This window comes from Phaethon aethereus (genome assembly GCF_964289735.1).
Source record: "Phaethon aethereus genome assembly, chromosome: 1".
In the NCBI taxonomy this organism is placed as follows: Eukaryota; Metazoa; Chordata; class Aves; order Phaethontiformes; family Phaethontidae; genus Phaethon; species Phaethon aethereus.
This window is the reverse complement of record NC_138575.1, coordinates 14,080,731-14,369,088: the sequence shown is the minus strand read 5'-3', so window position 1 is coordinate 14,369,088 and position 288,358 is coordinate 14,080,731. Positions and strand designations below refer to the sequence as shown.

Genomic DNA, 288,358 nt, shown 5'->3' with positions numbered 1-288,358 from the left:
CTAACATTAGCACACAAGGAGAAAGCCAGAAAGTCTTTCATTCTCATCTACTAACTATGCCATCTTCTCTCCAACATTGAAATGGATTGGTTTAATTCACAGCTCAAGGTTCAACAGCTTTCAGGGGTTCCCTCATTTCTTCATACTAGTCACTTTTTTCCTGAATAGCTTTACACAAGGGTCTTTTGGTGTCTGTCATGTGTTTACTTCCTTCTGAATCTGATGAACTGCTGACTGCTGTTTTTATTTCTATTTCATTGTTGATGCAATTTTTTCCATAAGAACTGGTTTTCCAAAACACATGTTTTTCTGTCTGATCATTTGGTAGATCTATAACCTTTAGCACAAGAAGACCATGCTGAAGCTAAAATTCTTGAGCTCAAATCAGTCTATTGATTTCCCACTTAAGTTTAATGAATTAAATGCCTGCCTTATCCTGATGTGTTTCTTTCCCTAGATCTGTTAGCCATATAATGTTGTCCTGCTAGATAGTATTTCTTGATAGTCCTTCTTGATACTATTTCTCAATATGGCTACAAGACCTGCAATTGCTGTTATTTTAGGTATAGTTATCTATTTATAGGTAAGTTATCTATAGCTTTTTGTTCTTCAGAAGTATAAGCAGCAGCAAAGTCCAGGTCTTGCAGTTACTTTCTATGTGCCCAGGTAATGAGAAAGCTATAGACAAGAAGGCAATGTCAAATATTTCCATGGGATCTTTGGTATTAAGATATGGCTATAAGTTTGTGCAGACAGTTGAATGAGTTTTGCAAGTCAGTTTCATTGGTAAGATTTAGATTTTATTAATCATCATTAGAGTGTATATATATGAATAGCTGGCCCATGCAACAACTTGTAGTACTATTCTCAAAGACTTGCATTAACTGTTTCTTTTGTTTTGTGCAGTAGCAAGCTGAGAAGACCTTCCATGTGACAAACAATAGTGTGACTGCCCTCTTGGGAGTTTTTTGACAATGAATCTATATTGTCACCACCTGACTGGAGTCTCTCTCCAGCCTTCACTGAAGAGTTCTTGCCAGTTTTGCACAGGCGGTAGATCAAGTTTTGCTGCTCTGCTCTAACTGTTGCCTACCATTTTGTATGTCCAATTTTGTTTGGATTCTTGTGGTGTTGCAAGTTGTTTTGGGTTTGGGGTTTTTTTTAGCTAATTAGTAGATTTTAATCTATTAATTGAAAACCTGAGATTCTGACATACAGACTGGGCTACAGCTAAGGCCAAATTGTTCTTTTTTGTTTATTTTATGGAAGTCAGTTTCTGAGGCTTTCAAGAACTCCTCAGAAAACCTCTCATAACTTAAGCATGGACAGAACTTTCCAATCCAAATCAAAGATTGCAGTGTCTGTTGTTTGAAACATCCTTGTTGGAGTTCAGTCTAGTTCAGGAGGCCAGATCGAGTTAAGGGTTAAGCTGGTTAGGCATTACAAAATTTCAATTTTGAGCATCTGGCTTTTGTGGAGCAGAATTCAAAACTCCATATACCGTCCAGGAGAAGCCTTGGATTGCTACTCTGAGGTGCCCACAAGTAACCCTGCCTGTTCCTGTTCTCACAGAGCTCTGCTGAGCTCAGGCATGTCTGAAGAAGCACGTCTGAAGAGGCATGTCTGGAACAAAACCACAGGTCTTTCATAGATACAGATATCTGTAATATCTTCTCTAAATACTGACATTTTGTTGCTGTTGTCATAACTTTATGGCATAACATGGTTAAAGTCCTTTCTCAGAGGAAGCTAGACCTCAGTTCAGTTACCACTTTAGCATGTTGGGATTTAACCCTGCATCTCCCACTTTACTAGGCTAGTGCGATAGCTATACAGCTTTGACATAACATTGTTTTCTAAGCCCTCCCTATTTCTTTCAGGTTTACTGTTTCTTTATTTTCATTTCATTGGTGGTCTGTTTCATTGTTCAATTTGGAATTTTGCACTATACTTTTTGCTTGCTTGTTTTCAGTTCTGTAGCATGTGTTTCTGTTTTTATTTCATTGCCAGTTTCATGTTTAAAATCGATGCTTATGATCTTTTTTTCACGATGGTATAGATGGTGCTGTCTTTGTGTCCATATAGCTGAACAGGTGACCTGAGTCTTTAACTTAGTATAGATGTAGTGAATCTGATCTTTTTCCCTACTTTCTGGTGATGTTTGTTTCTTTTGTGTATGTGTTTCTGAGGAAGGAAGATTCTTGCAAGAAGTCACCTGAAAATTACTCAATGAACCTTTCTTCATTTCATTTGATGATCCTTGGCCCAAGCACCCTTATTGCTCTTCCACTTCCTTCATTATGGCACCCTGTTTTAGTGTTAGCTGTTGCAGGAATACATTCATGCGGGGTTGTTCTGACAAACACGCTTGAAGAGTCATTTGGAGAACTCTTGCCTCCCTGTTTGAACTAAACTCAGTGACTGACATTTTTACAAATCTGGTATAGATGATGTTTTGGTAGGTGGTTTCTTAGCTTTACTGCATGCTTGCATGATGAACAGTACTGCTCTTCGAGTTCTTCACAGAATATACATATCTTCAGTTCTACCTAATAAGTGCTAGACACATCTGAAAATCCTGTGCTTCAATAGCCTAGTAAAATTAAAGTATAACTGCAAGGACATGAGCCTAGTAAGTTGTTTTATCATTCCTGTACTCTGTAGCATAGAACCTTCAACCTATGAACACGTTCAGTGCCAACTGGCATCGGTACAAAGGAATTTCTATATATTGTCCATCTTATTTGATTGCTTTGTTTGGGATTGTAGAGTCATTTCTTTAGCTGTATGAAGGTTAGTCTTTTTATTTGTGTAGTTAAGAACAGACACAGGGCTGCCTCATATTAAAAGGTGAGCTCTGTCATCAGCCACAGAAGAAGTGCAAAGCCATAAGATGAATCCGCAGGGGTTTGCTGTGGAGTACTTGTCAGAGAAACTTCTATACATTTTGCTTACTATGAATTTTAAATATTTCAAGGAAAAGCATTATTGGCCTATGTTTGCTGTGCACTCATGGCCTTTATGTGTAAGTTCAACATCAAGATGTCATAGAATCATAGAATCTTTGGGTTAGAAGGGACCTTTGAAGGTCATCTAGTCCAACCCCCCTGCAATAAGCAGGGACATCGTCAACTACATCAGATTGCTCAGAGTCCTGTCCAACCTGACCTTGAATGTTGCCATGGATGGGGCACCTACCACCTCTCTGGGCAACCTGTGCCAGGGTTTCACCACCCTCGTGAAAAATTCCTTCCTTAAATCTATTCTAAATGTACTCTCGTTTAGTTTAAAACCATTACCCCTTGTCCTATTGCAGCAGGCCCTGCTAAAAAGTCTGTCCCCATCTTTCTTACAAGCCCCCTTTAAGTACTGGAAGGCTGCCGTAAGGTCTCCCTGGAGCCTTGTCTTCTCCTGGCTGAGCATCCCCAACTCTCTCAGCCTGTCCTCACAGGAGAGGTGTTCCATCTCTCTGAGCATTTTGGTGGCCCTCCTCTGGACCTGCTCCAACAGGTCCACGTCTTTCCTGTGCTGAGGGCTCCAGAGCTGGGTGCAGTAGTGCAGGTGGGGTCTCATCAGAGTGGAGAAGAGGGCAGAATCATTTTCCTCGACCTGCTGGCCACGATTCTCTGGATGCAGCCCAGCAGACAGTTGGTCTTCTGGGCTGCAAGCACACATTGCCGGCTTTTCATCCACCAGTACCCCCAAGTCCTTCTTCTCGGCAGGGCTGCTCTCAATCCCTTCATTCCTCAGCCTGTACTGATAACGAGGATTGCCCCAAGCCAGGTGCTGGACCCTGCACTTGGCCTTGTTGAACCTCATGAGGTTCACAGGGGCCCATTCCTCGACCTGGTCCAGGTCCCTTTGGAGAGCATCCTGTCCCTCAGGCGTGTCAACTTGTGCCACTCAGCTTGATGTTGTCTGCAAACTTGCTGAGGGTGCCCTCGATCCCACAGTTTATGTCACTGATGAAGGTATTAAACATTATTGGTCCCAATACGGACCCCTGAGGGACACCAGTTGTCACCAGTCTCCATCTGGACATTGAGCTGTTGACCACTACGCTCTGGATGCGACCACCCAACCAATTCCTCATCCACCCAACAGTCCACCCATCAAATCCATCTCTCTCCAATTTAGAGAGAAGAATGTTGTCAAAGACGGCTGCGTCAAAGGCCTTGCAGAAGTCCAGATAGATGGCATTGGTAGCTCTTCCCTTGTCCACCAATGTGGTCACTCCATCATAGAAGGGCACTATGGCCTCAATCTGCAAGGTCAGGCAGGACTTGTCCTTAGTGAAGCCATGCTGGCTGTCTCGAAAGCACCTCCCTGTCCTCCGTGTGCCTCAGCATAGCTTCTAGGAGGATCTGTTCCATGATCTTCCCAGGCACAGAGGTGAAGCTGACAGGTAGGTAGCTCCCAGGGTCCTCCTTACTACCCTTTTTAAAGATGAGTGCAATATTTCCCTTTTTCCAGTCTCCAGGGACTTCCCCTGACTGCCAGGACTTTTCAAATATCATGGCGAGTGGCTTGGCAACTACCTCAGCCAATTCCCTCAGGACTCTGGGGTGCATCTCATCAGGTCCCGTAGACTTGTGCATGTTCAGGTTCCTCAGGTGGTCTTGAACCTCATCTCTTACAGTGGGAGGGACTTTGCTCTTGCAGTCACCATCTTGCAGTCCATCCCCTCGAGAGGTGTGGGAAGAGAGACTGCCAGTGAAGTCTGAGGCAAAGAAGTCAATTAGTATCTCAGCCTTCTCCTTGTCCGTTATTACCAGTTTGCCAGTTGTGCTCATCAGGAGGATATGCTTTCTTTGCCCTTCCTCTTCTGGCTGACATACCTGTAGAAGCCCTTCTTATTATTCTTGGCATCCCTCGCCAAGTTCAGCTCCAGCTGCACCTTGGCCTTCCTGACCCCATCCCTACACAACCGGGCAGCGTCTCTGTACTCTTCCCAGGATCCCTGTCCCTGCTTCCACTGCCTGTGCATTTCCTTCTTGCCCTTTAGTTTGCCCAGCAGGTCTCGACTCAGCCATGCCGACCTCTTGCCTTCCTTTCCTGATTTCTTACACCTGGGAATCGAGAGCTCTTGCACTCTGTGGAAAGCATCCTTAAAGATCTGCCAGCTCTGTTCTGCTCCCTTGTCCCTGAGGGCAGTTTCCCAGGGGGTCCTATTGACTGACTCCCTGAAGAGCTGGAATTTTGCTTTCCTAAAATTCAGCGTCAGGACTTTACTCTTCGCCTGCCCTATATCCCTCAGGACTGCGAACTGGGAAGAAGGAAGGTCATTCCCACTGGCTGGCAATCACCTTCAGAACATGAAGCAACACCCTTAAGTACATAGGAGACAGGAAAACACTATCGCTTGGATAATATTATCTTAACCAAGCAGCAGTTGCATAAATGGGGACAGGATCTGTCACGAGGCACGTCCTACTCACTGCTCGTGTAGGATTTGATTTGATACATAGCACAGAAAAGATATCCACATGTGTGTTATAATTTAGGTGCCAAGAATGAAATGTTTCTTCCAAATGCAGATCCTAGCATGGATAGGGAAGTTGAACTCTGTCAAAACTGGCAGGAAGAGAGTTGTAGCTTGGACAGTTACTGTTACTACTTTCCCAGGTAGTGTCTGCCCTGTGCTGAAGTTCTTTGTTGGCTTTGTCAGAAGCAACAGTACTTCAGGAATTTCTTAGGTATGGCAATGGCTGTAGCCTGTCCTGCAGGGAGGCAAATACTTTCAGAAACTGTTAGGAAGGGAGCCTTGTAGAGGAAGATCCTTGGAAACATTTCAAAACCTTGTATTAGTTAGGGAAGGTAGTTACTTCATGCCTTGTTTTCAACAGTGAAACTGGAATATAAATTTATAATCCCATCCTAACTCCCCTCTTCTTCCCTCCACCCAACCCAGTCATTTCTTCCTGTGACCACATTGGTTTACTATCCTTCAGCTTCCCCTGTGGTTTGAGAGATTTGGACTGTAAACATGATGACTGGAATGATTTTGGTTATAAATAACAACCTTCTGCTGGTTTTGGTTTTATTTATTTTTAGCTTGATGCAGCACTTGAGAAGCTAGTGATGTGTGTAAACAGGGTTGAGGAAGCAGATACAGAGTGGGAGAACTCTTTAGGTGGCTTCTCTGCTGAAGGAAGTGTATCATGTAACTTCTCTCTTCTGCACAAACACTTGTTTGATGTCTGCTTGTTCCACTTTGCCAGAAAAGATGAACCAGCTGCTGGAGGTCATTGGTGCACTGAGGTCACATGAACTGAGTTAGCTTGGTGTGTATGCATGACCTTGATTTATGTTCTCTCCTCTGATCATCAACTGGAGCTTTATGACGAAGACTACTCCAGCAAAGTTTTTGGCAGTGGATTGCCTCTGGAAAAATGAAGTTAGCTAATGATTACCTGCCTCTGAGGAAGTGTACATCCTTATCAGTTGGCTTAAGCATGACAAAGGGGTCATCAGTCATGGTACCATTCTGATTAACTTATCTGATTCCGCTGTCACTAGCTACTGCTTTTGGATTTTAAAAGAGGTGAGGATGGCAAATTCAGACCCAAGGTCACTAAAGCCACAAAAAGCAGGAATAAAAATTATCATATTTCCATGGGTTCTCATGGTCATCAATGTCTTTGCACCGGAAACAGAAACCATTTCTTACCTATATCTGACAGGGAAGGAGACCAGTGTTCTGCTGCTCAAAGTGCTCCAAGTGTTTGTTTTATGTGGAATTGATTAAACAGCTCAATCATCATAACAGGTTCCCAAAATATCCTTGTGTTGGAAAAAAACCATAAGATTGGTGGTTGATAAGAGATACCGTTAAGACACTAATGAAGTCATTGGTCCATGGAGTAAATCTTTAGAGGCTAAAGTATTTTTTGGCAAGCAAAATTAAATGTAAAGTACCACTATCAGTTACATAATCTTTTTTTTAACAGGTCTGATTTGTTGCCATTTTCTGAGATGAGGATCTCTGTTCCTCACATGTTGTTACATTCTTTTCAGTGAATAAAATCAGGTTATTAGAGGAAGATATATCATACTGAATCCAACAGCCTGAGGAAGGCAAGACTGCTGCTCTGTGTCCTCATTTCCAACCAGTATCAAGGCTGAAGATGTATTTTGGGTGGGAGTGTTGATCTGCTGGAGGGCAGGAGGGCTCTGCAGAGGGATCTGGACAGGCTGGATCGATGGGCCGAGGTCAGCTGTATGAGGTTTAACGAGGCCAAGTGCCGGGTCCTGCACTTCGGCCACAACAACCCCATGCAACGCTACAGGCTTGGGGAGGAGTGGCTGGAGAGCAGCCTGGTGGAAAGGGACCTGGGGGTGCTGGTTGACAGCCAGCTGAACATGAGGCAGCAGTGTGCCCAGGTGGCCAAGAAGGCCAACAGCGTCCTGGCCTGTATCAGGAATAGTGTGGCCAGCAGGAGTAGGGAAGTGATCGTGCCCCTGTTTGCGGCACTGGGGAGGCCGCACCTTGAATCCTGTGTTCAGTTTTGGGCCCCTCACTACAAGAAGGACATTGAGGTGCTGGAGCATGTCCAGAGAAGGGCAACGAAGCTGGTGAGGGGTCTGGAGCACAAGTCTTATGAGGAGCAGCTGAGGGAACTGGGGTTGTTTAGTTTGGAGAAGAGGAGGCTGAGGGGAGACCTTATCGCTCTCTACAACTACCTGAAAGGGGGTTGTGGCGATGAGGGTGTTGGTCTCTTCTCCCAAGTAGCTAGTGATAGGACAAGAGGAAATGGCCTCAAGTTGCGCCAGGGCAGGCTTAGATTGGATATTAGGAAAAATTTCTTCACTGAGAGGGTGGTCAGGCATTGGAACAGGCTGCCCAGGGAGGTGGTGGAGTCGCCATCCCTGGAAGTGTTAAAAAAACGTGTGGATGTGGCGCTTCAGGACATGGTTTAGGGGACATGGTGGCGCTGGATTAATGGTTGGACTTGATGATCTTGAAAGTCCTTTCCGACCTAGTGATTCTGTGATTCCTAGCAGGCACATGCACACAGAGCACATATATACACAGCATTTACATATATACATGGCAAGGCGCACAGGTTACAGACAGCCAGCACTTAGCAGCCTCATCCTGCCGCCCTCGTTGGCTGAGCAGGATGAAGGGCCACTAGTGAGAATATATAGAGATACACACATGCAAATGTATGTATGTACAAGGTGGATCTCTCCAGCAACTGGGCTCAGACACTGAGTCTGCCCAGTAGCTAGCTCCTGCATCCCAGCATCCCCAGTTGCTGGCAGCTGGGCATATGAGCCCTCAAGGCTGTAGTCCCATTCCAGTTGCTGGTGCAGGCCATCACATGTGCACACATGTGGCTAGCCAGGATTTCCCAGATCCTGTAGCTGACACTCCTGTGCTGCTCTGGACTTGTGGAGATAAGCATTTAATGGGCTGGTGGCTGCTGTAAATGGAGCTGGAAGTAGCCCATCCAGGCTCTCTGTCCCACTGTTTTCTCTCAGAGCAACTCTGTGGGTGTGCAAAGGAGCTTTTGTCACACAACCCAACACAGTTTATGTATCCATCTCACCTTTCTGTGTGAAGTAGAGTGAGAAATTTTGCCTGTCTGAAAGCCCTATATGAATTCAAGGTACTGATATTTTTTTTTTTTTTTTGGCCAAAGTTTCACCAGAAAGCCTCCTGGAGTGCATTTCTTAGCTTAGGACCTACAAAAGGAAAATTCTGTTTGCTTCACAAGTTATTTCTATATTTGTGAAGCTTTATATGAAGGCTACAGTTCTAAATCATCTATTCATTAGTGGATTTAGTGGGAGTAGTGGAGAAGGAATGAGGATAAGCACAGCCTAAGAAAACTAGGAGAATGTATTCCTTATGACCCCACCCAGTCATTTTATACCTTTGTGCTTGTTTTCAAAAAAAACCAAACCAACCACTTCTATTCCGGCTTGGTATAATTTTATAATCATTCAGGGTGACAAGTGGAAGGGCATAGGGCACTGGGGAACGAGGCCAGAAAGGAAAGAAATAGATGAGAGAAAATGTGATTCCTAAAATTGCCTCAGTTTTTGTGTCTAGCCTCTTCAGACAATAGGAACAGACCTTGCAATAACTCTGCTTTTCAGCGTACATTTGGGAGAGCATATTTTACATAGAGTGGCAGTATTTCCACCAATCCTTAGGCTAATGGCAGTCACCTGTATTTGTAAGCTTAAAGATGCAAAATACTTCATAGACTTTGCAGTTCATGATCAAACTTGGGATTTCCCAGCACAGATGCCTTTTTGTACTATAATGCTATACTAGTACTGTCCACCCATGCTTTTCCACTATGTAAAGCAACTCCGTGCTTAGCCACCAGAAGAAAGGTTTTCTGCTCTTTTAAAATAGGCAAGTCAATGGATCTGCCACTGACTCCCAGATACATTCAGGTTAGATACACAAGGCTAGGAGCAAAAGTGCCCCATTTTGTAATTATAAGCCTATTAGTGTACTCTGTGACTACTGCGTCTTTATTCTGCGTGTCTCTAGCTTCTTTTATTTTTACTACCCATAGTTATATTTTGAATCCAAGGAACAGCAGCCAAAGCATGGTTCTTGTAAATGTTATGGCTGCATTATAATTCAGGTGGGTTGTATGAAAAATTATTGTCCTCTACAAGAATCAGTGCAGATGGAGTGCTTGACAGGCCTCCTTTAACGTCTAAGGCTGGGAAGAGAAAGTACTTAATTATTAATAATAGTGTTATAAATTGATGTTTGCTTCACTTTTTTTTTTCTTTAACACCTTCAATTTGATAATAGCAGTAAAAACATAAGATAGGCCTTTATCAGTCAGATAAAGAATCGACAACTCTTAAGTCTTTTGCATACAGCTTTTAACTACTTCAGCTCAACTCTTATCTGACTGATAAGATTAATGGCAGTATTTCTTGTAGCTTTTTAATTTTATTCTTGCCATGAAGTTCAAAGGTTGTCCAAGAGCAGTATTCCACTATTAATTAAGACTTGGGTGCCCAGAGATTGCCTTTCTCTTCCTTTGGATAAAGGTTTGGGAGTTTTCAGAAATCACAGCAGTAAGCTTTGTCTTCATGAAAACAACAATACCTGCTTTTGCTCTTCTTCGAGCATGCTGGGAGTGAAGGGCAAGGCTGAATTTCCAAGCCTGGAATATCTCTGTTGGCAGTTTGTCATACTGCTGTTCAGCAAATACTTGGAGGGACACTTCAAGCAGTTGTGAAATGCTGCTATTTTGCTGCTCTGGATAGTGTGTAGCATCTTTTGTAAACACAAGCATCTCAATCCTTGCTCTGTGTGTGCTTTTGCAAAAGAGGTTGATGTTATTAAAGCCTTTGTTCTTTATTGTATGTTGTGGTTTACCCTAGCAGGTAGCCAAAGCAACCACACAGCCACTCACTCACACCCCCCCACACCCCACCCCAGCAGGATGGGGAAGAGAATTGGAAAAGAAAAAGGGTAAAACTCACGGGTTGAGATAAAGACAGTTCAATAGGACAGGGAGGATAAAAAGAATAATAATAATGATGATAATAATGATAAAAGAATATACAAAACAAGTGATACACAGCACAATTGCTCACCACCCACTGACTGATGCCCAGTTAGTTCCCGAGCCATGGCCCCTCCCTGGACAATTCCCTCAGTTTATATACTGAGCATGATGCCATATGGTATGGAACACCCCTTTGGCCAGCCTGGGTCAGCTGTCCTGGTTGTGTCCCCTCCCAGCTCCCCATGCACCCCCAGCCTGCTTGCTGGCAGCCCAGCATGAGAAGCTGGACAGTCCTTGACTGCTCAGCAACAACTGAAAACATCAACATTTTTTTCATCCCAAATCCAAAACATAGTCTCATACTAGCTTCTATGAAGAAAATTAACTCTGTAACAGCTGAAACCAGGACACTGTATTATCTATAGCTTAGTATTCAAAATTATCATCAAAGAACATGGTTATGTAGAGCTGTTAAGATGAAGTTGGTGACATGACAGGGAATACAGAAAATTATGCATCCAACTATATTTTTGAGGTAGATTTATGATACAATCATAGAATAGTTTGGGTCGGAAGGGACCCTTAAAGGTCATCTAGTCCAACCCCCCTGCAATGAGCAGGTACACCTTCAATTAGATCGGGTTGACCAGAGCCCTGTCCAACCTGACCTGGAATGTTTCCAGGGATGAGGCATCTACCTCCTCTCTGGGCAACCTGGGCCAGGGTTTCACCACCCTCGTGGCTGGAGTGGCTGGAGAGCAGCCTGGCAGAAAGGGACCTGGGGGTGCTGGTTGACAGCCAGCTGAACATGAGCCAGCAGTGTGCCCAGGTGGCCAAGAAGGCCAACAGCGTCCTGGCCTGTATCAGGAATAGTGTGGCCAGCAGGAGTAGGGAAGTGATCGTGCCCCTGTACTCGGCACTGGTGAGGCCGCACCTCGAATCCTGTGTTCAGTTTTGGGCCCCTCACTACAAGAAGGACATTGAGGTTCTGGAGCATGTCCAGAGAAGGGCAGCGAAGCTGGTGAGGGGTCTGGAGCACAAGTCTTATGAGGAGCGACTGAGGGAACTGGGGTTGTTTAGTCTGGAGAAGAGGAGGCTGAGAGGAGACCTCATCGCTCTCTACAACTACCTGAAAGGGGGTTGTGGCGATGAGGGTGTTGGTCTCTTCTCCCAAGTAACTAGCGATAGGACAAGAGGAAATGGCCTCAAGTTGCGCCAGGGCAGGTTTAGATTGGATATTAGGAAAAATTTCTTCACTGAGAGGGTGGTCAGGCATTGGAACAGGCTGCCCAGGGAGGTGGTGGAGTCGCCATCTCTGGAAGTGAAAATGTGTGGATGTGGCGCTTCAGGACATGGTTTAGGGGACATGGTGGCGCTGGATTAATGGTTGAACTTGATGATCTTGAAAGTCCTTTCCAACTTAGTGATTCTGTGATTCTTCTAAGCCCGCTTTAAGTACTGGAAGGCTGCTGTAAGGTCTTCCTGGAGCCTTGTCTTTTCCTGGCTGAACATCCCCAACTCTCTCAGCCTGTCCTCACAGGAGAGGTGTTCCATCCCTCTGAGCATTTTGGTGGCCCTCCTCTGGACCTGCTCCAACAGGTCCACGTCTTTCCTGTGCTGAGGGCTCCAGAGCTGGGTGCAGTAGTGCAGGTGGGGTCTCATCAGAGTGGAGAAGAGGGGCAGAATCATTTTCCTCGACCTGCTGGCCACGATTCTCTGGATGCAGCCCAGCAGACAGTTGGTCTTCTGGGCTGCAAGCACACATTGCCGGCTTTTCATCCACCAGTACCCCCAAGTCCTTCTTCTCGGCAGGGCTGCTCTCAATCCCTTCATTCCTCAGCCTGTACTGATAACGAGGATTGCCCCAAGCCAGGTGCTGGACCCTGCACTTGGCCTTGTTGAACCTCATGAGGTTCACAGGGGCCCATTCCTCGACCTGGTCCAGGTCCCTTTGGAGAGCATCCTGTCCCTCAGGCGTGTCAACTTGTGCCACTCAGCTTGATGTTGTCTGCAAACTTGCTGAGGGTGCCCTCGATCCCACAGTTTATGTCACTGATGAAGGTATTAAACATTATTGGTCCCAATACGGACCCCTGAGGGACACCAGTTGTCACCAGTCTCCATCTGGACATTGAGCTGTTGACCACTACGCTCTGGATGCGACCACCCAACCAATTCCTCGTCCACCCATCAAATCCATCTCTCTCCAATTTAGAGAGAAGGATGTTGTGGGGGACTGTGTCACAGGCCTTACATAAATCCAGAGAGACAACATCAGTAGCTCTTCCCTTGTCCACTGATGGGATCACTCCATCATGTCCTTTGTCATCTTTTTAGTAGAGGGCCTACATTTTCCATGGTCTTCCTCTTTGCTGATATTTCTGTAGAAGCCCTTCTTGTTGCCATTCATGTCCTTCTCCAGATTCAGCTCCAGGTGGACTTCGGCTTTCCTAATCCTGGCCCTGCATGCTTGGAGTGTTTCTATGTTCTCTCTGCATCATCTGTCCTTGCTGCCACTTCTCATATGTTTCTTTATCATGTACGAGTTTTGTCAGGAGTTCCTCATTCATCTACACAGGCCTTCTACCACTCTTGCTTGAATTCCTGTTACTCGGGATATACCATTCTTGAGTCTGGAGGAGGGAATCCTTGAAAATCAGCCAGCTGTCCTAGACCCTTTTTCTCTTCAGGACCATATCCCATGGAATTCTTCTAAGCAGATCCCTGAACAGGCCAAAGTCTGCTTTCCTGAAGTCTGAGATTGCAAACCTGCTATATGTCTTGTTTCTCTCGGGATCCTCAACTCTACCATCTCATAGTCACTGCAGCCAAGGCTGCCCCCAGGCTTCATACTCCTGACCAGTTCTTCCTTGTTTGTAAGTATCAGGTCCAGCAGAGCATGTCTTGTCAACTCTTCCGTCAGCTGTAGCAGGAAGCTCTCATCACTGCACCTCGGAAGGCTCCTGGATTGCTTGTGTCCTGCTGTGTTGCCCTTCCAGCATACACTCTGGTGGTTAAAGTTTCCGTTTTGATGGCCAGAACTTAATGCACTGGGATTCATGGCTGGCACGTCTGTAACAGGGCACGATGTGAAGTAGGAAGTGGTACTTGTGGATAGGTAGACATTGACGTGGAAAAAAAGTACTACAGATGTTAGTGGCCAAACATATGTCTTGGTATGGATGGCATTGCTGTAAACATGGACTCAGATACTTCTGATCATATGGAAGTGAGAAAAAAACCAGGGCTGCTCAGATGGGAATGGCTGGTAAAACGATCCTATTCTAGTGTTGACTGTCTCAAAATCTGCAGGCACGGAGGAAAATCATAATGCTGAGAGTTACGATTTGCTAAATCATAACATGAGAAAATAGTTCACAAAGTGTCATTCAGGCTTCTTGGAGAATTGAAACTACAGAAAGATGTAAAAGAAGCTTAAAACGTGTTTCAGGAGTACAAAGGTAAAAAGCTCTGACAGTACTCTTGTTTGTAAGAAAAGTATCATATCAAGTTCTAGGTACCTTATTTCACATGATAAAGCTGAAGTAAATCTTGAATGTGCTGTAAAGAAAAAATTATAATTTCCGTAAAAATACCTTTTGTGACTGACAATGTAGGGAAAATCTTGGTTACAAACTAATGAGAACTGACGAGATGTTAGGTCATGTTTTGTCCTGGAAGGTAGAGGACAGTGAGCCCTGGGTGGGAAATTCTAGCACATTCGTCAGACTGAAGGCTTAGGAAGCAATATTGGTATTTTCTTGCAGGGTGGACTGTATTTGCTGAATCAGAACACTGGACCAGTCGTGGTTAGCTTTGAGTGTTTAGGTGGCAATTTGTTCAATTTCTGCATGGTAATCCTTTTCTAGGAAGGTATCGATATATGGCTAAAAACTAAACACCTCTGGGTTAGCTCCCTTGGTGGAAGACACACACATGCTTAAGTGACTTGCTGGACCTGAGCCCAAGGGCCTTGTTCACAATTATAGTTCTGTTTCCCATTGCGCTCTGTCATCAAGTGTAGCACTAGCCAGCATCTCTGCTTAGCGATACAGCAGTCCTGTCATTTTGCTCATAACTTGGAGTTATGTTTCTTGCCCCATGTTTCTAGAAGCAGCCAACATGGGGCAAAGGAATTAACAGAGTATCTTCTTAAGATCTTGTTTATGGCACTGAATCAGACAGAAAAATAGATGTTTACAAACCTTCTGGCTAGTTTTAAGATTGTTTACATCTCTTGACTCCTGTTTTAGTGGGTGCAGGACTAAGAATAGCAGCAGTAAGTGGCACGTCCATTGAAAGAATAACTTTTTGAAAGTAGTGAATTGTGGATTCCTGAGATGCTGTCTAGAAAAAGACGCCTCTGAAAGAGAGGAGGAGAAAGCAGGTGGATAGATGCAGGAAGCAACTGGCTATCTGGAAGAAAGAAGTGGCTTTCTCAGTGTTAAAATTGGAGTTGTCTTTTGGAGATGGATGTGACAGTTTGTGAGTGAGGAGGAAGTAACTCAGCGATAAAGTAATCTCCCTTCAGCATTGACATTTCCTTTAAAACCTGAGGAGGGAAAATCCAGATAAGCATGACTATAACCTTCCAATTTTGTTTCTGCAGTTATTTACAGAGTAATTAATGCAAAAGCTTTCTTCACCTAAGAGAAGCATAAACTAATGGCTTCCATGTAGTAAAGATTGTGAGTGTGGTTTATTTACTTACTGCTGTTACAGACTATCTAGTCAGTGCTTTTAAACTGTGTTCACAGTTCTTTTCTCTAGCTTGTCAAAATATATTCTTTGAAAGGAAATGCCAAATCCAAGGTTAAAAAAGTAACCAAAGTCATTTTGTCTGCAACCAGGGTTTTCAGTGGAGACTGTGGAACTGTCCTTTGCCTCCTGCTCTGAGAGATCAACTATGGAACATGCTCAAGAACATGAAGCATGTCTTGAGCAAACCCAGAGGTATTGTGTGGAGAGACCAATATATAACCAAGAGCTCTTGCAAGGACAGCTGCATAGACGAGAAAGAACACCTCAGACTTTGAGGCAGAAGATTGCACATTCTTGTCGGTAGGGGGTTTTGTTTTATCTTTATTTTATTGGTTAGAAATACTCTAATTCTTAATTGGTTCATGCACATAGCTGGTAATGTCTTCAAAGAAACATAAAAGATAAGAGTTCTACTTTGATTATTCAGCAAGACTGTGATAAAGTTGTTTATGTGTTTTTATGTGTTAATATATAACTATATTACAAAATTTTGGATAAATTAGTTGAATCGCCTTCATCAAAGTGCAAAGGAAAAATATGCAGCACAGGAATGTGAAATATTAGTCAAGTCATGTGACATGAATTCATACGACCCAGAAAAATATCTGTCCTTTTTACGTGGAAATACTTATGGCCAAATTTGTGCTTCACATGATCCTTTCACGGACGAAGAATGGAGATATATGACAGCTGTGTAGAAATCTAAATTATTAATTTAATAAGGACTTAATGGAGGCATTCGGTAGCTTTTAATTAACTGCCTTGGAGTCCAAATATCATCTGGTTAGAGAGGAAATGTGCAACTCTTTCTGTGTGGTACCAGAGGGTAGCAAAGAGGGACTTATTCTAGTTAAGTTCTTATTAACTTTACATTTATCCATGCTCATTTTGCAGAGTTGATTCAATTTCTTGCTAGAACCTTGTTCTGCAAGACAACACATTATTTCTGCCTGGCTGCTTGTCTGTAAAATATTCCTATTAACATGATTTGGTATCTGGAGATTTGTTTTGGTTAATGGAATGACCATTCTAATGGCAATGGCACCTAATTCTACCTCAAAAAACTTATCTGTCCTGAATAAAAAGTATGTAGATCAAAATCCTCCTGAGCTATGACTTCTTGTGATTCAATCTTAATTAATCTCAACTTAAACATGAAGTGCGGATGACTCTAGTTCCTCTCTCACTTGTAGCAATAAGCTTCTTCACTACGCAATTTAGTCCCATGAGAATTCAGCAATGTTAACAAATGTGCAATTCTTTTGCAGTTCCCCTACACAGAAAAGCATTTATATGATCCCAGTGTTATATTTTTTTACCCAAGGTTAAACTTTCTTACCACAGTACAATCAAAGTATGATGCATGGCAGTGCTGGATAGAGATACTTATTTCCTGGCTCTATTCATTTGTCATGAGTCAGGATTTCAAAAGGTTAATAACTCTTCTAAGAGATACAAGGATCAGTGTTGCTGGCTTCAGTGCCTTTCCTTTCAGGGTAAAGAAAGGTTATGTTCTTAAATAGCCTTAAAGTTAGCCTATCAGTACCAGTGATAGTAACAAGCATTAGTAAAATAGTAGTTTGCTTTTTTTTAAAAAGCATAATAATATAAAGTGTTATAATCAAAAAAATGTAAAGCACGCAAATAGTAAATAAAAATAGGAAAAAGCATTGCAAAGTACTTTGAGTGAAAACCGCTATCAGAAAGCAAGTTATGCTCAGGGGATTGTTACCAGGAATGATCTCAGCAAAAAGTGTTGTGTGACTGCTGAATCGTGCGTGGACTTGAACAGTTTCACTTCTCACTGACCTCCAGCCTCACACGACCGTGATTCCCTTCTCCAGTTCGACAAGGTTCGTGAAGGGCAGACAACATGTGATAAAGGACTAAATTAACTGGAGTCATAGTTGGTTGTGCTTAAGCTTTGTCCAGAAATTACTATGATCAGGGCTCGGAGCCTGCCTTTAATGGAGCTGATTCTCTGCACAGGGATGAAATACAATTTTTTTCAACCTGTTTGTCCTCTGCTAATGCCTAACTTTTTCTTTCTGTTTTGTATTTTCAGTTGTTCTTCTAAGAAAGCCAAGTCTCATCTTTACAGTTTCTTACCAATTTTAAAATGGCTTCCCCGTTACCCAGTGAAGGAATACTTATTAGGAGACATTATCTCAGGTATAAGCACTGGGGTTATGCAGCTTCCTCAAGGTGAGTATCTCTTTGGTGAGGATTTCTTTGTCCTCCTCTTTGCTTTTTCTGGGTGTGCTTTTATGGCAGTGCTTGGCTTCCTGAACAGGTGCTCATTTCGGGGCGGGGGGGAGATCAGTACAGCATTCTGCAGACCAGCCCATAATGATCATTCCTTAAAACTGCAAGTCAGCGATACGCAGCAAACTGTGAAAGAAGCTTGCCTCTCTGATCAGTACCAACAGCTCTCGATGACAGAACAACTTTTCACAGTTCAAGTGCATGTCTAAACCTTTGCTGAATGCGCCCAGTTATTTTCTGATCTCCTCATCCTGAAAGTTATATCAAATTTCCTACACAGGATAGCAGTATCTAATAGACATAATGTTTCAGGAGACCGACTGTTGCAAAGTAAACAATTAAGTTCAACCAGAGAAGACTCTGCAAGAAAGCAGAGACTGATCCCTCTTTTTCCCTTAAGGCTAGAAGTCACCAGTTTAAGATGGAACCGTAGTAGTGGGCAATGATTTACATGGTGGGAATAAATAAAAAGTGTCTTCTATAAGAAGACTGCAAATCTGTGGAATTTCTATTAAATTACTTGGAAGTTTCACCTCAGGTGGAGCCTGGCCCTGAAGCAGGAGTGGGCTCTGTGGAAGATGAAGAGGAAGCAAGTCAGTTTTCACTGTTCTGTTAAGCTCTGGTTGACTGGACCAGTAGCATCTTTTGCTCAGCCTGACAGCGTACTCTCAGCAGTTTCAGAACTGTGATGGGGTTAGAAAGTGACAGCATTATTTTTATGACAGTACCATTATGGGGTGTCATCACTGCTCTGGGCATGGCAGCTTCACAACAGCCGCCACAGTCCCAGTAGATTTTCCCAGGAGGTCTTGGAGTAGAGGGAATTCTTGAATTTGTGCAGAGCCCAGTCCAGAGGAGTCCTCATGCTAAGGGTAATGTAATTGAGCATATATAAGCTTACTTGTGTTTTAGCTTATTTCATATTTCCACCTCACTCGTTCCACTTTAGGCTGAGGCAGGTCTGAATAATTAATCTGTAAATCCAAGAAGCCTAGATTTTAATAGGCAGTAACCCATTAAAGCAATGGAATATCCTAACTTAGTCTGTGAAGTTGACTTTATTTCTGTAGCTTCCTGGTTTTGTGAAATTTTTTATAATTAAGGATATTTTTTCTTACACAAATATAAACACCATCTTATCTTAAACTGATGAGTAACGTGGTTAACTGTCAGGCAAATCTATCATATCGTAGACACAAACATTACTGATTGTATACTGAAACACAGTTTATGTGATGACCAGATAAAAGCACAAGAGAACTTGAAGTGGTCAGCAGTGAACTTTATACTTGATTTTGTGACTTTGTTTTAAACTAAACATTATTCTTTCCATTGGTGACTTGCAGACCTGCCCTTAAACTGCTCCTAGTCTTTTCCATTCTAGAAAGACTAAAGTTGAACTCTTATTTTTCTGGAGTGGATGTAATTATAGCAAGTATGAGTTCAAAGCAGCCTGGGAATCATTCCAGGCAGAACTACAATGACCAGGGTATTTAAGCCGTGAACTCCTGTCATGTCAATATCTATTTCCTTGGCACTGACAGCCTGTAAAAATGCCAGTACAAATGAAAGGGAATAAAAGGGTATTCAGATCAGGAACTTCATATAGACCCACCCTCACAGTTTTGAAACCACTGGTTTTCAGTTCTGGTCACTTGTACTGTTAAGTTCATCACAATATTAAAGGCCAAACTGTTATAGTACAGGATGTTCTCCTGGTACTCTTGGCATGAGAGGTAGCCCCTGGGGCAGAGAATATATGTGGGATGAGTTTCAGAAATACTTAATGAAAAGCTCATTGCTGCAAGAGAATAAATGATATCATCAGTCCAGTTCTGATAGGAATATGAATTCCTGGTTAGGACTCAGACATTGCTTAGGGCATGAGCAAGGCCATGAGAGCTGTTACACTGTGCAAGAGTGCTTGGATGACACAGAAGATCCCTTTCTGGTTTTGTTCTTTCACGGTAACCTGATGCTTTGGTCTCTCATTTTAAAAATAAATTAATAGGGAGAGGTGTTTTCAAATATCACTAGCTCTCCATGGTGGGTGAACCATTGCTTCCTTTTGTAATTTGCACTGGACCATTGAACTTTTTGGTCCTAACTTGGACCAATCTGCCCAAGTGTGGTAGGAACACACAGCTTCCTCAGGTGTCATGAGTCTGCACTTGCAAAGGTGAATCGGACAGCCAAGCCAGCATACAGCGTTTTCTTCTCGAGGCCGATTTGTTCAGTCCTGGTGTCTAATTCTCATTAACGCAAGCCGTGTAGAACTACTGACTTTGCTGGAACTGCTTGGGACAGTTACGTGCCATATGAGGTGGTGCACACGATTTGCTTGTGAGACTTGTCCCATGATAAGCACATGCTCAGTTACACAGAGGGGGAGCACCATGGCAGATGTCCCTCCCCAGCGTCCCATACAGCTGCTCCCCCACAGCCCCATTGCCGTGCTTGCCAGCCCCACCTACACTTGTAGGAATGGTGTGGGTCACACCTCCACTGCGTGGAACTGGACAGGGCTTAATAACAAAAAGGATTTCATTTTCGGTGAGAATACCAGACCATGTAAGCTCGGTCACCTTACTGATTGCAAACAATGCTTCCCTGCTTGCTTTACGTTTTGGAGCATGTTTTGCAGAAACATAAACTGTTATGTCATCCCACTCATTCTGGGGTGAGGGGGAGAGAGGAGGGAAATGAATCAGTCACAGATTACCATGAAGGTCATGTCTGAGTAGAAAAGGAGGAGAAAAATCAAACGTGTCCCACTGGTTATGGGGTTTTGGGTGTTTTTAATTACATTCTTTGACAGATAAAAACAAAAGCAGCAAAAAGTGTTTGTTGGCTTATTAAGAAGTACTTCCAGCCACAAAGGCAAAACAATGAGTGCACAGATGTACACACAAACATGCACGCACACACCTGCAATGCCTGTAATTAGAGACTTCTGGTTTCCTGACTCAAACCATCATGTTTCTAGGCACTGCCCTACAGTATTATACATATTAAAGAGTATTCCCTGTAAGAATTCTTGAAACCTGTGATATGTCACTAGATTTCCTATTAGGTGAGTTCAATTTTAATAGGCTTAAATGCTTTTGCTTCAGATGGTTTCTTTCTGTTGTTTGCCTAACATACATATTTGTGTCTGTTTTCTAGGTTTAGCCTATGCTTTGCTGGCAGCTGTTCCCCCAGTATTTGGTCTATATTCTTCATTTTATCCTGTCTTTCTATATACTTTTTTTGGAACCTCCAAGCACATATCAATAGGTATATCTGTATGGATAACTGAAAGTCTGTGTGCATGTGTTTAATAAAGTTGTAAAAAATAAAATTGGAGAACGAGGAAGTTTGGTTGCTTTCCATAAATTCAAATTTAAGTGAATAGGAGAAACACAAATGTGTCAAACATTAGCAGTATTTTTTATTGTTAACTTACCCATCCTACTTAGGAAGGAATAGAAGAACATCTTTTATTGGATTAGGTCTAGAAATGTGTGCTGTGAACTCCTGAACTATAATTTCATCACTGCCATAAACTGTGGCCAGGATGAATCTTTAATTTGCATAATAGAAACTGAGATATAGAAAAATGATGGTGTTTACTTACCATAGAGCTGTATGTTCACCGTCTAGCTAGCTTTAATGGTGCTGACTACTGGAACAGATTTGGGGACTAAAAAGTACAATATTTAGGTAGGAAACTCTATTATAGTTTAATTCTACATATCCCTTAATAAGAACCACTCCAAATAAAAAAAAAACCTGCCAGGATTTTTGCCAGTTATTTTCCTCTCCCTCTTATTTCAGGTACCTTTGCTGTGATTAGTATGATGGTTGGCGGTGTTGCTGTGAGACAAGTGCCTGATGAAATTATTTCTGTAGGCTATAATTCTACTAATGTTACAGATTCCTTTGAATATTACCATGCTAGGGATGCCAAGAGGGTACAGGTAGCTGTGACTCTCGCCTTTCTTTCAGGAATTATCCAGGTATGTGCTTGCAGTTCGTAAGGGCAGGTTCAGGTGCTACTGCCAGACTTGCAGTTGCATATGGCACTGGGTCATGGCGGATCCTCTGTCAATAGACTTGTACTTCAGCACAGCACTGTGCAGAATACAGGCTGCTTCATGGCAGCCATGTAACAGAACTGGAGGCAAGTCTTTGTCTGGCATCTTGGTTAGTCTGGGAAAAATGGGACCTCCCCCCTTTCAATTTTTCTACCCCATCAGAAAAACTCAACCTGATGGTCTCTAATCTGTCCATAAATGCCTACAAACACATCATCTTTACCCATATCCCACATTGCACCTGCCAGTGGCATGGAAGGTTTGGTGCATTGGTGGCTGCTTACTGAACTGTGGCTTTAGAAGGGCCAAGTTCAGGTTTCCCTGATCTGGCTTGGGCATCAAGGTAAGAAGAGGTGTCCTATGGCCTGTCTGCTGATGTTCAGGCTACAGTGGGAGTCATGTAGTTAATAACTCTCTTCTTCATTAGTTGTGTTTAGGTTTCCTTCGATTTGGATTTGTAGCCATCTATCTAACGGAGCCTCTGGTGCGAGGATTTACTACTGCTGCTGCAGTTCATGTCTTTACTTCTCAACTAAAGTATCTCCTTGGCATTAAGACTAAGCGATACAGTGGACCCCTCTCAGTTGTATATGTGAGTAACTACATTTACTAAACATGCAAATTCCGCATTGTCAGGATCTAGTACTTAAGCATTTTCCTATTTATTTTTTTAAGTATTTTGACACCAGATAGAATAATGCTCAGTATTCAAAACTCAGTATGAGGTCTTTAAGTGCTATAACAGTAAATGAGCATCTTAAAGGAACAGCTTGGGTGTGACTTAATAGATCAGCACGGTCTGAGATGGGCAGGTTTTAGGATTCTCCTAAATGTAGTTTTGTAATATGAACAGATATTGTTCATTGAAGCAAGTCTCTCGTACATCGTGGGAAAATGTGCTACTAAAAAAGCTACTCTCATAATAAAATACAAGCCTGAAGCCCTAACTAATATGCTTCACTGTAGACCAAACATGTTATTCTCAGAACCTTGCCCAGCCTGTATTTCTTTAATTTCACACACAGCTTCTGATGGGAGTATTCTTCATTGCCTGTTTGTAAGCTGTATGTTTGTAAGAGTATGGTTGGACACAAAGTGCTCTGTCATCATAAATGTACCTGTTCTTTAGGGTAGTGGGGAAAACTGTTTTGAAAGACAGACACTCATTGTAAAGCACTGCTATTTATTGAAGACCCTAAGCATTAAAACTGATTGTTCAGAGCATGTAGGGATCCAGTATTTGACGTAGCTCATGGCCTAATCTTCCACTCACCTTCTTGTCTAACACATAGCGATGCAAAAGGACAGAAGAAAAACCATGCAGTTTAAAGCTATAATTTGGTTAGTATGACAAGTAAAACCAAAAGCTTTTGTTCATTTGAATGTAAAATTGACAGTTGTGCTCTGAAAAAAATGTAATAGATACCATGCAGCAAATTATTTGTTTAAAGGGACATTTCTAATTTAAATCACAACCAAAGCTTTTAAGTTTATATAAGCATTATTTTTCTTGCTGTTATGAACAGGCAGAGTTGAAATGCATCTGAATCTGATTTGCCTGCCAGTCTAGGAAGCCCCAAGTCGTTATCACAAAATCAATGCTCTGATTTTGCAGACAAGAAATCCTGAGTGGAAGAATAGAGAAGATCTCAGATATCTGTGAAAACCCAATCTTTTGAACAGATTGATGCCTCAGCAGTAACAAAGCTTCGGGATTTCGACTACATGGAGTTTATAGAAAATACTTTGTGGGAATCTTTCTTGTACATTTGTGCAGATATAACAAACCTTTTGGAAACAAGGCTGCACTAATGATTAATTACTAAATTTGCTGTTTAGCTCACTAATCCAGAAACCAGAAACACTAACTGCCAAACAAATAGGAGGAAAGGTATACATTCAAGATGTACTGCCAGGACGTCTTGAATATATAATATCCTGATAGTTGCTGTAATTTTCCTTCTGTCTAAAGCGGGGTATGTACAACTTCTTTCGAAGACCTCTCCAGAGGTCTTTTTTTGGTGGGTTTGGTGGGTAGAAGAAGGAGAAATAATTGCTAGGAATAATTTACCCTCTAGCAACTTTGTGCTCCAGCAAGCTTTCTTTCCTAACACCCTTTTAATAGCATTTTCAACTAAAAGATATTTGGAATAATGGCTAGTTCAGTGGTGTTGCAAGATCACTGTTATTTAATCATATTGCTATGGTAACCTCAAGGGTTGTATCAGCAGCTTTATCGTTTTAGAGTGGTTTACACAGCTCTAAGTAGATGTGACTTGCCAAAGAATATTTGAAGGTATTAGAAAGGGTTGGCACTTGCTGCTTTCAGGTAGCTGCCAGTATGAAGTATGTGTGAAAATGCTGAGGATAAAAGATGCAGTTTAGTTTAAACTTTTTCCCCCCATGCCGGTTGTTTTCTTGAAATTTTTGCCCCCTTTCAGGAAGACTGGTATTGTAAATGACTGTAAGTGCATCTCCTTCACTGAGATACTCGGAACTTCTGCGTTTTGTGGGAACGAAGTGGATTTTGTTGAGACACTGATTCACTGTGGTTATAAATGCAGAATAGAAACAGAGCTGAACAGCAGTGTGTAATTTGCTCTTTTGTGGAAAATTTCCTAAGAAAATAAATTCATTTGAACAAATATGATCTTCATGAAGTAATTATGATAATTCTGTTGTGTTACAGAGCATAGCTGCTGTGCTTTCAAAAATAACAGCCACCAATATTGCTGCATTGATCGTTGGATTAACGTGCATTGTTCTATTGTTGATTGGCAAGGAAATCAATCTCCGGTTTAAGAAGAAGCTCCCAGTTCCTATTCCTATGGAGATCATTGTGGTAAGCCAGTTGTGAAATTCTATAGCTAAATTATACAACTTTTCTAGAGCTGTAGAAACGATCTCACTTTCTATCAAGTCTTATTGAGCTTTAGAGTAACTTCTGTGGAACATAATTCATTTGAGGCCGGATCCATTTGAAGGTTCGGATGCTCATAAGGTTAGGGACTGACATGTCCAAGTTTTAGGTGTAAAGTCGCAAAGAAGAATTGAAAACCCAGTTGAACACCCACAGTCCCCTATGGCAATGGGTAGGTAGACATTTGTTGTAAAACCCACTCTATCCCAGAGTTTCGGCACCTGAATCAGTTCCTGTGAGACATGCCTCCAAGTGGCATTTCCAACTTGGAGTCCAAGAGCTCAGAAGCCCCTCCTGAAGGCAGGCACTTACAGATGCCTGTTTCAGAGGTTCTGCAGGGCTTGCTTGCTTTTTAAAATGCAATGGTAGAAAGAAGAGAAGGAACCAGTGGGACTTACTACTTAACCTCCCTTTCTCTGTTTCTGAGACTGATAACTGCAGCATTGATTCTGTTTCGAATGACTACTCTAAAGTACACGGATAAAGCAGACTATCTTAATACACGCAAAGCCCACATCTCAGATATCCTTTCACCTTTAAAGTGGTTGGATTTCAAAATGAGCTCTCAGGTAACTAGAGCTCTCGAACAACCTGCAGAAAATCAGAGCCAAGAAAGGGAATAACTGAAGGTATGGATACAATCTAGATAGAAGGAACAAAGAAAAGGGATGCTGTTGAGAAATGATGGAAGTGGTGTAACAGGGTATTGTTTGATAGTGAGGCAATAGCAAAGTGATCTTACACCTGTTCCTTTCACTGCTTCTGCACCAGTTCTGTCTACAGATAACATGCAGGTTATGCACATGAAAATATGGCAGTGCAGATGTCCTTGGCTTGTCCTTGCACTTAATTTCCCAATACAGACTATTCTGCCTGGGCTTGGCTCAGGCAAAGGGAATTTGTGTGATTCAGATCATACCATAGCGTGTTCCATTTAATTGTTTCCAAGAAAGCTTTATAAAATCAGTGGGGGTTGAAAATGATGGAGGGAAAATCGTGGATCTTACTCCTTTTTATCTGCTTCTTTACCCCCTAACCCTTAGAAAACTGATTGACAAATAAATATAATTGCTTGTGTGTATTATTCATAATCAGCTAAGTATTATTAGTGCTTCAGGTGCCTTTTTCTAGCTGATATTTACAAATATGTTTGTGGTTTTTTAGGTAATTATTGGCACAGGAGTTTCAGCTGGAATGAATCTGAGTGAATCATACAGAGTTGATGTTGTTGGGAATATTCCTCAAGGGTAGGGATAATGTATTCTTATTCAAACTATACCTTTTCTGTATGGCATGTAGCTTTTATTATAGTAATTTGTAAATATTTCTTTCATCTCCAAGGTTACATCCACCAGCAGTTCCTGAGATTCAGCTCATCCCAGCAATATTTGTGGATGCAATAGCAATAGCAATAGTTGGATTTTCAATGGCTGTATCAATGGCCAAGATTTTTGCCCTTAAACATGGTTACACCATTGATGGGAATCAGGTAAAAGTATTTGGGTTGCTTTGTTGAAAATTCTCTGTAGCACCTTTGTTTCAGAATGGGATATAGGTTAAAAAAGAGTTTTTCTTTCATAGTAGAATCAGGTCAGGTTTTTGACAGCCTACACATTTAAATGCCAGAGATATTTTAAGTTCTTCTGGCTGTGCTTTAATAACCAGTTTCACTTCTAACTTCATTTTGGGAAACTTGCTTCTGTTAGACTTGGACGTATGCATGAATATTAATTGTTGGGACAGATACTATTTAGCCTACTGTCCTGATGGCAGCTAATTTATCTCTGCTTTCTGTAATGGAGTAAAGCATAGAGTTCCCATGTGGTAAATACAGTGCTTTATGTGTCAAAGAACTATTATCTAAGGTTTAGAAATTCCAATTATGTTTTATAGTTTCTTTTTATTCCCACCCACTGCAAACAGGCAGCTTCTCATTTTCTGGGGCAGTAATTGGCCCTGTCCGTAGTAAGCATTCTGATCATGATTTGAGTGCTAAAGGCTGTGGCTAGGGACTCTAAAACTAAAACAGTATGTCATCCGCATGTACTCTGTCCTTCCTGTGCAATTTAGAATCAATATTGCAATTGAATTATTGGTTGACATCATTGTAGCATCAAGGGAGACAGCATTCATATGCTGTAACACATTTCCCAGAGCAAGCATCTGACAGCGCAGGTCAGCTGTTCCCCCTTCTCAAAATGACTGTCTTCCTCTGAGAGTAAATGAAGTTTAAATTACTTTTACTTACAGAGTTTTACATCTGGTCAGATGAATCTCTTCCGTCATGTCACTGTTCTCTGTTACCCAAAGAGAGAAGAGGACAAATCTGTAGCTGGATGAATGGAATACGCTCTATTTACACTAGTTAAAGTAATCATCACTGACCTGAATTAAGCATCTAGATCTTTTCCTCAGGAGGTGCCAGGTGGTACTTCACCTGGCTCTTAAACTATAGAACTCCTTGTCACGGGATTCAGTGCATGCTAAGTCTTTAAATGAATCAAAAAAGGATTGTACAGACACAAAGAGGAAAACTCGCTGAGAACTATCAAAAATGTGTAACTCAAAGCACCCCAGTTACAAATGGCAGGATGCAGAGTAATCTGGGGAGGCCTCATTACAAACAAATACTTTCCTAGGCATCAGAAACACAGTACTGAGGTAGATGGAGCTCTGATCTCACTCACAGTAACAGTTCTCATGTGGGATCTTCCTGATGAAGCAGTGGACACACATTGGGTTTCTTCATGTGCAGCAATGGATTACCACCCATGGAAACACAACCAAGGCTCCTCTTGGTTCTATTAGTAGTAAACAGATAGTTTGGGGTGGGAAGCAAAGAACAGGGTTTGTATGAGAAACCATTGTCCATGTATATTCAGGGTTAAAATTAAAGTTATCCCCAAGTTGAAGAAATTCTTAAAATAAGCAATGCTGTCATTCATTTTAGTTTTCAGTCTGACTCATTACTGTAACATTTAAGGATAGGAAACGTCTCCAGCACTTAATCAGATAAACAGATGTTTTAACATGCGTCAACTTGCGCATGTGTGAGAATCACAAGTATAAGATACAATAAGGTTGCTAGAAAGCACTGTAAATAAGATGTGCTTATTAACGTGTATGTATAGCTCCAGCTTTGTACAGTTGCTAGGTGTAACTGCCTTTTATTTTGCTCTATTGTTTAACACAGGAACTTATTGCCTTGGGAATATGCAACTCTGTGGGATCATTTTTCCAAAGCTTTTCAATCACTTGCTCAATGTCTCGGAGTCTTGTTCAGGAAAGCACCGGCGGGAAAACTCAGGTGTGTAAACGCAAATTTTGAGCCAAACAAAGTTTGCTTTTTGGAGCTCCAAAGCTAAAGCCTGAAGCTTCACTAGATTGACAGATTTCTCTGCCTGGGCCAGAAGGAATAACTGGAGTTTCCCATGTTTCAAATCTGGATCGTGCCAGGATTAGAAAGCTGCATGACAGCCAAAATGGGTGAACTGAGTGGGAGGGATCAAAAGTCACTTGAACAACCAGCCTTGTGGAAGGCATGGGAGAGGTTAGCTAATCAGTTATGCTGCCCTTTGGGGACACTTACAGATCATTTCTGGCTTCTTTTCAGATTGCAGGTGCTCTCTCTTCAATTATGGTTCTGTTGGTAATTGTGGCTATTGGGTACCTCTTTGAACCGCTTCCACAGGTAAGGGAGTTTTGCCTGTTAGGCATTGCATTGTCAGTGAACAGAGGCCAGTGAGTATTGCTTAAAATACAGATTGTGGGATGATTAGTAAGCAACACGGTTAGGCCTTGATCCAGAAACCTTTACATTTTGTATGCATTTTTTGCTGTAAGTTAGACTAGAAATTAATAATATTTTGAAGCAATTTTTTTGTTGTTGTTTTTAATATTGGACATTCTGGGCTCTGTGTTTAGAACATAAAAAAGATACCTTCAAGCAATTCTCCTTTAGAATCATTTAGGTTGGAAAAGACCTTTAAGATCATTAAGTCCAGCCATAAACCTAACACTGCCAAGTCCACCACTAAACCATGTCTGTAAGCACTGCATCTACATGTCTTTTAAATATCTCCAGTGATGGTGACTCCACCACCTCCCTGGGCAGCCTGTTCCAATGCTTGACAACCCTTTTGGTGAAGAAATTTTTCCTTATATCCAATCTAAGCCTCGCCTGGCACAACTTGAAGCCATTTCCTATTGTCCTATCACTTGTTACTTGGGAAGAGAGACCAACACCCACCTCACCACAACACCCTTTCAGGTAGTTGTAGAGAGCGATAAGGTCTCCCCTCAGCCTTCTTTTCTCCAGACTGAACAATCCCAGTTCCCTCAGCTGCTCCTCATAAGACTTGTGCTCTAGACCCTTCATCAGCTTCGTTGCCCTTCTCTGGACATGCTCCAGCAACTCAATGTCCTTCTTGTAGTGAGGGGCTCAAAGCAGAACACAGTATTTGAGGTGTGGCCTCACTAGTGCTGAGTACAGGGGTACAATCACTTCCCTAATCCTGCTGACCACATTTGATTGCAGCATGGAAATTCTGGGAAGAGATTAAAAAGTTAAAAGAAAGTAATAGCTCAGCTAGGAAAGGGTTGGGGCTGGGTGATGGCTCAGCATAATGAGTTGGTTTTGCTGAAATTTTACTTATTTGTATAAAAATATATTTACATGAATAAATATATTTTGACTTCTAAAAAGTTTGTTTCTTGACATGCATAGGATGATAGGCAATTCGTGTTCCTTTTTATAGATGTACCTTGGGTTGTACCTATATGACTGTTGCAGGAACTGTTGCAATATGTTGTAGAGAAACTTGAATTTGAGATTATAGTCCAGCTGCTTGAGGCTCTACAGGCACTGTAACTGCAGCAGCATAGAGCTCAGGAATATGATTTTGCTTGCAGGGAAAGAGTAAATCAAACTGTACTGACTCTGGCTTGCCATTTCTGCAGCTGCAGTAAAAGCATATCTCCATTAAACTACTTGAAAAGTATTTGTTTTTAAATGGAACACCTGTTCAGTAGACTTGTTGTTCAAAGCACAGAAATACAGTTATTTGTGATGCTTTGAAGTTCTTATTTGGCTTGGGTTTACTTTGCTTCTTAAAATTGCATTTGTGTAATATTCCTAGACAGTGCTAGCTGCAATTGTCATGGTCAACCTGAAAGGAATGTTTAAACAGTTTGGAGATGTTGCACACTTCTGGAGAACCAGTAAGATTGAGCTGGTGAGTCACGCACAGCCTGGTGCATGTATTTTACTGTATTAAATTTGTTGCTTCTCTTCTTCCTAACCCCCAAAACAGGGTATGAACTTATGAAGAAGTTGTAAATTGGTGTTGTATTGCAGATGAACATAAGATATGGAGCTGTAAGTACCCTAGGAGAATGATCTGTTGCAGACAAGAATGTTTTTGTTGTTGTTCAACAACCTTTAACTCAGGTCAGAAGTAGTTTGGTTGCAGTAAAAGCAAAGCGTTTGCAGTGTTGCTATAGGAACTGCACTGAAGGCTGTGGGAATGTCTGAGAAGAATTTGAAGAAGCAGAGTAACAAAGAAAACTACTTGAAGGCCATCTTTTAAGACAAACCAAAAACTTTGCTGGAGTGGGCCAGAACTTGACAGTGTATTGGAGGGAATATTTTGGTAGCATTTTTCTCCTGGATTAACTGGTTGATGGAAGTTAAGTCAGAGCTACTTGCAGGCCTTGAATTTTTTTTTTATCCTAAGGTATTTGGAGTCTGATGGTAACACAGGATTCCTTGGAGAACAAGACTTAAGGCATTAATTAATTAATATGTGACAGTTTGTCAGATGTTAGGTTAGTGTGCCTTGAGCTTTTATGCCCTTCTGAAAGGTTAAGGCAATTACAGTCTGCTATCATGATGGATTACATTACAGCCTATTACTGAACGAAAGTGATACATAGGTTTTGAGGTGGAATTATGCTATTGTTTTTGCTGTTAACAGAAAAAGATGCATAATAATTCAGACCTCTTCTTTGTTTTAGGCCATCTGGGTGGTAGCTTTTGTGGCTTCTCTTTTCCTGGGACTAGACTATGGTTTGCTTACTGCAGTAGCGTTTGCAATGATAACCGTTATTTACAGAACACAAAGGTCAGATTTCTTCTTTATCAAAATTAGTGTTTGCTGATCTTCTCTGTGGTGGTGTTTGTTTAATGGGTGCAAATAAGCAGAAGACCTTTCCACTCTCTTCAACAGCATGCAGTATAGAATCCGCTTCATAATATGGCTCACGCCCTGGGGCTCTGATGCAGGGTTCACATTTTATTTTTCTAAGAACAAAATTTCTAGAGGGCATGAACTTGCAATTTCAATAAAAAACAGAAGATTTTTGATTTCTTATATTGGTTAATATTGCTTACTTTTTTTAATGCCTAGAGTTTAGAACTTCAAATCTGCTTGATGCCAGTTTCATTAAATGATTACATTTCGTATGCACTAATTGTCAGAGTCAAGTAGAAGTTGTGTCAGGTTATCACTATATGAGTGTTTAGGTATTTTATAAGAAAATTCTAATTCCTCAAAAAATTGTGCCTGCCCTTCTAGATTTTCAAATCACTTCTCTTTACCCATTCAAAGTGACAAAGCTTTTAATGTGAAGCTTTTCAGGTCTACAGCAAAATGATTTCTTGCATATGTGGCTTGGACTGTCATGTGATGCTTCTAGGCTCAAGGTCTGGGGCATCTAGGTGGAAGATATATAAAAGTCTTGAGTTTGGTCTGCGTTGGAATAATACCAAATTCTGAGATTTCCGCTCTGCGTAAATAAAACAGTATTTTTCTGCCATCTTGATACGGTTTTGTTCTTGCCAACAGAACAGTAAGGTACTTTGCTGTCAAACTGCATGTGAGTTCGGAATATTCGTCGTCTTGGGCATTGTTCTGGGAGCAGAGTGGCTCTTTGAAATTGCAGCATGTTTTCTGCCAGTATGAGTTTCCATATTTGCAAGATAGTCAACGGAGTTGCACCATTTCATGCCCAGGAGCATTTGCCCTGTACCTCTGCTTCCTTTGGCCCATGCTTTTCAGAAAATGACAACATTACAGTGCTAAGTTTATATATTGTTTTTGCACTGACAAAAGCAAACTTGGCTGGTCAACAGATGGCCTGTTTGTTGTGTTCCAGCCATAAACTGCCCACTGCGTCTGACCACGTTTAGATAAGCCTGTACCAAACAGGCGCTGCAGAATAAGCATTTAAAATAAATTTCAATCTGTATTGAACACTCACTTTTCCACTTTTAAGTGATAATACTGAAACATTTTCTTCCATTTCTCTCTAGCCCTCAATACAGAATCCTTGGTCAGATTCCTGACACTGACATCTACTGTGATGTGGAAGAGTATGAAGAGGTAGGAGTGTATTCTTCTGCACTGAAGAGTTTTATGTAGAGGAGCAAATACGACTCTGGCAATTTGCTGCTTAGCCCTACCATACCGCACATATAGTGCTGTCTGCCTGCCATTCACCTGTGTTGAAGGGAAAGAAAATAAATTTGATTTTAGTAGTAAAAGCTATTTTGTTCAAAACACTGTCTTTTTGTATTGCATGTACATTGGCTAGGAGGTGATCAAAAGTAACCTTTATATTAGTTCTGTCATACTAACTTGTACGAAATGGTAAGGTTTATAGGAAAACCACTGCTAAACCTGCTCTGTACACAAGTGCGTACCAGGCTATCTTCCTTACTTGTGTGGCAATATTGCATGAAATCCATGGGACCCAGCAGTCAAACTGATACCTTCCTCAGGGTTGCACAGACTGTTTGAAACAGCATCTCCCTGCCTCCATGCATCCCCTGCTCATTAAGTATACATGATTAATGGCACAATTGCTTGCCATGCACTTAACTTCTTACAAATGCCATTTTGTTGAACCAAAAGTTGGTGAAAGCAGTACATTTTGTCAATATAACAGATATAAAGATCCGGTATTTATTCACAAACAGAAAATACAATTTTCTGTGCTCTCTGCCATGTTTTCACAGAGAGGGAGAGAAATAAGTCATTATGCCTGTAGAAAGGGAGGCTAACAGCAAGCATTCCTAGGTATGCTAGATTTCCTCATGGCAATACCAGCTGCAGATAGCAACATCAGAGAACTGCAAATGTTTAATTCCTTTCTATGGCTGCACATTTTGTTGTTAAAAAGATGGAGGAATGTTACATGGCATTGATTCTGTGCAGTATTACACCAGGAAAGGGGGGAGTTTCTGATCTTCTGATTGGCTTTGCCCACGACAGTGACAACCTTTTTTATTTGACACGTGCTGATAGCCATTCCGGGTTGGCTGTTGGGCTGCCACATGTTCATGTGTCTTGCAATCACACAGGTGCTTTTCTTCTAGTGCAGGCAATACTTAACTGTGCATGTCCAATATTCTTTTCCTTAGGTTAAAGAATATCCTGGAATAAAAATATTTCAAGCTAATGCATCACTTTATTTTGCCAATAGTGAGTCATATACAAGTGCACTGAAGAAAAAGGTGAGTAAAGCAAATTCTTTAATGTCTGTGTCTTAAAAATTCAAACTGGCTTCTGAAACATGCTCATCCTTCAGCTGCTTTAGTGTAGCCCCTAGCACAGTGTTTCTCAGCCTGTGGCCCCTGGTGATCAGTAAAATATGAGAAGATGACACTCCAGCCAACTGCAAATCATCTGGTTGACAGCCGGCTGAACATGAGCCGGCAGTGTGTCCAGGTGGCCAAGAAGGCCAACAGCATCCTGGCCTGTATCAGAAACAGTGCGGCCAGGAGGAGTAGGGAAGCGATCGTGCCCCTGTACTTGGCACTGGTGAGGCTGCATCTCGAATCCTGTGTTCAGTTTTGGGCCTCTCACTACAAGAAGGACATTGAGGTGCTGGAGCGTGTCCAAAGAAGGGCAACGAAACTGGTGAGGGGTCTGGAGCACAAGTCTTATGAGGAGCGACTGAGGGAACTGGGGTTGTTCAGTCTGGAGAAGAGGAGGCTGAGGGGAGACCTTATCGCTCTCTACAACTACCTGAAAGGGGGTTGTGGCGAGGTGGGTGTTGGTCTCTTCTCCCAAGTAACCAGTGATAGGATGAGAGGAAATGGCCTCAAGTTGCACCAGGGGAGGTTCAGATTGGATATTTGGAAAAATTTCTTTACTGAGTGGTCAAACACTGGAACAGGCTGCCCAGGGAGGTGATGGAGTCACCACCACTGGTGGTATTTAAAAAAACATATAGACGTGGCACTTTGGGACATGGTTTAGTGGGCATGGTGGTGTTGGGCTGATAGTTGGACTTGATGATCTTAGAGGTCCTTTCCAACCTTAATGATTCTATGATCCTAGGAAGCAACAGCATGGTGGGAGGGAGTAAAGGGACAGAGTGTAATTTAATACTAACTGCTAGTGAATGGAAGGTCTGGTGGCTGCAGAGCACAAACTGGTCAAACACTTTTTTTTTCAGAAGGAAGGAAGTAGTTGCTGAACAGAAAACAAAATGTCTGGGAGTAAAAGCTTCCTTCTTGGGTGACAAACTTTACTGGAGTGTAAGACCGTGGAATAGCGTGGGCATTTAACGCCTCTCATGAGCCACAAATACCTGCGTACAGAGTATGCCGCACCTCCTGCCTAACCAGTGTTTGATTGGGTGGGAATGGCAATAGCAGAACTAGCTAAGGGCAGAACTGCTTGATCCGGTAGCAATTGCACCCTTACTAATTTCTGAAAAATTCTTCTGTAGCTCCCATGATGAGTCTTGTACAAAACAGGTGGGTGGTACTTCTCTTCACAAAGCAAGAGATATTAGTGATTTGTGTCCCAATACACTTCTCTCCCCTTTGCTCTCTGCACTCGAATCAGCATTCAGTTGAAACATGGCACTCTCTGATCGCAAGAAAAGAATGTGATGCATCTCTTCCTCATCTTGTTAACACAATGCTTGCCAAGATTATTCCTTCTTACTTTATACTGTTTTCACCCCCACCAAGGGAAGCTGAACAATGCAGGCTTGTGTTTTAAATTTATTAGAGTCATGAATTCAGTGCTAATTGATACTGCAATGTCATCCTAACAAGCTGAATCTCCTCTGATCGTGCTTTCTTTTCATGACAGACTGGAGTGGACCCTTGTGCCATACTATCAGCAAGGAGAAAAGCCCAGAAGAGGCATGCCAGGGAAATAAAGGCGGCAAATAAACTCAGAAAGCAAGCTGTATTGAAACTAGTGAATTCTTCGGTAAATATTTACCTCTGCTTTATCAGCTAACATGCTGCTTTCTGATGTTACCATTCTTGTTTATACAAGGTGCAGAGTGCTACTCGGGTAGGAAGGCTGAGGGAGCGAGCACTGTGCAGTGTGGACAGGCTACTGAGGGAACAGCGTAGGGATCAGAGGCTTATGGCTGGGTTGGATAATTGTGTTGAACCTTGATTACATCCAGGTAGCGCAGAGCAGAGCCTTTCCACACTCATACTGTCTCAGCAGTGGTGTCAGCAGAAACTGGAGGGACCCTACCTCTCCCCCTCCCCACGCACTTGGAATAATCATGCAGAAATAGGATATAATAAACTGAATTCAAATTAGCAGCCCCTGGAACAAAAAGGTGCCATCCCCGCTGATCCTGGTTTGGTTAAGTGAGGCAGGTACTTTGAGAAGGGTTGTTTGAAACATGCTTGTGCTTTTGTGCATGATTAAATTCACCCCCAGGGTGGGAGCTGGTGTGTGCTTTTTAGCATGGGAAACCAACCAAATGTCTAACTTAAGAGCCCGATTGCTGTTGCTTCTTTTGAATATATAGGCCTGGACAGCATTAGCAGGGCTAAGGCAAGAAAACGGAGTAAAAACATATGAACAGGTGTCAGTGTTTGAAGGAAATGGTAATTCACATAACAGCTTTCAGCCTCTTGCATGTGACTGTAGAAAGGCTGGGCATAAGAGAGTAAACCTTGATATAGGTAAGATATGGAAGTTTGTGTGCATGTAAAGCCACTTTCTGTAATGGTTAGGAGCTGTACACCTTTTAAAGGCTGAAAGAACAAATGAGTATGGGGAGGAAGGAGATCTACACTGAAAAAGCATTGGCTGTCATTAAACTTTATTTATCTTCTCTCCCAGACTAATGACGTGGAAGCAAGTGTAAAACATGAGATAGCAAATGATGAGTTACCTGTAAATGGAAGATTTGCATCTGCAGATGCTGGTGTACAAGACAGGTCTCCTGATGAGCATGAACGTTTTGTGGAGCCCAAAGCAAACATCTACTCTTTAATTCTGGATTTCACCCCAGTGAACTTTGTGGATTCCGTTGGAGCAAAAACATTAAAATCAGTAAGTGAGGCTTTTTTCCCCCAGAAAAAAAACATAGAAAACTTGTAAGATACCTAATAGGGAACCTGTCAGCACAAGACATAAATGCCAGCTCAAATACAATCCAGTATCTTATCTAACCACAGTTTTAATTCTGTAGCTCTGTAAATTTTAGCTGAACACTGAGGAATGTGGACTGTGCAGCTTTCACAGTAATTGGCTCACGTCTTGCAGAACTGCAATGTGTACCATGATAATACTTGCGTTTAACTTCAGTTTAACTCTGTTGCAGATTATAAAGGAATACAAAGAAGTTGGCATCTGTGTCTGTATTGCCAGCTGTAGTGGTGAGTTGAGGTTTGTTTTTTTCTCTGTGAGCTTTATGCAAGAGACTCTGTTTTATTGCTTTCCCTCTGTCCCCAAATTTTCTGCTGCCAGGTGCCTCAGTAGTATCAGCACTTACTTCACATAAAATTGGATTAAATTTGGATTTGAGGGAAAGCAAGCCCATATGCATTAGAGCCTTCACTTTGGTGAAAGTAGAGCACTGACGTAATGAGTTCTGTGAGGACTAGATCCTGCTTCCATTTATTCCAGCTGGCAGATTGTAAGTGCCACACTGAACTTTGTATCTTGAAATTGTTGTAGTAATGGAATGAGGAGAAAAGCCTGCAATGTTCCACGTTTCTGATATTTGGAATTGTAGCATCTTCTGCCAAGAACAGGCCTCTGTGTATGTCTGGATAAGAATTACCCGTTTGGAGTACAAGGAGCATGTGATCCACCTGGCTGTTCCAAACGTTTTAAGTAATAACACATCAGAGAACAAGTTGTCGTCTTCTTCCTGAGGTACCGTTATCTTCTGACTTTGTACTTTAGTTTACGCACTGATGCCATGTTTGTTTTTTGTTTTGTAGGCCCTGTTATGAATGAGCTGACAAGATTGAATTTTTTTGATAACACTGTAACACGAGAGCTGCTGTTTCACAGTATTCATGATGCTGTCCTTGCTTGCCAAGTGAAAGACGGGTCTGCTTCACAGACTGACTTTGACCTGTGAAGAGGAGCATCGAGCAGAATGGAAGCCAGATTTATGCTGATGGAGACTCTGTCTGAATATTTAATTTGCACAGTTTAAAGAAAGCCTAAGGCTATTTGTATCTACGGGTATAGGGTGCTGCTTATTTTCTGTAGGAAGAGTGGATAAGGAATTGGAAACCTTCATGCTCTTGAATTTTTTCCTTCAATCAGGGTATAGCCTTCCAAGGACAAAATTATGCAAGACAAGAAAATTCAGTGTATTCTGCTACAGTCAGAATCTGATAGGTAAGGTGACATTCCTATTCCTGTTGAGAAAATGGGCACTTCAACTCACTAGGAGGTGGGATCTTGCAGGAAATGACTGTTCTGCAATTGCAATGCACTGTACCAGTGTCTTTAAAGAACTTTCTTAGATGACTTTTAATGCCGGATGTCAGTATCTGCATATAACAGGTTCATATAAATTATAATAATCTGCCAGCTGGATTAATCAATTCACACTGGTGGCATTCAGCTGCTGCTCTTTTCAAACCTGGATGGTACAGTTATTTTTTTAAATGTCTAACCTGTCTCAACTATACTCAATTCATTGTCTGAACATTTCCACTCTAAGTGAACTTCAAATTAGAAACTCATTGTTTAATTATAACATTATCAACATGGTACCTTCACTGCCAAAACCTAGTTATGCTTTCTAGAAGAGAATACAGTTGATTTTAAGCTAAAATTGGTTTAGCTTCAACATTTGAAGACAAAACTGGTTTAAGGCAGGAGTGAAGCCTAATACAGTTAAATTAAGAACTGATGCCCTATATGCAGTCTCTTAAACTGGAATAAAAATGTAGACAAGGTCTAAAGTCTGTGGTCCAAAAAACCAAAAAGATAAGTACTTTTCTGTTGCCTGAGAGATCTTCCTACCAGCAGGGCTGCTTCTGCCTCAGCTTTTACGTGCTTAGAGAAACAAGTGTGTGGGGGTTTTTCAAAACAAACAATAGTGTGTGGGGGTTTTCTGTCGTCTTCACAACCTGGCCGCTGTGGTACTGCTTGACTTCAGGTGTGAGACAAAAAACATGGAAATGTAATTCAAGCAAAAGAAAGAAATCTTCAATGCCCGTGTTTCCTTAACAGCAATTCCTAGGAATCTGAGCAGAGGTAGGAACCTGGAAGTGTTTCTCTGTAGGTTATTTCGCACCCTCAGATCAAAGGTCCTGTGCATAAGGGAGTTCAAACGACTTCCTCTCTTCTGAATGCAGAACTTAATAGTTTTATTCTGCTTCAAGCTCTGTGGCGGTTTGGGCTTGCTTCAGGTAAACCAAGTTTCCCAAGAACCGGGGGCAGTCGGGGAAGATGTTCTATTTCCTTAGACTCTTCTGCCAATAGGGATAGGAAGCTTTCTGCATCAGAAATCACTGCTTAGCTGGTGTTCAAAGGATGAATTGAATGCACGTTAACACATTGTGCGTGTTTATTTAAACTACTTTTGGTACATTTTATAACATTAACTAGTTTAATAAGCCTTTGTATCTACATACAGTATATTTTTCTACTTTCAGCTTGTCGCAGCTTCAGTTCTTAACTATGTAGTCTCTTTAGTTCACATCGAAATCCTGTCAACTTCTAAAATAAAGTGATGATCATGACTTGTCAAAATTTTCCACTTTGTCTTGGCAAGAGACTGTATGTGGGATGCAAGCGTCTATTCCTAAGATGTGGGTGAGGAGGGGTTACTACCTCCACGCAGGTCCTCCTGGCTGCTCAGGTTCCTGCTCCTCACCCTCCCAGCCCGCCTGTCCCAGCACGCCAGGCCTCACATTGGTGCAATTAATGCTGCAATTCCCATCCTGGTAGCAGCAGCTGCCCTTCCTGGGGAGTTGCTGAAATGCTGGACCGAAAACCTTCACCCAAGAAAACCCCAGGTCCCAGCCTGTGCAGCACTGGTACTCTGCAACCTGCTCCCGGTAACTTGTCCCGCACAATAAAATCTGGTGGCGTTTGACTAGTCTCTCCCTGCACTTTGCTGCCACCAGCTGAAGCTCTGCTTCCTACTCGCCAGCCGCCGTTCTCTGCCGAAAGGTAATCTGACTTCCTCTTCCCTGTACCGATTAACAGACTGCTCTCTAAAAATTTAAATCCTACCTTAATCCAGCACTGATGAGCCTAAACAAACCCACATCCTTTAAACTCCTTCCAGGGCTCACTGCTTTCCCCTCCCATTTGTCTACACTGGCAGGGTAGTGCCTCCACCCGCTCGCTGCTGAAGCCCCGCCACAGCAGATGCTGCTGGATAGCCTAGTGCTGGTTTGATACCTCTTAATAATCAGAGTAATATTCGTCTCCCTCTCCTGTTTTGCAGGAATACTGATGATTATCCAGGTATCCTGAATTAACTCTTTTTACATACTTCACATGCCCTTCTTAAGCAGAAGGTATGCTTGATTTTGAGTGCTGCTCTTGGTAAATAGATACTCTCAGTGCCGCTTTCTGAATCTCCTTCCTCTCAGGCTTGAAATTAAAAAGTTCTGGCCCACCAGTCAACTTGCATTCCTTCCTAAAATGTTCTTACCAAAATAACACATAACACTGAGATCAGTTTTTCACGCTGCCAAGGTTTGTTTATCAAGATACCAACACCGGCCAAAATCCCAACGAACTCCATGTACCACAGAGACTCTTTCCCTATCACACACACTTCCTCTTTCAAAAAAAAAAAAGTGGCTTCACAATCTAAGCTTGATGAGTTGATGGCAGTTGTATTGAAAGGAGACCTGAAAAAACTTCTCTCACTTCCAACAAAGCACAGTTCCCAACAACATTTTTCCCCCCTGCCAAAGCTTTAACACAACACTTGCAGAAAAAGAAAATGAAAGGCTTTTCACTGAGGAAACCAGCCAGCTGTGCGGGAACATGCCAGATGAGCTAAGACCAACCTTTCGGTGGTGCCTGCTGCCAACAACTATCAGCTATTGCCCAGGTACCGCAGCGTCCGGCCCCGTCAGGGTCATCCTCTGGGCGTAGCAGCATCTTAGACAGTGTATCAAAGTGCTCACTAGTAGACAGATGTCAAACTTCAATCTTTTTTAGAGCAGGAACAGGAAAAAGGAATCTTCTTTCAATTAGCGCTAAGAAATTACACGTACTTCTTCCTCCTCCTTGACCCACTTACTATTTTGTAAGAAACAAAGAATCTCAGCAAAAGGGATGAAGAAACCATTGAAGAAAAAATAAAGCAAGTTATGATGGTACCAGAGTGTTCACCCAGGGAGAGGAAACACGTCCCTTCACCTCTCCCCAAACTGAGCAGTGACTTAGACCACGAGGCACGCGAGCTGAGCTACGTACGCCTTCTCCTCGGCTCTCTTCCCCTGCCGTTCCTGAGAGGGACACGTCCAACACCTCGCTGCCAAGCATCACGCAACATTACTGAGCACGCCCAGAAACACTGCGGTCACTTAGGGATCTTTCAGTGCCACCACAGCTGAGACGGTAAGTTTTGGGGTGTAAAGGGTAACTGAAGATCTAAACTTTGGATTGCCCAGGTATCCGACTTTAAAGTATCTCAGTTTAGGCTGTCTCACTAGCCTTTCACTCAGATTTTTTTTCTACAGCAGCAATACTCCACTAGTGTAGAATATACATACTCGTAATGAACTCGCACCTACTCTTTGGAATACTCCATTTATTTCTAGCTTCCAAGAACAAGACATGAATTACTACACTTGGATTTTGTTTTGCAGAAAGTGAACAGGAACAGGAAAAACATGCCAAGGGATTAGTTGTAAGTCATGTAGCGGGGGGTAGCACTGAATTTCGCATACGATTTAATGACTTTGTTCACTGCTTCTAAGAAGTCTTTCTCTGTCGCGATTTTTCGACGTGCTCGGATAGCAAACATGCCTGCCTCCGTGCAGACACTGCGAATCTCAGCACCTTTGAAAGAAAGGGATATTCAAATTCAACACTGACCACCAGTGGAGAGCAAGCATATACAAAACTGTTCAAAAAAAAATAAAAATTCAGCTTACCTGTGCTATTAGGACACAGCCGAGCCAACAGCTCAAATCTTATGTCTCTTTCAACGCTCATCGAACGAGCATGTATCTTGAATATATGAGTTCGTCCCTGAAAAGAAAGAGTGGAGGATAGAAGTGTTCACACTATGAAAGAGGTGATGACTCTCAGTGTGCAGCTGTCCACATCCAGAGCAAGGGCAGATGAAAATAAATATTTTATTTGCTGCCCAACTATAGTTTCCTATGTCTGGACTAGCATGTTTAAGTGTTCATGCTATTATATTAAAAAAATAACTCCAAAAAAGAGCTTTATGGTAGAAGTACCTCAAGAAATCTCTCTCAAAAGAGACAAACATAACATTCCAACTGAAGAACCGAATCACGGAACTGGTTAAAGGTCTCTTTATCTGGTAAGTCAGGAATATACAATGACCAGAGCTATTTACCAGTGGAAATCAGGAATCAACACAGTGTGGGAAAACCTTTTTGGCACATCTTTAATCCCCAAAATTTCCATGTAGTTTCATGTAAGTTAAGAGTGCTGCTTGTGTTAATTCTCGTGAACTGCTTCCAGACACTAGCACTCTCACTGAAGAAACACTCTGACATAAGAATATACTTAGCTGTGAAAGAAAGCATTCTCACCTCAAGATCAGGCAAGCTAAACTCTATCTTCCTATCCAACCTGCCGGGCCTCATCAGGGCTGGATCCAGAGTATCAGGTCTGTTTGTAGCCATCAGCACCTTGATGTTGCCTCGCGGGTCAAAGCCATCCAGCTGGTTGATCAGCTCCAGCATAGTGCGTTGCACTTCATTGTCACCACCAGCCCCGTCATCAAACCGAGCCCCTGGAGAGAGGAGATACACGTGTTCACGAAATGCGAGAGGGACCTTCAGAGCCTAGAGGAGGTGTCACAGCTGCTACACAGAAAACACCCAGAAAAAGAATTTTAAATTGCATACAAATATTTGTGACAAGTTTAAAAAAAGGTGTGAGGGAGTTATTTGAAAATGACACATTTCAACCAAAGAGTGAGTAGTGTTATCTGTCAGTTGTAACACGCACTGTATCTTCATCCTTAGCCTGAAAGGGCCTATCTCCCTGCCTAATAACTGGCCAAGCTGCTGAAATTTACACATGTAGTTTGTTTGGGTTTTTTACATCCCCTCAACCAAAATCCTTGCCCCCTTGTCTGTGTAAAAATTGTTTCACTTTCAAAGGACCCAAGTACTTCCTCTGGGGCGAAAAAACCCTAATTTAATTTTCAGGCAGTAATAAAGATCTAGTATGTTGTCCAGAAGCTGAAGGGGATTTAAATTAACAGTACTTTTTGCAAACACAATACAGAAATTCTTCACTAAAGTTCAAATAATGTGGGTGTTCCAAACGTGCAAAAATGACTTCTCATCCAGGCTAAATATGTTCAAACTATATAAACCACTTCTTGATAGCTTCCTGGACACAGAATGTGCTGGTAGTCGTTTTGCTAAATAGGTATTTACAAGCACATTTCTTAAAATGTAGCAATACAGATAAAGAATTACAACATGAAAAGAAAACCTGAAAGTTCTCATATGAGGTTAGAGCTATATGTACTACCAACATACCTCCAATGGCATCAATTTCATCAAAAAATATAAGACAAGCTTTTTTAGTTCTGGCCATTTCAAAGAGTTCACGAACCATTCGAGCTCCCTGAAAGCAAAAATCAGGATTTTGTTAAAGATTCAAGACAAATTAAAGGAAAACTATCAAAATTAAACTTTTCATGCGTCCAAACACTTTTAAGTTTCCACTAATAAAACTCTTTTATTTGTACACATATAGATAACGGAACATTCATAAATTGTAAAGCAATTTATAAAGGAGAGACAAATTACTACTCTTAACTTCAGATGTACAGATCAGTGAAAAGTAAGTGGCAGAGTTGGGAATGGAATCCTAATCCTAGAGTCCTCCCGAACCGCCGGTTAAACTCTGCACTGCAAAATCCATTTCATCGAGGTCGGCATACTTCAGGTCTTGTAACCGATTGCCTGATCTGCAGAGATTTGTTTGACAGTTCCTCCCCCCTGTATCTCCAGCATGCAAGCACATCCATCCATCGTACCCACTATGGTGTCTAGTCCCAGCGACTGGAAATCTACAGATCACTCCACACTCCATCAAGTATTTGCTCTTACCTCTCCCACATACTTCTGCACCAATTCAGACCCAATTACTCTGATGAAGCAAGCATCAGTCCTGTTAGCAACAGCACGGGCACAAAGAGTTTTGCCTGTACCAGGTGGCCCAAACAAAAGGACTCCTTTGGGAGGCTCAATTCCAAGGTTAACAAATCTTTCAGGCTGTAATGGTGGGAAACAGAAGGCAAGGTTATGTGCAAATTAAAGATTATGTGCATCAAAGAGTATATGCAAGTTAAGAAAATCATCAATGATGAGCAATATAAACCAGGCTAGGCTGGATTTCACTTGGTAAAACTAGACCTCCTCTCACTTGGGTGTTTACATTCAGCTACATTATCTTTTCTTGCTTTTTCAGATACTAACAGATGACCAGAATACTCTCAAAATAATAGAAGTTTCAATCTGGAGGTTACTTACATGAAGCAGAGGGGTTTCAACCACCTCTCTCAGCTTTTCAATCTGCTCTTTACAACCACCAACATCACTGTAGGTGACATCTGGTTTTTCTTCCACCTGCACAACAACAAAGGTGAGCAAGCAGTTAACAACCTGATGCTGCATCTCTCTCTAGGCTTTCAAAAACCCAAAAGAAATTCAGCCAAAGTAGTCAAAATTACAAGACAAAGCAATGTCATAATAAGTAAAGGCAGTTCTCACTTGCATCATGGTGACTGTGGGATCAATCTTTGGAGGCAAGGGGATATGGATTTGATACTTGTTTCTGTCCACCCTGGTGAGAAAGCATAAAGACTATTATTTTAACACCAGTTAATTAATCTGTCATGTAGAAACAACTCTGCAAATTAGAAGCCGAATTCTTAAACTGTTCTTTTCTCTGGCATCAAGACAACTCAGCCCTTAAAGCTAACAGTCAGATGTCCTAGAAACTGGAATTGCTTCTGCAGAGAAGTTTAAAGTTTCCAAAAATATTAATTCTGAAGTATTTTAAAAACTAAACTTAAAAACATCCCCGAGAACAAACTGGCAAAATATTGATTCTAAAAGTAACTGGCTTCACCTCCTCAGTGAACAATTACTGTAGCCTCCCTGCCTACAACTGTGCAGACTGCCAAAAAGGAAGCAGGCTATGCAGACTCCATGAACACTGGGACTACTGGGACCCAGACCGACAGGTTTCAGTCCATGACGCACAGTTCTCAGCAGAATGACATCAAAATCAAAAGATTCCAGCACAGCATGCAGGTGAGTTACTGTCTTCCAACAGAAACACTACCCTAAAAGAGGGCAGATTTAGACTAGATCTGCGGAAGAAATTGTTCACAATCAGGGTGGTGAAACACTAGCACAGGTTTCCCAGAGAGGCGGTAGATGCTCCGTTGCTGGAAACATTCAAGGTCAGGTTGGACGGGGCTCTGAGCAACCCGATCTAATTGAAGGTGTACCTGCTCATTGCAGGGGGGTTAGACTAGATGACCTTTGAAGGTCCCTTCCAACCCAAACTATTCTATGATTCTATGGAAGACATTATTGTTATAATTTCAACTACTGCAAAAATACGAAATGATAGTTGTTGACCTGTCAAACTAATGATCAGATGAGAAAGCTTCAGTCTCCAGTAAAACCCATAAGAACACAAAGATTTTGCTTACCCAACTCTCATGCCTTCTTCTATGTCAGTAGGTGCCACCTGGTCACTGAGATCCACCACAAATTTGGCAAACTGCTTGACATTGATAATGTACTTGGGATCCTCGGAGTCTGCATTGATTATCTTTGTACACCTAATACAGAACATACAATTAACACCACTAGGCAGACAAACTAACTGGTGTGCTATTTGTATAAGCATCAAGATAAGACAGTCATGTTTTCTAAATACACCAAAATAGCTACTGTACTTGTGATTCTATTATTATAGCACCATACAATAATTACAGGAATAAGCACAAGTATGAAGTACATAGAATCACAGAATCATTAAGGTTGGAAAAGGCCTTTAAGATGATGAAATCCAACCATCAACCCAACACCACCACGCCCACTAAACCATATCCTGAAGTGCCACATGCACACGTTTTTTGAACACTTCCAGTGATGGTGACTCCACCACCTCCCTGGGCAGCCTGTTCCAGTGTTTGACCACTCTCTCAGTAAAGAAATTTTTCCTAATATCCAATCTAAACCTCGCCTGGTGCAACTTGAGGCCATTTCCTCTCATCCTATCACTGGTTACTTGGGAGAAGAGACCAACACCCACCTCGCCACAACCCCCTTTCAGGTAGTTGTAGAGAGCGATAAGGTCTCCCCTCAGCCTCCTCTTCTCCAGACTGAACAACCCCATTCCCTCAGCCACTCCTTGTAAGATTTGTGTTCCAGCAACCAGCTTCGTTGCCCTTCTCTGGACACACTCCAGCACCTCAATGTCCTTCTTGTAGCAAGGGGCCCAAAACTGAACACAGTATTTGAGGTGCAGCCTCACCAGTGCCGAGTACAGGGGTACAATCATTTCCCTACTCCTGCTGGCCGCACTGTTTCTGATACAGAAACACATCACATTTCTGATACATAACACATCATCAAGCATAACACATATATTAACACATAGTTCCTTTTTGACACAATGGTAAAAAGCACTTTCAATATGCACAACACATGAATCTGCTCTTTTTAAGAAGTCTACACATAAACTATAAATCACATTTGTAACACTATGCAGCTCCACTGCAAAGAGGAAGAGTGCACCCACCTTGCAACTTGTAACGGTTGCTCGCTTTGGAGAGTTTGCTTATCTGCGGCCAGATCCCAAAGGGCAGGAGGAGCCAGCCCAGTGTCGGATTCCTTGATTCCTATGTACAACACAGACAATCTGAGGAGGAAGCGGCTAACTGGCACATCAGCAATCCTTCACACACCAAGAACTTTAGATACAAGCCTGCAGGAAGCTTACTGAGATCTCCAAAACATATGTACACACATCTTTGATGGAATTCCTAAAAACAAGTTTCCTAAAGAAATGAGGCCTACATGACTGTGCCAGCTGAACTTGCAAACACCAGTCTAGCCATCCTCTAACACAATTCTGCAGTGTGGGGACAATTACAACCAAGCTTGATAGAAAGAGAAGCATGTTTCTAAAAGTTTCAGACAAGGAGTGAAACTCTGCCAAGTGCTTTCACCAAGGGAAAGCTTTAGTACAAGATATCAGAAGCTAAGGGATTCACACAGATGAAAAACCTAATAAATCTTCCAAAACATGGATATAAAAAGTACCATCTCCATGATATACTTGAAAGACATGATATATTTGAAAGACAAGGATTTTACTGGAAAATAGAAATTGTGCTCTTCCCAGCAGAACTGAAGGCCACTAGAGGATGAGTAACAGGGCAACAAACACACATCAGTGGAATCAACAATGAAAAATTAGGGAACAAATTAATTTTTCTTGTAACTGCCATAACTGATCAGCTGATTTTAAACCAGCTGATTTGAAATGCTAACTGCTCTGATACACATCCTTTGTTACACAAGGACTGGTGCCACTACTTAATATGTTGGGTTTTTGCAGTCTATGGAAGTTCATTCACTATTCAAAAGCACTTGACACAAATTACAACAAATTATCTAGTGACAGAAAGGGGCATTTGTTCCAATTCATTACAATTTTGAATAAAAATACGTTAAACTACAAAATTACATGATCATATGTACAGGTTAGCCCTGCCCAGTCAAAAAGACCATCACCTACACAGCAAAAATCTCATGTTACCAAATAAAGAAATGCATTCTTTTGAGAAAAATAACAATAATAAACCAATGCAGAAGTTGTTTAAAATCAGCTTCTTAAAGCACTTGTTTTGGTATATGTGTCTCTTCTATTGAAAGTTATCTTAAGAAAGAGATACCAGTGAGCTCATTGATTTTCTTAAGTAGTTGCTGAATATCATCTTCTACTTGCTTGATCTGCCTTGAGTACGTGCTCTGGCCCTGGAAAAGAAATATCATGTAGATTTTGTAACTCAAATTACTTTATGTTTAGGAAAAAATGCCAATAGCTGCTGTGTGTAAAGATGCTCAGTAGACTGCCCTGGTATAAGAGCCAACGACTGAACACAGCCAAAAAAGACAGTACAAAGTTCCAGTAACAATATTTCTGCTCGCAAAAATAGAGTGCAGCTACGCACAAGCAACCAATTGCGCAAGTGGAAATTTTTCATATTTGTCAACATCGAGGATTTTTTTTTACTTTAAACCTATTCAGCCTTATTTTTTAAATAATTTTTTTCAAAATTTTAAACAGGACTTAGTAAAAATTATATATGGATGGAATTCTGTATACATTATCTAAAAATCATTTGTACAAGTGCTTTAACCACCTTACCCAACCTTTCTATCATCATGGGGCAAATGAGAAGCTAGATTCTAATTTGTTGTGGTGGGCTGTCCCTGGCTGGACGCCAGGTGCCCACCAAAGCCGCTCTATCACTCCCCTTCTCAGTTGAACAGGGGAGAGAAAACATAACAAGAAGCTCATGGGTTGAGATAAGGACAGGGAGAGATCGTTCACCAATTACTGTCACGGGCAAAACAGACTCAACTTGGGGAAATTAATTTAATTTATTGCAAATCAAATCAGAGTAGGGTAATGAGAAATAAAACCAAATCTTAAAAACACCTTCCCCCCACCCCTCCCTTCTTCCCGGGCTCAACTTCACTCCCAATTTCTTTACCTCCTCCCCTGCAAGCAGCGCAGGAGGACAGGGAATGGGGGTTGTGGTTGGTTCACCACATGCTGTCTCTGCCGCTCCTTCCTCCTCAGGAGGAGGACTCCTCACACTCTGCCCTGCTCCAGCCTGGGGTCCCTCCCATGGGAGACAGTCCTCCATGAACTTCTCCAACTGAGTCCAGTTTTGGTTTTTTTGCTCCCCTTCTTAACTCTGTTCTCACAGAGGTGCTACCACCGTCACTGATGGGCTCGGCCTTGGCCTGTCTGTGGGTCTGTCTTGGAGCCAGCTGCCAATGGCTCTATTGGACACAGGGGAAGCTTCAAGCAGCTTCCCATAGAAGCCACCCCTGTAGCCCCCCCACTACCAAAACCTTGCCACACAAACCAAATACATTGGGATAAAATGCTTTACTATCTTGTCCTGCCTAATGCGGACAGATCTGGATCTGGATTTTCTTTACAAGATCTCCTTTGTATCAACTTGACAACAAAAAAGAAGGTGCAGTGGGCACAAGCCATATTTCAGAGTCCTTCCCCAGTTCGAAAGCTTCGTAGAGTCTCAGTGTCAACAAAATTCAGAATTCTGGCAAACATAGCCAAATCCAGACATATGCTAAGCTGCAAGTTTCATTTTTCAAGAGTTCTTTCACAGATCCACTGTACTTTCTGGTGGAGAGGGGAGATTTGCATTTTAAACCTTACTGTCCATGGAAAACACCTCCCAAGATTACAGTCTCTCTGACAAGGTCTGTGTATCACTCACTGATATTTTGTTAACATGATAGCTAAAAGCAAGTAAATTTGATGGGAGAAGGGATCTTAAAGGTATAGTTCTTTATGAAGCAAGAAAATTGGTTAGTGAAAGAGTCCCAGTAAAGCCCTAGATGTTAGATTCCTATGACAGTCAGCTACAAGATACAAAGCAAAAATAGAAAAGACTTCATTAGTTCCAAGCTAACAAAACTACTGGATTATTTTCAGGGTTGTGGGTTGGGTTTGAGGCTTTCTTGTTGGAAGAGAAAAGGGAGAAAAGATTTTGGCAGGAAAGAAAAGCAGTCAGAGAAGCAGATTTACTCACTAAATACACATCCCTTCACTCTTGCACTCAAATCCTAACAGGATTATTTTTGTTTAACACTCTTGTGTATGTATGTTACTCACATAGGTTTTCAGCAAGGCAATATCTCCTTCATCGAGAGCTGAAAGAAGACAGGAAAGACTTAGCTTCCAATTTTAAAAACAAAATCATCAGTATTAATTCTGCTTCTAAAAGATGAAACCATACATTTTAAAGGGATTCTTTTGAGTTTCTACTAAACCAGAGTGGAACAAAAAAGCATCAGGCATTCAAGAAAAACAAAATAGGGTCTCCAGCTACTCTATTCAGTCCAAAAATCTGTACCACAGCTCATATCAAGCAAGCTACTTAAACTTTCCCTCACTCGGAGTAGTTTGTGACCTATGATTCTACAGAGAAGGAATTGAAGACATCAAAACTTGATCTTTTAAACTTTTTGTTTCTTAATGCTTAAGAAAACATCAATGAAACACTGTCACCACTTTCCACCAGTAATGTCTCTCTTCCAAATTGCCCAGTGTGAGCAGGGAACAGCAACCAAATCTAAGCTGGTCTCAGTAACAAAAAACTACTGTAAACTTCTAAAGCAGCCTGGAATCAATAACTAATACAACACTGAGTTTTAATATTGTAAAACATAATCCATGGGAATGGTTTTCATACTAGATGAGATAAACAGTCTGGTCCAATATCCCTTCTCCAACAGAAAGGTCTACGAACATGGCAAATATATAGTGAACTCCCACTGCCCGGTCACATTTTGCTTTTAACAGCCACTTAAAAAAATTTCCTTACATAAATATTTTTGACAATTGTTTGAATCCCTGTAAACTTTCAGCAGAATAAGCAGAAAGGAATCCCCCAGGTTAAATCAGCATTTACTTGACTTAAACTTGGAATCTAAAACTTGGACCTCAGAATTCTCGCATCAGAACAAGCAGTGTCAGCTGCTCAATGCATAAACTTTTGTACCGAGTCCTGCAGGACTGCTCCAGTGAAGTCTCTCAGTGAAGTATTACTGTCATTCCCTATTTACTTCCATATCACTTGTCACTCAACAGACCTTTAACATTCCCTCTCCCTTCCCCCAAAAGCAACTGCTTTTTCAGACTGAATTATAGTCTTCACTTTAAGCATCCCTGGCCCTCTGTTTTTCTCTCTTTTCCAATTCCACTCTGTCTTTTTACAATGAAGCCCAAAGCAGACAGTATTGAAGATCTGGGTGCAGTATGCATTACACAGTATTTTGAGAAGATTTTTTTGTGTGTGTTGATCCTTATTTCTTTCCTGATTATTTGCACTAACCCATTTATTTTTGATATGCTGTTACAATTCAAAAATCTTTATCAAGCAGGAACAGTTCAAAGTCCATCACTGATTACATACAGTATTCCTTTTGTCTCCAGTTAACATTTACTAAAAAGGCAAACGAAATTCAAACATGAAAAGCAATGGCAATTTTCAGACAATCCTGGCATCATCAGCGGAATTTGCCACCTCACCCTCTCCTGCTTCTGTTGAATTACTTATGGAAGTGGCAACACACGGGGTCTGACAGCCACCTCCACAGGACTCCACCGATGAAGAAAAAGGAATTACAAAGTTTTATTAGGCTGGCCTTTCAACTAACCATTAAACCGTAAAAGGCTTTTTGCCTTATGAAGGGCAGGTCAGGCTTTGGAGGACCCTTTTGCAGGGGAGCTCTAAGCGCCTGGGCACCAGCGAAGCCAGGCTGCACCCCGCGGATCTCGGCTCCGGGAGGCTCCTGCTCGGCGCTGGCAATCCCCCCACTTCCCCCAAAACACAGTATTTGTACCAACACCCCCAACCGGTCTTTTAACCCGCTGCCTGTGCATTGCCCCCCGACCGGCAGCAGCCTTCGCAGACCTGACTTCCCTCAGTTTTCCCTCAGAATCCGTTAAAAGCAGACCCCACGGATCGCCCCCCGGTCAGGGCCGCGAAGCCACCACCGGCCGAGCCCCGGCTCCGGGCCAGGGATGCTGCTCGGGGTACGGAGACCGCAGCGCCCGGAAGCGCATTACGGGCATTTCTAAGTTTGTTTTTTTTTCTTTCTCCAGCCGCCCGCCTTCAACCCCGCCGTTCCCAGCACCGAAATGGCCGCCGGCAGCGCCGCTCCCGCAGCGATGCCCCGGCACCCGAGGCGTTGCTCGGGGAGTTTCCCCGCCACGAACACGGGGATCCTGACCCGGGGGCGGGAGGGGGGAGGTGGGCCGCTGCCGGTTCTACCGCCCACTGCCGTGGTAACGGCTAGTGGGCCCGAGGCAGGCGGCAGGGCCCGGCGGGCCGAGTCCCCTCCCGCATCGCCTCTCACCGCGGATGGGTTTATCCTCCTTCTCCTCCTCCTTGGTCTTCCTCTGGTCGGCGCCCAAGTAGTCCGGCATGCTGGCGGCTCCGTCCCGCGACCAGCCCTGCCCCGGATGCGTTACGCAGCACCACCGGCGCTTCCGGCCGGGCCGGGGGGACACCAAAGGAGGGTGCACCGACCCGGGCGCGCCGCTGTCCCCGTGCAACGGGTATCTCCTTCCCCCCCGGCACGGCTGTCACCGCCGGAGAGTTCCCATTGCCAAAGATGCCCGTGGGGCGGCGTGCGCCGCTTAAGCCCGCACCGCCCCGAGCCGCGGGCCCGGGCTCGGACTTGTCGCCGGGCCCGGCTGGGCCTCGCCGCAGATGCCGGCTCCGTTGCAGAGGGGCGGCGTGAAGCAGGTGGGGGGACGAGGGTCTCGGGGGGGGGAGGGGGAGGGGGGGGCCGTGCCCCGCCGGGCCGCTTATCCCGCCGCACGCCGCCGCCGCCCCGGAAGCGCTTGCCGGGCGCCTCCATGCGCCGGCTCCTGGCAACCGGCGAGGCGAGGCGAGCGGGACCCGGTGCTCAGGCCCGAGGTCCGCTCCGGCCCGCCGCCCGTCGCCGCCATGCTGCGCGGGGCGCAGGAGGGGCAGGTCACGGCCGTCACCAGGGCGCTGTCGGCTGGTAGGTACCGCCGGCCCTGCAGGCGGGGCGCGGGAGCGGCTCGGCCGCGGGTCTGCAGCCGGTGCCGAGTAGCGGAGGCGGCGCGTCTGGGGGGGAACGGGGACCGGGGCGTTGGCTGCTGGGTTCTCCCGCCGCCTCCCGTCCCGCCGGGGCGCAGGGCCCCCTTCTGCCGCTGCTGTCGGGACCGGGGCTTCCCCTGGTGTGAGCGAGTGCGTGATCCAGGGGAACGCACCCGCCCCCGAGCACCTGCCCTGGCCTTAGAGTTGGGAAATCCTCTGTTTCTGAAGAACTTTCCCGTTTATTTTACTTTGGTTGCGGTTCTCTCGCGTGTTGCATCTGCCTGGGTGCTCGCTTTAAGTCAGCGTGAGAGCAACAAGTCTGGGTTCGCTGCCGGAGGGAGTGGCCTGTGAACGGGGGAGCAGGAACCCAGGGGGATCAATCCAAATGTAATGTTTCTGCCGCAGTTACCTCCTCAGTTACTAAAGCAAAGAAGGTATTAAATATCTGCACGTGCATTCCTATAACTTGAAAGCACCTTTCAAGATCTGAGAACACAGGGAAGCGTTTGGAAGGTACTATCTGTTGGGCATGTGTTCTGGTTCTTGCAATCTTTGAAGCAGTCTGGTGTTTTTAGAGCGAACTAGAAGATTTGGCAATCTGTAGCCTTGTGTGATGCAGTGCTTTTATCGGCTTTGATGGGTTTTAATTTAAGAGAAGGACCAAAAAAAGTAAACTACAGAAGGTGAAGTTGCTTTTGTGTTTTTGCTTATAGCATCAGTACTCTGTCAAGTGGAACCTGTGGGAAGATGGTTTGAAGCATTTATTAAGAGGAGAAACATAAATGTTTCTGCCTCTTTCCAGGAGCTAGAAGATGAGAAGGAACTTTCTGAAGAATCAGGAGATGAAGAATTGCAGCTTGAAGAATTTCCTATGTTAAAAACCCTTGATCCAAAGGACTGGAAGGTACTCAGTTGATACAGATCAGTGTTAGTTACTTTTGCTGGAAATCTGTCAAAGCTATCTTGCTATTCAGCATTCCCAGCTGCTAAAGATCCTCCTCCTTCTCCCCTCCCACCTCCATCTGAGTTGGTTTGTGTCCCTTAGCTGGGTTTGTATTTTCTGCGCATAACCGGTTGATGAGGGCAAACTCATGCACACATCAGGATAAGATCTTAGTCTTGAACGGTTGTTTTTCATTTTACTGCCTGAAGGAGTAAAAGTGTCTCTTCTCCCTCTTACCACCTCCTTTATTCTGTAATTGCATCAGCATTCTTAATATTAAGACAGCAATTCAATTTTCCAATAATTGAACTTTCTAGGATTCAGTGCTTTAATCCAATTTAGATTAAGCTAACTTCAATTTCTGTAACAGTGGCTTCATTTATTTATATTTGGTTATGCAATAATTATGGCTTGTACAACAATTGCTCTCTTCTTAACGTTTATTGAGAGGGGGAAGAATTCTGCTTCTCTGAAAAGATGAGGAAGAGAACTGTTTTTCTGCATGTGTTGTGGCTTTTTAGGTCACATATGGTAGTGTTTATTAGGGTTGTTTTTTGTGTGTTTTTTTTCCTCAGAATCAAGACCATTATGCAGTTCTTGGGCTAGGAAATATACGATACAGGGCAACTCAAAAACAAATCAAAGCAGCTCGTAAGTACCTTTCCTTCATCAGCATACCTTTTTTCCAGATGTACACAATGTACATATGTTTTCCTTGTGAAAATACATACATGTCATGAACAAGCTTTTTACTGTTTCACAGACATAAAAATGCCTGCTCTTTGATTTGTGTTGCTTACCAGCCTTCTAAATTCACATTACAGCTCCAAAATCCACAGCTCTAAAGCTAGGGAATTAAAAAATTTTACTGAGTTCACATCTCTGCTTTCTTGCCCGTGTTTTATGTCAACCATCTTAAGACTATAACTGTACCTTTCTGCTTTTTTGAGTCTGCGGCCAGGCTCAGTGAAAGGCAGAGAAATACAACTAGCCCTGCCCTATGTGTTTCAGTAGGTTGGTACCTCAAAGCCTCCTCCTAATGGTTAGCTGCCACATTAATGCTAGTGAATGCTTAAGTACGCTGCTGTTACCATTCTGATTCAACTGAATGTTCCATGGGAATGTAGCAGTAGCTCTTGAATTTTCAGGTATTCAAGTAACTAAAAGTTACTTAGGCCACTGAGAAGCTCATTTTACCATGTGAAAACTGTAGAGTTCCTGTGGCTGGATCTCTGGAATATTACCAAGCCATTAAAATTGTAGTCTCCTGAGGTTAAGTTTCCGTGGCATTTTTGGGTAAGAAAACAGTAGAACTTGGAAGTGCCACTGTGCTGATTAGTGATGTCATGGGCCTGTGTCTTAAATCATGACATGATTTAGAAGTGCATGCAGGTGACTGGGGGTATTTTGTGGTACTTGCGTATGAAGGAACAATATGGTGGGCTCCAGAACTTTTTTCCCTAGAATGCAGTGTGACCAAGAGATGACTTTGCAAGAAGGATGCAAGTATTTAGTGGAGGAATATTTAAAAGTACTCTGAAGATTGTTCAATAGCCTTTATGAAATAAGCTGATGGTTTTGTGAATTGATCTTGCAAGCAATTGCCTGTATAACTGCACTGGTGTGAGTAGAATCACTGTCCCCAGTGAAACCACAGATGAAGATTAAGTTACTTCCAAATGAAGATGGGTGGAAATTAGCAAATTATCACCCCGCACAGGAAATTATGTTGCCTCAGGTACGTGTTGCTTAGCATGCCACCATGGAGCAGGTGCTAATACAGCATAGAGCAACACCTATTCTGGCGATGCTTAGTGGTCTCTAAGCAAGAACTGGGGCATCTCTCTCTTTAGGATCATAACAGCACTCAATTGTTACCTGGTGCTATAGAGATGTGAGTCTTTCTCATCAGTATGTACTGTGCTTTTTCTGTTTTTAACAAGGATTCTGATTTGTTTCTCAAAAGGCAGATTGCTGTAACTATTTCCATGATATCTTCTCTGCTATTTTATAGTGAGCCAAGAAGGTAGCTGATATGGCTAGACCTTTTGGCAAATAAGTCAGATTAAAATCCAGTTTTACTGCTTAAACACTAAGACAACTGTGGTGGGTTGACCCTGGCTGGACACCAGGTGCCCACCAAAGCCGCTCTATCACTCCCCTTCTCAGCTGGGCAGAGGAGAGAAAGTATAATGAGAAGCTTGTGGGTCAAGATAAGGACAGGGAGAGATCATTCAACAGTTACGCTCACAGGCAAAACAGACTCAACTTGGGGAAATTAATTTAATTTATTGCAAATCAAATCAGAGTAGGGTAATGAGAAATAAACCCAAATCTTAACACACCTTCCCCCCACCCCTCCCTTCTTCCTGGGCTCAACTTCACTCCCGATTCTCTCCTTCCTCCCCCGTGAGTGGTGCAGGGGGACGGGGAGTGGGGGTTGCGGTCAGTTCATCACACGTTGTCTCTGCCGCTCCTTCCTCCTCAGAGGGAGGGCTCCTCACACTCTGCCCCTGCTCCAGCCTGGGGTCCCTCCCATGGGAGACAGTCCTCCACGAACGTCTCCAGCATGAGTCCTTCCCACAGGCTGCAGTTCTTCACAAGCTGCTCCAGCCTGGGTCCCCCCACGGGTGCCGTCCTTCACGAACAGGCTGCTCCAGCCTGGCCCCTGCGGGGTCCCAGGTCCTGCCAGCAAACCTGCTCCAGCCGGGGCTCCTCTCTCTCCTCATGGGGCCACAGGCCCTGCCAGGAGCTGGCTCCAGCATGGGCCTCCCATGGGGTCACGGCCTCCTTCGGGCATCCCCCTGCTCCGGCATGGGGCCCTTCCCGGGTGCGGGTGGAGAACTGCTCCCCCGTGGAGCTCCATAGCCGCAGGGGCACAGCCGGCCTCCCCGTGGGCTTCCCCAGGGGCTGCCGGGGAGCCTGTGCTCCGGCGCCTGGAGCCCCTCCTGCCCCGGGCTGGGGGCTGCAGGGCTGCTCCTCTCGCATGTTCTCACTCCTCTCTCCGGCTGCAGTTGCCCAGTTCCACCCCCCACCCCCCCCCAAAATACATTATCCCAGAGGTGCTGCCACCATTGCTGATGGGCTCAGCCTTGGCCAGCAGTGGGTCCATCTTGTAGCCGGCTGGCACTGGCTCTGTCGGACACAGGGGAAGTTTCAGGCAGCTTCTCACAGAAGCCACCCCTGCAGCCCCCCAGCTGCCAAAACCTTGACACGTAAACCCAATACAACAACCTTGGTAGCAACTTTAGTGTGTGCTAGTTACGTCTTGGGATTTAAGGCCTAAGTAGAGAAAGAACTTGAGAGTCGTGTGTGTGTGCTTAATGTTATCCATGGGTAAGTGCAGTGGTCTTCGCAGGCTTATGGCAGTAGTTTCCTTGCTAAATTTCATCCTGGATTATGTTCAGAACTTGATGAAAGGGATAGAATACAATTTATATTTTATCTGAACTACTTTTGCCTTTCATTAGAAATAACAACTAAAATTACATTATTCTTTATTTTTTCAGTATGATTGCACAGGGAGTTGTACAGTTTTGCACAATTAAGGTCCTAAAACTGCATTGTGCTTAAACTGTACACTTACAGTTACTGAAGCACTTTGCTATGCATAATATTAGAATAAGTCCCAGAAAATCAGTACTTCTTCAGCTGATGAAAGTGGAATAGTTTCTAAGTTGCAGTTATTTTGTGTCCCAGCAAAGATGAAATAATTTTAATTCTGTTAAATCAAAGAAACTTCATTAACTCATATCTGTTTTCTTCACGATGTGTTTTGGGGTTTGGTTTTTTTACTATTATTTTTTAAGTATTTAATTAGACCAATGTCAATTGGAATTACTGTATTACTTTGTAGTTTGTGCGAAATAAATTGTTGATAATGAAGCATTTCTAAACCTAATGCATCTATTTGCTAGATAAATCCATGGTTTTGAAACATCACCCAGACAAGCGAAAAGCTGCAGGGGAACAGATAGGAGAAGGTGATAATGATTATTTTACATGCATAACTAAAGGTAAGCATTTGATCTCTTTTATTAGATATACTCTCAGTCTACTTGATAATCTGAAACATATTTGTAGTGCTTTATTAGACTTTTAAAGAATTGTCAATCACTGAAAAGCCAGAGAAGTTCTTCTTCCATTTTAGAAAACTGCCTCAATAAATACAGGTCACATTAACGTAACTTCCCTCTGGGTAGGAGCAGTATGGGAATGCAGCTGATGGATGTTTGTCTGCCATAGCACTTGGTGACAAAATGTGAACACTTGCAGCAGCATATGCGAAGATGGACCACTAGAGGTAGCCACGTACTGGGGATAAACTAGTGTGCTATAAAGTAATTCCCCTAAGACACCAACAGCAATGAGAAAATCGGAATTCTAATGTGCTTACCCTGCCACTAGAGTATCTGTTGATTTGAATTAGGATATCAGTTTCTTCAGCTGCTCTTTTTGCCCACAGATGACCAAGTGAACTTGATTAACATTTCCCTTCTTGCCTGTAGTGACCTAGAACACCACTGCTGGCTGATTCCAAAACCTTAGGGAGTGTTCTAGGTGTATGACTTGTGTCTCTAGAAATGCTTTGGAGTTTGGCTTTTCTGTTTTATTTTAAACAAATATTTTTGACTCAATGAGGTTGAGGCAGGAGGAAATCTTGGAATCTGTGTGTTCTGAACTTTCTTCTCCTGTTGTCTTACAATACTAGTTAAAATGTCTGCACCTGAATTCAGGAATATGCCCTGTGTTGTACATGCAAGGAGCAAAATATGTTTCCACTTAAGTTTAAGAATAAACCAAAAGGAAAGCACAAAGTGTCCTGGAAGAGGAGTAATGCTTCCAGGCAGCACCCTGGAGGAAGGAAATGCAGCAGTAGGGAGGGGGGATCTGGAGTAGGAGCAAGTAGTAATGGAACGGGGAGAAGAAACTTGTCAAGGCAGGAGTACAGAAGTGGGATTCAGAGCTGGGTCTGACAAAGGAATGAGTGGAAGATACAGTGCCAGGGGAACTGAGTATGTGGCAGTAGTAGTGGGGATCTGTATGGAAGGGACATCTCTTAAGTGGAAGAGGAACCAATGGATGTGCACAGAATTTCTTGCATCAGAAAAATGGTATGAGCGTTATTGAAGCTCCTAGCTTGCAATATAGAGGATAATTTGGGTCATTTAGAGCATTGGCAGAGGGAAGTCCCTTCCCAGAGGGGATGGGAAGACTGGCAAGCAGCAGCTCATTGGCAGTCCCTTGCATTCCTTCCTCTCTCTATTAACATGTGCAGTGAGATCAGTTTACAGAACCACAGAGCACCCAGGTCTCCTCCAGCTTATCACCTTCTAGATCTGATCTTCATGGTGCAGTGTTCTCTGTTCAGGGATGCAGTCAGAGAAGCCCACGAATGATGACAACGCTAATTTGATTCCTTTGACTTTTCACTCTTACTGAAAAACAGTGGGAATTGTAGAACTGACAGACAAGGTAACTCCACACTTCCTTGAGAAAAACAAGTTTACTGCAGCTACAGTGTGTGTGATTTCTAGAATAGAAGATTCAATAATGCGATGCTCCCCAACTGCAGTACTGAAAGAATAGGAAAACTGGGAGTGCATGCGTGTTTTGGCTCATAGTTACGCGATGTTTTATACTCTTTCCAAGTCTCAGTACAACTTCATCATGAGCTGCAGAATTTCTAATGAACGGCTCCTGTTCTTGCCAGTTCTGACATCATATTAACTCAGGGACTGCTTCTACTCCACGACTGTCTTAGTAGACTGTTTTATTGATTTAACTGCAAGGATTTGGTGTAAGATAAAAGCCTGAAGATGTCATGCCCATACTCCCAGTTCCTGAACTGAATTTACTGCTATAAAAATATTTAATATATAATCTGGTTTGTTACATTGTAATGGTTAAATGTGGTGTTTTTCATAAACATTTTCCTCCGACTTGGTTTAACAGGAATTGACAGCAAAGCTATTTGGTGTCCCTAAAATAATTTAATAGCAAGCTGTACAGAATGATAGATTCAACACAGATCTGAGATCATCTTTTGAAACATTTAGAGCCTTTTCTGTAACACTCCCAACCTCACTTTAGTCTCATGTTTTATGTCTGGTAACTTTTTTCAGCTTATGAAATATTATCTGATCCTGTGAAACGACGAGCATTTAACAGCATAGATCCTACTTTTGATAACTCTGTACCTTCCAAAAGTGAAGCAAAAGAAAACTTCTTTGAAGTTTTTTCACCAGTTTTTGAAAGAAATGCCAGGTAAGCTATGTCAGACTGCCTTTGCTGTTGCTGGAGAATCAGTGTTTGCAAACTCTTCTGGCATTGTGTTTGTAACAGGTATGATTGTAAAGGATGATGAGAGATGCATTAATTTGCTAGAAATGGAATACAAGTAAAATAGTGCATTCTCTATTATTTCATTTTGTCACGCTGGTGGCATCGAGTTTTACCCATGAGGTTTAAAAAATAAAAAAAAAAAGAAAGTCTGTTTTCAGCTCCGTATTACTTACTGTCGTTTTTGTACAACACATTGTTTCATTTTAAAATTATTTACTATACCAAGTGTGTGTATGCTACTGACTAAAAATTCCTTTTTTTATGATTTTCTTATGAGGGTGAGACATTAACAGAAGACAATAGTTATGTTCACAGTTTAGCTGGTTAAAAGAGAAGATAAATGTATATCAGTATTTGGTGGTTCTCTCTTAAGGTGTGTGACTTTTTTTCTGCATTTGATTCATGCTTGGCAGTTAATTTTGTATTAAGGCTGTTACAATACAAGTCTATTTCACCTTTTACCTGTATGAAAAAAGTATTTTACTCTGTGAGGCACTTTACAAAACATTCTGAACAATCGGTTGATTATTTAAAGTAGATTCATTGAATCTTTTATGAAGTGTTCCAGAGATTCAGACTTGGATCTGTGGTTGTCAGATGGATTGTTCCTTTCTCTGCTTGGAAATGGATGCTGTGTCATGGAATAACAAATTCTAGAGCCAATGGAAGATTTCCCTTTTTGTAGGGAAAAAATGGAATGGAGGCAGAGCATGCATTATTCCTTTGTACTCCATTAGATAGAATATGTGGGAAACTTCTGTTGCCTGCCACAGAGCTGACTTATTCACAGAGCACTTTTTTTTGACTTTCTGTAAGCTTCTCTACCAGGAGAATGTCTGTGGAGTATTGAATATCTACAAAAATAGCTTGTGCTCCATCAGGTCTCCTTGTCAGCATACCAAACTTAGGCAGGAGGATTTTGCTTTTCTGGGGGAGCTCCCAAAAAAGGCCCAATCTGGAGGATGTTTAGAAGGAACTCTTCTGTTCTATTTCTCCTCCCTGGTGCTCCTTTGTGTTGGTGGGAGGGAGCCTCTGATTCGGTATTTTGATTCTGTATTTAACATGTGCCATGTTATGAAGTAAGATTATACATATTATTTTGTGAATATATCCATTTATTTTCAGGTGGTCAAATAAGAAAAATGTTCCTAAACTTGGGGACATGAACTCATCATTTGAAGAAGTGGATGCATTCTATTCGTTTTGGTAAGTTAGCCGATACCTCAGTTTCTATTCACAGTATTCAAGACATGCAATATAAAGGGCTTGCAGACCCTTTTGTATGTAGGTTGTTGGCTATGGTCTGTGCTGACCTAGAAATGTCACAAAATTACCTCACAGCTGTTTGCTGTCTTCCACAAACTGAGCTGTCTTTCTGCTCGCTGAAACATGCGCGTTGTAAACTCACAGTTGCAGCAGGAGCTTCCGACAAAAAGCCTTTCAAGTCAATATTCCTATTCTCTATTTGGCAAAGCAAATGGTGCAGTCACATCACAGGTGATGGTGAAACCCTTCTTGCGTCAGCAGTAACTCAGAAAGTTGTTTGAGAGCAATTGCAGAGGGTAAACATAAAATCACCAGATCTGAGCAACTATCATTCCAAGTTCTCTGACCACAATGGCTGTGAACAGAGTTGACCCACAGACTAGAAGTAGGGTTCATCTCACCTAACTTACATTTTCTGTGGAGGTGTCTACTAGGTATTTAATCTCTTCCAGTAAGGGAGGTCTGTCTAGTCCAATAAAGTCAGTACAGTTTATGGCCTGGCTCATCTGCCGAATACAGACACTTATATAAAGATTGTATTAATTTCTCTCTGAACTCTATGGACTGCACTGTTATCTGCACTGCCTCTAATGAGAGCTTAGACACCTGCACTGTAGACATTTAGTTGGTGAGACTGATCCCATCCTAAAATACACTGTCCTACAGTACAGATAGATGTAAATCATTACTTGTAATAGCGTCTTGCATTTTGACTTAACACAGTGGAGTCATTGTAGGTGCAGTATAATTGTACATTATGTATTGTAAATAACAGTATAATTGCCTACAAAAACCTAATAGTAAAAAAGAGATTATTTGTAATAGTTTTGCTGTTTTCTTTTTTTCCCCTTCATTCTTTTTTTTTTTTTTTTTTTTTTAATTTACTTTAGGTATAATTTTGATTCCTGGAGAGAGTTTTCCTATTTAGATGAAGAGGAAAAAGAAAAAGCAGAATGGTATGTAAGTAAAAAGAAATTTGACAGGAGACTGAGAGATTGATACAGCAAGATTTTCCAACTTTCTGTTAGACTGTAAGGAAGAAAGGTAGCCAAACTAAGACTGAATTCCACTCCCCCAGCTTAGTAATCAGTCATGGACTTGACCTGGACTGACTGTGGGCTTCTCTTTATCTTATTTGTGTAGTTGAAGTAGTTCTTGCTTGCATCACAGAGGTGTTTTTGAGGTGCTTTGAAATGTGTGCTCATTTAAGTTCAGCCTTGCGGTTCCAGCAAGTCCCAAGCACAGGTTGAACCTGGGGCCAGAACAGAGTGGATGACTAAGCAGCTGTCTCTCCAGCTCTTTATTAAACTGTGCTGAGATAGTGATACTTCCTAGAATTTAGAAAGATTAGTTCTGATGGCTTAGTGTTAATAGAAATTGTGTGTTTGCTGATGTAGTGATAGTTGCTGAATTACTCAGACCACGTTGCCATTGGAAAATACATTCTATTTTTATCCTTCCTACAGTTATTAACACAGAATGGTCAAGCTGGAACACCGAAGCATTTAGTCTAACACGTTTTTCACAGGATGCAACTTTTCCCTTAGTCATCCTCGTATAACCATAACTTGCATTGTATGAACTTCTTATTCCAAGTTTGAGTAGAAGTCAATTTTGTAGTTAGATTCAGTGGTTAGCTTGCTTTGTGGCTAAAAACTGTTCCATATTTAGGCTGTAGCTAGGCATCCGTTCCTCTTCTCTTATGCCTTTTCTTGCTATTAAATTTTTTGAGCCTCTCTGGACCCAGTGTTCCTTCTCCTGTGAAGATTCTGTGAAGGCACTGTAATCACTTCCGTATCACTTGTATTTTTGATAAATTATACAGATTAATCTCTAGGCTTCTCATTGGAAGGCTCTTGAATTATTTGCATAGCTGTTTTGTGCTTATTTCCGTCATTAGTGTGTTTTTAAAAAGTTGAGACAAATGGTACATAGTATGCTGTACTTAGGGAGCTACATTTCAGCTTCTCTTCAGATGGTCACAAATCTTGTTATCCCTCCTTGCCAAAGGTGATGTTGCTTGTGTTTTAAACCTTCAATCTACTTGTAGTAATCTCCTACTCTGTTATGGGGATTATCTTCTTTGTTCTGATGTATATTGCTCTGTATTTGGTTGTGTAGATAAGGATATAGACGCCCACTAAAAATTTGCCTCTTTCTTGACAGCACTGACAAACATTTTCAGATTACTTAGCCAATTTTTAATCTATTTAACCTGAGCTGTATTTTACTGGAGTGAATCTGGCATGATTTTACCAGACTGTCACAGTGGTTCATAGAAAGTGTTCTTTTCTGTGCAGATGGGTTTACTTGACATGACCTATATTCTGTAAAATGAAGATAATTGACATTGATTAAATTGCTGCCCTTTGATTAAACTGTGTACCAGCATTTCAGTAGTTTTGCCTGGGTTTAATGTTAGGTCAACAAGTGGATTACATTTTGAAAATAAAAGTCTGTGATCTCATTCCCTGCAATGACAGAGAAGCAGTTTCTTTTGTCAGGTGTTTTGAAGGTTTATGTAATTGAGTAAATACTTAATATTTCTGACATGAGCTTGGGGCCTGGAACTTCATTTTTTGAAGTATTCAGAGAAGAACATCTGTGTGGGGAAACTTTTTAAAAAAAACTATAGGGTATTAGCACTGGACTAACTATGCTTTCCCTTTTCAGTCGAGATGAAAGGAGGTGGATTGAAAAGCAGAACAGAGCTGCCAGAGCATTGAGAAAAAAAGAAGAAATGAACAGAATTAGGACACTTGTTGGTGAGTGTGTTTTTAAAGTGAGATTTGTTAACTAACAGTGGAAATCTCCTGGTTTTCTTTTGTACATGATGCATCCTCTCTTCTGCCAGACAATGCATACACCTGTGATCCCAGGATAAAGAAATTTAAGGAGGAAGAAAAGGCAAAGAAAGAAGCAGAGAAGAAAGCAAAGGTGGAAGCAAAACGAAAAGAACAGGAGGCAAAAGAAAAAGTAAGTTAACTACTTTTTTGGGGTTGAAAAACCCTGGTTCATTCACAGCCAGTCCACTGCTTTAGCGTCTAGATGTGCCAGAAAGCTACTGTTAGAATTATATGGGGTTTAAAGATGCATTGTCTTTTGATCCCTGTGCAACAGGCGGTGCACGACTGACAGCCTTTTGAGAATGAGATGAAAACAAGAAGCACAGATCTGAAACAAAAAAACTTCTAAAATTGCGCTCCATTGTTGCATACGCTGCCTCTGGTTTAGAGGCAGTCATTAAGTTCTGTGGCCTACTTTCCTTTATCATAAAATGGATACAGCCACTTACCTTGTGCGCATGGTCTGCGACTGGTTGATTGGTATGAAACGCTTTTGAGGTAACATAAGGCATTTGATTAATATTAACAGTTTGGAACAGATGGCTCTGAAAACAGTACCAGGAATGAAAGGGGAACTGTAAGGTGCTAGAAGGTGGCTCCAAGGACAATACTGGAGCACTGCAAGACGTTATGTTAATGATGCAGGAGAAATTGTTGGACCCCAGTGCATTTTCCTAAGCTTATACTCTTGGGGCAGACATAGGAAGTTTCATGCAGTTTTATAACTTCACAATAAAGGAAGTCAGGATTTATAAACTAGGGGTCCTCATAGCGAGTATTTGAATTAATGCCAACTGGTATATGTTTTGTCATCTCCCTCAAAATTCTTCTAAAACTAAACATTATAGTATTGATGTATTAAAAGAAAAAAAAAAAAAACACCAAACCGCGAAACAGCATATATTAATATTGAATGACCCTATAACAGTGTGACTTTGTTGAGGTTTTTCGCTAGTTTCTTTCCTTTTGATTGCAGCAAAGACAAGCAGAACTAGAAGCAGCACGGTTAGCAAAAGAGAAGGAGGAAGAAGAATTTAGGCAACAAGCATTAGTAGCAAAAAAGGAAAAAGAGATACAGAAAAAAGCAATCAAGAAAGAAAGGCAAAAACTGAGAACGACGTGCAAGGTATTTAAATATTATTATAGTGAAATACAGGTTATCAGTGAAATTACTATTTTCTGTTAGATCAGACGCTATCACATGCTTGCTTGTTCTTATGGCTGGAGATGGGTATGGAAAGCGGGGTTACTAAAGCAAAACACTAAAATGCATACTTACACAGTTTTGAATTATGAGTAAAGCTGACCAAATAGGTCCAAACACAGCAGTGGCTGAAGAATGCTGTGTGTTAAGCCTTTGTCTGAAGGAACAGGACAATAAAATTCAAGAACTTTGTAGAACATGTATTTCTGCTTCCAGAACTGGAATTACTTTTCTGATAATGAGGCAGATTGTGTTAAAATGATGGAGGAGGTGGAAAAGCTTTGTGATCGTCTTGAGCTAGCAAGGTAAGTCTTCCTGCTGCTGATTTATGCTCGTTTTATACCCACTTTTCTACTAGCTATCTGTTGTAACTTAATAATTTATTTTTAGTCTGCAATGCTTGAATGAAGCACTTACATCCACAACAAGGGAAGGAGGAAAGGCGGCTGTAGTAAAACAGGTAATTATGCTGAGTGTCAAATCAAAATAACAGAATAATTTGATTTGTGATATCTACACAACCAAATCAAAGTAAGATACAACATAGCTGCTGTGGAATCCTGCCTGTTAAACACAAAGAATTGAGTTTCAGTGTCCCCAGGCAGACTTGATCTCCACTCCATTTTACATTAGTGTGGTTCATGGCTGGTGAAATAACCAGGGCCAGCTGAGAAAAAAAAATATGCATTTTTCATTATTAAAGGACACAAAAGCCACCATTTGTATGGTATACAGAAACAGCAGAGGAATTTAATTTGCCCAACAATGGGTAGCAATTACCTAGAGAGGAAGGAGGGCAGTCTTAACCTATTCTGTTATCCAAGAAAAATCCTAGTCTGGTGTCTGTGACCTGGGGCTAGATCCACAAAAAGACCTAAGTGCTGCAGGCTGTAGCCACTGGAAGGGCCAGTGGGCTGGATACCAAAGTATGGGAAAAGCAAGACACTTGTGATTGAGATTTACAAAACTCAGCAAGGATCTGCCTTAATTTGGCAGCAGGGAAAAGCCATATGGACTAATAAGGCTGAACTCACATCCTGCAGAAAGAATAAGGTGCTTTTGCTCATCGGCTTTGGATTCACAGCTGTGAACTTTCTTTCCTGGTGGGGAAGATGATCTGTCCCCATCTCAGGGTGAGGTTTTCTCATCAGACAACTTAAGAGTCAGATTCCTCTTGTTCTACATGGGACTGAATCCAATCATCCCATCTCCAGGATAATGTTCCAAACATGGGACACTCACCTTTCTGTCTCTCTGTTAAAACTGTTCCACTTTTGCATTAATAAAAGTTATCTATTGGATAACTTTCCTTTTGCCAGGAGGATTTTATTATGAGATAGACAGTGAGAAAATGGTTCTGAGCATTCTGCCAACAGGCATAAGTGCATAGCTTTTTTAATATTGGCAAGACTGGACTGGGCATACTCAGAAACCGATACGTTAAAGATATGTCACACCACGGTCTCAAGATGTGATTATAATTCACAAAGATGTGCGATTGGATAAGTTAAGCTCTACTGAATCGCTTGGTAACAAACCACACATGGCCATCTAGTGCTGAGTAAGCAACTCAGTAACTGCAGTCTGGGTTGTTGCAGTTAATACTAACTTAGTAAAACCATAGTAACTGAGAATTTCTGGTATAACCAGGCTTAGATGGTGGTTAGGTTGGAAGATTTGCAAATAAATGTATTCAACATGGATGTTAAACTGCCCTCAGTAGCCACTTTAGGTTCTTAATACTTTTGTGGATCTGTCCCTGTAAGCCAGATGTTAGTCTGCACATTCATGCTAGATTCAGAATTTTGCCTTTATCCTGGGAGATCACTGAATTTTTCTAGTGAACTTGTGATGGATTCCTGCTGTAGCTCCTAATCTGGTATGGCCAAATTTACGCATGGGATGGGGGGAAATAATACTGGAGCAGATAAGCGCCTCCATTTCCTTATGTATAATGTACAGAACAGAAACTAAGCAAAATTCAAGGCTCAAAGTCCAGAGAGAGAGGGTTTTGTGTCACTGTAAAATGTAAAAATAAATAAATAAATAATGCTTGTTTACAATCCTTCAGATAGAAGAAATAAATGAACAAATAAGGCGAGAGAAAGAAGAGGCAGAAGCTCGTCTACGCCAAGCAACAAAGAGTTCAGAGAAGTCAACCACTGGTGGTGGAGGGGGAAGCAAAAATTGGCCAGAAGATGATTTACAGTTGTTAATTAAAGCTGTGAACCTCTTCCCAGCAGGGACTAACTCAAGGTACTTCTCGGGTTTGGTGAAGGCCCTACTAACACTTTTTAAATAACAAGCATAATATTTTCAGACCACCCTAAGTGTGATGTCAGTATATGGACTCCCTGAACTTCCTCCTTTTCTTTTGTAAGCAGCCTGTGGTTTGTCTTCTCTTAGTACTATGCTTTATGTGTCACTGGAGTTAGCTCTGGCCCTATATCTTATTTCCCCTCAGACTTGGGCCTCAGTCCATCAATAACATTGTGCCGAGGTGCACGTCTGCACAGGGACATCCTTACTATGGGATAGGCTCCAGTCATTAAAGCAGAGAACAGAACCAGGAACAGTGACCATGAGGCAGCTGGGTAGGAATACAAGTGCGTAAGCTACAATGAATGTAAGGCTGGTTTTTCCTCTATGCGGTAGGAGGAAAACATCCAGAGAGATGAATTAAGCTTTCTTTAGGGGAGAGCCAGGGGCAAAGGGAAAGGCTGGGATTCACAGAAAGGAGCACTGGCAATCAGCTTACCAATAAGCATCAAGAACAGGAGCATGCTTTAAATACAGTTCTTTCCCAGGAGTGAAATGCCGTCTTCACTTAGGATTCACAGATTCAAAGCCTCCATTACCAGATTTGGAAGCTTACTTTTAAAAAAAACAAGCTGTCAATATTCTTTGTGGAGACAATACCAGTACCTGTTCCTGTACTGCAGCTCAGCAGTCAAGAGTACTCATTGAGAACACAGGCCTAGATACAATCCTCCTGTCTGATCAGGTGCAAATATTCCCTTCCATTTTCTAAGAATGCACAAAGAATAATTCTGGGGCTAGGGCCATTCCAGCTCTCTCCTGTTGAAGCCCCTTTATCTCATGTTTAGGTATTCTTTTGGGGAGCTGGGGACCCAGGGTTAGTAACTTCTCAGCCCTTTCAGTGCAGCCTGCAGTATTTAATGTCAGAGGTGTTTAGGGAATTCAGGAAAGCAACAGCTGAGCAGACTTTTGAGGATTAGAGGTTTGCACTTCCACACCTATATCCTACTCCATCCTTTTTCTGTATTGGAAGCCAGTAAGTTCACCAAGCTGACTGAATTCTTAAGGGAAACGTGCATTTAGTGACTGAAAGCTTTCCAGAATAGTTACCGTGACAGTTTATATGTATTTAAGTATGATTAAACTTACTTACGAGTTGATATAAATGTGTACAGGAGCTTGACTGTGGCTTGTATGAAGATAAGCTATTATGTAATACGCTGGTTTACCCTTTCTATTTTTGCTTTAGGTGGGAAGTTATTGCCAATTACATGAACTTGCACTCTACTACTGGAATAAAAAGAACAGCAAAAGATGTCATCAATAAAGCAAAGAGCCTCCAAAAGCTTGGTATCTACATGGCCTTATCTTTGTAATAAGATGGCCTGCATGCTTCTATACAGTTTGATTTTTCTTTGAAAAGCATTGTCTTTCTATTATGAGAAAATCCTCTGTATTATCCCCAAAAGAAATGTAGTTTAGAGGGAAGATTTAGAGGAGCATTTATGTCATTCAGTATTTTCAGCCTAATGGCTATTGTGTAAGTCACCACCTCATCAGTGACTCATAGGAATTCTCTGAATCTAATGATGCACAGATGTCTAGGCCACATGCATTGCCTAGGCTCCTCTACACTCAGAGACAGATGAGCCTCTGAGAAAGCATCTAGATTAAATGGAATTGATGAAGCTATAGAGATACTTTAAAAAGATGAATGGGATTCAGCACCAGAGTAAGACACCTAACTTAATGGTGCTCATCTCCTCTTGTGGTAAATGGAGCCTAGAGAGGTCTGGAGTAAGTTCTCAAGGAAAATCAAAACATTCTGCTACAGAAGGAAAAAAAACTAAAGTTTTCGAGAAGTCTCTCCATTCCAAACCACTTACCTGCACAAGGAGGACCCAGACTTTCCCAGTGTTCCGGCCCCTCTGACATGCTTGGGTGTGCTCTGGGTAATACGTGAGCTTTGTGCCACAGCCCTTAACTTAAGAGAGTAATCCCTCTTGATTTCACTGAAGTTGGAGATCCAGGCTTAAGCTTATACAGAGAAAGGATTCAACTGAGCAGTATAAAGCAGGATAGATGTTGGAGAGACAGGCACTTTGAGTAGAGTTTACTGGACCCTGAAAGATGTTTTTAATCTGCCAGCCTCTTTACCATGATTTTAAAGGAAGTAAGAATTTGTTTTTTTGATGTGATTATTAGTTTACAATAGTCTGCTAGACAATGTTTTTATTATCATATCTGGCTGTAATTTTGTTGCAATAATTATTCTATTTAATGTCTGTTGCTCATAGACCCTCATCAAAAAGATGATATAAACAAGAAAGCATTTGACAAATTTAAAAAAGAACATGGTGTGGTGCCTCAGATGGACAGTGCTGCCCCCTCAGAACGATTTGAAGGTAAAGGTGAAAATGGAGCCCTTCTTGCAGCGTTGTCTTCCCTGTGCATAAAGCAATCCAGAACTTACTTACAACTTGCTTACGAACAAAGTTACAAACTTCTGTAGCAAGTACGAAAGTGATGCAGGCTCTGTTACTGGATTTGAGGGTTTCTGGTACACACAGTGCAAGCCACAGTTAAGTAAATAGTGACAATTTGAAATGCTTCCCAGTGAGGCAACAGGTTAAGTCTGATGCTGAGATCATCTGTTCCTCCGAGGGTGCTACATTTTCAGGCAAGAGTAGGCCTGGAGGGGGATGTGCCTGAGATACAGGATAATCCTACAGCTTATCTCATAGATTCCTTATTAAGTATTTTTTTTCTTACTGTCATTTTTGCATTTAAAACAGGATCACCTTTAGATTCATCCCCTTGGACTACAGAAGAACAAAAGCTTTTGGAACAAGCATTGAAGACTTATCCAGTAAATACTGCTGAAAGATGGGAGAAAATAGCAGCAGCTGTTCCAGGCCGGTCAAAAAAAGACTGCATGAAGCGATACAAGGTAAGGTACCTCACCTCCTTCTAGGACTGTAGTTAGCCCAGGTCTTGTTAGAATCCTTTGCTTTTAGTGTTGTTTTCCCTACCAGCAACAACAACAGCAAATGAGCACAAGATGAAGCCTTATGGAGAAACTGGGGTTTTTGGTTGGGGATTTTTTTGGTAACTCAACCTCAAAAGAGCAATCAGGGATAAGTTTTCCTCAGTGAAAGTCATGGTTCTGGAAGCTGGGAAGAAAAGTCTGTCTCATGAAATCTGTCTTAAAATTTGACAGCAAGCTGTTGTAGGTGGCAAGGTCCTATCCCTAGCCTCTTGTAGGTAAAGTTCCTGCTACAGGGAAAGTAGATGAGCATTAACCTTCTATTAATTTATTTGTTTCTAAGAGAAACTGTTTTAAGGTATTAAAGTGTCTAGATTCCTCACTATGTTGAGAGGTAGAGTGTTTCAGGCTGTGAATATACGTAGCATTGTTAACAAGTTCCACATTTAGATGTGTCTCTTTTTTTCCCCCAACTCTCCAGGAACTCGTTGAAATGGTCAAGGCGAAGAAAGCTGCTCAAGAACAAGTGATGAATGCTACTAAAGTCAAGAAATGACTCTTACTGACAATCTGTTTTATAATAAAAATGCAAATACTGTACATGGTTTCATTCTTTCCTTAATTATACAGATACAGAGGCCTGGCTGATTCTTGAGTTTTAATGTTCTCAAATGCATTTCTCCAACTCTAAAGCTTTAAGCAGGGGTATAGTTGTGTTTTGGGTTGTTTTTGGTTTTTTTTTTTTAAAAGCTCACACATACTGAAAGTTCTTGTTATTCACTACTCACGAAGCCAATACATGCCACTGCAGATTTTGTTGTACTCTGGAAGTTGTTCAATTGGACCTGGAAGTTAAAGAAAGTTGGCCATGACACATGCTAAACTGATCCTGATTGGTGCGAAGGGGTTATGGGAGGGTAGGGAAAGTTATACAACATAACATACCCACGGCAGCAACTGCAGGATGCTTATCATAGATGTACTTTGTGCAAACTTCTCTAATAGTCTGGGCATCAATAGCCTAAAAGGGGTAAAGAGACATCTTTGTTACCAAGTCCATCTATCTAAAACAGCAGCAAGAGCCAGTGATTCTAATCTTGCATAATCCAGGGGAACAGGCAACAAAAGAGTTGAAAACTTTCTTCTGTGTTGTTACTTCCTGTAGCAATTAAATTTCTTTAAGGGCCTAATTTAAAAGTTGCCAAGATGAGTGCTGCTTACTTCAATTCTTGCCTCAAGTTCTGGAATTGGAATTCGGCGCTTATAACACAGCATTTGTCTTCCAATGTCTTCACAGATTGGTGTGGACCCTAAAATAGGGGAAAATATGCTTCAGTTATCAGCATACAACACCACGAAGAATAAAAAGCTCTCCTAAGTCTCACCATCAAGTTGTAGCAGCATATTTGTCTTCAGAAGATTTTTTGCTCGAGCTACTTCATTTTCTGCAACACTTGTGCAAAGTCTTATCCTGAAAAATAGTTTAAATCCAAAAGGCATTAAATAATGGTAGCCTGTAACACACAGGATTGCCACAGGCAATGAGGTGCATATATATTAGTACACCTACCAGGCATGTCTTTTCTATAGAGAGAGCTGGTAAAAGAATTTGGTATGGAAACAAGCCATAGAATGCAAAGCAGCAGCGTAAGAGTGGGGTTTTTTTGGAGGCATACCAATATACCCAAAAGCAAGGTTTTGCCCTTAGAAGAGCTGTGCTTCCTTTTATTAAATGAGTATTTTCAGCCAAGTGTAGTCCATACTTGCTATCTTGAGAGCTAAGATAGTAGCAGCCAAACAATTAGAGGTAATTAGCCCAGAAGGCAACCCATTACTTCCTGGCTCTTGGTGAGATAATGACACACCACACTGCATAAGGAACATTTCACTAGGACAGGGGGATGCATGAGATAGATACCTTAACATGTTCTTGTTACAGGAATGGTTCGTAACATCCCTGGTGCTAAGCTGCAGCAAACAGCTAAAATGATGCCACTTTTCTCCACAAGTTGTTTACAGACACCTCATAGAATAATGGTATATGAGAAGTGAACTACATAATTAAACTAATTTTCAACTTTTGTTTCAACTTCACCCACTTCAAATCAGTGCTCTGAAATAACATGTCTGTTTCTAATCACATCTGGAGGTCAAGCATTACAGTTGCACCTATGGACACCTTTTCAATTTAGATTTAAGCCTTAGATGAACAAATATTATCTAGAATACCAGGTTTCAAAATTCCATATATAGCAGCTCACCTACCTGATACGATTTCATTTCCCCATGTACTCACTAGAGTTCTATGTAACACCACCACCTGGTACGTCATGTGGGATAGCAACTGCAGAATGTTTAACTGCTAATGGTGTTTGTAGGTAATTGCACATTCTTTATTCTCATTCATAAATATTTACTCTCAGTTGTTAAACATGTAGTTCATGGGCACTGTATACTGACTTAGTAGTAGCCGAAAGGGTTTGACGCATTTTCATAACTCCTGTCACTTGCAAGTAAAAAAAAAAAAAAAATCACTGCCATATTTTCTTCTACAAGGAATGCCATTACATTAACTACCGTTACTATTTATTCTTCCAAGGCAGAAAAAGGAAGCCAAACCTAAACCTTAAGCTGTTATTCCAAGTAAGGGTGCCAGAAACTGGCTGTTGGGACTCTGAATTGAGTGCCAAAGTTTAGAACTTGATGCATTTGTTTTTTCCAGGCAAGCCTAAGCAGAGAAACAAAAATATTCTTTTTAAATTATTGCTATTTTTTTAAATTGTATTCCCCCACTGAAAACAATTTTTTAGAGAAAGAGTTGTTAGCTTACCATTCTCTCTGAACAAAGTGCACCATGTCCTGTATAGTGGATGGCTCACAGACCATATAGAGTCCCCACAGCCCTGTATCAGTGTAGCAGGTGTTGAAGGACTGGAAGCTGTGACATAAGTTACCATGGCAGGCAATCTGAGCAAGCTTACTGGATAAATTCTGCTGAGGCAAAAGGAAAAATATATTATTTTATGAAGTGTTTTGAAAGCATATTAGTCACCTCCATGGTCTCCTGTTTTCATTTCAATGACAGAATACACAGTAGTATCACAGGCTCCAGCAGAAGCTACTGAGGTTAATTATCAGCTCTTCATCTCAGCAGTTTTTTTCCTTGCACATAATCTCAGGTTTCCAAGTGACAGCCCAGATTTAAGCCCAAATCATAAAGCTACTTAGGTTCACGAAAGGGGCAGTTACTGATACCCACAGGTTCTGATGACATAGACAGGAAACATCTTACTTTCCACAAGGGCTGGGAGACATCAAGTCACCTCTATTTTGGTGGTTTAGAACTACTTCCTAAGATTTTTCCTAGATCTTGGGCAACAAATTGTCTCAGACTCATGACTGGATCCCCTTCTCCCGGTCCAAAAAAGGACTTTCAGAAACAGCCATAAAGTAGCAGTAATGCGATCAGATAGGTTTGAATGGGTCTGTATTGGCAGTACCCAAGTCAGAGAGATCTCACCAGCCCACCACCCTCATTCAGAGCAGGAAGCTGCCTGCAGGTTCACTCACCACGCCTCCTCCAAAGGAACGATCCCAGTTACCTATCAGAGTATTCGCTACCATAAGTGGGATTGTATCTGGGTGCGACCAGCCAGCTGCTTCAACAGCTATCGCGATGTGCGCCAAGGGCATCTTGTCATCTCTTATACGGATCTGTAAGCACATATGAAAGTACCTGCAGTACAACCTGTACATGCTAACATATATGGGAAGTTAAATATCGGGAGACAGATATTTCCATTACATCTGGATTATAAAGCATGCACACAAAGAACCAAAAATTAAAGCACGTGAAACTTTATCTAACATCAGCCTTAACTAGTCTTCCCTGTGGCAATTTCAGAGCACTGCCAACAGCAAGCCTAACTACATACAGAGAGAGGGCATTACATGTCACTTTATGACAAACAGCAGCAAGGAAAGCTGGTGACTTTTCAAAATTCCAACACAGCTGGGAACAGAACGCAGATGACTCAGTTCTCTGCAATACCCTTTAAATTAGCGACTCCCAATAAGTGGAAATGCTCCAACACCATAGGCAAGAGGATAAAAGGAAAGTAGCAGCAGGGGTAAGGGAGGTATTCCTCCAGGAACTGATGAAGCAGAAAAAGCGGTGGCAGTGAGGCTTGTCCAAGAAAGGTTGGAAAGTACTGCTTTGGAAAGCAGCTACTCCATTGCCCTCACTGGGGGCAAGAAACCTTTTAATCTGCTGAGTCTGTGACTGAGAAGGTCTCTCTCCTCAGCAGAGAGCACGTGTCACTTCTGCTCACAGGGGATATAAGGGACAGCTCAAAAAGCCATCTAACAGCTTACCTCACTACCTGTGAAGCTACAAGGTGGCAGGGGTGGTAGTCCTCCTTCTGGAGCAGATGGCAAGTTACCGAAGTGGCATTTTGCTAGGTCAAGTAGCTCATCATGAGAGACCCCTGAACAAAGATATTCCACGTACTTTGTAATGTTACTCTGTAAACGCTTAATTTAAATTGCTGCGCAGTTTAAAGACTCAACCAAGCAGTAATTTATTGTTCCCCCCACTTCAATAACACACTTTCAGATTCCTCACACCTCCCCATTACAGAGTAAGATCATCATGATCACCCTTCTTAATTCTCTTCAATAGCCTTCTATTAATATTACACCAAATCAAGCTTTGTTTGCTCTCAATTTCAAGCCTTGATGTTATTTCTCTTTCTCCTTGCTTTCCTTGCTACTCCCCTTTTCACACTGGACCCCTTCTAGGCCCCTCTTTCCCTGCCCACATGGAATAAGGACCTTGGCCTCCAACTCACTTCTAGCTACTGGTTTAAGAATGTTTCTGGAATATTACTGAGGGGAAAAGGGAACAAAAGTGCAAAGGGTATGAAGGCACAAAACATGCAGGGCTAACAATGAACTTCCAGGACCTACTGAACAATGGATAATTCACCATGCTGTTCCCAGAAACTTGAAGACCATGGTTTTAAGCATAGTTTCACATGATCCAAAATGAATAGCTCATACTAACCTCCAGCAGCAGCCAGGACCATTCTGGGTCCTTTGTAATGTGTTGTTATGTACTCCACCAAGTCATTACGGTTTATGGATCTAGAAACAGTCAAGGAAACATCACTGCTGTGTCAGTAAAGTTTATTAGAGCAAGAAAAGCTAAATGTATAGAACAATACAATATCAAAAGAAATGCAAGTTCTGCCAATGCAGAGCTATGCTTAGAGGCAGAAAGACTCTCTAAAACAAGAGTGACTTTCTAAAGAGTAAATAGGAACTTGATACATTTTGCCTTTCAATGTTCTTCTAGCTTCCCAAGAAGGAATGAGAATTACAGCTCACTCAGGTGATCCACTAATGATCTCATGCCAATTTGAAAACAGCACATTTAGCAGTCTCCTGGTCTGCACTGGTATAAACAAATGCTGAAAGAGCAGTACAAACACAGCTGTATTCACAGTAATGCCCAACAACTGACCAATGGGAAAAAGGAGCATTTCCAATTTTGTGTCAGATGCATTTTTAACAAACAGGACTAAAATATGGCAAATAATTAAGACATGCAGTAGACATCTGAAGTTCACATACCCTTTGATGCCTGCATACAGGGGAATTAAGGCAATAGGGGAATTCTTACAGTTATATCCAGTGCAATTTCAGCTACCTTCCAAGAAAAAATGAAAACTGATGCTATTCCCTATATTTATATAGTGAAAAGACTCATCTGAAAAAGTTACCACACAATTAAAAGATGGCCACAAATTTGGACATACTTGATATTTTCAGTGGGTCCTAAAATCGTCCGTCCTAGAGCTGTCTTCTGATAGGCTGTGGCATGAAGGTAATCAAAGACAACTTCTTGTAAATTGGTTTCAACCTCTTGCATCTCTCGAAGTATAACTCCTCGCTCACGCTCAATCTCTGCTTCTCCCAGGGTACTGTTCTGAATTATGTCAGCAAGAATTTCTACAGCTAATTGAAAACAGAGATGGGAATGGAAAGCATATTTTCAGACTAATAGAAAAATCAGTAAAACCCACCCCAAAGACCAACTGGGACAAGATTTGCTAAAAAGATTTGCAAGGGGACAAAAGACAGGAAGTGAGAAGTCCAAAAGGTATTTTCTTTTGGGAATCTAAAGACAAAAATGTTTAAAATATCAGCTTCCCTGTTGACACTCTCCTTTCCAAACCTGCATCCTCACATTCCTGTGAAGTTCAAGAAAGGACTTTTCACCCAGGAAGAAAGAGACTGTTATGCTGGCAAAAGCATCATTCTGTGTTGCCTCAGCGGGAGCTGGATAAGCACTTTGCTCTTTGTTGCTTTTCTGATGAATGACAGCAGTTACCTCTTGGCAAGTCTTTCGAAAAAGCCTTTGCATAATACACGGTTTGTTCCCTGGATGTATATGCATTCAGATGAGCTCCCATGTTCTCAATCTCTAGTTCAAGGTCTAACTGAGATCTCCTTTTTGTTCCCTGAAATAAAACAATAAGAAAATCAAAACTAAACCCTTTAAGTCACCTACTCACCATTACTATTTCTTGTCTGGAAAAGTCAAGGTCAAAAGAAATAAAAAGCCTTCTGGAAAGAAAACTGGTAAAAAAAAGTCTCTCCAAGCTTGTAAGTCAGATATAAATCCTACTATGGTCCCAAATCAAAATAAAAAGCTGGCAAAAGGTGGACTATGCGTCTTCTAAGACTATTACAAAAAGTTAAAAGTAAGATTAGACCTCTGTTACTACTCTATAATTGTGTATCAGCTACACAGAACCAGGACTTTAGCTTCATTTCCTAATAGAAACCACAGTCTAAGTTGTCAACTTTTTTTTTTTTACTCCTCGATTTGGAAAATTTATTTATACAATTCTGACAAAGTCCTTGTCATCGCTCTTTAAAGATAAATAACTTATAAATCCATTGTAAACTTCTGTATCAATGCTCATACTCACCTTGAAAGCCATATGCTCAAGGAAGTGAGCAGTTCCATTGTTCTTCTCATTTTCATACCTGCTTCCAGCATCAATCCAAAGTCCAACCTTGGCGGGGGGGTGGGGAGGGTGGGGGGCAGGGAAAAAAAAAGGAAGTCATTTTACCAGCTAACAGGTTTTGTGTATGAACCACACTTAGATTTTCAAGACCTATTTTTAAATGTTTTTTTCCTTAAATGAAGCAGGTTTTCTTGAAAAGAAAATTTTGACCTTCACAAAAAGTCTAATCACAAATCATTTACAAAAACCTTAAGACTACTATTTCCTCACTTAACTTTTAAGAACAATTGTTAATAAATGTTGGAAGAATGCAATTTAGTTCCACAAGGAAATGAACACCCATGAACAGTTATGAAAAAACCTTCTCTTTACAAGTTACCTACTGTGCATGTTGAGAGTCCGGAGTCTTCAGAGGCCACTTGTAAGCCATTCTCCAAAGGACTCACCCTAGTTTCAGGAACGTTTAAGATTACTTCTGTTGCTGCTTTGGAAGCTCTGAGCCTGCTTGTCCCAACATGCACACACTGTAAGGAAAAAGCATCAGTCATGCTCAGATTGTTAAGTTATATCCTAAGATGCTCTTCTGAAAAATGTATTCCTGAACTTAAACATTAAGTCTGTGGATCTTTTTGAAAGTAAGCATTTAAAAAGAAAAAAAATCAGCACTGGTTTATTCACCACTACTTCACAACAGGGATTCATCAATCTGACTCAGAAGAAAAACATGAAGATAACTAAAATGGAGTAGACTGCGTCTCCTTCCCTCCAATCAGATGATCTGACAGAAAAGCACGCTACTATCATCAGCCAGCAACCCCAAGAGCCACACTTGTTTCCCAGTTCTACCAGCAAGAGCCTGCAGGACCCTGAATATATTCTTTAACATCTGGAATTCTTTTGGGTACCTGCTTTCTGAAGTGAAGTGAGATATAGTCCGAGGGCCTATGTCAGGACTGCAAATCATAGTCACCCATTGTTTAGAACAGGGACAGGTATTGAAATTGCCACCTTTTATACAATCACCTGTCAGTTAAAGCACATTAAATCAGAATGGGGTAGAAAAGAAAGGAAGATGGAGGTTAAAAAGTTTATTGCAATTTTTCAACGTCAAGAAATTTAAATATGTATCTGAAACGTGTACTTCAAGCAATAAGCTATTCCAAAAATTTCAAATGTATCAAAAAACCAAAATTTCCCTCATCATGTGACTGCACTAAACATGAAAGGGCAAAATCCAGCTCTTGCAACTCTACTCCTAGAATACCAATAGGCTAGATCTCTCAAAACTCACATATTTTAGGATTGTAGCACAATTCAAGTTTGAAGGGACCTCACACGGTCTCCACTCCAACCTCCTGCTCCAAGCAGGATCAGCTATGGGGTCAGACCAGTTTGCTCAGGGCTTTCTGCAGCTGGGTATTGAAATTCTCCCAGGATGGTGAGAAACTGCACAGCCTCTCCAGATAGCCTGTGCTACAGCTTGACTGCTTCATGGGAAAAAAAGTTTTTCCTCTCATTTCAACTTATGCCCATTGCTTCTCATTCTGCCACCATGCCCCACTGTGAAAAGCCTGGTTCTGTCTTCCTGACAACCATCTCATAGGTACTGGCAGGCTGCTGTTAGGTCCAACCAAAGGTGTATCTTCTCTGGGCTGAGCAAGTCCCAGACCCTCAGCAGGGCACATGCTCCAGCCCGCAACCATCTTGCTGGCTCTCTGCTGAACACACTCCAGTTCACTAATGTCCCCCTTACACTGAGGAGTCCAAAACCAGCTGCCATATACTAACTGCCAGACAAGTGCCACCTAATCACTTCCTTCGAGCAGCTGGCTGCGTTCCTGTTTGTTCAGCCCAGGCTGCTGCCAGACACACCGCTTGCCTACAGGCAGCTTGCTGTCCTCCTGCACCCCAGGCCTCTTCCACAGAGCTGCTGCCCTGCCAGTCAGTTCCCAGCCGGGGCTGTTGCAAGGGATCATTTTCACTGCTGGTCTGCATTACAGGGAAGGAAAACCTGTGTTTGAAAACCAAATCTCCCTCTCCTGTTTTTAGAAGGAAAAGCTTAGGATTCAAACTGGGAGGATGGGGAAAATGACAGAAGCGGAGAGCTCTGGGATCAGGGCCTCCAGGCAGCCTCCATCTAACCAAGGGAAAGAAGAAGGGTTTAAACTTTCTCAGAGCTCCCCTGGGGTGAGCACAGCAGGCCCCGTGCCGAGGTGGAGGCTACTGCAGCCCCTCTCTAAGGCATCGTGCCCCAGCCCCCGCACTACACCACTCCGGCTCTCAGACGCCGCGCCAGCCCCGACGCCAGCCCCGCGGGGGGCCATATGGGGTAACAGCAGCCCCAAGGAGCAGGTAGCAAAGCCTGAGGCCTGCGCCTACACCTCAGCCGGGCGGAGACTACAATTCCCGCCATGCACCGCGGCAGGGCGCCCACCCAACGCCACCGCCCTCCCCGCCGTCGTGACTACAAATCCCAGAGTGCACCGCGCCTCCCGACCTCCAATACCCCCGCCCCCATTGCGGAGGCCTGAGCACCAGCGTAGGGAGCCACTGGGCCCCTTGGGCTCTCCGCAACTCCCTCTCCTTTCCCGCTCCACCGCTCACCCGGTCCCCTGAGCCGGACGCTCGGACAAGGCGACTACACCAAGGCAGGAAAAGCCGCCGAGCCACTAAGCCAGCTGTAGACGCAGCCATCTTGGCGAGCGGGTGGGCGGAGCGGCGGCAGACTTCCGGCAGGTGGTGCGGGGCCAGCGCAGGCGCTCCCCTCCGCAGGCTGCGCCCCTCCGGCCGTGGCCGGGCAGCGCCCGGTGCCGTCGGGGCCCGTCCCAGCCCCGGCGCCACCACCCGGCACCGTTTAAAGCTGCCTCCTTGCCTTTACCTGGCGTTTTCCTAACCGGCCGCCATGGTGGTGCGATAATCTTCCCCTCGCCACAGAGTGCCTTACGGTGCTGCCACTGCCTGAGCCCCCGGGTGCTGTTGACCCCTTCGTGAGGAAACACCGACACCGAGGCCACGACCAAACCTCAGCCTTGTGGGCCCAGCAGTGGGAGTGAGGCCCGGTACTTGATCGGAGCTGTGGAGAGTATATTCCTCACAAAACCAGCGATTCCCCTGTAACTCGTCTTTTCAGTGGGATGCTCCAGCAAACCACAGTCAAACGAAACTATTCCCGAGCCGGCTAACTGTAAACTGCTGCAAAACAGGCCTAGGTTTTAATGGCCCTGCTCTAGTAACTGCTCCACAGAACTGTGCAATTCAGGAAAGCCGGTTTTCCTCTCAATAAACCATTATTGCCGGTTTCAGTAGCCACAAAGCCCTGCGTTACTTCAGTTAGTGAACTGCTGTGGGTAGAGCTTATCGTCCGCCGAGGTTCCCTCGGCCACGTGCTTCCACGCAGTGCTGAAATCGGACGTTTCAGCATTGCTAGTTGAGGGTGCTGCATTTCCCGCAAGACCGACCCACCCTGACTGGGGAAAATCCCAAGACTGAAGATAACAACCTGAAGTCTTGTTTCAAGTGTATTCAACATATCTAAAAGACTGGACTGCTAAGGATAGGAAGGCTTCATCTACACCAGGAAATTCAGTGTTCTGCTGAGGCCAGCTGGAAGGAAATTGCCCCTGCCAACACTGATGAACTCCGTCAGCTCCCAGTGCAGCACGGCCCTGTGAACTTCTGCTACGAACAGTCCCTCTCAGCTGCCAGGGCTGGGAAAGGCTTGTGGGAATGGTACTTGAAGAGAGCCAAATTGGGGCTGGGAAAAGTTCTGGCAATGTACCGGTAGAGGCAACTTCACTTCAGTGCCAAAGATCGTTCCTGAACATGCTTGGAGTGTATGGCTGTAGACAAATAGGTATAGACATGCAGAAAGCAGTGCTGTCAGTTTTTACTTCCTGTTTAAAATTTTTACTTTTTTCCTAGAGTTAGGAGCTTTTTACTTGGCTAATCAAGTGTTATCTCAAAATCGAGGGAAAAACCGAAGTGAAAATCTATTATTTGTCCAAGTCCCACAATGTGTTAAGTGTGACACAATACAAAGAACCAAAATACTACTTTAAAAGAACTCTACATATGCTGGGGGGAAGGCACTGGTTTTGGTACTATTCTCCTAACCCAGCAACTCCCCTCTGCCTCAGACTGTAGCACAGTACTTTTGACAACCTCTACCTCAGTACACATACAGCAAACCGTCCCCACTGCTGTCTTGCTTTGCTCCAAAAGGAGACAGAAAGCTGGGCTCTAAGCAGATGATCAGAAGAGAGAGAGATGCTCCTGGATCTTGGGCCCCAGATGTATTATGGGCTTTTCCCCAGGTCCTTCAGCACCTGCCTTCTGTGCCCTCTGTGCTTTTGTTTTGAGTAGATACAGCCAGTTTCTGAAGGAGCTCAACGTTGAGTTGATGAGTGCCCTCAGTTGCTCTGTCTCTTGCTCAGGGCTCTGCTTCCACACTGAGCCTTGAAAATGGTGGGAACTTCTGCTCAGCATGAGCTGCCTCTCACAACTGCCACCATCCTGTTACTGGGAGTTGGTTCACAAGAGCTGTCAGAAGTGGTGTGCCCTTCCCCCTGACATGTTATCAGTCACATGTAGATTTTTGGAGACAAAACTACTGTGACTCACAAATGACAGTGATGGTTGTTATAAGCTCCTGAGCAGCCTCAGTTGCTAAAGCTTGAGAAGTCTTATTGACTGTGATTTACCTTCTCAGACTCCAAAACACAGAGCAATTTCAGAAGAAGCCATTGTACTTTAAATGTATAGCTTTTCTGGAATATTTGTGTGTGTAGGCAAGTTGTTATTCCCTTTGCAGTTCAGAATGAAAATGTACTGGCCGCCCTAAAAAGTTTGCACTGCCACTTGATATACTGTGTGCTTAAACAGCAGCTTTAATCCTGCAGCAGGGCTTTGTCCAGTTTCTGTCACAGGGACTGTAATTACATCAAAACAGCAAAACACAAAGGCATGATATACTGCATACATTTAAAAAAAAAAGTGGAAACTGTTGTTAACACATTAGTTAAAATACAAACCTAAATGCCAGGAAACCAGATGCTACCTAATTTGACAATGACCCCTTGATAGCATATGTAACTGTAGATCTCTACAATTGAAATTATTGTTGTTACTGTTATTTTGCTGCCCGTACTATTTTAGTACCCACATAGCCTCTGTAAGAAGGATCTTATAGCTGCAAAGTAGGCACATTGTTTCACCAAAGAATTTACATTGGAGGCAAATTAGTTTCCGTGGAATAGAAAATCTAGCCTTAAATGAAGCTACCTACTTTTACTTTTTTAAGTTTAGTTTCTCCCTTTTTAGTGTATGCATATTCAAAAGATCCATCCAGTTCCAGCATTTTTTTAATCTCAGATATCTCTCTGTCAAGTTGTAAAATAAAAAAGCACCAAACTGTGCATTTGAAAATTAAAACTAAGCTTCTCTTCCATTTTACAGTTAGATCTAACTGATCTCATTATGCTGGGATTTATCTCAAAGATGTTTTACTAGACTTCACTAAGCCACTAGCCATCCTCCATCCTAGAAATTTGAATCCTTGCTAGACATAAAATAACTACTTAAGATAAACTGATTATCCTTATAATATGTCTCCTACTTAACAAAATAGCAGTGTCTCATATGTAAATGCAATCTAAAATTTAACATTCAGCAAAGGTCATTAGAGAGGTGCAACTTTAAATTGAGAAATGCTGTTATTCAGCTAAAATGCAATAAAATAAAACAAATGCTGGTGTTTTAACAGTATGAGCTGACTACATAAACGTTCACTACTAAACTCTTACAAAACACTACTTTTTAAATGGGTTTAACAATCTTTTTTTTACAATGAGATTATTTAGAAATAGACTATTATAACAATGAATGCTCACACTATCCCTTTGGTTTAGGTAAACAGTATTACCTGCAGCTTCCAGATGGAGAAAATAAGACCTTTCTTCATGGGTCTTACGTGTCCAGTCTGAAGCAACAATGAAGTATAAGGGGCAGGATTAGCAGTGAAGAGTCCTATCTAAACAATGTCCTTGTCATTTATCCTGCAGTCATCAGCATGGTATCTAAACAGTTGCCTGTCAAGTTCAGAGTGCCACAGAGCCTTATGAAATGAGTAGGTGATATAGGGGAGATTCTCAGGATGACAATCTGGTTCCTTCAAATCCTGACTCCAGATTTCACCCTAAGTAGGAAAAGCTTTGTGTTTTATACTAAGTAGCTATTTTAGATTAACATCGCTTGTAAACAGATTTCTGTAAAAGGACCAAATGGCACTTCTGGTTTTTAAGCAGGCTTTAGCCTTCAAATTTGTCCAAAGTCCACCAAAAGCAGTAGTAACATACAGTTTGAATTATACAGTTCCAACTGGTTTTCTGAGGAAATGAGGTTTTCATGCTCATTACTGTACAGTATCAACCACACTTGACACAGAGATCAGAGATCTCAAAGATAAGGCCATTCCCAATGTCTCATGAAAATGAGCAGCCATGACCCCCCAGCTGAGGAGAGGGCTGCAGTATCAGCTCAAACACACAGGGAGAGACTCTACAATACCCAATATGAAAAAAAGATTCAGCTGGTTCCGGAACTCCTAGATCTAGCTGGTTGCTTCTAGAGTAATATTTATACTTTATAAAACAAATCTATGTAGTAGCAGTGAAAGTGATATAAATCAGAAATCTGCATATACATACTGATGAACATATAACCATGTGTCAACATAGAGGCTGAACACAATACTTTGAAATCAGCACTGCTGCAACTCTGAACTAGAATGGCAATCTTGATATGAGCAAAGAAAGCATGATCACATTGAAAGGTTTTTCTTTCAATTGTACAGATAAAATACTTCTTCTGAAATAAAGACATTCGTATCAGCATGACATGCCATCATGACCAGGTTACTACTGAAGTAGTCTGGAAGAGCTATCCTGAATTAACAGGTTGATTCAACCCCAGACAAGAGGCCTCAGCAACTGAGCATCAGAACAGCACTACTCAGGGAAAAAGACCTTCAAAACTGCTGAAACCAGCACACAGTAAAAGCATTAACAATTGAAATTGCCTTCAGCTAAACTACTGTTTAGTGCTGTGTTGGCTTTTTGTAGAGTCATCGTGTTCACTGTTTATTTACAATCCACTATGTTTTTAAAGCAATGATACAGTATTGCACTTAATGAATATGCTGAAATCCCGCTGCCAGGAATTGGCTTTTGCTTAGCCAAGCAAGCAGAATTCAAATGAGCCTAAAAACATGGGTTCAAGAAACAATACTTTTTTTGCAGAGGAGTGTTTTTGTGAATAAAGCTGTTTTGAGAATACAAATCAAACTTTATGGACACTACGTTGTCCGATTTTCACGCCAGATGCTCACTAGCATCTAGCTGATTATTTTTATCAGTATTACCTGTAGGTTATCCTCCAGCTAATTGAATTGCAAATAGCTTTTCTTTCCCATGGTTAATCACTGGGCAGCGACTGCAAAGGCCTACAGGCCACTGACACTGGTCTTTTGTACTCTTGAGCTGCAAGGAAGACTGTCTAAATGAAATATAAAGGCTGTTGGCTGAATTTATAACATTTCAATTGCTCATTAACAGAGCAGTCTTTTGAAGCCACTGACTAAAAACTTTCTTCAGGAAGTATTATAGTATTCTGTCTGCATGCCGTTCTTTTTCTCATAGGTATTTGTGCACTGAAATAAGAAAGAGGGACCTGTCAGTAAGTACCAACCAACTTCCTACCTGACTTCTGCTTTTATCAGAAAGATAAATGGAAGGAGTTTGGATAGTTCATAACAACACTTTTTCAAGAAGAACACGCCAAATGAAAGATTCAGCCTGATGCAGTAACTCAATAGGAGATTCCTGTGGGTAAGGTAATCTGATTTAGCAAAACAAATAGGTTTCTCCTTGCCTTTTAGCAGGCTCACTACAGAACAAGGATCTTAGAAATTAGTCCTTTTTTTTATTGCTTTTGTTGGCATTCTACACAAGTGTCATTTCCATACCTTCCTTTGACTATAACCACATACTGGTGCATTGGTTTATATAATTATTCTGATTTGATGCTGGATGAGTTCCCAAAACTCCAACATTTATTTCAAACTTTTGCTCATTTTAAGAAAAGGTCACTTTAGCATAGTATTTTCTCCAGAAAATAATTAAAAGGTCACCCAAGTCTCTAGTATAATTCAATAGAAATTAACCCAGTTAGTGAAAATTTAAATGAATGCAATTACTGAACATACTAGAATTTGGCACTGATCGGGCAGCCAAGACAGCCACCACTCTTTGATTCTGTGATTCTTTCTTCCTCTGTTCAGACATCATTCAGGTAGCAATGCTGTGAAAAGCTTTTCTTAACAATCTGTGGAAGAAGAGTAGATTTTCTGTTACACAAAAACACTCTTAATGCTACTCATCACAGCTTATAGTAAATGTACAGTTACACGCTATTCTCATATCCAGATAACTGATTTTTCTCTTTTTATTTCCTCTCTCAAACCCTATTTTCTCAACATCTAACCCCTGTAATCTCAATAATGCTTAAGAAAGCATTAGCAAACACAAAATACAGACCATGTAGTACTATACAGGTATTAATACAGTGTGAATATAGACTTACCCAAATTGTCATTGATCCAGGGCAGTTTTTGTTTAGCTACCACAGTTCCCTGTTGCAGTTTAACTGTGGAAGCAATGTATATAAACATTTAGCTTTACAGCTCTATCCAGCTTCTTACCTGGTTTTATAGCCTGGACTGATTGCCATGATGTAGTAAACTCTTCAGGGTCCATGACGCTATTGCAGACTGGCCAAATTCGAGTCCTGGCGCATCTCTGTATGCTGTAGGCCTGCCCTGCACTGAAGGTAGTATCATTCTTTGCACTTAACTTCAGCTGTACAAAACTAATTCTCTACACTCTCTCGATAGTCAGTGAAGGGAAACAGACACCTCCAAAATGTGGGTTATCCGTTGCTCCCTGGACACCTCTCTTAGGATAATTACTAAGAAATGTTTCCTCATGTTACTTCTCCCAGTGAATGTAGAGGAATGAATGACTAGTTCAGCAGACTAAAGATACCCAACTTCTAGGCAGCTACCCTCAGGCAAAACAAATCTTATCCTGAGCTTCAGGCTAGTAGCTCATCCCAGGCTTCCCTTATCTAAAGATCAGATCCATATATTTTATTACATTATTATAGGATATTATACAGATTATAAATGCATTTACTCAAGGGCACAACAAGTTGAACTTCTATTCACTAAGGGCCTCCAGCATTTTAATGCAACAGGCTGGAAATTCTGCAGCATCTTTACTTAAATTTAAATACTGAGTTCTTGTCATTAATTTAATACAAATAAAGCAACACTTGAGTATTCCTTGTGTTATTTATCTTTATATTACAATTTGTTTTTTGATGCTTGCACATATTCAGGGTTCAAAATTCTAGCAACTGTACTTTGAGATAATTTTTGTGCAACAAATAACGACACTGTAGAAGTTACCAAAGGAAAAGGTAGGAGTGTTGACAGATGGCTGGCAAAGAGAAAGTTGGGGATTTTATAACCTGAGAAGCCAGCAGAAGGAGTTTGGGAATGTGGGATAACATTGGATGGATACTTCTGCTTACATAAGCAGCTAACTTGCTAAAGTCGATATTTAAACTTTTAAATTTCAGGTTAACAATCTGATTGCACTGAGATTAGTGGTGCATGTCTCTAAAAATCTTTTTTCAGACCAATTTCAGATTCACTGGCTTTTTTTTATAGACCTCGGAAGGAAACAATTTCTGGAGCTTCTCAAACCCGCTGTGCTCTATTCCCCAGATTGATGCATTTCTGAAACCCTATTATAGCCCAGAGTGCCAGACCTACCATTTTTTTGAGGGAGATAGCTGCTTTTGCTGCTCATTTTCTTCCCTACCACTTTTCTACATTCTTCTACTAACTTCCAGATGTTTGGCAGCTAGTGCAGAACAGTAATTCCAAGCAGGCTGCCAAACATCTCCTAATCCCAGACATAGTGCGTATGCAGGTTTTCTCTGTATTTGATCTGCATTGTGATGCTTCACCTTCACAAAAGCCATGCAACTCGAGCCATGTATGCTTGAGAAAATCATCAGGTTTGCAATGCAAGAACTTTGGTGCATACATGTAAATGAGTTGGTCTGTAGACAAGCAGTAAGTTTGAAATGTCCTGAACACATTCAAATTGACACACACGCATAAAGATCTAGTATGCCTTAAACACATTTGCTTCCACATTTGCCTTTGGAACTTCAGATACTGGGAGGCATGTGACTACCTGTGTAGCTCTGGAATATATATTTCTTCTTAGAAAATCCCAATTAAGTAAGTATATAAGAAGGAACTGGGTTAACATGAGAGGCTTAAGAGATCTACCTAAGAGGCATTTTCGAACACGACATGGTCTTCACAGCAGATGAGCTGTAGTATGTCAAACAAAAGAAGGTTTGGAATAGGAATCCAAATCACTACTACTAAGTAGGTTCAACAGAATTAGGGGATGGGCAGTTGCTCTCTAGCTGGTTGCAGTTATTGCATTGATGGTATTGCATAGTGGTTGCGCTACTTAAGCATTAGCCATAATCTCATGTGTTTCTGACTATGGCTATCAGTCATACTGCTAGTCTATTAATGCTGACAGATCTACTTGTTGTACTATGTAATGTACTTATTTTATCCTGAAATATTATAAAAAATAAACCCAGAAAGCTCCAGAACTTACTGCCAGCTGCACAATGCACAAGTAATTTTTAGTATAATTATACATGTAAGTTGATCACAAGGGATTTATTGAGAAACTCTAAACTCCCCAAAGCTTCTCAAACTATTCTTTTTACTATTTTTCTAAGTTTTCAGTAGCCTCTGGATAAATAAAAGATTAAGTGGCATTTACATGCAATTTTTATTTCATCCATGTCAGGTCCTCGTACGTTTCTCAGAAACTCTGTCTGCCTACAAAAAACCCAAATCATGTATTTGAATAAGGAAAACTCAACTACAGTTTGCAATAAAGCACCAGGAACTATGTGCGTAGTTAAGATTTGCTATCTGATCTTTACAGGCAAAGACTCTAAAGGCCCGAATCAAAGTTTGGCATAGTCAATGAGACGCTCCAATTTAATTCAAAGTACCTGCCTTTAAACAGACGACTTGACTTGCATGAAATGGTGACCGACACTCACAAGCAGAACATGGAATGGAAAGGAATTTAGATAGAAGAGACCTACAACAATCATCTAGTCCAACTGCCTGACCACTTCAGGGCTGACCAAAAGCTAAAGCATGTGCTTAAGGGCACTGCCCAAAAGCCTCTTAAACACTGATGGGCTTGGGGCATCAACCACCTCTCTAGGCAGCCTGTTCCAGTGTTTGATTATCCTCTCGGTAAAGAAGTGTTTCCTAATGTCTCTTTTTTTACCTCCTTGCTTTGACTTCCGCAAATGCTTGTGTATGATGCCTTGCTTTGATTTTTAAATTACAGAAGGGAATAAGACTTCCAGAGAGAAAAGGGAAAGAACAGATAAAGACAACTTAGATAAATTAAATGTTCTAAATTGTGTCAGCCTGATATAACTCCCTTAACCATTCTCTACTAGTTCTTCAGAAGTAACTGCTTAATTCCCTCTCTAAATAAGGAACGTATAAGTTAAATAAGAAAGAAAATGGTCAAGCATACAAACAGAAATAAGGGAGAACCCAAAACTCAGGAATTCAGGAAAGGCAGTTTTTTGTCTTTTAGTTCCTTTTGCCAAATAACAGAAAAAAAATAAAGTATTCCTAAGCATCTATACAATAGCAAAGAGGAGATTATCAAGAAGATGGAGCCACACTCTTCAGAGTGCTATATGGTGGGAGGATGACAAACAATGGGCATAAGTTCAAATAAGAGAGGTTCAAATTGGATTTAAGGGAAAACATTTTCACCATGAGGCAGTCAAGCTGTGGATCTGGTTGCCCAGAAACCTTGCGAAGTCCCCACCCTTGCAGGTTTTCAAAATCCAACAGGATAAAGTCTGATCTGAACTCATAGTTGACCCTGCTTTGAGCAGGCGGTTGGACTACAGACCTCCTGAGGTCCCTTAAATTATCATGTAATCCTAAGGTGGTAAGTAACAGGTAATGTGGTTTTACCAGAAAACAACCTATTACAGAAACACGGAATCATTAAGGTTGGAAGAGACCTTTAAGATCATCAAGTCTAACCATCAACCAACATTATTAAAAGCCAACATTCCAGAACTGGGGACATAGGCCTTGCCTATTAAGGAGAAGCAATAGATGCTTCATATCTTGATTATAATAAGGCTCTTAACCCGGTCTTACAGGAAGCACGCACGGCTAGCTAGGGAAATGCTCTGGATCTATCTAGGAGCCAGATTCAATTTTCCTTGAAAATTCCCTATCTCATGCCCCATTCCCTTTTGTCTTCTCCTGAGGGCCACACAGAAGTGCGGAGGGAGTGGTCATAGCATGCATGAGTTCTGCTAGTTCTGCCCCATGACACCTTCCTTCATGAGGGGTGCATGGCCTTCCCTCAGGAGACAGGAAAGTGAAAGTGAATCTGTCATGTGATCTTAATGCAGTGGAGCAAGTGGTATGAGTGCACATCTGCATCATAGGATAAACGTCAGAATAAAAAATGGTAACAAACCAGAGAAATGGTCTGAAAAAAACAGGATGTTGTTGAAGATGGAAGGACGTAAGGTATTATTTTTAAGACTAATCAGCTGCACAGGAAGATGATGGAGAGTTACTGATAAGCAGCATGCCTCTCAGAAAAGCAGCTAGGGGTGGCATTGCATCATAAACTGAACAAGCCAGTGCTGTCATACTGTTGTAAAATAAGCAGACTTCACACTGGGGTGTATGAACAGCTCTGCAAAAGATACATGAAGCAAGGTTCTGTTCAAACCAGCACTGATAAGACCTCAGCTGCAGTACAACATCCATTTTTGGGCACCTTACTTGAAGAAAGACCAATACAGAAACCACAGTAGAGCCATGTAATTTTCAGAGGTATAGAAAATGTGACTCATGAGGTCAGAGTGAAAGAATTCATTTGTTTAGTCTAGCAATGAGAGGATTGAGGGAAGATATGATACAGTTCTCAAACACATAAGAAGTATTGCAGAGATACAAACTGTTCTTCATGTCTACTGATACAGCAAGAAGTAATAGCCTTAAACTGCAACGTGAAGTTTTAAGTTGTATTTGACAAAAAGCTTTTGAACTGTAAGGAGTGTTATGCTGTAGTTCACTGTGGAGAGGTCTGAAGAATCAGTGTAACTGCAAATTTTCAAGGTCAGGTTGAACAAATATCTGTCAGGAGCTGATTAGATAGAGTGGAGTCTGTTCTGAAGCAAGAAGACGACCTGGAAAACCCTTTCAAGTCTTTTTTTCTAATCATGTCTACAGAAGCAACTCCATTGTCCTCATTACTAAATTGGCATGAAAAAGGAGGAAAAAAGGTACCAGTGTCACCTCTCCAAGTTTTCTTCAAATATGCCAAGTAGTTTTTTTCCTACTTGTTAAATCTCAGTCTTGTTTTACCTAGAATTAGGGTATCTCTGGTAGAAGAACAGTACAGCATACATGAAACTGGAAAATTATTTTTATTAAGGTTGTTCTATTTTGTGTTTTGAAAATACTTTTTTAACTTAAATAATGTAAGCAGCTGGGATGAAAGAACCCTTTGATTTGTAACTGCTCTTTTTGTTTAAAGGACAGAAATGGCAGGGATAAGAGAAGAACTCTTTGTTTAGCTCTATCTGTGCTGGAGAACATCTCTTGCAATTGCTCTATAAACCACCGTTTTGTCTAGGTCTTTTTACACTGACCTTCTAAACTCCACAAAGTTCTCCTAGTGACACAGGTACACAGAGACCAAGATTTGGTGTCCTTTCAGCTAGGCTTGAAAACATGCTCACGATCGAACTTCTTCATTTCAACTCTAAAGGAACTTCCTGCTACCTTTGTAGAGGTCCTGGTGAAAATAGGGGAAATCCCACTTGAAATTTCCAGTACTTCTATGATTAAATATAAATAGCAGAGTTAAACATCAGTAAGAAAACACCAGTCCCTCACTTCATTTGCTACAAAGGAGCAAGTCCTTTATCTACCTCAAAATCCATAAAAGTTGTGGTTTCTAGAAGCTTCCATCCCAGGATGCAAGAAACTTAGAAGCAATCTTTTTTTTTTTTTTTTTTTAAATTTTAGAGGTAGTTTTATCCTCAGCATATGTTGTTTAAGTACTTTTAATAACAATTATCTTTTATTAATTAACACCATTATTTTGTTACCCGACTCCAAAACCATCTTCTATTGAAGAGGCTTACCACTGTGAAGCATTGTGCTGTACGCTTAAGTCATTTATCATTATTATTCTTTTGAAGAAAAAACTATCAATACCAGAATACTTAAAGAAGCATCAGTCATTTCCCAACTTATAAATAACATGCATGATAATTACACCTCCTTTGAAAAAGACAATGACACTAATAATTACCTTGAAAAAACGTTACTTTCATAGAGTTTACATCATCAATAAACTACTATCAACAATTATTTATACATTTTAAGTAACAATTGTGCAGTTCTGCTCTAGTTTTGCCCAAATGAAAAGCCTCGGTTCAGATTGATCTGTTTTCCAGTGACATCTATGCTTGCTTGCTTTCATTTACTTAGTGAACCAGCTGTGTTGACTGATGCCTGAGAAATCAAGTTCACTCCCAGAATAATTCCACTGTAGTCAATTTAGCTGCAGCGCAGACCAGTTTGACCCATGCAGAGCAGTATGTTCTAGAAGGTCATGCAGCCTGTCAGTAGCTCAGACAGGATTTAAATAGAGGATCCTCCTGAATCCCAATTCAAATGAGCCTCTTTTGACATCATCATCGTGTCTACACATTCAGTGTGACATTTTGTCAAATGCCACTCGGAGCATTGCTCATCTGTTGGCATACCAAAAAGTGACCTTCATGGCTTTAGTCACATACCCTCATTCTTTATTTCTATTTATTTATAACTCTCTCCTCTATTCAGCGCCAGCTGTTAAAACCAAAGCGGATTTCCTTTCCCTCTCCCTCCCACGAGCTGTGGATGAAGAAGAGGTTTCAGACTCATTTCAGGAGGGCAGGAGCAGGGTTCTCAGGCCAGCCTGGGAACCCAGCAGTTTCCATTAGTGCCAGAGCAGCAGCTTAGCAGCTGAAAGGACCTTCACGTAGCACACGGCATGCCTGCGTGGGGTGCCAACAGCCACAATACTACTCCAATTATGAAAGATCCTCACTGAAACGAGTGGTTTGGACTATGGGATTTCTTGAGGCCCCTTCTAGCCCTGTATTTCTATGATGCTTGTATGATAAAGCTACAAAAACAGTTTGTGCAGGCAAGGAAAGGGATGATCCGTGATTCTGAATATTTACAGGCAATCGCAAGGAAGCTCTGACTTACCTCATTGTTATACACCTTCTTTCTTATTCATGACTATTTCCCTATAGCAACTTTACAGGATTTAAAAAGGTATTATTTTTTCTTGTTTTCCATTTCACAATGTATTTTTCATTGTAATCTAAAAACAACTTATTTGAAGTTACACAGAAGTTCTTGGTTACAATACCACCAGCATTATCTGATTTTAACCATGTTTCTTTTGAAACCATGCTCTGTGCCTTTCTGTCAAACTAATTGGCCAATTTCAATGATATTTGCAAGACGGAACAAAATTTCAAGGGCTTTCTGTGGATTAGGAAATCTTAGAGCATTCCCCAGTTTCTTAGTAAAGGTGGACAACTCAGCTACATCCCAGCTCACACTGAAGAAACCTGGGTATGCATTTGTCCTTTTCCCTGAAGCCTGGTTTTCATAGAAAGCGAACATTAAAAATTTGTGTTTGATGGGATCTAAATGACACTCCAAAGGCATCTGTTCTGGTCAGTCAAGGGACCAAGGCCTCGGAGCATGTAATAGTACTCCCCTCAAGCAAGCCTAACACAGCCCAAAGTAATTAAGTTCCTACAATTTTCTTTAACACCAATATCTAGATATAGGAAGGAGACTCAAATTAGTTCCCCAAGTATGGGAAAAGTAGGCGGAACATGGCAGCATGTATGATCTTAGCATGAGCCAGCTGGCAGTGGGCACGTGCACTTGCTGGCCAGTCTGCCTGCACATACGACTAACTGGATTAACCACAGCACACGCTGTCTCTTGCCCAAACAGATGTCACGGAAGGCACGGAGAGCCAGTGGGCTCAGATTACTATGCTGGGAGGGTGAAACTACAGAGCAGTGAATAAAAGTGAACAGGACACCAAGCTTGCTTAGTTTTGTTCTTTCTGAAAGGGCCTATTTATATATGAATCTAAGTTTATCTGTGGCATTGTCTTTCCCTATGTGCTTTCAAAGTATATGAGTAAACAGTGCCCCCAGTTCTTGCCCCATCACTGGTTTTATTCTGCATTGTTATCAGAGGTATTACACTGACTTTAAACTAAAAAAATGAGACAGACAGTGAATTCAAAGAAGTTTTTCCAGTCCTAGGCTCTCAGAACGGATATGTCACTGTTTAGCAGGAAATAAACATCTACAAACCTCCAACACTGTCTTTAAGACTTCAAAGGTGTTATGTTCAAATATAGAAGGAAGAGATAGTTCTAATGCTCTGCAGCTTTATAGGCAGCTCGTATAAAGCATGTAGACTAAATAGCTGAAATTAGCTCCCATGATCAGCTCGTATTGGTGCACGCCCAAAATCATCCTGAGCACAACCTGTTTGGGACACTGCTGGTGAAAACTCAGGCCTATGCACCCTTTCAGCATCCTCTTTGGGCAGTCTAGATACTCCTTCCACAGATGTACATAGCCTGGAATACCCCCAGCCAGCTTACTTCCACCATGAAATCCGTAATTCTTTCATACTCATACCGTGCCTCCCTCCCTTCGTACAGAATTGCATCTTGTCCCTCTCCAACCACTTTGTAGTACTGCCAGTGCAGCAGCCCTCTCATTTTGCAGGCCGACCATATCCCAAACAAGGAAGCGGTGCCTTGGCAGGATGAATTTTTCTCCCACATTACAGAGGACTCACGATGGGCACTCCCTGCTGAAGGGCTACATACATAGCCATGAAGGCAGCCAGACCAGCTTAAAGACCCACTGAGACCCAGCATTGGGGTTGTCAGATGATGCACGCCTGCCTCGCAGTAACCCACATGCTCTGTGGTGAATACAAGCATAGACCTAGGGCCAAATACTTCTTCGAGTCACAAAAAATGAAACCACAGAGATATAAATGGCATGAGAATAAGGTTCATTACATGTACACTGTGCGATTGGGTCATATCAGAAATTAGAGGGTATAGTTAAGATCTTAGCAATTGCCAACATTCACATTCAAGCCATGGCATTATACATAACAAATACTCCCTTAGATAAAGGATAGTCACAAACTCAATCCATTTTAGTATCAGTCTAAAATGACTGTTAGAGGGACACTTTTCAGTAATGCATTTAGACACAAAGAAACAGTTTGTCATCATCTTGCCTGCAATGAAAGCAGTCAAGACACTTGTAACAACCTAACCATGTTAGGAGCTACCCTACGTATTCTTATTTTTTTCCTCCTTTGTACATCCCAAATGATTTTTTCCTGTTTATTAAACCTGTTACTGTATCTTATGCCCAATTACAAATTCAGTTGCAAAAGGGCAAGGATATTTCTTTCTGCACAGTGCCACTCACAAAGGAATCTGGATCTGATCAGGCCTTTTAGATACTGGAATTACCTAAATAAATTTTAATGATAGTAACTTTGCAAAATGTTATGCAATATTACAATACATTATCAGGTACTGACTGTAACAGCATCATGTCATGGCAGTGCTTGTTCACAGTGACACTGCCAAGCTTCACTGATTTTGGAAGCAGATGTGACAACAGTAATTTCCCCTGAGATACATGCTTAAGTCTCAAAATCAGGTCTGTCATCTAAAGCTAGATGTGTTCCAGTAAACTACAGCATGGGCCTGGATGTTGTCACACTTTAATAATCATTAAATCACTTGCAAGGTTGCTACCCGAGTTTTGGCTCATGCCAACTACCATTCTCTCAGATAGTGCCCAAGCTTGCTCCAGGGATTAGTGTGGGCCAGGGAAGCCTTTCAACAGCAACTTCGATGCAGCCACCTGCTCTTCAGGGCTAGGAAGGTTTGTCTGTATGAAAATCCATGCATTGTACAGTTTGGTGTCAGCGCTGGAGCATGCTTCTGGCCCATTACTAGTACAACACAGCCTAAATGTCTCTGTTATGGTTCCAGTTTATTGTCTCCCCAGCTGCGTCCCCCAAGTAGAAGTTAAAGAGACAGCAGCCAGGCATCAGAGAGTATTTCACGTAATAGTTAGAGGCACATTTTGATTGTTTTAACTGTAGTCCCTACGTGCCTCCTCTGTATTCCCAAATTCTTTATCATGTAATAGGCTTGGATTTGTAATGGTAAACAGGACACTTACAGTCATTTCATTAAGTATTTTATATTGATTATATATCAATTTTGTAACTAAGGCAATTTGATGTTTTGATTAAACATTACTGTGAAGCATTTTGTACCTATATATGTACATACATTAAAAAATTATTAGTTGGTTGTGTAACCCTCTTTCACAGGGTAACTTAACATCCAACATGGATTGAAACTCTGCTTGCCTCTGCTTGCAACAGGTGCCAAATAACCTTTCTCCTTTAACTTCTTGCCAAAACAGTGTGGATACCATACAGGTGGTTTCCTCTCCACACTGTAATCAGAAGGGCTAGGTTAGGCTTTTTGATTATGTCCCGATATGGGCCAATTTTGCCAGAGAGCCTTTTACTAGGCTAGTAGAATTTCTTTTGGTGCAAAATTTCTATGCCAGTAGAAATTTCAGTATAGATAATATTAGAGTGGAGAAAAACTTCTTTGCTAGGATAGTTTATTTTACTTGGAGATCCAGCACAAACTGTTCCAGCAAGTGTGCTTTTTTTCTGTGATAAACTGCATCTGCACTATAATAGTAAACGTTGCCTAGTATATAGCAAGCGTAAACCTAAAGGGATTTGGGACTATGACTTTATATTCTAAGATGGAGCAAGAGATGGTACAACATTTTTTTATTTTGTTATCTAGGAGGACTTTCAATCAAGTTAAGACAGCTCAGTTATAAAGCTATAAAAATTTTTTAGTGTAAGAATTTTTACTTTTTCCTACTTGAGATTGTGCTTCAGTTACTGCCCAAGACAATGCGTATCTTGCTCTGACATGGCTTATGTCCACCAACTAAATTAAACTTTGTAAAAATATATTAATTTTACACTTTAGAGATCTAAACAAAATAGGTTAAACCCTTCATCAAGAGAAGTTTTATAATCAAGTCAGTTGAGCTGACCCACCCATAATTAATGCATACTCTGTCTCCAAGGCAAAGACACCACTGTGGATACAATTAATGAAATACTAACTGTGTGACTCTAATTAAGATATAGATAGTTGCATTAAGCAGATTAAGCTATGTTAAGGAACTTATCCTTCAAAGTGGTTAATTAAATGGTATACCCAAAAACTTCAACAAAAAAAGGATTCTGTTTCAACTGTTGAATTTGTGAGAAAATAAAATGCACTGACCCCAAAATAACCCCCCTCTGCCATTCCTCAGTATCTGTTCCTCTCTGCAGTACAAAGAAGCTCCCAAATCTTTTTCATTTACATATATAGTGGGCAATATATAGGGCCAGTCTGAGTATCAAAAATGCCAAGAATGCATGCCACTGAAGAAAATAAAATTATTAAAATCCCCTTTCTTAGGACTAGGTGTCAAGCAAAAAACTCTTACCTCATGCACAGATGGCTGGAACTTTCCCATCTGTTAGCAACTTCCGGCCTTCAACTCCTGCAGGATCCTAACGTCAGTCCTCCAAGTATATTAGCATGTCTGGGGTGTATTAAGAGTCAGGGGGATCTCTGTTCTGGGTTTACACAACTATTTGAGCACAGATGTCCCACTGAGACTTTTCCTTAGTTTAAATGCATTTGTGTGCATAAGTCATTGAAAGATCAAAACCTACCGAAGCAGCGGGACTAGACTGAGATCTTAATTGGTTCATGGGAATACTGAAAGAGGAAACTAATTTAAAATTCTGGTTCTGTTGAAGAGCACCTCTGAAGTTGAATTTTCTCATGTTGTACACGCTGGCATAGCAGAGTAGGTAGGAGGTGCTGATATAGATTTCTAGAAGTGTCAGCAATTACTCGAACAACCATATAATTCTTCACCAGCTCCTATACCAGAGATGTTCCCCTTTCAAATTAAAAACTGCATGCTGCACAGACACCAGTTGTCTTACAGCCTCCAAATGTTTACATCTGTATTTGTAGTACGGACAAAAATTTACTAAAGCACAGCCTCCTGAACTGTTGCTTTTTCAGCACTGGTGACATAAAAACTACTTCCAAATGACATGTGGAAGCAAGTCTACCTACCAGGAGATACTGAGCTAAAGTGTAGGATGAACATTCCGAATCCGCTACTGTTACTACCAGCCTGGAGGCACTTACCTGGTGTCGTGGTTTAGCCCCAGCCGGCAACTGAGCACCACGCAGCCGCTCGCTCACTCTCCCTCCCACAGCGGGACGGGGGAGAGAATTAGGAAAAAACCTCGTGGGTTGAGATAAACACGGTTTAATAGGACAGAAAGAAAGAAGGGAACAATAATGATAATACCAACAAAGGAATGTATAAGAACAAGTGATGCCCAATACAGCAATTGCTCACCACCCCGTGATCGACAGCCCGTCCCCGAGCAGCGATTTCCGCCCCCCCCGGCCAACTCCAGTTTATGTACTGGGCATGACGTCGTATGGTAGGGAATATCTCTTTGGCCAGTCTGGGTCAGCTGTCCCGGCTGTGTCCCCTCCCAGCTCCCCGTGCACCCCCAGCCTGCTCGCTGGCAGGCCAGCACAAGAAGCTGGACTGTCCTTGACGGCTCAGCAACAACCCAAAACATCAGCACATTATCAACAGTTCCTCATCCCAAATCCAAAACACAGTCTCACACTAGCTTCTGTGAGGAAAACCAGCTCTATCCTGGCTGAAACCAGGACACCTGGTGACCTGCACAAATTTCTATACATAGGCAGTAATTATTACTAACTGTTAATGGGCATTGATCAAAGCTAAGGAAAACAGCTTTATCATCTAACTCATTTAGTAGGTCTTAGATTCCATAAAGTAACAGTAGAAATAACTTCAATCAATACAGATTTGTGTTTAATAATGTATGAATAAAAGTCATTGCTACTACAAAGCCAACTTAGCATTAAACATACTGAAGTATGATATGAAATGGCCAGGAAATGTCAGGTGAGAAGAGCCAGAAGTGAGAAATAAATTAGGATTTTCCACTGGAAAAGGTCAGCAAATCTGACTGACCATAAGCAACCAATACATACCAGTCTCCCTCATACAGGACAAGATAACTTGGTAGTATTATGCTTCATCTACCTTACAGAGCATAAGAGAATGATAGATCAATGACAAGAAGAGTAAGGCTCATGCTTCTAGCCTCCTAAGACCTACCTTGAGAACTTGGCCTCTAAAAACAGTAATATTTCTTCACTAAGAAACTGGACATCCACTCCCGAGCTTCAAGTTAAAATGTACATAAACATTACCAAAGTTCCAGACAACTCTTAGATTTCATATTGCTGCTATATATGATTTTTTTTTTTGTATCACAACTATATAGCTTTGTCATTTACCTTCCGTTGTATTATGTGCTTAAGGCGGTAAGGAAATATTAAAAACTCCACATATTTCCGAGAACCTAATTTCTCTGGATTGGGTGACTCAAAATCCCTCACTTTCCAGCCCAGCGGCGAGAGTCGTGTGTGAACTACTCCCAGGCGCAAAGAGGGGCTGAGGCGATGATCGTAATCCCGCACGAGAAGAAACCTGGGCGAGTTTGGGCTTCCTAGAGCACGGGAAACGACCCCGGCAATACAGGGCCCTGCGAGGTGGGCTGCTCTGCGGAGCGCAGCCATGCCTAGTGATGGCGGCACCGCTTCAAGTTCCTGAGAAAACTCAGTCTAGGAAACTTTCCACCGCAGCACCAGGTGGTCGGAGCACGCTCGTACTCCCAAACGGGACCGCGGGGAGCGTTTACCAACCATCGCAGCCAGACAGGAGCAGAACCAAGTGCTTCTTTTTCCTCGGGCCCGACGAGCAGTCTGGCCTCCAGCAGCAGCGACGTGCTGGCAACCCCGACGCTACCCTGCCATGGCTCCGGGCCCAAGGGCGTCCCTCTGCCCCGGCTCCCCCAGTGCCTGCCCCCCCGCCCCACTTCGCCCCGCCGCCATCTTGCTAACGCGCCGCCAAGCGGCTCGCTGCTACCGGACCCCGCTGAGCGCGGGAAGGCCGCCGCGCCATGCTGAGGAGCAGGGCGCTGTGGAGCTGCTGTCTGCAGCTCGCCGCGCTGCCCTCAGCGGCGGGCTGGTCAGGTGGGAAGCCGCAGCCGTTCAACGGCTCCTGCTGGAGAGCCGCGGAGCCGCCGCGGAGGGGGTGGAGCGGCACCATGGAGGAGGAGGAAGAGGACGAGACTCCTCGGGGGCAGCAGCAGCCCGGGAGGTGAGCGGCTCTCCGGCAGCAGGCAGCAGTCCGGGGGCGGCGGTCGCTGCCCCCGCGCCTTCCTGTGGGCAGGGAGGGACCGAGCCGCGCGGCGGCTCCCGCCCCGTACCCGTCAGGAGCAGAGGCACCTGCCCGACCCGCCGCCTCCAAAGCCCGGCTAGCGGCCGGGGGAAGGGAAGCCGGAGCAGCGCTGCGCACCTGCCCTCAGCGCGGCAGCGGGGCTTGCTGGACATACGGTGCGGGGGGTCCCGCCGGGTGAGTGTGGCGGCGGGGACCGGGCTGGGCCGGTGGAAGCGGGACAGAGCCGGTGCGAGCGTCCTCTCGGAAAAGTTAGGGGTGGGCGAGGTGCCCGGTGCCGCCGAGCCCTGGCTGCTGGCCGGAGAGGGGCGGGGTAAACCGGCTCCCTCCTGCGCTGTCTCGGCCCCTGAGGTGGGTGTAGGCGGACCGCGGCGCGGGGCTCGGGCTGCTCGTGCCCGGGGAGCGGGCGGGCCGCCGCCGACAGCTGCCGCCGTGGTTAGCGACAGATCGCGACTAGTGCCTGCTGCAGGAACAGTTGGGAGGGGGACATCCTTTCGCACCGGTGAGAGAAACGCTGGAAGAGAAAGTGCTACCTTTCCCCCCTCTCCGCGGCAATGCTTGCGTTCGCCCTGAATTGATAGTAAAATTCGCTGCAGCAGCGCTCTGAAAGAAACAAGTTATATAATCACCTGTGAAAAAACACGCTTCGTGGTCCTGACGGTTTAGTGGATGTTTGCCTTTGGAGAGGAGACACGAACAGATGTTTATCGTGAGCGTTTTTCTTGCGTTGAATAATGTAAAGGCGAAGTGGACGGTATTAACAAAGTCATTTAATGTAATTAGTTCAGTCAAATAATCTCAATGATCGGCAGTTATCTCCAGTAAGGGTTTAGGGGAAGTATTTGCTGAATGTCTTGACGGCATGTCGTCGAGTTCGCATTAAACTTCGGCGGAATTTTTTTTTTTCTAGTGATGATTATGATTTCTTACTCTTCTATTTACTAAATGGCGATTAGGGAGAAAGCTTTCAGTTTTAAATGAAAGTACTATTTGTACTTAGGTATTTTGTTTCTTTACTTTTCAAACTACACTGGATAAAGTGACATCAAAAACTAAAGAGCGACAGGAAAATCAGTTGTGTTTTCTGGAAAAAGACCATTTAAAAGAGTCATATATTTTATAATCCATAGTAGCAGCTTTATCAGTTAATAAAGTAGGAAGCCTGATTCATTTTATAGGTAAGATTTTCAGGAAGACAAGAAGAAATAAGATTTTTGACTTATTAGTGCAAGAATTATTGCAACAATTGCTTTAGAAATGCCCCAGATGATCTGAAATTGAAATACCTGTTATAAAAAAGATAATGGGAATTTTGAATACCTGGAGATTGGAAAGCCCTGTCCACTTCCCTCGCTGTGATGGAGAGGACACATTCAGGAGAGGAGGAAGTAAAGGATGACAGTGAAACTGTTCAAGTTTAAGTAACAGTTAATTGGGCTTCAGCTTGGCCCAAATCAGAAGAGGTCCGCAGCCTTTTTAAAAGGAAACAATCTATTATTATTATTATTATTATTATCATCATCTTCAGTTGTATTAGCATTAGATTTGAAGCATTACCTCAGCAGAAATCTGCTATTTCCTTAGCCTTTATAAGCTCAAGATTGAACCAAAACTGCTAATTCTCCATTCAGAGATCCCATTTACAGAAAAGAAGTTAAAAGGTAAGGAAATTGTTTTGTCTGTGATGAGAAAAATGGAAATGCTGCCATATTAATTAGTGCCTTTCTTTAGATGTAATACCTGCTGTGAAATTTTTTTTTTTTCCTTTGGTCACATCTATAAATCCCTTCCTGATACCACTTTATTTTTTTTCAGTCAATTGCTGCAAGTATGTAGCTTGCAGTATGCTGACTAGCACTGTAATGAGGGTTCTACTTCTGATATGCTCAGAGCCAGGAACAGGGCAAATCACTTGGTCATCTTATGTCTAAATCCAGCTCTGAGTAAAAAGGATTTTTCTGTAAACCAGATGTTGCACTTGGTCTGAATATTCTTAGAAAATCTAGGAAAGAAGTTACATGTTATTTACTGTTTGGATGTAATATCTTAGTATTTATTAGCTCTATAAAGAGAGAATAATAGCATACAACTGTACCCAAGCAGATAAACTTTACAAAGCTGTTCAGCAAGGAGAATTGGGCATTACCAAGGGACACTATGGAAACATTTTGCTGCCATTGTGTCCCTACTGTGAAGAACAAGGTTTGCTAAGATGTTGGGTGGGTGAAAAGTCAAGTGGTAAGGAATATATATCAAGATGTTTATCAAGAGATTTTTCTTCTGTAAGACCTGTTACCGTGCTTGGAACTGGTAGTGCTGAGTAAGACTTATGATAACATTTCAGTTTTTATTGCTTATAATATTTGGAAATAGTTTCAATTGGTTAGGTAGAAAACTCCCATACTGTGGACTGGTTTTTGAAAGAGGGTTTCAGTGAGGTCCAGCTGTTTCTGATAATGAGATTGTGGCAACAAGAAGTTGTTTGTGTGTGTCTGTTCAGGTGCGTTTAATTTAAACACTCTGTCTCCTTAAAACACCTACATATTTAGAATGGTGCCTCGAAAATTACTAGATGGCTCACATTTGTGTTGGAAATGTGCCTTGACTCTTCCATAAGAAAAAAAAAACAACAAACCAAACAACTTTAATATTAAACACTTTTGCTGTTGACTAACAACCAAAGCACTCTGCATTTTATTTAGAGTGCCGGGAGAGACATCGTAATCTTGAATCACGAGGATAGAGTAGAAGGCTGGTTATATATAGGAAAAAGGATTGTCATGAAAAATGTTAATGTGTTGTGATGTTTCCAGTTTCCTTGGGTGTTTGTGTTTTGCTGTGTCTGGTGTTCTGCCATTTGTAACTTCCTTTAATGGCTGTGTTTCTGTTGTAACTTCTGTTAATGGCAGCACCCATAAGGGTGCTGTATCACATATGCTTTCTGGCTTTCCAGTATGGTAGTTTTGGAGATTCAAAACTTCTCTTTTTGGAAAGGCCAATGACCTTCTACCTTAACTCATGTGAAGGATGCTCTTTGAACAGTTGCATTCAACAAAAACATATTTTTTAACAAAGAAAAACTTCTGTTGTCCTTAACTGATCTGGAAATTATTTGTTTGAATTTCAATACATTTGAGGTCAAATGTTACAAATAGTTCTATAAAATCCATATATCTATGGGTATGTGTACAGACATACACAGAGCGAGAGAGAGAGTATTGTTGGAACAAGCAAAAGTTGAGCTTCTGTTGAAATCTAAGTAGATTTAGAAAGAATTTGCAGAAGTATTTCTATATTGCTGAGAAATAATATTGGCCCTATGTGCTTGGACTTTGAACTGAAGGAGGGAATCAAATAGACAAGCATTTAAATGTGTATATAAACAAAATTGTATGACTGTATTAACTCAAAAATAACAACTGGCTTAGTGCTTGGGCGTTGCTGCACTTCCTGGACAACTGAGGTTTATAAGGTTTTAAAGGATTATTCTTGGTGTGAGTCTAGAGAAAATTTGCATAGGAGTTTGTTCCTTTCTGGCATGGAGAGAAAAGGAAACAGAAAATTAAAAGGCTTAGTAAATGAGGTGGAGATAGCAATTGCACAGTTGCAGACATGAAAGTAGCACAGCTGATTATAAATGAACTGCTTCAGGTCCTGCCTTGCCATGTGGATCGTATGGATCAAGGTTTTAAGATGATTTCTATCCACCGAAAACAGTTCGTTCTTTGCCTCTGTGGTCATGTGCTACAAAGGAAATGGGATTTCTACCACAGTATGTTCAAGTGGAGCAGCCTTAGTTTCATTATGTGTAGTAGTATTTATTTTTAGCCATACCTAATTGACTTAAGATGTTAGACACGAAACCTTTACTATATATATAAAGATATAAAGGATGTTAACACATGGGAGTGGCTAAAGTGTGTTTGTAAATGCTAACCTGTAAAGTTTGGTTGTTTTTTTCTACCAGTAAGCCCCATCCTGGAAAGGTTTGGCTTTGTTACAAACTGTAGTCACATCAGTAGACCAACTGAAACTAATGAACAACTCATTTGCATAAATACTTATAGGAGTGGAGCTGATGCCAGAATGCTAAAGTTGGGGTCCGGATCCTGTAGCTGAGTTGGTACAACGTTCATGTTTGCTCTTTTGGAAAAGCTTTATCAAAATTCTGTACAAGTGTGAAGGGCCATCCATGGAGATGGATAAGTGTTCAAAAAATGTGTGGATGTGGCACTTCAGGACATGGTTTAGGGGACATAGTGGCGCTGGATTAATGGTTGGACTTGATGATCTTGAAGGTCCTTTCCAACCTAGTGATTCTGTGATTCTGAGATTATTGTTGCTCTTGCAATCCACAGTTCATCTGCCCAGCTGTGTGCGTGTGCTATCTTCTCTTATTTTTTTGCTGATTTTAAAATTCTCTGCATTTGATTTGTGATGCAGTTGTTGTCTTGTGTACCATAACACAGTTGTAATGCACAAACCTTGCTTCTGTATGTTGTCAGCCTGAGGCCTGCAGAGCAGGTAAGAAAAATTTCATTCCAGCTCTTGCGTTTTCAGCATTCTTCCCTATACATTAAATAGTCATGTGAAATTCATTGTTTAGGGAGAGCAAAGGAAAGCACTTTGCATTCTGGTGTAGGTGAAATTGACTCCTGCTTTCCTTTGGTGCCTGCTTCAGCAATAGCACAGAATTGCACTGCTCTTGTGCTTAATCACAGTGATAGTCTAGGCTGCTCTTTTAAATGTGGTGGCCACATGCCAACTTTTGGATACTTTATTCAAGACTGCAGTAAAAGATGAGGGTAGAGGAGGAAGTAGCTTTTTTTAATAGGCCTGTATAGCTAAAGAAATTGGCTACTGGGTCTGTCATCTCTGTTAATATGCATGGCCCCTATGGACAACTACTGTCATATCAGGGATCATAACCTCAACAGAATATGCATACATCAGAAAACTTCTATAATATCAAATACAGTTCATAAACATGTTTGGGACTACAGAGTGCTCATATTGCACAGGGCCAGTCAGCCAGGGTGCGTGGAAACAAAGGGAAAATGGTTATGTATCATCCCAGTTCCAGGAAGAGGCATCTGTATGCAGTTGATGCAGTGGCCATAGCTGATCAGATTTAACTCAGGGTTGAGAAATAGCTGGCTCCAGGTACTACTGATGGACCTGACTCAAATGCCTGTTTGCATTTGTATCTAGAGGCGTATAAGGGTGTAACTGATAGGCACTGGTAATGACTATGAATAACTTTCTACTGGTTTAGTTCCCCTAATGAATGCCAGGAAAGTAGAGCTCGGAATGGGTAGTAATGGGAGTGGGCTGCCTTTTGGGTGGTAGTTAGCTATTGAATTTGGTTAAAATGTGAAACATTACTCTTGGAGGAGGCAGACAGAGAGTCTAAGCAGCATCAGTACCGAATGTGAAACCTTGGGTGGGGAATAGATTGAAAATGAAGTATTTTAGGGGTAGGGGGAGTCGCTGAACCTGACTTGGTGTGTATGACACTGAGCTACACTGAGAGAATTTAGAATGGTGGGTATTTAATAAATTACCTTTGTTCTAGCAGCACTGGCATAAGCAGTTTTTGTTTACAACAGTATGTTCCTGTTCTCACCCTTCCCTGTCCTATCCAGTTTGTTGGTATAAACACTTGCATGGTGATGTAGGTGAAAAATAAGTACTTCTCTAGGGGATGGGAAGGTAAGAAGTGACTATCAGTTAGATCGGTTTCTTGAACTGATTCACCATGTGGACACAAATGTTTGTTTCAGGAAGCCTGGGGGAGTAATGCAGGCAGAGATGGGTTGGCTCATGGTGATCTCTGCTTAAGTAATACAGCTGTTGTAAGAATATGCCTAACAACAGATGACTACCACGTTTGTTTTATTTATAATGAAAATATTTTTCTCTCTAATGTCTAAATAAAACTTTGCTTTGTTGATCCTCAAAACTAGGTAAGAATGGCAAAGGATTCATCCTAATCCTATGAGATTGTTTTGGAGAAAGCTATTTCTGTTTCTACTATCAACTCAGTTATTCATCTTTCTTTAACAGTACAGAAGATCACTGTAGAGTCAGGATACTTATAGATCTGTTGACAACAGAGAAGAACTGGGCCAGCAACCTATAGTTGTCCTATGAAATGGGTGCATCCAAGAATCGAAGAAGGCTGCTTTTCTCCTTTGTGGATGTTTGGAAAATATGGACATAGGACATCAAACAGAATCCCAAGCTGGCTGTTAAAATATCAAATAATTTTCATTCAAATTTCTGCACTGATTGTTCTTGCTTGCAACTTTTAATGGGAAATCTCAAATACTAAAAGTATTTATAGATCAGCTAAGTGCAAGCTTGAGAGATCTTCTTTATGTGAAATCCTAAGACCAAGAGTGTCTGGAATAATTGCTGTGGCAACTGCTGTTGCAGTCATGATAAAAATATGTATAGTGAAAGAAAACTTCTGAGTTGCATATCCGTGTACGGTTCTTGCCTCAATAAAGCTACATGGTATGATGAACAGCCTGATGTACTGCACAATAAAAGTTTAAATGCAGTCAGAATTTTCCAGTCTCAAGTTGTTCATTAATTAAAGCAGACAATTTCAGACCTGAAGGAAAAATAAAAGCACAGCCAAAACTTAGCTGGCAGTTGTTTGATAGTTGAACAGGCAGGAGGCTTTTTTCAAAAAAGCACTTGTATGCTCCCTAGTGTTTGCAAATACCTTACCTTTTGGCCAAAATCTTTTTTTTTGTTGTTGTTTTTTTAGTTTCAAGCCAAGAAGTGTGCTTTTTGCAATCTTAAAAATACATATGTTGAAAGAAAACTTCCGAGTTGTGTAGCAGTACATGTCTTGCAGAAAGCTCAGATTCTTGCTTTGATAAGACTACAGTGGCATGATGAAGCACAAACCAAACGAGTTTGCTAGGAATTGTGTGCTGTCCTGTTTAGGTGATGTGTAGTGCAGCACAGTTCTGCGTGTAGTCTATACAGAGAGACAGCAATTAGAAATGAACCAAATTTGTTGCTTCAAAAATAGAGAAAATTAAGGATATTTGGAAAGCTATGGAATATTTGCAAGGTAAGTGTGAAGTTTTGTGGATGTTGTTGGGTTCCAGTAAACTATAGCTTCATAGTAACTCTTAAACTTTCCGGCTTCTGAATTTGTTAATTAAGGATGACATTTCTGTGTAGAAAAGAAAGGTCAATCTGTTCTGGCAGAATTCACAGTTAGTCGCATGGCTGTATGCATCCATTTCAGTTACGGAGTAGTGGATGTTAGAGAAGACTAGGTGGAAAAGGTGAAGACTCACATGATTGATCTTGTGTTGATATATTCCTTCTTCAAATGAAGTTAAAGTAACTTGGCTTGAAGCTCTTCTGTGTTTAAAACACCATTTAAAAAGAAAAATTTTAATGTCAGGGTGCTGCTTGTAACGTTGATGTATCCTGTTTCCAATCTTCTTTTGTAACAGAAAGTATTAAAATGTTTAGCTAAACTTTTAATTATTTTCCTAAAGAAATGGAATGCTTAAAGCCAAAATGTTTGTATCCAAGTTTTCAGTTATATAAACAATGCTAAAATAAACAATTGACCCCAAACCTGTTGTCCTAAGGGCTAGATCCTGTTTACAGGTGAAAGCCTGTTTACCGTGACATAAGACATGGGTTTTCCATGCCATGTCCTGCCTGATCTCCAACTTCTCTCTTGCTTTGTGGATTTTTAGGGGCCCCTTGGTATTTGGTGCTGGAAAACCAGTTAAGTGAGCTCTGCGTTTTGATTCATGTTAGGCTTCGTTGTATTCATCAGTCAGTGGTGTTCTTCCCCTCCATCTAGAGTACCTTCTGGCCTCGCGGATTTGGCATGGCTAATGGTCTCCTTTAGTAGTTTGTATGTCTCGGTCCATTTCCTTTTCTGAATTCAGTTGAAACAGTAAAGCACCTCTGAGCACAGAGAGGGTGGTTGTGTTGCATCTTGCCTGAGCCCCTGTTACAAATGGTGGCAATCCACTTGCCCTTGTTTGGAGACACGTCACCTCATCCTGAAGGATGAGTTCCATTTGTTAAGAAAGCAGTTTAATGCTTTTAAGTAGAACAATAATTTTCCTCTTTGTTTAAAAGTGTGGAAAATAGCAGATTTCTTGTGGAACGTTACAGTAACAAATATTCACCCAGGACATGACCCCTTCCCCCTGCCCCTCTCAAGTGAACCAACTCTACTCCAGTTTGATTTTTGGTGTCTATTGCTCATAATTTGGCTGGCAGTCCAGTGGTTACGTTTATTTCTCAAGTGTCAAACTATTATTTTTCTTGAGGAAAAATTCAGGAAAGCTGGATAAAAACTCATTTAATTTCTGATTGGGTATTTTCTAATATTTAAAATACATCTGCCAAATCTCCTTGTCTGTAGAGGCTTTCTTTTGCAAAAGGGTAAGAATCTCCTTGGACTAATAAATGGTTGAATTTTGTTTTAAGCTAATGATTGCGAGCTTTCAAGAAACGATTGTCTACCTTTTTTTTTAATAATAAAATTAGATTAATTTTACTGTATTCCATGAATATTCTAGGATATATTTTACCAGTTTAAATGAAAAGAAATGAACTGGCAAGATTGACACTTCAAAGGAATCTACAGTTCATCAGGAATACTTCGTCAGTTAATTGTCTGTAAATGTGTCCCTTTCTTATGCATGTAAAAGGGTTTAAAGTATTCTGTGAGCACTGAGGTCTTTTATCCTTCGGTTGCTTATGGAATACTAACGAAAGTAATGTATGTGCATCCTGTGGAAAATATGTTGGCAGACAGATACCTGCAGTGCCTTAAATGCTCTGGCATTGTCTTTGTTTAATCAGCGTAGTTGGTCCCTACTTCCCCTAGAGGTTTATACTTTCAGAATAAGATCAAAGGTTTATATGGAAATTTAAGCAAAAGTAGAATTCACCTATTTTAGAGATGAATGACTAGATAAACAGAAGCTTAAAAATAAAACCTTAGGCACTCCAGTCTCTAATATCAAATGTCTTGTAGGAACAATGATTAGAGTAGTTATATATATTTAAAAATCAGACATCTGAGACGTTAACAGGAGAATTTCCTTGAATTAAGTACCTATCTGATTAAACTTTTGTGATTAGTTTTCATGATGCTTTCTAGAAGAGTAGATGTTTATGCTGTGTCTGTGTGCTTTGCTAAATTAATAAGCTGACTTGGCAATGAAAATGCTCTTGGAGGAATGCCAGAAAAAAAACACCCTCTTAAGTTAAAGTAACAGTTAAAATAGCCATTACAATTTTTTGGGTATTCTGTCTCCCTTTTTGTGGCACTGATTCTTTTTGTTTCTGTTTGTATCTGCTTAAAATAGTGTAGAACAAGTTGGGTGGCTGTTCCATTGAAGGCTGTTTCCAGTACATGTTTAGTGGAATAGAAAAAAAAGCCTAGGAGTATCAACAGTTAAATTAAAATTATGCAGATATTATTGCTAAGTAGCAAATGCATAAATGGAGTGGTTTCAGTAAAACTACAGGGAAGCTAGAGTACAAAGCAATTGCATTAAAACAAGATTATGACCAAGGGTACTATTTATCAAAAAGTTGTATCAGCAATGTTTTCTGAACATTATTCATGCTTCATTCAGAAATTAATTTTGATGTGTTAATATTTTATCTCTACTGTATGGCAAAATAATGGTTATTTTGTTAAGAAAATTTCACAATGTTTATCAGTTTTTCTTGGCAACTGATGCCACACTTTCTGTTTAGTAATCAGTTGCTGCTGAAATAGGAAGGACAGGCTCTGCATTTGAAGTTGGAGCATCACCAGTAAATGCATTTGGGTTCAATTTGATAACACTTATATGTGTGTAAAATCTTAGCTGTAACGTTGCAGTGACAATATATTTTTTTCCCTGTAATTATGAAATTATGAGGGGCACAGTGAGTTATGCATACCCAGCTACTTAGAAAATATGTCATTTGGGAAGTAATTCCTAAGAAAACTGTGGGCTTTAATTCTGTTCTCTGAAAACGTTGTTTGAGTGTACTGGCTTGGGTACATCAGCCCAGTACTTCTTGTATGAATATACAGCTAAAGTTTAGGTATCTGAGTTAATGAAATAGTAGATAGTCTAAAACTTGTGGTAGAGAGTTTTCCACAGGACAAACTTCACAATATGTTATTAAAAATTATTCCTGCACCCAAACAGTGTATCATGCTGTCTGTTCATTCTAGTTTTTATCAGGTAGAGCTTGTAACTACCAGAAAGTTGGGCACTCTCCAAAATAGCAACCTATTTAAAAAAAAGCCAAAACCACCAAACTGTCAGAACAGTATATTTACTTACAACTGAAATGTTGAAAATAAATACAGAAACTGAAGCATTTAGCTTCAACTGAATTGCTTCAGCAACTCTTAAAATAAAATAGGTGTATTTGGTTTTTTTTCTGCTTTGGATATAATGAGATCAATAGGACTCTGTATTCCTGAACTCTGCAATACTGAGATGCAGTTTGGAATAAGAGACACTGACTACTGAGTTCACAGTTTTCTAAGAAATGTGCCAGAATTATGACTCAGTTATTTTCTCACTTTTTACATTTCACAATGGAATTAAGAACAGAGACTGCAGCCGTGATTTATTTGTAATATTCCAATTTTCTGTGGCCTTTCACTAGTCAGTTCAGTTAAATTTGTATCAAAATTGTATTTGAAACAGTTACTTACTGTTATTACAATAAGCTTTCCTTTTGTTTTAGACAAAATAGGAAATAGGACCAAACATCTTTTGTGTTCTGACTTTCCTGCATCTACGTGCATCTTGTCTTTAGAAGTAATGTGTTGTTAATGCTACATGAGGCTGCTGCTCTTAGTACAAAACAAAGTCACTATATAGGCAAATCCTAAGGTACTGCGTAGTTCCAGTGTCTCTTGGACAGGTTTGCAGGATCATATTACATCAGGCACTAAATGTTATGTTTCAGGGGGAACTTACTATTCTTCCAAAATGTAAATTAAGGAACCCTTCCCCCTCAGTCTTGCAGTTGGTAGATAATAGTGCTACTATCTGAAGCTTTGCATACCGGGGAGTAAAATTCAGCCTGAACTACAAAGAGAGCTCATGTCTACTTGCCACAGCATGTTTTTGAAGTCTTTCGTGTAATAGCAACTGTTTTAAAAGCATATTTAGTTGAGGAAAAAATACAGTAGATATAAAATGAGAAGGGCAAGCTTGTTTCTAGTGTGTGTGAGAACGTTCAAGCTTACGAATGTTGAGGTTAGTCCAAGAAAAGATTGATTAATTTAAAATTTATTTTAGTTCTCCTCAAAAAGATATGGATAAGAAAGTGGATGAAGAGCAGCCTTTGACGGCGTGTAACCAGTACCCTAAAGAAGCGGTGAGGAAACGCCAGAATTCAGGTCGCAGTTCCAGGGGCAGCGATTCTTCCAGGACCTCCAGGAAAAGCTTCAGGCTGGACTACAGATTAGAAGAGGATGTAACTAAATCAAAGAGAGGGAAAGATGGGAAATTTGTCAACCCGTGGCCAACGTGGAAATCGCCAACCTTGCCAAATATTTTGAAATGGTCCCTCATGGAAAAAAATAACAGCAATGTGCCATGCTCAAAGCAGGTAAACACTTGCATGTTTTCTATTATTGGTTTAGGCTGCTTTTACCTCTGCACTGGTCAATAAAATAGGACAGTTTCTAATTAATACTTATTAGATATCTTTTGGAGACTTAGAATTCTATCTTGTTTTTCTGACTTCAGTATCACCTTATTCTTTCAACAGGTGGGTTTCTTTCTGCCTCTCATTTTTTTTTTTCTCCTTTCTGTTAGTTCCACACCCTTTGATTTATCCCGCTGTTTATATTTACAAAAAAACCAAAAATGGCCCCACAGCTCAGCCATAAACTACAGTTACACTCTTTCCTTTTTAATAGGTGTTGCCTTATGAGGCCTGTTACTAACATCATTCCTATTGCATGAAATAGCTGTGGCATATCTCATTTTAAAAATTTAGCCTTTTTTTTTTTCCCCAGACTGGCATTTACTACATATGTACATCTTTTTAATAAAAATTTAATAATAGTTGCTGTCATTTACTTATGGAAGTGTTTGCAAATGTATGTTTTTCTGTTTCAGTACACCAGAAGAAAAAATAGCATATATTAAAACTAACCTGAGCAAGTATTTGTACTGAAATACTAAAGGTACAGTGCCAGTTCACTGGGAAACATTATTATTTGTTCTTCTTGTATTTCTTCTGTCAGATATTGTATATTAAGAAGGAGGTGGGGGAAGCAACCTTGGAAAAGCTTCTTTTCCATGAAAAGTAATGGATACTGTAGAGCCACAGGTTATCTTTGTGGCCACAAGTGTTATGATGGCTACAGTTTTGACTGTTAGGATTACTTCTTAGTGTATTTTCTAATGTGTTGACTGCACTTAGAAAAGCTGTGCTTGAAGGGTGCGCAACCAGGGAAAGCGTTTTTGAACAAATAGGTGTTAATAATGCTGTTAAGCATCCAAGGAGGTATGCATAAGCTATAAATCTCACAGTCAGTATTTAGCAAAGAGCTTACACTTTTCATTTTTATCTTATGTGAATTACCTGTGAAGGAGGGAATTTAATCAGCTTTATGGACAAGAAAGCTGTGTAACTTATGATGGTCAGAGGTTTGGGGATTTCTTTAAGGATATATGGCACAGAACATGTTTAAGGGAGAAATAATCTCGGCTGTAATTGTTCTTTAATGATAATAATTTGACTTCAGAAAGAAGCACAGCAAACCTATGTTGGTCTTGCGATCCTTTCCAACAATTTACTGTTTTAAATGTGGTGTCCTGCTTCTAGACATTATCTGCACCTTGTAGTAGTAGCAGTGGTTGTGCCTTAGTGTGCACAGCTTTCTAGGCAGTGTGCTGCATTATGATACTTTGGCCATATTTGTGTAAAATTCATGCCATGGCATTTTCGGTTGCCTTTGACCACTGCTCTATTCCATATGTGTACAATAGCCTTCATATCTTACCAGTCAGAAGCCCGGTTAGTGACTGAAGTACCTAGAACACCATGCCAAGGTGTACTACAGAGTGCAGAATATATAGGCCTCTTATGGCAGTGGAGAACTGCAGCACTCCCCTTTGATTTACAGTAATTCCCTGCAATAAAGGAAGATTACAAAGAAATCTACACTGTACCACTTGTAAAGCTGTCTCTCTGACTCAGTCGGGATTCATTTTGGACTAATTTTATTGCTTTGCATATGAAATTTTTTAATTAAGTGCCTGCAGTTATTCAGGAGCTCAGTGAAGTATATCAGCAATAGAAAAACCTGGATAGGGATCAATGAAATGCACTTCTTGAGTCTTTGGCCATTTCGATGCTTGTTCCAGCTATGTTTGTTCCACACCTAAGTGGAACTTAGAAGTAAAGCACTTCTGAGCTTGTTTAAAATTCAAACTAAGGGCATCATACTTTATTTAGCACTGCTAGATGGCATGTCCTTTGAGCAGCCTCCTACTTCAATTTCCACATTGAGTGAGCCTAGTGATACCCTGCTGATGGGCAGGTTCATTTTATCTGTACCAAGTGCTTTGCATATGTGAAAAAAAAAAAAAAAAAGCATATTATCCAGGATATGTACTTCACTGTGTAAAAGCTATATGTATTATAATCATGCCTTCACAACAAGCCTATATCATTATCCAGAATGCATAGACTTCTTGTATTTTCATTACAGGCTTTATTAATAGCTTTTTTCAGTGCTGTTGAGGTATCTTTATTAGTTGTTGGATCAACAGTTTAGATTGTTCTCGTTTCTGCAAAATCCAGTGGTATTCCAGTATGCACTAAGCGCCAAAAATCCTAAGCTAATTAGCTAGTCTTACCAAAGCCCATCATGTGTTTCTTCTTGCTTTGCATTAGGAAGGAAAGAAGAACATGGGAGGGGGGAAGGGACACAGTAGGAGGAATTTTTTTATTACTTCAGTGATGAAGATAAGACAGTATTGGGCACATTTTGCTTCTGTTGGTACCTGATTTGACACTAATGCCATATTTCAAAGATCTGTTACAATTCTTGTAGTATTAATACGTTTCTGGTTAGTCTGACAGAGAACAAAATGTACTATAGCAGGATAAAAGTTCCATAAGATTATGTATTTTGTTCATTATGTTGTTTTATCCTATTGTATGAGTTTTAAGAATTTAATATGACATATACTGCCAATAGAACTTTTGTTTTAGTTTGAAATCTTATGAGTTGAGTAATGAGTCCTTATTGCTTTAAAAGGTAATTCTGGGGATTTTAACATACTTTTGAAAAATATTATAAAAAACCCAAACAACCCCAAACACAAAACTCATGCACAGAGAAGTAATTTCTTTAGCCATTTCCCTGTGTGATTTACTATGATAGTTAAACAAAATGCCTCATTTCTGATCTCCTCTGAGGAATCGGATCAGAGGCCCGTGTAACACAAACCTGTAGATGTCACACAGAGTCTGTGCTTTCCAAGTCGCACTGTTTTTGTGCTCTTGGTTTGCCTTGAACTTCTGTTCACAGGATTTCATTTAAATAGGTCAGGATACCAGTTGTTCGAATTGTGCTACTCCTTATCTATCAATCTTCCTGTCTGTGTGTCCTTTACAAATGCCTTTCATAGTGATTAGTTCTACCTTTAAATCGACTATTTCAAGTACTTAATAGTGTCAATCCTCGTCACATCCTTGTAAAGCCTTTAATAGTGCCAATGTGTTGTAGTTTTACCCCAGTAGGCAGCTAAGCCCCACGCAGCCCCTTGAATTGGAAGTCAAAAGTGTGAAAACTCGTGGGTTGAGATAAAGACAGTTCAATAGGTAAAGCAAAAGCTGCACACATGAGCAAAGCAAAGTAAGAAATTCATTCACCACTTCCCATCAGCAGGCAGGTGTTCAGGAAAGCAGGGCTCCATCACATGTAATGGTTACTTGGGAAGATGGAAGTCATAACTCCAAACGTCTGCCCCTTCCTCCTTCTTACCTCAGTTTTATTGCTGCGCATGACATCATATGGTATGGTATATCCCTTTGGTCAGTTGGGATCAGTTTTCCTGGCTGGGTCGCTTCCCAGCTTCTCATGCACCCCCAGCCTACTCGCCTTGTGCTCAGCAATAGCTAAAACATCAGTCTGTTGTCAACACTGTTTTCAGCACAAATCCAAAACATAGCACTACAGGAGCTACTAGGAAGAAAACTAACACTATCCCAGACAAAACTACTACAATATGTTTGAATCTCAGTTAAGAACTCATTGTTCACATCTGCCAGTTACCCAGTTCTTCATACATTTAATATTGTTTATTAATATTGCATGATGCTAATTTAAAAAACTAGTTTGTGTCAAATGTTAGCAAAAATAAAGTGGATTCACTTAGACTTCTCAGAATAATTTCTAGTGTACCTCTAAAAAGAGCTACTTAAAGAGAATATTTTCTGTTTAAAAAATATACTTACTGACCTAAATTGCATTATTACACTTAATTATGAATTCCATATCGGAGTTTAATTTCTTTGATATAATCTGATTTGTTGACTTAACCACATGTAATTTGGTGGGTTGTCCTAGTATCCGTTTTTGAGTATGATAGTTACTTTTGTGGATCTTCCGCTTTTTTCTTCTTTTTTTTAACCTAAGTGACACAATATAAATCCTCTGTGGTTCAGATTTCTGCTGCGAGTGTCATTCTTGTGTACTTAGAATGAAATAGAAAGTGATGCTTCTTTCTTGCACCCCCTGGGAATCTGCCCTCAGGGACAAGGGAGCAGAATAGAACTGGCAGATCTTTAAGGATGCTTTCCACAGAGTGCAAGACCTCTCGATTCCCAGGTGTAAGAAATCAGGAAAGGAAGGCAAGAGGCCGGCATGGCTGAGTCGAGACTTGCTGGGCAAACTAAAGGGCAAGAAGGAAATGCACAGGCAGTGGAAGCAGGGACAGGGATCCTGGGAAGAGTACAGAGACGCTGCCCGGTTGTGTAGGGATGGGGTCAGGAAGGCCAAGGTGCAGCTGGAGCTGAACTTGGCGAGGGATGCCAAGAATAATAAGAAGGGCTTCTACAGGTATGTCAGCCAGAAGAGGAAGGGCAAAGAAAGCATATCCCCCTGGTGAGCACAACTGGCAAACTGGTAATAATGGACAAGGAGAAGGCTGAGATACTAAATGACTTCTTTGCCTCAGACTTTACTGGCAGTCTCTCTTCCCACACCTCTCGAGGGGATGGACTGCAAGACGGTGACTGGAAGAGCAAAGTCCCTCCCACTGTAAGAGAAGATCAGGTTCGAGAGCACCTGAGGAACCTGAACATGCACAAATCTATGAGACCTGATGAGATGCACCCCAGAGTCCTGAGGGAATTGGCTGAGGTAGTTGCCAAGCCACTCGCCATGATATTTGAAAAGTCCTGGCAGTCAGGGGAAGTCCCTGGAGACTGGAAAAAGGGAAATAATTGCACCCATCTTTAACAAGGGTAGGAAGGAGGACCCTGGGAACTACCAGTCTGTCAGCCTCACCTCTGTGCCTGGGAAGATCATGGAACAGATCCTCCTAGAAGCTATGCTAAGGCACATGGAGGACAGGGACGTGGTTCGAGACAGCCAACATGGCTTCACCAAGGGCAGGTCCAGCCTGCCCAACCCCCCCGTGGCCTTCTGTGATGGAGTGACCACATCAGTGGAAATGGGAAGAGCTACCGATGTTGTCTACTTGGACTTCTGTAAGGTCTTTGACACAGTGCCCCACAACATCCTTCTCTCTAAATCGGCGAGAGATGGATTTGATGGGTGGACTGTTCGGTGGGTGAGGAATTGGTTGGATGGTTGCATCCAGAGCATAGTGGTCAATGGCTCAATGTCCAGGTGGAGATTGGTGATGAGTAGTGTCCTTCAGGGGTCCATATTGGGACCAGTACCCTTTAATATCGTCATCAGTGACGCACACAGTGGGATTGAGGGCACCCACAGGAAGTTTGCAGATGACACCAAGCTGAGTGGTGCAGCTGACATGCCTGAGGGATGGGATGCCATCCAGACGGACTTGGACAAGCTGGAGGAATGGGCTCATGTGAACCTCATGAGGTTCAACAAGGCCGAGTGCGGGGTCCTGCACCTGGGTCAGGGCAAACCCTGCTATCAGTACAGGCTGGGGGATGAAGGGATTGAAAGCAACCCTGCAAGAAGAAGGGCTTGGGGGTACTGGTGGATGAAAAGCTGGACAGAAGTCAGCAATGTGCACTCACAGCCCAGAAGGCCAACCATATCCTGGTCTTCTTCCAAAGCAGCGTGGCCAGCAGGTCAAGGGAGGTGATTCTGCCCCTCTACTCTGCTCTGCTGAGACCCCACCTGGAGTCCTGCATCCAGCTCTGGAGCCCTCGGCACAAGAAAGACATAGACCTGTTGGAGAGAGTCGAGAAGGCCACAAAAGTGCTCAGAGGGATGGAACACCTCTCCTGTGCGGACAGGCTGAGAGAGTTGGGGTTGTTCAGCCTGGAGAAGGGAAGGCTCCGGAGAGACCTTATGGCAGCCTTCCAGTACTTAAAGGGGGCTTATAAGAAAGATGAGGACGGACTTTTTCACAGGGCCTGTTGCAATAGGACAAGGGGTAATGGTTTTAAACTAAAAGAGGGCAGATTTAGACTAGCGCTACAGAAGAAATGTTTCACCGCTCTCATGATGAAACACTGGCACAGTTTGCCCAGAGAGGTGGTAGATGCCCCATCCCTGGAAACATTCCAGGTCAGGTTGGACAGGGCTCTGACCAAGCTGGTCTAGTTGAGCAGTGACATCTTCATGGCAGGGGGGCTGGACTAGATGACCTTCAAAGGTCCCTTCCCACCCAAACTATTCTATGATTCTATGATTCTCTCAGTCTAATACTCATACTTTGTTTATTCTTGTATGAATTAAGTGATTGTATTGTACTAAGCTTGTATTCAGCCTTATAGAAGCTCATCTATTTCTTGTTCCTGGAGAAGGTAACGGAACTTTTCCAGTAGACATGTCTTGTCCATTAGCGCTCAGAAAAAGCAATTTCATCAATATTGTATTACAGTAGAAGTTCAAGCGGGTGGAGGTGTGTGTGTTTGTTCCAAACATATGTCCTCCAAATCAATAAAATATTGTAGAGTAGGTAACTTTCCTGAAGCTGTCAGCACTGTTTCAGCAAGGGAAATCCTGGGCTCCTAAACTGTCGCAGCATCTGCTGCACTTTTAAGGGGGCGGGATGTCAGCTCTGTATAAGCTCATTGATAGCGCTGATCTATTCTCCTAGACCTAGAGAATGAAGGCAGCAACCACTGCAGGGAGAACTTGACTAGGAAACAGAAGTGCTGGGACACTGTGATTACCAGGGAGAGAATAGTGTCAGGAGTCTGTAGAAGCTGCCAAGCACAGGAAAATGATTCTAAAGTTGTGAGTTCAGACCAGAACTGTTTGGGAGCAGAAACACTGGCAGACCTGGAGATGATCAGGAACTCTGAGAAGACATTTTGGTTGGCTGTTTTTTTTAATAGGAAAAATCTCATTTATTACAAATAAAACTTCTGCATAAGCATCTCAACCAAACTGCAGTGAAGAACCTAACTCTGATTCAAAATGAGAGAATGAGTGGTGGTTAGACGATGAGTTTCAGTAGATTATGTACATCCATGGCCTCCTTTGTGCCAACTTGAGGCTACACCTAGAGTCAGCTTTGGAAGCTGATAAGCTGAAAGCTGCCTGTTTTCCTCCTCTGCATTAATGTTCATCTGGATCAGTTCTCTGACCTGTCAGACTTGAGTGGGGACTGCATAAGTATTCACACTGGAACAAGAGGGGAGGTGAGAGAAGGTTTCTGAAACTTTGTTACACAGGAATGTGGATTTAGGTTGATTTGGAATCATTCATGGGACTGCATCCTGAACATACGGGGAGATCAGTATAGTGATTTATTCAGTAATAGTTAAAAATTTAATTACCTTGAAGACTTCAATAAAACATTATGAGAAACATACCTAAGTGCTTCAAGGCCCATATTAAAAATGAGTTTGTGTTTTATAAATGTTCATTGAATTATTGGCAGGATAGGAAAAGAGAGTTGTAAACGCTAACATTAGCCAAGTGAGGTTAACCTCCCTGTGCTGCTTCTATACATAATGGGGAGAGAGAGAGGGTCTGCTAAAGGTGAATAGACCAGAGGTTTTGTGGAGTGCTGTTGGGAACGTGGCATTCTCATCTGTGGGTTTGTGACTTACCTGTGCAAGGACTTAGGGGATGCATCATTTTGTTGCACAAGCTAAACTTGAGCATTTGTTACAGTGTGTGTGTATATATTCTTTTCCAGGTTGGGGAAGGCCAACCAATTGCAAAGCCTTTCCTTTCCTTAGCAGGATGCTGTTAGTGCCTTACAATGCTTTCACTGCAGTGCTTTTAGACTCTGGCCTGATGGCATACTTTCAAGCTCTCCCTTCTTTCTCTTGGAAGAGAAGTGGAAATGTTACAAAAACCTAAAATGAAATTAGGAGGAAGTAGCTGGGAAAATTGCCATTAAAATGGCATCTGTTTTGTGTTGCAGTTCTCTGATTGCCTAAAAATATAAACAAAGTGGAAGTTTGACTGTGATGATTTGTGCCTTGTATGCAGTTTTTGTTCCACGGCCAAGTATGTTCTGAAATCTCTCATGCATATTGTGTTCTTTTTTGCTAGGAACTCGATAAAGAGCTTCCAGTGTTAAAACCTTACTTTATTCAGAAGCCGGAACTTGCTGGGAAGACAGGAACCGGTATGCGAGTGACGTGGTTGGGACATGCCTCAGTTATGGTGGAAATGGATGAACTTATATTTCTTACTGACCCAATCTTCAGCCAGCGAGCTTCCCCTACTCAGCTGGTGGGTCCCAGGCGCTTCCGAGGACCTCCGTGCACAGTAGAGCAGCTCCCCAGAATAGATGCAGTAATGATCAGCCACACCCATTATGATCATTTGGACTACAACACTGTAACAAGTTTAAATGAACGCTTTGGGAGTGAGCTGCGCTGGTTTGTGCCTCTGGGGCTCTTGGACTGGATGCAGAGATGTGGTTGTGAGAACGTGATTGAACTGGATTGGTGGGAGGAGAACTGCGTCCCTGGTCACGATGCGGTAACTTTTGTCTTCACCCCTTCTCAACATTGGTGTAAAAGGACTGCGACAGATGATAACAAGGTTCTTTGGGGCAGCTGGTCTGTCTTGGGACCTTGGAATAGGTTTTTCTTTTCAGGAGATACTGGATATTGTGTTGCTTTTGAACAGATAGGTAAAAGGTTTGGACCTTTTGATCTTGCAGCCATCCCCATTGGAGCTTATGAGCCAAGGTATGAAAATCAAAGTTTGATTAAACTACATAAATGAAATGATACACTGATGACAAAAAATACATACGGAAGCGAAAACTGTAGGTGTACTTTATTAAGATTTTACAATAGAACATAGAGGTAAAAGAAGGAAGTTGCTGAATGACAAAAAAGCAGGCAGCTGGAAGATAGAACTGAAATGTCTAGGGTGCTTGCCTGTGTAATGTAAACCGTTTCTTGTTTAGAGCTATGATAGTCTTTCTGTCCCCCAAAATGCTGCAATGGTATCTTTTCCCTGATATTATTCTCATTTTTTCCAGTATTACTTGGCTCCTCCAGTTAACGTGTGATGTTCTTGGAGAGGTTATTTTTTTTTCTTTCCAGTCTTAAGCACAGCAAGGGTGAAGCAGCTGATCTTCTTCTATGAAAAATGTTGAATAAAAATCTGGAGTGGCTTTTTGAGTAAAATTTTGAGTAAAAATTACTTTGTGGCTTTTTTTCTGGAATAGCATCACTTAATCCAACCCATTTAGATACATGCAATTTGCTGCATTTTTCTCTTGCTTCAATCTTTACACTGTTTTTGCAACTTATCTGGAGATAAAGATGACTCCCTTATAGAGTGTGAAAAATCTGTTTAGGCATCTGTGTCCTACTTACAATGGGGTATCTAAACTTTTAGGTGATAATGTTCATATAATGCTGGAAGCAAAGCATGTATAGGCTGGGAAAGGAAGATAGGAATCAGAATAACGTGGTAAAAATCTGGTATCTTTCAAGAATTGCCAGGTTCTCTCTTCTGCTTTACCACCATTCCCTTAGGCTATCTTCTGAAGCACACTTTTTGGTGTGTGCTGCTAACATGACATTTTTTCAGGGATGGATTTAAATCTATGGCCTTAATGCCTCAAGGCACTAGTAATATGTCCTTATATGATTAAAAATATAGATAAGAAGAAAAAAGTTTGAAAAGGAGGGTGGAATAAATGAACTGCTATTTTGTGGGTATGTTGGTATATTCCAGCTTGTTGATTTTCAGTGTTGTTCAGACATACATGCTCCATAATTTTTTTATTAGGTGAGCATATCGTGGGGTTTGTTGGTTGTTTTTTTTTTTTAGATTCTTGGAAACTTACCCAATTGTAAAGGAGAAATTTTGCACTGAATTAGGTGACACAAAAAAATTACTTTGTTTTGGTAGGTGGTTTATGAAATACCAGCATGTGGATCCTGAAGAAGCAGTAAGAATCCATATTGATGTTCAAGCAAAGAAGTCTGTAGCAATTCACTGGGGGACCTTTGCTTTAGCAAATGAGGTAAATTTCAATGCTATACGTGAGCTCAGATTTCCTGAGTACACAGTCATTAATAAAGCTTTGCTCTTGCAATTTAACCTATATATCTGTAAATGTATACTTAAAATATAAATTTTGTATGAGTGAAAAGTTGTTACTATATGTACTGCAGTTCAAAACAGTGCTTAGCTTTTCATAACCAATTACATAAAGTATTTCCACTGTTAAGATTAATTTCAAAGTACAGAGTTACTGAAACAAATGTGGAGGATTTCTGATACCTGAAAGCTGAGGAACATGAAAGGTGGGGCATGTATGCAATAATAAAAGTAAACATGGCAGTGCATCACTTGGAGACAGTAAGAATTGCATGCCTGTAGGTCAATATAGTATTTATTAATCACGTCTGTCTAGTAAATTGAATAGTATTTTTAATAATTGATTCATAGTTAAATACCAGCAAGAATATGAAAAACTGCGTTATTCCGAGTTGCTGATTGATGGATTTATTCTCCTGCTCCCTCATGTCCTCAGCTCTAATAAGGAGGTTACCCACGTGCCTTAACAGGGACAAAAAATGCAGTGAAAGGGAAGTATCTACACCTACTTTGATAGACGTTGTCTGGTAGCTGTTTTCAACTTTATCTTTGCATCAGTTGCACCACTTTATCTTGTAACTCGGTCTGATGCTGTTACCAACATTTACCTGATATGTCATGTTTTCTTTAACTTGGATACATTTTCTATCCATGATGCTTCTAGTAAGTTGTGTCACTAGTTCCCACGGTACAAATGCTACTGTGCTATTAGAAGCACAAAAAAATGGATGATTTCTCCCTCATGATGCCTTTTCTGAAATGTAACAAATACAATGACGTGACTTCAGGAGCACCTCATTGAAATGGCACTAGTTTTTAAGAGTAAAGCCGACACCTTTGTTGTACTCAACGAGAGAAAGCGCCATCTGCTGACCTGCTAACCCATCCTCCTCACCCTGTTTCTGCCTCTGAGGGGTCTACTTCAATACATGGAAGATGACTGAATTTTGGGTGATAGGTTGTGCCTTGCTAGTTACTCTACAACTGTAAATCAGCGTTCTTATCGTTTAAAAAACAAAAATGAAACCAAACACTTTAATTTGACCAACATACACACACCCCTTTTTAGATAACATTTAAAATGGAAACCATTTCTTGTTTAGAGCAGTGATAGTCTGTCTTTCCCCCAAAATGCTGCAGTGGTATCTTTTCCCTGACTATTCTTATTTTTTCCAGTATTATTTGGATCCTCCAGTTAAACTGAATGAAGCTCTTGAAAGATACGGCTTGCAAAAAGAAGACTTCTTTGTCTTAAACCATGGAGAATCACGGGACTTGAGTACCAATGATGGGTTTGAATAATGAAACAGCAGCAGTTCCTTGTAAGCCCTCTTTGGTTTGAACTGCCAATTAATGTTACAAATATTAATATGATGTACTTAAAAAGTAGATTTTTTGGAATGAATTGGATTTTTAGATGCCAGGTTTGTCAGTTTCAGGACTAAACTTGCATACAATTTCACGATAAATTTTCCTAGTTACATTGTTTATAAATTTTGAGAGGTGGTCTAAAAACTGGTTAATATATAAGGTATTGTCTGGGAATAACTTGCAGTTTCAACTCCTGTGTACACCACTGGTAAATTACTGGGTTTTTTTTAAGAACTCTTCATCTTGCCTGCAGCAGCAATAATAACCTCAGCGCAGGACATATTCTTATAATTAATGGCTGACTTGAATTAGTCATTGTTAGAATGTCACCTCCCACTTGTTAGTCATTAATCTTCAGGTTATGCCCTGTGCCTTGATAGCTTCACTGTATGTTTTGTGGGGTGGAGTCTTCCAATACAGCTGTGTTGTTAAAGCACAAGCACAGTAAAAGCATTATTTTACTGAGTGCTTCTACATTTTCATATATTGATGAACCACAAAAGCTGAATATTACAATGATCTACAGAAACGTGCCTTTTAGAGAGAGATAATTTAATATTGCATCACTTATGTGTAAAACTTACTGCTGGCCAGAGTATCTGCACACTTTCATTGTCTTGTCAATGTTTTTAGGTTAGTCCTGAATGTGTCTAAAATAACGTTGTCAAATGCAGTACATGAAATAGAATAATCCCTTAATGGCGCTTGTCTTTGCATTGACTCAGCCTATTACTAAGTACGTTTTTGGGGGTTTTTTTTAAGTGAAAAGTCTTGAGCAATGGCTGTGGTATTTTTTTCTTATAGCTTCCCTATAATTTTAAAGTTGAATGAGAGATTACAACATTGTTTAGTATTGTAAAACTTGGCTAAATGTATCTGTATCAACTTGCCATGCTAATTTACAGAATTAAAGCCTATTGTTGCCAATAAAAAGGGTTGTTGTGCTCCTTCATAATTCATTGGAAATTAATTTTTTTGTTCATTACTGTTTTGGTCTATGGGATATGTGCATTGTTTTGCTTTTGCTGTGCATTACATTTTATGTTCATACTCCGTGAAGATAAATAAAATAAAAGATACATTATTTCCGTGCAATTTAAAGACATGTACTTTTGGCAACTAATTAAAACTGGTGAATGAGATTTCATGCTAGAAGCAAACTGAAGCAATCTGTTAACTGTTGACAGTTGTCTTTTAAGAATTTATATTGGGAAGTCCTAGAAATCATACAGATCTTAATAACAACAAACAACAGCACAAGGAAGCAAAGATCAGTTAGTCCAAGTTCATGCTGAGTGAGGGTTCTGGAACAGAGAATTACATTTCTGTGTAAGAAAAAGTAGCTTATATTCTTTTGGTGGAATTCATATTTGACAAACATCAAGACTTCTTTATTTGCAAAAGTAATTCTAGTATGTTCTAGATGTATTCACCAGAATTTGTTCAGAACTGGTTTAAAACTACTCTCAGTCATTCAGTGTTGGATTCTTGGGAGGGTATTTCAGATTGAAGTCTCTATTGGGCCTCATTTACACAATAGCTTCGATAACGATTTGGATAATACAATGCACATTACGTGTTCATAATATTGTGGAGGACACCAAGCTACAAGGACGTTTTGAGTACTTTGAAGGACATGGTTAAGACTGAAGTTTTTTGGGGTGGTTTTTTTTTTTTTCAGTTTCCAAAATTGTTAATAGACTGTTCTGTAAAATTCTGTACTTTAGAAAGGAAGAATGAAACTAAAATACAGAATACCTAGATAAGCAGCCACATAGCAGCTAAGTACTGACTTGCAAGGATCAGAGACTACATGTCAGTAATACATATGTTTTGTTTTGGATCTATTAATTCACAGCATTTGTATGTAGAATGATGACTGTTAGACTTTGCTTGGTGCTGCTAAGATTCCATCTAGGGTGGGGAGTGGGGCATAGAAAAAATCAGATGCACTTGCATGAAGACACTTCAGAGAGTCTTGCATGATTTCAAAACATCTCTATAGCATTGTTCTGTGAAGAAAATAGGTCTTTCTAGACTAGAAAAAGACTGAGGCAACACTGTAACAAGTTTTCATGTCTTTTTAGAAAAGGGGATAATGGTCACTTGTTTCTGTCTGCTATCAAAGCAAAGGATAAGAGATCAACTTTAATTACCAAAAAGATATTTGAAAAACTTGGTTTTAGGGTGGAGGACATGGAGAGAGAATATTTGAAATATTTGAAATATTTGAAAAACTTGTTTTTAGGGTGGAGGACATGGAGAGAGACATCTAGACGTCTCTGTTGCTGAACTTAAGAAAATACACATATATATCAGATATACCTAGAACAGACTAGTCTAAGTTCTTGTCAGAAGAGAAAGGTGGGATTGGGAAATTCTTAGTGTCTCACCTAGCCTTTATTCTTCTTTTAAATCTACAGAAAGTGGCAAAACATTAAGTGATTGTAATGTAACTTGCTGCTTATTACAAAATGAACAGTGTTTTTGGAGCAGTGGGAAGGAGAAATCTGTCAGTGCAGCAATTGCCAGAGTTCTGACTGGGAATCATGCCAACTTCTATTTCTGCCTTAATTCTATTCCTTATGAGTTAAAACTACCTATGTAGATAAATTCGATACATGTAGCTTTACCCCTGTATTGATCAGGGCATAGAGACGTATTTTCAAAGTCACACTTTTCTTGTGGTTTTAGCTATTTGCGAAGTCACCTACTGAAAATAAATGACCTATCTATTGAATTACAGAAGGAGGAGAGAGTAGTATTTTATTAAGAGCAGAGTGGGTATATTAACTGAGAAAGACGAAGCGTCTGGTAACAGTTTAGGTAATACATCTCTCTTAAAAATGGTACAAGGTGGAAAAATTGTTTTCTAGCCTTTACATCTGACACTTTTTTAACTTTCTCTGTGATGTGGTGTTCAGGAAGTATTAGTAGTCTTGGTTTAGTGTGAAGTGTTTTCCAGTATGTTTTATGTTCATCAGTGAAACTTCCTTCAGGTTCTTTTACAATGATGTTTATATCTATTCCACTTCATTTTGAATTAACACTGGATTGATGACTAAAACTTTATGAGGGGGCTAACTCAACAGAAGCACTTATTCCTATGATGTTCCAGTTGCAGAGAAAAAGGAGTAAAGCTCTCCAAGGAAGGCAGGCTTGGGGGCTGCTACAGAACAGGAAGCTTGGGTAAAAAATGTGTATGACACTGGTTTTGTACACTTTTTTTATAAATAGGAGAATGTTGAATTGCAGTTGCAGATAATCTTTGACTTACATATTTTTCAAAAATATTGTATGCTTTCCTTAAAGTGACCGTTTTAAAGAAAGATAAAATCCTTTTGAATGTTTTCAAGTGTAGAAACCTTGCAAGGTTGTGCTTGACCAACCTGATCTCCTTCTGTGACCAGGTGACCCACTTAGTGGATGAAGGAAAGGCTGTGGATGTTGTCTACCTGGACTTTAGTAAAGCCTTTGACAGCATCTCCCACAGGATTCTCCTGGAGAAACTGGTGGCTCGTGGCTTAGACAGGTTTACTCTTCTCTGGGTAAAGAACTGGCTGGATGGCTGAGCCCAGAGAGTTGTGGTGAATGGCATTAAATCGGGCTCGTGGCCGGTCACAAGCGGTGTTCCCCAGGGTTCAGTTCTGGGGCCGGTCATATTCAATATCTTTACTGATGATATGGATGAGGGGATTGAGTGCTCCCTCAGTAAGTTTGCAGATGACACCAAGTTGGGTGGGAGTGTTGATCTGCTGGAGGGTAGGAGGGCTCTGCAGAGGGATCTGGACAGGCTGAATCGATGGGCCAAGGTCAACTGTATGAGGTCTAATAAGGCCAAGTGCAGGGTCCTGCACTTGGGTCACAACAACCCCATGCAACGCTACAGGCTTGGGGAGTAGTGGCTGGAGAGCTGCCTGGCAGAAAAGGACCTGGGGGTGCTGGTTGACAGCCGGCTGAACATGAGCCAGCAGTGTGCCCAGGTGGCCAAGAAGGCCAACAGCATCCTGGCCTGTATCAGAAATAGGGTGGCCAGCAGGAGTAGGGAAGTGATTGTGCCCCTGTACTAGGCACTGGTGAGGCCACACCATGAATCCTGTGTTCAGTTTTGGGCCCCTCCCTACAAGAAGGACACTGAGTTGCTGGAGCATGTCCAGAGAAGGGCAATGAAGCTGGTGAGGGGTCTGGAGCACAAGTCTTACGAGGAGTGGCTGAGGGAACTGGGGTTGTTCAGTCTGGAGAAGAGGAGGCTGAGGGGAGACCTCATCACTCTCTGCAACTACCTGAAAGGGGGCTGTGGTGAGGTGGGTGTTGGTCTCTTCGCCTAAGTAACAAGCAGTAGGACAAGAAGAAACAGCCTGAAGTTGTGCCCGGTGAGGTTTAAATTGGATATTAGGAAAGATTTCTTCACAGAAAGGGTTGTCAAGCACTGGAACAGGCTGCCCAGGGAAGTGGTTGAGTCGCCAGCCCTGGAGGTATTAAAAGATGTTTAGATGTGGTGCGTAGGGACATGGTTTAGTGGTGGACTTGGCAGTGTTAGGCTAACGGACTTGGTGATCTTAAAGGTCTTTCCCAATCTAAATGATTCTACTATTCTAACTGCACTGCACTTTGGTTAAACGGAATGGATATACTAAATGTTTAAGAATGTTATTTTAGAATATATTCTGTGCAGGTAAGGTGAAAAAACAGAACCACATAATAGCTTGGGTGGGAAGGGGCCTTCAAAGATCATCTATTTCACCCCCCCTGCAATGAGCAAGGACATCTTTAATTAGATCAGGTTGCTCAGAGCTCCATCCAACCTGACCTTGAATGTTGCCAGGGATGGGGCACCTCCCACCTCTCTGGGCAATCCAGGGTTTCACCACCCTCATGGTGAAAAATTTCTTCCTTAGATCTAGTCTAAATCTACCCTCTTTTAGTTTAAAACCATTACCCCTTGTCCTATCGCTACAGGCCCTGTGAAAAAGTCTGTCCCCATCTTTCTTACAAGCCCCCTTTAAGTACTGGAAGGCTGCCATAAGGTCTCTCTGGAGCCTTCCCTTCTCCAGGCTGAACAACCCCAACTCTCTCAGCCTGTCCTCATAGGAGACATGTTCCATCCCTCTGAGCATTTTTGTGACCCTCCTCTGGACCCGCTCCAACAAGTCCATGTCTTTCCTGTGCTGAGGGCTCCAGAGCTGGATGCAGGACTCCAGGTGGGGTCTCAGCAGAGCAGAGTAGAGGGGCAGAATCCCTTCCCTCGACCTGCTGGCCACACTGCTTTGGACGAAGTCCAGGATATGGTTGGCCTTCTGGGCTGTGAGTGCACATTGCCAGCTCCTGTTCAGCTTTTCATCCACCAGTACCCCCAAGTCCTTCTTGCAGGGCTGCTCTCAATCCCTTCATCCCCCAGCTTGTATTGATAGCGTGCGTTGCCCCGACCCAGGTGCTGGACCCCGCACTCGGCCTTATTGAACCTATGAGGTTCACATGAGCCCATTCCTCCAGCTTGTCCAGGTCCCTCTGGATGGCATCCTGTCCCTCAGGCATGTCAACCGTACCGCTCAGCTTGGTGTCATCTGCAAACCTGCTGAGAGTGCCCTCGATCCCACTGTCTGTCATTGATGAAGATATTAAACAGTCCTGGTCCCAGTAACGGACCCCTGAGGGACACCGCTTGTCACTGATTTCCATCTGGACATTGAGCCATTGACCACTACGTTCTACATGTGACCATTCAACCAATTCCTCATCCACCCAACAGTCCACACATCAAATCCATCTCTCTACAATTTAGAGGAGAGTAGTGCAACATAGGCTGGGTAACTTTAATATGCAATTTTCATTGAAAATACTAATTTTGGAGGAAGCCAATGATAGCTTGGTATTGTTTTTATTTAATATTTTTGACTCACTGTACTCATCCATTTAAAATGTTCACTGTAGGTATGAAAGTTTTCATGTTTTAAACTATTCCTCCCCCTTTTTGTGCATGTACCAGCTGTGCAGTGGTTTCTCGGTACTAATTAAGCTAGTGCATTTATCTTGCTTGTAAAAAAAAGTTATGGTCTCTATATTTAATATAATTAAATAAATTGCATTCTCTTTTGTAGTAACTGATTTGTGCCTAGGAATACGGTAGTATTCAGTATTTTTTTTGGTTGTTCCACTGGTTGCTTGTTGGGGGTTTTTTAGCATAGCATTCCTAAAGATCAGATATTTTCATCAGGTCAGTCTGTTCTTTAAAAAAAATCACTACTGTGTTAATATTCTCACAACTTGCTCTTTCACTTCTGTATCGGGGTGATGCAACAAAGATGCCAGTTTCTGAGCAAATGGAGTAGAGTCCTTGCAGAGTGTAAAGAAAATTGAATCTTCACTGTATTGGTCCTGAATCATGGTGCCATCTTCATTGTTCATGTTCTTTTTCAAGTTTGCTGCAAATGCCAGGGCTCTAAGCAGAATATCTCTGTTTATAGAGTTGTCAAAAAGCAACAGCAGTGATGGCACCTAGGATATTCAAGAAATAATCCATACTTAACCACCAGCAGTAAGCAGATGTAACTAAATCTAACTTAAAAAAATGGATAAGATGACCTGCACCTAAACCCTATGAAATACCAGAACTCCATATGCTGTGAAAGCATGCCAGAAACTTGCACAGCATGCACAACTCCTCTTTAGAAAACACTGGCTTGTGCATCATAGGCCAATAAATGCTTTGTACTTTCAATCTCCAATATGTGGCCGTCTGGAAAATTCCCATTTGGAAGAGAGGGTCTCCTTTCCTTCTCGGTAATGTGACTTTTGCCCTCTGCAGTCATCTGAATGTTTTTATGTTAGCACATCTGATAAATAAGAAAAGGATATACTTCTAATAGAGAACTGAATATTTAGCTACCCTAATCTTGTTTTAATAATGAAAAGACAGTAGTATCTAGACTGGCTTTGCTCATGGCAGACAGCTCAAAAATAAAAGCCACTGCATGTTTTAAGAAACTTACTTTGGGGAGGGGGAGGAGGATGCAGCACCATTCCAGTCCCTGACTCTTTGTTGCCATGGGAGGAAAGGATATAACTGAAATAAATCTGTATGCCAAGGCCAGCAATAGCAAATGTCAGGTAAAGTTCTCCACGAAGACATAAGTAAATGCACAGGGAAAGTTCACTGACAGGGCTTAGAGACAACAATTTCATGGCTGCATTTGTGTAAAGGGGTGGGGATTTCAGTGGAATTTGGTTCTTAGGTGCAGTATGTTAGCTATAGAAACAGCTGTTGAGAAGGACCACTTACAGTACTGGTTGTATTTGACGTTTGTAACTGGTCTTCAATCTATATATTGACTGCATGTCTGGAAGCGAGGTTTTGGGTTTGGTTTTGAAACTTACCAGGGTGCTTCATATATATGACATACAAAAGGTCATGACACTACCCCTTTGGTGGAAAGGGCAGAAGAGGAAACAGGCTTCTGCAACTTGTCACTGATTATTTAGCATGGTACACAGAAAGTACGACCAACTATTTTCTAGTGCACAGGCCCTGTGACTCTCCCTCTGCAGGTACAGTACATGTATTATACTACACTCTGAAGAAAGCTAGCCTGTGAAAGAATGTACACTTCTAGCAACTAATTTTAACCAGGTACTGCCTAGAATTTTATTCTGGAGTTGCATACATACTTCTAATACATTCAAATTTTTCTAATGCATGCATACATCTACACACATACACATGTATAAATGCTAAAAATATAATGAAACAGCAAGAACCTTACTTGAGCGCTGAGAAGGTGTCCTGTCATGGCTGGGTTTGCAGATAAGTTCACAAGTACTTTCAAAACTTGAATCTGAAAGGAGGAACATACAAGTTCATTGCAAGCTCCAAAAACATTAAGTACAGCAGTAACGGGCATCAATAATGTCAGTGTTGACTTCGAGAGGAAAAGGTAGAATGGGTAAACTAGTATCTTGAGTTGTGCGCTTCAGGCTTTGGTATAGGAAAAAACAGAGCTTATGGAGTCGCTAGCACGTATATACTAAGTATAGACATTTTAGAAGCAAATTCAGTTTGACTTAAACATCAAAATAAGGCAAGAACTATGAACAATTCACAGTAGACAAAATACAGAATATTTTTAAAATGCACAGAGGATAGTTAAGTACAGTATATAAAACGTGATCAGAAACATATACAAGTACACCTTTGTGCTTTCCTGGACCTGTGACACTAATCTTTTAACTAATCACTAGGAAAAGGCTAAGTACCACTTGGTGTACTTAAGTAAAATAGGTCTGCTAAGTTTAGTGGAAATTTGTGTTTTGGAAAACTGGTTTTGATCTGATGGAGCAACTGAGTACACTGATATCGATGGTACTGTGACATCCTGAATAAATGCTGAATTTGGTCCCTATTTGAAGCTTTTATCTTTCAGCATTACAGTAATTCACAAATAAGCACAATTTCCCATTGCAGTCACTAGGGTTGCAAGAGATGTAATAAGCATACGGGAACAGAAATCCATCACTTAGGTTATCACTGCTTGGCATGTTTCCCTAGAGAGATTCATGCATCAGTGAAGCCTTTCACACAGATTCTCCTTACTCTGTGATGCAGCTGCAATGTTTAGCAAGCAGATGAGAATTCTGGAGTTGCTATAGCAAAGGCATAGGACAATAGCAGTGCACACAGCACTGCTTTGGTAGAGCTCTAGCCTAATGGTTCCACTTTCAAGATTCCCTTCCTCCTCTCTTTCTGAATTTACATTGATAAAGTAGTATAGATCCATATTTCATGGATTTTATGCACTATCTGCTATCACTAATGAATATTTGATTTTCTAAACACAGTCTAAATCATTTTACAAAAACAGTAAAAAGGAGGCAAGTAAAGCAGCTTCATAAATGGTTTGTAACAATAGGTAGTGTACTGGACACAGTACCTGTGTCCTTTCAGTTCCTTCTGAAAGCAAATGAAGTAAGCATGGAATTGAGTTTATCATCTTATGGTGGTAGTCACTGGTAACAGACATATTTGTCAACAATCTGAGTCCAGCTAGCTGTAGATCAGAGTTCAGGGGAGATGCCTCAACATTCCTACAAACTTGCGTAATATATACCTGGGGAAAAAGGGAAGGAGATAACAAAGAGAAAACATTTTTTCATGCAAGCAGTTTTTCTATTCACTAATTTTATCAGTGACCTAGCTCCAGTAGTGTAAATACTTCTTGAACACTGCTGGGTGAATACATGACCTGATGAAGGTTTTTTGAAACAAGTATTTTTTTGTTTTGTTTTGAATATATTCAAACATTCTATTGGCATGGTAGAAGCAGATGTTACAGAGTTATGCTCACTAACCTTCCTGAAGCATAAACTGAAAGCCCAAATTGCTTTGACTCCATCTCAGAAGTGGCACAGTTGCTTTAAGGAGTTATTTTAAACATCATTTACAGCAACTAACATCTTCTTAAATGTTGAAAACATGCTAAGGACAAGTCTTGGAATGAAACCCTTTCGTCAAACCATGTGGCCCATTAACTGGAGTACTCCTCAGGAACAGTGATGACAACTGACATTAGCAACTACTACTTACCAATTTTCTTCTGGACAACAGTACACAACGACTCTTGGGAGTCCTAACTAAGAAAAAAATTACTTTGTCTTTACCAAAGGAGTTGTTTTCTATCTATATGCCTATATAAATACTTGCTGTTGGCAATCACTACTTTAAAAAAAGTTGCTCAGTGCTAAAGATGCCGCAAAATACCACGAACAGTCAAACTGCATTTTTATCAAGCTGATGAAAAAAATAGTAAAAATCTTCAATCTGCATCAGCTCACTGCTTGGACACTTCATCTATTGATTAATCTGATAATGTCAAAAGTGGATGCTTTTTTTGATGGGTGGCCCTTTGACATCCATAGCATCTACTGTATTTACCAGCAGAACTTATCATTTTTACACACTATTCTTTTAAGGTAAAAGTATCACCCTGAAAACTTGGTCTCATACAAACGCAAAGGATCAATTACTGTTCTCCCTTGCTTAAAGAGTCATGCTAAGTTCAGTCTGCAATCTCTCCTATTAAACAACCACTGCTGATGTTCTAAAAATGTTTGGAAATCATCTTGCCTCACATAATTTTCCTATAAGCTTAGCAGCGGAACCTCCGTCTAATAGCATTTGGTGAAAGCTAAACACAAACTGCCTAGTTTCTGAACTGTCTTTTAAAAAAATAAGTGCCAGTGATGCAATGCATTTTTCAGTTATTCTTTTGGACTTCGAATGCACAGATCATCCAGATCTGCTGACTCATATGTTTAACCAAAACATTTTGGCATCCTGGCTTGTATTTAACAAATATGCTGAAAGCCCTGTACTGTTTCCTGTGTCTCAATTACTTTGATTTTTCCCTTTAAGAAACTTACCTGTATCTCTTCCTGATTTTTAATATTCATACTCAAATTATTGAGTGCATTTAGTGCTTTTTCTTTAACTTTGGGAATGCAATCTGAGAGCATCCCTCCAATAACAGAAAGGCCATCCAAATTTCGGATTATATCCTGAAATATAAAACAGATATTTAACAAGATTTTAAAAAATTTAAATGCTGAAGGCTTTCCTCACAGTTTCCATTTTAACACAAATGGAATGTTTGAATGAAGACTTCCAGAATAGACTACTCTCTTTAAAGGGAGAGTGTTAGCAGATACTGCTTCCATTGAAATTAAGAATAGTCCTGCTTAGGGCCAAAGTATTATTTGACGTTATTTGACAATGGCACAACAACTCTACTTTTAAAATCTAGCCTGCAAAGCATGCTTAAAGCATTTTAGGTTACAAAGAATCAAAAGTAATTATCGCATAATGACTATAGAATAGCTGAGCCAGGTCACAGTACCTAAAAGCCCTCATTGAACAGAACAGAATTTCAAGATGCAACTTTGTATTATTATGAGGAGAAGTTCTAAAACTTTATCTTTCTTTCCCATTACACTTGATTTTATTAAAATCTTTCTCACTTAGACTCTAACCATTGCTGAAAAAAACATGTACTGTTTTCAAGAAAAAGAAAAATGTGCAACTGGGCCTTCAGATTCATTCTATTCTGAGAGATTTATATTAAGAAAACAGTTTTGAGAAGCTGGAATAGACAGCTGTCCTAAGTACCATACGAAAAGGGGGCGGGGGAGGAAAAAAAAAGGTGGGACCCTGGAGGTTAAACCTTTACAAAGGCACAAAAATCTGCATCCAGCTAAAAGTTTTTCTGCATCCTATTTCCAACTGATTCAGAGATACCTGGATAGTTGGAAAGTCGCCAAGATGTAAATGGCATACAACTTTGTAAAGATAAAAAGTTAGTCTAAATTATCCCAGTAAATTCCAGATCTGATCCTGTGAGTATTTAACCCTTCTCCAATTCAACCCTTTCATTAACATTATGTAACTGTAAGCAACAAAAGATAAGTTTACAGCATTTTTAAAATACGGAACTCTGTGCAGACTTTAAGTTGTACAAACATTAAGCTTAGATAAATTCTGTGAAGCTTGTAAATTATATTATTTGGGCTACTAGAAATTAAGGCACAGACATAAAAAGGATTTTAGAACACAAGCTATCCCAGCTCTCAGTCCTGTGTCGCTCTTCAGCAATACAGCACCTCTCATCTTCCATACTGATTGGTATTGAAACACTGTTGTTTTCTACCAGAACAACACTTACTTGATTTACAGAGAATGCAGCACTGTTGCTGAGAGTGATTAAAGCTTGCTCTTGAATTAATGGATCATCTGTGGCCTGGAGCAAATGAATAAGTTTCTGTAGAGCATCCGCATCCATGGTATGGGTTGACGCTGGAGGACTGTTGTCTGTCAGTGTTTAAAAATTACATGCTTGATACCGAGTTTGAGACATTTCGCTTAGTTACCACTTAACGTTTTTTACAAAGCTGAGGTTTAGCTCTCAGTTGTAAGATGCATTGTTCTAAGTTTGACTGTACCCAACTGTCGTATCATGGCAAAAAGACTGTTTTACAACAGCAAGACTTCCGCCCCTTTTCCTGAGTTGTCTGACTACCTCTTTTCAAAGTAACGTAAAGTAAAAGGAATACATAGTAAGAGCTTGAGGTACGTTACTCTCTGGTTAACCAATAGCAAACCTCCCCCTTCAGGATTATTAGGAATATTCACCAAACGTGTTAATTTTTTTCCTTGTGTTCCCTGAAACATGAAAATCTGTCTGGACACTGTAGGAGAACAAAACTTCTGACTTCCAGAAGACTGAAAAACTACTACTAGAAATTATCATAATGATGTTTTGCTAGTACCCTGAGGTCCTTTGACAAAGTAAAAGCCACAGTGTTAAGGACACTGCCAATCATGGCATCACTCAACCAACCGAGGAAGGCTGTTTCTGAGTCAAGATGATGTTATGGAGCATCTGGCTTTCATAAAAGGGTGACACAAATGCCATCAAAGACCATTTTCAGCCAGGTTGGAGGAAGAACTATTCAGCTAGCTGAACAGCCTGAAGCCCCAATCTATGACCACTGAACTAGTCATAGAAGATTCGAGATGACTTTTGAGAAGTTAACCAGTCCTTTGTAATTCCACATATTTCCTGCTACCACCTCACCAGGCAAACAGCACAGCATTCTTGCGGGGGGGGGGGGGAAAGAAGTAAAAGTTAATTATGATAATCCAAGAGCTACCTTGAAAAACAAAATTGTTTATCCTCATCCTCATCCTTGCCTTAACACTTTGGTTAGCTTTGGATTACAGGGGGAACACAAGTAACTTTAATAACAGAGCAGCAAATCATCCCGTTAAGCAAATACACTGACTGGACGTATGCTTATGGGGACTTAAAAAAAAATAAATTGGGCTTTTCTAAAAATAAAACATACTCTAGTGGCCTTTAAAAACGTGGCACGGCTGTCAGAGGGCCGGTAAGCAGTACTGCGGTACCCCTCACACAGGGAGCGGGTCTGCCTCCGAGGCTACCGGCGCGCTGCAGCCGCGCTCCAGCAGCTCTCCCCGGGTCCAGCCACGGCTGCGCGGAGCCTCCTCCGCGCTCACCGGCGCTGCGGAGGCCCGGCGACGCCCGCTCGGCCTGCAGCCACGCACCGGCCCTGCCCGCCCGCCGTGCCCCTCACCTGACGGCAGGCCCCGGGCGGCCCCGGCCGCAGCCCGCTGCCCCCGCCGGCCGCCCGCCGCCAGCCGCCAGAGGCAGTAGCAGGCGCCCGCTGCGAGCGCGATGGCCGCCACTCTCGCCGCGGCCCCCCGCGGCTCCCCCATTCCCCGCGGCCGCACCGCCCGCCCGCCTGCGGAAGCCACCGCCCCATCCGGCGCGGCTCGGCGCCGGGCCCCGCTTCCCTCCTGCAGCTGGGTCCTGGGTCCCGAGGCTCTACGCTGCCGGGTGACTCCCGGGGGTGCCGAGGCGGAGGCTCGGTGTGCGGTGCCAGGGGGAGGCCCCGGCCTGCTGGGGTGCAGCGAAGCGCAGCTCCCCGGAGCGGCAATGCGATGCGGCCCGTGTTTTAGAGGAAAAAAAATAACCCGCGTGTCCCAGCCAGGCTGACCACCTGCACCACGTACCGAAACCAGGCTTCCCCCTTGGGAAGGCTGCTGCAGCCAGGTTCCCGGGAGGGAAATAAAAATGCCTTTTTCTATAGCTGTTAAGCTATTTACAAAGACATTAAATTAATTAGACCACACACAACCCCCCTAAAAATCTGTTTAAAGTTTTAACAAAATACAGCAATATATTAAAAATACATATGCTGGAAACATTTGCCTCTGGGGTATGTGTACCTGCTGAGCAAATCCTTACCTTGCTAGTGCTGTCTGTGCTTTTTGCCTTTAAATACTAATGCAAGGCCATGGTTTCTCAGCTGCCATCTTAGCTGCATCCCTTTCGGACACCCAATGTCTGCCAATGCTCTGGGCCTCCCACGGTGCGCACCTGCACCAGCAGAAAGCGCCGGTAGCGCTTAGCTCGGCTGAAAATCAGCCCAGGGTGGGGAGCCAACGCATTGGCAAGGAAATCACAGAATCACAGAACAGTTTGGTTTGGAAGGGACCTTAAAAACCATCTAATTCCAAACCCCCTGCCATGGGCAGGGCCATCTTCAACTAGATCACGTTGCTCAGGGCCTCATCCAACCTGGCCCTGAGTGTTTCCAGGGATGGGGCATCTACCACCTCTCTGGGCAACCCGTGTCAGTGTTTCACCGCCATCACAGTGAAAAATTTCTTCCTTAGATCTAGTCAAAATCTGCCATCTTTTAGTTTAAAGCCATTGTCCTGTCACTACATGCCCTTGTAAGAAGTCCCTCTCCAACTTCCTTGTAGGCTCCCTTCAGATACTGGAAGCCTGCTGTAAGGTCTTCCTGGAATTAGTTAGGTATTAACGGAACAGCTTACCATGTATTAATTTTCTTGTACACCAAGTGCATGTTGCTTCACAAGAAACGAAAGATGAACCTTGATGTTGATTTTGTATCCTATATAAACATGGTTAAAAATCAGGTTGATGGTCTTTACCTTAAGGACATGAAATCCTGCAGATACCCAGCAAAACACGTCTTAGGGATACCATGACAGGTGTATCTAATGTAAGGAGATTGAGGGGTTGGCAAAGAGAGGAGAGAGAGACTCCTACAGAATAAAACCATGTTTTTATTAGACACATGGTGTTAATCACAGATTTTGTTCTGTTGGTAGAGGAGTAGAGAGCAACACTGAACACGTATTTTATTTTTTAAGAAAGGATGATGCATGTGAAGAATGGTGTTGGGTTAATCTACAAAGTTCAGATGTATTTTTTTAAGAAATTTGATTTCTATAAAATGGAAACCTTGAGACCTGTCAAATATTCTACAGCAAATTTTCACAGGGTCTCCCTATGCTGCTGGAGAGCTGTGAAAGAGCCGTAGGATAAATGAGAGAAAGGTATTTGCCTGCACCTCTCAGCCCAGTGCAACAGTTGCATGCAACTGGAATTGAAATTATTGTGGTAAATCAAGAAACTCCTGGTAGCGCGGCGCTGGAAGGGCTCTCTGGGGCCACTCAGCGCGGTTAATTGGGAGACGCTCCTCTCCCCAAGAGCCTTGCTGCCACTCCTCGCCCCGCTCGATGGGGAGCAGGGAGCAGGCTGGGGTAGGGGCGGGTGCGCAGCTGCCCGTGTGGAGCTGCCGGCGGAGGGCGGGGACCGCAGAGCACCTCGGCCCGGGCAGCTTCAGGCCGCGGGCCCGTTGCTACGCGACGGCCGGCGCAGCTGGGCCCAGCGCCGCCATGGCGTCCCTCAGAACCGCCAGCCCCGAGCTCCGAGCTTACTTCAGCCGCCACAACCTCCTCGGCGTCTACGAGGTAACGGTGGCAGACCCCGCGGAGACGGGCGGCAGACGCACCGCCGTCCCCCGCTGTACCGAGCAGCGGGAAACTGCCGCCGCGCCTCCCGCCCCGGGACCCCCAACCACCGCCTCCCCGCTTTCTGCGCAGGCGCCGCCGCTGGCGGGCGGGGAGGGCGTGAAGGGGCGTCCTGGGCGCCATGGCAGCCGCTGTGGGGGGCACGTCGCCCCGCGGGGTGGGCAGAGCGGCCCGCTCAGCTGCCCTCGGCCCCCCAACACAGCAAGGTCGTCCTCGCTGGTCGGCAGCCTCGTCCGCACTGGAGTTGATGGGACCACAAACGGCCCCGGTAGCATCCGTGGGAGGGAGCCCCCGCCTCCCCCAAGGGCCCCCCTTATTCCTCAGCACTGCCCCAGTACCGGCTTGTTGGGTCCCTCAGCGTTGGCCAGGGTGTTTCACACCCCTAACGCTGCTCTCGGCTGGAGCGGGGCTTGTTTTTGTTGTTCTTCTCTTGTCAGTAGCTTGCTTCAAGCAATTTGTGAAAAACTTTAAATATAGGACAAGGGAACAAGGTAATTCTGCTTTCTAATCCATATTTAAACTCAAACGATGACTGAAACAAAGGCAGACGCAGTGAACTGCATTGGCACCTTCCTTAGATTTGCTGAAGTTCTTCAGTTTTAGTTACAGAAGTACTTCCAGATTTCAGCTGGATACTTCCCTCCTTTTTGAGCACCACGGGTGCAATTTGTAGTTTTCAATTGCCTGTCAAAGGTAAAGATGGCGATGGACCACGTTTCAGATGTTGGTGGATTAGATATTTATTGCTCCAGGAGTAAGTAAACTTCCATGAAATGCTTGAGTGTAAAACTGTCACAACATGAAGGACAGAGGGAAATGGAGTTGGTGGGTTTGTCTTTAGGATTCTTCCCTGATTCTCAGTATTTCTTTAGTTTCTTCCCTGTCATATTCACCTCTGCCTGTTTCAAATTCTGCAGCAGCTGTTTTTCAGTTTCCTTAAAAAAAGGAAAGGCACAATGCACAAATACAAGTTTAAGAGACAGCCTCATACTTTTAAGCTACCAAAAATAGACCCCATTTGCAAGCAGCTATTACAGCCAGGATTTCCATGGAAACATTAATAAAGAAATCTTGAGCCAATTAGAGTAATTATAGAGCAGCACTACCACGCAGACACCAGAGAGAGTACCTCTCCTGAGAGCCTGTCTCTTGCTCGTTCTGTTGTTTTTTTAAGCACAGAAAAACAAAAGATGTATCTGTGTGAGGTGTATTTCCTGGTTCAGCACTTCAAAAGTAGCTCATATTTATATTTCCAAGAAAAAGTTTTAAATACCTTTATAGCAACAGCAGCATTAAGTTAATAAACTAAAAAGGAAAGAATTAAGGTTAAGGTTAAAGGGAGTTTCTTAAAAGAAAGAACCAGTGAAAAATTAGCCTGTGTAAGACATTTTTATAATTTTTTTTCTTGTTTCTTAGAGGTTGATGCTTGCTGGTATCTATCCATATTTCTTATGTCATTTTATTACATTTTAATTTATTTATGAAATTACAGTATGCTTGGCATGAAGATAAATTAGATGATAGTGGTCCCTGTTTTAAGGAACATAGAAGCTAAACCGAGACCTATGAACATTTATACATATATTCTCAAAATTAAGGATATAGAGTTCTAGAATGGCCATTTCCTTAAGTCTTTTTTATGATTAGGTTGTGGTTTGGACATGGTCCACACACCGTTGGAGTCCAAATAATCATGTCCAAATAATTAGGGATTCCCTGCTGTGTCTGAGTGTTTCATTCCTCTCTGATTTCTCTCTTTCAGTTCTCATCCACATTTACTTTTAAATAGTATCCATAAAAAGTCAGGCAAACTGTAATCCTGCAAACACTATGCGTATGATGACTTTCACTGTTATTAGTAGCTGTATTCTTAACAATGTTAAAATTAAATATGCATGCAGAGCTGGCTTAAGACTTTTCTGTTGTATGGCCCAGATGAATTTTGCCATGAAGGGTAAAATGGTTATAGTAGTTGGAAGAAGAATGGGGTTATGTCTGGAAGAGAGAAGTCTTTGAGAGAAGCCAGGCTTTCTACTCTGGGTTAGTGGAAGGCTGAAGCTCATGGCCAGTCCTGGCCTCGTTATGTGTTTCGGACACCCTCCTCTTTTTCTCCTCTTCCCCACATGGGAATAGCATCATCAGACCAGACTTTTTGGGTCTCTGGAAGAGACGGAGTTGACAACTGTTTTGTCACAGTCTTGCATCAGTTTTTTTAATTTGCTGCTTTGGGCTAATGTCCACTTTGCTAGAACTCCTCCTGGGGATGGCAGCCTTTTACTGTCTTTGCAAAATGTGACTGGTTGTAGGGTGTAGTCTCTTATTTCAGGTAGATATGAAATAATAATATTTAATATTTATAACACTGCACTGACATTTAAGCAAGGTGCTATGGAATAGCTAAAATGTATAAATGGTAATGTAATTTGAATACACAGTGAACAGCACATCTTCAGCACTGGACATATGAGGCTGGGAAATAAATGGTCATCATTATTGTAATGTTTAGACACCTAGCTAATGACTCAGGATATTATGTTGTGCTAGGTGCTGTACATTTATCAAAAGATGTTCCCTGCCTGAGTGCCTTATAAGCTGATGGTGAGCCAGCAAATGGACGTAAGAAACACAAACGGGCATGAAAACTACAAAGACACAATAAGATCATTATTGGTGGGTAGGGAAGGGCAGTAGTCACAACACATCAAAACCAGCCATGGTCAAGGGCTTTTATCAAAGCTTCACAGAAAAGAGAGTTTTTCTGGAACCTATTTAGTTCATTTTTTGATATTCAACAGGAAAACAGACAGTCTTTTGATTTCAGTAGGTGCTTCTGGAAAAGCATTGAAGGTTTATGAGGGTTTGCAAGAAAACAACAGTTGTTGTTAACAAAACTACATCTGGCATCTGCTGATTCTGGATAGCTTACGGGGTTTGCGAGAATCATTAAGGTTAAAGCTTGTTATACCTCCAATAAATTATTATTGGGTAGACGTTGTGTTGATTTGTCCAGGACTAAGAGTAAGAGAAAATGATGAAAATATAATGCTGTTAAGAATTTTATGGTAAAAATGAATATGTTGTGTTTAGATTACCTGGTTTTTGAGGCATAGAACTTAGACCCTGAAACTTCTTACTTTGGAAATATAGTCAAGACGTGGATGTTTCTTTATCCTCAGGGAATATTTTCTTAGGCACAGATGATAGCCATCATCCATGCCACCTAGTCATGCTGTCTATTTGGTGTTGGAAATAAGTGGATGTTACTGTTTAGAAAATGTCTGTTAATATCAACAAAGGTCAACAAAGGTACTGAGGTAATTTCAATGATGAAAAAATGTTATAGCTGAAGAGTTTGTACAACTCGTTGGATATCAGTATCAAATATTTTATTTTATTCAGATGATGAATATGCTGATTCTCAACTTTCACACATGAATAAGTAATAAGAATATATATATGTAGGTATGCATGTATTTTTAACAGCTGCTAAATGTACACAGGAAGGGAGGCTAAAAATGGTTCTTCCATTACTGAACTTTAAACTGTGATTGTTGCATGATTTTAGGACTTTTCTGTTGTGACCTTTTAAACAACAGATGAGCTTTTTCAGACTGATTAATAGAAGCAGTTCCTATAAAAACCTGACCTAAATATTTAGTTCTAGCCTGATAACTTAGTTGCACTGTAGCAGTTTTATTGATTTTTTTTTTTTAATACTTGTTTGGTAGTTGTTTAGCTGGGGGTTGTGATGATATGCGACTAATGATCATTTGACATATGAGTATACTTTTAGTTGTTTAATGTTATGAATAAATAAAATTTATAGGTTGAGAAAAATTGTTCATGGACCCTTTCAGATTGTTGAGAGTCTTGTAGAAGTCTGACAGAAATAGCCAGACTTGTACAGATTTAGCTTAATTGTTTCTGGTTTTACACCTGGCCCAAGCATCACTGAAGAGTACCTGAATGAGGATTGCAAGACCAGGTGTTACAATTCCTTCCTTATTTAAGTTTTATAAAGGAATTCTCAAATGTTAAATGGAGGCCTTGCACTCCAGTATGTGGTTGGATAGTTTGGATTTCCTGTGTTGGAGACCTTTCAGAACATCCAAAGGAAAAAAAGTTGCTTGCATTTGTTTGTAAAAGGGGGAAAAAAAAAAGTAGACGAAACTTGAAATAATAAAAAATGGCATTCATATGGCAGACACGTACTGGCTTTATCCAGCAGAGGGAGTAGCTGACCAACGTTGGGATTGGCTTTGGGCAATCTGTCCATAGAAAAACTTGCGATGAAAGCCATTTAACTGTCTGTATATTATTTTAAAAGATATATGTCATGACTTACAATGATAAGTGATAGATTTATATATAATATTTTCTTAACATATTCAACCATCAAGATATACCTTGCAAATTACATTTTGTTAAGAAGATTGAAGACATGCTAAGGTTGGGATCACTAGTGTTATAAGTATTCAAGGTCTCTAAACTCTTTTCATTTTGCATAAAGAGATATCTTTCTTTGCCTTTTCATAATGGTCTTAACTTGGAATCATAGAACAGTTTGCGTTGGAAAGAACCTTCAAAGATTATCTAGTCCAACCTCTCTGCCATGAGCAGGGACGTCTTTCGCTAAATCAGGTTGCTCAAAATCACTTTGAACACTTCCAGTGATAGGGCACCCACAACTTCTGTTCAATAACCTTCACAGATCCCTTCCGATTTATGTTATTGTCTGATTCTGTTTCTACACAGTATTTTGATTAGCATGTGGAAGGCCTCTCTGGCACGCAAAATTTCACTGGCTGTTCCCTCTACCTCCCTGCCCTGTTCTCTGCTGCTGCAGAGTGAGGGCCCACTTGACAAGGTGCCTGGTTTTGCCTCTATGTTGTGCATGGCTTTTGCTCTATATCCATAGCATGGGTTTGATTCAGAGCCTTCCTCTTTTCCCTTGTCCTCCCATTGTGCTTTCTGAAAAGGATTCAAGCACGTGCAAGAGGTCATGTCTTAAAAGGATGGTGTTGGGTTGACCATTGGACTTGATGATCTTAGAGGTCTTTTCCAACCTTAATGATTCTATGATTCCGTGAAAGTAGTATTGCATCCTTTGGGTTTGTACAGTGAGTAAACCATTATATAATTGTGTTGTCTTGATCCAACAAACATGTAGCAGTTACTTCAGCTATTTCCTCGTTTTAAAATTTAGTTTTATATTTCTATAGTAATAACAAGTCAGAATCAATATGGATGTTAGAAAATGAAGAAAGTATTTCTACCTACTGAGTGCGTAGGTGAAAGGCCATGGTTTGGGAAAATTAAGCACAAGTGGATGGTGAGATTGCATAGTCAGAATTCTGCTGATGAGCTTACAGAGGCCAGAGCAGACTCTGAATGGCAAAATTTAGGTATGTATCATCCAACTGCACCATGGAGAGTGGTGGTAGTGAAAAGAGGACAGAGGCAAAGAAAAACAGCTCTCTAAGTCTCAGGACTGGAAAAAAATCTAAAAACTCAGATCTTGTTTTTGTGATAACTAATAAAAGCTAGTTTCTTTATAACAGACAGAGGGAAATGTAAACAAGAGAATGTGTCCCATGACAGCATCTTTTGCATTAACATAGATTAAGGTCTAGTTAAAGATACACAGTCATGTTTCGAAATTTTTACCAGGCAGAAAAACTTCTTGGTTATAGATTCCATTGAGTTTCTATTTAAATAACTGCAATTTGCCCATATACTTTTAAAAATCAATATACTTTGGACATTCTTATTGTATGTCAGCTCACAATCGAAAAATAAATTATCTATGTCCTTTAGCTGAAGGCAGCTAAAGGACAAATGAGAAAAATGGCTCATCAGTTATTGTGCATTATTACTAAAAGATGCAAAGTAGTGTGCAATCCTGAAAAGCAAATCTTCTTTTAAACTGCGTTTTGTTTTCAATAGTGGTTACAAGATCAATTTCTGGCCATGCTTCCCATTTAACATACTTTTTACTACTTAGGATTAATCTTGCTTTTAATTCTGGTTTTCATTAAGTAAATAACATTATCCAATCTTCTATCTATTCTTTCTTTAATGCACATTAAAAGCAATTAAATTCTTAGTAGGAATTGTTAAAGAAATACCACATATTTTATTACTATCCTAAACTGAGTGCTTTGAAGCCTAGCAATTGAAATATGCCAATACATGCAGTATTACCTTTAAAAATTGAATGAAAGGGAAGGTAAGTGGTAGAGAGAAATGCCTCTATTTTACAATATTTTAAAAGATGCTGGTAAACTTGTGTTTATTTTAACAGTTTCATATCTAGATGCTACTTTGCTGTTAAGACAAAGGCATTAATTTGCAGTTTCTTTTTGCAGGTGCTGCTTTGTGGTGTAATTGTTATGCGTCCAGAAGATCCACTTACATTTTTAGAAGAAAAGCTCAGAGAAATAATGGAAAAGGGACTAGATGCTGTCTTGTGGTACATACTAAATGATTGTGTGCTATGTGGTTTATAATAGTGAACTTGGACTTTTAAAACATGCTAATGGCACAGCATCTACTGTGCAGACTGCAAGTTAAATGTTAATGTTGCTTTCTTTTGCAAATATTAAAGGCATATGATACTGCAAGTACAGTAAGATGGTATCTTCTAAAAACATAGAAAATATTTTTCTTTTCATAGCCTATGCTTTTTTGTCTACAGAATCTCTAATGAATATAGCCTCTACTTAGTGTTTCTCTTCGCTTAGTTAATATATTAAACCCTTACTTTTGTGGTAATCAAAACTGAGGTAGTGTTACTTGTTATAACTTCATTGCCGTCCACAGTGTATTTACCTATATGACCTAGGGATGTGGCCTTCAAGCATCGTATCATTAATTGTAGCATTTGTCATTTTCTCTCTTCTCTGTGTGTTCTTTCACCCTTTTTATTGAAGTCATCGCAGTATGAGATAAAAAAGACTAAGGATTTAGTCCTGTTTATACTGGAACCTTAGAAAATACTGTGATTGACTTAAATGGGAGCAGGCTTTGGTCTCTAAAATATGTGCAACTTCTGTAGGCTAAAAATGCCATCTGAGTTTTTAAAAATATGTTTCACAGGAAGTGCTTTTTCTCAGACTTATTAGTGTTTTTTGCACACTGTTAGAAAAAAAGCCCTTGATTAATTTACAGTTAGTCTCTACCTGACAAAAGTGAGAAAATGTGTATGTGTGTCCCAAAATGTCCCAAAAGTCCCAAAAGTGGGATCGTATACCTGGTGCGCAACACGCTGATATACACACAGAGCAGAGATCTATTTTATTTATAACATATTTGTGCAGATGTGGGTGCTGGGTCCACAAAGCTATCACACCACACAGAGGAGTCACCACATATTTATCCCATTACACGATTAGTGAAAACAATAGAGAATCCACCCAAGTTTACATTCATTGTCTAGTAATTACCACATTGCTTATTATTGGTTGTGTATCTTTAAATTGGTGCACATGCTCCTAGAAAATGGGGGGGGGTAATTTGCATAGTCCCTCAGTTGAGTCGGCGGTCGCGATCTCCCCCTGCCACCTTTACTGTTACCCCAGTTACTGTGGATTCTGCTGACCTCATGACAGTTACATTTTTCAAGAGTGCAGGTTTTCAAGAGTTTTTCAAGAGTGTTAAGTCTTCGTGGTTTACTGCTTAAGTACAAATACTTCTTCATCTTCTTGACCACCAGATACAGTTTCATTAATCTTTTTCATTGTGCTAACTCCTACCAACCTGCACACTAGAATCTTCTGTTTGCCTCAGATATCTTGTGTATTCTTAGCTTACTGTGCAGAAAACAAGACACAAAGTTTTGCATTAGTTTGAATATTGTGAGATCATATGTTCTTATGTTTTTTGAAGCATGTTGATTACTGTTGGTGCAGCTCCTTTGAGGTTTACTTCCCCTCCTGCTTTAACTTGCACATATAACTAAGTAATTTAATGGTTCAGGTGTATTTCAAGAAAAGATGTGTTTTGTAAATATGCCATCTTTGAGGTTTATAAATTCTGGTCCATTGAAGGTTTTGAATAGCAGGAAAAAAACTTCAGCTGGTGCAGAGGGAATAGCAACAAGCTATAATGGTATTTGCATTGACATGAATCACTAAGAAGATGGAGTACCCTCTTTTTTTACTCGCTGGACTTCATCCAAGAATGCAGTTTCATTTGTAGGTGTCACAGCTGTGCAATAATCAAGCCTGATATTTGAGGATATCACTAGGATTAAGCTGCAAGAAAACTTTAAATATTGAGAGGAAATTCCACTGAGATTGTAGTGTAAGCAAATAGGATGATAAGAAAAAAGATGAACAAAATTTCTTAACAACAAGGATGCCTGGAAGCAAAAATTCCACTGAGGAGTGAAAGAGCTTTGTACAGGAAGGAAATGGAAAGTGTTAAATCAATATGAATTAAATTCTATGTCCCATGTAAAGTCTATACAATATAATTTTTGGAGTTCAGGTTAAGTAGGTATGCTGTCACTGATGCAGCTTTTTAGTCAGGGACTGTCCTGTTGAGATACTGATTTCTGTAAAATGTCTTATCATTGTCAGAAAATTGCATCACTGGATTAAAACTGACCCCAAAAGGTGCTGCCTGATTTATTTAGATGTGAGCTAGAAAAACTTAGAGATGAGAATTGGAAAAAAGAGGGAAGACAATATAATGGACAGTGTCGTGGTTAATGCTAGGAAAACAGGTATCTTTTGCTATGTGAAGAAGGTGTAATTTCAAAGGGCTAGCCAGGGAGGTACTTACCTCACTTTTACATTCTGTGCCATTGTCTCTTCTGGTTGAAGTTTTCAGCAGGAGGTGGATAATAAATTCTTAATCTTTGGGCCCACTCGAGAAAAGATCTCAGGAGTTGTCTGGACCCCCAACCACTCTGTATGCACTCATAGACTGACTTAAGCACATTGTGGTAGCAGGTAAAATCATTGTAGTGGGTGATGCAGATTTGTGCCCTTACTGTATCTGTTCCTTGGGGTTCTCTGTGGGGTAACACAATTCGTTATGTCACAAGGTGCACCAACAGCCTGAACCATAATGATGAGGTTTTATTGTTTACTTTACATTATTTATGATGTCTTTCCTAGAAGTTGAAAACTGACTTGATTTCTCTTTTAATTTTGGCCCTCTGGTAAATACTTTTAATTTCTATATTTTTCATGGAAATATAATGCAGCGTAGTCTTTTTTGATTTATTTGCCTCTTGCAGTGTGTCTTCTTTTTTTTTAAATGAAAATAAAGCAGTTTACCTACCGAGGCATGGCATTGCCTATCTGCAACAGCAGAAAATATTGCTCCAAATACTGAAAATTCAGTCAATATTAAGATGAGAAACAAAATAGTATAATCTGATAGGTATTACATGGAATGTTTTGAGCTCTGATGTACACAGTACTTCAACATAGTTCTATGTTGAGTAGCAATAAAACATGATAATTTGTTTTCATATTTTGTAAACACCTTAAAAAATGGCTGCTATAGATATTTGTAATGAAAGTGATATAGGTCTTAATCTTTTAGTAGTAACATTATAATACCATAACATATAACTGTAATCTGTTAGATACAGAGAAAAGATGCATTTTCTTTCGGGGATACTAATATGGTTAATATCATTTACTTCTCTTTTAAAGGAATATGTGTATTGATCTGTCTTTGCACCCAAAAGTAAAGAGGATATCAGAAACTTACCTGAACACTGTTTTTGGACTAGATGGTGAACAACTGGTAAAAATCATTGAACATTTGCATTAACTCTGTTCTGTGAACAAATCTTCTAATACAGAATACTCATATTCTGTTTTAAAGTTTTTTCATGTTACTCTTCTATAGCTAATGCGAGGGTTATCATGCATTTCTTTCAGTTGATACTGATTTGTATCCAAAAATTCACATCATCAGAGGTGAGCATAACATCTAGGCGCATGGTAGGGAATCAGTAGTTCCTATTTCATATTTCGTCAAAATTTAAAAAAGAGTTCCACATAAATATGAATCTAGTTTCAATAGCATGATTTTTTCTATGCATTATTTAGTTTTACTTAGGCTGATTCCTAAAATTATACTTGAACTGATAAATCTTGGAAAGTGCTATCAACGCTAATAATTAATAGTTACAGTTAAAAGCAGTATTATTGTGCATAAAGCGATAAGGAGATAACATTTTGGTTTTACTGATTCAAATAAGTCACCTGTAGAGAAGAAAAACTGTTATTTTAAAACATTCAGAGAAGGAGAAAGTTGCTATATGACCATGCAAGGAAGCAGTCTGAGCAATTTAGTCAGTAAACTAGCATGCCTTGTGACCAGATTTTTCTTAGTTACTTTTGTATAACTGTACCTAATTTTGTCTGCTCTTAGTACATCTGTGCTGTGAGTTTACTGCAATTTCATTTCAGCTGTTTCCTCTTTTACCAACCACTCAAATATTATATTAATCAGTCTAAAAGTGGAATGGTTGATTTATACAGTATATGTATAAATATACAGATGTGTTGCAGTCAAATCCTCTCATAGATTTTCTTAGGAGGAAGAATAATAAATGAAATAAAAACTAGTATTTTCTGAGGCCAATTGCTATTTGCACATTCAAAGGACCATATTTTCTTTTACAGGGATATTCTTAACCCGTAGTACTAGACAATTCTGGTTTTGTAGAAGTTCAAACAGGTTTATTAAAATACCTATGAGTTAGAATCATGTGGCAAATGTTTTACATAGAAATGGGTCATGAAAAGATTTTTGCAAAGAGTAACTGAAGTATTTGTTTAATATGTTAGATTGCTGGATACAGCTGATCAATAAAAGGGTGGATATGAGGGATGAAAGACTGAATTTCAGTTATTGAGCTTTCCCTCAAGCACACATATCAGTTCTGTTTCATATGCTAATTTAGCTTTTCCTTTGACTTCTGTGTGTAAAAACAGAAGTGTAATTTGGTTGCAAAATACTTCTAACCATACACAGAAAATTATACTTGAACATTCCTCTCTTTAAAATAGATACTTTAATTTGCACCAATTGACATGGAAAATACAGTATTTCATGTTTTTGCTGATTTTTACATATTCATAATACAGCACTGCTTTGTGTACTAATGTTATAAATAATTTGTTTAGATGACTGAACAATTATGTGCCAAAGCATGGGACTTTTACAGCAAAAACTTAATGAAGCTGTATTTTGGGTAAGTATATGCATTTTTACGTATACCTCAGGAACATCTTAGGAAAAATCTTCTACCAAAGCAATATTTAATATCCCCCAATCCTTTGGGGGAGGAAAAGTTTTCATTTTAATAGAACAACATGAAGAGAGTTTAGAAACTTAAATTTGTCTTTACTTTTCTTCAGCAATGTTATTCTATGTTAAAATTAGTCAATTCTGAGTTTCTGCCTGTTCCAGACCTGAACAAAGTCCTTTGACCATTTCTGTACTTTAATCAGCTCTATTTGCCAGGAATATGGTACTATTCCCAGGAATAAAAGGATAATTTGCATTTTGAAGGTAAAAGAACTGCATTTTCTTCTGCTCTTTCTTCATTTTCCTTTATGCTTGGGATTAGATAACTCATACTTTATGTAATCTAACTTTTCTTTTTAAAAATGGGGATAATACATAGATACATTTTAAATTATGATAATCACAATAGATAAACATATTCACTGATTTCTTTGTTATAAGCATGTATATCAGAATGTTAGAATAGATAAGCTTGGGCTATTTTGTTTCGAAAAGCATACAATGCTTGTATGTAATGACCCGCCTAGTAGATGAGGGAAAGACTGTGGATGTTGTCTACCTGGACTAGTAAAGCCTTTGACAGCATCTCCCACAGCATTCTCCTGAAGAAACTGGCGGCTCGTGGCTTGGACGGGTTTACTCTTCGCTGGGTAAAGAACTGGCTGGATGGCCGAGCCCAGAGAGTTGTGGTGAATGGCGATAAATCTGGCTGGTGGCCAGTCACAAGCGGTGTCCCCAGGGCTCGGTTCTGGGACTGGCCTTATTCAATATCTTTATTGATGATCTGGATGAGGGGATCGAGTGCTCCCTCAGTAAGTTTGCAGATGACACCAAGTTGGGTGGGAGTGTTGATCTGCTGGAGGGTAGGAGGGCTCTGCAGAGGGATCTGGACAGGCTGGATCGATGGGCAGAGGTCAACTGTATGAGGTTTAATAAGGCCAAGTGCTGGGTCCTGCACTTGGGTCACAACAACCCCATGCAACGCTACAGGCTTGGGGAGTAGTGGCTGGAGAGCTGCCTGGCGGAAAAGGACCTGGGGGTGCTGGTTGACAGCCAGCTGAACATGAGCCAGCAGTGTGCCCAGGTGGCCAAGAAGGCCAACAGTGTCCTGGCTGTTGAAATGGTGTGGCCAGCAGGAGTAGGGAAGTGATTGTGCCCCTGTACTCGGCACTGGTGAGGCCGCACCTTGAATCCTGTGTTCAGTTTCGGTCCCCTCTCTACAAGAAGGATGCTGAGTTGCTGGAGCATGTCCAGAGAAGGGCAACAAAGCTGGTGAGGGGTCTGGAGCACAAGTCTTATGAGGAGCGGCTGAGGGAATTGGGGTTGTTCAGTCTGGAGTAGAGGAGGCTGAGGGGAGACCTCATCGCTCTCTACAACTACCTGAAAGGGGGCTGTGGTGAGTTGGGTGTTGGTCTCTTCTCCCAAGTAGCTAGTGATAGGACAAGAGGAAATGGCCTCAAGTTGCACCAGAGAAGGTTTAGATTGGATATTGGGAAAAATGTCTTCACTGAGAGAGTGGTCAAGCATTGGAACAGGCTGCCCAGGGAGATGGTGGAGTCACCATCTCTGGAAGTATTCAAAAAACGTGTGGATGTGGCGCTTCCGGACATGGCTTAGTGGGCATGGTGGTGTTGGGTTAACAGTTGGACTTGATGATCTTGAAGGTCCTTTCCAATCTTAGTCATCCTGTGATTCTGTTATTCTAATTATATAGGAGATTCAACTCCTGTACAACCAGGAACACTGGTTTAAATCCTTACTGAGAATCACAGAATCACAGAATTGGTAGGAAGGTGAAGATTTTCAAGCTGTGCACTGGTTAGCCTTGGTGAACGTCTGTCTAGGCTGTTTTCAGTCATCTTAAAAAATCACTGGTGTTGGAGATGTGACAATATCTGCAGGCAGTTTATTCCAGTACTTTGTAATCCTTTCTACTAGAAATATTGTCCTAATACCTGAGCCTTCCTTGTTACACGAGCAACCCTTTTTTTCTCCTTTTTGTCTTATACACTGGGGACATGGAAGATTATTCCTTTTTCCTTTACAGCAGTATTTTGAAGATTGTCTGAGCAAACAGCTTTGTTTAATTATCACAGAAGTTGGACTGGAACAGTAGAATGTTCCATTTATAATTGCTCCACAACTATATGAAATGAAACTATTTTCTTATTTTAGTTGAAATGAGAGAAATTTTGGGAAATTAAAGTAGTAAAGTCTAATTTATATAATTTATTCAGTAGTCTTCCCAGCAAATCAGATACGGAGAGATAGTGTATTTTAATGTATCTGTGACATAGGATTCATTTGAAATACATTTTTTGTTCTGAATCTAATTATTTCTTATTACTTAGCTTAGAAAAGAAATAGAATTTTTACCAAAGGTTAAAATTGTTAAGATATAAATTGAATTTGTATTCTATTGTATTAGTTTTTATTTGTATTGCCAAGAACATGTAAATATCACTTAAGTAAATGCATGCAGCTAGCACTTTTAAATTATTTTCTATAAACACTCAAGTGTCCTCCCACACATACAGATCTGTACATTAAAGTATAGATGACATAGAAGTATATGATGGTGGAAGCAAGCAAGTTTTTATTGCTTGATACTGTAGAATATTATGAACAAGTAGAAATTTTAATAGAGTGAATGAATTACTACTGAAAATTACTATCGATGCATGTTTTATTTAAGTTATAAATAACAAACATTAGTTCTATTCAGAAGTTTATATTCTTGAGCTTGACTGCTTTGTATTTTACAGCAAATTGCAGAATTTTATAGATTATACTTCATTCAGATCAGGAGCCATATTAAGTTACTCATTCTGTTTTACAATTCAGAGGATGGATAAGATATAATCTGCTGAAAAAGAACAAAAGAAAAAAGGCAAAACAGAAGATGGCTGTAGCAGTAGTCCACTATAATGTGCAAATATTAAGAGTTATTATACAGAAGTGGAAGATGTGGGTGCAGATTCACAAGGAAAAAATGATACGTAAGTCTATATAGCTGCTTTCTATAAGACAAAAAATACATATTATATAAAATAAAATTATGCTGTAGAAATTAAATATGCTTGGTCCAACAGTTTATCTAGCTATCTTTTTGCAGGATGCCATTCATTGGTTGTCCTGTGGCAACTTGGTGCCGTGAATGCCATGAGAGGCATCCCTGTATTCTTTGCTGGGACAGATGGTGCTGGTACTCTTCTCTAAAGACTGAGTAGTGATGCTGATGCAAAGCAGGCTTGGGACACGTTGGGGAAATGGAGTGTATGTCAGAAGTACAGGGTGTGGTGAGTTGGGATGCTTTTCTGGGAGGTGAAGAGTACAGTGATAGGGATAAAACAGGAGGCATCACAAAGCTGGAGTCTTGGCTTCAGTTAGAAGGAATGCATGATGAGAGGTGAGGAGGAGTGAAGATCAAAATAAAATAAAGTCAGAAGACAGAAAAAATAAATACTTTGTTCATTCTGCCTAAGACTTTGTGTTCCACAGATCCTGCAGGTATGTCTTTTTTTTAAATGTCTCCACACAGCAGGAGCTGTGAACACAGACTGTGTTAACCTAAGTCGACCCAGACAAAAGTTTCATAAAAGTAAAGAAGAAAGCTATAGCTTTGATTTTGAGTTCAGGCAGTATGTATGACTCAAACATTGCTCTTAGAGAGCCAGAAGCCCAAGCTGTTGTCTCACTACTGTAGGCAGTTTTCAGAGACTTCCTATTCTCTTTTTTCACTCCTTGTGTATTATTTTCTAAATATTACTTTCAGCCAAGGCACATTTTGTTAATCTTAAATTCACAGAAGCAGAGGAGGAGACATCTAGAGGGCATAGTTACACAATATAATTTATGTAAGGATGCAATTTGTCCTTCCATGACAAAGCTGACATATGGAGAAACACCATTCAGTCATTCTTGGCTGTGTGACCCTGTTGACTCTTGACTAGTTTGTAACTGTTTGTGGGATTGCACTGTAAACAAAGTTGCTGAAATGGCAGAGAATTAAAAAAAAAAAAAAAGAGTCTTTTTTTCTTAAATAAAATTTTATCACTTTGGGGATCTGCTTATAGTGGAACTCTATTGTACTGTGAACACAACCCACGAAGGACTGATCTGTGGAAAAAGTTCAAGAATGAACAGTGTGTTGTGAGAAAGAATTAAATGGGCAGGTCAGTGGGCTGTTAGATCCTGATTGATGGAAGTCAAAGCAAATTAATGTAGATGCAGTTTGGACTTCCCTTGCAATCCTGGGAGGTTTTGTCTTCCTTCCCTGGGCAATGACAATTTGATACTTTGTAGGCATTTGCTTTGCAAATATTTCCAGTTTCTGTGCCTTACTGGTTGTATAGTCTAAAAAGTTGTGAAAGTTTGTAATTAAAGTGTAAAGTGTACACTTATTGAAGTGTATAATTAAGTAATATCATACAATATGTTCCCTAAAACACATAGTGTTTGAGCATGACTCAGGTAACCGAAAACAGACTTAGGTTTATGCTGTGGACATTGCATCTCTTGCCAGATTTGAGGCACAGAGATTTTTTTTTTTTTTTTTTCCCACAAACAAGAATGGATCTTAAATGTACCTTTATAATTTATTTCAGTTGAATTTCAAGGCACCTTTTTGTTAAAAAGAAGTAGATAAATGATTCTATAGTGTGTATTTAATATATCAAAATTTACATTTTAATGCTTCTTTTGATAGTGAAGACTGCATGTCACACTAATCAAGCTTAATCCTTGTCCATGAAATAGGTTTATGTAGAGCTTAAACATACTTAAACAGCTGTATGTTCTTGAAAGTATCAAGTAAGAAGAGTCTTTCTGCTTTTGTAGCTTACTGCAGTTTTTTTACAAAGTTAACTGACAAAAAAAATTGAGTGATGACTTAAGTTTTTGCAGAAAATTGCACTTATTTCCTCTTCTTTTTATTTCAGTGGCTGTGAAGAGCATTTTATTTCGATTGCATTTGTAACACCTCTTATATGTAGAAGGACAGTTGTAGTATTCTTGATGGTTTTTTTTGTGCTGGACTAAAACAAATTCAATTTCCTCCAAACTTTTCTTAAAAGTACTTTTTAAAAATGTTTATCTTCATGTCATAATGAACATGTGAGCTTTCATAAGTTGCTTTACTGTTCTTCGTACTTTTAACACTGGTGTTACACACACTTGACTTTACTGAGTTTATTCTTACACTTATGACTTCTATGCCATCTGAAACATTTTTAAAGTTTTGTTACTGTATTTTATTTCACTGAGGTCTGTACACATCTGGCACCTTCAAGCTCTGTGAAATTATTGTGTAATTTCGTAGATTAACTGTAGATCAGTAATGTCTTAAACACAACTCTGATAAATTGGAAATACGTCTTGTTTATGCCTTGCCTGCTAATGTGAAATCTGATTGCAACAGTCTTAATTACCTCTATTGTAAAAAGTTGTTATTTATTCCCTTACAGAAGCTGAATTGAACAGCTACTTTATTTAAATGTAATTTGATAGACAGTCATTAATCTAAAGCATTTAAATGACATACTTGTTCTTACTTGTGGTCCTCAAAATGGTTATAATTATGTATATTTTCAGTGGCAGCGAAGAGACTGCGACAGATCTTTAACAAATTATGTTTAAGTGCTGTTGTGAAAGCTTGGCATGCAGAGGCCCACAGTTCTTTCAAAACAAAAGCATATTTTGAGGTATGCTGTGTAATACTTTAAATATAGTAGACTCAATGTGTAAAGATTAACTCCATTAATTCCAACTATTACGGAAAAACAGCTCTATCAATATTAAATGAAGCATTTTAGTGTACTACTACTGACACTACTATTTAGTACTTAAGGTGTTATGGGAAGCAGATCATTACCTCTATATTCCACAAGTAAATGTTTGGTCATATCTTAAGCAGCAAAAGGGGTTGAGTGTTCTATATATTATCAGTGATCTAGCTGGCTTGGATCAGGTGGCTGATGTCTTAGGGGTAGTATTTCCAATTGAGATTATAATCAGTAAAGATGATGCCTCTGGATCCCTGCCACCAGAATCCAAGAGGTGTAGATTCCTGCAGAGTGAGGAAAAGCCACAGGAACCTCATCTCCTCTCCAAAAGTGTGGGGTAACCAAAATTGTGATCACCTGAGAGTAGGCAGCACACTGACAGCCCCATATGCCACAGTGCCAGCAGCCCTGTCTGGTCTCACTGTGAAAAACAGGGCTCTTCTCATTTCTGGGAAGGTTTCTCCTGCCAAGGAAGAGAATGCCATAGCTTGGTAGGATGCTCAGCAGATACCATGTGGGGAAGGGGAGAAATGGGAGCTGTGAGACCCAGCTGCTTCTAACAGAATGGGGGTTCCAGAAATCCTGCTCACACAGATAAAGCTGTCCCACTGTTTGGCTCCTTTTCCTTCCCCCACTGTAGGATGGTCAGAATGGAAACCAGCTATGGACAAGTTATCAATTGTGGGCTGCCAGACCTGTTGTCAAATCCTTCCCAGAGTAAACCTGTCATTAGTCCTGCTTCTTCCCTGTTCTCTCAAATTAGTTGGTAGACACTCGTTTTTTCTCCCTCCTGTACATTTTCTTTCTCTTCTTTTCTTGTTGGTATCTTAAGATACTTAAAATGTTAGTCTGACTAGATTGAGTGCACAAAAGATGTCCTGTTGCTCAAGCATATCAGGGAATAATATTCTTTAATTCTTTCCATTCTTAATAGCAGTTGCAAGGACTGGTTTGAATTCCATAATTAGATTAGAGTGCATATAACAGAAAGCATATAACTGAATCATTTTTTAATTATCTTTGTAACCTAAACATAGGTTTCTGATATAATTCATTATCCCCTGGCATATCTTAGGCAAAGCTAGACCGAACAGGCCTCCAGCTTAAAGCTGAAGAAGTGCAAGACTCTGCCAGTCCTGTGTCATATCTGCCAGTCTTTTGTGGATATCTTGGATAGTCGATGGCATCTGAGATGACATTGATTGATTTTAAAATGTAGAATTAAACCATCAATGATTATAATAGGTAATAAACTTAATGAGTCGTAAGAACTTGCAGTACTACTAAGGGGCAAATAAATTGTCAGAATGGGAAGTTACAATCTAAAGCTCATTATTTCCATTTGCTCTGTTCTTTCTGGCTTTCCCATACCACTGTTTTCTTCCTTCCCATTTTCTTTATTCCTAATTTCTCCTTTCCTGCATATTTCCTCTTTTCTCTTCTCTTCTCTTTCCTGTAGCAATATTCAAATGAAAACCAATTTTATAACCCCTGAAACTCTTCTGTTTCTAGAGCTAGAATAAAAGAAAAGAAGATTCAATGTTACTCCCATGCTGAGATTATATATGAAAAATATTTTAGTGTCTTTCATGCAGTATACATTGTTGGATACAATATAACATCAAAGAGATTTTAGTAGTGATACTTTTTGAAGACTTTTGTCTGAAAAATTCACATGTGCTAATAATATGTTTATGTCATATTGTGTGTACACAATGTTTTAGTTTGGAAATGCAAATGGTCTCCTATACTTCTATGTTGTATTGCTACAATGCAAAATCATGAGATGCACCCTAAAACTATGATTATTCTCAGTAACAGCAGTTACAAATATTCATAGATGTGTAACTATATGGGGATTTGAAAATACCTAGTTAAGTTTAGCAAATTTAACTTTATTTTTTGAATATTTAAATGTATTTGAAACTTTGAACCTACAATTAAGATAAAGTTGTACTTCTCTTGTACCATCTTTTTTCAGAGTTTGGCAAAGAAAAGTCAGAAAGGCTGTTTTGAATCAAATTATCTTACTGACAGACACAGAACATCCCATTTACCCAAAGAAGCCTTATTACAGGTTTGTGATAGTTGGTGTTCTTCTTAATTTTTAATATGTATATTTTATAAATGATATACCTCATGTTTTGTTGAAAAAGATGTGTTTGTGCAATGGAAAGGAAGGTTCCTGTTTACATTGTTCTCTTTGAGTCAGGTGGAATCCTTTGAGGATGGTAATGCCATTCTTTCTTTCAGTGACACCTGATCATATTCTGCATGCCCTAACTTGACATCCAGAAGCTTGTCCAGGCGGAAACTGAAAGAGAGGGGGGAGACTCAAAAAGGGAGAAGAAGAAATCAAGAAATCTGTAGGATAGGTAGAGAGTGGAATTCCTGAGAGAAGTAATGGGGTTTGTTTGCAGTGAATAGAAGATCATAAGCCAAGCCCCATTTTTTTGTGATAGAAAGAAGTTGAATTTTCTTTACAATATAGAGAAGACTGTATGGACATCATGCAGCTCCTTAAGACAGAAGAAACTGCTAGGCCAGAAAGCAAGAGTAGAGGAGAGGAATCTACTGCAAAGGCACAGTGGGTAGGGAGAGATTTCTTTCCAAACATTTTTATTCCATTTGTTTAAATTAAATCATTTGTTTAAACAAATTAACAAAGTTTGCTTTGTTCAGTATTTTTGTGTCCATACAAAATGTAACTTTAGAGGATGAAAGCTTGTTAATACACCAACTTGTAGAAGAGAAGGTAATTCTAAGCAGAAGCAAGAAGATTGATTTGTGGCAGCATTTTAGAAAAAGAACAGAATTATTAACTACTGTTTGTGGGACCTTCAGTTGTATAGGCCAGTTTAATTGGTTACTGAAAATAATTGCTGTTGAGGGATACATTGGAACTACTGATAAAATGTTTTCATTTTATGTTCTTATTTATAAGCTTTAATTTGTCCTATCATGTTTTTTCATTAACTTAACATTGCAAAAACATTAAAGTGGTATTTCAGAAAAACTTGATATGTTTTTCTTTTAAATAGTATGGACTATAGTGAACTCAAAATTCAGTTTTTATCCAATGAAGTCTAAAACCTAAATGCAGTTACTTAATTTTAAGCATGTTCATAATGCTGCTGACGTCACAGGAAAATTGTAGCTAAATCATGTAGATAGTTTACAGACTTTACTCACCAAAAATACAGCATGGTTTAATTCTTCTTGATTTTATCTATATGGACTCCACTAGTGGTGTATATGGTCTTCATGGATGTGAGACTGGTTTATTTTCACTTAGGTCCATAAATGGGGTTTAGTCTATACTGGTTTTTTAGTACTGGCTCATTCAGTAACCAGAGAACTTCTGATATCAAATGATTCAGATATGGGTCCCTTGCAGCAGCAGTAGTATCTCTCCTAAAGAATTTGGGAGTCATGATACTCATACCTCCGATTACTAAAGCATTGATACAAGTTAAAGAAGAATCTGTAGTACGAACCTCTTCTTCAAAAGCAGTGCACTCAGAAGGGCGTGTTTCTCCCATACAGGTGTAAATACCACTAAAACAGAGATTAATTTATTGTATGAGTAGCAGAATGACCAAAATTTGATTTACAGTGCCACCCCCTAACGTTCTCTTTCCTAGTAAGTTAGTATTACATATAAAAGACAGTATTGTATAAAGTATGTGTGTATATTTTTTTTATATATATGTATATCTCAAAGATAGTGTTAGAGCTTACATGTGTCCATAACTATCCAACTTGTCATACCTATAAATAGATATTCAAATTTTCAGCAATTCTGAGGTTGGTTGTAGCATCCTTTCTTCATTAAACCTGAAATAGTGTAACCTTTCTGTTAGTTCTATAACAAACAATATTGACTGTATCATTCCTTTTTTTTGTATCTTGAGAGAAATCGATTTTATCTTAATCTATGAGCCTTGTTTTTTTGACATCTGAACCATGAGCTCAAAATATAGTGACATTTTAAGCTATCCTCGTAGGTTGCCCTTTTTTGAGGTCACATCATGCTCACAGTTACATGTGCCACTGTTACAAAGAATCAGATCTCACATACATAAAGAATATGCACATGAAAACCAGAATCCGGATATTAACATCTCAAAAAGAATGACAGCTATTCTGAGGTATAAAGCCATACTTTTTGATTAAGGCTACAGAGCAGCTGTAAAAATACTTTCTATAATTTCCTCTTCTGTTTATATATAAACTAAACTTTATAGCCTATATAAATCAAATGTACTGTCAAGTGCTGCTTTAGTGGCTTAGCAGAAAACATTGATGTCTTCCATTGCTAGAGCAATTCCAACTCTGAGGTCTGGAGCTAAAAAGCAAGGTAGTTTGCCAGTTTAGACTTTGGTCCCATCATAGTGTATAATATAATGTGCGTTTATGAGGAGAATGAAGTAGGAAGTGAGAATTCTACTGATTTGAATAGGAAATGTTGACATAAAGATTAAGGAAAAAGAGAATTGCTTAATCTACACAAATTTCAAGCCATATTTCTGTGATCCATATATAAATATGTCACTGTAGGAAGAGGAATTATTTTTGTCCGTATTTAAATAACATTTGCATATCTAGAATCCAAATCCAAAAGCTAGAGCTAAGGAAATTGTATGTCATAAAAGAAATCAAAGCTAATTATACCACTGCAGTGAAAAAAACCAAGAGGTAATAAAATGAAAAACAACAATAAGGTACGGTGAATATATTAGAGAATGTTAGTCAAAACTCCATTGTAGTAATGATGATGTTGAGTTTTTCACTAGAGAGTGATCAATATTTGTTGGATTTTCAGGAAACAGTAAGTAACAATAAAATTTTCTGAGTATTTTCATATCTGCTGACTAATTAAAAAGATCTCTATCAGTATGTCCATTCAGGAATATGCCTTTTTTGTCACAGTTCTTTTCTTGTGACTGAACACACAGGTGAAGATAAAGAAAGGTAAAAATCATGCATCATAACCAGTATATATATTGTATAGCTTTGTATTCCTAAAAACAAGATGTACAAACCAGTTTCTGTACACCTTTTCACATATTCCTATATGTAATATCTGCCTGTTCACTGAACTGAACCAAATCTAGTTTTCTATTCTTATTTGTATGTAGTAAATAATTTTAAATTTTTTTTTTTCAGTCCCATTTTTTATGGCTGACTCCTGTTATTTCCCTCTCTTTACAGCACAAGAAAATAAAAAGCTTTTAATATGTAACATAATATTATTTCTGGGAGGAACCTACACTCCAGTTCACTAAAGGATTTAAACATAAAAAGAGCTTAGGTAGGAGTTTATCACCTAGATCTAAAATAAAGATCCTTAAAATTATCATTCAGTATGATTTAACTGTGCAAATGCTCAAAGTTTCAATACTCAAGTTCCTCAGAACTTGAAGTTTTGCTGAGGATCTTGGACCCGAAGTTATAATTGGAGGGAAGCTGTCCCAACTTTCCTGTTACTCCCATTTACCCTTTCTTGCCCCAGCACTGTTCTCCCCTTTGTGTTCATTACAGTGATTTATATGAACCACATCAGGGAACAGATCTGTCTGAAAAATTTTCTTCCGTTTTCTTCTTTTATTGAATCAGTTGACGGTTGGATCAATTCCTTAATGCAGCTTGTTGTGTGGCTGCATGAACAGTTATTTGGCTACAGAGGAGGAGATGGGAAACCTCCGGGCGAGGCCGGAGTGGATCTGCCTGATTTTGACAGTGTAGGGTGCTCACTGAAGTGCAGTGCCTCTAGGCTAAGCTTCTTGGGATCTGTCAGTGAAGCAGGTCTCTGCCTTTCTAGCCTGAGACTCCACAGGCTGTTTTAGAGCATACAGGGTGTAGCGGCTGCTGTTCTTTTTCTTCAAAGTATAATCAGTGCCGGAAATATTGGTGTCTTCCTTTTAGGCATAATTTTAAAAGTTGGTCCCTTCACCGTCTGTGGGGAGATGTGAGTTAAATTCTTGCCCTTACCAAAGAGGTTCAAACCCTTGTCACTGCTTTGAAGGCTGCACTGACCACAGGAGCTGTGAGCTGGCCATTTTCACACAGAGTGTAAAGGGGGAGATAGGAGCAGGTATTTCTGGGGACCTTCCTCTTATACCCTAGGAGAAGAAAGAAGCCTCCTCAAAATTTCATCCAATCCATCCTCTCCCCTCTTTTCTTGTCTGTTCTCCCCTGCCCCACCCCTCAAAAAAAAAAAACCAAAAAAAGCAAACCCACTAACTTCTGTCTTCAACAGAATGAACAGAATAACATTACTTTGAGGTAGTGAGGACATAGTTTTAGGATATAGATGAAGACAGTAGCTGAGGGAAGAACAGGGGTTTTTGTGTTAACTGGCTGATGTGCTCCCTCCTCTTTTTTTTTTTGTGTGCAGTGGTGAGACAAACTGAGCTGTCGTGGGGTATACTGTGGTTGCTGTGGTGCCTGGGTGCGGCAGCAGTTTCCTATTTTTCCAAGGGAGCTGTCCCAAGAGAAGTTGGGCCACAGGGAATGGGAGGTGATTCTTTTGGGTTATGTTGGGATAGGGAGAGTTCAGGACTGACATCAACAAAAAGACAATAGCAGCAGTGCAGGGATTTGGGGAGGGGTGCATGGAAGCATGCGGGGCTGGGGAGTGCCTTCTGGAGGGTCTCCTTCAGGACACGTGAGAGAGAACAGGCTGAGCCAGCTGTGCTGAAAGTATTTTTGTAAGTATTTTTTGTGTTTGTGGGGTAAGTCGTGCAAGTGATTCCATGTGTGGGCTGGAAGGTAGATTAATTGGGTCTTTGGGGCAAGCCAGAAGATAATGGCTTTATTTATGTCTAAAGTGCAGAGGGAACAAAAATTAAAGCAGGAAGCCTACTGAAATGCTTCCATTTGGTATTTAAAAGGAGTGCAACTCCCTTGATCCAGAGAGAAGTGCAAATCTGTGTGGCTGTCACCTGCTTTCTTTTTCTTGAGCTGTCACTGTTTTATTCAGTACGGGAAGTGCAGAAAGAGCTCTTCTTCTGTTTGCTGGCACAGACCAGAGCATCCCACTAGCTGAGAGCCTACCCATTTGCTGCAGAAAGGCAGAGCGCTCTCTCTCTCCCCGCCCCCCCCCTTCTCTCTTTTTCTCTCTCTCCCTTTCTCCCTCTCTTCCTCCCTTCTTTTCTTCTTTCCTTTCTTCCTTTCTTGCCCTCTGTGAATCCTCGTGCTCTATTTCTGGTGTATCCAGTATGTGGATGCAACCTTCTTCAACAGGAGATTGTTATTGGGTGCTGTCTCCTCCAGGCCAAATCTGTGTTTGCTCTGAGCATTCACAGACTATGGAAAATAAAGTGTGTCTGGACTTGTCAAAGTTTTGGAACGTTTGATAAGGAGACTTTATTGTCTCTGGCACTGTAGATGATAACTTGGCAGTGGATCGTTTCAAAATCACAGGGTACTTAGTAAATATCATTATTGGTATGTTATCATTTATTGCAGCTTTCTGTTCTGCTTTCTGTGCAAAAAAATATCTGTCACTTTGTATGTACTGCTGGGACAAGATCTGTCCTCAGGGCCAGCTGGAAACCATTTGCATTGTAAATCACAGTTTTCTAAAAAAGTCAGTGGTACCAGAGTACCCTAATGTTGAGTTATTGACAGAAAATGATTGCTATGCTTTAAAGCTGACTGCTGTGGCCTTGACCTAACATGAAATAAACGTTTCAACAGACCTTTTCAGAACTGAACATTCAAAAGGTTATGAAATAAATGTTTCAACAGACCTTTTCAGAACTGAAAATTCAAAAGGTTACTAGCAAGAGAGTGTCACATTAAAAGCCTTGCTTTTGTTCTTCTAATATGAAACTAAACTCTATTAATGAGTAATAATACAGTCAATATTTTCTTCCTCATTCTAACAAGTTGTATAGTTGCATTAATTCAAAAACCTTTTCCAGGCTGTGTCAAAATTCCTTAGAGTTTTAAATTAAATTGAGTTTTGAAGTTAAGGAAATAATCCGCATGTCCATATTAAACAGACTTTTAGTTAGAGATGCCTGTGATGGATCCAACTATAATTGTCATGAGATGCAAGTCTTTGAAGGGATGGGGTATACAGAAGGAATTTGCTATTGAAAAGGGCCTACACATTTCTGTACTTTAAAAAATCTTTGCAAGTCCCCAACTGCATTCAGAACCACCTGAATATCTTTAAAATTCGTATGACTATAGCAAGCTCCCAAGATTCCAGAATAAAAACATAAAGCCAGAAAACCTGATTTTTTAAAAACGTTTTAAGTAGTTTATATGAAGTGAATACAGACAGTTTGTGGGACAGCAGCATATTTTGAGGAGCCGGCAAATTGCTTGAATGTATTACCTATGCAATTAAGTACTAGTGGTAAAAGACACATTATCAGTGATTCTCCTACCTGACTTGACCTTTTCTAGCTAAAGAAATACAGCCTTTGGATAGTTTCTGTAGGTTGAAACAGATTTTTTTTTTTTAAATCTTGGTAGAATGCTCTTGATATTTCTGCTTGTTTCTTGTAATTGAACTTAATCCCTGTGATAAAAATGGGTTCTAGCCCATACCTTTTTCAATCCTGTTCATTTCAGTAGAACTGCTCAGAATCTAAATCAGGATTAAAGTTTCTCTGAAGGAAGAAATATTTCCTTTAGTGAAACAGCTTTTTTATTAGAACATCCCTTTTTGATTCTAACAGTTTTTTAGTGACGCATTTATTATAAAGCATATTTCGGTATAACCAAGACAACCCTCTGGTAATCCATTCACTCTACACTTACATAGGTAGTCACTCCTTCTTCACTTCGTAGCTATGTTGCTTACCAGAAGTGAAACAAAATTTGCAATTATTTCCTTACTTTTACAAAGGCTTTGTTTGTATTGCCTCTGAGTACAACACTCATTTGAGTCTCAAAGCTTCTGTTAGACTCAAGATTTCTCTTGTGCCTGTATAGTTTGAATGAACTATGTACAGAGTATACATTCATTTTGCTCGAGCATATTTCAAATCATACTTCATATACTGCTATAATGAAAAAAGGTTTTATTGTATGCATTGTTTTCTAGAAAGTTGTATAACGAATATGGAAATACTTTTTTATAAAACACACTGGCATCTTTGCTGCATTTTCACTCTGACATCTTACTATTGAAGTACATATTTTAAGTGCTAAGCTCTTTGAAAATGTAAGAAAAATTTCTTTTCAATGACAGGTTATGGGATAAGATTAGAAAGCTCTTTTTGTATTTTTGCTGTCAGCCAATTACCATACCAGGTTTAAACTGTTGCCATTGATATATTATTGTGCAGTTATGAAAGTAATTACATTACAAGCATAAAGTTTTCCTTATATAAAAGTTGCTTTAGGAAAAGTGATGCAGCATTTTATTAACTGTGTTCCTTTCAGCTGATTTCTTTTTCATACTTAGAACTCACATTTTAAGTGTTGCGTTTCATATCAGATATTTACATTTCAGCATATGATGTGGTAATTCAGTTCTGCAAATTATTATGAATATGGGAGTTTTCAGTATGTAAATAATCCAGCTGTTTTATATAAAATTCTGCATATACTCTTTGTTTTTGAGTCTTACATACATCTTATATTTTCAGATGGTTATAATATAATGTGTATTTGCTTCTATAGCAATGACATTAAATTTTACCACATTTTCCCTCATTTTTTTACAATTTGTTTGACACTTGGTCATAAAAATGGCAGATGAGGAGCTATGGCAGAAACTCACCAAATGTTATCTTCATTCAGTTTTTTGCTTTTATGGCCTGAGATTGCTGTATCTAAGATTATTTACCAGGACAAGACCTTTTTGGAATGCTATAATTTAATTTTTCAGAATGTTGCATAGTGGTAGCAGTATATTTTAGAATATTTAAGTGTATAAAATGAACTATCAGTATAACTTTTATATTTTTTCTACCATAGTACAACACATTGACTTTAATATTCTGAGATTAGAGTTTTATAGATATATTTACCAAATTATACTAGTTAAATTAAAAAGACCTCTGAGATAGAAACTACAAAAACTCTTCATAGGTAATTTAAAGTTGAATTTAAAAGTACCATAGTTAATCTACAAAGCTTTAGTCCAAATTACATTGTCTCAAATAGGTTTAGGAGAGGTGTTTTAACAAGTATTGTTTTAATACAGATGAAATGAAATTGCTGATAGTCCATGAAAACTCTTCAGTTTTGAAACATCCCTGTCATTCTTCATCAGCTTGAATTTATGAGCTTTTAAGCAAAGATGTCTTTTCATACTCCTTGTTAAGGCCGTTAATGAGAGTAATTATTGACATTCTGCTATAAAAATATATTTAAACTCCTAAGAAAGAAGTATTTAATTTGAAAATAGTTCTTGATGTTTAGGATAGGTGAATACATATCATATAATACATTGGTGCTTTTTATTGAATAGTTTTTAATATCATGTATGTTTGTTTTTCTGACGTAGATTTTCCATTATGTAAATTTAGTTGATCTGGCAAGATGTGCTCAAGTTAGCAAAACGTGGATGCTAATAACTCAGAACAGATCATTATGGAGTGAGGTAAGAAAGATAATAAATTTCAATATTTTATTTAAATTTTATGTATTTTAAAAAAGAGTGAGGCAAGGAGGTCGTTTAAGAATGCTAAATAGCTAGGATAAAAGTTTGATCACAGAATATTACTTGGTCTACTCAGATAGATGAATTAAGAAACAGGAGCAACTCAAATGAAGTTGTCTGTGGTATATCATTATAAAATCAGTGGAACTGAAAGAGAATTGGCCACTAAGTCTTGACTACAGCTCACTAGATTTAGACAGGTAAGTGAGGTGTCTTGGGCTCCCTAGGTAATCTAAGCAGGCACTATATGACTGCTGTGGAAGGAGAACATAAACTCAGTTACAGGTACTCTGAGACTACCTGTATTTGCCCTAGAGAGAGAGACTCTTTTCATCTCTGGGACAAGTGGTGCAGACCAGCTCACTTCCATACTCATGAACTCAGAGTTATGAGGTGGTCACTGTGTCTCCAGAGTACACGTCAGTGTCCAAGGTACTGTGTTGTTTCTTCTACTTTAGCAGACCAATTCCCTGGCACAAACATTTCAGTAAATTGCTTTCTATTGCACATTGTGTGACCATGCTAGCACCGTCTGTTTGGGGCCACACCAGAAATAACTATTCTCTTTGCGTACTCTGTCTTTGCCTTGACATTAAAAATACAATCACGCTGCTCATTGCTATTGCCTTCAGTAGTGCTCAAGAGGCTTCAGGTGTGAAGGACTAAGTCAAGGCTCCTCAGCCCTTAGGCAATGGCTTGAGACTAGCCATGGCACCTCAACTAATACCACTGTTGCCTCTGTATCTTTGCTTCACATATAGCTGTTTATCAGCAGTAGAAAGAAAGATTAAGGCCAGTTTTTTGAAAGTGTGTGGGCACTGCAAACTTGATTTAGTCAGATTTTAGGCCCTCAAGTCTGAAATTACAATCCAAAATAACTTGTGCATCTTCTGCATAATCCTGGAGATGTCTAATATGATAGGCACCTCCTTTTTGAACCTAGAAGTTCATGATGGTGGTGATCAAGGAGATTGCTTTTATCTTTTCTCCAAGAACTGCATGACCTGTGGAGCTTGGTGTGAGGAAGGAGAAGGGCTGCTCTGAAAGGGAAGGTGAGCTGGGAGCCAAGGGTGCTAGAATGGCAGGCAGGAGCAGTGCCTTCCCACTGACAAGGAGCACAGTCCCACAGAACCTGAGCAAGAAGAGCAAAGTGGGTCCAGTGAGAGTAACCAGGGTCAGCGACCCACCAGAAACTGCCAGTCAGCCCTGTAGTGAAAAGGCATCTCCAAGGTCAAGTCAGGAAGTCCATGAGTCTCAGTACTTAAAAGGGGCTTATAAGAAAGATGGGGACAGACTTTTTAGCAGGGCCTGTTGTGATAGGACAAGGGGTAATGATTTTAAACTAAAAGAGCGCAGATTTAGACTAGATTTAAGGAAGAAATTTTTCACCATGAGGGTGGTGAAACACTGGCACAGGTTGCCCAGAGAGGTGGTAGATGCCTCATCCCTGGCAACACTCAAGGTCAGGTTGGACAGGGCTCTGAGCAACCTGATCTAGTTGAAGATGTCCCTGCTCATTGCAGGGGGGTTGGACTAGATAATCTTTAAAGGCCCCTTCCAACCCAAACCATTCTATGATTCTATGATGAGTGAGGGTCAGCCACACACATGGCTGGACACAGAAGTGCCCAAAGTCTGGTTCAAGCGAAGACTCAGGGCAAAGGTACGAGTTTAAGGGCAGCGCCTGTGCCAAGTGGGGAACCCCCTAATGAGGCTTCTCCAGCTCTTTCACACAATGAACTGCTTTTGTAACAGTCTTATCCAGGGTTACACTGCTGCACCAGCTGATCTTGGGCTCTGATAGCTAAACCCCTGAGGAAGAAAGAGGTTGCAGACCCTGTTGGTGAACCCTGGGCCCTGACACTAGGCATCTGTCTACTACTTAGAGAGATCCATTTGGGATCTAGAAAGTGAACAGAGTTGTGCCTTGTGGGCCTGAGAAGACTTCTGAACTTGGGTTCTCTCAAATATGCTGTTCTGTCCCCTGAGTGGGACACAGGCTCTAGTTCCCAGGTAGCTGGAGGCCTATACCTGCCTTCCTGACTGAGGTAAAGAAGTTCTGGAGGGCTCAACAATGCTGCTTACATGTTCTAGGCAGCTGCCTGTCCTCTCTGTGAGTTTCTTTAAATTGACCTCCTGATGCGCTTATCTGTCGTGTATATTTTGTAGAGTCTCTGCTCAGATTTGAGTTGTTGAATCTACCCTGGGCACCAACACCTAAAAGACACTGCAGTGCCCAGCTTGTAGGTGCCTGAAGCCTTTATTAGGTCCAGTCTTAAGTTACTGTGATGAATTCATGATCTTAATGAAACTAGTATTAAAACTTCTGATAATTGTAATGTAAGAAGAACGAAATCCTAATAAGAAAGTGAAAAACCGGGAAAAGTTCTAAACTCCTGACTTCCTAGTACTGTAATACTTACCAAGCATTCTGCACAGAAATAACGGTGATTGATTTTTTAATGTATTTGGGTAATATACTTGTATTATGAAATGTAAAAGAAACAGATGTGGTGTAGCTATAGCAGATTATACAAAAGGAAAAAAAAGCTTTTTCTGGCTTTTTTATGAACAAATTTAACGAAGGCATGAAAAAGTCTTCTCAAAAAAGGGGATATTTCTTATTAAACGTTTGTATGTTCACTTTCTTGCTTTTTTGAAACACTCATTAGATAGACTGTTAAATCTATTTTCTAGCAATTTTTGTTAAAACTTCTTAAACTTGAACTTTTGATAGATACTGAGAAAAATAATGTTTTTAGTCAAAGATCTAGATGTCCCCAGCCTGGAGCTTAAATTGCTTAAGGATTCTTCTACTAAAACTAGAATGATAGGTTACATGTTCTTGATATCTTGATGTATCAGTAGGCCATTAATTAGAAAAAAAAATCTTTATCAACTTTAGGATTTTATATATTTTAAAGGGAAAAAATAAATATTCAAGTCTGACAATTTTCTTTGCACATAATATTCTGACATGTCATATTTCAGCAGTTCCAGACTTGCCTCAGCTTCATAAATACTGTAAACACATGCTTCCTTTACATTTAAGTATTTTTAGTCAGCTGTCTAGAATTTTTATATATGTAATACACTGACATTTCAATGTTTTTAGATCAACTTTTCATCAGTGAAGCATAAAGTTCAGGACCAAATAGTAGTAAATGTTTTGCAGAAGTGGCGTCCATATGTCTTACGTTTGAATCTTCAAGGCTGCTATTCTCTTCACTGGCCTAGCTTTAAAAGTATTGGTAAGTATTACATGCATTTTTTTAATTTTAATTCTCTTTAAACTGTGTCTTCACTCTATGCTTCACTATTGTCCCATTTTACTGCCTATATTCTCCTCTATATGTCCAGCCATAATGAAGCAATGTGAGTATGAGACCTGTAAAATTACTGTAAATGCAGTTCCCCTTCCTTCATTACAGTCTCCAGGCCCCGTGATATCCATATGACTGAACAATGCTAGAATGCCATAGAATGGTTTATATTATATGTGAAACACTGTGATATGACAAATAAGATTGGAATGCAAACATGTGCTTAAATATGTCAGAATGCCAGAATCCAACTCTACTGATGACGTGCGGAAAACAGACTCCACAATCTGTAAGATTGTAAAGTAGGTATGTTTATTCAGCGCTGGGCAGCACGGGGGGGTAGTCCCACCAAAAACCGTGTGCCCCCAACGTGGCACTTACTTCAAATGTATACAGCAAAGTGTTGCATATACATAAAGTTTTGCAATATGCTTATACATATGCATGACCTGTCCTCGCTTCATATTGAAATGAGTTCCAAGACGTTATTTCCATGAACTCCTCCCATCTGCGCTTGCGCAGTGCCTTCTGGTGTTGGTCGCTGAGGGTTGAGAGGATGAAGGTCGGTGGCTCCTCTTCGTCACCACTAGTAACCCCTTGCTCTTACGCAGACTCAATTGCTCTTTGGTTTTCATCCAAACTACAAGGTCAGTTTCAGCCAGTTCTTGAGGCACTCTCCTGGTTCTTATCAGGGACTGTCCTCGTGAGGAGCCACAAGTCTTCTCACTCCTGTCAGTTTATCAGGAACTGTCTTTGTAAGGAACTAAATATCTCCTGCTTTAGTTACTTTACGCAATAGCTAACAAGATTTCAAACCTTATCTATTAATTAACTGCTAAGATTCCCTTAACCCCTCCTCTCACTGAGATAATTTTCACAGAATCACAGATGATTGAGGTTGACAGGGACCTCTGGAGGTCATCTGGTCCACACCACCCTGCACAAGCAGAGCCACCTGGAGCAGGTTGCCCAGGACCATGTCCAGACTGCTTTTGAATATCTCCCAAGGATGGAGACTTCACAGCTTCTGTGGGCAACCTGTGCTCAATCACCCTCATAGTAAAAAAGTGTTCTCTGGTGTTCAGACGGCATCTCCTGTGTTTCAGTTTGTCCCCATTTCCTTTTGTCTCCTCTCTCACTGAGCACCACTGGAAGAGCCTGGCTCCATCTTCTTTGCAGCCACCCTTCAGGTATTTATATACCTTGGTAAGAGCCTCCTGAGCCTTCTCCAGCTGAACAGTCACAGCGCTCTGCCTTTCTTTATATAGGAGATATGCTCCAGTCCCTTAATAATCTTTTTGCCCTTTGTTGGACTCTTTTCAGTATGTCCATGTCTCTGTTGTACTGGGGAGCCTAGAACTGGACACAGTACTCCAGGTGTGGCGTCTACTAGAGTAGAGGGGAAAGATCACCTCCCTCGACCTGCTGGTAACACACCTCCTAATGCAGCTCAGGACTGCAACCATCCCCCTTCTTTGTGGCAAGGCCACATCGCTGGCTCATGTTCAACCTGGCGTCCACCAGGATCCCCAGATCCTTTTCTGCCAAGCTGCTTTCCAGCTGGGCTGCCCCCAGCATATACTGGTGCCTGGGGTTTTTCCTCCTCAGGTGCAGGATTTTGCACTTCCCTTTGTTAAACTTCATGGGGTTCCTGCAAGCCCATTTCTGCAGCCTGTCAAGGTTTCTGGGTGGCAGAAATGTTCCTCTGATGTATTGGCCACAGCTCCCAGTTTGGTGTCATCTGCAGGCTTGCTGAGCGTACACTCTACCTCATCATCCAGATCATTAATGAAATGAAAATGTTAAACAGGACTGGACCCAGTATTGACCCCTAGGGTATAGCACTCATTACTGGCCTGCAACAAGAGGCTCATAGACAAAAGAAAAAAAAAAAAGAAAAGAAAAAGAGAAAATCCGAAAGTGGTCCAAGATATTAATCTGGTGTTCAAATTTTAGCACAAATAATTGGTACTTGATTCTACTGCCAAAACAGAGTCCCTCTGGATGTAGAAAAGCATCTTAGTCCTTTGTGATAATATGTGTGGAAGTACATGTGGTCATGTGATCAGAGGTTAATTCCCTTCGTGGCAGCATTCTGCAATAGTTGCAGGTCAATAATCTTTTTCTGAATGCAGTTGTATACTCCATTAAGCAGAGAAGTGGGCAGGAAAAATAAAAGCCTTTGTGATCAGTGTTAGAAGATCAGAGCTAGCTGTGAAAGTGTACTTGATTTGTTAGGAATTACCTGCATCCTGTTATTCAGCCATTTTATCATGAAGAGTGTTAAAACATCTTGGTAGTTTTTTCATGAGAAAAAACTCTTCTGCTACAACTAGGCAAGATCCCAAGAAATGTTTTTGATTCCTGGCACAGCTTTACTTCAGTATTTCTCAAGCAGGAGAATGTTACTGATTGACTCTTTTCTAGCCTACATTTTAATTGAATGCAAATGCATAAAAAAGGAAAATGTTTTTATTTTCCAAAAAATAACGTATTTTGATTTTTTGAGACTATAATGCGTTTATTATTTAATCAGATAATACATGATTGAAATTGTTGATGCAGCCTGTAACAATTCCAGTGTTTTCTTTTGGTTTAGAAAGTGACTGTGTAATTATGGGTGAGAACAATTTGCTCTCTAGAGTGGTGACGGAACAGAACAATTGGCCAAGAATAAAGAGTATATTTGATCATGGTCTTGGCTTTTAAATCACAGGACAAAATAACATTTTGAATGATATCAGCATGTAAGTTGTTCAGCAAAATAATTTAATTTAATATTATAATGAACTTTGCCAGCTAATAAAGCAAGCAAGCCAAAATAAATCATACACAGCCACGTCGCCTTCATTATGGGGGCTGTACTTAGATATGTTAAATCCTTTTATGATTTTTTTTTCCTTATGTATTTGAGTGCAAAACTAAAACCGTAGTAACGTTCGTTGTGTTTAAAGCTAAGAACATGTAAAGAACAGTTGTGATAGAATTGAATTTTATATACACACTGCCTTTTCTATGACATTGTTTAACTGATTCATATCTAGTTAAAATAATTTAACTTAGAAGTATCAGCATATTGGTTGTAGCAGTTGGAATATCAGTATGTTGATTGCCATCCATTTCCATTTATCTTACATATCGAAAATGCTAAATTCAATTTGTATATCTACAAACTATATAACTTCCATTTTTGTTGATAATTTGTTTTCTGTAAGCTCAAAATGAAAGATTATATCCATTTACATCTACTCTGTGCTATTAATTTTAAACTAATTGTGATGAATCATGTATGACGGTCCACAGGGGCTTTTAGAAAACATTGATTTATAAAGCTGTTTCTTCTAACTTTGAAGATACACAGTAGTTCTTTTTAAAAATGAAACACATTTATATCAGTGTACTATTGCCATTTAGATTAATAACATATTTCTTCTGTTAAAAATTATTGATATTGATCATACAGCCTACTTGTGCCATTCTTTTGAAACTCTTGTGGATGTTTAAATTGCTGAAAAACTATTTCTCTATCTTTTTTTAGTGATTGAAAATTATATTGAAATTCTGTTCCTTTGACATTTCTTCAGCTAACAAACTATGTTGAACTGTCTCTTCAGTTAGCTACAGATGTGATGAACCTTTCCATTTGAACTTCCCCATTCAGTTGACCTCATCTTTCCAAATAAATCCAAGATTACACAGATTTTGGCAACATATTTTTATTGTTAATGGTAAAACAGCAGTGATATTAACTGTGGCTTAGGTCTGTTCGGCTGGCTAATTGTGTTAATATTTTTTTGTAAATTAATTAGCTGCAATTTTAAAAAAATGTTTTTATGTACTGCAACTTGGGTATGTGGTATATGCATGAAATAGTAGTTATTGTTTAATATCTACATATGAATGTTATAGGATTCCAACTCAGACTGTCTTTGGTAAATCAATGTGTTATTGTGCCAAAGAAAAATGAGTATATGAGATGCACGAATTACAGCTCAGCTCTTTGTGGTATTACTCCACCCACTCCGTGATCCTAGACAATCATTTGACTTCCATGTGTGTGGAAGGAACTGCATTTAAAAGCTGCCATTCATATTCGTAGCGCAGGAGTTAAAATTTCCTCAGAAGCTTTTGAAGTGTTTTATTCCCAGTAGTGGTCACAGTATTGACAGACCTATCCATTTTTCCTGCACCCTGTCATGGCAAAACATGGCACAAAATGATCTTTTCTGTGCGTCATGTGTGCTGTGTAGAGAGCGGGGCACTGCTTCTGCGGAGTGCTGTAGTTTATCCCTTAAGACAGCACTCCTAGTACATATACTGCATATCAGGAAGACAGTGCACTATCATGCAATTGTTTCCTGGATATGGACAGAGAAAGAAGGGGAATCAGGAGAGCAATTACTGAAAGGACGGACTTAAAAAGCATATAAAGGAAGAGGAGGGCCTGTGATTTTCTTTTAGATGTGGAAGCGCATCTGGGACTTCTGTGATTAAATACTACAGAAACAAAGACATGTCAACATTAAATTGTGGTTTGTGGCTGTGGTGTTTCATGGAGTGTGTACTTTAGTTTACAGTACATTTCAGAGCAGCTCAGAGAAAGAGAGCAATTAACCCGTAATGCTGACATTTTTATCAGCTGTTAGTTGTTTCCCCTATATGTATGTTTTTCAAATGTATTTTTGTCTTCTTCCTTGGGCTGCCTTCTTCTGTACTATCTTCATAGCTCCTATATGTTTTTCCTGTTCATACAGGCTTTTCTTAAATTGCTACTAGGCAATGTCAGGAGAACATGTTAGCCGATATGACCCTTGCCCCAATCTACTGTTTCCATTCTTGTGTTCTTACATTATTCACAAATGCAATTACTGTCTATTCTGCCACATCCTCAGTATGGGTGTCTGAAAATGCCAACATGCAGAAAACCGTAATGGGTTCCAGCTAGTTTGTCAAGGAGGGCTTCCCCCCACCCCCTTTTTTAATTATAGGAAACTAAACGGCCACTTGAATACTCCTATATCTATTTTATAACAATTCTCTAGTATCATTGCAAAAATTGAAATATACAATAACTTTAGACAGTAAGGAATAAAATCATAGTGCATTATAATTAAAAGAATAGAACTTATAGCTACTCCTTGAAAGCTCCAAAGGCCGTCTAAGGAAAATGTAGCAAGGACAATTCCAGCATTCAAAACTTCAGTCCATTCTTCTCTTGACTGCTAGAAGTCCTTATTGATTCTCAGAGGTCTAGACAGATCCACTCTTAAGTATTGAATTTCATTTTGGTGTTATTGCACTGGAGTTCACACTGAAACCTTTATTTGCAGGATAGTTCTTGAACCATGTTCCTCTAGAGTGTCCGTGTTGATATATCCCTCATTTACAGATTTCACACTTAATAGCTGTCACCAAACATCTTGTGCTGTTAGATATAGGCAGCATGTTGAACTCATCATCCCCCTTGAACTTTCAGCAGATGCAACACTCTCTGTTGCCACTGTTTGAGAACCCTGAACAATCACACCCCCTCCCCCCTTAACTCTGGCTGCTACTGAATAATTGTCCTATTTATCACTTCAACCTTCAGGTTTCAGCCTTGGTCCTAGGAGGGACATTTCATGTTATGTTTAGGAATCCCCAGGGCCTTTGAACTTATGTACAACAATTAGGCCACTGCTTGTGGTCCTCAGTCTTATTCCACTGCTTTTCCAACTGGTAACCTTTTGCTGTCCACAGAGCTCAGAGACCACTCATCCAGCTTTTATCCTATATTCCTTTCCTAGATTGCATTTTCTACCCAGACTTTAGCCTGCCTCAAGCTAGCTTTTTTTCTTAACAGCTGTTCTGCTGTCCTTCCATTGTCTGTCCTTTTCAATCATTCCTAGTAGTTCCATTCTGAAATAATCCTCCAGAATTTGAGAGGAAAAGGAGTACTTCACTTAATGCTGACTACTACTTACGACAGATTTTTTTTTCTTTCAGCACTTCTGGGTTTCTAGAAAATGCCCCATTTAGTGAATATTACCAGCCAAATGGGATTTTCATCTGTGTTCTATCTTATTAGGATTAACCTTTAATAATTATGGTAATGCTTAAGATATTCCCAGGAGCAGGGATGAGTCAGATACTGTTATATTTGCTATAAAGTTTTTAAAAGATGTTGTGGAAGAAATGGCTAAATTATTCAGTTTATCAGTAAAGCACCATTAAATATATTCATAATCTGAATAATGAAGGACATGAAGGCATGCAGTTAATCATAGAGTCATAGAATAGTTTGGGTGGGAAGGGACCTTTAAGGGTCATCTAGTCCAACCCCCCTGCAGTGAGCGGGGACATCTTCAACTAGACCAGGTTGCTCAGAGTCCTGTCCAACCTGACCTTGGGTGTTGCCAGGGATGGGGCATCTCCCACCATCCCACCCACCAGTGTTTCACCACCCTCATTGGGAAAAATTTCTTCCTTATATCTGGTCTAAATCTGCCCTCTTTTAGTTTAAAACCATTACCCCTTGTTCTGCCACAACAGGCCCTGCGAAAAAGTCTGTCCCCGTCTTTCTTACAAGCCCCTTTAAGTACTGGAAGGCTGCAGTAGGGTCTCCCTGGAGCCTTCTCTTCTCCAGGCTGAACAACCCCAACTCTCTCAGCCTGTCCTCACAGGAGAGGTGTTCCATCCCTCTGATCATTTCTGTGGCCTCCTCTGGACCTGCTCCAACAGGTCCATGTCTTTCCTGTGCTGAGGGCTCCAGAGCTGGACACAGTACATCCTAATAATAGGTTGTGTTTGCTTAAGGATTCTTTGGCATTCCTACCACGCTTAGTAATTGCTGAATTTTTCCTTTATGTTGTTCTTTTATTTCATGCAAGCATAACCGCGCTGAGTGCTTTGTATTGCACTTCTAAAACAAAATGTTTGACCTTTTGGGCTTGTGCCTAAAGCACCAGAGGAATCCACAAACAGCATAATTGTGTGCAGATCTTTGAAGGAGCAAATTTTCTCCCTGGAGTGTTCCAGAACTTCTTCCATGATAGCTCACAGATATTTAAAGTTTTTGGCCCTCAATCTCTCTCCTGCACTTACATATTTCTTACTGATCTCAGAGCAGGAGATTGGTCTAGGGCTTGAGCTGTGAATACTGAAGTTTTAACCCAGCATCTCCTTACTTGTCCACCATGTGAGCTTGGGGAGTTACTCATCCTTTCCATGGGTAAAAACCAGTTTATAATATCTGTCTTTAAGAGCCACTAGCTCTGCTAGTTCAATATTAACTGATGCAGAAATTAAAAACATAGAACTGTTATGTAAAAGCTAAGAATAGTCATTCAGTAAAAACAGCTTTTTTGTAAAAGAACTTTTAGCCACTATATTATGTAGCAAGGAATTTTATGTTTCGAGATGTTGTCTACTTAGCTGGGGCATTTGTGTGGCTCTGTTTACCATAGTATTAGAATAATCACAGTTTTTAATGAATGTATATTCACATAGACAGTTGTGTGATAAGGAGTTGCTATAATGTGCATTTTACAAATGAGCTAGGAGAAGGATGGACTTTGAGAATGTCCCACACTTTTAGTGAGCACTCAAAAGCATACCTACCTTCAGTTTGGATGGGAACCAGTGTGTTGGATGCAGACCACAGCAGCCTTCATGAGGTTCTCTTCACCTAGAAGTGATGTCATGTAATGGGTCGAACTGACGTGGCAATCTAAAATGCTTCCTAGAAAGACTTTGGCTCTGCCTACTGCAAAATCCAAACAAGGCAAATACCAGCATGTGGAACTGGATCTTGGGAACCAACCATGTCTTGGCTACTCATGGTTTCAGGCAACTCAGGTACAGAAATGGCAGAGGCTGTTACTCACTCAAGACTGAGAAGGAACACTGGTAAATCAGCAAGTAGAACCCAGCTTCTGGGTTTGCATCCTCATCAGTGTAACAACTGCCAATTCTGTTTTTCTAGAACTATGGTTAAGGTTAGTCTTGAGTTTGATTTTTCATATATAATAAAACAACAGGAAGCTATACAAAAATCTTAGAATTGTTTTCTGGGAATATTTCAGGAAACTGATAGATACAAGAACTGTCAATACATTCAAGAGAAATGTGTCTTGGTCACAATCCTGCAGCAAGCTCAGTGTCAACACATAAGCTATATTCATACATAAGACAGCTCCTCCCCACCACATTATGTACATTTGTGTCTATCGATTTCTACTGTATAGTTTCAAATATTTGCCAAAATATTTCACAAGAGTGTCCAGAACAAATTGTCAGAAACAATTACTCGATGAAGGATGTTGTATAACTAATGCCATTCTGTAATTATTAACTGCAATAAACAGAAATCTTTGTAGGCAGATAGTCCTACAAGCAATCAATATAATTAACAAAAAAATGTAAACAGCATGTTTTTCTTTGTCAGAGTATCAAATATTTGAATGTACTTAAAAAAAGGGGGATTCCCTTATTAGCCTATCACAGTGACTATTACACCGTGCTTCTTTACTGTTTGAACTGTTTGTTCTTTGTGTCGTTCCCATTCCTCATCATCTTTGTCCAGATCAAAAGTTTCTGGATAAATGGGCAGCTTGTCTTTTGGGCACTCCTCGTAATAACTTCGAACATATTTTCCAACAGACCATCCTTTGTATTCCTCAGGCATTTTGCATTCTAGGCCATTGTAGTGAACATTGTAGTGATGCTTCAACCAGTAGAAAAGATAATGAATGTTGTAATCACATCTCCAAGGATTCTCTCTCAGCCACAGTATTTTCAGAAAATAAAGATCTTCCAGTACTCCGTATTCAAAATTCTGCAAGCTGTTGTTTGATAAATCCAACTCCTCTAAGTTATTGAGGCCTGAGAAAGCAACTGGTCAATAGAAAAATAGTTATTGGTACCTTATAAAGATAAGTTAGAAAAAAACATGCATATCTGCAACAGGAAAAACATGTTGATAATTATTCATTTATAAATCTTTTTTTGCTAAAGGCTACAAAAAAGACTTTTCAAACATTCAACTTTAAAATATGGCTTGTGCTTTGAGAAGTGACATACTGTATAAATATATTGACATAAGGGGAGTTGTACTGCTGGTAAAGTTATAAAACACTTAATGAGCATGCATGAGTGTAGAACAGGGACAGTGAAGGTGAATGAATACTTGATTTGCTCATAGAAGTCTACTGTTATTGCCGTGATACAGAAGTAGAAATATGGAAACTGATTATCTATTAGTGTGCAGGGATAGTAGTTTTTGTATGTATGTATGTATTTGTGTGTGTATAGAACCTTTCAATTAATATTTTAAGATATGGAAGATAATAAACATGGGGCTTCATAATAATTCTTCTGAGTCACATTTCAGAGAGCAGTTCATACTTTTTGCAAGTACACTGTATCATTTAGTGGCAGAAGTCTTAATTTAAATAAATTGACTATGTCTAATGCTGAACCTCATAAGTACCATTTTGCTGATATTATCACTTTCTACTGCTGTTTAACTTCTAAAATGCTACTAGAGAAGGCTCTTTTTGCTTCGTACTTTCTACCTCTCTCCTGGTGTCTGCTTTAATAATTAAAATCTGAATACACATAGGCTATAAGCAAATTGCCAACAAGGACACTTGAGTTCTAATGATATATAACTTAAGAGCAATTATATGTAGTGATTTTTATCCTAAAAGAGTTTAAATCCTTTTGGTGTGTCTCTTGCTTTATTGTCCAATATAATTTAAAAGCAGTGTTGTGGTTTAACCCCAGCGAGCAACTAAGCACCACGCAGCCCTCATCCCCACAGTGGGGGAGAGAGTCGGAGAAGTGAGAAAACTCGTGGGTTGGGATAAAGGGTGTTTAATAGGGAAAGCAAAAGCCATGCACGCAAGCAGAGCAGAAGTTCACCACTTCCCATGGGCAGGCGGGTGTTCAGCCATCTCTGCACCATGTGTAATGGTTACTTGGGAAGACAGATGCCATCACTCCAAATGTCCCCACACCCCCTCCTTCTTCTTTGCCCCAGCTATATATACTGGGCATGATGTCATATGGTAGGGAATATCCCTTTGGCCAGCCTGGGTCAGCTGTCCCGGCTGTGTCCCCTCCCAGCTCCCTGTGCACCCCTCGTCTTCTTGCTGGCAGCCCAGCACGAGAAGCTGGACAGCCCTTGACTGCTCAGCAACAACTCAAAACGTTGGTACGTTACAAACATTACTTTCATCCCAAATCAAAAACACAGCCTCACACAGGCTTCTATGAAGAAAATTAACTATCCCAGCTGAAACCAGGACAATCAGCCTTGTTATATATGGAGGTTGGACTAGATGACCTTTAAAGGTGTCTTCCAAGTCGAACTATTCTATGATTCTATAGGGCAAGTTTTCTTAGATTTGGCAAATATATTTAAAAAATCATTCAACTATTTAGTGTCATTTAGTGTTTTGGGAAATGATTAGCCTTCAGTCTGCAGAATTAAATTTTTGCACTTGGTTGGTTTAGTAGTAAGAAAGGGCAGCTGAAATCAGTCTCTCTTCATTGACTTCCATGATGAATACATTTCAGTGCAACCTTTATGAATTGAGTGATACAAAAGGTAAAACTGGAACCTACTTCTAGAACACACCTACTTTCCCCCACACATTTAGATCTGATAGGACATTATCAAAGTTTATAGTTAATAAAACACAAATCAATTTTTAATGAATATTTAAAATTTCTCTTACCAGGATCAATGTAAGCTAATCCATTACTGTTTAGGTTTAATATCTTCAGTTCACTGACATCTTCAAACTCTTTGGCTCGTAGTTGTCTAATTTTGTTGTTGGACAAATCAAGTTTAACTATATCTGGAGGTATGTTACCTGGAACTTTCTTTAAATCTTAAAAAATGAAAAAGTCGTGTGTTAGCTTTAGATTATTCTTGCTGCTTAGGTATCACAGTTGCATACCAAACAGAGTTTTGTCCATCTAGCATTATTTCTTGTTTTCTTTCCCTTTTATCCCTACTACTAGTGTCAACATGTTTTTTCAACTTCTGAATTTCATTCCTTTGTTCACTTGTATTCTTTACATTTCATGTGAAAATAGCTGTTTGCATTAGTGCTCATAGTAAAGCCTCTTTCTATATATTTTTAAAATATTTTCATTTTAATAGAACTGTACTATTCATTTGCATAGGGTTAGGGCAGGTAGTGAAGATACTATACTAATAAAATCTATGTATGAACGGCTTGATCATCTAAAGAAAAGAAACCAGAGTAACTATATAAAAAAATGTTCATTAGTATGTGAACATTTTCCATAATCAAATTACAGTGTGCTGTCTTACATCCTTTGTTCTGTGTGGCCAAAGGGTAAAATATTCTAAATTTTATCAGCAATAAAATTGCAAGTTGTTATAGTATTTATAGTAATATATATATAGTTCTGTAGTTACAATTATGGAGTGTTTTAGTAATACTAAGACTATATATTTGTTACAAGACTTACAGTTCTTATATGTCCAGGCAGCATAGTGGCATTCTGTCTATCTACTTCTCTATCCTACTAGTATCATTGGCATTACCAAAGTAGCCAAGCACCTCCCAGTCATCTGTGTACGTATCCTTACAGTGTTCCTTGCAAAAGAGTTACAGAAAGAATAGCTTCTAGTCCAGTAGTAAGGGCACATTCTTGGGAAGTGCAAACGGTGGTTTGAATCCTCTTGGGATAAAGTTAATAAACCTCATCTCCAGGATTACGTTTACTCAATGAGTGTTCTAATCCTGGCCTCTTATTACAAGAAAATGAGCGGTATCTCTTGTTTGACCATCTTTGAATGAAAGCAAGTGGTTTCTGGTTCTGTGCTGAAATCTGTGTTGTCTGTACTTCTGAAGTTCTGAGGATGTCTAATACTCGGTATTCTCGAGACTAAAGCAGCCGATCAGAGTCTTCCTGCCTTATATCTGATTTTGAGCAGGACTTTGGTATTATAAATACATAAATATTATAACTATTCCAGCCTGCTCTGGTTGGAGTGCTTCCTGCTTGTGCAGATGTCAAAGTTTCAGGGCCTGTTTATCACCAAATGAATGCAAATAATGCTTGAATTTAGAGTCTTGGAGAGTTTGGCTAGTACTAGAAAGATTTTTTCAACTGCTTTTGCAAATACAGGGTTTTTTGTGGAAAAGCAAACAGAAGTTACTTTTGGTAAAACAGAATCAAGGACATAGGACACTTTCATTCTGAAAGTACTGGAAGATCTGGCGTATCACTGATCTGATGAGATATAAATAAGTTCTTCAAAAAGGAGAACCTACACATGGTTATATGTATTTTTAAGATGTTTCTTTCGTGAGCTTTCTGACATTAACTGAAAGCTGCTGACCTGTTGTCATATCTCCTTAGAGATACATTGTACTGGTATACTGCTTGTCACTCAATCCTCTCCATTGTAAAGGAATGATGGATTGCAGCTTTTCATGTCATCTTACTGCGTTGGCAAATGATGCACCTTTTTTCCTACTCTGAAATCTTGTCCATGTGGATTTGGAGAAATTTTTGTGTTTTCCCAGCATTTTGGGTGCATTATGCTCCTATTTCTGATGAAAATTCCAATGAAATTGTGCATCTGCTGCACAGTAATCATATGCAAAGACACTAAGTACAATGCTTTCATCAAAGATTACCATATGTTCAGAAATCCCAAATGTCCATGGGATATCTGCATCCAGCTGTCGAGCATATGCACAGTAGATCTGATACTTCCTAAAAAATATTGAACATACTCAATGTGTCCATGCTAGACATTCAGGAAGTCCTGGACTGATATACTTAGTTCTTGACCTGAAGGAGAGAGTCCCTGTACACACTAGTACACTCGTGTGGAGCTTGAAGTAACTTTATTCCTTCATTATAAGTACTAAAAACAGTAAACCATTTTTTAAAAATGACATAAAAGCCTGTGAAACTCCCATGAAGTGCAGACCACATTTAATGTTTCTATGAACTTAGAGGAAAAAGTAACATTTTTCTTACCAAAAGTTTTTGAATATATTCATATCAACTCATCTCTTTGATACCACTAAATGAGGAGAGCTGGAAAGTCAGTCTTTTCTTATATTAGGATTATAATATATGTCTGGTTTTTGTTCAGTAGCACAGTTTACTGGAAACATAAGGTAATAATGATATAAATAAGATACTATGAAGGATAATTAAGATCCTATCTAGAGGGAATGGTAAGGTAGGTGAATATTAAGAAATTAATAAATGTTAGCCAGGAAGAAGGAAGGAATTTAACAGGGTGGAAAAAAGTAAAAACGTGGACCATTTTTTATGACATACACAATAGATAAACCATGTAATCAAATACTGAAATTGTTAATTCATTATATTTAGGTATTGTTTCCTTATACTGACTTCTGAGCTTGTTTCTGGCATTAAGGTCCAAGAATAAGGGCATACAGAGTTGTTACAGAAATTTAAGTCACTGTTAAAGCAAATAGAACTTCAGCAAACACATGGCAAGATACAAGTGGGCAAAATATACTGCAGTGATCTGGTATTGCAGGCTATGCTTAAAAAAAGTTGGGAAAAATTCATCCCAATCTTGGCTACTCCTAGTAATGCTTTTTATTTCAGATTTGTAATGATAAAGAATTACTCTATTCTGAATTGTTTTGTTGTTTCTTTGTTTCATCATGGGATAAAATATGGGAAATAAAGAGCACGAATAAATGTGCACTTTTGTGTTGATATATGACCCAGCTGGTTTACCCTTAAGGCTTAACTGTGGCTTTTAGGAGCCTGAGAAGGATTTAAGAATGGAATGGATCCAAGTGTCTGAAAAACATTTCTTGAAGGCCCTTCAACTTTGAAATGTGTGCTGGGTGCTGGGAGGAAGAACAAGAGAGGAGGTATTTCTTTATGAACAAACCCATACAATTTCTTCCCTTAGTAGAAGAAATCTTGCACAGACAGTGTGAGGATGCAAGGGCTCTCCTTTGCAAGCAGGATCCTTTGGGCATTGTGAGCACAGCTGGCTGCTCCAGTCCTGCTTCACAGCTCGTTTCTGTCCAAAGTTGTTGCTATCTTTGTGCTTGTACACCGGAAAGAAGAAAAGACACTCTGTGCTTTTCTCTATCAGTACAACAATTTCAGCACAGCTGTAATTTGACTCATTAGTATGTTTATAGTTGTGAAATCAAAGCAGTGAGGTGCTCATCCTTCAGTGACTTAAGTATATGCTTAATTTTATTCCTGTTGATTTTTGTTGGGTATCTTATACTAGACCACTAAAGAATATCTGTGGAATTGGGGCTGCAGAGTAGGGGTAAAACGAAGAAAGAATTCCTCCTTGTTCCTTGTAGTTACGAGAGAAAGACAATTAACAGTATTAGTTAAATCAAGTAAGGCGAGTACTAGTACTATATTTATTTGATGTAAATAATATGTGAATAAATGTAGTAAGGGAGCAAGAATATTAAAATCATTAATTCAGTTCTAAGAACAGATACAAACCTTTTCTTTTGCAATTCAGCGTTGGTACAGGAAACACATACATGTGGCACAAAGAGGAATCAAGTTCTGGTTTGACAGCTTCAGGCTTCTCCCGTTTTATGTTTTGGGGGTCCTGCCTGTCCTCTTCACTACATAGCTGTTCAGCTTTTATTTGCTTTAGCTTTTGATTTTTCAGTTCTATTGGGTGTACACACTTGGCATAATTTCCCAAATTCCTGTTTGTTGGAACCTGTAGCATTGTAACAAGAGTTTCTAGTTCACAGTTGCAATGCCAGGGATTATCATAAAGACGTAGGTAGTTTAGACTGGGCGTATAAATAAAAATCTCCTCGGATAAACTCTTAATTTGGTTATGCTGAAGTAAGAGTGTGGTAAGTTTATTCAAACCATAAAAAGCCTCGCTCTCAATTTTTGTTATATCATTCTGTTGTAAATCCAGACTTTTCAGTACTTTATACTTGGAAAACATGTTATTCTTCAATTTACGAATCCTGTTTCTTGCAAGTAGCATGTGTTTTAAATCCTCTGGCCAATCAGGTGCCACAAAAATTAATTTTCTTTCCTGACAATCTAGATATTTCTCATGAAGATAAGTGTATATATCACATGGTAGGCCTTGGGCATTGCGCTTAACAGTGCTAGATGCTTTCCTTAAGATGTTTTCCCTTTCATTGTTTCTCAAACTCCTATTCCTTGTCTTCCTACAGTCAGACGCTTTACAAAGAAGAAGTAGTAGTATAATAGTAACTACTTGCATCCTGACATTCAGCTGGCCCCAGTTATTTCCTGTGACAAGAGGAACAGTTGAAATTTTTGGATAGTCTTAATCAGTGTTGTACAGATCTGGGGAGTCACAGCTGGGGTATGTGGGATCCCTGTGTTGGAAGAAAAGTGAAACATTAGAACAAATGAAACAGGCATTTTCATGGAGGCTTTTACATAATATGCAGCATTCAGTCAAGTACTCAATCATCACACTGCCTGGAACTTCACAAATACTTAGAAGATTTAATGTCCTATCTCTTTTTTTCTTGGTTTTACTGTCTCTGGTCTACTGTCATTCATTTTGATTAAATGTGGGAAACTACATGGACCAATTTCTAAATGATCTTTGTTAGCAGGTTCTCACGTATTCAGGAAAATGGCATCAGGCTGAAGCTTCTTCGTATTTAAGTTCATCTTGGAAGATGTGCTTGAAAGAGGAGCTTGAAGCCAATACTTTCCAGCTTTCTGCGTGTTGATCCACTGGAACACACAGGGAGCCAGACCAGGGAAAGTCATCCAGTGCCTATCAAACCCCCAGTTTTAGACTGTGCTCAAGTGTGGGCTTGTTATCAGGTTGAGCCCAAATTTGTCATAACTAGTTCTGCTACTACCAAGTGTCTCTCATGCCCCACATCAGGTAGACAAAGTTGGCTGGACTGCACTGAGAAGAATAATCTTTTGCGAGAGCCCATGAGCCTATGTGTTATCTGAGCATATGCAGAATGCAAAGGGAACTGGCAGGTCCTGCCTGTGGCCTGCTGCAAACCACCGAAGGCAGAGTGCAGGGGGGTAAGCCAGGAGCTTTGACCTTTCCAAGAAAGCCAGACACAATCATTAGGAATTATTATTATGGGAAGACAAGGACTGCTCCCTGCAACCATGTCCAAAATTGCCTCAGTATTTTAAGTAATTTTTTGGTGTTATGTTCCTTCCTGAATTCCCTGTAGTATTCCTGTGCACTGCCCTTCTCCTTCATTTCCAGTGAAGTCTGGTCACAAGGTTTTGTTTCCTTAGACACATTTTAACCCCTCAGGTTTTTGTATTTTCTAACTTCTTTCCATCTTACAAATTTCCTAGTTTTGCTAGTCAGTATCATTCCCTCTGAAACCTTTTTTTTTAATTCTTCACTGGCTTAACTACTTAGTTTTTCTCTATGACTGTGCATCTTTGTGTTATGCTCAGTCCTTCTTGACTTTAGCACCTGGGAAGGTATTGAATCCCAATCTTGCGAGCAGATCATTGCACCAGTGTTCTGTTCTAAAACACCATTGTTTTGGGCTCAAAAATCTTGTTTTTATCTGTAGGAAAGGTGATGCAATAAATCAACTAATATCAGGTAAAATTCTTTGGAAAGCAAAGAAATTTTTCATTTTTAAACACATTGGTAGATCAGTTTAAACCACATCTCAGCTGTAGGGTGTTCTCAGTATTTGTGCAGTTCTTACTCATTAGACAGATGGAGCGGTCCTGTCTACGCATGCTACTGCATCCCTCTAATCCATGTGGCCACTTCTTAATATTACCTTTAAAAGCCCATTAATTGGTTTCTCCGTTCCTGTAGTTGCCAGTTGTCTACCTGCATTCAGATTCTGTTAGTTCACAGTGTGAAGGAGTGTTTGCACTGATGACTTTATCCCTTACATGAAAAATGAAATTTCGTTTGTTACTTTTTGGCAGCTATGTGCTAGTCAGTGTAAATTGATTATGTGTTTTAATAACTTGCATCATAACTGGGATCCTCTGTGTTGTTTTGAACTGTTCACCATTCTGGTAATGTGCTAGCTCATTCTATCCAGGAGAGCTCAGAAATACAAAAAGAACTTGGGAGAGGAAATGTAATAAATAATTATGGAGATATCCTTTCCTCTTCCTTTCTATCTCCTGGGTCTGAGCTGGAATTTTTTACTAGTATTACATTCTGCCTGCTAACTACATTATACTCAGCTATAACACCAAAATGAGCAGCTGCTTTCAGTAGCGTGTACAGGTTCACATTATAACTGTGTCTCATTTTAGTGCTAGGACAAAAAACGTGTAAGAGGTATGTCATTTCTGTGGCTTAGAAGCCTTAAGGATGATTTTCATTGTGTAGGTTCTTTTGAGTTGTGCAGTCCCTCTCAGTATTGTCCTACTCTTCAAAAAGGCACTGTTAGACTTTATTACAGGATATCAGTGAAGTCACAGTCCCCGCAGAAAAGAATATACAGATCTGTTGTACTAATGCTTGATTGCAACTGAAAATATGTATTTTGCTTACCATGTGAAAATGTGTTCTTAAAGATCTAAACCATATTTTTCTTTTAACTTTATAAACCCTTCATACTGCGTTTTCCATATTAGGTATCTGTATCAGGCTTTTTTTTTTTTTAATTTCAGTTTAGACAGATCAGTTATTTTTGAAGATTAGATTAAGGCAAAAAGTATTACTATGTTTAACAGGAGTTTTTGCATCTTTACCTTGGAGGATAGACTCAAAATTTGGCAGAAGAGTGGCTGAAGGGATATGTAAGTGTTGTTTCTAGTGTCAGACATCTCCCTCTCATTATTTTGTTAGAATTGCAACAATCTCTGCAAATAGGAGTTTCTAAAAATAGTAGATTATACACACACAGAAGAGACTATCTCAGGCAGCTAAATCCTCTGAAATATCTGCAGAAGATAAGCAAGACTTTTCCTACAATTGGTCTGATTGCTGCACCTCTGTCTTCAGAGGGAAAAAATATTCATGTATATAATGAAGATACTGGTGTCATAATATATGGGTGGGAGGGGCAGATAAACCTGTGTGGAAAACTTAGTTCTGGCACTTCCTAGCACCAAATTGCTTAATTAAGTAGCTTGCTAGTCCTTTGGTAACGTAAGACTGAAGCCAGCCATTAGTGGATGGAGCCTAAGAAGAGACATTTCCTCAGGACAGCTTACTCCAGCTTTGTATCCTACTTTTGGTTTTTTGTGCTTTCTTCTCAGTAATCTGCTGTGGCCACGGTTTCAGGGAGGATACCGGCCTAGATGGACTGAATCTGTAATAGGAATTCTGACGGTTGTGTCGTACACTGAGAATTTGAACTGTTCACCTTTAATATGACATTTTTTATTTTTATTTTTAGGTGAATGTCATAATTTGCAAGACTTAAATCTCTCTGAATGCCAGGGATTAAATGTAAGTATTACAAATCTTTTCTGCGAACTTTAATTTATACCAAGAAGGGAGATTTTGTAAAGTACTGTGGTTATTTGGGTACACAACTCTTCCCCATAAAAAGTAGAGACTTGTGTTCTTAAGTACTTTGAAAATGGAGTTTAGGAGATGCAGAGATACTCAGTCTCAATTAATCTTAATAAACAGGCTTCAAAACTTTACCAGTCTGGGGGGAGGGGTTTTCTGTTATTTTAAGTTTGGAGTTGAAAACAACAATACATTTTAACTCTATATTGTTTCCAAGTTCCTTTATTCCTTCATTCAGCAGCATACTTGGGCTCTAAAAATGTCTCACTAAATTTCTTGATATTTGTGAGAGCTTCGTTTGAAAGGTGTCTAAGTATGCAATCACTGTTACATATTTGTCCATTCTTTTTCCTTTAACATTTTCAGTTTTGTCTTGTGACCAGTAGTTCTCTGTAATGTTTTTTTATTGCTCTTCTCTGATGGAAAAACAATGTTTGACTCTGCTTTAATTAATAATTTCTTAGAAATGACACTGATATGTGCAAATTTTTCTAATAATAAAATCAATCTAAAAATAAAATCAATACTTTTTTAGAAATTATGGTTCATAATAGATTCATATAATGTATGCACCCATTTATATGCTATTTATAGTGTTAAGTATATAAACAGATAATTTAGTATAGTTTAGTTGTCTTTGGAGTGAAGCGTATGTCCAAGGGTTTAGCCCAAAAACACACCGATATATACACACAGGTTTTAAAAATTACCATGGATAAACTATAGCTCATGAGCTTCATACAAAAATGGCATATGATGGTTGAGTTAGAGAGGCAAGAGCTGCAGAAGAATTATGAGGTTCTAATTTATAATACTCTGTTTTGGTTCTGCTTTACATATATCTTCATGTCTGTCCTATGTTGATGTTGGCTTTATTGCTAAATATCTTGTTCTCACCATTTTCACAGATTATAACATTTCCTTTACTATACCGGGTACAAGGAAGGGATAAAGATATAGTATATTAGGAAGCTCTTTGCGTAACACTGTAGAATCGTCATGTTATATAATTACAGTGTAATGTGTAGAGGTTGTCTGCTTCTCAAGGATCATGTCGGTTGTAGGTTCCTGCATAAAGGCAGTAAGTCAAAGAGGGCCAGGGCTTGCCAAACTGTAAAGACTCAAACACTGTTTAATAACCGTCTGTTCTGTCTGGTTGTCAGCATGCTTGCTAATACACATTTGGTACGTACCAGCAAGAACATTCCTAGGTGATGCCAGGGCCTGGTTCATGGGATAGCAGGGACTTGCTGATTACACTCTTGCCAATGCAGCCTAGTATGCAGTTGGCCACCTTTTTCAGAAGGACACGCTGTTGACATACTTTGAAGTTATTATTGACCGGGACTCTCAGGTCAGTGTGTTTGATAGATGCTTTCTGTCCAGTGTCTAGACTGTACTGATGCATGGGGTTATTCATTCCCAGATGCAGGACTTTGCATTTGCCTTTGTTGAACTTCATGAGGTGTCTGTCAGCCCATTTTTTTCAGACTAAATCTCTGTGAAAAGCAGTTCTAGTCTCGTCTGTTGACTCTCCCCCCAGTTTGGATGAATTTGTGAATTGGCTAAGAATGTACTCTGTTCCAGTCATCCAAACAGTTTATAAAGACACTTAACAGTACTGGCCCGCATATTGAACCTTGCGGGATACCAGTTTCCATAAGGTGCCAATGTGACTTAGCATCATTGGTGACAACCCTCCGGTCTGGCAGTCCGGACAAATTTTCACTCACCTTGAAGTCCACTTATCCAGCCTTTATTTTACCAATTTGGCTATAAAGGATACTGTGGCCTGTGTTGAAGGCCTTGCTGAAGTCAAGACACACAACAGCTGCTTGTCTCCCCTTATCCATAGATCTAGTAATTTCATCATAGAAAGCGATTGCCTTAGTGAGGAATGCTTTGCCCTTGGTAAATCATGCTGGCTTTTCGCTATCATTTTTCATGTGCTTGGACATGACTTCAAGGAGGATTTGCTACATAGCCTTCCTAAGGTGGGGCTGACTGGCCTGTAGTTTCCTGGATTCTCATTCTTCCATTTCCAGTCATCAGGAATCTCCTCTGATTGCCATGACCTTTCAAAAATGAGTGAGGTCTCCCAGTGACAGGAGCCAGCTTTCTTAGTACTCTTGGATGCATCCTGTCTCGTCCCATTTCCTCAGGTGCTCCCTGACATGGTCTTTTTCTACCATGGGTATTGCTTCACTCCCACAGACTCTGCTAGTAGGCTCCTGGGAGGCACCAGAGAAGCCTTAAGACAAGCGTTAGCAGGAAAAGCTGAGGCAAAAAAGTCATTGAGTACCTTCGCCTTGAAGATCAACCAGCTCACCTGGGCCCCTTTGCCCTCCAGGGCTGTCACCATGAGATCCTTGTTAAGCAGATCCCTAAAGAAGCCAAAATCTGCTCTCAAGTTCAAGTTTTTTCTTCTAAAATTTGTCCAATTTTCTTCTCTCAGGAGTTTAAACTCCTCATTTTCATGGTTGCAGTAACCAAAGGCACTCTAGTTTTTCACATCTTTGACCAGTTTTTCCTTGTTTGTGAAACAAGTCCAGAAGAACATGTTCCCTAGACCACTCATCAGTCACCTGTATCAAGAAATTGTCTTCAACACAATCTAGAAGTCTCCTGTTTTGTGCCCAAACGTATTGTTCTTCCAGCAGATATCAGAGTGGTTAAAGTCTCTCATGATTAATTGTAAGGCTTCCTTCAGCTGCCCAAAGAAGGTTTCATCTATCTTCTTTTCTTGATCAAGCAGTCTGTAGCAGATAACTACCATGATGTAATCATCATAGGTCTACCCTCTAATCCTTACAGATAAGCTCTTGACTGACTTGTCACCCATTCCAATGCAAAGCTCCATGCACTTAGGCATAACTTTGCGTAGAGTGCAACCTGTCCTCACCTTCCTGGGCTGTCATGCCTAAATATTTTGTAAACATTCATTGCAGCCCTCCAGTTCTGTGTGCTGCCCCTTTGCATCTGTGAAATCCCAATGAAATCATAGCTCTGCACTTGTGCGTGGACTTTGATCCGTACTGGTTGATTCCCACGCTACAAGTGTTTGCGTTCAGACACTTGAGATGGACCCCTGGTTGTGCTGCTTTCACATGGAAGGTTTCAGAGTTTTCCCCATCATGCTATCCCTCTAGTGCTTCCTCACCACTCCCTATGCCTTCAGCTCTCTTCAGGTTATGGTTATCTTCTATCAGCATACCTATTTTTGCTGATATCACCTCTCTCAAATCCTTTGTTGCACGAATGTATTTCAAAGGCACAAACCGTCCTCTTTAAAGTTGATTGGTATTGAATTTCCAGCTATCTTGATGGACCTTTTGCCTGATAACTGAAATAGTAAAAAGGTGACCACAACAGGGCAAAAGATACACACTCAACTATTACATTTCCATGTATAAGTGCCGATTTTTTGACTTTCTATTATATTGACATTTATTGTGAAACATTCTTCATACTAGTTAATTTGTTCCCATTATATTCTAATGGAATGATGTGTAGAACAATATAGGTAGTACCACTTTTGCAGGTCAATAAAACATGGAAACTTTGTAATTACTCAAATCTAATGTTCCACCTAGAGGACAGAACTAAACAGGAAGCATTTTGTAAATGATATTACTGGTCAGAGAAGTGTAACAGAGTTTATGGATAAAATTCACCAGTGGTTTTAGATACTGGGATTGGCTAACAAGAATGTTGGTTTAGCGAAATATGTAAACATGTGCTAACCTTCGATCATGTGAAAAGTCCCCTGTGCTCTGTTAGGACTGTGTAGTGTATTCTGTTTCCTTGAATTGGAATGTTAAAATTACCATACTTCAAGTGAGTATCAGGAGCGTCATGTGTCTCTCAGTATTCTACTTTGAGGCTTCCAAAGAAAATAGCTGTGATGTATAAAAAATACTATTATGATTTAAAGATACACATTAATGTTTTCCCTTGTTACTCTGCATTAAAATGTAAGATAAATTAATACAAATGTAATTTTAATATACTTCTGGGTATATAGTAATATAATAATAATAAAATAACATTTTGTTATTCAGGATGAATCGATGAGACTCATATCAGAAGGTTGCAGAGCTCTTCTCTATTTAAATCTGTCATATACAGATATTACTAATGGAACACTACGGCTATTGTCAAGGTAAAATTAAACGGAAATACAAAAGTGTGTTTGTTCTAATCTTGCAGGAAACTTAGAGGCATATGTAGTAGAAATACTCTTTTTGAGTGATTTACAGGATTCTGTCTGCTATACAAAATGAAAAATTGCCCATACATTTGATTTAGGTAGCAGTTCTTTTCTCTTTTTAGTGTAATTAAAATCATATGCTAGATTACTCTATGTATTTCACAGAGTTTTACAGAAACTTTCAAAAGAACATGCCAGCCAAATATTTCTTGGGCATGTTCAGTTACTCATGATGACGCAAGAAGTTTGCCAGATAGAAATGTTCTTAAAAATTTATTTTTGCAAGAGAGGATTGTTGTGTGAGCCAAGGCCTTGCATGACAACTGCAAAAGAAAGAGTTATTCCAAACTCTTATTTGTAAGATCAGTGAGCTGACGGCAGAGAATTTACATTCTTACGGAGGTCTGTTTTAGATGTATCCCTACATGAGACCTGAAGTCTGCCTGGTAGGTAGAATCACCGCATTAAAACTGCCATAAAGGAAAAGAGGTATGCTGGTCCATGATAGCAGCCATCACAAAGACGTATATAGATTTGAAGATAGCTGTACATTGTTTCTCTTTCCTATGAGGAAAACTAATGTCTTCCTTTTAACAGCAGCCCTACAAAGTCCAGAAACATGTTTTTCTTTGGCATTTGCATAATACATTTTGACTTTTGTTTTTCTTAGTCTATAATGGCATATCCTCATATAACTAACATTTGTTTTGGCAAAGTTTTCCATTTAGTGCCTCCAATCTTACCACTCATCTCTTCATCAGTATTATTCTGATCATAATCTGTGTTTTCTCCATGTTGGCTGATATTTTGCCTTTTTAAAATTCCATATATTTATGTTGAAGTTTGGAACAGCTGTTCTATAGGTAATCTCAGTGTATGTTATTCTGGCTACCTGAGCATGCTGTTGCCACCAAAATTCAGAACCGTTCACTTCTTTTGATGCGTAAATAGCGCTTACCCAAGAAAAATTCTCCAGAGTAGATGAAGCTTTCAATGCAATAAAATGTTTAAAACAAAAATTCTCCACTGACAAAACAGATTTTGCGGTTAACTTGCACCTCATTAATAATTAATTTTCCCAGTCACACATGATGCTTCTGATTTAAAACCATAAGATACTACTGTTTTATTGACAATTTTTGGACAAAAAGTAAACCTCATTGTTTCTGAGATTATGGGTATGTACAAAATGTTGCTGTCCTGTGAAGATTTTGATAGCAGACAAATTTCATAAATATTTCACATGCCATCTCAAAAGCATTAGCTCACCACAGGTCCTGTGTAATAAAATAACTAATACAAAGTTCTTAGAGGTGGCAGTGTTGCATTTCGTAATACTGCATGTGAAGTTTGCTGTTGTGTATCAGATGCCTGTTATTGGAATGAGGAACAAGTGAAGTGTAGTCTGAGTGTGCTCAGAACTATTTGCTCTTTTTTGATTCTCTCTTACTGTTCCATACAAGCATTTTAACCTTCGTTTTACACAACGTGAATCATCAGCCACAATTTCCCTCTGAAAAGTTCCGTTGCATGTGGTAGACATGAATATCGTCTATCAGGAATAAGTGTCAGAAGGTGATTTTCTCAGATTGCTTTAAAGCAATGATCCTGAGATTGCTAATGCCAAAATTAATTGAAAAAACAGTGTGACAGGATCCCTGGAGAATTTAGCTGTAACACAAAACAAGGATTTTTAGTAGTCTGTGTGCTCAAGCTTAAGTTTTAAGAAAGCTGTCACTTTAAAAATGGCAGAAGGCGCCATGTGTTAAAATTCCCAGATCATAAAAATGGGTCATATGACCTGTACAGAAAATCACTGTCTCTTCAAGAGTATTGGAAGGTTTTGTTCAGTCTTCAAAATACAGTAACAAAGGCTTCCCTGTGTTTTAAATTATGCAACCTTATAGCAACATACACTTTGAAGAGACTCAGAACTGCTGGAGTATAAAAGCCAGTCTCTTAATACATTATCTGTTTTGTCAGATAAGTTTGGAAGTGCACTCTCGCTGAGTTTGATTTTCCCCACTCGTTTCTGTGGAGTATGTCACTAAAATAAAAAAAGGGCTTATGCTTCTACAAAGAAAGTTACTTATTTTTCTGTATTTAATATGAATTAAATGTTTCCATTTAAAAAAAATGCACCACAAACACATGCCCTTATATACTAATATCTGGTTCTGATGCACGTTGTCTGTCTTTTTGTTTGTTTTTTTCATGAAATGCAATCTTCTATTTAATTTCTTAATATTTTTGTATTATCCTTTTTTTATGATAACTTTCTTTTTCAGCTTCCTGTCTCTTTTTTTTTGTATTCAGTTTAAGTTAGCATGTTTCCCCACTCTATATCGAAAGTATAAAGTCTGTTCCAAAAATGTATGCCACTGCTTAAGCACTCAGCTCCTCAGTGGGTGTTCCCATCTTTCTTCAAAATGCCTACTTTTGCTGACTTGCAGAACTGCCTGACCATATCCCTACAACTAAATGTCTACCAGAGCAGTGGGTCCTAATTCTAGGTTTTGATTTTCTCTATGCTTTCATTTGTGGTGCTTGTGGCAATTGTTATTTATTCCAGTTAGAAATGTAGTTCAGTAAAATGAATAGTTTTCAGTATGTTATAAACCAAAGCTGCAGATGGAAACTTAAATATATTCAGAGATAGATTCTTCCTTTTACAGAGTGCTGTTGATTAACATTTTCCACTTATACAGTTTGCTTGCTTTTGACTAATGTTTAGCATAAAGAAATGTTTTCCAAAAGAACTGATCTAACTGAACCTAACACTGGGCAATTCCCTTTTGGATAATTCCCTTTTGTATCTCTTTCAATTTTTCAGAATCTTTTAATAGTACTCTTCTAAATAATTACATGACTTGAAAAGCTCTAACTGTACATTCATGCTTTTAACGTCCTTTGGTAGACTTCTGGTTTTCATTTCCAGCAGGCACTGCTTGTAAAATCAATGGCAAAGAGTGTCCAGAAAACTTATACTGAAAAGTCTATTAGCTTTCACAGTATGCACACAAAAATCCCAGTTAATTAAAAAAGTATGCTTTTGCAGTTATTTGAGATAAGTTTAAAATTATACTGTTTTCATACGGTGAGATATGTTGTATGATAGTGTTATTCCCCAGTAATTTGCAATACAAGCAGCAGAGGAGAAAGCGCAGCAGAAAAAGGAGACTGAAACTTCAGCAAGGAGATAATTCTATTTCATATAAAACATCTTTTCTTTACAGTAATTTTCAGAGCACTTTAACTATCTTTTGATTCTGCAACACACCCTTGTAATAATTTGCTCTCTGTTTTGTTTTTTTTTTGCAAAGCAGCTTCCCCAATTTACAGTATCTGAGTTTAGCTCACTGCAGAAAATTCACAGACAAAGGTTTACTGTACCTGGGCTCTGGAAAAGGCTGTCACAAGCTCATCTGTTTGGACCTTTCAGGTTGCATTCAGGTTTGTAGTTCACGTCTTTCATTCTGTGAAGAGGATCCTTTGTATGACTGGCTGCATCCTGCATTCATGGTATACTGAAGTAGAACAAGCACTGCAGCAGACTTCCAGGGTTTTGAATTACATGACTACAGCTGTTTAAATTTTACTAAGGAATAATAGCACTATAGGTTTGGATCACTTCCAACAAACTGTCAGATACATAAACAGCTAGTACTTACTGCATAATGAGAACAAGGCTTGCTTTTTGTAGCCACAAATAGACTAATTTTATGTCACGATTTGTTAGGATTTTAAACCAGGAGCTTTGAAAGTGCAGTTTTTACTAAGATATCAAAAAATTAAAAGCCACTCTGCACTCAAAAATATGAATTTACATTTGATTTCCTGAGAAGGAAATTAATTAAAGAGTGAACTTTTGTTACTATTTTATAACGGTTTATTATATATAGATTGAAGTAGTATTTACAACTGCAATCTAAAAATAGTTAATGTTTTGGATTATTTTAGTCTCCTACTAAACTTCTAAAGAAAACCAAGGTTTTAGAATCTGGTACTATTTTAGAAAGTTTCAAATATATACTGTACCTTGAAACATACTTCAAAAGCAATATGAAATGCCAGACAGTAAGGCAATAAAAGTCTGCCAGTGTTTTAGTAAAGACTCCCACATACATTTCTTTATACACTGAGAAGATTCTCCAAATTACAAAATACATGTAAAATGAGAACGAGATGGAGTCTGAGACGTACAACAGTTTAAATTTCCATCTAACAAAACCTTTTCAGAACCAAGGATGAAGGCAGATAGGGCAACAGTCTTGTTCTGACCGCTCTTTGCTGTGAGTGTTTCTTGTTCCTCAGAATCATGCTGAGACTATTGTGCGGTGACAGTGTGAAATTTGAAATGAGGGCTGAGGTTAGAGGAAAGTTAAGAACTACCTACCTCTGAGTTACTTTTTCAAAATGTCAGTAGTTGGTTATTTTTTCCAAAAGCAACTTTCCTGCTTGTTCAGAAGAACAATCATGAGCTGTAAGGATCTGCCTCCAGAAAGCATAATCTAATAGTAGTCAGAGAAAAGTGATCATCATTGAACTGGGAAAACCACAATCCTCCCCTTTCCAGAGGAAAGTGGGTTTGCTCACCAGTGTATTCGAGAGCTCTGAAAGGGATTCCACAGCTTCCTCCATTTTGGCTTTCCGCACAGTTCTGGAACAGCACTTAATGATTATGACTGAGTACATAAGTAAACAGTTAAAACCAAAAAGAGCATCAAATTGCATCACTGTTGCAGAAAGCATTTTAATAAGAAAGAATTCTTTCACTCCCCCTCCCATTGGATGAACTAAACCAAAGGGAACTTCTGTAAGGCTAAATGTTTCAGAATTAGTTAGAAAAATGTAGTGAAGCTATAGTATAAACAGTTAAATTATGCTAACAAGTGTTCTATAGAACAGAATATATATTCCATAGAATATATATTTTTCCTGATTTTTCATGTTTACTGTTTTTTCCTTCATTTTAGCATTGCAGTTCTTTTTATATGAGTTCTTATATTACCATTACTACTGTAGGATTTGAACGTCTACTTAGAAAGCTCATCTGTAAAATGGGTGATTATGCTACTGATTTTGCAAGTGGCAACTTGAAGACCAGGGCATTTAAATAGCTTATTAAAAGCTAGTTGGGCAGAAAACTGGGAATTAAGCACACATTTTCTAGTCCATTGTCATAAAACAAGGCAATCTTTCCTTTGACTATTATATTAATACATGGTAATAATACTGGATGAATTGTAGGTATGGGGTTTTTGCATAAAATATCAGTAATTAAGTTAGTGTCTTTATGACACAGGTGGTAAATATTTTCATTAATGAGTTTTAAGATATTTTGCTAAAAATATAGAGATTCTCTTGTGTCCTGCTCAAAAGGTGTCCTATTACACTATTGGTATTCTGAGAGAATTACCTAGAAAGCATAAGATTTCTTGGTCCTGCTTCTGAAGCTGAACAGTATAGCTGGAAAATATTCTGCTATTAGATAGAAAACTGAAAAGACAGAAAGGCATAAAGCAATTGCATGTCATTTACTGACATATTAGATTGACATTATACAACTAGAACAGGTTGGGTGAGAGATATTTGCAGTTAAATGAGAAACACGGAGATTTACAAAGAAATTGACTTTATTTTTGGTGCTAACATTTATGTCTGATTTTCAGACTGGAACTGTTCTGGCCCAAAATGTGTTAGACCAGTCTATCAATTGCTGTAGTTTACAACAGCTTGGTAAGAGATCCCAAGCCACTGGGAAAAATAAATTTGACCCTTTCATTTCTTGACATCCTGCAGTGTTTGTGGGGATGTCAGAGACGCTATTGGCAAATGTATAGGCTTCACCAGTTTTCACCATCTGAGTTCCTCCTGCTCTGGCATCACTGGGAGAATTCTCATTTTGGCAGCTACTGTCAAATTCTGACTTCTTCAGACGTATTAAGCAACAAAAAATGGGCCATCACTTGGGGAGAAAAAGCTGAGCCACGTTCTTTATTTATTGAAGAAGAGGACTCATTGTTTACATTTCCTGAGTACAAACTCATGTAACGGAAGAATACTTTATTATAAGTTACACATGCACTATTCTATATTTTTAGAAATATGCTAATTCAGGAGTATGTTACTAGAACCTTTTTTTGGACAGTGGAAAATTAAAAGAAAAATAACATGTGGAGGCAAGCCATCAATGTAATGTGCCAAACATCTGAAAGGATGTCACAATTCATTTTATCATTCTTGACAAACACAGAATAAATAAAAAAAGATATCCCCTTGTGCACCACAAGAGTACTTCCTCAATCCCGAAAGCTGATTTTCAAGTTTCTGCACTCACAGTCCATTGACAATACTAGACTTACAGTGTTTCTTCAAAGTCCCTTCTGTGCTGCAGACAGCGTTCTGCCTTGCAGGGTGGATTCCACAAGCGCAATAGGTTCAGGGAGGAAAAGGAGTTTTAAAGCAGTACTGTATGTGTAGCAAATAATCCAAAACCTTAATAAACATTCTGTGTATTCCTGTTCCTTGCAATTAAGAAACTATAAAAAAAGGTGAAAGAAAATGACTTTTGACAATCTTACAAGCATTTCATCATTTCACTACATTTATTTTCTAAATCTATGGGGACAGTTCTTTAGTTGTGGTTTGCTCCATGTTTGTTTTGATGTGCTTTCATTTCAGATCACAGTAGACTAGCATACAGTTAAGAAAAACCCCCAAATCAATCATTTAAATGTTAGACTGAAAACTCGTTAGAGACAAGGAATTCTATTTCATATATGCTCATTGCATTGACTTCTGATTTTGTACATGCAAAAAAAAAAATTGTAAAATTATTTGAGTCATGCAAGAAAAGACTATTTTGCAGAATTTTGTAGGATCTAAGACTCATAACAACCTTCAAAACATCCTCTCTCACAGTTGGTTTGAAGAAGGAGGATTAAGTGGGATTTTACTGATCTGGGGCAAAGAATGCAGGATTAAATTCCATATCTATCCTAACATTGATTCTTGGATCAAGCTGTTCACTCTTGAGGCAATCTATTAAACATTGAAATTCCGAATAAGTTGAGAAAGCAATTGTTTTACTAAAATATGCACAAAATTTCATATTTCTACACCTTATCTTCAAGAGTACCTGAAGTTTCATAGATAATACGTAGGGGCTTTAGAAAAGAAATTCAAGGTTAAGATTTTGTTGTTCTAGGAATAAAGAAAAATAAGACAAATATGTATGATATTGCAACAGCATCTAAATGTTGACTAATTTAGTTGAATCTTATCTGAACGCATGTTTCACACTGGAATTTTCTCAACCTGATGGCTGAGATCCATTACCCAGCTTTAAGTTAAAAAACAGTTCAAGTACAAAATATTTGAAGCAATCTGTGCAGGGGGATTATTATCTGCTTCAGTATAATTGGTTTTGGCTTGCATGGAGGAAAACACTAAATTGCTGCTATTTGTGGTATCAAATAGCTATGTTAAGCAAACAGTGTTTTTCCAGACAAAGACATTAAAAATCCTTTAGACCTCAGTTAACATTATGCAATCATTACCGAATTCCAGAAGCAGATATGCTACCTTTGTCCCTCAGCATTGTTGAGTTTGATCTGATTACTTGTAACCTACTATCAATCCTTTTGAGGATGGGAATTTAACTTGATTGTAGGCATCTAACCTAAGGTAATACCTAGAAAATTACCTTAATTTATCTGTATAACAATTAGAGAGGGAGAGAGGTCTCCAGAGATGATTCAGACTTTTTCAGGTCAGACCCATCTTGGGATCTGTCTTGCTCTTTGTTTGCTATAGAGAGATGCCAAGTTTCATAACTGTCTAACATAGACACCTCAGTTGTATCCCTAATTTCAGTGGAGTAAACAAAGGCTTCAGCATTTGCAGTCCTTTTTTAAAATCACCATCAGTCTTACTGACATTTTCTTGACTTCTTAGCATTTTTCCTACGTATTTATTTCCCTGATTTTAGTCTTGACTGTGATTCCTCTTTTACAATTACAATTTACAACCTGTAAGCCTCGCAAATATTTATCTTACTGCTCAGTTAAATGGCTAACATTTGCAAAGTCAGGAGCTTAAAACTAGGCTCCAGAGCCTGCATTTAGTTTTTTTCAGTGATATTTTTAAAATCTTGGCCAAAGCATCAAGTAATGCAATGTAACTAAGGTCCATCACTTAATTGTATTTTCATTTGAGTTTTAGGTACATAGACACATATGGTACATAGGGATCTTGTATTCCTACTCTCTGTATCTAACTGTGATCACCAGCAGTAGGTACTCTTAACAGCTAACAGTGTGTTCATGGTAAAAAAAAAAATCCCAAGAAGAATTGGCAGCAGCCCCCATTAAGCTCCACACCCTCCTTTGGTTAGCAGTCACAGGAGTCAGCTGCAGTTGGTTACAACTGATGATGCATTTGAACTGAGTCGCACCAAATCTCTTCAGTTTGAACAATAAGCATAGCTGGATATGTTATGTTCTGCACTATCTCAGCTTTTGAGTGACTGTTCCTTGGGAGCAGAGTTATTCCTTCTCGTTATAGCAAATCTGTTCAGCAGTTACAAGGGGAAATCCTACTGTCATAACAGCTAAAGCATACTCAAAGTGCTTAATCAACTGGCTGATTTTTTAGAAGAGTGAAAACCTCAGTCTTCTTTTGAAAAGACATCATGTTCAGATTATAATGGACACTGTTATTACCATGTATTACAACAAACTGTATGATGCAGCATACCCTCTCTTCCCTTGGGAATGGTTTGCTCTTTGTAATATATGGACCAAGAACAAGACTCAGTTACCAGAAATTCACCTCTCAAACTGACATTTCTAGGGGGTGATTTGTTTCACTTTAACATATTAAACTAATTGGTGCATGTTGTAGAAATGTGCTGTCTTCTGTTGTTGCACTGCTTGAGAGCTAACAATGAGGAAGCCTGTTGCAGGGTTAGGTAAACTCTTACTTGAATGAAGTGGTCATGCCATGTTAAAGCAATAGAGCTTCTTGACCAACAGAGAATGGAGATTTCCCAATACGTCCCTCAGGCAGCTGCTTGCATGAAGTTCACAATTTAACCTAATCCCTTTCATACAGACCGGAGGTTGTGGGCTGAGGAAACTGGAGATAGGATTACATTGTCCTGCGTTACATATGCCAATAGTGAGTAGAAAGCCATAGAATTTGGACAACAGAATTTAATATTCTGTCCTGAGAATTAGCACCCATCTTTCCACGCTGACATTTTACCTTCTGGTGATCCCTAGCAGTTGAAAAGAGGATTGCCCTTCCCATAGTAGCCCTACGCTAGTACTGGTTGTTTTGCAATCATTTGGGGTAGGCAAATCCAACCTATCCGTGCTGGTGGGTGAGATCCACAGTACTATCTGCAGATCCTTGGTGATGTGTTACCCACATCGACCGCATTCCCAAAGTCACCGTGTCCTTTTGTCCAGCAGACATGTCTCAGTTGGAGGGGTGGTGTGAGAGCCTGGAGTGCACCAAGAGGCTCTACACGCTCTGACCAGCTTGTGGTTACAAGGCGGTTACCTTTCTGTATAATCCTTTCCTGCAGCCCTTCCTCCTGCCCCCAAGATTTTGCTCTTTTTCCTTCTTCAGCTTCTTCTTACAGTAGAGCTGGTTCAGAGGAGCCTCATCCAGGCTCACACAGCTGCACCATATCAGACCGGCCCTTGAACACAGGCAGCTGACAGAGGGTAGTTGATGGGATGTGTATCACGATGCTTTACCTGTAAAATATTTCCTATAGCTATTTTGATGGTAAGGTTTGCATGCTGTTATTCTGCAGGCTGTTAACAGACCCACTGTAGGAAAAACATTCATACTACACTTGCCCTGAGCTCAAACCACACTGGAATATTTGCATCCACAGTGCTAACAGTGCCAGCGTGTGTCATGAGCCACACCATATTCTGTCTGTCTGGACGTGAGACCTGCACAAATACTTAAAGCCTAGGAACATATTTGACAGACATGTAGCCAGTTTCCTTCTAGTACTGACACCCCCTCGCCCCGCACAGGGGAAGAAGTGCAAAGAGTGCCACAATCCCTTACGAAGGACAGACATTTAACATCAAAATATTTAAAACAGTTTATAAAGAATCTGTTTAAAAGGCCACTCCAGACTGAAAATAAAGAGCAAGCTAACCTGGCCATAAGTTAAAAGATGGGGCGTTATGCCAGGAAAGAAAAGACAGTCTGCCTTGATTATAACTTGAAGTCAGATACTCGGTTCATGGAGAAAAATCTCACACGCAAAAAGAACCCGAACGTTAAGTTTGCAAAAAGAAGAGCCAGAAACCCAGTGTGTGAACCCCCTCACTCAATGCTAGCGTGGAAGGAGAGCAGGCTTGACCCTTGTTTCCACTGATGAGTAGTTGTGGGGAGCAAATGTGCTACAGAGGCTGGAGGCTGCAAGTGCAAGAACCGAAAGTATCTTGTGGTGCACTGATTCCATGCTGACGTGTGATGGGTGATTAGCTGCTGCTTAGCTTCTGGCTTGCTTTTCTGTGACTATCTCCTGTCTGCTAATGGTGTCCACTGTCAGACAACATATATACTCTAAGCAAACCTGTGTTTTACACTGCTGCTCCCCTTAAGCAATGTAACTAAGCAAATCAGCCTTCTGCAGCGGCTGGAGAGGTGGGGCACAGCAAGAATCCCTCCCTGTATTCTTTATCTTTGAAGTTTCCTCCTTTGGATTCTTGTCTCCTCAGGCCTTATTTGGTACCCAGGAGAACATGCCAGACTGCTTTTTTTTTGCAGATGTTTTTCAAATGAGTTCCTGGTGCAGAGCACACCTGTAGTCTGAGCTGCACAGGAGTATTATATTATAGAACTTCAAAACTCTGGGAAATAGCGAGATCTCTGGATGCAAATATCAGGGGGGACTATTTCTCGGGGAGGAAGGGTTCACATCCATGTTGTCTGTAGAACACGGGACTAAAAGGAAACTGTCCTATACTTTACACAGGATTTATATGTCAAAGGAACTACTTTGTATGCACAAGAGTGAACGGACATCTGTTGAATTTGGACAGTTGAAGAATTGACTCCCTGGAGTCACTCCCTGGGGTGAAAAGGGAATAAACTGAATTGACAGATCCATCTGTCCATTCACACTTTCACTGAATATTGCTCTGTTGGAGTACGCAGAGTTGGTGTTGCGGTCCTGCATGAAGGATTTTGTAAACAAGCTCCATGTTATTGTGATTGCGTAGGATCTTTCTTTGTATCCTGTCGGAATTTAGCACACATTTTACTATGGATCTAGAAAAAAACAATGAAGATATTTTACCACGTTCAAACCTTGCTTCAAACTAGATGTGAGCATCTGCCATGTGCGAATACCTCATAAGGCTGGAAAAACAAAGGTAGAAGGATGTGACATTCATTGCTACTGCTATAAATGGTGTTGACTCTAGAAATGGTTGTACCTTACTCTTGCTTGCTTAGTAGACACATTTTTGGAACAGATCCTGGATTTGGATTATGTTGTTAAAATTTCAGAATAATATGTATACCTCATGTGTCCGTTTTTCTTTTAATGGGATTAATGCATTTCTTGTTTTAGTGAGCATCTAGGTACCCACGATTTTAAAGTACTGAAAAGATCTCAAGACTTTCCTGTATTGTTTTTGTTAGTCTTGCTAAGATATAAATATTTTATTTCTACTTAGATTTCAGTTGATGGCTTCAGAAATATTGCCAATGGCTGCAGTAGGATTCAAGATTTGCTGATCAACAAAATGCCTACTCTTACAGACAGATGTATTCAAGTAAGAAATTGAAAAGAAATCTGGACTTTGAGAAACGTTCTGATGTTGGAACTGGGTTATCCACTCAACTGACTTTAAAGAAAGTTATGCAGATACAATTTAAGAGGAAAATTTCTCTCCTAAAACATTTTTAGAACTATTATCTAATTATGTTTATAAATCTTGCTCACTTGCAGTCACTTTCAGAAAACTGCTGTTGTCTTGTCTTCTTTTGCTACATGGGTATGGCTGAATTAAGGCCTTCCAGTTTATAAATGAGAGTTTTTCAGTTTTTTCAGTGTTAAAGCAAATATAATATATGGGAACAATATATTCTGCTACTGATTTGGCCCATCAAAATAGAATTCCCAGTCTTCTGCAAAAGTGACTGTTAACTAGATGACTGTCTGGGGCGTCTGCCATACTTCATGTCTCCAGTTACTTCTTTTCCTTGGGTTCCCAAGAATGATAAATACATGGAGAATTTCACTTGCTTATATACCACTCACTGTCTAGAAGTTACTGTTAAAATGGATTATAACTATTAGTTTGAAACTGTAACATTTGGTATTATATGCAAAATACTTGCTGATCTTTTGTTACGTTACAGCATATGAATATATGAATGTTTTTGAATATGAATCTTTTACTTTGCCTTTTTCCCTTCAAAGGCTCTGGTTGAAAAGTGCCAGCAGATAATGTCTGTTGTCTTTCTTGATTCTCCACATCTTTCTGATACAACTTTTAAAGCTCTTGCTGAATGTAAACTCATCAAGGTCAGCATTGAAGGTTAGTATAATAATTCACAAAATTATTAGGATGATGTATTTTAAAATCCAGATAATTTGAAATAAATAAGAGTCTTTCAATTGATTTCAGTGGGTACTTGGATTAGGCCCTTAACGTATGTCAGATGTGTAATTTACATCTTTATCTATTTCAACAGGGAATAACCAAATTACTGATTTAAGTTTCAAGTTGATGAGTAAATGCTGCCCATACATCAGGCACATTCATGTAGCTGATTGCCAGAAGATTACAGATGCTGGTCTTAAGATGATTTCATCATTGAAGCATATTCTTGTACTGAATGTAGCAGACTGCATAAGGTACTATATCACATCCAGATTTCTGTAAGCCACTGTAAAGGAATTTTAGTAAAGTTAATTATATTCATAGTAAGTCCTGTTAGCACAACTTTCAGTTTTAAAAATAAATTCTTAGAATGTTAATACATGTATCTTATTATTTTATACAAGTAGTTTTTTGTTCCTATATCATGTTTTCAAAAATCCATTAATTATTACTCCAGTTCAAGAAAAAAAATCAACTGCAGATGTAGTATTACTTAATAGCCATGGCATATTTTAATGCTGGAATGTGCCTATGAAGGAGATGAAAATGATAATCAAAGACAGTGGCAGTGCCACACCTCTGTTAAAATTTGGATATAATTTAATTTTATGAATATTAAAACAGCTATAACTATATAGTAATAAGATATAAACAAACCTGCCAATTTTTTAGAATTACCAAGACAACATTGTAATTTATGTTGTGGAGGAAGGATATGTTTTATGTGAAGCCTGTTTTCCTCTTCAGGTGTGTCATGTATCAGTAGAAACAAAGACAAACGAAAGGGCTTCCAAAGCTGCATGCTTGTTCCCTGTTTTGTGACATGGCAATGGAGTCAAGGATGGGAGGGCACATGGAAGGCAAAACCTCCAAACATTTCAAAATCAACAGACATAAAAAATAAGACAAAGAAGCTAGAATTGCTGCTTATCTTAAAATTTCTGACATCATGTGAAGTTTTAGGGATTTTGCTTTAATGTGTAACTAAAGTACTTTTTGTGCTTGTTGATGCCATATAAAAATCTGATAACATTGCATGTAGATGCGCTGAGAAGTGCTGAAGTCATACCATGACATCGTGTTGATAGTTCAGCTGGGCAGATGGGACAGCTGCCTGCATTTTCTGGTTTAACGTTTAGAAGGCTGAATTTTCCAGTCTGTTAGCCAAATCTTGGGCTGTGAGTGTGTTTGCACATGTGTCTGCTGTCTCTACTGCTAAAGAATTGCTGAATTACCTTAACAAAACTTCTTAAGCAGTTGTAAAGCTATTGTAAAATCCTACTGATTTCATTGCTTTTGCAGACACTTGTAAAAGTTTCAGCATTAACAAAGTTATAGATTGTAACGCATCTAAACTTGGTAAGAGTTTATCTCAAGAGATAATGAATCTACAAAAGGGGAATTGTTAGTATTTATGTTTCTCTTTTTTGGACAGTGCGTTGCTATAAAAGTTCACATGGTGAGTTGGAAACGTTTAGGAATTTCTCATAGAAATCAAGGGAAGTGCCATACTGGTGGTAGAATCTTAAGAACAGATTTTGAAATGCTTAGCCATCTTGACGCTTTTAATCCCTTTCTTTTTTTTTAATTGACATTTTATCTCAGTCTAAGAGAGTCTAAGTTTTCTTAGTCTTTTGGAACTTTTTTTTGAGAAATGAAAGGGGCACGAAGAGCAAATCTGACAATTCAGAATTCTTAAATTACAGGAGGGAATTGACTACATGTGAAAAATGAAGAAAGAAAATTAACTGCTCATGATTATTAGAATTAAGAAATAATGGAGACGTGAGTAAAAAGGTGTCTAAAAATGGACACAGGCCATGTGATGGCTCATACCCTTGACAACATTTTCCCTGTTTAAGGATGTTATCTTCCTGTCTGATAAAGCAGTGAGTTCTTATACAGTTAATCAGCTGACCAGGGAAACTTAGCATGTATATTCACAGCACAATTATTTCAGAAGTTATAATGTCGCTGTTTCATCCCTCAAACCCAGTGTGGTTACAGAATATCTTTTCTTTTTACTTCAGCTGACTGCATTGCCAGGCTCTGCATTCCTTGCAGACTTAATTATTCTGAAGGTATATTTCTTAAATTTATCTATCTTGAATGAAAAACAACTGCACTGTGAAATATACCAAAACTACCACAGTGGCTGAATTATTGCAGAGTGATCACTTTAACACTTTATGAATTGTCGCTTCCTCTGTAGCTTGTGGTCACACAATGAGGCTTTGTGCAGGTTATCATTTTATTAGTAGTGCTGTTCTTACCCATATGTTTCTAGGACTTTGGGATTTGCAGTGATTCTTTGTGCTGCAACAAACCGTACAAGCCAAAATACAATTCTGTCCTACAGAATTCTGGGATTAATTTTTTATTTGTCATGGAACACAGAAGAAATACTGGGAATGCACTGAAAAGCTAAGTGTACAAGTAACACTAAACATATCAGAGATACGAACTATATTGAAACACTTACCCAAGTTGTAGTCAGCTCTCCAACCCTCTCAACTTGGCTGAAAGATTTTCAATCTATATCTACTTAATTTTTATAACCTTTGTGTATAAGTTAGCCGTTCATGTATAAGATATGCAATTCATTAAGTGAAACACTCCGAGGAAAAACTCGTGTTAACTCTTCATGCATGTGTACGTGTACAGAACAGCTACTACATACATGTACTACCTGAGACTTTTGCTTCTGTGCTAGAAGATAATTTTTCCTTTAAATTATTTCAAATTCTTAAATTAACAAAGATATTAAAATAAATATTACTCTAAAATGTCTAAGGTCCTGATTCTTTCTAGATATGTTTTCCAATCTCTGCTTTTGGAATGCTATCATACCCGAGTGTTGGAACTAATGGAAGTTCTCATAATCTCCATCAGACTTGTTTTCAGAAAGTTCTGGTTTTCGGCAGTTCCAAAGAGCAGCATCTTTCTAATTGAGCTATTAGTTATTCTTACTCCTTTTTGGGTTTAAAAGGCTATTTAAAAAATCCCATTAGTAACTTCTGCTTACCTACAATGCAGAATGCTGAGTGTAAATTGTAAATTGCCTTGTATATGGTGTAGGAAAAATATATATTATAAATATTGCCTGCGTTTCTTTTTTAGAATCAGTGATGGAGGCGTAAGGCCATTTGCACAAGGTTCTTCAGGAGCTAAGCTGAGAGAGCTGAATTTGACTAATTGTATTCGTGTCACTGATGCTTCTGTCACAGACATAGCACAAAGGTACCATAGTCCAATACAATATTTTTCTAGTGTGGTTAGACTTTCAGTGTAGTGTTAAAGTTCTTAATATGTTAATAAATGGATAAAATTACACAGCCAATTGTATACAGAAAATTGTACTGGATAAATGACTAGTCCTTTCTGGCACTGTGAATCTCTAAAAAAATGATCCATTATATAAAGGTGAATTCATCAATATAAATATGGAAACCTGAGAAGTCATAATTTTAGGGGGGAAAAAAAAAGCGCTTAAATGATGTTTGTCAGTGACGAAATGCATTAAAAGATTAGCATGTATGTCACATTTTTGTAAACTCAATAAATACTCATGTCTGCACAAACAAAAAGCACTCTATTTCTAAACCTCTTCAACTGCAGTTCCTCAGAAGGAGTATTGATATTTGCAATTAAAAAATAATTTTTAAATATCCAGAGAAGATTGGGGTCGGTCTTTCCACTTCTTACTCGATCTCTCAGCAGGCCCCTGTTTATGCTTTTGTAACAGAAGTTGTGGATAAGTGCAGCACATTTGCTGGTCAGCTGGGGAATGCCGTCCCCCTTTTACTGACGGGGCGTTCCCCCTCAGGCTCTGAACGCACTGCTTGAGCAGCCACATTTCTTAGGTCTTGTGGTTTGGTTACGGGAAGATACAGCTTTTACGGTGCTTACTTACGCAGTAAAATTCAGTTTTCCATGTGTGGACAGTGAATGCTGCTTTGCAGAACCTGGCAACATCTTTATTTGCTGTGTACCATTATTAGCAGAGCTGTAGCTGGGGGTGGGTGCAGCCATGGGGTCCTGAATTCCGTCGTTGCAGTGAGCTTTGAAGCTCCTGTGCAAGATATGAGAGGTTTGGAGATGGGGAAAAGTCAAGCATCAAACTAATTAAATATTTTTATGTAATAGAGCTCCTTGATTTCCATATTTTGATTTAATTTGATTGCTGTTCATGGTTTGAAGTATTTGTGATGCTTATGCATTATGAGTGGAATTCTTGGAAGTGCCTATATAAGGTAGGTATCAAAAGTCTAGAGTGCTTATTTTCCTAGATCCCCTGGAAAAAATTTATCAAGGATGATTACAAAACATGTCTGCTATACTACTTCTGTAATGAAAGTAGAAAGCTGAAATTTCTGGTTTTTTATTTGATTTAGATGTCATGAATTGACCTATCTAAATCTGCGTTACTGTGAAAATGTGACTGATGCTGGAATTGAAGCCTTGGGAAATATGTTGTCATTGATATCCATTGACATCTCTGGAACCAGCGTCTCAGATACGGTATATATATATATGATTAAAGAATGAATCACGTGTTTACTATTTGTCTAGGTTTTCTGAAAAAAAAGCAATAAAAATCCATTCACTTAAAAACCTGCATGGATATGAAGCAGTGGAGTTGCAGTGTCGATAAAACGTATTTTAGAAATGTTTGTAGTACAGTATATGCAGTAACCAATAAAAGGTCATTCTTAAGTTGGACAATCCTTACATTTGAAAGAGAAACAGAGACCGCCAGAAAGAGGAGGTCTGGCAGCTGTGAAGCTGCTCTGAAAAGAATATTTATTAAGCAGATTTGGTTTTGCTCCAGGATGATTAGGCCTGCGGAAAACTGAAAAATTGGTATTTTTAACTCTTAAATTTGTAAAAATTATATTTTCCATGAACTAGATTTTATGGTGAAAAATTCTGAACGCTAGCTCTAGCAGAGGCACTGCTTTACACTGTGGTCTCGAAAGTGATTGCTAGTGAAAGAATTACTACCAAGCTGTGTCCAATTTGTCAAGTCGCTAAGACCCTGAAAAGCAAAACAGCGCGTGTGGGAGCGAGGTGGAACGTCGCAGGCCTCCATGTTAGATACTCGTGGCAGGTCCCGCCTGGTGCGCGGGGTTCAGAGCCAGTTCTGCTCTTTCTTTTCCTTGTGGGGCAAACTCTTTTCGCTGAACACAGAAACCTAGGAGAAACCTTGTAAAGAAAACTCGCCATAGAGACTATTCACTCAGTCACTGTTCAAACAGAATTCTGATCAAGAGCTTTATTATTTGGCTCTCACACAGTTTGTGCAAAAGTAATTAGAATGTGAAAAAGTAACTAGAATGTCTGTATCTTTTATGGAGGCCTGAAAACAAAAATTAAATTAAAACAAAATTAAGCTAAATAAAGAGGGTTGGGAAATCCGAGAAGACTTCATTTAATGTGACCATTTAAAATATCATAAAATTATATCTGAATGAAATTTATAATGCCTTGAATTACAGTCCCACAGCATTTCAACATAAATGTTTTCTTTCTTCTTGCCTGCCACAGCTAGTCTTTTAAAACGCTACGTTGCTTTGTACTCTAGTTTTCGCATAGCACAACCCGTGACCTCGGCAATAAGCCAAGCTCTTTTGCTTACACGGCATTTCTGAGGCTTTCGGTTCCTCCCCTCCCACAAGACAGATAAATTAGGCTGAAAATTGACCATTTATCATTTTTGTAATTTCTGATCTGATTGCTCGTACTAGCTACAAAACTGTTACGGGTTTTGCTGTTCGCTGTATTTAAGTATATAACATTCACACTTGTATAATATATACATTTTCTGATCTTACAACATTATTTGATAACAGGAAATCTAGCAGTCTACTTTGTAAAAGCTCTGATTTGTATGCTTTGACTTTATATTATGCATTTTATTAGCACATAGATGATACTGTATTAAGATCTCTTTCAATTTAGACCTTGTAAGTGTTGCTTTTAAAATGTAGCAGAGAGCACAATGTTTTATGTGCAGTAACCAACACCATTTCGCTGTGCTGAAAAATTGTAAGGCTCATATGCTTTCCTGTAGTTTGTGCAGTAGATCTCTGTTGCTTTTGCTGTCTTGCTGTTTCGTGTAAAAAATGTAGAATGTGCAACATAAATTTGCACTACACAAGAGAATTTTCCTTTCTGTTTTTTCAAATGACAGCAGAATCATTCTGCCCATCAAAGTGGAACAGAATTTACTGCAATAAGGATGGCACATACTTAAGGGAAGGGTAGGGGAGAAATGATAAAGTAGAGTCAGATTTTCTTACAGATTTATCTCTCAGGTATGACTGACAATCAAAATGGAAAGTTTTTTTCCACTGTTGGTACTTTCCTTTTCTGTAGTTACTCTGGTGCCCAATAAGTCAATGTTCCTATTGAGATCTGTCTGTCATTCAGGGAGTTTGTTGCCTTTGGAAGGAATGTATTGACTCTTAGAATTGTCCCTGACAAGAGCTCTTGTTAATAAAATGAAATAAATCACAGTACCCTCTACACTCACAGTAATTAAAACATGTAGCACTGGTAAGAAGTACTTTAAAAGTCTGTCTCATGTTTCAAGAAGTTTATTATCATTGTCCTGAGTCTACGCATCAACAGAAAGACTGGAAATTTAATAAAAATAATTGTGGCATATATTCAGATTTTGGTATTGTGTAGGAAGTTATGCATTTTACACAGAGAGAAAATGCCTAGGCAAACTTCTAAACACAAACTAGAATAAGGCAAGTAATTTAAGTTGTATGTGTGCTTAACTGTCTTGCTAAATAAGTCAAAGACCAGTCATTAAAAAAAAAAAAATCATCCACTGAAGAGGATGTCAACTTTATGCGTATGAGACTGAAGAAGTTACTATACTTTGCTCATTAGGGCTTTGACTATATTGGTCTTACTCATAAAATATATAACATTAAATAAAAAAGCCGCACAATTACATTTTAAATATGAATTTATTCACTCAGTTATTTTAGCATTCATCCTTTTACATTTCAGAAAATATTTCCTCTTTATTCAAAATCTTTTTTTTAAATAAACGACACACATTTTTATGTCTAAACAACTTTTTTTAATAGTGGGAAGGACATTTGTTCTTTTTTGTCATTCCTGAAGTACTAGAAATTGGTTTCTTAGAGTTACAAACAACTTAAAAGACTTAGAAGTGAAAAGATTTGCAACTTAGTGACAGCATTTCTTTAAAAAAAGAAAATGCAATGACAGACCAAAGATTTTGAGTTCTTTGAAAAAACTGCCTTTAAATTCTTTGAGAAAACTCCCTTTTTTCCCAAGCTAGCCTCCCATCTCTCATTTTTTTCTCTCATGTTTTGATCTTCCAAACTCCCTGGAGTGGACCATAGTGTTTTAAATCATGAGTATGGTGAACATGTTCATGAATGCATAGATAATATCACACGTCATTTTAGATATCACTGTAAAGGTGCTTACAATATGTGCTCTATTATGGAGCTGGAAACATTAGCATTTAGGGCCAAAACCTATTTGCCTTTCTTCTAAGAGCAGACTCAGTGGCAATGCTTCCATGAGTTAGAGAAGCAGTTTTAGTTATAAGCTTTCTTTTCACACTCTCCGTATTTTTGTTAAAATGTCTTGAACTTTTTCTGATGTCTATATGATGCAGCTTTGGCAGCTTTGCTCCAAGTCTGAGGGTCTGACAGCGTGCAGCAGCCCAGCTTTCCTTGTCCCGACACAAGCTGCTGATTCATATGCCCTGCACCACCCATCTTCCTGGGGCATAAAAAAGAAATTAAGTAGAGAATTGTGTGGACATTTGAAGAAAGTGTCTTAAGTCAAGCAGGATTTAGACAGAAAAAGCATAGCAAAGAATAATAAAAGGAATTGTTAAAGAAACTTAGTTGACTTCTGAGTTATGTAGAGCATCCAGCAACAAAAACAGTAGATGCCATGACATAGACTCAGGGAAGTTTAATATCAGTGGTGAATTATATGCGGTGTAATAATGAGAGAGAAAATAATAGCCTTCAACATAAAAAATAGGTAAAATACTTTAAAAACAAGAAGAATCCTGATACATTTCTGAAATCAAAGATAAAAAGGAAATATGAAGTATCCAGAGAAATATTCTTTGTTTCTGCATTGTCTTCTGTGATGACTGTCATGCATGAAATTCTGTCTCATAATAATCTAAGGCCCCATCCTCTCTTCTGGCTGAAGTGCCTCCTCAAGAATTACCTTAGTCAGCTAATCATGCACAGATTTTTTACATGCTATGTGTAGTTACTCTTTAAAGTTGAGGATAACTGGTAATCATTGGGAACTCTGGAGCAGTGGTTATGTGTATAAACAGTTAGCTCAACTTTCTTTTCTTATGTGTTTGTACTTAATGATCTTCAGATCCTGGCTGGTCCTGAAGGCCAGGCTGCAATGTAAATATTTACTAATATTTTAATAATAAGTTTCTAAAGAGGGAAAAAACCCAAAACCAAAAGTGGCATTTTGGCTTTCCACACTTATCTAGAGTAACTTCTTTGTGCTCTTTGCAACCTACGGTGACTCGAATCCATAGCCCAGCTCCACATTTTGGTCTGTTAGAAAATTAGGCCAGTAGGACTGAGGAAGAGCCTCATAAAGGTTAGGAAGCAAATATTAGCAGGTCTAATAATAATAATTGCAACAGACTGCAAATTAATTAGTTGCATTTGATTTCCGAAGGAAAGGATGTGACCAATCACACACATTCCCAAAGCAGGGAAAAGGAAATGTTAAAATATATTGAAGTGGGCTCCAAATTCAGATGTTAGCACTCTAGTTTGGTTGGGAGAGAAAGAGACAATTTGAACTGGAGACTTAGAAACTCAACTCTGCATAAAAATAGGAAATACTAACACAGAGAGTCATTAAAATTGATGCCAGATGTGCTAACACCTTGAGTCCCAATGCAAATCAGTAGGAATTAAAGGTGCTTAACAATGTCGAAAATTTGGCTTGATATTTTTACAGGACATTTTGTTACAATGGAAGCCCTGTTGTCTGGACTTAGTGTCAAGAAGCATTGGCAACCGTATTTTGTATGTTACGATCTGGTCTAACCCCAAATGGTGTTAGGTACACAAATTAAATTTTATGGCATGCATTATACACGGAGTCGTACGGGGCAACTTCTGCACTGCAATAGGAGAATGTCTCTACAGTTCCTGTAAACTGATCTGACCCACCTTTATATTAGCTCAAGCATTGGAAACAGTATAGCAGCATTTGCTTGAGGACTTACCAATTTTCCAGCAGGTTTTTTCTATCTGAAACTGAACTGTGTTCTGCCCCATAAGTATTTTTATTAGCAAAAGATTACTGCATGATAGCAGTTACATTCTTCTCTTCTAGTAAGTGTTTGATCCATGAAACTGATGCCTGACTGCAGCTAATCTGTGCAGAAATCTGAGCATTTTAGAGGATAAGGTGAGTCATTGCATATTAAATGGCTCAGAAATGGAAGGTGGGAGATACCTCTTGTCTTCCAAGATTGGAGTCACTTTGAGGTCAATCTGTTTGGTTTGGGGTATGAACAGGAAGTAACATCTGTATATCTCTGGTACGTCAAGATACATTACAGATGCTGAGCTTTAAGGTTACAAAGAGATACGTGAACAGAAATCTCAGGAGAAGTTTAAAACAGCGTAGCACATGGTTATTGTTAGCGAGAGACGGTGCGTTCATTGCAGTCTGCAGCTGAAAGGCAGAGATTTGCAGCTTGTGAACATAAACAATAAAGAGTTGTTCTTTGGTATGCCATAGACTCAGATGACTTTTGTCTCTAGCAAATGAAGCCCAACTCACCAACTGATACAGTTAATACTAATTTTCTCATCTACAGAAGCCACAGTGAAATAATAACAAGTGATGTTCTGCAACTGTTTGTCGGCCTCACGTAATAATGTAAATGAAACAGAATAAAAATGTAAAAATTGCTTTGAAAAAAAACAGCTGTTGGAGAGGAATAAGAAGTTTCTTTTAAAGTTATTTTCTAAATGGAAATGGTAATATACATGCTATACAAGAGATGCAGGACAAAGTCTTCCCTTTCCCTGTGGCAACAGAAGATTGATCCAAGATATATGGGGTGATTTCTTTATGTTAAAGAGGAAATACGTTTTTGGAGACACACAGAGTGGGTGATCCTAGTCTGTACGCTGCACAGTATCTCTTTTGCTGGCATCTATTTCCAAGATTTCCAATGAGAATATGATAGCTCTGGCCATATCTTTCAAAAATGTCTGGAGGCTTAGTATAGAACATAAAAGTCTCTAGAAATAGGTCAGTATCCTGGATGGGGATCCCTGATGTTATTTATCAGGGAATACTACTGAATAAATCAGGAAGTCTAATAAAACAAGTGATAACAGGCTCCTTTGTATACATGTTAGATAAAAAAATAATAGTTAAAAATTTTATGTAGATTAGACTACCTGTGTAGAGCTTGTTTGAAGAGGTTTATTTTTGGAAATTTAGAAGTTTCATAGTTTTTCTATGTAATAGACAGTTCCTAGTGACATTCCTTGTCTTCCATGTCTTCACTCTTTCCCTTCTCAAATCTGGAATTATTAATTGATTTTCATTGAAAAAAAAAAAAATTGTTCTGTGATTCAATGCCACTCTAGTCATATAAAGTTATTATAAATTAACTTTTAAGCCATAGCATCATTAGTTGTCATGTAGCAAAAAAATCTTTATAATATTCTTTACCAAGTACGTTAAAGTGGTGCCACTTCAAAATACAGAAAAATGCAAGAAGGAATGATGTCCATAAGGTCACACCTATCACTATTAGTCTCTGCTGTAAGGAATTCAGGTTCTGACATAAACCCATTTGGGATTTAAGTACGCAATTGTTTTTTTGTCTTGAGTAGGAGTGCTCTGGTCAACAAGAATTTGAAATCTGTAGATTTTCATGAAGCTGTTGAAAGTAATGGGCACCGCATAACTGCATCTGCTGAGAAAAAAGCAAATTTCTTTGTTCTCATAAGAAGCCAGGATTGGAAATCTTTTTCAGTGTTCTGTTTTTTGTGTTTATTCAGCCTGTGAGATTTCAGGAATTTGCAAAATTTGAACTCCAGCCGCACTCTTCCAGCGTTATCGTTACAGTGTCCACATTTGGATTCCAGACACTATTTACATCTGCTTATTTTTTCAGGATGATATTTCCTCTCTGTGCAGTGCTGTTTGCTGCCTAATTGTAGATAATTTATTAACCATGTGGAATAAAGTGATAACGCTGTTTTTCAGTAAAGTTTACTTTATTGATATGAAGCACAGAGATATTCTGCTGTGACCACCAAAATAAATTTTACAAAGTCAACATGTAATTCTCCTTCAGATTAGAGAGTTTAGGATCAAAACATGGTCCTGTTTCCTGGTGTACAAGCAGTAAAAATCACAAAGCATCTTAGGATCCTTTTGCACTCCTAAAATAGGAATTTACCAAGGTTTTCACCTCCGTATTGACTTGAATATGGGGGTTGTTCATGCACCTATGAGTGTGACTGCACCATTTCAAATGTTGTCTTGTACCTTAGATGTAGCTATAAAGCAAATCATAAAGGGAGCAATTTTAAGATATTGTTTGGTCATAACAAATAGTATTTTGTTCTTCCAACAAAAAAAAAAAAAATTGTGAAAAGTTCTTTCAAACCCAAATTTTGGAGGGGATCTGTAAATATATTTTGCTTTATGAGAGTTCTGGTCTGTATCCTGTGGAAGTATTTCACACCATGCTAATTCTCTTCAATTTCTTTCTTTCTGAACAGGTAGGAAAATCTAATTTTTTACTTTCTCAATTGAACTATTTCTGCAAAGAGTTCTTAACCCTTGTACATACTTCAAGCAAAAATTGGAGGATAAACTATATATGTGCATGCTGCTGAAGAGAATGTCTTAAAAGGTGTTGCAGTTCTTAGACAGAAGCTTTAATATACAGACATTGGATATTGACCAGCCTAACACTAACATATTAAATGTAATTATATATAATTGCATGTATTGATTTTTAAGATTAATTTTTCTGGAATTTTTTAGGGCTTGAGAGCCCTTGGCCACCATGGAAAAATAAAGGAATTTTCTATATCAGGATGCAAAAACATCAGTGATACTGGGATTCAGGTAAAACTTCACCTCTTTTCTTGGTGTTTCCTGGAAGCCTCTCTTGTTCTTCCAATTAGCCATGTCCAAAACTGATACTATTTTACTCTGTGTGTCATCTTTTATTCTTCATTACACTGTTTTACGCTCTCACTCTTACAAATGATTCTCGCCTTTCATTCCTTTCCTTTTTTTTTTCATTCCTTCCATGAATGCCAGTACCAGGCAGCAGTTGTGAGCACACCAGCGGGAGGTGCCCAAGGTAGCGGAACTCCTCCGCTCAGCGGCAGAGCTCCAGGAGGGGGTGAGAGGGTTGAGGAGTATGAGGGAGGCTACTGGAATTGCACCCTGTCTTCCCTGGGACAGGCCTGACAGGAGGACATGACACATGGTACGGAGGATCCCCCATGTCTCTCCACCTGTCTGAACGTGGATGGGGGGCAATGGGGGGCAATGGCGACAAGTTCCTGCCCGGCACAGCAGGCGCATCTCCTCTGAGACGACTCCACCTTCCCAGATGCCTCTGCATCACAGGTATGTGGTTCTGCAAGTGGAACCGAACAATAATGAGGGCGACGGTTCGTCTAGCCTGGAGGTGCTGCCGAGGTTAAATCAGCCTACGTCCTGCACCAAAACCGCTTCCATAAAGAAAAAAAGATGGGTCATTGTCATAGGAGACTCTCCTGAGTGGAACACAAGGCCCAATATTCAAATCGGGCGCAGTTCTTAGGGAAATCTGCTGCCTCCCTGGGGCCTGGGCTAAAGATGTGAAGAGAAAACTGCCTACTCTGGTATGGCCCTTAGCTAAGTATCCATTATTGATTTTTCAGGTGGGCAGCGATGAAGTTGCAACAGTAAGTCGCAAGGGGAGATTTATGGAGCAGATAATCATCTTGAGTGCCATCACATGGCACATACAGGGCAACCAGTATCGGGCCCAGCCAGCATGGGTTTATGAAAGACAGGTCCTGCTTGACCAACCTGATCTCCTTCTATGACTCCGAAATTCGTGCCACAAGACCCTCAATTTCTACTGAACTGTACTGTGCAAACTGCAATCTAAATTGCTGGTACTATTATTTCTTGCTTGCTCTACAACTCTCTCACTGATTTCTATCTATCTAGAACATACTTTTCCTGTCACTGGTGTGGGCTCTCAGGTCTTGCTTTCTGCTTCTTTAGTCAGTCATTTGTTGATCGGTGTATTTAGAGGACTTAACATGCCTAGCTCAATGGAATAGTTGAATTTCTTTTAGCCTGTTACACTTGGTTCCTCATGTGCTGCTGATAGATTATTACACATCGTTATCTCTTAGTGACACAAAAATATGTCTCATATCTCTAAAGGCATATTTCTTACTGGCATAAATGGTGTGATTACTGTGATTAAAAATACCAAATTATATTTCAGTAAAAAATGCACGTGTATCTTCTCCAGGTTGAATAGATGTCTTAGCTGTTCTAGGGGAAAAATAGCACAAATTGCACTGTGTCATTATTTGAACAAAACCTTTAAAATGTCCTATGAAAACATCAAATACATAATTTATTCATATGCAATAATGAAACTAATCTGCTAGAAAATGGACTGGATGTATTTTAAGTTAAATATTTGAAATACTGACTTCTTATTCTAAAGATCTCGTCATGCTCACAGCAAGACATCTATTGTATCTCAGTAATCTTAATTTTTTCCATTGTTTTTCTTTTTAAAATTGTTATTACATATAGTGGTTTTGAAATGTAAAAACTGAATCTGGGAAATATAAAGCTAGATATTCTTAAAATAAAAAGATTAGGTTATGACATGTATTGTTTAGTGTTCTGTTCTTAAACTTAGCCTATGAACTCAGAAATTTCCCAGGGTCAATAATCTTTATAAAGTAATCAGACAGGAAATATATTTGTAGAAAGGCAGCTTACAAATTGAAGTTGCCACAAAGGCAGTTATTTACATTGATGATAAGTTAGGAAGTTATCCAGTGAGAAAATTTATCTTTTGAATAATCAGCAATTATTTTAGAAATATTAATACCATTACAGCATTTGAGTTTCATTTTACAATGCCTATAATTTTTTTTATATTTCTGATTTACTGACTCTTGCTTTTTTTTCAATGAATGTTGACTATGAGAGTTGCCATTCAAATATTTATTAGACTCACACTATCATCACAGCAGCAACTACGTACTAAATTCAGATTTATTACTCCTCATTGTTTTGTTTTGGTAAAACCAGTTATTTGTTGTTACTGTAATTCTTTTTTATGGGTAAAGCATTGCACTGGAAATGGGAAAAGATTCAGAGAGGGTAATAGGGAAGATCAGAGGTATGGTACAATCTCCATAAAAGGAACAGATAAGTAAGCAAGGAACCTGCGGTCTGGAAAGGGGATGGCTGAAGGAATACGATGGTGATCTGTTCAATCACAAGTGGCATGGGAAGGGCGGGTATGTTTACTTCCATACATAATCTAGTGGGCATGAAATGAACCTAGTTTGAAAATTCAGAACAAAGAAAAGGAGATGACTCTTTCCAAAATGTATAGTTAAACTGTAAAATTCCTTATCTTTGTCACAGGTTGTTCATGTGCTTGAAGTTTGCCTAAATCCTTATGGAGATTTGAGAAATTCAGTACAATTGCATAGACTTACTGCTTTATGTTTCAGAACAATGTAAGAAATAAACATTCGTTGGTAACTTTACAGTAGAAAAAATAACCATCCATCTTGTTAGGAAGCAGAGAGGTTTTACATCCAAATAAGAGCCCTTTTTTCTGTAACTGAGAATTGTTCCTAACCATATGCGACAGAAATGCCTAAATCATGTTATGGTGATATAAATTTCATGCCCATAAACACTTGCAGGTCGTAAGGCTGCAGGTACAGGCAATGCCATCACGTAATCCCACTCTTCAGCTTCTACATTTTTTCCAGTATAAAGCTCCAACATCCATCATTTTATAGCCATATATTGTAAGAATGAGTCAGTTGTTGCTGTACCCACAAGGGATGCGTCTGGATTGAATCTCATTACCCAGCATACACGTCAGGCCATTAGGCTTTGCTTCTTTAGGAATAATTCTGACTCGCCTTTCACGAATGTTCTGTGTGAAGTTCCATGTTTTTAACCAAATCAATCACCAAGTATGTACATCTTGTGCATCATCTCGTGGAAAGTCAGTGTAGTGCCAGTGCTGCTGCTTTCAGAGGAGAATACTCACTTTTACATTGTGCTATGCTTATGGCTAAGAAGCTATTTCAGTGTCTCACTGCATGAAGTAAGTTGCAAAAAAGAATGGGAAAAAAGAAGTGTTTACACTTTCCTCATCTGTCATATGAATTTGAACTTTTTGAGGAAGAAAACATCAGCAGAAAGTACACGTAGGAGTTACAGAAGCCATGTTGTCAGAGCTAGGGAGAGCAGGAGAAAGACAAAGAAGTAAAGAAGTAACTCAAAATGAAACAGCAAGTCCTTTTTTTGTAAGCTGAATCTAAGGATATTATGGAAAATCTGTAAGGAGTAATTCCATTGTATGCTGCACATCTTGGTTATCCTTTGATTATAAAAAGAATATTTAAATTATGTGAAAAGAAAATGCCTATTAAGAGGGCTTTACTAACACTGTTAAGGTAAATTGCTGAAAGTTATAAAATGCCAAAAATAATGTTGACTGTACAGTGTTAATTCATTTATTTGTTCCTAGGCAATATAACAGTATGTAAATGCTCATGTGATCACATATTTTATAAATAGGATCTTTGTGCATTCATAACTCAGATGATGCTCTATTAAGGAGCAGCAATTTAGTATTTTATATTTTCTTTGATGCTTATGTGTATCCTCAGGTCTTATTTACACGGAATTAAAATTGTGCAAGTAAGTTAGAAAATGTTGCTGTTTCCTTCATGTGGTATTCAATTCTTTGTAGTGTTTTGCAAACATTATTTTCACAACCTCTCTTCTGTTGTTTTCTTTATAAGCGTAGAACCAGGGATACAGGAATGAAGAGAGCAAACAAAGCTCCATTTCCTGCAATTGCAAATGTAATTTTAGTGCTATTTGCAAAATAATGCAGGGGTAGACTTAAAGTTATGAGCAAATTCAGAACCTAACCTTGAAGGATATTTTAAATATGTATGCAGACAAACTATGCCAGTAAAAACAACATAGTATCTCACAGGCATTGAAATCTTGGCTTCAGCTTGTGCTACATACCCCAGCTGAGAATGTAGTGATTAAGTCATTATATCTGAGGCCCAGTTCTGAGGGGGTGCAGTTGCTCTTACACATGGATAAAAAACATTCAGTCATTGGGTTTACAATGTTCGTGTATTGTGAGCAACAGCCTGTAAAGCTAGGACTGAAATAGGAAAAGTACAGAGGTAAATTTTTATACGTTCTGAATTGTCCGCTCTAACCAGTCCTAAATTAAAGCATTCACATCCTTAATTCCAGACTGATTGAGTTTCTTTGCCTCTGTTTAGGTAAGGCTTGTGAAAATCATGCCCAATCACATCCTTTTTGGTCATCAAAGAGCTAACATTTACCGGTGATCAACCACGTTAGTGCCCGAGTTCCTCTCTTACATAAGGAAAAAATAGCTATGTGTCAAAGGCAATAGTCTGATTACTATGCAATATTTTTCAGAATGATAAATGTGTAATATTTATGCATGATAACTATGTGCATTTGTGTGTCTCTGTGTGCATGCACACAGAGCCTTAGTCTGTTTACCTCAGGACTAGTTCTTGAAAGTTTTGAAAAGCTTCGTGCAACCAGTGGCTTGTATTCAAGCTACTACATAACTATTTCCTTCTTTCCCCTATAGAGGTGTAATTTCTATTCCAGTAAATGACAAATTACACTGGCCTTAGGACAAGATTAGCAGGCCTGGAGGATCAGCTCAGTGACAATTTTAAGATGGAATCACAGAAGAGAAGAGATTCTCACTGAAGCTAAGGCTTTGCTTGAGCTGCAAAATGTTCTGTGATGCTCAAATTAGCTGAAGAAATACCATTTTAGGTTGTTTGGTTCTTGAATTAACAAATCTGCAGCTCTTAAGAGAAGGTTTCCACAAACACAAATTATGGTCTACCTTCTCCTTCTCTTCGGAGTTACAGGAGTGAATATTTTCAGGTTTGAAAAAGATTCAGGCCAAGAGGTAACAAAAGGTAAACAAAGTTTCAGAGTGCAAAGGAGAAAAATATATTTTATGGATCTATGTGGCTTTTCATAGACGTTTCATTGCAAAGAATAGATGTGCATAGTATAGCAAAGTTATAACTACCCATGCTCCATGAGAAGCATAGTTTTCTGTGGGATTATATGATGCTGTTTAATATACACACTTTAATGTGCATTTTGCCAAACGTTTTTGTTCATATGATCACCTGTCAGAGATGCAATTATCAAATGTAAGATGAAAAATACATGAACACATTGAGTTGGTCAAATTGTCCCTTTGGTCTTTTCAGTTGGCTTTGTAGAAGAGAACATGGTAAAGATATTAACGTAAAAATTAAAAGCCTCATGTAGAAGCTGGAATGTTGTTGTAGTAGTAGTAGTAGAGTAGTAGTAATAATAGTAGTAGTAATAATAATACTACCTTACACCTATTTATCACTTGTCAACTGCAGGTCACCAAAACATTTTGTAAACAGCTCTTGTTTCGTAATGTGTGAAATTATCTCCATGCCATTTTATAAGCTGGGAAGGGTCACTGGATAGTTTAGTCTGTTATTTTCCAGAATGATCTGTTTCACAGGGCGTAAGAAAAAGCTAATACCTGAGTTACAAAGGTGCTGGAATTGAAGTCAGTAGGATCTGCAGGTGCTTATTCACTCTAAAAATGAGGATAGACATTGTAGTCAACAGGTATTACAGCAGGAATTACATGGAATTCAGACCCGGTTAACTGGCCTGAGCTCCACAGAGCAAATCAGAACCCAGAACTTCTGAGTGACAGTCCTGAGATTCTCACCCATCCCTTTCCAAGAAAATAACATAATTTATACAGCTACGGTTATTCATTTTTGAAAAAAAAAAAAAAAAAAAAAAAAAAGAGAAAAGTTAATACACACAAAAATGGGCATTTGCAGAGAGTAGAAAAATAAATGTATTTGGGGCTGGTCCTTCAAGCACAAACCCTTAGGTTTTGGGTTGTGCTCAATTTAAAGAACCCAAATTCAACATATTTTAATATATACAGTGGAACTTATATGAATGTCAGTCTAATGAACACATAGTATAATTTATAAGCAATGGAAAATAGCCTCTTAATGCATGTCTTCTTTTTTCTAGTGACATTCACAGCCAATGGCTGAATGACTTCGCTACTAATAAAGGGTACCTAGAAAACTGAAGGGCCTGAAGCGGGTCAAAGGACTGATGTCAATGTATTGTAAATCGAGAGAAATAGAGTAGGCATGTCACCTAAGAGTGATCGGTGGTTTGTCGCTCTTTCAGGAGTTCTGCAAGGGCACAAATTACCTGGAATACTGCTGTGTCTCTTACTGCCCTCAGCTGACAGATGAAGCTGTGAAAGCAATGGCATTGCACTGCCACACACTAACAGCTGTCAACATAGCGGGTTGCCCAAAGGTATGTATAAGAAACAGGGCAACAAGTTCTGGGATTTCTATTGCAAAGAAGGACTTTGTATTTCATTCAGAAATTTGACCTGCTGGCACGTGTGTCTTGTCATAATTCTACAATGTACTAAACTAATTTAGAAGTAAGAGATTAAGTCCAGCTGACTTGCCATGAGTTCTGAGGCTTGGCTCTTCAGAGTGTTTGGTGTTCTTCTAATGGCTGCAGTTACAACATAAGGGTGTCTGTGCTAGACTGGGTAAAAGTGTGTCTCTCCAAGCGTTGATGTCTAGGGAAGGGTGAAAATGGAAGTGCTTTTAGTGATACTTCCTGCACATACTCTCCCAGCTTCTGGTGTTTTGGGTGCTTCCAAAGGGTGATGTCTTCGTTTTAATAACTCTTGGTATTTTCATTCATGGAAAAAGTTGTTGTGGTGTTGCTTCCATCACTATCAAGTGGGAATATACAAGTTTATTACTACTTTTGGAAAAGTTCATCTTGAACTATCCTTTAAAATTTCATTGTACTCATTGGACCAGTTTCCCCCTTTTTTCCTACTGAAGTGCCCATGTTCTGTTTCTTTCTACAGTAAGTCTGCAGTCATCGCCTTCCTCCTCTCCAACACTCATCTCCATAACCCTTGACTATCCTTTCAGCCCTCCACACGGTCCTCATGTCCTCTTATTCACTGCAGTGGCTGAACACCTTAGCTTCCTGGCCAACTAGATTGAGCTGACTCAGCTGACTAGTTAGCCAGCCCTAAATTATACCTATTCTGATCATTTTGTTAGCCTTCCAAAAGTTCCTAAGTTTCTCAGCTCTAGGCCAAAACCCACAGGCTGTCTCTCGGATGTGGCAGGCCGAGGAAGCTGCTCTGTGTTTTACAATAGCCCTTGGTTTATATCTTACAGAGACCTACTGTGCAGCATTAATTATGGTATACATGGGTCTCAATCTCCTGTATCCTTTGCTTTTAGATAGATATTAAGCTATTTTTCTATAATAACAGTGATAATAGAAGTTGTGCAACCCAAAAACCCTATAAAACCAACCCAAAACCCCCTATAAAATGGCAGGCTGGAAATTGTGAGAGTTTCTGATTATCAGAGGAATGAATTGTAAGTCAGCATCCTGGGAAGGGAGATGGGGCAGAGTATTACGGAATGTTAGGATGGCTCTTGATAAGGGAATACACTGGGTCATATTTTGTAGTTCCTTCAAAGGGGAACAAGAAGTAGACTCAGTGACCTAGTAATCCCTTTCCAAAGCTTTGTTCATAGATGGTATCTTTTCTTTAAATGGTTTTAAAGCCAATCTGTTAACGGCTAATACCCTGCTATTTTCAGAAAAGAACATCAAGACTCTTTCAAATAAACCTACACATAAGTTTACAAGTCTTTTTTTGACTTGAATCCAGCTTGCAACTCCATAAAATGAGATGGGTACACCTGTGGATGTTAAAACTAACTGGTCTTTCAAATCCTTTGGCAATCTCTAGTGTAAATTGAGGGGATCCAGCTGCTAAGTAAGAAAATATTTTCCACTCAGAGACTGTTTAAAAATGGTCAGGAGATTAAAGTAAGAATGAACCTGTTCCAAAGGATATATGTTAATATGTCTGACAGTCATGTCCTGTAACATAGCTATGTTATATATATATAAAAAAAAATCGTAGCAAAAGAACATGGAAAAAATCAATATACAAATACATGTTCATTAAGAATGTTTTGGCATGTGCTATGCACGTTACTCTAAAATTAGAGGAGCTTATCGTTTTAATCATATCTACTGGGGCAAATTACTTGTCTTTGAGCAAACTCCACTGGCTTCAGTGAAAGTGCTGTGAGCCTCCCTGTCGTGCTTCTGTGTACCCAGGACAGGTACCAGTCTTTTTGTAAATGCTGATATTAAAATAGTCAGCAGTGCAGGTCTGAGCCTTACTCAAGGAATAAGCCTGATTCAAGAGTAATTCTTATTTCATAGGAAAAAAATGAAGTTGCTGTGGGAAACAGAAAAAGTCCTACACATGAAAAAACATAACAAGAACTGAAAATAAATCTCTAGTTAAATGAATAAATCAGCTATTTAAATAGCAAAGTTCTGAAGACAGAGTTTGACGGACAATGAAATCTGTAATTCAGTCCTCTAAAGGGAATAGGATTGAGTGTATGATGAATGTAGATTTCTCTTAAATGCATCCAATACTGATTACTGAGTTGAGTCAGCAACTTCTGTTTAGTTCAATAGGAATATTTATCTATTTATTAATATTTTAATCTGCTTATTAATCTATTGCAGATCTAATATTGAGCATATAGCTAAATCTGGAACAAGCAAAGCACAGAATTACCTCTATATTCTAGGACTGTATCATGAGATAGTGTGCTAGTTTTCTGTTCTACAACCCAAGGTCCTGGCTTCATCCTGCCTCCTTGTCCCTTTTAGATTCTCATGAGATTGGCTGTTTAATGCAAGTGAAGCCCTCATCTCTCTTTCCACCATCCCACTCCACTGGTTTTAATCAAGTGTCTTTTAAAGGTCTTTAGCATGTCCCCTCTTGATTTTTGGTCCTGACTGAACAAGGTAATTAAAGTATGTACATAATTTATTCTTGACTGTTTCCACTGAGGTCAATGGAGCAATTAAGTAGCTTGCATGACTGCTTATGTACCTTAAAGACTCTGTCTCCTGTGTTTCTCAAATGTGACTTCCAGCATTAATGGCAATGGATATCAGTTTAGAAAAATGGAATTGTGAGGTGGAACTAAGTGGGTCTACTTCAGAGCTAAAGAAAAACAACTATACATTAAAAAGGTCATTTGTAATAGAGAACTGAGATACAAAACTGATATAACTAAACTGTAAGTGCAGCCTAATAGTTTAGTGAGAACGATGGAATAGCAGGTCAGGCTAAAGGCTTATATGTGCTACATGCAAAATTACGAGGTTGGGAAAGTTAAACCGTCCTGATTAGGTGAAAAAATTCCCACAATACTTTAGACTGTACTGGAATCACAGGTAACTAATACCGTATGTGCTCTTGATAATTAAGTGACGGTTCCTGCAGAGCCTCTTGCAGAGATTCAGAATTCTGCCATACCAGAAATATTACTTCCATGAAGTGTTTTAAAACATGTTTTTCCCACAAATCAGACACTAAAATTGTGCTCTGTGTTTTTTTCTTTCCACTATTCAACAATCTTCTAACTTCTGCGTGTCTTGTTGCTTCATTTACAGATGACTGATACCTGCATCCGATACGTGGCTGCAGCCTGCCATTATCTCCACTTCTTGGATGTCTCGGGTTGCATTCATCTTACTGACAAAGCACTGAAGTATCTTTGGAAAGGTTGTAAGCAACTCCAGATTCTCAAGATGCTGTACTGTAGAAATATTACCACGTAAGAGGATATTTCCTAATCTTAATTCAGAGATGGTTGTAAACCCAAAAACATGAGGGTTTTTTTATTTCATTGGCATCATGTTGCCATGTTAGGTATCTGGCTTGAGCCGTCTTGCTCCATTGTCTCGGGGGTGTCCACGTTGCTGCTTTGGGATTCCTGTCGTTTGGTGTTGGACTTGATGATCTTGAAGGTCCTTTCCAACCTTAGTGATTCTGTGTGGCTACCTACAGATTCTAGCGTCAGCCAGAAATGAAGGGAAATAGGGACCCCATCTATCTTTATGGTGGCCAATGCCCTGTTAGGGAAACTTCTGCAGACACAGAATGTCACCTCAAGGGCATGTGGGAACATGAGGGAGAAAAATGGTCTGGGCCTCATGCTCTCAGCCATCGCACTATGTCCTTGAGCTCACTCCGAGGGTTTGTGGGGGCCTGTTTCCCAAGGGCTGCATGTCGGCGTATGGCCGAAGCAGATCTAAGCATTGACGTGGGCCTGAGCTCAAAATGCAGCATGGTTATAGCGAATGAATCAAGGTAGCATAAGCACAGTTTCACGAAGTACAAATGAAACTTACTGTTATGTATCTACAATTGGAAAAAACCACGTCATCTACCACAACGTAATCCAGCTACCCGGCTGGTGTAAATGGAGCCAGCCTCCTGATTGCCCATTGCATTTAAAAGCCAGTCATTTCTGGTCAGGTTTAGAGCTTAGTTTTCAGCTCTGTGTCTCCGAGATGCAGATCCAATGTCTGTCACCCTTCTCTGGGCGTTAAGAGCATGACAGATCAGGCACCGTACACCTAGAACTGCACAGTGGCCACACACGCCAAAGGGACTGAAACTGTTGGGAAAAGAACTAACGCTTAAGCATGGTTAATATATCTGGCTCTATAACTTAATAAAACTTTATGACTTCAGTAAGAGTAAGAAATATAGAATACTGTATTATACACAGAATATCCATACTAGGAGAGCTCTAACCCCACTCTAACAGGACCACTGCAGATAGCACACTCTGTGCTAAATCATTCCAGGGTTTAATAGTCACTTTAGAGACCACAAGACCAATGTAGATGCTTAATAACTTAAAAGATATTTCCAGTGTGCTTCATGCTTTCCAAATGCTCCTTGGTTTATTTCCCTCTATCTGTCTCGCCACAAGTAATTCTGATGTCATTACTTTTATTTTCCTTACTTCTCCCAGAACTTCCTTCTCAAAATCTCTACTTCTAATTAAATATTTGTTAGATACAGAAAGTGTTTTGAACGATCGGTATGCAACAGTACAAATTGAAAAAATTATTCTAAATGAACTACACTGTTCATTCTGAAAAAAAGATATTTCAAACACGATTAATTTCCTCATAGCTTTCTGCTTTATAGTTTTTCTCATATTAAGCCTCAAGGGATTTTCTTTTACCCCCGGATTACTGTTGTTGACCTGCTTTTTCTGTGATTTTATATCTCTCTTTAGAGCAGTAAGCAGGGTGTCGTCCCTTTCAGGCTCTGGTTGCTTATACATCTCCTCATAGAAGCGAGATGTAGTAGGAACAGAAATTTGGGCGAGTTCCAATTTATGCTGGGTGAGCCATGATCAAAGAGCTGACCTGACTTCTCAGCAAACCATTTGCATTATTGTAGCCTTTGCAGGATGACCCAGGATTATGCCTCTGCCTCAGAGTCCCATATGCTATGGGTTCTCCAAACATCTTGATTAAACTCTTCTGACTCAGCCAAGGAATTTCCCAACCAGCTATTTTTACTGTAAAGAAAGCCCTGGAGAGTTATAGATCTTTACAAAACAAAAAGCAACCATGAGACACACATCTCCACCCAGTGTTATCTTTGCCCTTTCTGTGATTTTTCAAACTAGGCAAACTTTGCCAATTTTATTTTCTTGAGCCTGATTTTTCTGGTATGTGCTAGTGGATGGTTCTTTCCTTTGCCAGCCTCTGTCTCTAGCCCTTTGCACCATATGTTCAATGATAGGAAACTCCCACCCTGTGCCATTTGAGTCTGGGACAAAAACTATCAGGTAGATTGATCACATAGAATAACTCAGCACTGAAAACTTCGTGCTCGTTCCTTCCAACAGGTCTGAAGAGCCTCCCTAGACCAAGGCAGGCTGCTGAATAGATTGCCCATATGAAGGTCGGAGTGCCTCTTCAATCAGACTCTAAAATTGTCATTAGATGGAATAATATTCAGAAAATAAAAGAGCAGTCACAGCTAGATTCAGATATATTCCACATCTTATATGTGTCACGCTTTAGAAAAATCTTGGTTTATTGTTGTTGAAGGCCAATATTGCAAAAATGATAAAAGATTTATCTTCTGCCAATGACTACATCAAAAGCACAGGAAAACACGGCAGTGATTCTACAGTTAGTTGACTTGCAGTAGCTTTTCGATGACATCAAAAGCAATGACAGTAGTGTCACTAATATGTCACAATATATTTTTATAAAACTATGTCTTTCATTCACAACCTGTATGTTTTTAGTAATGAAAAATAAGCAACAGATTGTCAGAAAAATGAACAAGAGGGCCTCATTCCCTGTTTTGAGACTAACTCTTAAAAACTTACTCAGGTTCTTAGATTTTCACAGAATGCAGAGGAAAAGGCTGGTTTCACGTGTAATTTATGTTCTGCAGGTGTGAAACCTACATTTCAGAGGCATTTCATTCCCTGCTTAAGAAGATGGAAGAGGACATCTATGTAAAAATCAGATTAATCTGGAGAACTAAGCATGCTAGTGGCTTAGGTTCTAAAGAAGCAATAGAAGGAATATGTTTTTAGTTTAAAGTTGCCCTACAAAATCTGTAAATCATGTATACTTCATTTTGCCAATGGAACTCCCCATTATTTATTATTAAACACTAACCAGTCCTAGCAGACGTCTCTTAATAGACTGAGCCTTGCAAATATTGAGGCATATCTCTTGTATTGTGTCACATTCTTTTTCAAAGTTTTATTTTTACTGTTTCATTAGATTAAAATAGAAAACATATGGAGCCATAAAGTTCTTCAAGTTTCAGTCCAATGCAGCTTCATAGGAAACAGTTACGAGCATATAAATTGTCCATTCTTTCCAGTATCAGGTAGCATTCAAGATTATATGTGCCAACATACTAGCCTGGTTCCAGGTCTATTAAACATTAGCAGGAAAAAAAGGTCTACGGCCTGATATCTTGCTGCATATTTCTGTATCCAGAGGCTAATGACCTTTCAATTAAACCTGTTTCTAAATGCCACAAAGAATCACAGATAATCTGCCTCTGGGAGTATATGATACTGGTACAATTGATTTCTTCTGCTAGAGGAAAAGAAAGCTCACCAACTGCTTTTTAAAATGTGGCTTGTGTAGGAAAAGATTGTATCGGTTGTGATTCACCAAACCTACAAGAAATAACACACTGGCATCTTGAGAGAAACAATTCTCTCCTCTCTAAGACATTCTCCTTAAACTTCAAAACACAAATGCCATTTAAAGTCAGCTGCAGTGCTGAGAAAGGTGTGACGTTCTCTTAGCACTCCTGGGTGCAAAATGGGAAAGGGAATCTGCCCTAGCCATGAGGAGCCCTGGCCAGCCAGCCTTGCGCTCTCACCAAACGGCATCTCGTCTGTAACGGTTTGGTTCCACCAAAAGCTGTTCTTCGAGAGCAAAATTAAATGCTTCCATCTTTCTTGTCTGCACTAATGTGAAACCAGTCACATTTCTTTTAAACTCATGACTACTTTGTTAACAAGCGACCCCTCACCACGTACTATTACAATTTTTGCCCTTTGAATGGAAATTACATTGGGTCTTAATGGCTACAATACATTTGGAGAACATTCTGGTTTTCGGTTTTTGTGGTTCTTGTGTTTTCTGATGGTTGCTGTTGGTTAGAAAGGGCATTGCAAGAAAGAACTCCGTTTTCTTGAAAAAGCAGGATTTCTTAGGTATTATCCAAATATTCAGGTCTCAAGGCAGGAAGGATTTGGGAGTCCAACACACGTGTAACTGGAAATGAAGACAGCCTACACATGATTTGGTAAAGGACTAAGAATACTTACTCTTAAATTTTCTCTTGAAGGAGCAACAAAAATATCATACCATAGTACTGTTTTCTCACTGACTGTAAATCTACCTTCAGAAGTGAGAGGGAGGCTCCTGGAATGCCGTTTCCAGCCATCATGTGTGCTTGAACTGGACACCATCAAATGATACAACTACCGCAGCTGACTTAGACCTCAGAATATTTCAGATTTTGTGTAGCCTTATCACTTTCTGGAGCATGCTTGCAGGATGCTTTCTGCTTCTTCCATTACCTGCTGCCTCCACTTGCCTCTTGGGATTAATTTCTCCTGCATGTGCACTATAAACAGTTCTCCCACGTTTAAGTTTTTCTTTTCCATTACTTTACTCTCGATTGTTTTTTGTAACCTCATCTCAAAAACTCTTTTTCAAAACCTCTGCCTTTTATTATGATGGACCCAGTCAAACATTTCTGAATTTTGGAATGTCTCAGGATTCAGACCATGATACAGAACTCTATTTCCTAACTACACCCTCTTAGTAAAAGGGATTGAAACTTTGGGTAAGGATTCAATTACATATTCCAGTGCTGCTCAAGCCATGTGTTTGGGCTGGTAATTTTGTCTGACTTATAGCAAGAGAGATTTGCTTTGCCAAAGATAATTGTAATTATTTGCTGAAATGCTTTTATTCATCAATGTGCTCATTTCAGACACTACATAAATAAATAAGCAAGCTCTATCATAGTACAGCATATCAAATAAACGACCTATTTTGCCATGTGTTGATGATTAATGAATGGCTGTTTCTGGCAAACTAATCAACTGTAGCTCTAGGCATGGGACAGCGTAAGTTTCCAAAAAAATGGTAACAGCTCGCCTTATACATGCTTCAGACAGCCACCATACATTGCAGCTTCCATGAAAAACAGGAATTTGGACTTGGATGAGTTGATTTTTATTTTACAGCTTAGAGCTTATAGCTCATATAAATTGTGCACACATTCCTCAATGGTACAGGCCTCCCTAATATAAAAACAGATACAGCCTTGTGTTCATGTGGTTCATACAGTGTGTCAGTGTTAGATTTAAAAAAAAAATATCCTGCGGTGCTTGAAAACAAGCCCTCCTTGCTTCACTAATTTTGTCCCTTTTGCACCCCTCCCCGCTTCCCCGTTCCCGCTGTGGTGGGGCAAGCGTCTGGGTCTGCTGCTTTTGTAGCCACCTTCAGTGCTCTCACTTTGGGGAAAAAAAAATACTCGCAGATAACAGACCACTTTAATTGGGAATTTTTTCTATTCTTGTCTAGATGCCGTGTATTATATTCTGTTACAGACCTTAGGAAATTGGCCGGCAGGGAGAAAGGCTACCCTGCTGTGGCTGTGACACACCAGAGCAGGTAGAATCTCCTGAAGAGGACGGAGGATGTCGAGAGCTGGCTCTTCCCCAACGGGCACATGAATATGCTCAGCCCGGGGGAGCTTTCTGGAGTGCAAGAGCCAGCGATGGGGGAGGCCGGTGAGGTGCGCAGCCGGGAGCGGGCTGACTGCCAAGTCGCAGAAGTGATGGAAAGAAAGAGACGTTCAAAAGACTGAAAGTGGCGGGTTGAGTTTCTTCAGCTTGGGAAGGCAATGAAGGTTGCTGGACTGATAGGGCCTGGAAAGGAGGGAGAGGACAGAGTCGCTCATCAACTTCTTTTTAGAGTGTCTCACTCAGTAGGCCTGATTTTCTCCTATTTCTGCGTCATTTTGCTCTACTTTGTTGCTTTTGTGTTCTAACACTGCAAAGGGGCAGTGGCCACAAAACGCTGGGGGATCAGAGGGGTCACACAAGTAGGAACTGGGTACCAGGTAAATAGGGCAGGGGGACATGACACAAGTAGGTGGTTTTGGACACCGTAAGTGTTTCTCTTCTGGTTCAGCTATCGCAGAAGCTGCAACGCAGAGCCTTGGGGTGAGCCCAGAGCCAGTGCAGGCAACAGTAAGGCTCTGTAACGCTGCCTGCTGCGTATTCAATTCAATCTCAGAACAAATACGCTCTCAAAGGAGGTGCGTGACAGAAGATAACAAGTGGGGAAGTTTGCCAAAAGAAAGTAAAAGGTGAACAAGGAAAGAGTTAAGAATACTTGGAGATGCCACAGAGACTGCTCAAAGAAAAAAAACATTAAAGCTCAGTGTAAAGATAGACCTTCACGGTTACCATAGCCTTCCTAGATAGTTATGGAAAACCACTCTGGAGACAGTCTGTGATAGCTTTTGACATAGCTGGTTTATCTATCTTATTTGGTGGTATTTTCTTCAAAACACAATGCTATTATTCCAATGGCATTGCCTACTTAGTCCCAAGGACCCGTATTTTAGGGTCACCGGTCACTGGCACACTAGAGCAAGTGCAGATGAGGGCCACCAAGACCACGAAAGGGCTGGAGCAGGTGACGTGTAAAGAGAGGCTGAGAGAATTGGTTTGCTCAGTCACAAAAAGAAAAGGCTTGGGCTGGAGAAGACCTTATTGCCGTCTATAACTCTGATCAGCAGATACAGAATAAGAGACATGGCCAAACTCTTCTCAAAGGACAAGAGGTAACAGACACAAGTTGGCACATGTAGAGTTCTGATTACATACAGGCAAACTATTTGTTAATCAGGAGGCTAGTCAAACACTTGAACAGGATCCCAGAGAGGGTGTGCAATCCTCATCCCTAGAGATATTCAGAGCTCAGCTGGCAAAGCCACGATCCACCTGGTCTAGTTGGATCCATTTAGAGCAGGACCAGGACTAAATGATCTCCAGAGGCCTCTTCCAACCTAATTAATTCTATGACTCTGTATCTAACCAATTACCTTATTTTCTAGTTTCCACGACGTCTCTTATAACATTGATAGCTTCAGTTAAAACAAGGAACTCTTGCCCATTAAACTTAGCTTTAAATGTTCTTTGTAGAAAAAGCCTCTGCAAATTTTTTTCTTTTTTTTTTAAATCTTGTTGCAGACAAGCTGTCTTGCAATATACAGCCAAATTGGAAAAACAAGAACATAGTGATGCTGACCCTCCTTCCTGGCTTGGATATGACCGAGACGGTAACATACTCACCTTCACCAAAACAGACACATCAGAGCCTGAATAAACAAATTCTTCAAAATGAAAAAAAAAAAAAAAAGAAATTGTACAACGTCTCCTACAGTTCAAGTTTTTTTTCACTAAAGCATGAAAAGAACATTGTATTATTTTTCTTAAAACTAATCGTATTTTAATAAAAGACCATTTGTTGAATTAGTAAGGAAGCACTGTGAATCTTTTGCAGGAGTGTGTATGCCTTCAAGCAAGACAGCCACACTGAAACAACATTGCTAACTTTCAGATGTTGATTGAAGCTGTCTTCGTCTTTCCAATCATGAGAAGTTTTTGTAGTCCCATGCAGAGCAAGCAATAAATCTGTGTGTGTTTGGGGTTCTTGTTTGCCATGAAGGTCCTCTGCAGGACACATAAACACCCTAACTTCCCACAGAACTTCACACTTGCCACGGCTGGTACTCATCAAGTGCAACATTCTTGAGCAATGAAGAAGAGTGAATAGGTAGTGACTACCAATTCCTTAATACACAAGTGTATGTGCACATTTAAGCACAGTTCTCTACTTCTCAACAGTCACTTGTGCACCCAAAGCCCTAATTCTCATACAAGCTTCTCAAGGCTGAGTTCAACTCTAAAGCGAGCTGATGTTTACATTTACAGATCTGAACCATGGGCTAGCTGGCAGCTGACAGCATCAGGAGAATCAAATGAAAAGGAGCACAAATGAGAAAGTGTTAAAGGAAAAATTTTCATTTTACAAGAACAAGTCTTCTCATCAAATGGACCAAAAAAAATGAGCACACATGGGATTTGCCATTCAAATCTTAATTACTGATAACCCACTCATGTTTCCTTGTCTAGAAAAAAATATAAAGTATCACCTCATAGCAGAACAAGACATTACTCAAATGCCTTTGGGGAAAATTAAAAAAATTTCTCTTTCTTCAGGTCATTCTTGACCTTTATATTAAAGTTCTAGCTGGTCTCAACATTTACTAGCTTGGAAAGAATATAATCAGAGTAGCTTTAGTGGTAGCACAACTTTTTTGATGGATAATTAAAGTTCTTTAAGCAAGTAACTAGCAATCCTAATGTTTAATTCCAGCTAGTTTTAGAATATGAATGCCTTACTTCTTCCAACAGAAAGCAAGCTAACATGTTTTCTTACTATGTTCTCCCTTAAATTGCTGATGCAGCAGTCCCAAATGCACAACCTTAATCACAGAGGCTGACAAGGTTTTGTATTCTGGGTGAATAATGGAACCATTAAATGGACTCAGTTTTGTAAAATATCTGCTACGTTGTTTTTATTTTCAATGCAGTGTGACGTTAGAGGTGCTTCTTTATCTGCAGCAGTGCAAGAAGTAATTAGTTGCAAAAATTTTTCAGGAAATCTAAAACCATTACACATTTATTAATTTTGTATTTTTAAAAAGTATAATAAACATAATAACTAATAACTTAATATTACATTGCTTTTAGTAATAATAGTAGTAATGTTTTATATATTACTGTTTATATTAAAAATACATATAATTTCCCATACATATCTGTGCCTACTTCATCCAAACAAACAGTACACACAACGGCAAATGTGGCATTTTTAACCACCCTAAATTACAGTAAAAATACTGTCCTTGACTATTGTAGTCTATTAGCCAGGCATAATTATACCTCTTGGGGAATCCTGTGGGAAAGGAGATGTTCATTTCATAATGTACCGTTATGATCTAAAGTACATACACACATATACACAACTTAAAACCTGAGCTGACACTCTGAACTCCTCTTTACTACTCTCCATCCACTCAGTTGGCAGAAATTCTTACATTTCAGTTTTAAAACACAAGTTTCAGCACTTCTGTTATAAAGTGCCATATATAGCTATGGAAAAGCTTTGAAAAGCTCCATTTACTTTACTGTGTGTTTGTATAACGGTAACAAAATCCTCCACAAAAATCACATATGCCCTTGTGCAGGGCATACATACTTCCCTCACCTCCCTCCTCTGCCTTTCTGCCTCAGAGAGCTTACAGTCCTGTCATGCAAGGCTGACAGTCGCTGGAAATGTAGCAAATAAACAGATTACAGTTCTCATTTATTAGGTCAACACTTCCATTCTCTGGTAGCTTTTACTTTAGGGGAATGTTCATGGGGACTCTTATCTGAAGTCCAGTTGGTGGAGTGTTCCTCCTTGAAATCAGCCAGACGCATTGCACTTTTCACTATTTATTTTAAAAGCTTTTCTTTGCAGACAAACAGTGGTAGACATAGCTAGAGTTCTTATTTCTATCCACAAATGGTTCAGGATGACATGGAGCAAGTTCTGTCATTTCACATACGTAGTTTTGCACATACAGTACCCATTGACAACGCAAAAACTGCTTAGGGGCCCACACACCAAAGGAGAAGACCAAATAAGAACTACAGTTCTGAAAGTGGTTTTAGCCTATCCCCGATACATATAATTTGGTTGAAGAAGATTCTCTGTATTTTGCATAAATCAGCAGAATTCCCACAGTTCTGAGACATTTAATTAAAAAATATAAAATAGCTTGCAGAGCACATCATCTTGGAAATGAATTTTCATATTTTCAAATACCAGATGTGGAAAATGTTTTTTATTTTTAAATGATGACTCCAAACTTTTGTTTGAAAGTTACAAGCTCTGAAACCGAGGTGGTAAGTAGGTCAAGTTATACAAATTCTGAATATGTAAGATCTTGTCATTCCTAGGAGGCACTAAAAGTAAATCAGACGTGTTAAGCACCAGCCACTATCATAGGCAGAGCTTGGGTTAAAACGCCCTCATTTTTAGTATTGTTTCTCTCTCATATTAAGAATATACATCAACAAAGTTTCATAATTCTACAGAAATGTTCCTTTACAATTTCTTCGTTTAATCTCTTTGGCCTATTTCACCTTTAAGAACTCTTCAGCTTGACAGACTGGATCCAGCTTTGGCTTTTAAGACACACTTTGCCATTCTGTGCGTCAGCCTTAATCCATTTGTCCGTTTCATTCCTTTGATTCATGTGACCTGGAAAAGAGAGTTCTGTTTAGTTTAATTTGACACACAGTAAACATATCATCTTCACATTGCCTTTTTTTTCAAGCTCCCTGGAAATACTTGTAAGACTTTTATTTGGTAGAAGGTATATATTTTTAACAGAGGCTCCTGATATTTCATTCTTGATACAGTTTTTTGCATTAATCTCATTTCCCATAATATGTTATTACAATAAAGTTGTAGTTTTTATTATGTAGTACCATAGTTTTTACTATGGGCTACAAAATACGTCTACATTAGACATTAGTCTGGCTAACTAATTTGAAAAAGTTTTCACCTTTATTGTAAGGTATGTATAACATGAAAAAGAGACATGGGAAACACCTGATTTTCTACATGACCTGACATGTTGCCACTATTACTGCTTTCTTATAATAATGAGTTAAAAGAAAACCCACCCTGAAATGTCTGTCATCTTACATGTTTCACAGGAACTTAGTATGCATGGTCATGCTCTGAAAAGCTTACTGTATAACAGACACGGGAAAGGTTCAACTTGCCCTCATTTTACAATTTAGAAACTGAGGCCAAAAGAGAATAAGTGACCTTCCAAATTTATACAGAAGATTTATGACCAAATTGGGAATTAAACTGGGATCTTTTAAATCCCAAATCAGTGCCTTTATCACAAGATCAACCTTCACTTCGGTTTATCTTTACAAAGTATCTTTTATTATTACTTTAGCATTTGTGTGACTGAGTTCTAAGTTTAGAACTAATTTGAGCCTGGAATAGCATGAGGGATGGCAAGGAAGCACATTCTGAAGCAACTTTGCAAACATGCTCTGCTCTGACCTCTAACACAGCTGAAGTTAAATTTTGGCCATGTCAAAAACAGTGGCGAAACTCCAACTGACATCACTGCATCGGTTTCCACAACTCAAGCCCATGTGCCAGAACTTTTCAATAGCGTTTCAGCACTTTGGTACTTCTAAGTGGGATTAATTTGAGGTTATAGGTCAAACCCACATCAATTCACTAGCAGGCTGAGGTACTGTTTAGAAGTACAGGATTTTCAGAGTCATTGAACACTGACTGAGTTCTCCCACTGAATGAAGAGGTATTTCAGTGTCCTTCATTATCAGCCTACAACAAGCCTACTAGGACATCCACACGGAGATCCTTGAACAATTTCTGCTCTCCTGATTGCTCCAGGCATCAGCAGTCTCAATCACGCCCAGTCTCAATATCATTCCTACTATAAGGCAGAATCTACATTTCTGCTCCCTGTCTAATTAGGGACTTAAATCTATGATGATGATCACAAAGTTGGACAAATGTATTACACGTGAAATCTGTTAAAATCTGAAACTTCAATTCCTCAAAAAGCTTTCCTAAATCATTGATTTGTCATAGTATTGTATCAGAGAATACAGAACAGAAATGAAAACAAAGATCTATCTTTTAAGCAGAGGTAGTCCTTAAAACATTCGATCATTCTGCATTTTAAACAAGAAATAGCCTCCACGTGTCAAAAAACATGAACCAACAAAGAAGTGTAAAGGAAGACTTCAGTTGATACCTTAACAGAGTTGTAGAGCACTGAAAATACAGCTTTTTTTCCCTAAGGAGAGAGGAAGAGATCTATTTCCAGAAAGTGCATATTGGAGTGCTTGGTCCCAGTTCCCCTCTCTCATGTTTTTGTCACTATGGCTTGTACTTCTGTACAAGGAACAAACACTGAGGCACAGAATCTGTAAAATGAACAGTTTCATGTGCTGCTTACACCCTTGCTAAAAAGTTAAAGAGTAGTTTTGAAGAAACACAGAAACAAATTAACAAGAGCTGTTTCAAAGCTTGGTTATTGTCTGAGCTCTGTTTCTCATTTTGCATTTGCCATGTGAACTTAGAAAAATGTTTTGTTCCTTATGCTTCTTTTGGAGATTTGCCTGTGAAGGGAATGCAGAAAATATCAAACTGCCTGCAGGAAAGTGAGTGTCACATTCCACTCCCTAGGGATGAAGATCTTCAAACTATTCTAAGGTTATTAAGCCTATTGCCAGTAGCAGGTTCAAATCAAGCTGAAGATATTTAAACAGCTTTGTGTATGAGGCGCTAATCAAGCAACAAGGTCTTGTTGGATACCGTTTGATGACAGTTTGGTCTTAACTGTACTCACTGCCTGTACTCTGAATGCTGTGGGAACATAAGTGGATTTTGAGGATGACTTTGCTAGCATGATTAAACCACAAAAGCCAACAGCCTGCTGGATTGAGAATAAGAGAGAAAAAAAAAAAAAAAAGATTTCATTTCAAAACCCACCAGTCAAGACAACAGCATAAGCTCAGGAGAAGATAGATGCACCAGTATGCTGTGTGGCCACCTTTCCAATTTAATGCCCAAGAAAAAGTTTTTTTTTTTCCCCCATGTGTGCTGTCTAAAGGCAGAAAAGACCTTTGCAGAACTTTATGCAGTCAAGTACTGTTTATTCACTTGTCTTCCTAGAGACTGGAAAAGTTAGAGTGCTCTATTTTCATATCATAAAACACAAAGAGGAGCATATTTTAAATGTTGTTCACTGGTGTTGTTAGGACTGGGGTATATCTCAAAAAGGCCATGAACAGCTTGAGTTAAATGCAAGCTGACACCAATAAAAACCTGTAGCATAGCATCTCATCTAATGTGTTTTATAGAAGTTGGATGAACTTTCTATTTGACTTGAAGGAATGTAATCTTTTCCAGATACAACCTGGGTCTTTGTTTTTTTAAGATACTGCTTACAGATCAAGGCTTCACAGAGGGACAGTGTTTAGAGGCACACTGTAAAACAAAGCTCTTCCCACTAGTTCTAGTGGCAAAGAGTCAACAAAAATTGCTTCTAGGAAAGAAGGAAAGTTTTGAAGAAATGCCTTGAGAACAGAGAAAAGAGGGAGGGACACAGCAGCAGATAGCGTTACTCCTGGGATCAGAATTGTAACTCTGAATGCAACAGACCCAAGTCAGCTGCACAGCGGGGAGAAGGAGTGCTACACTTGGACAGCTGTTAAGTTTCAGAAAAAACTTAAGTTTCAGCAGACTGACATAATACAAGCTCTTTCAGTTATTTCCCTTTTAAAGGCAAGTTGCTTGCCTCACGTTATTCACTGCCACTTCAGCTGTGTTTGTATTTAACCCTGGAACTCCATGCAGCTAAAAACACAGACATTACCTTAAAGCAAATATAGAATTTCTGATAACAAAAGCAGTTAAACACATCTGTAAAGCTTTGTGCATGGTGTATGAGACTCATGCTGGCAGCTCCCTCCTTGCACACTGGCTTTGAATCAATCCTAAAGGGTAAGTCCACAGCACTTCATAGGCCACACTCCCAGTACTACTGTATGAGGAGCCATCGTGTGAGCAGTGAGAAATAAGTTATTCCTGAAGGTAGGAAGCATCTGTTTGAATCCCTGCTGTTCCAGAGGGGAATCCAGATCTAACCTCAGACAGACGTAAAAGTATTATTTCAGTGCATGCCCGAGTGAACAACTGTTGTCAGGAGCAATCTACCCGGAGAACCAGACAGGGTGAAAAGACTTGAAGTATGTTATTAAGAGAAACCCAAAAAGTCAGAGATAAGACAGTGGTATCAATGTCCATCTTTTCAAGGGGATCTGGTAATCAGACAGGCTGACTCTCTCCAGAGGCACAGGAAGGCCATCTAAGGAGTTCCTAGTGATCACGGGGCGGTTTACACAGCACCGGGCCTGCTCGCAGGTGATGGAGTGCAACTGACTCCAAGGGGCAAAAGGATTCTTGCTTATGAGCTGGCAGGCCTCATCAAGAGGGCATTAAACTATATTTGAAGGGGGAAGAGGATAAAACCAGGCTCACCAGAGTTGAGCCTAGGGGTGGCGTGCCAGAGTTGAAATCAATAGCCCAGCTCAGGTGCATCTACACCAATGCACGCAGCATGGGCACCAAACAGGAGGAGCTGGAAGCCATTGTGCAGCAGGACAGCTATGATGTAGTTGCCAACACAGAAACATGGTGGGATGCTTCTCATGACTGGAGTGCTGCAATGGATGGCTGTAAGCTCTTCCGAAGGGATAGGCAAGGAAGGAGAGGTGGTGGGGTGGCTCTGTATGTTAGGGAGTGTTTTGATTGTATAGAAATCAATGATTGTGAAGACCAAGTCGCGTGCTTATGGGTAAGGATGAGGGGGAAGGCCAATGAGGCAGGTATCCTGCTGGGAGTCTGTTACAGACCACCCAGCCAGGACGAAACGACAGATGAGACATTCTATAAGCAACTGGCAGAGGTCTCGCATTCGCTGGCCCTTGTTCTTGTGGGGGACTTCAATCTACCGGACATCTGCTGGAAGTATAACACGGCAGAGAGGAAACAGTCTGGGAGGTTCCTGGAGTGTGTGTAGGATAAATTCCTGACACAGCTGGTGAGTGAGCCCACCAGGGGAGGTGCCTTGCTGGACCTGCTGTTTACAAACAGAGGACTGGTGAGAGATGTGGTGGTCGGAGGCCGTCTTGGGCTTAGCGACCACGACATGATAGAATTCTCAATTGTGAGCGAAGTAAGGAGAGGGGTCAGCAAAACTGCTACCATGGACTTCCGGAGGGCAGGCTTATCCTGTTCAGGTCACTGGTTGAGAGAGTCCCTTGGGAGACAGTCCTGAAGGACAAAGGGGTCCAGGAAGGCTGGACAGTCTTCAAGAAAGAAATCTTAAAGGCGCAGGAGCAGGCGGTCCCCATGTGCCCTAAGAAGAGCTGGCGGGGAAGGCGACTGGCCTGGCTGAACAGGGAGATTTTGCTGGGACTCAGGAGAAAAAGGAGAGTTTATCACCTCTGGAAGAAAGGGCAGGCAACTCACGAAGAGTACAAGGATGTCATTAGGTCAAGCAGGGACAAAATTAGAAAGGCAAAAGCCCAGCTAGAGCTCAATCTGGCTACAATTGTAAAGGATAATAAAAAATGTTTTTACAAATATATTAACAACAAAAAGAGAGGCAAGGAGAATCTCCATCCCTTACTGGATATGGCAGGGAACATTGTCTCCAAGGACAAGGAAAAGGTTGAGGTACTTAATGCCTTCTTTGCCTCAGTCTTTAATAGCCAGTCGAGGTATCCACAGGGTATTCCCCTGAGCTGGAAGACGGGGATGGAGAGCACAATAACCCACCCATAATCCAGGCGGAAGCAGTGAAGGACCTGTTAAGCCACCTGGACACACACAAGTCTATGGAGCCTGATGGTATCCACCCCAGAGTACCGAGAGAGCTGGCGAAGGAGTTTGCCAAGCCACTCTCCATCATTTATCAGCAGTCCTGGTTAACAGGGGAGGTCCCAGAAGACTGGAGGCTTGCCAATGTGACACCCATCTACAAGAAAGGCCCGAAGGAGGATCCTGGGAACTACAGGCCTGTCAGCCTGACGTCCGTACTGGGGAAGATCATGGAGCGGTTGGTCTTGAGAGTGCTCACAGGGCATGTGCAGGACAACCAAGGGCTCAGGCCCAGCCAGCATGGGTTCATGAAAGGCAGGTCCTGCTTGACCAACCTGATCTCCTTCTATGACCAGGTGACCCGCCTAGCGGATGAGAGAAAGGCTGTGGATGTTGTCTACCTGGACTTTAGTAAAGCCTTTGACACCGTCTCCCACAGCATTCTCCTGGAGAAACTGGCGGCTCATGGCTTGGACAGGTTTACTCTTCACTGGGTGAGGAACTGGCTGGATGGCCGAGCCCAGAGAGTTGTGGTGAACGGCGATAAATCCGGCTGGCGGCCGGTCACAAGCGGTGTTCCCCAGGGCTCGGTTCTGGGGCCGGTCTTATTCAATATCTTTATTGATGATCTGGATGAGGGAATTGAGTGCTCCCTCAGTAAGTTTGCAGATGACAGCAAGTTGGACGGGAGTGTTGATCTGCTGGAGGGTAGGAGGGCTCTGCAGAGGAATCTGGACAGGCTGGATCGATGGGCAGAGGCCAACTGTATGAGGTTTAATAAGGCAAAGTGCCGGGTCCTGCACTTGGGTCACAACAACCCCATGCAACGCTACAGGCTTGGGGAGGAGTGGCTGGAGAGCTGCCCACCGGAAAAGGACCTGGGGGTGCTGGTTGACAGCCAGCTGAACATGAGCCAGCAGTGTGCCCAGGTGGCCAAGAAGGCCAACAGCATCCTGGCCTGTATCAGGAATAGTGTGGCCAGCAGGAGTAGGGAAGTGATCGTGCCCCTATATTCAGCACTGGTGAGGCCGCACCTTGAATCCTGTGTTCAGTTTTGGGCCCCTCACTACAAAAAGGATGTTGAGGTGCTTCAGCATGTCCAAAGAAGGGCAACAAAGCTGGTGAGGGGTCTGGAGAACAAGTCTGATGAGGAGCGGCTGAGGGAACTGAGGTTGTTTAGTCTGGAGAAGAGGAAGCTGAGGGGAGACCTTATCGCTCTCTACAACTACTTGAAAGGGGGTTGTGGCGACGAGGGTGTTGGTCTCTTCTCCCAACTAACTAGTGATAGGACAAGAGGAAATGGCCTCAAGTTGCGCCAGGAGGTTTAGATTGGATATTAGGAAAAATTTCTTCACCAAGACAGTGGACAAGCATTGGAACAGGCTGCCCAGGGAGATGGTGGAGTCACCATCTCTGGCAGAGTTCAAAAAATGTGTGGATGTGGTACTTCAGCACATGGTTTAGGGTACATGGTGGTGCTGGATTAATGGTTGGACTTGATGATCTTGAAGGTCCTTTCCAAACTTAGTGATTCTGTGTGAAAAGAATAACTGGATGCTGGATCAACCCATAAGGTAGAGGCAACATACACCTGGAAACTTTCACAGGAGAAAAGAGGTTAGAGAAGACAATAGGGGATTCCTCTCCATACCCAGGATGGAGGGAAGGCATAAGGTAACATGAAAAATAGAGCCCTATTACCTGCTTGCATGGTCACCAGAAAGGCATAGCTCCGAGATGAACACTGATCAGATGTGGCTCAGCTAAGCTCTAGTGCAGTAGATGGGCTAGGATTAGTACCAAAAGATAAAAATCATGTTTACTGCAGCAACTGTTGTCATGCTGGATGACACAGGGAGCAAGTATGTCTTGACTTGGGAGACGACAATCATTCCCAAAGATTGTGCTCTTTGTAAGAGAACAGAAAAATACAAAGAGGCTGGTTTGCCAACCTGAGAAAGAATAGGCAGACACGATAACCTACAAAGATAAATATTCATGGCCTTTGAGGAGTATCTGTGACACTGTGGGACTTTTACCATGGAAACTCGCATGCAAGTGCTGAAAACCAGATGGAGTAAGTGACTGCCAAAGTTAAAAGCTCACTCCTCACAAAGCAGATGGATGCATCAGGTCAAAGGTTGCTGCTGGATATGAACTTGACACTAGAACTCCAGCCAGGAATGGAGAAAGATCTGAAATCAGACGAGTCCCTGGCACCACTCAGAGATGGAAGATTTACATGGTTTAAGGAAAGGGGTTATATTCCAGACAATTAGATTTGGAAACTGGCACCATCAGCTACAAGGATCCAGAGAAAGTCTCTGAATGACTGCAAGACTTTTTCCAGCAAGCTTACAGTTGTCAACACAAGCCGGCAATGGAAGTGGAGGGAAGCATGCCTGCTAGCTGCATTCATTTAGTCCCCAAATTTATCCACCCACATATCTCATAACCTTCCTTTGAGGTACTGTGGAGTGGGAGCAGATGGCCACATCAACTTCAGAGAAGAGAAAACAGGGCTGAAAGCAACCTCCTGAGGATGCACTGTATTTAACCCGACGTGCTTGCCTAGCCTGTTCTTCACAGTCTGCAGTACTGACAGTCCTATGGCCTCACCAGACAAGTGCTTACTACCAGAAAGTGTATCTTACTATTTATCTAAGTTTTCTTTACCAGAAGGTGAAATCACAACTTTTAATCCTATCATCAGTGGACAGAGAACAACTTCTTTCTTTCATCTCTGCAGCGATTTCTTACATACTGGAAAAATGCATCTTCCCTTAGTCTTCTCTTCTTTAGACAAAAACACCACTTCTTTTAGTCTTCCCTCATTAATCACATTTTTAGGCCTCTGATCATGTGTTCTCCTTCAGAGTCTCTACAGTTGTCCACATCCTTTTTTGAAGTACAGTACTCAAAACTGGACACATTCCACCAAAGTATTACTAATGACATGTAAAGCCAAGGGATTATTTTAAGTTTTACAGAACAGTCATGTTAATCACTACTTTTTTCAACTATGTATCATTATTGTTTCCTGTTTCCTGCTGTTTTTATTGACATATTCATCCTCTTGGGAGCACACAGGTAATTATTCCTGCCTTTCTACTTTGAACTTAAAATGACTTGTTGGAAAAATGGCCTAAAAGGCATATAAATCAAGATTATCTGAATTTTAACCTTGCCCTTCAACATGTTTGTAACCCCTTTGACATGATAGTCTCCTAAGCTCCTTTTCTGCTTAAATGTGTGACACTTTTTAGCCTGCTACCCTTCCTCTTACCATATATAGTACCAGATACAGTTAAGTATCTCTACAGGCTTCTTAAATCAGCTGATTTAAGAATACAGGCAGACCTGGAGACACAGGGAAGGCAGAGACATCAAGCAGCAATGGCTTCCCTCTTTGCCAGGGAAAGGAAAAAAATGCCTTGACAAGATTACTATCAGAAATTACTGGAGTTACTCAAGCACTCTCAAACCAGACAGCCAAACACTTTCACAGATGGAAGCTGGACAAGTGCTTAGCATGAAAAAATCTGTTTTTGTAACAGGTTTTATTATACCATACATACTACTTCTAACAGCGCCTACTGATGTCTGTGGAAACAGATGCCTTATCCTTGCAAATTACTCTGAAGAGTAAACTCCCTGGCACTGCTCTCTAATTCCTTCCCTTTCTTGGCAAGCATCCCAATTTTGCTGGAAAGTCCCTTCCTTTTCTAAGAGAGCAAAACACCTTTTCACACTCTCATCACTCTGCCTCTGAAAGCGCTCACTCCAGGCTTTCATGTTCTTGCTTTGACTAAATCCCACTATTCCTGGGCTATCTTGCAAAACCCTCGATGTGACTGCTTGTGGGATTGTAGCGTACTAACTTCCTCACTCAGCATGGGAATGGGAGTCATGAAGGAAGGAGATGATGTACATCATAACCGCTGTAACAGCAGCGGGGAAGGCTTTCCTAGAGCAGATGATAGACTAGGTGCATGTTCACCAAGTCACAGAACTCTACGTTGTTTTCTCACTGGAGATCCTCCTCTCTAACATCTCTCATGATGTTCCCAGAGGCAAGTAAAGCTTCCTGAAAGCAGCTAGTTCCTGTGTTATCCACATGAGAACTGGCCAGTTTCTGAAAAAAATCTATTTTTAAACTAACCTTTGAGCTCATAGGCATAAAAATCTAAACTGCCATGCTCTTGTGATACAGTTTTTTCTGCCTTGCAAAACCCTCTTCTCTCTCCGTTTTGTATTTCCCTAGTTGCAGCAGGACAGCTACAGACTCTAGCTAAAACTTCAAGAGTGGGTAATATTTTCATGATATAGAAACAGTATTAAATGATTTTTAATTATTTCAGAATCTACCTGTACAAAAAAATTCCCAAATATCAACTTGAAGAAGAGATTGTTGAGAATGAAGGGACAAGTTCTTCGCCTGCAGAAGGAATACGCTGTCCCCATGGGATAAGGCGTAATGAGAAGATGTGGGAAGCATCTCCCTTGCCATGCCAAAGGAACATTACTGACTTGGCAAAGAAAGGGGAGGCACTGCTTTCAAAAGGGTAAGAAAAGGAGCAAAGTACATATTAAAACCAACTACTTCATCTCTCTTCAGGTTTGTCGCTTCTTACTGACCAGTGACGAAAAGGGAGGAGAGAGCTGCTACAAATCATTGGTTACATTCTGTGAGAAAACACTCAGAAAAGCTAAGTGCAGGTATAAAGACAGATGAAGATACATTACTTCAGGCCAGCACTAGTTTAGCTGAACTGTATACTGTATAACTGTATACCAGGGTCTATTTTTCATTCACCTGTATTATGATCAATGTAGATCTATTTTTAGTAATTTTTTTGTGCAATGCTGTAACCTCTTTAAACAACTGCTGATCAGTGGCCTAATGCTGTTGCCTCCACATAGTTCTTGCTGATTTCCATGCCTTTGGGATATGTATACTTGAGGGTTAACTAACCAGAGCTGCTTTTGGCCTCAACTGCCGAGAGGTTTTCCATACAGAATGGTGGGTTGAAGAATTGCATCCAATTCAGCGATGACTGTCCTACATAAACAGGCTGGGTCGTGAAACCAGAGAAGCCATTCAGCTGTGTATATCTGAAACACCACTCTTTAATGTTGTCAGAATAACAAGATGATTGACTGGCTAGTGGTCCTCATTCACTGGGAGATGCGTTGTTTTACTGCTGAGGTGATTCATTCCACTGAGTCTTGCTGGAATCTGGGGTCCTTCCACAGGTTTCTAGCCTGAGAACTTCTAACCACAGTTTGAAAAAAAAAATTGTATTTCATAGCCACTAGTAAATTTAAATACTAGTTACTGTTCAACACAGGAAGAGATACACCTATACTTTTCAAGATTACTATTTTGTATAAGAAGGCTACATTTTGTACAGACACTTCTAACATTTCCTGACTTTGAGATTATCATCTTACCTGGGGGAGGAAAGGAAGCTTTTGCATATTTTCTTAGGTTTAAAACCAAAGAAAAACTCAAAGCCTCACCCAATCTGCTATCATATCAGGTCATGCTGACATAACACGTTCAAAAACAAAGCTGGAGCCTTCAGACACATTATGTTAATGTTTCCTCTTGAGCAAACTGAGTAATTGGTAACAGCAACAGCCTTAACTTCTAGATAGACACGTCTGGAGAGGAGAGAAATGCACACCCTGACAATGAATTGTACAACTGTTTTCTAAAGCAGGAAACAGCAGGACTTGGGATTTTCGAGTTCAATTATAAATGCCTTAGAAGACTGCCTCCAGTAATTGCAGGCACCTTTCCATGTACTCTCTATTCCTCCATGCTCCAGCTTCTCCTGCTCTTCTCCTAGCTGTCTCCCACTCATCATTTCTCAGGCTCTCCTGCACTGTTTAACATTTATACTGTATATTTATAAATATGCCATATACCTCTTTCACTTCCTCCTCCCACCCAACAGAGATAGACAGCAAAAACTTTTCATTATATTTTTAATAGACATTCCTTGGCAATTTATTATATGTGGCCTGTCTAAGCCAACAAAGCAATGGGTCAAATGCAGCCCTGGATTACCTCCCACAAATTCACTGGAAAAATGCTGAGGATGAATTTGGCTCTGAGACTTTTGTTAGTGAAGCAGTTTGTATTTGCAAGTCATTTACCAAACAAAATCAAAAAGTCACCTAGTAAGATGGAAAGTGCAATGGCACAAGCAAACATTTGAACCTGAAACAGATGAAACAAGAAGAAGCCAAGAGCAATAAACTCATAAGGAAATGTAGATGCCTTTGACTAAGGCTAGACAGACATTTATTTGAAGCCAAGATTAGTAAGCCTTACCACTTATAGTTACGTGATCGTCCTTGGAGGCACTCTGTGTTTCTTTCAACTGGATCTCCGAGCTCACATCCACTTTTCTTCCAGACAATTCTAAATAGGCTTTGAGAGAGGCAGGTACCTTGACTGTAATTGAACCTGGTATAAATTTAAATGAAAGCTAGTTAGTTTAACATTGAGATCAAAGCATGAAACAGGCAATTATTTAGCTAACTTGAACCAAATAATCATTTGTTTGGGTGGTTGTTTTCTTTTAAGAGCCTTCAGACACAGTAGCCTCTTTTTTGTCTCTGAAAGGATAAATGAAGCTATCTTCATTTATCGTAACCAGAATACTATGTCACATGTAGAAAATGGTGTCACAGTATTTCCTTGGCAGACATGAAAATTAACATTGACATATACTGTTAGCAATGGCTCTTGGTAGAGGATCTTATTATAGGAATGATCAAGGGAAGCAAATCTAATAAATTTCACAAGTATTATGCAACTAGAAGATGAAACTAAAGTCATATTTACACTCCTGAGCAAGGACAGGGGATTGGATATGATGATTAATCCAGCCCCTGCATGGCACATTATGAAAGAACTGCTCCTCCAGCATGAGGAGATGCCACATACATACTGTTAATGCTAGCAATTATCTTTGCTTTACTGCACAGGGACAGCTGTTCACACCCGTGAACAGATGCAGTCTCAGAAGTGACTAACCAGTTTAGACTATGTATCACTAAAATCTAAACCACTAGCAAAATTGCAGCTTTGGTGGCCCAAATAATTCTACACTTGAGATTAAAACCAGAAATTCTTACTTCTACTTCCCCTAAATATGTGCTTCTATGCATCAGACTGAGGGCAGATGCTGGGTTCCCACCTGACCATGTTAGTCATATTTGGAATTACCCAGTCACAATGTTTGGAAGCTGAGCCCTACACATTAAAACAAAAACCTACCAAAATTCAGAATACACTTTCTGTATATGTGCTCCTTAGTTTTTGCCCAATTCCAACATTCACTTTAGAAAAACATTAAATAGTTTATTTAAATACACCGCAAAAGCTGAAGCAGAACACAATAAGAAAACTGGTGTTATAACAACTAAGTAGTAGTCAGAAAGCAACCCCAGTTATGCAATTTAAACTCAGCAGAATGACTTGCCTGTGACAGTCCTGATGAACAAATAACTGCCAGTATAATTTAGGCCTAAATTTTGCTGGATACACAAAAGCCTTAGAATAAGAAAGGGAAAAGGTCTTCATCTTCAGGTTCTCCTTAGAGAGTTGCTCAGTGATGTGACTCATAAAATCCAACACACATGCAGCTAATTTATCACAAATGGGACATTTTTCTACACTGCAGCTGTCAGCAGTTACTCTGAATTTACAGAGTAAATGAAAACAGAACTTCATCAACTTTGACTTTACTAAACTGTGCTGCCAGAAGAGATGTCAGGCAGTGTTTTGAAAATAACATTAGTTAGCTTTTATTAAATACATTCCTCTTTGCTACCAATTAAGAGAGACATAAACTTAGTATTAGGTGATTCAAAAGGTACTAGGAAATAATATAAAAATAAATTTCTTTGCACTAATGGAACCAGAATAGCTTGTAGAAAAATGGCACACAAGTGATTTCAATGCATTTCCCTCATTATCCCCCTTCTGAGTAACTGCTGGGTTTTAATAGGCAGGACACGCAAGAGAAGGGTACCAAATACCGTGTTCATTTAAACCACCTGAAACATCTGACATGATGTTAAAGTCAATTACAGAAATGCTGTAATGTTGGGGTTTTTTGCAAAACTAGGGACTAACAAGATGTATTCAGGTCTTTGTTATTTGCCATTCAGAGGATATGATACTGCAAAGCTATGAATCCAACTTTAGGGGTGAGCTTTTAATTAAGAAGTGAAATTCTAGTGAGTAATCAGAAGATAAAAGGAAGAATGGTAGGGTAAGGCCCTCTCATCTTTGTTTTTTCTGCCTTCCAATTTCAATAATGAGACAGTTCACCAGGAAAAAGCAGGAAAAAAAAATGGAAACAGGTGATGGTTGTCACTCTGCACATACATGTATCAGCACCATGGAGTAAACTGTGCTCAAGGCAAAGGAAGATTGTAATCCAAGTCAACTCTGCAGAATTCCACTGGGTAGCTTGTCAGGAAAAAAACAAAGTATTGAAAAAAAAAAAAAAAATCTGTAATCCATTTTAAGTACCATTGCTCCTTACAGAGTTTACTGTATTACAAGTATTAATACATATTTTCTAATAATGAGGTAAAAAAGAATGTAGATCATGGTAGAATGATAACCCACAGTCACAAATTCATTTTTTCCGGACAGATAAACAAAAAGAACCCTTACCCCCTTTTCTTTTATATCATAAGCTTCCACAAAAAGTATTTGTTTTAGTTTGCTTACCTTTCTGGGATTTCAGATCCACTTTTCTCAATTGACTGACATAAACATCTATTGCCCCATGATGTGTAGAAGCTTTTAGACTTCCATCTGAGGAATCTTAAAAAAAAAAAAAAGGAAAATAAAAGAACTTGTGTAGTATTCGCTCTTTTTAAATAAAAATATGCTAACGTGCTAACATGCTAACATCTTTCTTTGTACTTTGAACTGATTTTGTCAATTCTTCTGCATTTGAGAAGTATCTTATATTCATTTACTGAATATCAGACTTCTCTTAGAAAAACAGGTTTCTGAATAAAACTTCTTTCCCCAGTCCAGAATTGCAGCATACACTGGTCCCAAGGCCATGGCCCTTCAGTTGTTAATGGACTTGCAGCATCTCCAAGGCCTCAGCAACACTCCCCTCTCTCTACAAAGATGAGTTCATCTTCGTGCGAAGCTCAAGCACAAAATTTGAACACTAAGATCTATTTCAGTTTCCAGAAAAGTTCATTTGCTCAGACTCTGCACAGGGAGAACTTTACTCAGGAAAGCTACCCCACGCAAACAAGCAGCAGTTGTGCACTGTAACATGTCGTTACACAGAAGAACTCTGTAAAATCTGATTTCACTACATCTGAATTTTGAACAAGTGTTTGAGATAATTACTGCACTTTAAAAAACAGCGTTCATTCTTTGCCCTGGAACAGAGACACCTACATTTGCTTCTCCACATCATTAGCTGAAATTTACGGTAACAAAACTTTCTAAGAAACCTTTTTACAAATAGAAAGCCTTTAAGAAGCCTTATTTGTATACTTGAGAAGTAGTCTTCAATGACTTGTGATGTAGTCTGGTTTTAAATACAGAAATCTCCATAATATTACAGGGAAGTCCTAAAGACTAAAAACTTTTGAACTACTGAACAGACCTAGAGCTGATAAAAATTGCAAAGAAATTATGAAGCAACTCTAGAAGCTCTCTATGAAGCTTCTAGAGAAGCATAAAAAAACCACATACGTACATGAGCAAAAGGCAGTCAGTGAAATATCTTTTTAGATACACTGCTAGAAATCAAAGTATTGGCAAGAAATCTTGAAATACTGATGGAAAATGTTTTTCTTAGTTTCTGGATGTGCATAGAAAAAGAAACACAGTCAAACTTTCAAAACTAGCTAAAATAACAAAATCAAACCTGAATGAAACTTCCCATTTGAAAAAGTAAAAACATTAATGATCAAATGAAGTTGATTAATCATAACAAGGATGTCTAGTATTAATGCCTTAAGCTTGCCATGCAGTTCCAGCTCCAAATACACTCATCCGGAGCTTTTCTGATGCCAGATCTCAAGCACAGATGTGGAAGATCAGTGTATTACATTGAAAAGTAAAAACATAGAAAGGGATTATTATCCCACAGCTAAAACTGATTTCTTTGGAGGGGAAAGTAATTTAAAAAAGTAGCCAATCCATATTTAGTCAGCTGAGAAACTGAGACTGACTAACAAGGAACTGATAATGACTGGAATTGGATGGGAATGTTTTTCCCATCTCAGTAGATTGTGTTAAAGAGGTTCTGTTCCAAATCTGAAGGGGAAAAAAGAACTCTTCATTAACTGAACCTAACGAACTGGGAAAAAAAGTTCTGCTTGTGTAAGTCACAATGAAACATTTTATTGATAACTTTTTGATTTTCAAACTTATAAACATTTGAAAGTCATTGAAACAGAATAAATTTATACGAATCAATCTTTTTAATGAAATTTTTTTGGAGCGATATATCAACATTTTAATGTAAAAGCTATTTTTGCAGATATTCCAAATCAAATTTAGTAAAGCCACCCAGCAAGACTCCACATAACCTTAACAGAAATTTTGTTGGCAACAGATACAGTAAATATCCAGCCTCCAACTCTTCTCTTTAAGCAAAACATGCAGCTAGTTCCTTCATCGGCACTAGGAACAAAGAAGAGTCTCCTGTGATAGGACAGCAACCCTCTCCAGGGAGAACAACTGCTAACAGTCTGTACAACACCACCAGCTCATGGTACTTTACAGGGACCAATGTTTACTCAGTGCATCCTTCCTCTTCCCACTCTTCAAATGCAAAAGCAACTCTTGGTGAGATTCTTCACAGTGGAAAGATGCCTTTTGGAAATCTAGCAGCCCCACCTCAAGACAGAGTTCCTTTCTAGATTTTCAATTTTTTATACTCACAAACACACACATATGTATGTATATGAGAATTCTAATTTCATGAGAGAGACTGGATTCTGTTTGCAGAAGTTGTAAACAGAATAAAGGATGCAGGAAGATGGTAGTAGGCATAGGTTCACCAAAGCACAGATTTACCTTCAAAGTAAACCGCCAAAATACAAAAGAAAACAAAGAACAGCTTGAGGGAAAGCAGAACACTGTTTTGGGAGGATGACTTGCCAGATTTTGACTTCCAAAGTACACCATTGAACAGAAGTTTCTTATGGCAGAAGAAAATACAGCAAAGTTTCAAAAACACCATGAACCTCAGCAGGATTAACCAAACACTAAAGCTGACATTACAATACATGTTTAGCTTTGATCTATGGAAAGAACATGAAATACATTTTATGGAAACAACTGAATATGATTTACGGAAACATTTTTATGGATATAATATTAAATAGAAATGCTTAGATACAAATAAGAATGTCAAGAGACTTAAAGTTGTACATCATTTCTGCAAAGTCTGTTAAAGATGCTGTTTAAGTTTTGCGTCTCTATAACTCTAAACAAATGAGAAGGGGGGGAAATGGAAAATGGATTAAAACCAGCAAAGATAAGTTATATAACAAAAAAGGGCAAACTTAAGTAAATATATAATATTTCAACACGAAAAATTACCCTATATTAAGTAACACGATCTGGTAAGACAAAACACATAACTGAATAATAATGCAGACAATACATATTTTAAAGCTATGAGAGAACAAAACCAAGGCAATTTATTTGTAAATATACACCCAGTGTTAGCTGAGATCAATGTGCATAAGTGAAGGTAAAAGCAAGGAAAAAAGTTCATAGTTTTAATTCAGAGTTTTCTAAGCGCTGACAACTCAAGAGGAAATAATAGCATGAATTGTTCTACTGGAAAGAGAACAGATGGTCACTCTTGAGCAACTTCAGCTATTTAAGAATTTACTAGTACAGAGAAAAAAAAAAGGAGGCAGGGGGAGAGCAATGAAGCAAGATGTCCTTGACAAAGTTTTTGTTAAGCTTTATGAAAGATAAATTTTTCCACAACAGACACCAGCTATTTCCTAATAGCACATAATGACTGACCTTGCTCACTTTAAAACCAGTGACAAAACTGATTTCAATAGGAAAGCACAAGATGTTTATTATGATTTTGTTGAAGAGAGGAGAAAGTATAAGATTCCAACACATCTGAAGTGTGAGGAAGATTTAATTCCTACTTAACTGGCTATCTAGTATTGTTTTTTGATAAAGACTGGCCAATTTTCTTGTTTTAGTTTTGTTCTAAAATGTAATTGTCCTGATTATCCTTTAATCTCTAAATGATCTATTTTCTACCTTGATTTTAAAGTTATATCCAATGGTTTTAAAGGCCATAGTTATTCTGTTAAAAAAAAAAATCATTACATGCCTCAATCCTGCATCATGGTACAATGTGCCAAGTACAACTTCACCTTGATAAACCTCTGACCTACTGTAGATCAAATAGGATCTTCCTCTTTGAGTATCTATCCACGTCACAAAATCACAGAATCATTAAGGTTGGAAAAGACCTTTAAGATCATCAAGTCTAACTGTTAACCCAACACCACCATGTCCACTAAACCACATTTGCATGTTCTTCCACAGACTCTATCATACTGTATTAATTATCTCTGCAAACCAATTAGCTACAGGTCTCTACTATTTTAAATGTTGAGATGCAACTGGGATGGAAGCAACTTCTGGAGACATGTGCATCTAGATGTGACTATCAATAACATGAAATGTCCACAAATCCTCCCATGGAAGTTTCAATAAATTATGTAAAACTGCTCATCTGTGAGCCTCAAATTGGAGGCTCGTAACTAGCAGTGAACTCCAGGGTCAGTACTGGGTCCAGTCCTGTTTAACATCTTCATTAATGATCTGGGTGATGGAACAAGGTGTACCTTCTACAATTTGTTGATGACACCAAACTGGGAAGAGTGGCTGATATGCAAAAAGGTTGTGCTGCCATCCAAAGGGAAATGGCCAGGCTGGCGAAATGGGCTGACAGGAACCTCGTGAAGTTCAACAAGAAGTGCAAAGTCTGCAGCAGGTGCAGGAACAACCCCAGGCACCAGTACATGCAGGCAGCCACCCAGCTGAAAAGCAGTGTGGCAGCAAAGGACCCGGGGGTCCTCATGGACACTAAATTGAACGTGAGCTGGCACTACGGCCTTGCCCAAAAGGTGGCAAATGGTATCCTAGGCTACATTAGACACATCATTGCCAGCAGATCAAGGAAGGTGATCCTTCCCCTTTATTCAGTGCTGGTGAGGCCACACCTGGAGTACTTTGCCCAGTTCTGGGTTCCCCAGTACCAGAGAGATATGGACATACTGGAGAGTCTCCAACAAATGGCACAAAGATGATTAAGGAACTAGAGCATCTCTCCTATGAGGAAATGCTGAGAGCGCTAGGACTGCTCAGCCTAGGGAAGAAGAGCCATGGCAGAATCTTACCAAGTTATATGTATATTGTTATATTTAGAAGTTGTGGAGTCTCTCTCCTTAGAGATATTCAAAAGCTGCCTGGACATGGTCCTGGGCAACCTGCTGTAGGTGGCCCTGTTTGAGCAGGGGGGTTGAACTAGATGACATCCAGAGGTCCCTTGCAGCCTCAACCATTCTGTGAAGTCTAGACACATTCATTAAACATTATGGTGGTTCTTTTTTCCTATGACAAGTCCTTTAAAACTTATTTTTTGGTCTGTAATAAAAAGTAACAGCCTTCTTTTAACAGGGTTTCAGGACTTCATTTTCACAGTTTCAAAATTCATAGCTTATAACACTTGTAAAGGAGTAGTAAGAAAATATTGGCCTTAATTTTAATATGTTTAATATGCTGACCTACCCAGGATGACCCAACTAGCTATGCATAGACTCAGACTTTCAATTTGTTCCCTTGATTTAAATCCATGGAAATTAAATCTTCATTAGCCAAATTTCTGTAGATTAACTGTGGCATATATGGGAAACGTATGTTTGAAGTGTAATAAAGAAACCTGATATTTATAGGGTACCACATTTCTATGAATATACCTAATGTCTATTAAATAATAGCAAGGGTACTTCAGGAGACATAAGAAAACATTTTAGATTTACTTATCAAGAGCTTTTGGTGCACCCAAACTAGTGATAGAAGGAAACCATTTTTCAGAAAAATAATTTTTCCATTTGTGGCATGCTATGAAAGACTTTCAGACATCACATCTATAGGAAAATACTGCATGTTAGAACTTATTAGAACTGGATCATACTTAGATGTCTTGTTAGATTTCTGCTGGTACAAACATAGACTGGTTTGCTCTATATTGGAACTAAAGTATCCATTTGTGGATGAAATGGGCAGTGTAGTCCTTAATTCTTCTCCTACAAACAAATAGTTATTGACAACTGTAGCATATATTTCGTACTTGTAGAATATACATCTATCTTACCAAGAGTTGAAAGAACCAAAATATTGCTCCAAGTACAATATAAACTTAAGTACTACTGTAACAACATCCAGTGCCATGATATGAGATGCTATAAAACATATATGATGTAACATCACCAAAATTGTTTATTGCTAATAGAACACATACAGAAGTTAAAAAGTTTATTCTTTTAAGCTGCAAGGAAAACCCTCTCGTTCTCAGGCAACAACTACTTTTTCTGTATGCTCCAATTTTAAGTAGTTTCTCCAGGACATAAGCTCTGTCCAGAACACTATATAATATACATTCAAAAGGACAACAAGAGAGGACAGGGGAACATGGAAACAAAGACTGATGATAAAATGAAGTAGTAACTCAGTAGATATTAACTCATAGTGGACTATCTTTTTCTTTTTTAACTTTCATTTTTCATAACCTGACACCTGAGGTATAAGAAGCAGCCGATTCCAACCTGCTTGGAGAGCAGCACCCTTAGTATAGGATGGTGTGGAAGAAAGCATGGGAACAATGGGGAAAAAAATTACAGGTCTGTCATTGTCAGAACAGAGAAGAAGGTCAAGTTCTGAGATACAAGGTTGGAAGAGGAAGGACACTTAAAATGAGAGCCAGAATATCAACATAATTCAAGCAGATGGCAAAGATGGGATCAATGGAACTAATTACTATTAAGAAACAAGTGTGTGCATGGGTGTTTTTTTTTTTTTTTTTAAAGTACTTAAGAGCTGTACTTTATGAAGTGCAGTAAATGCCTTTAATGGAACTCAAATGAGGTTTTTAGTTTAAAAATTCCCTAGATCACATATTAAAAACTGAATCCTCAAGACGACACTCACAGATGCAGCATTACTTCTAATGCACTAAGTTGTTTATTGTTTTATTTTTCAGTTATCCAAACTGTCTCAAATACCATAACTGTTTTCTACAATTGATTCCCTTCTTAAAATAAAACTTCAGTGTTTTGCCTCAGTACTAAGGAATTGCCTTATGACGATGCTTTCTCATAACAATAGATGACCTCAGACACCTCAGTTCCCTTTCATGTCAGGACTATATTCAAATTGATATTTTTGAAAAAGTTGAAATGTTCTTAGTTGTTAGGTTTCAGTTGATTTAAGACAGCGAGCATCACAGCACATCACTGAAGCCTTTAGGTCCTCTAGTGTGGGTTACTGAAGAAAAAAATTAGCAGAATAAAGCAAACTGACACCAACATATTTAAAAAAAATGTTAGTTTCTTGGATCTCAATATACAGTTTTCCTTGCCAGAATAAGTCCCTGCTGCCCATAAGCTGGTTAAGGCTCTCTCTTCCTCTCTGAAACAACTACCATAAGTTTTATCATTTCTGACTATACCAAACAAAGATGATTCATTTCTTCACTGCGTAATTGGGTTAAATACAAGTAATTCAGTAAGGAAAAATGATTTTTTTTTTGAGCTGGTAGGGGAAATTTGGCTTGGCAGCAGAGAACATATAATCAGACCATACCAATAACATTGAGAAATAAGCAAATTTTAGCAGGACTGAACATGAGCCAGCAGCGTGCCCTGGCAGAAAAGAAGTCCAACAGTATCCTTGGCAGTATTAACTGGAGCATGGCCAGTGTATCAAGGGAAGAGATTATGCTCCTCTATGCAGCACTTGCTAGACCACACCTAAAACACAGCATCCAGTGCCAGGGTTCCCAAGAGAAGGGAGACATCAATACACTGGAGTGAATTCAGCAGCGAAGCACCAAGACAGGGCGTTGGAGCACCTTCCCCATCAGGGGAGGATGAGGGCTTGCTCAGCCTGGAGAACAGGCTGCTTCAGGACCTGACAGCAGCCCTCTAGTATCTGTGAGGGGGTAACGAAGAAGACAAAGCCAGGCTCCTCAGAGTGGTACATGATGAGAGCATGATAGACAACAGACAAACTGAAACAAAAGAGTTTCAGTCTGGATAGAAGGAAAATCTTTTTCACCTCCAGGACAGTCAAAGCAGCGAAACAGTTTGCTCAGAGAGGCTGTACAGTCTGTGGCCTCAGAGGTTTTCAAGACCGTACGATAAAGCCCTGGGCAACCTCACAGTTGGCATGGCTTTGAGCAGGAGGTTGGAGACTAGAGACTGCTTCAGCAGGGGTGGCTGGCCAAGATGACCTCCAGAAGTCCCTTCCAACCCCAACCATTGTGTGATTCTGCAAATTCCTGAGGTCTCTTCCAACCTGAGTTTTCCTATGAATTTACCAAATAAAAATGTAAAAGATTAAGATAGTTCTAAAAACAAAGTACTCCATTACTTTTTGTAAGAGTATTTGTATTTCTAATGACTATTTTAAGCAGTAACTTAAACTAGAAGTAAAATTAGGTCTGGTTTTTTTTTAATTATTAAAACCTATTCAAAACCCATAGAACATTTGTTAGAAGTAGGAAGCTTCAAAGATAGGGTTGGAAAACAATTTGTCTGTGACTAACAAAGCTCACAGTATAAAAAAAAAGGAATAATCCCTACTTTCATATTTTAACAATGTCAGTGTAAAACACTGCCATATGCCAGATGCTTAAAATCACACTGAATTTTGGACAGTCTTCAAAAAATAAAAATAGATTTATACAAACAAGTAATACGAAGATAAAAAAATACAAATTAAATCAAACTAGTCTATAAAAAATAAAAAAGCAGAAAATTAAAGGCAGTGAGACACAACAGCATTAGTTTCCTGTTTTAATGCAGAATTATACAAGAATAAGAAACTGTCGAGAGTCACATGTATTTACTCCAAAATATTTTGAAAAAAATCCAGCACACTCAACTATGCTTTAATTTGACTTGTAAATAAGTCTCTCAAAAGCTAAGGATACATCCCCAAACTCTAGAGATGAGTGCATTTTTTCAGTTAACTGATAAAATTCTGCCTCCAGTGAAATAAATAATTCCTATGGAAACCCAGCCAGGGAAGTTGGAAGATCTGAGTGGTCTTCCTATTTCTTCCTATTTATATCAGCAAATGCCTTTTAGGTCTCTGGCAATCTTGCAGTGTAAGTTTCCCATATACAAAAATCTTGCACTTAAAACTTTACATTTTCTTTCTCAAGCTTTTAGACTTGAGCCACTGGATCTTAAAAGTCATTTGCCTTTGGAAAAATCCGTAAAAATCTAAAGGATATTTAATGCTTTTTAGAAAAAGATTAACTAGTGCTTTCAGAATTGAAATCTGAAAAATAAAGTTTATTCAACTACAAAATGTGTCTTAATGTTTAAGCTGAACCCACTTAATTAAGGAAAATAATCATCATCTGTTGATGGAAAAAGCTACCTCCTGTGTTAAGAAACCTGTATTTAAACACTCTTATTCTAGGAGTTTATTTAACAGAAGGAAAAACAGACTAGCAAGCTTAATTCTATTCTGTGGTTTAATGACTAACTCATAAGAATGTGTATTGCTTTCATTTTCCAGGAATGTTAGTATAGATCGCTTAGAAACATAAGAAGAGTTGTAACAGTACAGATCATCCCTGAACAATGTTTAGTGAGTGACTATGGTTACTATCATTAGCAGAAGTCTGAGATCTGGGCCTGTAACCAAGTTTATTTACAGAAGGGGAAATCCTTCTATGTACATTGAAGAGACACTGAGCCTTGTCTATGACTGTTACTTCAATCTTCTGCCATAGAAATAACCAGAACTTTAGTTTCTCACTTTTGTGTTGATGTACTACAAAATGGTCAAATAAGGGGCCCTAATATTTTCCTAGAATAATGCAACTGATATAATGTATACCATAATTGATAATTCTGAGCTATCCTGTTGTATAAAAGCTCAAGATCCTGAAAGAAAATTTGAGCTGTTTTTATTTCTGAAGGGAAAACAATGATTAGTGCACTAGTTCGGAAATTTTTTTTTTAAAGTTATCACAAGCCTTTACCTCCCAATATACAATACTTCAATGAATAATGTTTTGTGATATAAAAATTAAACATAACTCATCATTGATATCAGCAAATACAAGATAAAGAACTAGGTTAAAGGCAAAATGTTGCATTTGAGGCATGTTTAGTTTCTTCTCACATCCTTTTATCTCATCTTAATCTAAAAGACAACACCTAGGCTCAGTCTAACTTGTGCAGAGCCCAGTAGGTATTGTTGTATCAAAAGCTAGACAGTGTGCCTTGCCCAAATGCAAAAGGCTGACAGTCAAGTTTGGAAAGGATCTACTTCAGCTACACAGCTATCAGTGCTACTCCTGAAAAGAGGAGAGGGCTGAAACATCTGTTAGGAATCACCTCCTTTTTACTTTCCTTGTGAATATTTAGCTTTTAGAAAGGAGAAGGGAAGAGTGAGAAAAGAGTTCTCAGAGAGAAGGTAGAACGTACCTATGGTGATACTCCCTGTTTTGGTCTCAAGGCTGGTGTTACCTAGCAGGAAAAGAAAAGGGGGTGGGGAAAAAAAAAAATGTTAAAAGCACATTATTTAACTGGTTTCTGAAATCATAACAAAGACTGAAGTAATGAGATCCTATACAAGGGCATTATAGTTGTAGTAGTATATCTGATTTGCATACAAAAGCAAAATAGCATAAACCAGTTACATTGCTTGAATATTATTGCTTTACAAACAAAAATCTCAACATATGTGGGTAACTGTGAAGTGATTTACAGACAAGAAAAAGCACTCTGAGTAGAGCTTAAAGACACAGACTGGATGTGAGGGAAAAAAGTAGAGAGGCATTGCAAGGCTAAAGCACAACATTGTCTTATTTTATTTTGGGCCAATTTTCTTTTTTTTAATGGCTCTGATGCCTGCAACACCACTATTTAGTAGTGCTTTATTTATTTAGTAAATTAGATTTAAGTAATATAATAGGATGAGTAACATGAACAGTTTCTATTTTCCTCTGTTATATACATACATGCCCCGCCCACCACCAGAGGGGATTTTTTGCTTTATCCTCAAAGGCTACTTCCTGGCCTCACTGAACATTACCCACTCCCTTCAGAATTATTCTTGTGTGCATGACAACCCCTTGTCAATGGTTTTCACTGACTTCAGTGAGTTCCGAGTGCATTGGACAAACTGGAGAACATCAGACAAAAGAGTGTGAGACATAAAATGTAGAAAGGTCTCCCACTGAACTTGCATTACTGTGAACAGGCACTGGTGTTTTAGCCTTAAGATATCAAAATACATACTCTTCCCCTTTATCTATGGCATCAAGAGAATATGGGAGGAGGACAGATGTACCTCATAACAGAAAAGCCAACTATACCTCTAACAGACTAACAAAGTTGGTAGAAACTTCCATAGTTCCATGTATGTTACACATGTATAACTGCCTGAGAAAAAAATGCTTTAAATTAAAAAACTAAACCACAACGTGTCATTCCTGCCACTCCCTCATCCTCCCAGGAAGATAACAGATTGAAAAAATTTGGTTGACCACAGTAATTGAGCCCAATTTAGTAATACACAGTATTCACAACAATTTTCAGATCTTTCAGAAGAGGCCTTTAAGAATTGCAAATGGATCAAGCTCCGCTCCTATCTTCTGTAAGTACACAGTAGTAAACAACCATTAGGGTAGAATGCATTCCACTGTATATGACCTGTAGTGGTTTTTTTTAGTGGTCTGTGGGCTGAAAGCTAGAAAAGCAGCCTATCATCAATAGCCTTAAATTCATCATTTCAAGCACATACTGTACAAAATATTTCAGGGTTCTGAAAAATCAGAGTTGAAACAAAATCTTATTTCAATGGACTTGAAAGACATTTGGCTTTACTGTTTGCTGTTTTTAGAAGGCACACTATAATTATCCCACACTTTTCCCCATTGACTATAGTACTTATTTTTGTACAACCTACAAAGCAGCCTAGGGTTTTGTCAGTTAGCAACTCCCATGGAGCTGAAGCTAGCTAGATTATACTCTGTCTGAATATAGCCCCTAGGACTTGCGTATTTGCTGGTCTGTTGTTTGTTTTTCTGGGTTTTTTTGTTTTCTGTTTTGATAAGCAGGTCCTTGAAAAATATTAAACAAGTTGAAATCAAACTCCTATTAACCACAAACTTACATGGTAGATATGACTGATGCTGCATAATGTAAACGTATTAGTGTGACAGGCTCACTCCAAACATTTAGCTAGAAAAAAGGTTGCTTTTAAAGTAGACAGGAATGTCCTGCTGTGTTGTGACCTGCGGTGTCTAGAGACAGTGCAGAGAAATGTACTTTTGGTCATGTAATTGTTCCATGAAGGCCAACACTTAACTTACAATTTTTAAGCTAGACAAGTTTGTGTTGCCCTGACTTCAAAGTTCTCAGTGCAAAAGCAAGGAAATCTAGCTCAGTTTTGTGCACAGATGTGCTGATTTTATGCCAGCTATATCAGTATACTGTCAGCTATAGGGATATAGTGGGCATAACTGCCCAAGAAACAATCTGTCCAAGTGTTTACAAACAAAACTACTACTAAGATTCAGCTATCTCATGAGCAAAGACTAGAATTGAAAGTGACCAATTTTTTTCTAACATAAAGTTAAAATAGGAGTTTATCTTTTCTGCTTACATAGGTTTTTGTGTGCATGTATATATATATGCAAAGGAATTTAAAAGACTTTAAAACTATTTGCTCTTACTGTTAAAACATGATCGAGGAGCATGATGTTTTGCAGAAAATATTTTTCTGAAAAAAATTGTCTAGAAGTACTAGGCAAATGTTAATGTGTAATTGTTTTTAAAAGAAACAGCTAAAATAATGTTAGGTGTTCCAGACCCATTTAGTAAAGAGTTCATGAAAATAATCATGAAGTAACATAAGACATGTCTGTATAATTTGGATACAATTCTATTTATTTTCACATTGTTCTTCAGCCAAATGACAATGAGGCATTACTAAGGAAGTAAGTCACTAACTACAGCAGTTATTTCATTTTTATACCAACAAAACAAAAATAAACTTTTTGATGGGCAGGGGCATGAACATGCTCATGAACTGATCATTCCACAGTATCATTAGATCAGTTTGAAGTTAGAAAAAACAAAACGAAAGATCTTACCAGACAGAAGTACCAGTAACAATACAGTCTACACATTAGAAAAATACAATAACAATAAAAAATAATATAATAATCTTATTTCTGCCTATGTATGCTGAAGTAAACTTTACCTAAGAGGATTCAAAACCATTCTTAAATTTACTATAAATGGACAAAGGAGTTGCTCCTCTAAGGAAGAAACAAGAGTCATTTCTCCAGCAAGATGACAACACAAAATTGCTAAGAAATTTCAGCAAATTGTTTATAAGGCATTTAGCTGGAAATCTGGAACTCTGACTGGCCTGAGTAATTTTCACTCTGTACATCCTCCAATTTGTTTTACTTAATGTTACATCACTACAAACACATTACAGTAGAGTCAGAATTCAGTGAGAATTCTGTTAAATTAGAAAACCACACCAGATTGCAACCCTTGACTGCTGTTTATATAAAGACACTCAAGTTAATTAGTTTTAGTTCTAGGTGAAAGACATTGAAGGGTGGATGGATTAGAGACTTCTTTCCCCAATCCAAGAACAGAAATTGGCACTGTATACTAATAGAGAGGTGACAACACACACTGAGACTATTTCTGCTAAAAACCTCTAAATACAACCAAGTTCTACCATAGTTCGTAGTAGATGCTGTAAAGAGTTACTTCTCCTATGAAGAAAATAAAGGATGGTGAGAGGGGAAGAGAAGCTTCTTTACTACTTTTAATATAATTTTAATTGCTGAATTTTAAAATATTTTTTACATCCTTAGTATGTGTGACATTTCTTTCCTGCAACACACACTTTTTTTCTATTTCACAAGTGTGCTTATAAAATTGTTATTTTTAAAAATAAAGTATAGTACTTTATGTGGTAAAGTACCACACTTAGTAAATTAGATTTACCACTAAGTGGTAAGTTAATTCTCATCAATTCAGTCTCTAACAAATATGGAATTGTTTTGTTCATATACTGTGCACAGTTGATTTAGTGCTAGCCTATAGCATTAGTTCATTTGTTACTAAGAACATTATGAATACCTTCAAAGCAGCTAAATTTGTGACAGTATTTCCTTCTTACCATGAATACTTCCCAGCAGAATATCACCAGCTACTGAAGACAGAGATGATGATTCTGCGTAGAGATACTTAGTTTTCAGCAGCCCATCTTCAGTAGATATGTTGATGGATGTCCCCTGCAGCTTCTCTATATTCACACTCTAAGAGAAATAAACTTAAATAAACATAATGGAAAACTTGTCATCACAGTTTGAAAAGGCAGAGGGAAGTAACACTATTAAGAGGCAAAACAAATGGAAAGCAGTTGTTGGTGCAGAACAACGGAATGAAGTTCTTAATTAAAAGCTACATAAGACAAAACAAAACCCCTTTTCAACCAAGAGCTCTAACCAACAAGTTAATGATTCTTTACAGCATTCCTATGAATTATTACATCAATCATACAGGTGAAGAACTCAAATAGTCACAAATGGATGAAAGAAAAACTGATTTTTAAAAACCAAAGCACTTTTTTACTTTTCAAAATGATAAGCTTTAATACTGAAGACTTCACATTCATACAGCATTATGACACTTAAAGCATTGGTAAGCAGTTTTCTGCCACCACATACATACATACTGGAACATCCGTTCTCTTTGTTACATACAGCTATTTATGCCGATTATTTAACTGGCTCACTTTGTAGACATAGCTTTGGTGAAGGTTTGCAAAAAAGCCACAGCTGCTCTTTTTCCTCAGTATAATTGTTCATATTACTCAGGCCTTTATTCTTGGACTTAAGCTTCAAGCTATATAAAGCCTTGAGAAGTGAGGGATAAAGTCTCCATTCTTACTTCTTTTCAATAGAAATGGAGAGAAAAGATAAGATTTGAAAAGTTGCACAATGGATAGATTTTGGGAATAAAAGGTGATAGATGAGAATATCTATGTACAAGTAACCAGTTGTGTGACATAACCTATGCCTATCTGAACAAAACAAAGCAAATCATGTGCTTGCACAACTACCATATGAATTTAATTCTATTCTTCCTCAGTTAAACTTGATTTATGATGGAATCATGCAATAGTTCATACTCAAACGTCACTCAATTTGGTTTTATTTTGCTTACGCAGACTTTAAATGAATTGTACAAAATCCTTACTCACTGCATGAAATGATATATGGCCTTCTAGATCAAACTGTGCCTTATGTCAAATTATCTTTAAATCTACTTTGTCATTTTAGCATTGTCATCTTGTGGAAAAAAGTTAATACAAAAAAATAAGTCTGTGCTGACCCTTCCAGAGTTGTATTATATAAAGAATAAGCTATGGATGAAGTAAGAGGTATTCGGACAAAGAGCAACTCCATGCTGTATTGTGTCCTGAGAAGTGAGCTAAAGAGGCTGGTTTAGTATGGACTGTATGACAGTCCAATTATACTGTGACCTTACCAATCCATATATATTGAGCTTTACGTTGTCTTTACACTTTAGGTCATAAGATTACAGAATGGACTATTGTCTTAAGACTTTTGATGTGACGCTACAATACAAAGTAGATCTCCAAGAATGTAACAAGATACATTAACCTTTAAGAAAATCTGGGGATCAAAGTGCTGTGCTAGAATTAGGGATATGTGACAATCAATATCTGCAATCTCCACAGGTGATGCTGCTTAGAACTACGCGTCAGAATCGAAGCATCAAAACCAATGCACCAATGATACTAAGGATTTGTCACTACTAGAACAGACAGCAATTCAGTTTTTCAATCTTTCATTGCTTCTAGCAAAACTCTAACAGACCCGAAACAAATGTAAGTTTACATTGCATCTATCCTAGGAATGTTTCCCAGAGTACTCCACTACTCCCTCACCCAGGATGGCAGAGTGTAAACCAGCTGTGGCACACGGCAAAAGCATCAAGTAAAAGAAAAGCCACAGTCATTTTAGGATCTACAATCTGAATCTGTTCTGAAGAGAGTTAAATGACTTGCAAAGAACCTTTCCAACTTTAGCAGGGCCATCATTGCTATCAGCATAATGAAAATAGTGAGGAATACTTTAGGGAGGACAAAAAAATAAAATAAAAATACCTTTATAGTTTGGGTGCAAATTGGCTGCTTTCTGGCATTGCTGAATGGGAAAAGGAAAGCCCAGAAAACTACATCTGTTACTATGGTATGCAATTTTTGACTTTATTTAGATACTTATCTTATTTAAATATTATGAAGTGCCCTATTACAAGCAAGCTCACATACCAACTCATTTTATTTACCAGCCTCAACTACCTTTCTTAAAAATGCACAGCAATAAAAAGAGTTGTCTCAGCACACGATAAAAAGAACTACTGAGTCAGCTAGTTACTATAAAAAAAATAAAACAAAAACTACCAATACAATGAACATTTGATTCGGAATAAGCCAAATCAGGGGAAGGGTAAGTCAGACTGATCAAGTATAAGACTAAAACCAGTATTCTAGAAAGGGAAAGCACACAAAAAAAAGGATTGCTTTTTACTGAGACTAAATATGGTTTCAATCCCAAATTTTTTAACTTTTATGAATTTTTGGCAGAACATAGTTGTTTGGCTCTGATAAATAAGTGTTATAGAAAAATCCCCACGGCACAGATTACCTAATGACTCCCCAGTCAAACAAATTTGATTATTTTTGTCCATTGAACCACCAGGTTTTCTGGAAAAATTCCTTCTCTTGAGAGTAGAGCCTTGGGAGTTGCAGTTACCATGACTGACCACATGCTCAAGTTCCATCAGTTTCTTACCCTTTAAAGAAAAAGTGTCAGTCTATCTTCATAAATTAGACTGAGAATGTTTTTGCACTTGAACACATTTTCAAGATGAAAACTAACATCTTGCTATGTTTAAATAAGACATAAACAAGTCCGTCCCTACATATTCCTCTTCTTGGCCTTCCTTTTTGTGCTATCCTTGCTCAAATATTTTACTAGTGTCTTCTCCATTTTCCCCTTTAAAAATATTCTGTTTCTCAAGTGTTTAGTGTCTTTTACCACATCCTTTCCCTCCCCACCTCCAGGAGGGGGCTGGAAATGCTGACAGAGCCATAATTACATAATGATGACTATAACTGATGGAAGAAAAATCTCATACAAATACACACAGGAGATGTAAGGCTGGCTAACTATTAACAGAAGTGACCAATTGAGAACAGAAATCTCACACTGTCCTTCCTAACTACACACATTTTTTTAAAGAGAAGTTCAATAATATAAGCCAAAATATTGTTCCATAGCTGTAAATTCATGTTAAAATTACTCATTTCACTCAAGTTACTACAGCTTTACAACTGTAAGAGTGACTTCTAGCAATATTACAGACTATATAAATATTTATGATCAAAGAAGCATTTAATCTGCATGAAGTTTGTTTTATTGTTTCAGAAGGACAGTGTGTCTGAAAAAAGATGAGACTTTTCAACAATATTTGAAGACTTGAAGCAAAACAATTATATTTCTCACTTTCATGAACTACATTTTCGCATAGGTATGGATGTAATTATTTTTCTACCATCCACTTGTTTTTATCAACAGCAGCAAGATGATATTTGAAATGAACTCCATAGACACCCCTGGTGTAAAAAACTAGTTTGGGACAAACGACTAAGCAGCACAACTCTAATTTAAAGAGCACCACCATGCTAGTATGTTGTAAACAGCATGAATCCATAGCAGTCAAAGCACTTCCTAGACTGCACTCAATCTTATCCACTGGTGGAAAGCAAGGATTCCAGTTTTCAGATCCTTCCACCAGAAGCCTTCTGCAAGAAGATGGATGACACGTCAAGAAAGTTGTGAACTACCTCTGCCCTCTTCCAGTGCCTGTGGCTGCCAGTGGCTTAGGATGGATCCTAACTCCACTAACTAGTAATAGCCCCAAGGGAACTGCAAATCAATTCACGTTGGTCAATCCAACTCTGGTATCAACAAAGCATGCCTCAGCCAGACCTTACCCACTCTGTTTTATGCTGGGAAGTCTCGATAGGATGAAATATAATGAAGAAATATCAATCATAGAAATATTTAGGTTGGAAAAGACCTTTAAGATCATAGAGTCCAACCATAAAACTAGCACTGCCAAGTCTACCATTAAACCATGTGGTTAAGTGCCACATCTACATGTCTTTTAAATACCTCCAGGGATGGTGACTCAACCACTTCCTTGGGCAGCCTGTTCTAATGCTTGACAACCCTCTTTGTGAAGAAATGTTTCCCAATACCCAAATCAAACCTCCCCTCGCACAACTTCAGGCCGTTTCCTCTCGTCCTATCACTTGTTACTTGGGAGAACAGACCAACACCCACCTCGCTACAACCTCCTTTCAGGTAGTTGTAGAGAATGATATCTCCCCTGAGCCTCCAGACCAGACAACCCCCAAGAATAGTACAGCTACAGCAGCCTCTGGGCTCTTTTGTGCATAAAAGGCAGGCTAGCATCTACTATCAAGAAACGCAGATAATTTAACGTTGACAGTTTTTAGAAAATCCAGTGGCAAGTTGCTTAGTTTACAGCAGGACATTAAGAAGAGCTCAGAGATGGCTCTATGAAAGTGAATATATGATCTCAGAACCCAATCTACAAGGTGTACAACAATGCCAAATGGCACTTCACAGAGGTGATTTTGGGCGCCTAGAACTTAATAGCTTGGTCTCATTTCTACCCTTGGCTAAGGAGGAGCCACCTGCACTCTGAGTCTTCCCACTGCTGCTGGTTTTAAGGGTACCTATTGATTCTGACAGAGTACTGCATGCATCCAAGCTACTTCCAGACTTGGCTTGGCTCCACATGTTCATATAGCAATGCTTCAGATCTAATGAATCCTAATGTAATCAGTTGCATGGACATTATGACATTTAAAGATTCAAGCTGAGCCTAAAAACCAGACTGGGTGTGAGGACTGTAGTATTATGTAATGGAACCTAGCTCTGCATTATTTTAAATAATGGAGAATTGACTACTTACAGTAAGAAACAAAACCAGATTATAGTAGTATGAGCTTTGTCTCATACTGCCATCTGCTGAAAAAAACAAACTACTTCTGTATGAAACTGTTTTCCTGTTCATGATTCTTCTCACTGCATGTCATAAGATTACGTGCGATATTTCCTCAGCTGCAAAGAAATACACAAAACCTTCTACTCTTCTACTCTTAAGAACAGCATGTACAAATATCAAGCCACTATTCACAAGACATTAAAATAAACTCATGGGCCTACTGCAGAATCCAGGTGCCTAGATAACAGCCAAGTAAAAAGTTTAAGAGTGATGTGAGGGTCTAAATAATTAAAGCTTATGAGCTGTATAAGCTAGCACAACCTCAGTGCTATTGGAATGATTGCATGCTTATTACTGCTCTTTCTGTGGAGCCTGTTTACTAATCACAGAATCAAGCATAAAATAACGTAGTATAAATAAACAGACAAATGTAAATTAACAGTGAAATGGCAATCAACCAATGAGGGTCACTAAATATTCTTCAGCACATTCTTCAAAATTTAGTCATTTTGCAACAGTCAAGCTAAATAAGCCATTGAAGAAAAAGGTTTACTCCTTACTTACACCCTTCTCTGTTGCACGAATATCTGTATTTCCATAAAGTGTTCCAAGGCCAATTACTTTGCCACCGTTTGTCCGTATATCAATTTTATGGCTCTGAAAAAAAAAGTTTATAAATCATATGGTTAGGATAATCACATTTAGAAAACAAGTTATCTTGTTTTCAAAGATTTACCACAATAACAACCTTGGTTCACAAACTGTCATTATACTGTGAAGGTTTCTTCTCAAGTGATTGCTAAATGTGCTGTTTATTTCCAGCGGGGTCAAACTCAAAACAAGTCACCTTTCTTTGTAACCAGAAACACAAGGGAAAGAATGATGCTGAGGAACCCTTTATTCTCAGTAGCGATTTCTTTGGAGTGGGGGGGGGAGGGTGGCGTTTTTTTAAACTAGAAAAAACATTCACTCAGTATATATTAAAATAAGCAGCAGGGAAAGAAAGCGGGAACTTTGTTTCATTTCTACTGCACCCAGAAACCAAGGTATGCATATACCCAGTGCTGCAGCAGATGAGAAACATGAGCTGGCAGTCAGAAATGAACTCGCAAACTCAAGTCTTCCAGCGACCTGGAACCTACAGTGTCACAGAAGTCTGTAGGATAACCATATATACACACAAACACACCACAGAGCTACTTACGCTTGGAGTGGTATGTACCACCATAAACTTCTACGGATGGATACCAGAGCAAGTCTTAGGCCTGCAAGTAGAACCAGATCCTACAGTGTTTCACTTCAACCAGATTCTAATTCAAATTAGGTATTTTGCATACATCTGCATTACAATCTCTATTTTTTCCACAAAGAAACCAGGTTTCAAGTACAAATGCTAATAGCCCTTATGCCTTTCAGCAGCTGCTGCTGCATACGAATGACAAGAGGAAAAAAATGTACAGGAATACACACGAACTAATCTCAGAAAAACAAAAAACCCCAACAGGTCTTGAGAGTAAAAACCAACCATTTGTAAGAAGGCAGAAGGGAAAAAGAAAAAAATAATTTAAAAATCAGGTTTAAAAAAAAATCTAACTCTATTCATAAGCTGCAGCTTCAACAAATCTGACTTTAAGAAGCCTACAGCAAAGCTCTTTTGCTTAAGTTCACTAGTGTGAACGTTGGAATAACATAGAATTAAAAAAAACAATTCATCACTTTTTATACTTAATCCTGGATAAGCTCCCCTACCCCACTCCTTCATTTTCCCATACCACCACCTCTATTTTCAGATATATTAATTTCTGTTGAAAAGCTTATTATTCCTGTAGATGGTATTTAATTTAGGACACTATCCATTAAATTTGGCAATCAAGCATATCAGAAATATTCAAGATATTTAGATTATTAAACACTTGTCTGGATAAGCCATAATAAATTGCATTAATTAGGTCTAATCAGATGGCAACAAGATTAAGGACTTAAAAAAACCCCAAACAAAACAAGAAATCAAGTTTCCAATATGGAAAACATGGACTTACACTGCTCTTACACATTTCTGATGAAACACCAAGAATCAGAATTTTCACAGCGTTTCATAAGACAGGAAGAACTCTAGAGCAATGTTTATTAATCTTTGTGTTCCCAAGCCTTGCTTTCTCCTCTTCATTTAAGATGCTTCCCCACAGCAAAATGCAACACCCCTAACTTGAGACTACAGTAGTGCTTCAGACCTTTTAAAGGCGTAAATAACTCTGCTGTTCAGTTAAGCTTCTATACAAATGTAACAGATTATTCTCTCCATATACAGTAAAAAGAATAAAGTTAAATTAGATGCTTCAGCCAGATATCACAGTTCCTTTGAGGCAGTTACATTAGGCATATTATCAGAATAATAGTTAAAGAGCAAATCCTCCAAGCATATAACTTGAGGAAAACACAGGAACTCATAAAATTAGAATAATAAACATATGGCAATAACTTACTAGCATGGCCACTGACAGTTAAGTAAAATAAAACCATGGCATACACGCTTACTTGCTCAAATTACTTTTACTTTTTACTCTATCATTTTGGGGATAGAAAAAGCTTTGATACGACACAGGTCCCTCAACTTTTTTCCCTAGAATTATTAGACTATCCCTATCCTGTTAAAAAAAAAGAAAACAGGCTTTCAGAGGTAAGTATCAATAGAGACACCTAACAGACAGCAGGATTTGCTGAGAGAGGAAGCAAGTTATAATGGTCACGTAGCTTTTTCATTAAGAGGACATATTCTAATAGCTGAAAGTAAGAAGCACTTATTTGTTATATGGCTTCTCCTAGCAATGGAAGAAGGAGGTAAAAGGCTGTCAAGGCCATGACAGATATTAAAACAGAAAAAATTGTTCAGTTCAGAGAAAGGAAGGACAATACTGCAGGACTTTAATGAACTGGGCTCAGACCTCGCGTGTGGTAAGGAAGCACAGCAGGCCTTCCACTGATCATGCAGGAGATGCCTGGAAATTTTTGTTGCCACCGGCACAATCAAGGAGTCAGAAGTAATCATTGAACATAGAAACAAAATCAAACGGTCTCCTTGATCCTACTGTCATTGCTAAGCTGATGGACTGTAAAAAGGAGAAAAAAAAATTAAAAAAGAAGCAGCACTTCTCTCTCCATAAAGAATTTGGGAATAATTTATTCTCTGAAGAACACCTAGAAGTCATAATGGTATTTTGGAATTGCTGCTACTATCAGTTGACCTAGAGACTTGGAAGGGATAGGGTGAACTGGGCTTTAGCCAATTGCAAAACCACCACCAAAAAAAACCCGCCAAAACCCCCAATCTCAATAAAACAACCCTCAACAAGTCTCACTGGCTGGATAATGACTACCACACTAAAAGTACCAGTCAAAATTCATTAAAAACAAACTCATACAGAATATTCATCTTTTCTGTTCAGTTACCAGCATGCATGATTACAGAAAGTAGATGTCAGATTTCTAGGTCTTCTGTGAAGACATCATACAGTATACCAAAAATCAGCAAGTTTTTTGAATTACAAATTATACCAACAACTTCTTGCAGCCTGTGGCAAGTTATGAGAATTAGCGGTTGTGAAGCTGTTTGCTGGTGCTCCTGAGCAAACCCCACATGACCAGATTTTTTTCATTTATTTAAATTTTATTTATTTCAAGTAATTGATCAACGATCTTTTGCTCTCTACTCTAAAGAAAGGGTCTCCTGGTTTGCTAGTCAATGAGGTTTGTGGACAGCATGGCAGTGAAGCAACATTGAACAGCTGTTTAATCCATCCAGGGGAGGGCAGTATCACTTCAGTTTGCTCGGTAAAGCACATTCCCTAAAGGAGAATCAGCTCTTGTGCTGTGCTACAGAATCTAGTTTATTAGATTTTCAGTAGCTTTGTGAAATCCAAAAGGTTAACAACTCTGCTTCTCACCAATAACTCTGCTTCTCTGCTAATACAGAGTATAATTCCTGAACCTATATTAGAAAAACAGAGTTACAGTTGCCTTACTAGAACTACAATAATTCTTAAAAACGTTAGCCTAAAACCTGATTGTATGTCTAAGAGATACTATAACTGGACAATTGTTTGCTACTGCAAACACCTACATAGTCAGTAATTTTAACTGCAAACGTTTGTCTCACTACTTCCGTCAACAAAACTAAGAGTGGTAACATGTCTTCTGTAGTACTGTATGTTGAAGCCATGACAGTAAACAGAACAAAAGACAATCAATCAACACTCACAACCCAAAAGAATACTTTCGGCAACTATTTTGGTTAAAAAAGCCAAAGCCTTATAACCTACCAGAGTTTTGTTTTAACAAGTGTTTCAGTTGAAATCTACAGTTTTTTCTTGATTCTTTAAACTTTAAAAGCCTTCTGGGACAAGGCCATGCTTCTTATTTGAGGCTTAAGGGAGCAAAGAAGCTTCCGGAGGCCAGTAATGTAGTGGATGCATTGAGGCATGTGCACGGGGAAGGATCATCTTTTGCATTTGTAGTTTTCCTGACATTTTTGTGAATCAAGCAAGGCTCAAAGTTGATACAGGAAAAAAGCAACACCAGGCTCCTCTAACCTATAATGAGGACATGGAGGAGTTGGTCTCAGAAGCGCCAGACTGGTGACTTTGCAGCCTTTTTTTCAGTTCATTGAAGAGTATTCTTTCATTGCTACTTGAAGTCTCAAGGAAAATAGAACTGACTTTTTAATTTTTAAAATTCAACATCTTTCACATCTCAGACTGTATATGAGAAAAGATGCCCACAAAGTTAGTTAGTTCACTTTCCTCAAAATCCTCTTCTTCCACGACATCTGTCTGTATTGCTGGGCAAAAATGCCTTGTTTTCTCATCTTATGTAGTTTCTCATGTACTGCTGCTTGCTGTTATTATTGTATGACAGTCATTTTTAGCCAAAGCTTTAGACAGCAGTAACACATATAGCACTATTAACTTTTTGTTAGATTTTAGTTACCTTTTTAAGAGTAATATGGTCAACTACACAGAATCTGGAAGATACAAGTTGTCTTGTAGTTCATGGAATATGGAGTAAACCTAGCTCTACTGTATATTAAATTTCCCCTTAAGTTCAGTTTCCCAGATGCATGCTATAAAATCATCTCTTACTATGGTAGAGAAAAACGTTGAAGGACCTTCCATATCTCAAAATACTTAAACTTAGGAATTACCCTATTTGAAAAACCCTTCTTTTGAATTTATACCAATTCCTGCAGATACAGTCTCAATTATTCAAGTGAATTTGATTCCAAACAGCACCTAAATCAGATATACTTTGATTATTTCTACAAAAGCCTACGTCAGCAAACCTGAAGTCTTAAGACTGGGAAAAAAAAAAAAAAAAGGTCATGACCATGATATACATGGTATTTATCAGATAAATTTCAGTCAGGTATTTTGGACATGTAATGTGTAACTTCTGATTGAAAATTAACCTAAAGAGTTTGTCAATAGCACTGATATATCAGAATTATAAAAAAACTCAGGAAAAGAAAAAAAGCAAGCAGCATACCGCAAAGTCCCAACTGAGCAAGCATAACTATTATAATTAACCCACTAGACAGGAAATCCCAGTCTGGGGTTTTTTTTTTCTTTGTTTAGTAGTTGTTTTTTTTAGGGGCGGGGAGGGCAGATATCAGGCTTACTGCTCTCATTGTTTCTACTGGCTTTAGCTATCAAAGGTACCTGGACTTCTGACTCCACATTATTTAGTGTTATTGACTTTGTGTCATAATTGTATGCAATAAGTAAAGGTGACATGCTACACACATAGTAACACTTAGAAATATCAGAGTACTTCTCATCTCCAGAACTAGTATTTAAGTTTTTATACGATATTCCACCACACAATCCCTTTTAAAACACTGATGGAGTGGGTGAAGGTTCTTTGTACCTTTATTGACTGCAAGACACTAGTCCCCTTCTCCGTTTCTATTTTGCAGTTATCACATTCTATTTTCTGAATCTTCACACAGCCAGTCCCTGATGTTTTGATATCCAAATCTAGAATTAAAAGAGTTTTATTAGCAACGGAATGAGAAGAGTCAGATCTATTTAACATAGTATTTGATCACTTTATACAGTAACAACACAGAGTAGGGAAAAAAAAGCAGCTCCTTTGTTACTAAAGAACCTTCTTGCAAAGTTTGGCCACATACTTTAAATTGCATGACTAGTCACTACCAACAATTGACATGGAAATTTTGTAAACCTATGTATGGCCATCCAGCTTCAAGAGAGAGCATTAAGAGGCAGAATGACTGTAATCTCTGGCAAGGAACCAGCAGGGTGTAGTCCTTCAGTGAAATTTTATCCTTTTTTTTTTTTTAACCCACTCCCAGACTCCACCTCCATCTCATAGCTACCCTAGTCACCACTTCTACCAGCAATTCTACTGAGACATTTGGATACCCTGACATGGGTTTTGAGGTGGGAAGGTTGGCAGGTTGTTTGAGGCCACATGCAGAGTAATAAGATTCAACAGCACAAATGCATAGGCCTTGCTTAGACCCATGCTGCTTCAACTAGCAAGCAGCATAACGCAAAAACAGGTATAGAAGAGTTTGGATGCGTCAATCTTCCCTAGCTTTCTGGAAGGCCTGATGTACCCCACCTGGCATGAAGAAGCACTTCTGCTTCTAGTCTGAATCACCTCACCTTATTACTGTTCATAGAATCCCACAAAGAAAAGTCACTAGACCTTGTAGATAACTCTTATCAAGGGAGTAATTTATGGGCTCATAGTGCTTCAGGCAGGAGCAGCAAAAGCATTTTTCTGCCACTTGACCTCACCTCTCAGTTTAAGGAACTGGGAAGACATTTGAGAACGTGCAGTCTGGGGATTCTGACTATGTTAAGAATAATTTCTATTAATTACCACCACAATGACTGGCAAAAGGTAAAGGCAGGAAAGGAAAAAAGTGGTTTTGTTCTTCTAAGGATAAAAGACAGAAGGAAAAGAAAAATTGAACATGATTCAGAAGCGTTTGCTGCAAAGACACATAACTGAAGAACTTCTCAGAGAAGAGAAGGCTCCAGGGAGACCTTATGGCAGCCTTCCAGTACTTAAAGGGGGCTTGTGAGAAAGATGGGGACACACTTTTTTCAGGGCCTGTTGTGATAGGACAAGGGGTAATGGTTTTAAACTAAAAGAGGGCAGATTTAGACTAGGTCTAAGGAAGAAATCTTTTACAATGAGGGTGGTGAAACACTGGCACAGGTTGCCCAGAGAGGTGGTAGATGCCACCCCATGCCTGGCAACATTCAAGGTCAGGTTGGACAGGGCTCTGAGCAACCTGATCTAGCTGAAGATGTCCCTGCTCATTGCAGACATTGCGGGGACTAGATGACCTTTAAAGGTCCCTTCCAGCCAAAACAACTCTATGATAATACAACTAAGAGAGAGATAGTGAGCCTATTACTCTAAAGAAAAGGAGACTACCTGGAAAGAAACCTTCATTTCTAAGCACCTGTGGAAGTCTGTCTTTCACCTCCACTATCTGCTAAGGTGACCAGAAATATGAGAAAAAGAATCAGAGTATGTACAACAAGCTCTGCCCCAGCGAGATTCCCCAAGTCAGACTCACAGCACAGCTGAGGCTGAAGATCAATACTGCCCTGGTGCTGCTCAGGACAGATGCTGGAACAGTGATGGCAGCAGCTTGCAGACCATGAAGACAAGAGACTGAGAACTCCAATCAACAATGAAGTGAAGTTTTGCCACCTGACAAACCCAGAGAATCCAAGAGACAGAGATAAAACATGTTAGATCTTTGCTGCAAGAATGCTACCTTATTGCCACAGTAAGCGAAGACGTTAAATGAAGGATTTAGTGAAGGATGCAGACTGTGTTTGAAGGTAACAATTCCCTAAGAGAGCTAGAATAGGTGGACTGGATAAGCAGGTTTTCCAGAAAGCTCTTTTCTTTGCACGTATTATTTTCTTAGTCTCTTCATGGAAGAATTCCAAGAAAGAAACACTGTGACCAAGATTTTAATCAAACTATACATTTCTTAAATTTAAGTAAACTCTAAGATAGGCTTTGAGGCATGTAAAAGCACAGAACTTAGCAAACTAGACTTGTGACTATCATCCAATGCTTGAGGGCCAGCACCACAGGGTTTTGTGTTGGTAAAGCCTAGACAGTTTCACAAGCCTAAAAAATATCTGAGCGGTATCTGAGCCATTTCAATTTTATTGATGCTGATCTACAGATTCTGAAGTTGAGACAAAACTTTTGCATAAGCTTTTACTTCTCAGGGAGCAGCCAAGTTGTTTAAACACAGCCCCCAGAGAGATACAAATAGAGGCCCTCTCCAAACATCTACGCTTCAAACAGTATGTCCCTGCACAAACCTGGAGACTTCAAAAAGAAAACTATACTACTTTTGAAATATAAGCCATCTTATTCAAAACTGCTCAATTCACTGGAAAACTGCACAGCTCCTGCACAGGAGGATCTACGTCAGGAGTGTCGCTATTTTACTTTCTGAGAAGAGAGGTCCAGAAGCCAGTTTGCTTGTGCAAATCTTTGAATTCAGTCAGCTTGATACGCTCTTGCCCTTAGTGCTTCTATCAAAAGGGGTGAGGAAAAAGCTTAAGAGCAGTCAGTTTAGTCATGAGACCAACTTAGTAAGACTTTTGTAAGAGTAAAATTAACAAAAACTTCTGATCCTGCAGGGCATATTATGGCCATCATTTGAAAGGTAGATTAGTAGTGTAATCCTAGCTGTATCAAAGATGGGTGCCAAAAGAGGACACAGACATCTGTGTCACATTCATGAGTACGCTGTTAAGAAATACCATGGATTTCTAGAAATATACTTTGTGCCTTGATGCTCTGCAGAATCACAGCACTCCTTGTCTACTAATTTTTCCTGTATCAAGGCAAGTAATGGACCCCCTCTGCCTCACAAATAGGCTTCCTGAAGCAGGGATAAATGACTCCACGAAGAGGCAGGCTAAAAACTGGATAATATTGCTAAAGAAATTTCAAGCAGCGAGGAGGAACAAGATACAATCTGTTTCAGTGCCAAAGCTCCAAAAATAGCTAGTTTGATTCCTCCTTAGCAAAGATGAGGGCTTTAGCCAACTTCAGCCACACAGACCTTGAAGAATGCATGCAGATCTTTGAGGTGCAAAGGACTTGTATTGGAAATAAAGTTACATACGGAAAAAAAGAACTTTGGTATCAAAATGTAGGCAAGAATACCCCAGAAATACCACCTTAAGCTATAACATTTAAAATAGACTGGAAAATTACTTAAAATGACTCAGCAGCCCTGGGCTATTAGAAGTATTTCATGATGATCCACTTCTCTGCTCATAGACGAAGCTTACCAGTAAGTGAGGATGCATGTAAAGTAATTCAGTCCAAAAAAAAAAAAATATTTATAGAGGGCATCAGATTATAGTATTTGCTACTCTGAGGCTGTAAGTCCAAAACACTTAGGAGTAGACACTGATGATCTTTTTTCCAACTCATTAATATGTTAAAATTCAGAAAAATAACACTGTTGAAAACATTCACACTTGCTTTCCACTAATGTTTATGAAAAACAAAAAGCAGAAACAAGCAGCCGGAGGAGCTTAGGTTCTCCCCTCATGTAAGTAGGCAGAAAAATTGTTTAAGTCATACCATAAAATTATGATTTTGATAATTCACAGAAACATTCGAGACCCATACATTCATTCAGTTTGCTCAGTTAGTTCCACAAGTATCTACAGTATTTAGCCAAAAATCTAAATGATCTCACGGACTTACATAATACTAATGTGTAAGAGTTATATTATCAGTATGGGGAAAACATATATACACTGATAATAAAAAAATAAACAAAAAAACCCAACCAAAGAAAGCCAACAACATTAAAAAACCCATACTGGCTTACAAATGACCAGGAGTGCTTGATCCTAGAGGGGACAGAGCTTTGGTATTCTACTCCATGAAGCTTGGCCACCAATTCAACACTCACTGTTCTCCTCCTTCACTTCAGCATAGAAGACTCTGTTCTCTTCACCAGGCAGGGTATAATATGGAAAAAGCATTGGAACAGTTTGCCAAAGGAGGTTGTGTAGTCTTCATTGCTGGACATTTTCAAAACCAGACTGGATAATGCCCTGAGTACCCTCCTCTGGCCTTAGAGTTAACCTTGCTTCAAGCAGGAGGTTGAACTAGAAAGCTTCTGAGGTCCCCTCCAACTCAAATTATCTTATGACTCTAGAGTAATATGTACATACTAAAGCAAAACATAAGAACCACACGGTAAGATGGGACAGATGATTCTCAAATTCTGGTTACAGAAGACATCAGTTGCGTTTACTTCTGAATACTCAGTCAATGTACAGTAACCAGAAATCAAAAAGCTGGTTTCAGCTTTAATCAGCACATGCAAAGACACAGGGTTCTCTCTATGTGCTGAGCAAATGCCAAACCTACAGCCATGGGTCTATACTGTCCCTGGAATAAATAGCTAACATATACATGTGACTTGAAGTAAAATAAATAAGCTAGGTTGAAAAGAAATTCATTGACATCTATCACCTGTGAAGGTTAAATGTATCAGAGAGGATTATCAGACTATGTATGATATTGAAAGACTATACACAGCATAAAGCTAGACACTAAGACAGAAATAGAGGATCCTTTAGTACCAGCCCCTACTGGGCTGCTTACAAGTGCCTTTGGTTTAAAATGCATACTTAAACTCATCATCTAGCATCTTCTGCACATGCTCTTCAGGATCTAAGGAGTTTTAGCTAACTTAAAGCTTCCTGGATAAGCTCCAACCTAAATTGTGAAAGCTGTTATGAAATGCCGCAACTTCCAAAACCAAGAAAGACGCTAGAATGTTGTAAAGACATTCACCTCAACTTCTCAAGCGAAGTGACAGAAAGAGAGCTCAGATTAAACAGTCTAAACAGAATAGAGTCAACATCCTCCTCACGCATTCAAGGAAGGCCAGAGAAAAGCCAAAGTGCTTACAGAGCAACAATAGTTTCTTTCTGGTTTGAGATGTGTTTTTACAAGAGATAAGATATTTTGCTTATGCAATCATGTTTCATGGATAATTCTCCCCCCCCCCAAAAAAAAAAAAAAAGAAAAGCAACAACCCAGGTACAAACTACTACTCAGAGAACTCAAAAACCAAACCAGAGCTGAAAGGACACTTAAAGTAGAACCTCACTGGCAAGTAGCAATTCTGCTTCACTCAGTACAAAAAAAATACTTACATTTTAGAAAGTGTACCTCTGGATATGCCTGGATAACAGCATGAACAGACAACATCATGTTAATTACAGGGTGACAAACAGCAATTAGTGGAAGAGGATCATAACCCACAGACTGTGCAGAGAACCTGAATTGCATGAGTTTGCCACAGACCCAAGTGGAACAGCTTAGAAACCTACAAACTAATAAAACCTATTTCAAGAAGAAAGACTTTAAGACAGTCTACAGGGTTGGTTGACATTCAGAATATGGTAAGAATATCAATGACAGCACAAAAGCTAAATGATTTTTTTTCCCATCAATCAGAGTTAATTATTGAGACCTTTAGGAAGGTTTCCCACATTGAAACTCTTTAGGAAGGCTGAGATTCTCCAGATCTTAATACAATACTACACCCATTCCCCCTCTTTCCGTGCCCCCCCCCCCCAAGAGTAACCAACTCTGGAGTAACACATAATAGTCACTCAGAGGTCCTGGAGAAACTGAAAAATTAAATTACTAACAGCTACAGTAACCAGGCACACCTGGTACCAGAGAAATGAAGGGTAATAAATGGAATGCTGGATTTTGATCTGATCGCCTGTAATCCTGGGATGAACTCCGTGAAAGTACCACAGACAAGCTAAGGTAATCTTTGCACTTGCCTAGCAGGGAAAAAAAGAAAAAAAAGCTGTAATAATGTAATCGACAAGTCTGAGGGAAGAGTCAAAACTACAAGAGTCTCTTGGAGAAGACAGTCCTGCTACAGTTCAGTGAAATTCAATGAATACATATAGGTAACAGTTGATTTGTTTAAGAGAATGAACTTGGATTTTCCGATGTCTTTGACAAGATCCTTAGCCCTATATTGTCTTTTAGCTAAAAACTATGCATCATCTCCAACGCCACATGAACTTGGAAATCAGCACAAATACCAAGGTTGAAAAGTTTCATCAACAACACTGAATTATTCAGACTAGTCAAAAAACTCACTGATAAATTGCAGAAAGATCTTGAATACCACATACTCAAATGATAAAATATCAGGAAATCAAATGTATGGTATGCCTTGTGGGACTCTTTGCCAAGAAATTCTCATCCTGAAGCTGTTTACATGTGTAAACAGACACTCGGAAGAGAGACCCACTGAGTGGCTGAGCGCCATCAGGCTGAGAAAATCTCCCAAGCCAAAGGCAGCTGACAGCTAAGAGAACACTCTGATGAAGTATCATTTATGTTTGTCCTGTTCTTACTCTTCCCTGAGCATCTGTTTATGACTACTGCTGGAGAAAGGACAGTTGGCTAGCTGGACTCATGGTACAAAGCAGTACAGCTATTCTAGCATAGACAAAGTAAAGCACACTAAGGGCAGGGAGGGGGAGAAGCCCCAATTTTGTTTACAGCATGTTTGTCTATATTAGTCCTTAGGAAACAAAGATATCATAAGTTTTGGTAAACATATCTAAGAAACATTCTTTCAGTTATCAACAGTGTTCCAGGAGGAAAAAAATTTAAAAATTATAGGGATGAGTAAGACTAGAAAATGAAAGAGAATACTGCAATGATAAATCCATAGCACTTCTCCAGTTTGAATGATATACAGTTCAGGTCCTTCTAATGAAAACAAGAAAAAAAGTGACATAGCAGAATTTAAGATAAAAGATAAGAGAAGATAAAAGGTGCAGAATGTCTTTGCTGTAAGGGTTTGGAAAAGTTGTAAAAAAGAAAATATAACAGCATGCTCTACAAAAGTCATAGATGACACGTATGAAATGCAAGTAGAATGAGATTATTGCCCATTTGTCATACCACAACTGCAGCAGAGCATCAAACAAAATAAAGCAGCAGTTTTGAACAACCACTTGAAGCAAACTAAAAGACTGGGTTTTTTTGTAGACTGAAAAGTTTTTCCAGCAAGGTGAAGCTTATTCTGCACTGTCTAGACAATTGCACAAATCCATAGGAAAAGAACCACATCAATGACTAAACACAAATCTCTCTGGGTCAAGTACTCCTTCCTAAGCCCCAGCTCACTGCAGGGAATTATCCTAGCAAGCTTGCCCTTTTCCTTCCCTAACCTTAGGGCCACTGACAGTATTTCAGTCTGGCACAGATGTTTATTGGTTTCAGCCACTGCAGCTGCTCTCCCAAGTTTTTTGTAGGTCCTAATGGCAAAAATCTGTGCAGGGTTTCTGCTTTGTGCCCGAAAACATAATGCAAGACTTGTACTAGACAAGGGAGCCCTTCTTGGCATTTCATTTGTATTGTTACCTTCCAAATTTTTTTGATCCCTGTGGATGGCCACTCAACATAACAACAACTAACAGAGCTGGTAGGTCCAACAACCCTACTGGGAACAACCCTTGAACTGCCGGTGTGCACAGCATATACTGAGCGAGGATTGTCATCTCCCAGCTGAGCCGCAGTTAGGTCTCTTCTGGACGGCCAGCTGTCAGAGCAAAAATGAAAGCAGCCACCACTTCATAACACAAGTTTCAGCATTAACAATAACATAACATTTCGGCTGACAAGAAGGTCAACAACAAATCCCGTGTCCGAACACCCAAGAAGTCGGGAAACATAAGAAAATGGGACGTTCTGAGCCGTCTTCACTAGCGGTGGCACGATGCCCTTTTCGGACGCCCGCTGCCCGCAGCGCGCCCAGCCGAAGTGACAGCCGCGGCGGCTCAGGCGAGCCCCAGCTGCGGGGGACCCCGCCGCCCGCCGGGCCCCCCGCGCCAGCGTGCGGCGGCGGAGGGCGGACAGCCGGGCCCCCACCTCCGCTTCACCCACCGAACTTCGCGGGCGTCCTGACGTCCACGGCGGCCTTGCTGTCCACGCCGTCCGCGACGATAGCCATCAGCTCCAGCGCCTCGTCGTACTCCACCCGCACGCGGTCCCGCGGCCGGCCGCGGGGAGGGGGGCTGCCGCCAGCGCCGCGGACGGCCACCAGCACGCGGTCCGCGCCTGGGCAGCGCTGCGGATCCAGCGGGCGCACGCTCACCTGGCAGGGCAGCCGCACCCGCAGCCGCCCCCGCGGGCTGACCGCCAGTGCCCACTCCTGAAGGGGCCTACTGCCGCCGGCCTCGGCGGAGCCGCTACAGCCTCGGCAGGGGACGGGCGGCCGCCACCCGCCCGCCACCCGCACCGCCAGCGGCCCCCAGCGCGGGGGCAGCGCCCTCATGCCGCCCGGCAGGGCCGCCGACCCCGGGAGCCGCGGCAGGAGCCCCCTGAGGCGGGACAAGGCGCCCCTCCCCGCGGCAGACGGCCGTTACGCCCGCGCCCACCAGGTCACGTGAAGCAGCTGCACGCGGCGAGCGGCACCGGAGCGGCTGGTAAACAGGCGGTGGCCGCTGGCGCGCCCCAGGAGTGACAGGCGCCAGCCCCGCCCTCCCGGCGAGGACCCTCCTGGGAGCCGTAGTTCGCCAGGACGCGGAAGGAACTACAAGAACCCAAAAGGGCCGACCCCAGCCGTACTCATCGACCTATCAGCGAAGGGGGAAGGCGGAGCATTTCCGTAGTCTGCTTCTATTGGGCAGCTGGGCGGGATGTTAGAGCCAATCAGAAGCGACGGAGCGGGCCGAGGGAGGTTGAGGTAGGCCAACGGAGGCGAGCCGGCGTCGCCATAGGAACGGGGGACGCCGCTCGGCGAGGCGGGGCCGACCGCGGCTGCGGCCGCGCAGGTAGGGCCCTGCGTGGGGCCGGGCGCTGGGGGCTGCGGAGCGGCAAAACCGCGGCTCCAACACAGGGGCGAGAAGCGAGACTAGCGGCGTCGGGCCTCGGGGCCGCCTCAGTCCCGTTTGAGCCGGGGCCCACCCTCCGCGCCGGCGTCACTGGTTGCCGGGAGTCTTCCCCCCGCGTCGGGCCCAGGGTGGTGCCATGTCGTGCGTGAGAAAACGAGGTACCTCAGGGCGTGAGGGCCTTTTCCCTGGCTCCCTTGGGCCGCTCATGGTGCAGCCAAGCGCTGGTTTCGAATGGAAGAGCCTTGCTGGTTGGGCGTCAGCCTGCTCAGCAGCCGCTGCAGAGCCGGATTTAACAAGCTGCAAGGAAGAGGCCGGGAAAAAGAGGGGAATGAGGTGGGGGCAGCGGCAGGGCTCAGGGTGGTACCCTGTCTTTGTTAGGCTTAAGCCAACAGTGAGACTGCATGTGTTGAAATGTCCTCGGTCAGAGGATAAAGCAGCAGTTTGGCAGATGTGCTGGAAAAACAGTTTTTTCAAAAGTGGTGTTGCGGAGCTCCAAAATTGCTCTCTGTCAAGATGGCTTAGTTAACATGTTATTTATTGTGACTCCTTTTTAGCAGTTAACATACAGCCTAGCAGTTCTAAAGCCAGCCAAATAAATATTTTCCTGAGTTCTGTGCAAGGAAGTCATGACACAATTGTTCCTACAGGGTTTACAAATAAGTGGGCAACTACTGAATTCAGGTAAAAAGACTTCTGTGGACTTCATATCCCACATTATCACTGTATAATAACTTAAAAGAATGAGGTGGGGATGTGGGCATAGATGATGTAAAGTCAGGGGCTACCTTCTACATAACATAGTTTCCTACATAGATGTAGTTTACTGCCAATAATGAGAATTGAAACATAACGAGTGAAAGGTGCATTTTCTTAGCTACATTGCAACACAAGAAATAATAAAATCTGGGGCTGTTACTTTATTGATTTGCTGCCTTTTGCATTCCATGTGTTGTTTTTCTTCTTTTCCAAAAATAACTGTGCAAGCCATGCAATATATTTGGTCATAAAGCTCTTTTCATCTCATTAGCCTCATTTCCGTTTATATCACTGTCTGGCATTAATGAAACACTAAAAGGGCCAGCCTGCCCTATGACAGTTTAGTAAAAAAAAAATAGAATTCTAGAACTACAAAAATATATTGAGAAATATCTTGGGACATGACAGGGGATAGAAGCTATTTTTTCCAAGTCTTAAGAAATTGATGATTTTTCGGAAAAAGAAAATACTACAAAATTCTCACTCTTGAGGCCAAATACCAAATTTAAATGTTAGATGATTTGTCAGGGAAAGAGTTACAGGCCTGTAAGAATTGTGGTGCAATGTGCTATAATTCCACTAGATGACAGCCAATTCAACAAATAACGCTATTAACCCTCTGTTCGAAGGGGATCCTGCCTTTGGTAGGTGGGGCTTGCCCCTGTCACCCGCTGCTCGTGAAGTCAGTGCTGCTGTTCCTTATCGTCATCTCTTACCTCCTCTTAAACGCTGGTGCTGCTTTCCTGCTGTCCCCTTTTCCTCCAGTATCTTGGCATTTGAAGCTCCTCGTGTAGGCAGAGGCTTACCAGGTCGGGCTCTGTAGTATGCTGTGCATCTTTTTTAATATTGTCGAGTTTTGCATAATTGAGAACTTTGTTTAAGAAACCGTTCAAAGGTGCTTAAGCCTCAACTATGTATATATTTCACTGTTTGTGTTGGTTTTTTTCATTAGATACAGTCTAAGCATACCTATGTGGTTAAAAATATTGAAGAAAGCAGATAAAACTAATTGCTAGGAGGAGGTTCCTCTTTCTCCATGTGTATGAAACCTCATGTTTTCAATGTTTTACTTATACCATCTATATTTTGGCTATTATATTGATTCGATTGCATTTTTATGCTTGTGATTGAATTCCAGCTGACACCTTTTCAGCTGGTATGGCATGTAGCAGAGTCCAACAGTAAAATGAGATTTATTTTTAGTTTTCTGACTCATCACTTGCAAGAAAAGAAAACTATATCAAATTTATGAAAGAAGATTTAATTAGAGCTCCAATTTCAAGATGCCTGTGTGATTCCTCAATGAATTACAATGCTTATTAGCCATTTTGCCAGGTATTTAATTACAGTGTTGTTGTAAGCCAAATAATATTCTGTATTTGATGTGAAAGATAACAAAAACTAGACCTTGTAAAGTGTTATAAAATAGATTTTAAAGCCAAAGCATTATTAGAGGTGCTTTTAATCTAAGGTAAGTGAGAGAGAGATTTCAAGGGAAGAGAAATTAAATAAAAAGTATACACAGGAGAGGCTATAGAAGGAATACATTTTTCTTAGAATATAGCTAAACAGGAAATAACAAAATAAAACTTATATAACTATAATTATATAATATAATATAACTAAATAAGATATAACCAAATAGAAAATAACTTTTCTATTTGGAATTAATCACTGAATAAGATCAGACAGCTTCAGTTGCCCACAGAGTATAAACTTAGTCTGCCTGGGCAGGATTAAGTTCACCCACTTGCTAAGATTGTAATGAAGAAATAATGTGGCTTCCCTGCTAAGGAGAATGGGGCTGCCCTGCAGGAGTGCTCTTGCTGGTGTCACACTCATGCTGACATCTGCTACCTGCAGATGCAAACACACTTCGCTCCGATTTAACGTCCGGCATTTGGGCAAGGTTCACCACACAGAGGGCTAGCTACTTATCAGTGTTCCTCCATATCATAAGGGTTAAGAAATTGTAGTCAGGATATTTTTTCCAAGTTTATTAAAAAATTCTCATGTGCTCCTATTATGAAATATTTGTATTACACTATTTTAGTTCCTTTATTTGTATCTGGTAATTTGTATTTTTTCAGTGATGTATTTCTGAACTGCTTCCTTGAGCCTTCCGAGTTCTCAAGGAGTGTCTAGGTTTCAGTGGGTAGGCAAAGCATGTTTTGTTTGTTTTCCCCTTGGTATTTTAGTGTCTGTGTAGTGATGGTAACCATTTCTTCTCAGGGATGGCTGACAGGCAGTCTCCAAAGCACACAATGGTTTGGATTTCAGGGATTTTTTATTTGTCATGCTACCAGAAATTTTCTGAGGAAATTAAGTTCCTCGTGGAAACCATGTGAAAAGGGAAGTGGCAAATCATACCATTCAAATTCTCCCTACCTTAGCTGTATCTAATTAGAATTCCAGCTGATAAAGTCTCTGTGTGGCTCAGGGTGATTCCATTCCAAATAGCAGAGACTTGAAAACAAGGGGAAGCAATGGAACTTAAAACAGAAATTGTTTAAGCAGTTTAGGTATGTGGTGTGCTCTCATTTCCCCAAAGTAGTGGTCTGTGAGGTTTCACAGCCTAATCAAACAATCCAGTCTGAATTACATGCATACTATAATGACCCATTGTACATGATGTAATTTTAATTTTAATGATCATTTAATATTGGCACATCTTTGTCGTGTAAGAACGCATCCCTTCATGCTGAAGCACAGGCTCTGCCCAGTAAAAACACAAGGTCTGCTGCTTACAAGACTGTAAGCTTTAACTTTAGGAAAGGAGCATCAGGAAATAAAATTTTAGGGGATGAAAAGAAGATCACTGTGCAATTTCATAAATCTGTGGTACTCCTATGTTATGAATATTACCTGTAGCTTTCATCTCTTCCCCTCTCCTTGAAGAGGATATGATAGAACTGGAAAAGTTTTGGAGAAGGTTGTCAAGGACAATGGAAGGCAGAGAAAGGCTTTCATGCCAGTGACAGCAGGTAGATTGGCTTCTTCAGCCTCGAAAAAGGATTATCAAATGAAGATACAGTATTAGGAAGAACCTAGTGGCATAGAATGGTTGTGATTATTGACTCATCCAGTAAACGAACTAGGTGGCATCAAGGAGCCAGATTCAAAACAAACAAAAAGCACTGGTTACTCACATCATGCAGAGGTAAGTTCAAGGGGAGAGGGGATGGGTTCAGGGAAGCATCATCACATTGTGATTAGTGGATTCTTCTGTCCTCCCCCAGGCATCTGGTGTTGGCGGGAAGTATGCAGAGCTAG

At 39.8% G+C, this 288,358-nt stretch overlaps 9 protein-coding genes across 10 annotated transcripts; 4 read left to right on the top strand and 5 right to left on the bottom strand.

Annotated features, from left to right (window-relative positions):
- Window positions 1-15,351: 15,351 nt before the first annotated feature.
- SLC26A5 (solute carrier family 26 member 5) lies at window positions 15,352-36,881 on the top strand (the record flags this gene model as incomplete). The annotated part of the gene is made up of 18 exons (XM_082014310.1): window positions 15,352-15,557; window positions 17,323-17,462; window positions 20,688-20,798; window positions 21,339-21,520; window positions 22,026-22,190; window positions 24,288-24,440; window positions 25,683-25,765; window positions 25,860-26,007; window positions 27,712-27,825; window positions 28,132-28,209; window positions 29,657-29,752; window positions 30,534-30,640; window positions 31,831-31,900; window positions 32,941-33,033; window positions 34,628-34,750; window positions 35,630-35,842; window positions 36,114-36,168; window positions 36,739-36,881. Exons 1-18 carry the CDS (start codon window positions 15,403-15,405, stop codon window positions 36,879-36,881), a joined length of 2,229 nt encoding a protein of 742 aa, XP_081870436.1. The 5' UTR covers window positions 15,352-15,402.
- Window positions 36,882-40,510: 3,629 nt separating this feature from the next.
- Window positions 40,511-51,229, bottom strand: PSMC2 (proteasome 26S subunit, ATPase 2; the record flags this gene model as incomplete). Its single annotated transcript, XM_082002660.1, has 12 exons — window positions 40,511-40,789; window positions 40,885-40,981; window positions 41,518-41,720; window positions 42,481-42,568; window positions 43,057-43,221; window positions 43,480-43,575; window positions 43,720-43,792; window positions 44,673-44,804; window positions 45,770-45,869; window positions 46,929-47,010; window positions 48,911-48,948; window positions 51,160-51,229. 12 exons carry the CDS (start codon window positions 51,227-51,229, stop codon window positions 40,632-40,634), a joined length of 1,302 nt encoding a protein of 433 aa, XP_081858786.1. The 3' UTR covers window positions 40,511-40,631.
- A 526-nt stretch (window positions 51,230-51,755) lies between these two features.
- Window positions 51,756-70,323, top strand: DNAJC2 (DnaJ heat shock protein family (Hsp40) member C2; the record flags this gene model as incomplete). 2 transcript variants are annotated; one of them, XM_082007405.1, is made up of 17 exons in its annotated part: window positions 51,756-51,813; window positions 52,586-52,776; window positions 53,391-53,466; window positions 56,733-56,831; window positions 58,941-59,082; window positions 60,286-60,366; window positions 61,317-61,382; window positions 63,100-63,191; window positions 63,281-63,402; window positions 64,249-64,398; window positions 64,693-64,781; window positions 64,867-64,936; window positions 66,548-66,732; window positions 67,985-68,085; window positions 69,033-69,140; window positions 69,531-69,685; window positions 70,203-70,323. In XM_082007405.1, 17 exons carry the CDS (start codon window positions 51,756-51,758, stop codon window positions 70,275-70,277), a joined length of 1,860 nt encoding a protein of 619 aa, XP_081863531.1. In that variant the 3' UTR covers window positions 70,278-70,323. The 2 variants fall into 2 exon arrangements, with proteins under 2 accessions (XP_081863531.1, XP_081863532.1); XM_082007406.1 differs by lacking the exons at window positions 51,756-51,813; window positions 64,693-64,781; window positions 64,867-64,936 and having other exon boundaries at window positions 52,729-52,776.
- A 178-nt stretch (window positions 70,324-70,501) lies between these two features.
- PMPCB (peptidase, mitochondrial processing subunit beta) lies at window positions 70,502-79,452 on the bottom strand (the record flags this gene model as incomplete). Its single annotated transcript, XM_082007425.1, has 13 exons — window positions 70,502-70,566; window positions 70,667-70,742; window positions 70,943-71,031; window positions 71,107-71,192; window positions 72,552-72,712; window positions 73,292-73,435; window positions 74,096-74,208; window positions 74,787-74,866; window positions 75,541-75,739; window positions 76,116-76,245; window positions 76,720-76,806; window positions 77,142-77,282; window positions 79,363-79,452. The coding sequence occupies 13 exons, from the start codon at window positions 79,450-79,452 to the stop codon at window positions 70,502-70,504; spliced, it is 1,461 nt and encodes a 486-aa protein (XP_081863551.1).
- A 19,801-nt stretch (window positions 79,453-99,253) lies between these two features.
- Window positions 99,254-122,578, top strand: NAPEPLD (N-acyl phosphatidylethanolamine phospholipase D; the record flags this gene model as incomplete). The annotated part of the gene is made up of 5 exons (XM_081997627.1): window positions 99,254-99,453; window positions 110,853-111,165; window positions 119,258-119,904; window positions 121,085-121,199; window positions 122,453-122,578. 5 exons carry the CDS (start codon window positions 99,254-99,256, stop codon window positions 122,576-122,578), a joined length of 1,401 nt encoding a protein of 466 aa, XP_081853753.1.
- A 6,309-nt stretch (window positions 122,579-128,887) lies between these two features.
- ARMC10 (armadillo repeat containing 10) lies at window positions 128,888-136,067 on the bottom strand (the record flags this gene model as incomplete). The annotated part of the gene is made up of 6 exons (XM_082014197.1): window positions 135,788-136,067; window positions 134,356-134,501; window positions 133,061-133,195; window positions 131,572-131,748; window positions 130,408-130,479; window positions 128,888-129,142 (listed from the first exon to the last, which is right to left on the bottom strand). The coding sequence occupies exons 1-6, from the start codon at window positions 135,927-135,929 to the stop codon at window positions 128,888-128,890; spliced, it is 927 nt and encodes a 308-aa protein (XP_081870323.1). The 5' UTR covers window positions 135,930-136,067.
- A 1,857-nt stretch (window positions 136,068-137,924) lies between these two features.
- Window positions 137,925-233,852, top strand: FBXL13 (F-box and leucine rich repeat protein 13; the record flags this gene model as incomplete). Its single annotated transcript, XM_082013915.1, has 21 exons — window positions 137,925-137,999; window positions 144,428-144,531; window positions 147,731-147,824; window positions 149,216-149,283; window positions 152,184-152,338; window positions 154,932-155,041; window positions 157,104-157,199; window positions 165,600-165,695; window positions 168,871-169,006; window positions 187,450-187,502; window positions 191,630-191,730; window positions 195,105-195,231; window positions 203,499-203,597; window positions 204,248-204,365; window positions 204,523-204,685; window positions 207,552-207,671; window positions 208,826-208,952; window positions 216,510-216,593; window positions 223,041-223,175; window positions 226,401-226,564; window positions 233,579-233,852. The coding sequence occupies 21 exons, from the start codon at window positions 137,925-137,927 to the stop codon at window positions 233,712-233,714; spliced, it is 2,361 nt and encodes a 786-aa protein (XP_081870041.1). The 3' UTR covers window positions 233,715-233,852.
- On the bottom strand, window positions 177,549-184,334 carry LRRC17 (leucine rich repeat containing 17; the record flags this gene model as incomplete). Its single annotated transcript, XM_082013929.1, has 3 exons — window positions 177,549-177,952; window positions 179,800-179,955; window positions 183,578-184,334. The coding sequence occupies 3 exons, from the start codon at window positions 184,332-184,334 to the stop codon at window positions 177,549-177,551; spliced, it is 1,317 nt and encodes a 438-aa protein (XP_081870055.1).
- A 2,734-nt stretch (window positions 233,853-236,586) lies between the features above and the next one.
- Window positions 236,587-283,770, bottom strand: FAM185A (family with sequence similarity 185 member A; the record flags this gene model as incomplete). The annotated part of the gene is made up of 8 exons (XM_082011598.1): window positions 236,587-236,702; window positions 248,233-248,367; window positions 250,651-250,746; window positions 260,673-260,714; window positions 264,400-264,538; window positions 269,916-270,008; window positions 275,271-275,380; window positions 283,380-283,770. 8 exons carry the CDS (start codon window positions 283,768-283,770, stop codon window positions 236,587-236,589), a joined length of 1,122 nt encoding a protein of 373 aa, XP_081867724.1.
- Window positions 283,771-288,358: the final 4,588 nt, after the last annotated feature.